Source organism: Eumetopias jubatus, unplaced genomic scaffold (assembly GCF_037043125.1).
Source record: "Eumetopias jubatus isolate StellerSeaLion01/CBP00866 unplaced genomic scaffold, mEumJub1_p1.0 scaffold_3, whole genome shotgun sequence".
Taxonomy (NCBI): domain Eukaryota; kingdom Metazoa; phylum Chordata; class Mammalia; order Carnivora; family Otariidae; genus Eumetopias; species Eumetopias jubatus.
The window spans coordinates 28654184-28916968 of NW_028274809.1; the positions used below are offsets into that span (position 1 = coordinate 28654184).

Below are 262785 nucleotides of genomic sequence, written 5' to 3' on the forward strand. Positions count from 1 at the left end.
ACTTCCCAGATCATATTTAGATAATAGAACTGATCCCACCTTATGACCCTCCCCCAAATCACCTAACACAAGACCGAATCCCATCTATACGAGCCCCTCCAAACCCCTTTTCACTGGGCTGCCCCGTGGTGTGCAGCCTCCCTTGTTGCAACAAGAACCAATAAACTCAACTTCGTTCAACAATAGGTGTGCCCCTGGTGGTCCTTGGCTGAAGGCTAAAAGGTAGCAGAATACGCCATCCCAAAATATGTCTCTTTGGCCCAACCATTCTTTTGAGCTGATCATGTTTAAGAAACAGCAGACACAGGAGAAGCTCTGAGAACAGAGTACAAGTGGCCTTTTCGTAAGGGACATTTACATTTACCCAAAAAATCTGATTTTTTTGGTGCCTTTATAAATGTCTCCCCGCACCAGGAAGAGAAAGAAGGATGACTCTAAATCACAAGAAGATCTTATCAACAGAGAAAGCAGCCACTTAAATCTATAAAACAAACCTTACCCTTGTTTACCATGCTTTTCCTGATAGCCTCCCAGAACTGGTCTCCCCACTGTACCCCAACATCTTTCTTTTGTTTTTAGCTAAAGAAGGTATTTAAGATGGTGGCTTGGGCTGCCTTGGGGAGTTACTTGGGAGTTTCCCTGGGAATCTCGCATGCAGACATGAGGTCTACATATTACTAAACTGGTTTTCCCTTCTTAATCTGTCTTTTATTATAGAGTGTTTCAACCAAGAATTCAGAAGGGTAGAAAGTTATTTTTCCTCCTCTAAACTTTTCGCAGTTCAGATGGGACCCGCTGGGACACACCACTTGCCCCAGAACCTGCAGATGGGATCCTGGAAATCTGACAGAGGCTGGTGAAGGATAAGAATTCTTACCAAAGTCAGCTCTCCCAGATTTCTGCCTATAGTGCTCAATCAAGAAAGGAAGGTAAAATTTCACTCTCACATTTCCTTTTCAAATTCAGATTAGCAGCAGAAAAACATTTGTAAGAATTAATTCTCTGATCATGACTCATGTGAATTTGGTTTTGGGGTAACCACTGGTTATTGATCCTTTGGCTATTGCTTTCCTATTTATTTCATTTTGTGTCCTGAGAACTTAGCTAACTTTTAGAAAGCCCCTAAGGATGGGGGCTGGTTGCCCTGGAAACCGACCTGAAATTAAAGTGTTGGAACTTTCAGCCCCCACCCCCACTTCCACGTCTGGGGAAAGGAGAGGGGCTGGAGATTGAGCTCAATCACCAATGGTCAATGATTTAACCAGCCATGACTGGGTAATGAAGCCTCCTTAAAAAGCCAACAGGATGGGGTCTGGAGAGCTCCCTCATTGGTGAACACAGGGGGTACTAGGAGAGTGGTGTGCCCAGAGAGAGTTTGGAAGCTCAGAGCCCTTTGCCCCTAGGCCTTGCCGTATGCACCTTGTCATCCGGGCTGTTCTGCCCAAGATTGTTCAGTGACAATAAATGATATATGTATGACTACAGACTCTCTAGAATGCTAAGACTGTCCAAGAAAATTTCAGAAACACTTAAAGGAATAGCCACTCCCTGAGAGAAATTAGTTTGATGACCGTGGTCTTGCTGCTAGCTGCTTTTAGTGAACGTCTTTTCTTTAAACCAATAAATAAAAAATTAAAACTAAAACAAGTGAACATATCATTTTACAAAACATGTGTCATCTAGTAAATAAACTGTTTTCCCAAGTTCTGTGACTCACTGTAGCAAATTAATCAAACCCAAGAAGGAGGTCATGGAAGCCTCCAGACTACAGCCAGTTGGTCAGAAGCCCAGGTGACAACTTGGGCTTTGACTGGTGTCTGAAGTGGGGTGGGGATGGGGGGTGGGGAGGAGGCAGGCTTGTAGGACCGAGCCCTTCACCTGTGGGATCTGATGCCACCTCCAGGTAGACAGTGTCAGAATTGAGTTACATTGCAGGACACCCAGCTGGTGCCGCAGAATAGCTTGATGTGTGGAAAAATACCGCCCACCTGGTGACCAGAATATAGAAATGTTCAAGGTAAACGATACCGTGTTCTTCCTTTACTTCGAAGCACCATAGTCCCATAGAAGGACCCAGGGCTTCTAGGAGAAGTGGTTAATCCTGGGGCAGAAGCAGAGAAAACACAAGAGGAGTCTGGAACTTCTAGTGGTACCAGAAAGTAGGAAAATGCTAAAAGAAAAAAGCGGGGAGCCAGGAAGGGAGAGACACAGGAGCCAACCTGATGGTGCTTCTAATGAGGAAAGCTGTAACAATGTAAACTGCTAGACCTCAGCTCGCCCTGGGCAGTGAGGAGTCCGTGTCACTGCAGCCCTGTAGGGAGCTTTTTAAAATGGTGACGGTGGAGCGGCACCCAGGTGGCTCAGTCAGTTAAGCCTCTGCCTTCGGCTCAGGTCAAGATCCCTCTGCGATCAGGAGCCCGCTTCTCCCTCCCTCCGTCCTTCCCACCGACCACCCCCCTAACTCTCCCTCCTCCTCCCCCCACACTCTCCCCTCCCCCGCTCATGTTCTCTCTCTCTCTCTCTCAAATAAATAAAATCTTTAAAAAAATAAAATGGTGGGGTGCCTGGGTGGCTCAGTCATTAAGCGTCTGCCTTCAGCTCAGGTCATGATCCCAGGGTCCTGGGATCGAGCCCCGCGTCGGGCTCCCTGCTCCGCGGGAAGCCTGCTTCTCCCTCTCCCACTCCCCCTGCTTGTGTTCCCTCTCTCGCTCTCTCGCTCTCTCTGTCAAATAAATAAATAAAATCTTTAAAAATAAATAAATAAAATTAAAAAATAAAATGGTGACATTGGGAAGGGGCCCCTTTCCTACCCACTTCCTCACTGGAGCAATTAATTTTAATGTTTCTATTAGCTCAGAAGCAAACCAACCAACAAAATTCCTCCTGAGGTATAATACACATTATTATCATTTTAGAAATAAAACCGATTGACGCTACTAAGATGCTTCTCCCCTGAGGTTTGCTTACACAGGAAAATACTGAAATTCTTGAAGCATCTGGAATATATGTGCGGATACGGGAGGCTGACTTGTTGGCACGGATAACCCACACATCGGTGAGCAAAGACAGCAGCCGTTGAAAGGACAGCCGCTCTGGAAGGCTGGCCAGACACTTTGATAATCTTTCTTTCTGCCATGCAGCCAATCATAATAATTGACAATTAGCGTGTTTCCAAGGCATGGTGCCAATCACTTCACGCCCATTTCAATCCTTTCAGAGCCACCCTTTGAGTTAGATACGAGTCCTATCTGCTGTACGGGGGACGCACGTTCAGAACGGTTAATGATTAATCTGGGGCTACAGAGCAGAGCCAGGACTGGAAGCCAGGTCTCCCTGATTCCAGAATCCTCACATTTCACCAGGAAGCTCTGCTGCCTCTGCGTGGAAGGAGACACAGGGGAAGTCTGGGGAAGGGGGCGGGGGACGCAGACGCATGTGCATACTATTTCCCAGCACATGCCATTTTTAGCAATAATTTACTCGAAGGTTGTAATCGCATCCAAAATAAGAAGGAAAGAGGCAGGGGGAGAGGCAGAGAAAGCACCGCCCCCCCAACCCTGACCCAGAAGCCTGGAAACAAAGAAGAGAAGGACCTTTGAAAAACTCAAAAGCAGGAGCTGTTTGAGGAGACTTCAGGCCTGTAACGCTCTGGGAACCAGACTGTATGTTGTAGCTTCTGTCGTTTTAAACAAGATCGTGAGCAAGACCATTAAAGAAGGTGTGCTGGTGGGGTCCCTGCTTCCAAGGGGCATTCTTGCAATACATGCGTAGGTAGGCCTACCCTTGCAGTAATGTGCCCCCCTCCCGGTCAACAATCCTGGTTCATCTGGGGAGGAAAGGGCTCGATAAACCAGCATTCATGTTTCTACTGCAGGACCCCATAAGGCATCGGCAGGGGTCTCCTCATAGAGACAAGTCGTACAAGATCAATGAGGAAAGAGAATGAAGGCAGGGCAAGTGCCACACTATCCCAGTAAGTCACTCTCAGTGAGAAAACAGTAAGGATGCGTTCCAGTGTTGCTGTCAGAGAACAGAGGAAATCTGTCTCTGTGCTCCCAGGAAGACAAGTGAGTGCTCCCAGGAAGACAAGGAATGGGAGTGCAGGATGCCCCCGTGATCGAGCATCTTGGTAGTGAGGAGAGAGCTGGGTCACTTGGCTCGGAGAAGAGGCTACTGAGTCTGTGAGGGAGGGTCCACAGACCCCTCCTATGATGCAGAGACTTATGGGTGTGGAGAGTCTCCTTGTGGAATTCTTTTAAGAAGAAATTTTGTCAGCCCAGGACTGAAAACCCATAGCATTATGATTATAATTTATTATCTTGAGTTAAAAATATGAACTTTTTTTTGGTTTCGGTTTTTATAGAGGGAGTGGGGATGGGCAGAGGGAAAGAAAGAGAAAAAACCTCAAGCAGGCTCCATGCCCAACACAGAGCCCGACTCCAGGCTCGATCTCACAACCCTGAAATCATGACCCTGAGATCACGACCTGAGCTGAAATCAAGAATTGGATGCTTAACCGATGAACCACCCAGGCGCCCCCCCCATTTTTTTTTTTTTTTTGGTTTTTATAGAAGAACAAATGTACCAAGATGGTTACTTGAAGGACCAGGAAGTCCACAATCTATCTTTAGAAGACAGAAAACCAAGGGACGAGCGACTGAGAAGACCCAGGGAAAGAGTGGACACAACTCTGGGAGGCATGCTGGGGGTTCCTGGCAGGAGTTACCTACCACAGGAGCAGAGATGTGCTCCCTACTCCAACGGGGAAATGACCAAGTTTGAGAGAAAGACAAACGCCAGCAAGTTCTGCATTCTCGTCAGTGTTCAAAAAGACCCAACCAGGCATTGTGGCAGAACAATCCTAGCAGTGCCTAATGGGGTGTCAATAACAAGAATAATAGGAGCCGTGAAGATGGGCCTCAACAGCTTGGCCAGGTGCCTAGAACCCACACCTACGAGGCTGCTGCTCAAGTCCAGGCTTCTGTCCCAGTAGGGAACTCAGGCAAGATGGTGAGGCCAGTCAAGCAGAATAGAATTCCCACCAGAGGGACAGGCAGGCTGGTGGGGAGAAGGAGCTTGGCGTCCAGGCAGCCATCTGGGATTTTGTTCACCTCTATCGCTTCTGAGAACACTGATTATAATATATGTTGGTTCCTAAGCCAACTCCCTCATTAGCCTCATGATTAGGTAATAGGAGCTAAATCCTGTTACCTTTAGGTAACAGGAACTGTTAGCAGCCGGGAGAACTTGAGCAGAGAGAGACAGAAGGGTCCCAGAAGGGCCAAACTCAACATTGGCTCAGACACAGGTGAAGACCCACAATGACAGGCACACATTCATTCAACTGATAGTTCAACACAGACTCAGTGAACACACTATTACACGCCCCAGAAACCAGTGCTGCTGAGCTAAGCCGAGAAATTTTGGAGATGGTCAGATAGGGGAGGGGCCTAACACAGACTGAGCCCTTGCTCTGTGCCCATCTCTCTATCAGCTTATGGAAATGCAAAGAGGACCAAGACAGAGGCTTTCCCTAAGGAGCTCGGAGTCTGGCAGGAGAGCCAGGCCCACAATTAACTCCCGATGAGGTAAAAGGCGGTTACCTGCGCAGAAGCTGAGGATGTGAAGGGCTGCAGAGGCAAGGAAGAAGAAAGACGTGAATTCTTCCTGGGTAAGTAAGGAGAATTCCAGAAAAGGATTTGTTGTCTCACAAAGAGATAACATTGGAGATGGCGTTTAAAGTCTGAGTAAGAATTTAACCGTGGAGAAAGAGCAGAAGGACCCTGATAGCACCAGAACATCGTGAGAAAGCTTGGAACACATCGAGGCATGAGGGGGCATGGTGCGTTAGGCGGACTGTGACCAACCCCGCGTGGTTGGAGGAAGAAGGTGGGTCACAGGTCAGGGGTGACAGGTCAGGGGTGACAAGTCAGAGAAGACCCTGGAGAGATGGGGTGGAGCAGGGTGTGAAGGACTTTCAGACAACAGGGGACCACGGAAGGCATTCGGCAGGCTTGGTGTAACTGGCCTGTTTCCTTAAAGACAAAGGACTGATAAACAGGAGAAGGGACGGAAGCAGGAAACCCGGGGAACCACAGAGCACGTGCAGAGAACTGGGCCAAGTACCGAGGACCTGCCCCAACAAAAAGGAACGGCCAGATGTATTTCGCCACCCATCCACGGAAAAGAGGCCCAACGTGGCCAGATGCCCCCACTTTTCATGACAATCTAGAACTGTACATTCTGATGTTGACTATCCACCCACCACTCTGGTTTTTAATATTGGCTTAAACTTTAATTTTTTTTAAGATTTTATTTATTTATGCGAGAAAGAGAGAGTGGGAGGGTGGAGGGAGGGAGAAGCAGACTCCCCACTGAGCAGGGAGCCCAACATGGGGCTTGACATGGGGCTCAATCCCAGAACCCTGAGATCATGACCTGAGCTGAAGGCAGATGCTTTCCCAACTGAGCCATCCAGGCGCCCCTTGGCTTAGACTTTTAAAAATCACCCTGTGGACAAGCAAAATTTCCTCAGTTACATTTCTGCACAATTAAGATCAAAGGAGAGATTGAAAATTAAGTCAATATAGTTTGATAATTAAGCCCTGGAGTCAGACTGACCTGGGTTTGAAAGCGGGTTTTCCCACCAACCAGGAGGCCAGGGGTAAGTTAGGTTAGCCTCTCTGAGCCTCAGCGTGCAAGATGGGTGGCCAGGTTATTGTAAAGGACAAATGAACATGCTAAGCATTTAGCACAGAATTTGGCATGCTCAATATATGTAAGCTTCTGTTGTTAAATCTATTGTATTATCAATCTTGTACATTTTATTATGCAGTCAATGCATTATTCTCCTTTTCTTGAGTTCTTTTAAGATTTAAAGCACAAGTAACTACTACAACATTAAAAAAAATTCTATTTCCCCAATTTTGATACCCACAGTAGTAAGAAAAGTAAGGAAAAACGTAACCGATATGATTTACCCTCCCTTTGGGGAAAAAAAAAAGAGGAAATATAGACCTAAAATTCATTGATTCTTTTTCTCAAAAATATGCAGTAATTACATTTTTAAATGAGCTTCATCTTTTCTCTCCCTTCCCTTAAAGTCGTGCACCTAAGTTTTAACTCAGCAAAAAAATGTCCAGCTTCCATTTTCAATAATAATGGAGTTTTGTAAACATTTTTAAGAACCTAACCTAAACTTAAAATTAACTTAACCTAAACTTAAAGTTAAAGGCAAAGTTGATTTCCTAAAGAAGCCTATATGAACAGCTATCTCACCTGCTAGAGATAAATGTTCAGTGTTTTACACTTAATCCTCAAAATATTTTTTTTAAGAAGGTTCCATGATGGATGTGGAGCCCAACATGGGGCCTGCTTCTCCCTCTCCCACTCGCCCTGCTTGTGCTCTCTCTCTCTCTGTCAAATAAATAAATAAAATCTTTTTTAAAAAAGGATTTTATTTATTCATTTGCGAGAGAGAAAAAGAGAGCACAGTTCAGGGGGGCAGAGGGAGAGGAAGAAGCAGACTCCTCACTAAGCAGGGAGCCTGGCGCAGGGCTCCATCTCACAACCCTGAGATCATGACCTGAGCCAAAACCAAGAGCTGGAGCCTTAACCAACTGCACCACCGAGATGCCCCAGTTGGTAGCTTGTTTTATGCCACAGCCTGTAGCAAATACCCCAGCTACTCAATGGGCAAGCTAGCTCCCAGCTCCATCATTAGGAGGAACACAGACGCTGAAGTCTATTCAAAATACCCTGATTTCTCAGGTCAACACCCTGTCAACTTCAACTTTATAAAGCAGAACATGATTCCCTTCTTCCTTGGAATTTAGAATTTTTTTTTCACATATTACTGGAAGAACTTAGGGTTAAGTAAGGGCTTCCTGTTGATGAAAGTGAGTGGACCCTGGAATGGAATTAATCTGTAAAGTTGTAAGATTGTTCTACCACAAACTGTCTAAAGACTAGGGTCAATGACCTTGCTGATCTCTTCAAGGCCAGTCTGGGAGTGATCTGCAAAATAATCCCATTCCTTTGAATGGCCAAGTCTTCCCACAACCATATGCCTAATATGGCCCTTTAATCTATTATCTCATTTTGAAAACCAGACTTGGAACTTCTGTAAAGTTCTAAAATCAAGGTTTTGTAAAGCTTCCACTTGTAACTAGCGGTGGGATTGTGTGACAAGAAGAGGTTTGATTTGGGATCACAAGTGCCCAATAAGCTTCTTGTTAGTTGCATGGTTTTATGTAACTCTCTGAGCCTCAGTTTCCTTTTCTGTCACAGACCAATACAAATTCCTGCCCTATCTGCTTCACCAGCTTTTTGCGAGGAGCAAATGCAATAACATTCAGGAAGCCAATATTCAACTGAACCTTGTTCTACTTTATCACAGGGGTAGACACATGTAATTATTCTATAATAAAACTGCGGCTCACAGAACCACTCAACTTCAAACACATTCCGAGACTCTCCCCCAAGTGAGCAGCTATTCATATTTGAGCATTTTAATAAATGTGGATAGAAGTTCATTTAAAGCTTAGCCTCCCTCCCTTTTAGGGAAACAATCATATTTTCTCCTTTAATAAAGAGAGTTATGAATTGCTTAGTGGATTTTCATTCCTTTCTTTGTAATTCGTCTATTTTTACCTTTAGATTATGGAAATGTTTCCTGAGATGATATTTTTTTAATCCGTGTGTTATTTCTGGCTGCCATTCTTTTTTTTCCATCTTGAGCTTTTAATTCTTTAATGGGTACATATCCCTCTTTGGTGTCCAGTAGATTCTCCACCATCTCCTCCTACCTCTTTCCTCGCTCCACAGACCATCAGTGTTGCATCCGCTCAAACCCCGTCAGCCCATCGCTCTGAGACATTCCACTGGAGCAGTGGTTTTCTATGCTGGCTGCACATGTGAATCACCTGGGGAGCTTTTCCAAAAATCCTGAAGCTTGGTTTCACCCCAAAGATGGGACTGAGTTCTGATGCAGGGCTGAGGCATCCCAATGTTTGCAAAGTCCCCCAGCCGATTCACGTGTGTAGGCAGGACTTTCAACCACAGGGATAATTTGCTTTCTGAACAAAGTGTCTATTTTTTTTAAGTTTATTTGTTTATTTATGTAATTTCTACAGCCAACATGGGGCTCGAACTCCCCAAGATCTAGAGTTGCATGCTGGGGGCGCCTGGGTAGCTCAGTCATTAAGTGTCTGCCTTCGGCTCAGGTCATGATCCCAGGGTCCTGGGATTGAGCCCCAAGTCTGGCTCCCTGCTCAGTGGGAAGCCTGCTTCTCCCTCTCCCACTCCCCCTGCTTGTGTTCCCTCTCTTGCTGTGTCTCTCTCTGTGTCAAAAAAATTAATAAAATCTCTAAAAAAAAAAAAAAGAGTTGTATGCTCTTCTGACTGAGCCAGCCAGGCGCCCCATGAACAAAGTGTTTAAATAGTTGCCAGCATTACACACAAGGCAAATAGTTTTCTTTGCTAATTCTATTTAGGTTCTTAATCTCAAGACATTATAAGATTTTATTTTATTTATTAGAGAGAGAGAGCGCACAAGCAGGGGGAGTGGCAGGCAGAGGGAGAAGCAGGCTCCCTGCTGAGCAAGGAGCCCGATGTGGGACTCGATCCCAGGACCCTGGGATCATGACCTGAGCCAAAAGTAGACACTTCACCGACTGAGCCACCCAAGCGTCCCAAGACATTATAGATGTCAATTCAAAAGTACTTCATAACCAGTTATGTAAGGTTGTGTGTTATCTCATGGGCTCTATGTCCACAGGGCTACTTGGTCTGTGAGGGAATGTCACATCCCTGCACAGGGGAAAGTTCTTTGTGCTGAAAGGGAAAGCCCTTGACATGCACTCGGATTTTTTGACCCCTCCACGCACAGCTCAAGATGCCTTGCAGAAGCCCCTGGCCAGGGCTGAAGAGCTGGTGTTCTTTTTGTAAAAGTAGGACAGAAATTAGGAAATACACCCAGACAAAGAGGAGGGCGGGCTCGTTGCGCTGAGTGTGTGACCACCGTGTGTACCGTTGACCCCGGCTAGTGTATCATGTGCCAAATCATCAGCATCAGGTAAAACCAGCCCCTACCGGCCCAGTCCTACTCAGGTTACCGTCTCCCACCCTCCTGCCTCATTTCCGCTCACACATCGCTTCCTGATGATCTTGAGTTCCCCTGGCTCCTGACCTCTGGTCTGCTTCCTATTTCCAACTGTACTGTGCACTCAGTCTGACTTCTTCAGTTTGGCCCATGGCAATCCTTCTTAGACACAACTGCGTACTCTACTGGAGGCCCAGATCCTTCCTGCCATGTTGGCTAGAAGACAGGGATTAGGAGAAAATGAAGGTAGAGAAGTGGGGGCCAGACCATGAAAAGCCTCAGACGCCATGCTAAGACCCCTGTTCTACAGACAAAAAGGCTCTGCTGTGCTAGGTTTATGCAGAGGAGTAATACTACCGTCTGTAATTCTTAGAACTCGAACTCGGCTTTGGAGACAGGTTGGTGAGAGGAAACACTGAAGGCCGGTGATGATTATAACACTTGGGGCGGGTTTTGCTGGGATACGAGCTAATCAATTGTAGTGGGAAGGTGGAGGGGGGGGCGTCAATCTGCCGCAGCTGACAGAGAACTTTCAGGAAGTATTTATGTAAATACTTGATCTGATCCGACTACTTATTACCCCATCAGTATTGTCCTTGTGTTCAACATCCTGGGCCTCACCTCTCCCCTTAAAAAAGACAGGGGTACCTACAGAATTACTCTATAATAAGAAAACTCACATTTGATTAGGGCTTCACAATTTACAAAGGACTTTCTCAAAGTCTCCCTCGATCCCTGTTCCAACCCTGTGGGATGGACATGAATATCCCCACTTGAACAGATGAGACTCAGAGTGCATGACTTGCCCAAAGCCCCAGAAATGGTAAACGGGCAAGTAAAAACTCAGTCCCAGTTCTTCAGACAATTTCAGTGCTGCCTTCACCTCAACACAACCACCTCCACAAGGAAAAGGAGGCTTGTCTATTTCCTTTCATACTGGGAATGCTGTAACACAGCAAAGTTCATTTTGCATTATTCTAGGTCATCTACTCTATTATAATTATTTTACTGTAAACATTAAGGCTTTGCCAAGGAGGATCACTGTTAACTTATTTTGCTTATCTTTACCGAAACCAAAAGGACGCCTGGGTGGCTCAGTGGGTTAAGCGTCTGCCTTCGGCTCAGGTCATGATCCCAGGGTCCCGGGATCGAGCCCCACATCCGGCTCCCTGCTCAGCCGGAAGCCTGCTTCTCCCTCTCCCTCTGCTGATCCCCCTGTTTGTGCTCTCTCTCTCTCTGACAAATAAATATATAAAATCTTAAAAAAAAACCAATACATTCAAAGTATATTTCCACGTCTGTACATTTCACCTTTGTTAAGGAAAAAAAATTGGATTGCAAAGGAATCTTGCCAGCTTCAGTTCCTTTGACAGGAAGTTTGGACCCCTCTTCACTTCTTTCCCCCATGCCCCAACACACTCAACTTCACACTCTTACCTCAAGCCCCACCCACCTTCAAACGGGCAGTGGGACACACAGGTGCGCGCGCACACGCACACACACACACACACACACACACACACACACACACAGCATGGAGGGCAACGGACAGGAACACTGTTAGGAAAAAGACAAAATTCAGGGGACCCGAGGATGGATGTGACATGAGGGGAGAATGCCAAGCATTTGGACAAAAACCGCCAAGCACGGTTTTGGAATAAAATGAACTGAGAGGAGGAGTCTTTACCTAAACAACCTAGAGCTCATCTTTACAGCTCATTTCTTTGGTTGTCCAAGTATATGGGAGCTTGTGCTCAGCTCAGGAGACACCGCTGCTTTATCGCCTAGGGTGAGTGGGTATTGGCAGATGAGGATATTGGAGAAAAACGGTTGTCAGGCGGCATTTAAATGTTATGCCTAATTCGTCCACTAGAGGGAGACCACAGACAGGCACTTGTGGCAATTCCCATAACAGCGGGAAGTTTCCATAGTTTTTGCTTAGCTTCATCTCTCCTTGAGTGTCAGAGGAGCACAAAATGCTCAACAGATACTAAAAACTCAAGTGAACATTTACACATTTACATATGTAAATGTTGTTGTAGAGCCTTGCCCGATAGTAGGGTATAAATTCCTACCAAATTCTCATGACCTTAGAAAGAAAAAAGATAAAATTGAAAAAGGAGTGATTTTTAAAAATCTTTTCTTGGCTTTTACGCATCCTGAAAGAGCCAGCCACAAATCACAGATGTGGTACTATTTCTAATTTATTAGTACCCCCCAATGCCCAAGTCCCTCTTATCTGCTGCACCCTTCACCCCTACAGAAAGCATTCCACGACGGATCTGCTACATGATATCATCTGTTTCTCACTGAGGCAACTAATGAGCAAATACAATTATATTATAGACAATATAATTGTCTACAGACAAATCAAAGGCAGAACAAACAATAATTTGCCACATCCTGTTAAATAATCTAGGATGAAGTCAGGATTAGACCAAGACATTTCCCGTGTATTACTCCAGAGAATAAGATTTCTTTAGCATCCATTAGAGCCAAGCATTCTAGGAAATTTTTAGAAATGAATGGAAAGCTCTCACGGTAACAGGTCAAAGCTTATATGGTCTAGCCATTGCCTACCTCCGGGACTCTCTCCTCTCCTCTCGTTCCTTCCTTCTTCACATCGTGCATTTTCCATCACCTAAGTTGGGTATGCTGTCCCCCTTGCTTGAAATGTTCGGCTTCCATCATCCAACAAGGGGTTTCTTATCATTCAAGTTCCAAATTAATTGTCACTTCCTAGGAAAAGACTTCCTAAAGCACCCAGTCCTATCTGCCCTTCCCAACAGAACCCTGCTCTCCAGCGGGACACTTTGCTGCCCCAGGACACCAGTCCACACTGCCCAGCCTCACTAGCAGCTGGACGTGGCCATGTTTCTGGCTAATGGGATGTAAGTGAAAATGTGGAGTGGGACTTCCTAGAAGCCTCCTTGAAGAGAAGCAGACAAGCCCTTCTTCCTATTTGCTGTTCTCCTACTATCTGGAATGCAGGTGTAATAACTGGAACTTCGGGAAGCATCTTGTATCCTGATATGCAGTGACAAGGGACAGATAGGAGCCAGAAAGACTAGTGGAACTGTGGAATGGGGGCAGAGCATACAACATCAGCCTCTAGGTATCTTTTATGCGGGAGATAGAAATGAACCATTTCTTTAAATCACTGCTACTCATAGCTTTCCTATTCCATGCCACCACACCTTAAGACTAACTAAATATACCACACCCATCTCTGGACACATCACCCTCTTTTCTTCATTCCCTGAAACAGCTCATTCGTTTGTGTTTCCATGAGAGCAGGGTCCAGGTCTCTCTGGCCCCCTGCAGTATCCCTAGCACCTACCACAGTACATTTCCAGGCAGGAATTCCCTCCCAGAGTTTCTCAAAAGTTGGTGTTGTTTTGAGTTCAGGGAAGAATCCACTGAGAACTCAGTTGAGGAAAGTATTATAATTCTTCCCACAAGAAAGAAAGTTAAGCAATCTTCATGGAGATGTTACTCATTTGAAGGAATCCACCAGCCTCTGTAATTAGCAATATATAGTGAAAAAAAAAAAATGGGGTGAGTTTTCAGCAGCGATGCTACTTCACTTTGCTGTAACCGAAGTGTCTTATTCAAACACCTGAAAGATGGAGCCTTGAGAACGGGGGGCAGAGCAGCGTACACACTGTAGATTCTGAAAATGAGAAAGCTGAAAGCAAGTAATTCAGATTCGGATGATGTAGCTGGTGCCAATCAGTATGAGCTGCAAGATGATGTCCTTCTGGCAATTTCTAGAAGAAAAGCAGTAAATCTTTTAAGAATTTTCTCCAGTGTGGGGCACCTGGGTGGCTCAGTCATTAAGCGTCTGCCTTCTGCTCAGGTCATGATCCCAAGCCCTGGGATGGAGCCCCTCATCGGACTCCCTGCTCCGCGGGGAAGCCTGCTTCTCCCTCTCCTTCTCCCTCTCCCTCTCCCTCTCCCTCTCCCTCACCCTCTCCCTCTCTCACTTCCCCTGCTCCTGTTCCCTCTCTCGCTGTCTCTCTCTCGGTGAAATAAATAAATAAAATCTTTAAAAAAAAAAAAAGAATTTTCTCCAGTGAGAAATTTTCTCTTTGCAACAAGAATAGGAAAAAAAAACAACAACAAAAAACTTACAGGTCATTTTGAACTGCAAAACACTCTGGAACACACTAAAAAAAAAAAAGATCGAAAGATTTTTAAAGACTCTAAACCTGATAAAAAATTATTTTCTTCCCGCTGAAACGAAGATACTTTTGGAAAGAGGAGTATTTTGAAATTGTGAGACATTGAAATTGCTTAAAACCAGTTTGATTAGCAGTTGAAGTGTGAAGAAACCACAATGCAAAATCTTCTAAGCAAAATCAGAATTCTGCTTTAAGCAGTATGCTTTTAAAAGAAATTAGAATCTAATTGCTTAATGAAGAATAAAGGTCTAATAAACATTTAAGTAATGTTAGTAGTTTATATGAGGTGGACAGCTTTTTTGCTTTGGCAAACAAGAATGAAGTAATTCAATTAGTAAAATCCTTAATGGAAAGACTTGTGAAGGAAAATGTGCTATATCAGAAGAAATGCAGAGAAGTGTTGTGGTCTATCCATTGTGGAGTCTGACACTGATCTAAAGTCAGAATTAGCAAAAATAATATGGACTTCAAGGGCAAGATTAAAATCAGAGAAGACAATATTTTAATCATTGGGAAAAAGGGAATGAATTTATAATAAGCAACAGGTACCTTAATGACCAACTTGAAGATGCTTCTGGACACACTCAACAATTCAACTCATGTCAACACACAATGAAAGATCTTTCTACATCTGGAATATTTGTCATAAAACAAAGGATCAAGACAATTAGGGCAATTTATGCTTTATAGGTCTTTAAATTTCATTTTAAGAATGATAACTTAAAATTTAATTGTATTTTTCAATTTTTAAAATGATTTGGGATTTGTTTTATGTTGATATTTCCTTTTAATATTTTCTTCTTTAAAAAAAGATTTTATTTATTTGAGAGAGAGAGTTTGCACAAGCGGGGGCAAGGGCAGGGGCAGAGGCAGAGGGAGAAGCAGACTCCCCACTGAGCAGGGAGCCCGATGCAGGACTCGATGCCAGGATCCTGGGATCGTGACCTGAGCTGAAGGCAGACGCGTAACTGACTGAGCCACCCAGCCGCCCCTCTTAGTATTTTCTATTATCAAAGGTCTATATCAGGTAGAGTTGGTTTTTACATGTCATTAAAATATATTATCTTGTACCAATATATATGTTCGTAATAATAATAAACTGTGCATTTGTTACCACCTTTTTCACAGAAAGTTTTTCACAGAAAGTTTTAGTATAACCCTATCATAGAAAAATGATTCACTGTTTATTATGGTCAGTCATTTAAAACATGTAAAGAAGATATTATAGAAAAATACAGAATGACTTAAGATTTTGAGAATTCCCAAGAATTCCTAGGGATTCCCATTTCTTATTCCAGAGTCCTGAAGATTGATATCTATCAGGAATTTACAAGCAGTGGTACAGCGCCTGGCACAGAGCAGACTCTGGGCTCTGTTTAGAATGAGCAGATGGTATTTTGTTTAATAGGCCAGCAGGAGATGTGAATATGCCCATTTCACACGTTAGAAATTCGGGGCCTCCTTTGAGGCCAATGTAGAGCAACACCCTTGAAATTCTCAAAAGCTCTATTGTTTACTGAGGCAGTCTATGCTGCACACCCTGAAGAATGGTGGAAGTACTGCAGGGGCTACCCTTACATGCTTGTGGCAAAGCTCCTCACAGCCACACTCTGGATTTGACCTTAGCCCGGAAGTCATTTCTCATTTGGGAATCTCTTCATGAGAGGGACTGGGCATGAGAAACAATTTTATGTTAGAACCCTGTAAATCCTGCTTTCTCTGTGTTTCCTTCCAGTTCTGTGAAACACTTGATCAGTTTCTTCATTAGATCATCACTCTGGTCTCGGATCTTATCATAGGCGACCAGGAAAAGCCGGATGGTGCTTGCTTCATTCCGCCAGCCCGCTTCATTCTGCCAGCCCGCTTCATTCTGCCAGCCCGCTCCCTGGCGGACCCCATGAGTTATTATGTAGCCATTGCAGGTGACAATGTTGCCACACTTTCTGCCACTATATAACTAACAAAGCTCTGTGTTCTCCAGCCTCCCGCAACATTCTCTTCACAGCTCTTCACCCACCCACCCCCAACCAGCAGTCCCCTCAGAGCCTTCTGTGCGTCTCCCTGCCACCCTGTCCCAAAGTCAATGTCATGGGGTCTAGGGATTCATTACAGCAGCACCCCACTTCTACATACCAAATTCTGTTCACATGACCTATTGATGTATAATAAACTTAGTGGCTTGAAACAAGAACTTATTATTATGATATTTGGATGGGACACAGCAAGGCTCAGCTCATTTCTGTTCCAGAATGCCTGAGGCCTCATCTGAAATGAGTTGAACACCTTGGGGGGCATGAGGGGTGGGGGTGCTGGGCATCTCACTCAATCTCTCCCTCTCTCTCCCTCCACGGGGTTTCTTTAGGCTGCCAGCTTAGGCTTCCTTATTTGATGGCAACCTCTGGACCATCAGACTTCCTACATGGCAACTCAGGACTCTAATCAACGTCCCAAGAGATGGGAATAGAAGGTGCCAGTCTCTTAAGACCAAGACTGGAACTGCACTTCCATACTGTTCTGTAGTCAAAGCAGACGGCCTGACCAAAATCTAGGAGAGGAGACATAGTCTCATTCTCAATGGGACTAGAGTCAAAAATCCCTGGTTACCTTCATCTGCCACACTTTTATTCCTAGGGCTATAATAACACCTATAGTAAAACTTCATGAGAACAGAAATTCAGGTATAACTCAACTCCTGTCCAGTTCTCATTCGTCAAGGGGAATGGACTCGCGTTCTTATCTTCTATAGAGAGCGGCCTTGTGACTATTTGAGACTCTAAGTTTCGCGTATGGTGCACATTGTGTTTGAAATGCTTGGTGTTCTGAATATTTCCCATTCATCTCTCCAGATGTCTTTACCTGTTTTCACCTGCTTTGTGTTCCAGGAGGCTTCTGGTGGAGTTCAGCCTCTAGGCGATACCAGCAGGTCGATGGGGGATGGGGGGGGATATGAATGAAGTCCTGGCGTTTACTCCTGCAGCTCCTCCCCGTTGAGCCATTGCATAGTGTCTCTGTGGCTCCCCAGGCAGGCTTCTCCTTTGGCAGACCTAGGGTAGTAATGGCATCCTGACTCTTGCTAGTTCCGGGGCACTCATCATTCTTTGTTGGTTTCCCTAAATCCTGACTCTATTAAACTCTGCTAAGTTATCCTATTTGGGTCTTCTGTTTCTTGATGGATACTGAGGCAGGTGGTTTCTTTCTTTCTCTTTCTTTCTTTCTTTCTTTCTTTCTTTCTTGCTTGCTTGCTTGCTTTCTTTCTTTCTTTCTTTTGCAAGTGATTTATTTCTTATTTAACCGTAAATTAAAATGCTGTTTTCTGCTTTTCTTACGAGAATCATCTATCAGTGTATTTTCTGCATTTTCCTAAGGGTTTTTGGTCCTTTGTCTCTCCATTTTAAAAAAAAAAAGGTTTTATTTATTTGTTTGACAAAGAGAGAAACAGTGAGAGAGGGAACACAAGCAGGGGGAGTGGGAGAGGGAGAAGCAGGCTTCCCGCGGAGCAGGGAGCCCGATGCAGGGCCCGATCCCCGAACCCTGGGATCATGACCTGAGCCAAAGGCAGACGCTTAACGACTCAGCCACCCAGGCGCCCCTTGTCTCTCCATTTTTAAGAGTTCTTTACATATTAAGGATATTAACCCTTTATCTGTGCTATATCTTACAAATGTTTTCTCCCAATTTATTGGTTGTCTTTTGACTTTGGTTATTCCGGGGTTTTTAGCCATGCCCAGAAAAAAGAACTCTTTCTACAAATTTGGTATGTAGTCAAATATATTTAAATACTTTCTTTCATTGCTTTTAGATTTTAAGGCTTTCCCCACACCAGGGTTAAAGAATTCACTCATGTTGTCTTCTAACACTTGTATGATTTAGTATTTTACATTCAGATCCCTGACCATTTTGAATTGATTCTTGACTGTGGTATTAGGCATGGGTTTGATTTTATCTTCTTCCAAATGTACCATTTGTCCCAGCACCATTTATTAAGAAGTCCCTCTTTTTCCCCAGTGGTTTGAGATGCCATTTCTTCATATATTAAATTCCTAGATGGATTTTGTTCTATTTCTGGGCTTTTTATTCTATTCCATTAGTCTGTTTAGTCATTGGCCAATACCACACTGTTTGAATTATAAAGGCTTTATAGTATGTTTTAATATCTTGTAGGCCTAATCTTTCTCTGAATTTTTAAATTATTTTCCTGACGATATTCTCATATTTTCCCCACATAAACTTTATCATCAACTCATCTGGCTCCATAAAAGAGCTCTTTTTATTGGGATTGTGATAAAGAATAAATTGACTTAGGAGGGGCGCCTGGGTGGCTCAGTTGCTTAAGCATTGGACTCTTGGTTTCAGCTCGGGTCATGATCTCAGGGTCCTGGGATCAAGCCCCGTGTTGGGCTCTGTGCTCAGCGTAAAGTCTGCTTCAGGATTCTCTCTCTCCCTCTGCCCCTCCCCCCTGCTCTCTCTCTCTCTTTCTCTCTCTAAAAATAAAAATAAATTTCAAAATCTATTAAAAAATTGACAGGAAAAATTGACATCTCTGTGATGTTGAGACTTAGGAAAAATTGACATCTCTGTGATGTTGGGTCATCCTACCCAAGAATAGAAGATGTTTTAATTATAAGGGCTTCATAGAATGTTTTAATATCTGGTAGGGCTAGTCCCCACTCACAAGTTTTCTTTTCCTGACTATTCCTGCTTGTTTATTTTTTCATGTAAGTTTTCATATCAGCTAATTTGGCCCCATAAAAACATGTATTGTTATTTTTTAATTTAATTTATTTTTGACAAAAAGAGCACAAGCAGGGGGAGTGGCAAAGGGAGCCCGATGCGGGGCTCGATCCCAGGACCCTGAGATCATGACCTGAGCCAAAGGCAGACACTTAACCGTCTGAGCCAACCAGGCGTCCCAATGTATAGCTATTTTTATTGGGATTGTGATCATTAATCAATTGAATTAAGGAGAACTGACATGTCTTCCAAGTCCAATCACTTCAAAATAGATATTTTTAGTTTGAATACACAGACACACACACACACACACACACACACACACACACACACACACACCAGATTCTAAAAATTCATGTCAATTTTTTGAAAGGACCAATTTCATTCAGTTCCACTAGTATTTACACATTACCTACTGTTTGCCGATTGCTGTCAGAAAATACAGGTAGATGAGCAAGCCAGGTCTCTGCCCTGAAGATAACTACCTGAAGGGGGCAATAAGCACTTACATAAATGACTACAATTTTTATAAATGACTACAGTGAGACTTACATAGCATTTAATGTTTACCGGTTGGGGTAGCATCTCTCTGAGCTACAGAAGTCTAGAGCCTAAATATCCATGTGAAGTGCTCACTTATGTCTCCAGTCATCCATGGTAGAAATGCAATTTGTTTGCTCTTGTGTATGCCACATGCTGATTTCTCCAGATACCCTGATCGCCTCCAGCATGGATCCACATCTACAAATGCTCTCCTCCAGAGAAGAAAGGATTAAGGTGAGACCATTCATTCACTCTACCATACTGATTGAGTGACGAACTGCTCTGGGAGCTGAGCTCATAGTGGATAACGAGAAAGACCACATCCCTCCTTGTGATGACTGCTTTCTAGAAGCAGAGACAGAAAACAGACACATTAAATTATGTAATATCATTTCAAATAATGATAGGAGCCAGAGGAAGAGTACAGCAAGTCAAGAAGAGAAAGAGGAAAATGCTATTTTAGATAGGACGGCGAGGGCAAGCCTTCTTGAGGAGAAAGTATTCGGGCAGACTCGTATGACGTGAATGGGTGAATCGTGTGAAGGTCCCTGGAGAAGAGATTTCTGTGCATGCAGGAGCATCTGCGGAGCTAGGGACAGCATGGAAGCCAGCAGAACCAGAAGGGAAAGCCAGGGAGAAGAATGGAAGGAAAGACTTGAGGTAGGCAGTGCCTAGATCAGGTAGGGACTCTGGGCAACAAGGCGTTTGGATTTTGTTCTGTGAGAAGGGATGCTTTTAGCAGAGGTCTGACCTGCATGGTCTGATCTATGTGTTCAATCCGGCTGCCATGGGGACAGTAGATCCCAGTGAGGGTCAGAAGTGGAGAACTGGTTAGGAGTCATTGGTGTTGTTCATGTGCAAGATGACAGGGGCTTGGGCCAATGAACAGCTGTGGAAAGGAAAAGAAGCACAGAAATGCAGGGATTTTTTAGAAGTTGAGCTAACAGGACTTGCTGACAGACTGAATTTGGGAGTAAGGGGAAGACAGGAGCCAAGGGTGTCTCTGTGGTTTTTAGCTTGAGCAACCGGGTAAATACCAGTGCCATATATTGAGAAGGGATGACTACTGAAGAAGGAGCCGATTTGGGGCAAAAAATCTGAAGGTGTATTTTGGATTATTTCAAGATACTTGGTTAATAATTATTTCAAGAATCTTGGTTACTTCCCATTAATTTTTATTTATTTTTTATTTTTTATTTTTTTTTTAGGAAGGATTTTTAATGACATGGGAAATGCTTATGACAAGTGAAAAGTGGAGGAGTATTCCATGTGACTTTTTCCTTCTTGATCCTCTGGAGCACTTTTCATGAGCACGTGTGTGGGTTTTACAATCAGTAAGGAGAGGTGTACAAACGCAGGGAGGGCGACTCACGAGGGCTGTGCCCTGCCAGCCGTCTTCGAGCCTGCTTCTTGCCGCCGCCGCAGCCTGACTGCCCGTTTACAACCTCCGTCACCCCCCTCTCTCCGGTGGCAGGGAAGTGCGCCCCGGGCAGATTCTCCAGGGCGAAGAACCGCAGCCCCTCAGCACCCTCCAGGGTCCTGGGATGGAGTCGCGCGCGGGCTCCGCTCCGGCCAGGGCCGCTCCGTCATGGCGGCGCCTCGGCTTCCGTCCCATTAATTTTTAATATCTCAGTGTAAGTTGTATGTTCCTTTCTCATTCTTCTTTAGTATCCAATTAGAGCTGTTCCCAGGAAGACAGTTAAGTCAGGTATAAAAGAAGTTATGGTAAATGAGCACTTGATCATTTCTCAAAGGCTCCAGCATGATCTTTGTATAAAAAGGAATTAATCAATGTTAGTGTTGGTAATGAAGGATGTTTGGGTCTAGTTGATTTCAGTTGTAATCAAGCAGGAAAAAAAATTAACAGAGGTTAAACTAAGTTGTTTGCCATGTTTTGCAGGGTCAGAAACAGAGATGCACTTACAGCTTGCCACTGGCTCTGTTCAGGCAGATGGTGCAAGATCAGAACGCACTGCTTACCTGGGAGGCAGATACCTTAACAGGTAATCAAGGCCCGATATAATCTCTGGATCGGAGTCGCTTAGTCATGGAACATTTTCTTAGCATTTGTCATACACAGGGCACTGTGCTGGGGACTGTCGCTGTCACATCCTGCACTGCTATTGTTCTTCTTGAACACCTCTTTGTTCTCAGAGGGTCTCCCATGACTTCCTAAAGGCAACTGATTGTCTGGGGTTTGTTCATAGAACCATGATGAGCCTTTAATACCAAACACATACCTTAATGAGATCATAAATGGGTTAAGGCCTGTGAAGTCTTGTGAGGTGTTCAGGTGAGAAGCTCTCTGTAGTACCCATTAATATTATCTTTACCTTAAAAATAGCTCTTAAGGGGAGCCTGGGTGGCTCAGTCGGTTAAGCCTCTGCCTTCGGCTCAGGTCATGATCCCAGGGTCCTGGGACCAAGCCCCGCATCGGGCTCCCTGCTCTGCGGGAAGCCTGCTTCTCCCTCTCCCTCTCCCACTCCCCCTGCTTGTGTTCCCTCTCTCGCTGTCTCTCTCTCTCTCTCTGTCAAATAAATAAATAAAAATCTTTAAAAAAAATAGCTCTTAAACAAAATAATAAGCAAAATCTGGATCCAAAAAAAAAAAAAAGCTGTGAAGGGGATATTCTCTATAAAGATCTTAGGTTCTCCAGTCCGTTCTCTCCTGGCTAAGAGAGAATCCCAGGTATTTTGTGAATGATGAGGCAATGCAGCCATCCCAGGCCCCAGCACTAAGTCTTAGCAGATAGAGCAGGGCAGAATATCTTCAGCTATTGTGAACCATTAATTGTTTTGCATTGTGTAGGAAAAGTACAGTGGGATTGGGCCAATTATGAATGATTTACATCTTAAGCATCAAATGCACAAATTTTCTTTCTAAAATTCAAAAGATTTTTTTTCTTAAAAGTAATATATTTTAACAGTAAATTTTAAATACAGAAAATTATTAAAAATAACTTTATAACCACTCCTCAGAAGTTACCACTGTTAATATTTTATTTATATAGCATATATATCCACATACACATATATATCTATAAATCCTCTTTTAGGAATATTGATTTCTATGAGTGTATGAAAAAAAGAGCATGATTGAAATCTGAAGGATCAACTCCTAACGGACTTCATTATAGGGAAAAGTTGCTTAGCACAGGCATAATAATAGTTATTTGCATTTTATAGCACATCTTCTGTGTATTTTCTCTTATTAATACTACTAATAGCTATTATTAATATCATTCAGAACAATGATACTATTAACAATTAATAATACTTGTTGTTATTAATTATTATTGTTGAAATATTGGTAACCGAGGAAAGAATAGTTTCTGGGAGACAAAAGTCCAGCCCCAAGTTATGGTTAGATACAAGACAATGAACCGTATTAAGCCTCAGTTTCCTCAAATGTTCAATAAAAATCCTGTCCTAGATGAAGTCTGAGGCTTCTTCCAGCTTTAAAATCCTGTCCAAGTCTTGTTATAGAATATGGGCACTTCTTGACATGCATTTCTTGAGATGCAAAATTTCACTTTCGAATATTTTTTGAATATTTTATCTAAAATACACCTGTTTTCAAGCAAAGAAAAAAATGGATCACATTTTGAAGAATATTCGAATGCTTTGAAGATGGGGCCTATTTACAAAGACCAATTTGTTTCCTTGCATCATTTTAGCATGCAACTCTACTCTAGTCCTGAAGCTTCCTAAGTATCTGAGGCTTCGGAGAGTGGGGGTGGAGGAAGCTTATTACCATGGAGATAGATGGGAGCAAATGGTCACATCATCAAAAGCAAACTAGAAATGTACAAAGCTTTTGTGATGCTGATCCTTTTTTTTTTTTTAAGTAAGAAGAAGAAGGAAAAAGGCACAAATAAAAGGACAGATCTCCCTCATTAAATCCAACACTAATTTAGTAATCAGTGAAATAAAGGTACCCTTGAAAGCCTGCTGCCAGAAAATACCGTACAACAAAGAAGCACAAAAGGTCGCGGGCTGCCAGGTGTAATTTCCAGGTACTCCAAGTGCATTTGGACTCTCCATTCTCTTAGCTTTGCTCTTCACGGTAGATTTGAACTCTCCATTTAGTCACCCCAGTGTGTTATCCAAATATTTAGGAGGGAAAAAATTGCAAGAAAATAACCCTTAATTTTTATGATTCTCCAAAGGAAACTGTTCAAAATTAAGAGGTCTGAGAAGCGAAAAATGAGAATTAATTTATTTTTCTGTTTATTACCTATCACTTTGGATAATCTGGAAATAATTTTGACAGTAGGGTAAGAGTCAAAGTTGGGATAAAAGTCAAAATCTACAGAAAGTAACTTAAATCAGAATACAGTCACCATCAATTAGATTCATGAGTGTGTGTATATACATAGCTTTTCTATTAACCCTATCCATTATTTCACATTACTCTGGCAGAAGCTGCCAAAAGCCTAAAGGCAGGAAAGATTTACACTCAGTTCTTCATAAATATTCAAAAGAAAGGAAATCATTTAAGAATAACTATATAAAACTTAATGAACTTAACCAAGATTCTGCCTTGAACTTTCAGTCTATAAATTAGAAATAGTAATTGCATGGGGTATTTTAGAGACTGGCGTGATGTTTTAAAAGTGTTTTGTGCTATTCAGAGAGAAAATGCAATTTGTTATATTTTAAGTGTGAATTATGAGGAAAAAAATGTCTCTTCTTCTTATCTTCCTCTTCTTCCTCTTCTTTTCCCACTTCAGATTTTCCTCTTTGCCTATAGCAGTAAGAGAGAAGACTCTCCACAATTATAAAAACGTTAATTTCCTTAATTGATCTATAAATTCAATGCAGAACCAAATAAAACAGCAAGGTGATTTTTTATAACTTGAGAAAATAGTACTAAAGTTCATTAGGAAATGAATATGGGTAATCAGGAAAATTCTGAAAAAAGAGTAATGGGAAAATAATTAGTACAACCATATCTTTTAACATTACAATAATCAACATATTTTATTCCAGAGAAGAAATATATAGCTAGATAGAATAGAATAGAATGATCAGAAATAAATTCAAATATGTATTGAACTTAATGTGTGAAAAAAGTAGATGGATCAAATTTATGGGAGGTGAGGGGGAGAGAAGATGTATTAGTTAATAAATAGTGGCAGGTAAACTGGCTAGGAATGAAAAAATAAAATAAAATGGTCTTTACCATACTCTTTTTATGCAAAAAAATTTTCAGGGGATTTAAAGATTTTCAACATAAAAAATAAAGTTATAATATTAGTAGCCAAAAACTTTGATGAATTTATTATTTGGTGGATAATCTTAGCATACAAAAACACTTTCTAAGACACGTAATCCTAAAGTTAAAGGAAGAGAAAAACAAATTTGAACACATACGAACTGGACAAAAAGATTGCAATACACTTGGCAAAGAAATTATCATTAATATACAACACATGATACAACTCAACAAGTCAAATCAAATCAGAAGAAAAATGGTCAAATATGTTAAGATCCTCATCTCTTTCACAATTAAATAATTACATACCAAGGGATGCCTGCGTGGCTCAGTCCGTTAAGCCAAGTCCTGCTTAACCTTCTGCTCAAGTCCTGATCCTGGGGCCCTGGGATCAAGTCCTGAGTCCCACATCGGGCTCCTTGCTCGGCGGGAAGCCTGCTTCTCCCTCTGCCTGCCTCTCCCCCTGCTTGTTCTTGTGCTCTCTCTCTCTCTCTGACAAATAAATAAATGAAATCTTTAAAAAATAGTAATTCTGTATCAAAACAATGAGTATATCCATACAACAAAATATTATTTAGCAATAAAAAGCAGCATTGTTTAGGGGCACCTGGATGGCTCAGTTGGTTAAGTGTCTGACTTCGGCTCGGGTCATGATCTCAGGGTCCTGGGATTGAGCCCCATGTGGGGCTCTGCGCTCAGTGGGGAATCTGCTTGTTCCTCTGCCCCCCCTCATGCTCTCTCTCTCTCTCTTTAAAAAAAGTAGCATTATTTATAATATCTAAAAAGTGTAAACAATCCAAATGCTCATCAACTGATGGATATATAAAACAAATGTGGTATATCCATACCATGGAATATTATTCACCTGTAAAGAGGAATGAAGTACTGATAAATGCTACAATGTGGATGAACCTTGAAAACACTATGTTACGTGGAAGAAGCCAGACACAAAAGAGCACATGTTGTATGATTCCAGTTACATGAAATCCCCAGAACAGACAAATATAGTGAGACTGAGAGTAGATTAGTAGTTGCCTAGGACTGGGGGATTGAGAACCAGGGGAAAATGAGCGTGACTGTTAATGGGTACAGAGCTTTGTTTTGTTGTTATTGTTGAGGTCATGACAATTGAGTGTGATGATGGTTGCACGATTCTGTGAATGCACTCAAACCACAGAATTGCGCACGTTAAATGGGTGAGTTGTCTGGTATGTGAATTACATCTCAATAAAACTGTGTTTTTTAAGTCTTATTTAAGAAAACAATGAGGTATATGAATTTGCTTATCAGATTACAAAGCTCAATAAACAATGGTGGAAGTGCAAATTGGCACACTGTTTTGGCAAATGACTTGGCAATACCTTTCAAAATTTAAATAAATTCAGCAATTCAAACTCAAAAAATTAATGATATGTGTATTTACAAAAACTTGGCAAGTTGCATAAGAAGAATATTGTGTGCAATAGGAAAATCTGAAACTCTGGAGGTTGCCATTTAAGGGAGTATTATATATCTTTTCAAAATATCATAGAGTTATATGGGCTGACATGAAAGATCTCCAAGAAAACAATAAAAATAATATTTACTGAGCACTTGCTACATGCCACTCTTTCAAGTGCTTTACATGCGATAACCCACCTAATCCTCTTTGCAACCCTATATTGTTTCTTATTATTACATCCATTTTATAAATGATGGCACTGAGAAACACAGGGAGGATTAAGTAACTTGCCTAAGATCCGGTAGCTACTAAGTGGTAGAAACCAAGTTTCTTGCATAAATTTAAAAAGTGAATATTGGGTACCTGGGTGGCTCAGTCAGTTAGTCTGCCTTCGGTTCAGGTCATGATTTCAGGATCCTGCGATCAAACCCCGCACTGGGCTCCCTGCTCCACGGGGAGTCTTCTCCCTCTGCCCTTCCCCCCGCTCATGCACGTGCTCTCTCGCTCTCTCTCTTTCAAACAAATAAAAATCTGAAAAAATAAAAAATAAAAAGTGGATATTTAGAGATTTCAGGGGCTCATCACAAAAAATAGCTATGTAAGATATTAATTAGCTTGACTTAGTAACCATTTCACTATGTATATGCATATCAGATCATTGTGTTGTACATCTTAAATATTTTTAAATTTTTTATTTAAAAATTTTTATTTAAAAAAATCACAGGAAAGGGTCAACATCAAATGTGTGATTGTGGTTGCCTATGAAGATGGAAAGAGGAGAATGGAATTAGGTTCAAGCTACAATATTTTCTTAATAAAATATCAAAAGCAAATATCACACAGTATTGACATTTGTTGATTCTGACAGTGGGCACAAATGTATTTGTCATATTAGTCCTTGTATTTTTCTATAAATTTGAAGGTTTTCACTTTTCTAACAAATAATCTTTCCACCACACTAACCTGCCTCCTGACTGGCTACTAGACAGCAAATGGACAAACACTCTTATGGAATAAGGTAGGGTTTTTGTGGGGGAGGGAAAGGGGTCAGTGTTTAGTTAGTTTGTATGCTTTATGGTCTACAATCTCCACTGCTGATTGAAAGCATTTGGCTGAAGCCGTGAGGGTACCTAAGACCTGACCCTTCTTTCTCATTCTAACTCACTGGTGTCTAGACTGCTCATGCCCAGGCTCTAGTCCAATCTAGTTTGAAACACTATTGATGGTGCCACAGCCATTCAACATGGGTTTCATCACATCACTTCCTTATACAAATGCCTTCAAACTTTCTTGAGGGAGGAAGACTTCATCATTAGCTTGGGTGTCAAGTCTTCCTCAGTCTCACCTAAATCTCTTTCCACAGTTACTGCCCACAAGGTTACCCTCCATACTTGCATTACTGTTTGATGTACACCATTTTTGCCTTATCCCTAGATCAGCCTGTCCCCCTTCCTTTCTGTCTTTCTCTATCACAGCCTTACTTCAAGATCCAACTACCCAACGTCTTCCCTAGAGCCTTCCATGACCACCCCAGCCTGGCTTCCTGATCAGGGTCATTCAAACTAGAGCAAAGCCCCACTTCCTTAAACTGTCCCCCAAATCACCTAACACAAGCTCAATGCCTGTAAGGAATCGGAAACTCTCTTCTTGAGATGCCCCCTGCTTCCCCCTGGTGTGTGGTCTCCTTCCCCATAATGAATAAAAAACCCAACTTTGTTAACTGCAGGAGTCTGCCTGGGTGATCAAGAGCACTAATGCATTAGATCAGGTGAAAGAAGAAAGTCACAAAAAAAAAAAATTTCCATTCAAATGAAGTTAATAAAAGTCATTACTAATTAAATTGTTTAGGGATGCATTACCACATAGGTGATAAAACTGTATAGAAATAAAAGTAAGAAACGGATTATCAGAAATGTTGGTATAGTGTTAGTTCTAAGGGGAAGGAAGGGATTGAATGGGTTGAAACATAATCAAGGAGTGAGCTCCAGGGAAGGATGTCACTTACGAGACGGCACAGGTAGAAGCTAGCAAAAGCCTGGAAATGGACGTGAGAGCTGTGTGTGTGATCTCTCCTCCATTTGTATCTGGGGAGAGGATTCAAGCATTATTCCACTTCACAGGGAGTGGATTCAAGAGCATGCTTGGTGATAAAGCTTCAGTTCGGACATAGCTTGCTTTATTCAAGGATGAGGAAGGAGAACAAAACACCGCAGCCTCACAAAAACTTGTGTGGAATACGAGAAAGAAAACAATTTTCAGAAGACTCCCAGGAAGAGCTTGTGCCAGGAATTGATCCCCTGTAGAATATAAAAGAAAACTTCAGGGAACTGATAGCCCTCATTGGCCCAAGACGGACATTTAACAAGGGAAGAGTATGTGTCATGAAAAGAAGAGAGTACAAGGAGAACACATTTGGATGAAATAAAAATGCAGCAAGATTTTTAAAAGAAGGATGATGTGATAAGGAAAGATGGAAAGGAAATTAAAACCGAATGCTGGAATTAAGGAAAAAAACATGGGAGGCATAGCAGAATGGATGCTGTAGCCACATAGAGGACAAGTTAAGTCGCTATCAAAGTACAAAGGGGAGGACAAAGAGATGACAGGTAACATGACAGAACAGAAAGATAGAGAGCAAAGAAGGGAGTCAACTGGTGTCCCTTAAGAAAAACCCACAGCAATGGGAAAGACACAGTCGCCAGAGATGGGCTACGAGAGTGATTCTCCCTGGAGGGTGGGGTTGGGGATGCAGCCCGCAGCCCTGATGGGCGCCGGTTGGGGATTGCCCTGGAAGGAATGCTGTGCCTTTAAATTGCCGTAATGAATGACTGCTGGTTGGGCTGTGTCGTGTCCTTCGGTTATTTCAGGGAAAAAAAAAATACACTGGAACCATTGTAAAATAGATCTGAGATAAAGAGAGTGAACTAATGTGCAAATGCAAATGTTTAACAAGATCGGGAGTGCTAAACCACATCCCACGTGAAATGGATCAAGAGAAACCCACATCTAGACACATTTGGACAAAACTTTTGAACCATAGGGTAAACGGGGGGCGGGGGTGGGGGGGAAATGCTACCGTATCCATTTTTTCCTTTTGTTTTTCCATTTTTCTCTTTAAAAATGAAAGTACCCAAAACAAACAAATTAAAAAAAATAGATTTGTCCCAAGCTTTTCTTTCTCTGCCACACAAAATTCCTAATGACAATGAGGCAATGCTTACAGGATGCTAAGGTGTGAGGTTGGAATCTAATCACGTTCAGGGAAAGATAATATGAAGACTTGAATTTGCAAGCATTCAGAGAGAATGCCACCTATGTGCCCTTTTCAAAAATTACTTCACATGGCCTCTAACAAACATATGAACTGGTAAGTCATGGAATGAAACCATCGGTGGTGAGTGCTAAAATCAATTAAAACTGAGCTAGTGGTAACCAGAGGAAGAGTGGATTATTCATTAACATCTCCATCCTCTATATGACAAAATTATTTTCTTTTTTTTCTTTAAGATTTTATTTATTTATTTATTTGAGAGAGAGAGAGAACACGAGCAGCGGGGCAGAGGGAGAGGGAGAAGCAGGGTCCCCACTGGACAGGGAGTCCAATGAGGGGCTCAATCCCAGGACCCTGGGATCATGACCTGAGCCAAAGACAGATACTTAATCGACTAAGCCACCCAGGCACCCCGGCAAAATTATTTTCAGTAATAATCATTAAATAAGACAATAATAATGGTCAGAGAACAAATGCAGGAAGTAAATATAGTTTATTGAATTTTATACGTATAATATATAAATAATGAAATTATTAGATTAATGATAAAGGGAAATATGGATTACCACTTTTTAATTACAGTGTTGTGGGATTTTTTTTGGCAAGGAAAAAAAACTCAAACTCTTGTACCTATGTATTCGTTGGTCACATAATGAATAATAACATTATTATAATTTAATGATAATTATAAAAGACAAATTGAAAACAAGAAGAAATTTCTATTTTAAAGATTTTTTAAACTGGGGCACCTGGGTGGCTCAGTCGGTTAAGCATCTGACTCTTGATCTCAGCTCAGGTCTTGATCTCAGGGTCTTCCCATGTTGGGTTCCAAGTGGGGCTCACTTAAAAAAATTTATAAAGATACTATTCAAATTCAGGAAGATACTTAATACATAAACTAAATTTTTTGCTTTCTAATAAAAAATATCCACTTTGCGGTTTGTACCGTATCACCGTTTTTATCTCGGGAATCTTTTAAATACCCCAAATCCAAGAACTCACAAGGGATTACAGAACTGAACTGAACTCATGTTCTGATTCCTTGTCTTTGCAATCACCATTGTTATTACTTATTTCAAATCTGCTGCTTAACCACAGGCATTTGTAGTACCACAAGGGTTGGAAACACCAACTGGACCCCTAACGTGACTGGAACAATCCTGAACCATTATAAAGTTACCTTTGAAATGAGCCTGTGTGTCCCCATGTGCTGTTGGAAGCTCAGTGTATGACTGGGAAGTCTTGCAATTAATGTCCATGTCTAGAACAACACTTACTGGGGCGCCTGCCTGGGTGGCTCAGGGGGTTAAACATCTGCCTTCGGCTCACGTCATGATCCCAGGGTGCTTGGCTCGAGTTCTGCATCGGGCTCCCTGCTCGGTGGGAAGCCTGCTTCTTCCTCTGCCCCTCCTCCACGGGTGCTCTCTCTCACGCTTTATTTTTTAAAAAAGGACATGATGTTTACTAAAAGATAAGTAATAATAAAACATGCAATGTTCAGGTTTTCCTGCAAATTATTTAACCTCAGCAATGGTTGAAGATTTGGGCCAAAGATTTTTCAATGAGAAATATTTAATTACTGACTTTGTTGACATTTGCTGGTACATGGCGTTAATAGAGGACAGACAACTTCACTTGGCTTCATTGTCGTTCCCATCACTCTGCCCTTGGTCTACCACTAGTTTGAATAATTCTGGTCAATCTGGCTGTGAAACCGAATGCCAGACCGTAGGTCTCTCTTTTTTCCAATTATCCTCCAAAGAGAGGACTGGGGTTTCATCACGTAGAATTATGCTCTCACTGCATGTGTCAGGAAGCGGATAGAAAGGTTTAAGCAAGCGAGGGAAATAGTTTTTCCGAGTAACAGCTCAGAGCTGATAGAGCAGCTGTATGTTGCTGTCAAGTGATGCACGCTCCCTCTGGTTTTTTGCACAAACATCCTTCCCTTTTGTCTTTTGCCCTTAAGCTCACAAAACAGGGCCGAACCTCAAGATCCTGTGCCCACCTGATATGCAAGATATAGCACAAAAAGCGAAGGCAGCATTCTCCCAAAACCAAATCTGTCCCTTCTTATGAAGAAAACATTAACTTTCCTAAAAGTCTCATCTACCAGATTTCTGTTTACATCTCCTTGGTTAGAACTTGTCATCTGGCCACTCGTAACTGCAAGAGAGAGTGGGAAATAAAGTCTTCTTCTTTTACCTGGGTGCATTGCCGTCCCGTGTAAAATTGGGGCTCTTTTGGGATGGGGGGAATGGATATTGTTTAGGTAAAGTGCTTGGAAATTAAAACTATTAAATTCCTCTGTTGCTGGAAAGGTACTGAAATAAAGTTGGGTGTACTTGAATTCCCCATAAGGAGAAACCTGTGGTCAACAATCGCTACAATTTTAATCATTTCAGTGTTATCACATGAAAAAGATCCATGCTGTGGTCCGAATATTTGGGTCTCGCCAATATTCATGTTGAAATCCTCACCCCCAAGATGATGATATCAGGAGGTGATTAGGAGATCCCAATCACCATTGGAGGGTGATTAGATCAGGAGGGTAGAGGCCTCATGAGGGAAGAGATTGGTGCCTTATCAAAGAGACCCCAAGGAAGGACCTTGCCCCTTCCACCATGTGAGGACACAGGGAGTAGGGTGTCTTCTATGAGGAAGCAGTTCTTAACCAGACACCAAATCTGCTGGTGCTATGATCTTGGACTTCCCAGCCTCCATAACAATGATAAATACATTTCTGTTGTTTATAAGCTACTCAGTCTGCAGTATTTTATTATATTAGCAGGAAGGATGATCCATTAAGAAAGATGCTTAACTCTGATGTCATAGAGACTAATTTTTCTGGGCCAAAATTATTTCTGTTTCTACTTTTTTTGTATTTTAGTATTTTTGTACTTGGTAGCTTAATATTTCTTCCATTACTTTCTTTCTTTTGTGTGTGTGACCAAGAAAGGATAAAATAGTGTATTATCATATTCAATCACCAAGAATAAATATCATAAGGTCTGGAGACTTAAAACCAGGAGCCGGCTACTACAAAGGCAAATAACAATGCTCTTTTTCTATCCACTCATCTTTCAAGTTCTTTTTTTTTTTTAAGATGTTTCTTTATTTATTTGACAGAGACAGAGAGAGAACACAAGCAGGGGGAGCAGCAAGGCAGAGGGAGAAGGAGAAGCAGGCTTCCCATCGAGTGGGGAGCCCGATGTGGGGCTCAATCCCAGGACTCTGGGATCGTGACCCAAGCTGAAGGCAGACACTTAACTGACTGAGCCACCCAGGCATCCCTCATCTTTCAAGTTCTTGAATTTGCCTCGAGTGAAGTACCCGTGGGCCACTAAGCAATACTAACCATTTACCATTCATGTACAAGTCATTGGGCCCATCCACAAAGCAACTCCCAGAAGGAAGAGAATGACCAAGCAATAGGCACTCTGTGCATCATGTTTTTAAAGCCCAGACTACCTAATAGTGAAACAGTTCTCTGCTCATCTAGTCTTGCTCCTTCTCTTTCCATATTAGGCCCATGTTTTGTCCTCAGTGAGGTCAAGAACATATCTTTTGGTGAAAATTTGCATGATCGGATATCTATTTTCTCAATGTCTCCCACCTCAGGAAATAGCCTGAAGGATGAACTCAGGATAAAGGATGGTAGACAAAAAGCGTCACTGGCCACAGCAATAATGACTGAATGAAGTTTCTGATCAGACAGCCTTTCAAACTTCTAGGGAGGGGACAGGCTGAGGCTGAAAGCCTCTACCACTGAGCTGAAGAAACTGCCACTTGACAGAGACAAATCTGTGGAGTTGAGAATGGTCTTTTTTCTTCTTTTTTAAAAAGATGTGTGGGATTGTTTTTTCTTTAAAGATTTTATTTATTTGAGAGAGAGAGAGAGAGAGCGCGTGCACGAGCAGGGGGGAGGGGCAGAGGGAGAGGGAGAAGCAGACTCCCTGCTGAGCAGGGAGCCTGATGCGGGACGTGATCCCAGGACCCTGGGATCATGACCTGAGCCGAAGGCAGACGCCCAACCAACTGAGCCACCCAGGCGCCCCCGTGCAACATGTTTTCTAAAACTCAGTTCCTTGCAAGGTATGGCCTTGCCTTCATATCATCCCAGACTTTCAGCTTCAGTCTCCCTCAGGCCATGTTTATTCTCCACTCCACACCTTTACTCCGGTTATTCCTTTTGCCTGGAATGCCCTACACTGAACCTTTCATTTTTCAAATCCTATCTACCTGACCTTCAGGGGTGGCCGAGATTAAACTCAAGGGTCTCCTTGAGACTCTTTGCCCGGTTCTCAATCCACTCAGACTCTTTCTTTCCTCAACTTTTATAATGCCTTTCAAAGTTTGGTGTGTGTAAGAATCGCCTGAAGGGATTGGTAATGCTCCTGTTACCCACCCCCAACCACCAACACCAGAGATTCTGATTCACTAGGTCCAAGGTCAGGCCCCAAAGTCTACAGTGCTCCTAACAATACTCCCAAGTGACGATGCTGTGGGCTGTGGATCACACTAGAGGCACTGGTCTAGAATGTAACAATCTAGACTCTGCATAGTCTGTTGCTTCATTTATTTCATAGATCACTTGTTTCTTCCACTAGATGGCCAGCAATTTGTGGGTAGGAACCTCGTTTTATAGTCTTCTCTATCTTGTGTATTTTGAGAGCCAAGAGATGTTCACAGGATACATGTGACCTGAGGCTCGGGAGTTTGCAGGCTTCTCTGTAACTTAGACAGTGGTAAAGATTATGTAAGAGTTTGCAGCTGTCTCTTCCATTAGTACCAGCTCCAGAAAACTTTCTGGCCCTGGTTCTGAACTTGAATGCATCACGAATCCGTGCGTGTGTCCATGTGATTTTATGTCAGTTAAGGGACAATATCCATACCTACCTCGGAAGACAATTCCTCGGTGGGGCCTCAGAGTCTCTGAAAACATGCTTTTATACCAAGTCTTTCTTTCTAGGGGCACCTGGCTGACTCAGTCCATAAAGCATGTGACTCTTGATCACAGGATCGTGAGTTCAAGCCCCACGTTGGGTGTGGAGCCTACTTAAAATAAAAAATTAAAAAACAATACTTTCTTTGTTTTTCTAGACTGTTCCCTATGTTAGTGGAATCCTGAGGCTGGCTGATGCAACTCAATTATAATAGAGCAGTCTGAATTTGGGTGACCATAACTAAGTGTGAAATGCAAGCACGTACAATTGACTTCTAGCTTTATTTTTTTAAGTAGTGATGGAATACATAAACTTGGTCAGCTTACTATATGAATGCCTGGCCTCATTCATGCAAGTCAGTGTGCACATATACTCAGCTGGCCCATAAAGGCCGACCTGATGGTCACCTCTCTAGAACAGCCCCAAGCAACAGAACACACACCCAATCTCTCCTGACACTTTGCACCTTGCTGACATCCACCCTTCTTACACAATCAAAAGAGAAACTCCCCAGTTTTCTTGGGAACCATCTACAACTGGAACCATCTCCCCAACTCCCCCAAGATACCGGTGTGCCTGGAGTGCTAAGAAACTCTAATGCTGGACTCTCCTCTTTGGCTGCACCCCCATTTTCTTTCCCACCAGGTCTTGAGAAGCTAGGCGACATCACTGAAGCCTGTGTGTGTTTATTTGTCCTTGTGAATCTGTGTTACTACATAAAGGTCCACCCATTCAGGGGCTAAGAATGTGCTTCTAGTTCTACCTGTAAAACTAGAAAAGTAGTCTTTAATTGCCTACGAAAGGAGACCTGGCCCTCTACACTGATGTGGGAAGATAGGGGAAAATATGGGATATAGGTAGTTTCCAAATATTGTAGTCATGGGAACATCTCAGGGAACAGACTTCGGTTGATAAATAGAAAACAGGCGTGGAGGAGTGGGGTACAGTATTTTGAGTCACTATCTACCATGACAAATATTTATTCTGCCCTCAGGTCACAGATATTATACTGGGCACTGAGGACATAATGATACCCCCAAAGAGATGCAGCTATTGCTTAGGGAGCTTATGATTGTTCTCATAACACAGTCTCACAAGAAGGTGATTATTATTAACATAAACCATTCAAAGAAATGTAAACACTTAAAGTAAGTCCTGTGAAGGAGGAATATATGGAAATATATATATCATGAAATAGAGTTGCCAACCTAGCAAGGGCAGTAAGGGAAGGCTTTCCTGAAGCTCTGAGTACTGAGTTGAGAGTTGAAGGATGAGTGGGAGCTACCAGAGCAAAGAGTGTTCAAGGCTGAAAGATGTGCAAAGGCCCTATGGCAGGAATGGCATGATATGTTCATTCATTGAAAAAAGCCCCAGTGGCTGGTACACACAGTTGGGAGGAGTGTGATGCAAGAGGTTGCAAGAAAGGAGGAAAGGGGCAGACATGTGTGGGCTCACAGACAACATTAAGCATTCCTATGGGTAACAGGGAAGCCACTGAAATGTTTAGTTAGATTTCTGTTTTGAGAGACTTACTCTGGTTATTGTAAGGAGAATGGGTTGAGAGGGCCAATGGTGCTGCTGGCAGACCAGCTAGGGGACCGTGGCAGTCATCTAGGGGAGAGAAGATGAAAGCTTGGTCTAGGATTAGGGTAGGGGAAATGAGAAGAGAACTGCTCAGGCCACTTGCCGGCTATATAATAATGCACGAGAATCCCCCCTGATGTGATGCCAACTTCCAGGAAAACTGAGTGTTGGAGGCCTTGTTTATAAAGCTGGCTGATCATAAGACAGCCATCCTAAGCTTGACATATAAGTGTGCAACTGACTCTGGCTTCAGATTTTTAAAGGAATAATGGGGCAGGCAGTTTTTCTGGAGAAGTAGATACTGGACTATGGAAAGCAGCAAGGTAAAGGAAAAATTGGTCTGGAGCGTCATTCTGCTTCATGACCACTGAGTGCTGCTCTTTCCAATGACAAGTTCCCCAAAAGCAAGGGAAGTGGGAGAAAACCACCTTGGAATAAAAGAGAGAAAAAGACAAAGATGTTTCCTAATTTTAGAAATCCGAGTCCTAAGCAGCAGGGTTCCAAACCAAGTTTTTGTGAAGGTCATTTTGCAGTATGGTAACTTCTGGCTTTCCTGTCAGCATCTCTAAGGACGGTCCCCAGTAATAAAAGGGCCAAGAAGGGACTTTTTTAGAACCATTAGCGTGCCCCCTCCCCCACAGTCCCATTAGTGGGCCTTATTAAACCAATTCAGACAAAGAGTAAAGATGCCCTAGTTAATGGAGAGTCTCCGATAATTACTTACTGCTCAGCCGCTTCTTTTAGGGTCTGAAAGGCCTTTAAATAATGTTTCTCTTGCTGTGTTCTCAGACAATGACCTAGTAGTCTGCTTTAAGCGGTGCCAATCCCATTAGCTGAAGAATAGCAAACTCTGTGTGTGTCTGTGTGCCAATGAATGTGTGTGTGTGTGTGTGTGTGTGTGTGTGTGTTGAGGAGCTCAGTTTATGGTAGGGGTCAATTTTAAATGTTGCTTCCTTCCTCTTTTCCTCCATTCCTTTGTAAACTCATCCCTCCCAGGAATAAAATGCACCACTGTGTCTATCAGATCCTCAACTAGGTGAAAATCTATTCCTAAAAATGGCAAGCAACCCTCAAATGCTTGCAGAAGATCCCTGTCACTCTTATTTACTAAGCATTTCTTGGTTGGGTGTGATCTTAAAATCATCCTTGCCTTTGAAGAACTTCAAGTCCCAAACCACAATAAAGCAAAGAAAATAAAGCTATCCCAATTCATGTCTACTGCTCAGAGTTGAAAAATGTGAAAAGTTTTATAAATGTGGAAGGAAAAGTGTAGGAGACAAAACCTAGAGGAGGAACGCTGAGATGCTTGGAATACTTTCCCCTGCGGCCCTCTCTCCTAATGCTGGCAGCTCTTTTTTTTCCTGGTGATTAGACTGCAGAATTATCTTTAAAGACAGGTTATATCCTGACAGAGAATGTGGAAAAAGGGCAACCTCACTTTTTTGGGGAAGGGTCACATTCTTCTATATGGAAATGAATACATTCAATCATGAGCAACTTTGTTATGAAAATGTGTAAAGCAACATTCAGAAACACTATAGTGAATTCAATCTGGCTGGAACCAGCTCTAGCCTACCTCTGTCTGGAAGACTTTTTCAGGGTTTCCAGAATGGTCTGATCTGACAGTTCTTGAACAAACGGAGTGTGAAAACAGGCCAGCGTAAGGAAGTGGGCCACCCACCCACCCACACACACACATAACACACACACACATCTGACAACTCCTGGAAAGAATGATCACACTGTGACCAACAGGATAAAAGAACCACTCTCTGGTTCTGGATTCTAGAAAGACACCATAGGCAAGGAAATATTCTACTTGGGAAAACCAGAGGATGTTCCATTCAGTTCTCACTTTTTTTTTTTTTTTACCTTTCATTTTGGTAACCGAACGGTTTATGTGTGGGGGCTCCTTCTGTATAATTTAAATTTCTGGCGTTATTTAGTTTCAAAAACATAAAGAACATCTGAGAGATGTTAGTTTCTTATACCTGCACCATTAACAACCTATCTGTTGGTTATCGACTTTCATTTGTAGGGGCACCTTCGGCTCAGGTCATGGGGAGCCCTGCTTTGGGCTCCCTGCTCAGCGGGGAGCCTGCTTCTCCCTCTGCCTGCAGCTCCCTCTGCTTGTGCGCGCGCGCGCGCGCTCTCTCTCTCTCTCTCTCTCTCCCTGTCAAATAAATAAGTAAAATCTTAAAAAAAAAAAGCCCAACTTTCATTTGTATAACAATTAGTTAAAATGTGTGAAATAAGAAATCACTCAGCAGGAAATAACAAGCTCAGTATTTGGGGCATTGGACTTTTGTATCAGCGATTCCCATTCTGCAGAAAAGGACTGAGTAGTGTGGAAGTTCGTTTGGGTGTGTTGGGGAAGGTGAATTTATTTTTTTACTTTTTAAAGATTTTATTTATTTATTTGAGAGAGAGTGTAAGAGAGAGAGAGTGCGCACAAGCAAGGGGGAGGGGCAGAGAAAGAGGGAGAAGCAGGCTCCCCACTGAGCCAGGAGCCTGATGTGGGCCTCAGTCCTAGGACCCTGGGATCATGACCTGAGCCGAAGGCAGACGCTTAACCAACTGAACCACCCGGCACCCAGGGGGAGGTGAATTTTTGATCACGTACAAAAGGCTTGGACCTTGCATTACATTTAAAAAAAGAACAAAACAAAAAAAATTTAAAATTAAAAAAAATAAAACAAAATAATAAAGCTTTCTTAAAAATCACTCTCCAAAACCAAATTAAATTCTGGAATCTCAATGATCTTGGACATTACAAATATAAATTGCTCATTAGATCTTACTATGCGCCATCACGGTGCTTAGTGCTATGAGGCATAATAAGTATAATATGTATAATCCATGATCTTAGACTTTGTGGCTAGGCTCATCATTCAGAGGTCCTGATTCCTAATCCAGTGCTTTTTCTAGTATAGCAAAGCCTCTCTTGCAACACAATTACCTTATCATAATCCAGCATGTACCAAAAACAGAATATTGCATTAAGAAAGTTGATCCCCAGTAGAACCACCCAGTGGAGGACTGCCCTTAGATGTGGGCAGTTGGGCTGATGTCCTAGGCTCTGGGCTTTAGGTCTTCCTCTGGCTGCATCTCTCCCTGGCCCCAGGGCTTTTACCCCAGGGCTTATCTTCCTGGGGGCTGCCCCACTTGCCAGTGTGTCCTCATAGGCCTGAGGAGTGGCTACGGCTAGGGAAGCAGTAGATGATAGGACAGTAGACATTAAGACGTGGTGGCAGAGGTGTCTTCATGCCTATGTGGGTCCTTGTAGAGCAAGACAGGGTCCGTGCTGGGGAGCGAAGGGCAACCATCTGTTTTGCTCTTGTCCCTAGAAATATCAGTTATGCTTGACCAGTTCCAGTGAACGAATGAATGAATACACATACACACACACACGTATATATTTTCATATACATATATAAATTCAAATTCAAATATATATGTGTATATATATACACACACACACACACACACAGTTCATAAGTTATGATGGTTCAACTTAGGATTTTTATATATACATTTTTATATACTTATATATATGTGTGTGTATATATATATATTGTGTGTGTATGTATATATATATATATATATATTACTCTGCAATATTGTATCTTCACATTTTGCTCCATACAACAACAACTCACTTATTGGGGGCCTAATATTGCCAAGCACTATTATAAACTCTTACTTGGGACTCACTTATTCCAAAAACACTATGAGGTAGATAACATTATTACTATCATCATCACCATCATCCCCATTTTACCCATGAGGAAACCGAGACACAGAGAAGTAAGGTAATTTGTGCAGGCCTGAGAGCTAGTAAGCACCAGGGCCAGGCTTCTAACCATAGGCAATGCAGTTTCTATTCAACTTCCCTTGCTTTTCTACCTCAGCTCTCTATCTCCTGCCAGGCAGGCTCAAGCCCTCGCTCTTTTGTAGAGGGCTGTCTGAGCATTTCCATTCTCCTCCCAATTTTCTGAACTTCTGGAGTTCCTTTGGCCTTCATCACTCTCCGGATACTTACTGTTGGGGACTGCCGGGAATCTCCCCACATGTTTATCTATTAGCTCTACCATCTAAAAGTGAAAGATGACTGGGCCCTTCCCTGAAAAGTGTTGAGTGGGCAGGTGTTTGGTTTCCCAGAATAAATATGGTCGACTCTGTGATGAGCTGCCGAATCCCCAACCGGAAAAGGATTGTGGCCCCAGCTTCTAGAAGGGAGTGATGCCAGCACATTGATTGCAGTGGTCAGCCCCTTCAGGGGCTATGTCAACGGCAGAGAGCAACCTTGCCTGAGGCCACGCTCCCTCCCAGAGTGGCCCACGTCCTTGGACTGAGGGATGTGGGAGTGTAAAGGCCTGGCTATCTTGGTCAGCAGTGTGCTGGAGCCAGCTTCCATGGATGGTGCATGTCATGAACTCCATGTTCAGTGACACGACATCCAGAGCTTAAAATTAGTCATGGTGTGGTATTTGCTGCATGGAGATTGGCAAACACAGACAGATCAGGGCTTTGGTTTTTCAGAGTCAGTTTGCCAGCACACCCCGGTTCTCGGCCCAACTCAAGACTCCTCGGAAGCTTCTGAAAGGCCCTTCTGTCTCAGAGGTCTTCGTGAGGGTGGCCGAGGCTGTCTTCCTGGGGGCTCACAGCTGTATCTCTCCCTCTGCCCAGTTCTGCTCCTAGCCCCTCACCCACCCTAGGCACATGTGTTGATCCCAAGGGCACTTTCTGCATGCCCAACTCTCAAAGTCTGCTTTCTGGGGAACTCAGCCTGCAATAACTCTTACTACTGTTAAAGTTTATCTGAGCTTTGCAGATTGCTTAGGCACTTTATCAGGAATGCTAGGTTTTCCCAGAAGGAAGTTGAGAATATATCATACAAAATGTTCTGTCCCACATCAAGATGGAGAAAATTTTTCTTATACAAGCTTTTAACCTTTTTTTGAGACATTTAAGGGTACTTTATTTATTCCAGTATACCTAAAATGCTGTCATTTCCATATGTAATTATTACACATTTTTTTACTGAGACATTTTACGTTCTTTTAAAAAAAAAAGATTTTATTTATTTATTTGACAGAGAGAGAGCACAAGCAGGGGGAGTGGCAGGCAGAGGGAGAAGCAGGCTCCCCGCTGAGCAAGGACCCTGATGCAGGGCTCCATCCCAGGACCCTGGGATCATGGCCTGAGAGGAAGGCAGACGCTTAACCGACTGAGGTGCCCCTGACATTTCATTCTTTTTACATATGAAGTTTTAGAAACCTAGTGTGCATTTTATACTGACAGTACATCTCAATTCTGACTGGTCGCCTTTCATTTGCTCAATAGATTCATGAAGCTGGTATGTGCAATATTATACAACTTAACTAGTAAGAGTGTCCACTGCTCGGGACTTCTGGGTGGCTCAGTCCGTTAAATGTCCAACTTTTGGTTTTGGCTTGGGTCATGATCTAAGGGTGGTGGGATTGAGCACTGAGTCAGGCTTTGTGCTCAGCGTGGGGTCTGGTTGAGATTATCTCTTTCACCCTCTCCTTCCCCCCTGCTCCTCCCCTGCTCCTGCACATGCACTTTCTCTCTCTCTCTCAAAATAAGTAAATAAAATCTTAAAAAAAGTGTCCGTTGCTCATACATACCACAATTTCTATATACATTTGATTGGTTTTTCCATCTTTATGAGGTATAATTAATATATAAAAACCTGAATATAATTAATGTATGCAAATCAGTGAGTTGGGACATATGCAATGAATATGCTTATTACTTGGATTGTGGTGATGGTAATATGAGTGTATATATTTGATTATCGATATATATTTAAGTTTAGGTTGTTCCCGATTTGAGACTATTATGAGAAATGGTGCTATCAACATTCATGTCTGTCTCTTGGTGCACATATGGAATAATTAGGTTTGTATATGTTCAAATTCAATAGATGCTGCCAAATATATTTCACTTTGTACTGTCAGTTCTTTATCTAATTTTATCAGGTCTGAGGGATTACTGGTGGTCTCTAAGCTGGAGTTCAATTTTTAATTCCCCAATGACAAATGATGTTGCTCAAGAGGTAAGCTCTTTTTGTTTTTTAAAGATTTATTTATTTATTGGAGAGAGAGAGAGTGTGAGCATGTGAATGGAGGGAGGGGGGAGGGAGAGAATCTTCAAGCAGACTCCCCACTGAGCATGGAACCTGTCGCAGGACTCGATCCCACCACCCATGAGATCATGACTTGAGCCAAAACCAAGAGTGACAGCCAGCCAGGCACCCAGAGATAAGCTCTTAATAGAGGCCCTGGCTAGTACTCACCATTATACAAGCCACCATGAACCCCCTACCTAGAGGACAATTAATTCCTGTTCATGTTTGCTGAATGACTAAAATGAACCACATTCAAATTGCCCGATTAAAATTTTTTGGTAAGATTCTATCACTTACTCTTGAGCTTTCTTGTTGAAAAAGGAATAGTATGTGGTGGTAGGGTGGGGAATTATTGAATATTTTGCTTTGTTGAAAACTTTTCACTTTTTTTCCCCATGTCTACCTGTTTGTAGAAGTGATAGTCAAAAGACTTAAAAACATGTATGGCCAGACCATCAACTAATCAGAAAATTCTGGCCCTAAAGCAAGAGCAGGGTCCTGTCAACACCCATCATCCCAGCAGAATAGGGTCAGGTATTAATTCTTTGGGTGTTAGATCTTAGAGTGGGTGGGGAAGGGGCTCCTCAGAAAGAGACTTGGGACACTTAGGAAGGTTAGCGACAGAAGCTAGTCACCAACCTGTATGGAACTGTTTCAATATTTGAACACTGGGTATGGCCTTGTGGATGTCTGCTAGCTGAATAGCAGGCTCATTTGTTCTTTGACCAAGTGACTCCGTTTATGACTTTAGTATTCTGTATCTCAAATGCTTTTAATTTATCTAAGGAGACAAATTATATTGCTCTCAATGAATATCCTAATCATCTTTACTTGGGCATTTTTTGGGAGATGGGAGTGATGTATACTTGGGCTTGCAAACTTTAAGCTATAAATAGCCCTCCAAATTTTCCGATTAAGTTTAAAACATCTTTTGATCAGACTGTTGTTTCATTTCTTGGAAGACAGCATTGCTTTACTGAATCCTGGCCCGACCATTACTGTAGAAAATTGAGGCTAAAAGGAAAAAAATTTAATGAAGAGATATAATAATCAAATCTCCTTCCATGTCGTTTGGTATTTCATTTTGTTTCAATGCACATTTATTGAGATCATTTACTCGATACAAAGGTAAGTGTTGTAGAACATGCAAATATGAATAAGACGAAGTCCCTGAACTTCAGAGCATGCAGAAGGAGGTATAATAGGGTAGCCTAAAGCAGGATAATGGGAAAAGAGGAGTATTCAGAAGTGGTAAAAATGTGTCTGGACTACAGAGTGGAGAGGAAAAGATTATGCAGGAGACAAGTCTGAAAAAGTGGAATGTTAGTCAAGATGCTTTCAGTAGCAAGTGACACAAACCAACTCAAACTATCTTGAGCAAACTATGATTTAACTGGTGGTATAACTGTGAGGTCTAAGAGATGTAAATAGATAGGTGACCCAACGGATTTGGGGTGGTAACGATGTGTCAATGTAAGTTCACTGATTGTAACAAATGTACCACCACGGTGCAGGATGTTAATAGTGGGGGAGGCTGTGCAGGGGGATATGGAAACTCTGTAATTCCCACTCAATTTCCCTGTGAATCGAAAACTGCTCTACAAATAAAGTCTATTAAAAAAAAGAAAGAAAGAAAAGATGGTGGGACTGCTGTTAGCTGACAACCATTTGAATGGAGACATGAACTTAAATATTTTACATTTAAAAGAGTAAAATGTTCCCTGCTGACCTAGTGGGGAGGCCTGAGAGCCTGCCCAGCTGAGATTGTTCTTAGCCATTGACTTTTCATCCCTTTTCTGGGATCACCCCCTTGGTTTGGTGATAAGGATGTGTATTAGTGATAGTGAATAAATTCAGACATTCTGCAAATGTGACTTTTTAAAGCATTTTATGTGCCAGACCCTGTGCTTAATGCGCAGCAGGGAAACAATGACAATGCACAGGCCCTTGTCAAACTTTACAGAATCATAGAGGTTTTCTCAAAGGGTAGTTTGCTGATCACCTATATTGGAAGCAATTTGAGGCACTTGTGCAAATCACAAAATTCAGGACCCTATTATAGGCCTTCAGAATAAAAATCTGTGGATATGTGACCCAGGAATTTGCATTTTTAATAAGTATCCAAGAGCCTTGACACTCAAAATATAGCATCACCTGGGAGATCATTAGAGGTGCAGGGACCCCCACCACAGATGTCCTCAATCAGAATCTGCATTTTAACAGGATCCTCATACATTAATGTTTGGGTTTGAGAAGCACTTTTCTAGAAGATTGTTACATGCTGAAGTTTAAAAATCACTGGTCTAGGAAGACTGAGTATACAGATGACTTTAACAATGTGATGAGTGCATTTATAAAGGAATGTGTGAGTTCCTCTGGATGTGCATAAAAGTAACAGGTTTCCCTGCCAGAAGTTTCCAGGACACGTGTGATAGCACCCCTTTTTAAAGAGCAAGGAGTTAGGCTAATGTGATGTGGCAGGGGTGAGAGGTCTCATCAGAGGAAACCACTGTACAGAAGTCCTGAGGCAAAAGAGAACACTGTTTAGGGATCAAGAAATGTACCTCAAATTGCAGTGTCTTGGTTTTGTTTTTGTTTTTAACTTACTTAAACTCTGGATATCAACAGAAGGAGATACTTTTTTTTTAAAATTCCATGGTTGGGGTGCTTGGATGGCTCAGTCGGTTGAGCAGCCGGCTCTTGACTTTGGCTCAGGTCATGATGTCAAGGTCCTGGGATCAGCTCCCCCCCTCCCAATAGGGCTCTGTGCTCAGCCGGGAGTCCGCCTGAGGATTCTCCTTCCCTCTGCCTCTCCCCCCACTTGCACTCACAAGGGCACGCTCTCTCTCTCAAACAAAATAAATAGGGCGCCTGGGTGGCTCAGTTGGTTAAGCGACTGCCTTCCGCTCAGGTCATGATCCTGGAGTCCGAGGATCGAGTCCCGCATGGGGCTCCCCCCCCCGCTGAGCGGGGGGGTCTGCTTCTCCCTCTGACCTTCTTCCCTCTCGTGCTCTCTATCTCTCATTCTCTCTCTCTCAAATAAATAAATAAAATCTTAAAAAAAACAACAAAATAAATAAATCTTAATACATTTTTTTTAATTTTTAAAGATTTTTATTTATTTATTTGAGAGAGAGAGAAGGAGCAGGAGCATGAGGAGCATGAGAGGGAGAAGCAGGCGCCCTACTGAGCAGGGATACCCAGGGGGTTGGGGGCTCTCTCCCAGGACCTGAGCTGAAGGCAGATGCTTAACTGACTCAGCCACCCAGGTGCCCCAAGAAAAATTCTATGGTTAAAGATTTTTCTCATTAATGTTTAAGGGAAAGGGGCGGGGATCAGATTTTCGATACCTTTCATGCTGCTTTCTCCAGCCTCCTTTGACAGATTTTGTTTGTTTTTGGCATCAATTTCTTCACTCATTCGTTCATTTGAACGGTGCTTTGCGCTCGGTGCGAGAAAAGAAATAGTTCTCGCCCTGAGGGAGTTTATAGGTGAGGCTAGGGTAGGGATGGAGAAGCCAATAAAATAAGGAAAATAAATGCGTAATTATAAATTGAGAAAATGGTTAGGAAGTGTGCATATATAAACACACACACACACACACACACACACACACACACACACACACACACACACACACACACACAACCACTTTCTGTTTTGCTGGGAATCCGAATGGGGGTTGAAGTCCTCACCTCAAAAATCAACCCCTTTTAACCTGCTGTCTACAACAGGGCAGGACAGCGAAAATGGATTTTCTCCGCAGCTCCAAACCTGAAATGAGAAGCAACCTCCAGGTTGTAATAGTCCTATTTTCAGAAAGAACTTATCTGAGTAATTTTCGGAGGGAGCTGCTAAAAATGGGTCCAATCCTGTATATGTTCCCAGTGAAATTTTCCAATTGCAAACATCCATTTGGGCGTCGGGAGGAGCAGGGAGGAGACTCTGCGGCACCCGCCATTGTTTCCAAAATGTGTGTGACAAAACCCTGTGCAGAAGGAAACAGAGATAAGGCCCGGCGGTGCTGTCAGGCCCTGCTCCGCGGCCGGGTCCTGGGGCAAAAAAAGACGAGTCTTGCGACCTGGAACCTTGTGTGTCGGGTCTCGCTTCCCGGGTGGCTGGGGGGAAGCATTTAAGAGCGGGACCGCGAGCCGCGCTTGTAAACAGACCGCCGGGCTGCGATGGTCGGCGGCCAGACGGGCTGTCACGGTGAGGCCGGCTTGCTGCGAAGCCGAGCCCCAGCCAGGAGTAGGCTGCAGGCCCCGCAGGTGAGGGGAGAGGCCCAGCCGGCGGCCAGGGGAGAATCCGCCTGCTTCTGTGCTGCCTGGCTGGCCAGTGGGGGAAGGGTGTGGGCATGACAACGTTGTAACATCCGAGGGTATCCCTGGGGTGGCGATGATTTTGCTGTTTCTTCCGTACTCTGGTTTTGATTTCGTGCTGGAGGCTGCACTACAGTGTCGTGGATAATGGGCGAGGGGAGATTACATGATACATTGTCTGCTGATTTTTAGACATCGGGTGTGTAAGTAGAAAGCAATTTGAAATAGCTGATCCCGTCCTGTGCGTTGTTTTTAGTCTCCCTGCTTCCTGGGTCCTAGAAACCAAATCTCAGCAGAGCCTATCACTCACCTCACGCCGGGGCTCCTCGAGCAACAGCGATTGTTCGCTCTGTGGACTCCGATCATTTTTAATGTGTAGTAAATGATACCGTGTGACTGATGACAAGCATGATTTGGTCTTCTGTGACAGGATTACTAAGCTGAAAAACCAGGATAAGGAAATTTCAGACCCACTCAATAAATGAAATGTCTACTGAGATATATAATTGAGGATAAACTGAGATTGGTCTAGATTTATAGCTTGCAAAACAGGGCAGATTTGAATTTAACAGGTTAAACTGAAACTGAGCTATGCTGTTGTAAACTCATTTGGAAGTTTTTTCCCTTCTTTTTTAATCCTTGGAAAAGAGAAACTTTTTTTTTCTTTAATATTTTAATTTCAGTAGTCACAGTGAATTGCAATGTGTATTCATTCATAAGGTTTTTATTATAAACTGCCTACATGTAAGCTTTAATTGTACGTATAATCAAATACAAGGCAGTTTTCATTTCATTAACTTTGAAAATGCCTTCACCAAAAATTGGGCTATATATAGACATGTCTCCATCACATAGTCTAACTTTTATTTTTATTTTTTTTAAAGATTTTATTTATTTGAGAGAGAGAGAATGATAGAGAGCACAGGAGGGAAGAGGGTCAGAGGGAGAAGCAGACTCCCTGCTGAGCAGGGAGCCCGATGTGGGACTCGATCCTGAGTCTCCAGGATCATAACCTGAGCGGAAGGCTGTCGCTTAACCAACTGAGCCACCCAGGCGCCCTAGTCTAACTTTTAGTTAGTAGAAGAGTATTAGATTAAATTGCACATAGAAAGTGTTTTGTGGGCGCCTGGGTGGCTCAGTCGGTTAAGTGTCTGCCTTTGGCTCAGGTCATGATCCCAGGGTCCTAGGATGGAGCCCCACATCCGTTCCTTGCTTAGCAGAGTCTGCTTCTACCTCTGCTGCTGCCCCTCCCCCTGCTTGTGCTCTCTCTCTCTCTCTCTCTCTCTCTCTCTCTCTCTCTGTGTCAAATAAATAAAATCTTTTAAAAAATTTGAAAAAAAGAGAAGCGTTTTGAAAGCAAGTACATCAAAGAGATAATATAATATGAGTTTGTCTTTAAAATGAATATTTGCACAGTGTAATGGTTCATAGCAAGAACTATAAAGCCAGGCTACCTGGATTCTAGTTCCTGTGTAGCTACTTCCTATTGTATAATGTTGGGAAGTTACCTGCTGTGTTTCTGAATTTATAGACCGAGCTTAATAATAGTACTGATCTCATAGGGTTGTTATGAGGATTAAATGAATTCGTATTTTTGAAGCATTAAGAACAGTACATGTAATAATTGCTGTATACATGTTTGTTAATAAATACATAAGGGGTACCTGGCTGGCTCGGAAGAGCATGTGACTCTTGATCTCCGGGTCATGAGTTCAAACCCCACGTTGAGTGTAGAGATTACTAAAAAATAAAATATTTCATTGATTTTTTTTCTAAAAATATGTATAATAAAAATAAACCAGTGTTGAAAGTAGAATGGTGGTTGCAGAAGCTGGGGGAGGGGCAAAATGGAGAGTTTTGTTAAATGAGTATAGTTTCAGTTTTGCAAGATGAAGAGTTCTATAGATTGGTTGCACAATGTGAATGTACTTATTACTGAACTGTACACTTGAAAATGACTAAGATGGCAAATTTTATAGGTATTTTCCCACGATTAAAATTTAAAAAAAAATATCAGGGTTGGCAAAGTTAGGTATTAAAAATTCTTTTTTTTAGGAGGGGGAGGGGCAGGGAGAGGGAGAGAATCTTTAAAAAAATTTTTCTTAAGATTTTATTTATTCATTTGACAGAGAGTGAGAACACACAAGCAGGGGGGAGGGGGATAGGGAGAGGAAGAAACAGACTCCGGACTGAACAGGGAGCCCGATGCAGAGCTTGATCCCAGAACCCCGGGATCACGATCTGAGCCAAAGGCAGATGCTTAACCAACTGAGCCACCCAGGCACCCAGAGAGGGAGAGAATCTTAAGCAGGCTCCATGCCCAGCACAATGCGGGGCTCAATCTCACAACCCTGAAATCATGACCTGAGCCAAAATCAAGGCTTAACCAACTGAGCCACGCAGACGCCCCTCAAAATTCTTATTAGCACACAGTAGCCCCATCCACAGTTGCCTTTGCTGTTGTGAAAATGCAGCTTCTTACAGTCATCAGTAAGGTTCATTTATTTGGTAAATTCATGCAATTGAGATTTAGCATAAAGAGCATGAACAAATGGTAAGAAACAACACCTATGACTCTATAGCAGGCAGAATTTTAAAAATGCCTCTCTACCAAGATTGCATGCCCTAATCCGTGCAACCTGTAAAGATGATGAATTACCACTCTTTTGACTATATTATGTTATAGGACACAGTTGAATTTAAAATGGGGAAAATATGTGAGTAGTACTAATCTAATCACAGGAGCCCATAAAAGTGGAGAGCTTTCTCTGGCTGGGGAAATCCAAACTATTTGAAGCTTGAGGAGGAACAACATACTGTTGCTATTTTGAAGGTGGAGGCAACACTTGAGAAGGAATGGAGGAGACTTGAAGAATGCAGGATGCCTAGAATTCTGGGGGTGGCCTAGCATGGAAACTGGAACCTCAGACTTGGGGGCACAACCTAAGAACTGAACTATGCCAACAACCTGAATGAGCTTAGAACTGGATTCTTCACCAGAGCCTTTAGAGAAGAGTCCAGCCTGGCCAACAACACCTTGATTTTGGCCTCTTGAGAGAGACCCTGAACAGGGAACCCTGTCAAGCTCACCCAGACTTCTGACCTTCAGAATTGTGAAATAAGAAATAGGCGTTGCTTTAAGCTACCGAGTTTGGGGAAATCTGTTATATAGCAATAGAAAACTAATACAGACTCCAACAGAGAAGTGGGCAAAGACAGGAACAGACTATCCATAGAAGAGAAAATTAAGTGACTAATAGACGTATGAAAATACGTTCTCTTTTCATTAGTCAAAGAAATGAGGATTGGAACAACAGCAGGGCCCCATTTTTCCAGCTCTTAAGTTAGATTGTTAACAAATTCAGTTCTTCACATTAGTTAGTGTGCAGTGGAGCAGATACTCTCAAATGCTGTGAGGGGTGAGCAAATGGTATAACCTTTCTGAAAAGCTCGTTGGCTGAATGTATGAACAGCCTCACTAATGCTCCTACCACTTGACCTAATACTCCTAGCAATCGATCCAAAGGAACTTAGAAATATTTTTACAGTTAATGTTCACAAATGCTTAGTGTAGCTTTGTTTTCTCATAGATAGATGGATTTTAGCTTTAGGCTCTAGACCCAGGTTAATTATACAAGTGGAAAACAAAGAACTGTGATGGATATGTAACCATTTGCAAAAAGAAGGACATCTGCATGTTCTGGCTAGGAGAACCAAGCTGGACCCAGGCTGGTAACATCTGTGTTACAAAACACCCAATGCTAATATTCATTGAATATTTATCAGATACTTGACATTCTCTATTCCAGTTTAATCATGTATGCAGCCTTTCCATAATACTTGAAGTCAAGCTATACATTTACATATTTAAGAAGTAGGTAGGTAGATGGGTACTACTTTAATTACTTGTTTCAGAAGACCTGATTTTAATAGGAACCTGGAAAAGATTAAATCATTTTGGCAGATTTTTTAGGATTCTCCATCTCTAGACAGTTTCCAGGAGCAGCAGAGCACTATTTCATTTTCCCCACTGGTTCCCTTTCCTATTTTCATTGTGCTCTGTTCTCACACACCTACAAGAAATGTCCAGAAACTGTCTATTGCTCCATTGGCACTAGCCAGATGGTGATTTTCTTCATGGGGAATGTTAATCCCTTAGAAGAAACCGTGTGGAAGGATGTCTAGCTAGGAATTGCTTTTTTCTTCATCCTTTTTCTTTTAAAGTGATTTTGTATTTGGTTCATAAGTAGCTGAACCGTAGCTTAGAGCTTCTAGTGCAAGCTAAAAATTCTGAGAACTGAGTACTGAGTGACACTATGATAAAAATGACCACCAGTAGTAAATTCCATGCATTGGGTATGCTCTCCTTCATGGGCTCCTATGGATATTACCAGACAGATAATAAAAAGCCCACATAATTTACCTTCATACTGACAATAAGGTAAAGACTGTGTTTAGTCTGTGGATGTAATTAGTCTTGATGGCAACGTGAGTTATGAGCAAAAACTAAAGTTAAAATATTGAGGCCATTGTATTGAGATGTCAGGCATGCTATTTTCATTAACATTTTGTTTCTTTTTCATACACATTAACTGTTAATTTGAGTTATGTGTTTCATATTGGATTCTTCGATTATATGCCATGTTTGTGAGTACGGTAGAGATTTGTTTGTCCACTTACCTTGATTAGTGTAACGAATTTTTTTTTAAAGATTTTATTTATTTATTTATTTGAGAGAGAGAGAGAGAGAGCACATGAGAGGGGGGAAGGTCAGAGGGACAAGCAGACTCTGCTGAGCAGGGAGCCTGACGCGGGACTCGATCCGATCATGACCTGAGCCGAAGGCAGTCGCCCAACCAACTGAACCACCCAGGCGCCCCTAGTGTAACCAATTTATAATTCAGTACAAACTAAAGCTGCCTGGTTCTGAGTTATCCAGTTTACTTGTGACCATTTGTCTAATGGGGAAATAATATCCACTAAATATCCACTTTACTTTGTGGCTTGTATATGTGATTGTAAATGTAGGTTTCAGTCACAGAACAGGGAACATGTTAGAAAACATCAGAAAGGTGACCAGCAGTTTTCATGCTCCAGGAAATTGACTAAATGATAGTTTCCCACGTGTTCTTGATCCATTTGAGTCAGCACTTTAGCTTTTCCAGAACAACTTCTCTTCTACCCTCAGGGATTCATTGATTCATTGACTGAACAAGTAAGAGTTGAGCACTTGTTTTTACCGTGACAGATAGCTCTTGTACTTGGAGCCAGGAGCACAACTTTGAATAAAACAGGTACAGTCTTTGCCTTCATGAAACTTATGGTTTAGTGGTGGAGACAGACAAGTAAACAGGCCAATTTACACAGCGTGAAAGGCATTATAAATTAAGATCAGAATGCAGTGGGAACACATAAGAGGGATGACTAAAACGGACGTGGGAGGTCAGGGAAGAAGTGACACTTCAGCAGAGACCCAAAGGCTGAATTAAAATTAGCCAAGTTGTGTCCCTGTGTGTTGTGGGGTAGAGGGTAAGAGGGAGATTCAAGAGATGAGCCCAGGAAAGTGAGTGGCAGTGAGCTCTTACAGGCAGTGTTAAGGAGTGTATGGTTTTTTCCAGAAGACACCAGGGTTTTAATTTCGGAAAGCCCACTTCCTTTGCAGTGTGGTGACTGGATTAGAGGAGGGCAAGACTGAAGGGAAGAAGACTGGGTGGTGGTGTCTGAACTAAGACAATAAAGAGAGGAATGGGTAGATGTGAAGGATGTGGTAGAGGTAGCATTAATATAACTTGCTCTTTGGAGTGATTGCGGGTGAAGGAGACAGAAGGGTCAAGGGTGCTGTTCACTTTCTGGGGCAGATGATGGTGTCCTTCACTGTATGGACAATACCAGGTTGAGGGGCAGGTTGAGGGTAAGATGAGGAGCTGGGTTTGTGCACATTTAGGAGTTAGGGGACATCCAAAAGGCAGTTGCATTTGTGGGTCTAGAGCTCAGGGGAGTAATCGGGTCCTCATCCACCACATGGACTGCCGCTGAAGCCACAGAAATGAAGATCACTCAGATAGAAGAGGAACTAATAGGAGGGTTATAGGGGAAATGGAGGAATACCTGTATTTATGATATGAGCATAAGAAGGGGAGCTCATGGTGGGGACTGAACTGAGCATCCTGAGATAAAGGAGAAACATCAGAAGAGGCTGCATCGGTGTGTTCGTGAGAGCAATGCAGAGTGGGTGTTCAATAGGTCAGATACTGCTGAGGGGTCAAGTCCGACGTGCAGTGAAAAATCTCCTGGGTTTAGCAACAAGGAAATTGTTGATGACCTTTGCCTCTGCAGTTTCAGCTGGGGCAGAACCAGATTGCCTCTGGGGGGCGGGGGGCGGGGGTGCGAATGAATGGGTGGGGAGAAGTAGAGTCAGAAAGCATAAAGAGCAAGTTTCTCCTAGAAACTTGGAATTAAAAGGTAGGAGGAGAAAATGTTTTAGCTGTAGGGGAACTTGGAGGGCAAGGGAGGGTTTTACTTACTTGGTTTTTCTTCTTTGAGGAGAGATAATCCTTTTGAATCATCATGCACTTGCATTATTGAATCTCCCCACCCCAAGACCACCAGAAAAGCAGAAAACACAGTAACTCTCACTGCCTTGAACAGTGCAGGCATTCCTTGAGTAGATTAAAACCTATCTCAGAGTTTCCTGAACCGATTGCTGTCACCCCTCTGTACCAGTTCGTTGGTTTATAATGAGAGGAGATCAAAGAGAATGCGGACCCTTTCCCTGGCACCACACAGCCCCTGTCTGCGTCCTGTATCCTGTGCTTTGGAGTTCACAAAGCACTGCATTATGTCATTTGACTTGCTCTCCAAGAAAACTTTTGAAGAGGGTTGGACAGGTATCCTTATTTGACCTGCATCAATGTAACTGGAATTCAGGTTCACATAGCTTGCCCAGAATCACACCTCTGGCCATTGTGCATGGAATGTTGAAACCGAGGTCTTCCAGTTCTAGGTCTTATGGTCCCAAAGTGATTGTCCTTCACTGAAATGTTAAATATGATGTCTATGGATTCCTGGTACCAGTGTGGTCATATCGTCTTTCAGTAGACTTAAGAAACAAGACTGAAGGTTGAGGGTCAACTTTGTTACTTTGATTGAGCCCCATGTACAATGATATTCTTACCCCTATTCCTCCCCCAAAAAAGTTCAGTTGGTTTTAGAAGGAGGCACTTTATTTCGGCATGCCTTAATAGTTAAAATATGTTAGAATTATCTATAGTCACATTTAATTTGAAAATATTTCTTTAATCCTTTTGACAGAAACACTTATTAGCAGTTTTTTTTTTAAGTAAACATTTTTTACAAGTGTTTCTATTTATTGGCTAAATGAAAAATGATGTCTGAGGGAAACATTAGTAAAAGGTTTGGGCAATTAGGACTATGTCAACATTTGCAAAAGCACTTATTTGGCCTAAATGAAGTCACAGTTATTATTCTCTTGCAGACATTCCAAGTAATGTGTTCAAGGTCACTAAGAGAATTGAGGTTAGCTGTTTAGTTAGAGAACAGCTTTTTACTCTGTTTGTTCAGGGACCTCTCATCCACCATTCCCTCAGAGAACTTACAATGACACAGAAGTATTACAGACATGATTTTTTGAATAAATTAAGTATAAACTGTTTCTCTGGGTGTAAAGATGATAATTAGCATTTAACTTTCTGAGTTGTGGGATTAACAAAGATTTAAAAATAAATAGTTTAAATAATTATTAATAATAAATAATTTAAAGTTGCTGATGTTTGACACTAAAATTCAAAGCACCATGTATGTAAAATTTTAGTTGTCTTATCTCAGGGTAATTAATTTGCTATTAAATGCCATACAGGGCTGTATGTGCATTTTAGAGTCTTACTTCCACTCACTGGCCATATTACTTTGGACACATAACTTGGTCTGTTTAAATCTGAGTTTCCTTTTCTGTAAAGTGATAATAATAGCAGCTCTCCGATAAGATTTAACAACATGATGCAGATAAAGGGCTTAAATAATGACTGCCCTTAGTAAGTACTCAAAAATATTAGCTATGACTTCTTAATCTTGGTCTTGGCTCAGGAATTATAAGAACTGTCTTTATTTTGTTTTTAAATATTTTATTAACTACATCATTCCATATTTAAATGTGTCCATCTACATTGAATAAGCCCTTTACGGGACATTTTTAATGAGTTTAGTAGTGGTAGTCTTGGATGATGAGCAGCTGTTTGAGTCCCAGTAATCATATGCCTATCATCTTAATGTCAAATCAAAAGAGCTGAAGAGTGGTGCCCGGGTGGCTCAGTCGGTAAAGCGTCTGCCTTTGGCTCAGGTCATAATCCCAGGCTCCTGGGATCGAGTCCCATGTCGAGCTACACACCCAGTGGGGAGTCTGCTTGTTCCGCTCCCTCTGCCCCCTCACCCCTCTTTGTTTTCTCTCTCTCAAATAAATAATCTTTTTTTTAAAAAGTTAAAGAAATATGCACCAATCAGAACTCCAGAATGTTTACATGCTGCTGCACTGTTTTCTAAAAATTCATTCTATACTCATGAATATAGTCCATAATAAAAGAAATTTAAATCCAGAAATGGAGATGAAAATATAGTTTCTATTGTTCTCCTCCTGCATATTTTGTAAACTTTTCCTTTGTTCTGTTTGATGGACAGATTTTTCTGACCTTCATGTTGTACATTGTAAAATAAAGACTCATCCTATTATTTTACCTTACCTTGTTGTTATCTTTGAAGGTCATAGCCTGTTTTGTCTGCCTCTGCCAGCCTTGCTTATTTCCTGACAGAATTGTAAGAGGCTGCTTGGTAGTCAAGGTTGTTGTCACAGATTAAGTAAAAAAGGGAGGGAGGGGTCATGGATGCAATTCATCACTACTGAGTATTGTGTGTCCTTTCAAATAAGGAGTCACCTTTTGCTTAGACCTTATCATGGGTCTGATACTCTCAGGATGCCATTAAACAAAGACCCAAGGCTCACTTTTTAAAAGATTCAGTTGTAGCAGAGAACGAAAAAAAAATCATTTAATCACTTCTAATGTACATTCACCCTACGTGCCCATGGGAACTGGTTTGTGAGTATGTGCTAACCCATAGGCTGATTGTTGTTTTGAAGGTTAAAGTTGTAAGTATTTTCCCTTCTGCTAATCAGCTACAGTGACCTAAGGAATTAAAGTCAACAGGAAATGAGGCATTTATTGATTTCCCATGACATCCCAGCCACGCAACAGAGGCCTTCTGTTGGCCAGTGATGTTTCTGTGGGTCAGAAAGACTTGGGCAACTTGTGAAGAGCTCTCTGCATTGGTGCCTTCCATTTGTGCCATTGTTAGTGTACTTGGAGCTTACCCTTTGGTGGAGCCTCTGAAGCTCTTACCAGAGGTTGACAGCTTCATGCCAGAAGCAGCATCATTTCTAGAGCAGGTATGATTGGTTTGGTTGGTTGTTTACTTTGTCTTTGGTTTCTTCCAACTGAAGTCATCTCTGTGTAGACTGTTAGGTCATTTAATTGTGTTTGGTCATTATGACTCTTTATTATCTCTTGATTATTAATGATTACTTATTTATGTTCCCATAACACCCTTTGGATACTTCTGTTAAGGCACTGTTTACACTTGGTTTTATGTTGTTCCCCCACCAGCTGTTACGTGCTTCTAGGGCAGCTCTGGTTTTGTGTCCCTAGCCTCTATTATAGTGTTTGGGTACTTGGTCCATCCTTGTAAAGGCTTGTTGAGTATAAATGGTTGTGTGGTTAGGAATCAGCTAGCTTCTAATAGGAATAGTAATTGCTTTAGATTTTACAAAGAGCTTTCACATACATTATCTGCATTTGTGCTTTACAATTCCCTAAGGTAGATGGGGGCAGGCATTGGCAGGATTTCCATTTTGCAGATAAGGAGGGCCCGAAGTCCTGAGTCAGCCTGACTTGCTTGTAGTCCTTCAGCTTAGAAGGCAGTGCTGGGACATTAACCCTTTCTGGTCTCAGAAATTTGTGTTCTCATTGCCACACCTCTGTCCCATTGAACAAACTCAAAACTGAGTGGCAAATTGTTGGATTCAGTCTACTCACAGTTTATGGTTCTAACATCAGGGCCTCTACGTGATTTAAGTTGATTTAAAAGGTAATTGAACTTGGTTGGCTCAGTGATTAGACAGGGATTCCAGGAACCTCTTTTTGTTCCCCACAGGGCCTTTGAATGACAAGAGATAAGTCATCTTGGTTTCTCTTTCATCATCTTTAAAGTAATCCTGCTACTTTTTCTTACCTCTCTCGGTTTACTACTAGTTTTTATCAAGAAGCTTATCAAGCACTTTATAAACCGTACTCTAAGCCATGCATATGAAAATGATTATTCTCAGTAGAGCCAAATGGTTATATGAATTGATGAAATCTTTAAAGCTACTTCCCTGGTTCTTTTTGGGTAGCTTGCATAGCGGGGTCTCAGTGAACCTCCCTGGTGGTTGTTACCTTCATTGTTGTGATCTGTCATGTATTCAGCTGATGCCAGCTGGCTCGGCCCAGGTGGCACCTGCATGGACTAGGAAGTTATTCCCTGTTGCAGTTGGAGGCTGACTGTAGCAAGATGTGATTTTTATGATGGAAGTTTTCACCTACTTCACCTCAGTCCTAGATAATTTGAGTGTGTATTTTTTGTGCCGTGGCAGTATCGTAGCCAATGAGGTTTATCTGAGGCACGATTATTGCTGTTTTTTAATCTCTATTCCTTGCTGTGGAGGTAAAGGGAAGTGGAAAACATTTGAGTCTGTATCTTTAGACACATAACTGAAATTTGTGTCTGTTTGGTTTCTAAAAGCGCGACATATTAGAACTCTGGTGGTTTTATGAAATGGGATTCCCCAATCAGGAGCCTTGGCTTTCCAATCCAGTGGTTGACATAGGGGCATAGTAACATTACTGCCTACAATGGCAAAGCGGTCTGAGATTTGAAGTGCCATGCTTACATTTAGGTTAGTTTCTGGGAAAACATCTTGGGGCATCAAATGTCTCAGTGATTTTTGCAAGTGGCAAACAATAAGCAAGCACAGAGATGTACTGAAAAATGCTTTAAATTGATTGCCTGGTGTATTTCAAAGGGAACATCTCTTTACTGGTATTAGAAAGAGCTTAAGCTCTAAGTCAGTGGAAAATGAGACCAGCCCAACTACTGATTTGCAGTGGTTCACAAAACAATTCCCTAGTGCTGCATACGTGCTTTTGCTTCTATAAAAGGTCTGAGTGAGGTCTTGGCTGCCTGACCCTTGCCATGTTATTTTTAAACCTGCTTTCTGTAGCATAGAAGCTTTCTCTACCAAGAAAAATCTTAAAAGCTCAAGTCAACATATGTTTTGTCAGATTTTACTTACATGAGCTTATAATGACTTCAAATGTACTTTTGCCAGAAAATCAGGGTGGTATTTATATTTACAGATGTCAGTGCTTTGAAAACTTACTCTTTATTCAGTTGTTCATTCAACAAATATTTACTGAGCAGCTATTGTGTACTAGCCATAGTTCTAGGCCCAGTGGGGGTTATAAAAATGAAATGGTTTAAAATCACCACTCTGAAGTTGCTATAAGTCCGGTAGGGTAGGTGTGTGACCTCAGGCAAATTATTTGTCTTTGAGCCTCCATTTTCTGTCTGTAAAATGGAGGTAATAATACTCACATTATACATCGTGAGGCTTAGAGATGTACCAAGCAGTGTAGCGGGCACAGTAGGGGCTTTTGATAAATTATTATTATTGTCATCATTTCAGAAAGAACAGGCAGCATGCAATGTATGTTGTGGGGACAGAGTACCAAAGACATCCTGTGGGAAATTTAAAGAAAAGAGCAGGCTGTTTTAGGATCAGGGATTACAGAAAGCTTGTGGAAGAAGTGGCATTGAATCTTGTAGAGTGGATAGAATTTCATAGGTAGAGCTGGGGAGAGGGTACCTCAGAGGTAACTGTGTTAAGTAAAGTTTTGGAGTTGGGAGAACAAAATTTGAGTGATGGCATTGCAGTTTGGAGGAAGAGTATATTACAGAAGAGAAGTGAGCAGTTGGGCAGGCAAGCTGGGCCGAGGCTGTGAGAGGTTTAGAGTGTCAGGTGAGCAAGTTGGCCTTGTTAACAGAAACTTCATTGAAGGATTTTATTTGCTACTGTTCCCCCAGTGCCTAGAACAGTGCCCAGCCCGTGGTGAGCCTTCAGCAAATATTTACTGAATGAATAACTGATTGTGATTTTAGACAAATTGAGCTTAATTTTGTCATGAGATAAGCCAGGTAGAAAAGTCTTAAGAATAGTTGGGAACCTAGGACCAGAGGTCAGGCCTGAGCTTGAGACCAACAGTGGACATTTGGAAGGCATGAACATAGAAGTAATTATTGACAAGCATGGATAAATGGACCTCAGGAGAATATGTAGCTGTAGTTAGAGAAGAGAGCTCAGGCAATGCCCACATTTGGTGAAGGGACCAGTAAGGAAAGAAGAAAGATGGAGACCCAGAATGAGGCAGTAGAAATGAGAGGAAAGGTCAGAGCATGTGATGTCTGTGAGGCCGCAGAGATGTTTGAGGAGGGGTTGGTTAATAGTGTCAAGGAGGGTCAGGACTTGGAAGAACATTAGTAGTTGTGTACTGAGGAAGTCTCTGCAGAGCTCTAGAAGGGAGGTTCAATCGAGTGGGGCCTTGTACCAGGTTGAGGGTGTAAGTGGGCACAGCACATTCTGGGACTTTGCTTGTTTTTTTTTTTCAAGGTTAGTGTTATTTGCTTTTTGAGCATATATGTAAACAGACAGTGTGCCCACATTATATATATATAATCTGATTCCAAGTCAATACTGGACAAAACACACCTAACTATTGATTTATTTTCTCTGAGTTATGATGAGATCATGACTGATTATTTTCTTTGCCATATCTGTCAGTATTTTCCAGAATTTCTATGAATATTTATTGCTCTTAGAACTGGGAAAACACTCTGCCACTTATTTTTTTTTTAAATGTTATTCTCCTGATGTGTTAACGTAGCAATAGATTGCTCATTTATTAAAACTTGTATAGAATGTAGCCTTCTAACGTTCCTCCTGGGCCTATGAAATGGGATTCCATCTGTGTTTGTCACCATCCTTTTCCTCCGAAAGACCCCTGAAGCCCTTATGAGGTCCACAGCGACACCATGTCCTTATCTGCTGTTCGGGGGTGGCCTGTGCTCCGTTCACATGCCTACGGTGTCGTTAGGTCAAAGCACCTGAAAAAATCATTATCTCTTGTAGCCTCATAGTCCAGAAAGGTATTTTCGTAGGGTCAGATCCTTCCATGGTGGATTCTTGACGTTATATAATTAGATATATAGATAATATAAATATAGAGATAATTAGATATGTATATAACATATATAAAATATATATTAGAAAATTTTCAGTCAGCTGCAGCCTTAACCAAAGTGAAGAACACATGAGAGCCACATATGCTGACCGTCCTGGTCATCCCTCTTCATTCTCATGTTTGAAAATGGACTGGCAGAAACGGTTCACCCTAGGTGTCTTTGGCCCTGCCCTTTTCTCTCTAGTCCAGCTGCTTCTAAGACTCCCTGGCCTCAGACACCCTCTCAGCACTCATTCAGTTCTGATTACAAGCCATTTAGTCAAGTGGGAGGAAGTCAGCACTTTTATCATCCAGCTTGGGAGAACATGGCACCTTTCTGTGGGTTGGGGCTGGTATTACTGCTCACAGCTGCTTCCGCCTCGGTGTGGGAGGACTGCCGTGTTCATCCTCTTAATTAGCCTGGCCTAATGAGCATGTAAACAGCGGATTGCCTTGTTAGAAAATAGCAATACACTGATTCTCCATCCTGTTACGTTTTGACACATGCAGGGGATTCTTTGGGTTGAGTTTTTATTACTGCACTGACAAATGGACCTCCGTTTGTCAGTCTGTTAAATAGGAGAAATAACCCTTTTTACAGAAAGGGTACTTTGTATAAAAATAAGATAAAATATCTATAGATCATTGAGTTTGGCTGAAAGTAGTGTATTATAAGTAGTTGGTTGCTGACTTTGCCTTTGTTGGGCTGACACATCATTGAAGGTATAGACTAGAAGCATGTGGTTGTTGAACGGGTGAAGTCCAGGGGAGTGCTCCATAATTACAGTTTACATTTTTTAAAGGCATGTTGGAACAGCTACCTAGTGAATGATCCACAGGCATAGCAATTTGATGTTAGCAACTTTATTGGATACAGGTAGCTGAGTAAAGCACCCAGAGGTTAAATGGTTTGCCAGAGGCCACCCAGCACGTGTGTGTGGTTGAGCCAGATTTAGAACACAGTTCTAATTAGCTCCTAATTTCCAGTTTTGTGCTGAGGCAAACCACAGTGCACCTACACACTCATTTTATTTAGTTCACTTTGTCAAAGGAACATAATCTACATATTTTGACCTGTCTGAATATGCTGTTGTTATTTCTAATTAATTAATTTCAAAACCAAATGAGGCAAGCTAGGAAGAGGTGTTTACTTATAGAGACTAAACTTGGCATTAGATCCTAGTATTGTAGTGAATTTGAGGCATATATATCCTAGGGAAAAGATGAAGTTCTAAAAAGAATGAGGTTGAAAAATGGAGCCCCAAAGGATGAAGACACAAAGATTACACAGGAGGTTAAGTAAGGCACCCTGCCTGGTGTCCAGTCACTTCGAGTGTGGAGTGGGATACATGAAATAGAGGCTGTTGATCATTTCAGTGCAGTGTGGCAAACCCAGGGCGCTGTGAGAGAGCCTGAGCAATTGGGAAGGGCTCCCCAACTTAGAGCAAAGCATGGAGGAGTAAAACGGCAAGGTGAATGTGGGTTAGAATCTACAAATTAGAGAGGTGGATAGGTCACGAAAGGCCATCAATGTCATGCAAAGGAATAACACTGCATTCATTCAACACCTGAATATTTAGTGCCCCCCCCTTTTTTAAGCATGTCAGACGCTGTTCTGTGCACTTAGGATACCTTAGTGAGCAAAGTGAGCATAAATTCCTGCCCTTGAGGAGCTTATATTTTATTAGATAGAAACACTAAACATTAAATAAGTAAGTAAATTAAGTGGTACTTTAGAAAATAGTAATTGCGTAAGGAGAAAGGGTCAAGCCAGGTGATCAAGGTTAACATAAACAGCGGTAAGTCATGTTGATAGGTACCTACCCTTGATATGATGTGATGAGAATGGCACTTCGCCTCTGTCGTTTTTTCCCCCCAAAACATATAGCTCTAGTCTAATCGTGAGAAAAACATCAAACAAATCCATCTATACAATAGATCTATAGAATCTATAGATCTATAGACAATCTATAAAATACCTGGCCTGTACTTCTCAAAATTGTCAAGGTCATCAAAAACAAGTAGTCTGAGAAACTCACAGAGGCCAAGAGGAGGTTAAGGAGATATGACAATTAAATGTCATGTGGTATCCTGGGTAGAATCCTGGGACAGAAAAAAGATATTAGACAAAATTGAGGAAAGCCCAATAACATATGAACTTTAGTTAATAATAATGTATTAATACTGGTTCATTAATTGTGACAAATGTGCTGTACAACTGTAAAGTGTCATACGGAGGAAACTGGTTGTGGGGTTTGTTGGGACTCACTGTACTATCATTGCAATAATTTTGTAAATATAAAACTTTTAAAATTCTAAGTTTGTTTTAAAAAAAAGAGTAAAAGGAATCAGATGTCCCGGGTGAAGATGTATGTTATAATTTTAAATAGGATGGTCAGGGTAGGCTTCCTTGAAAAGGTGACATGAACAATCACTTCAGGAGAGAGTTGGTCATGTTGATTCTGAGGGAATAGCCAATGCAAAGACCCTGAGGTGAGAACATGCCTACAAGTTTGCGAATCTGCAAGAGGCCAGTGTGGCCAGATGGGAGGGAGGGTTGGCAGTAGGGAGAGTATGAGCTCATGGGGGAGGGATGGTGGAGCAGACTGAGGTAAGGGCTTTTAGGCCACGGTTGGTCATGTATTGTGTGCCAGGAACCATGCCACGTGTTGTCTTACTTAATTCTCTCAACTGTCCTGAGAGAGAAGTATTATTAGTTTGCTGATTTTGCAAACGAGAAGCCTGAAATTAAAGAGGGAAGTGACTTGTTGAAGTCCCATTGCTGGTAATTGGTAGAGCTGCAGTCCTTCCTTGCTGGACTAGATCTCTAAGGAAACTACTGCGCGCAAGAAATCTGACTCTCTGCCTGTTGTTTTTGTTGTGGTAAAAGACACATACAAAATTTATCATCTTAGCCATTTTTATGTGTCAGTAGTGTTAAGTGTATTCACATTGCTGTGAAACAGATCTCCAGGGCTTTTTCATCTTGCAAATCTGAATATCTATACCCCTTAAACACCACCTCCTTCTTTGGCAGCCCCTGAGCCCCTGGTAAACCACCATTCTACTTTCCGTTTCTATGAGTTAGACTACATTTGATTCCTCATCTACATTGGTTTGTGTAGCAGTTGTATTTTTGTGACTGGTGTATTTTACTTGGCATGATGTCCTCACAGTTCATTCATGTTGTAGCAGACAGGATTTCCTTGCCTCTTTTTTTTTCAGTTTCGTTTTTTTTTAAAGATTTTATTTATTTGTCAGAGATAGAGAGAGAGCAAGCACAAGCAGGGGGAGCAGCAGAGGCAGAGGGAGAAGCAGACTCCCCATGTAGCAAGGAACCAGATGCAGGACTCGATCCCAGGGCTCTGGGATCATGACCTCAGCTGAAGGCAGATACTTAACCAACTGAGCCACCCAGGCATCCCATTTCCTTGCTTTTTTAAGGCTGAATTCTGTTCTGTTGTACAGATATATACCACGTTCTGTTTATCAGCCTATTTTGTCAGTAAAGTTTTACCAGACACAGACAAGCCCATTCATTTCCCTATTGTCTGTGGCTGCCTTCCGCACTTACAACAGTAGAGGTGAGTAGTAGCCAATGTAACTGTACGGCTCCTAAAGCCAAAGCTGCTTACTCCTTACAGAACATGCTTGCTGACTCGTGTTCTACTGGGGAGACTCTGAAGGGTTAAGAGAAGAGATGTGGAGGCTGCATTAGAGGGAGGAAGGGAAGAGGCAGGAAGACCTTTCTGGTTTTGTGGGAACAGGGACACAGGTGTGAAGTTGGGGCTTGCCCTCAAGAAGCTCATAGTCTAATTGGGGGGGAAAAGCCTGTTTACAAAGTTGACTTGTTCAGTGATGGGTTAGACATTCAGGGAAGGAAGAGACCTGAAAGGACTGAGTCCTCAGGAAAGACTTCATAGAGGGCTGGGATTTGGGATGGGATGGATCAGATTGATGCAGGGTACGGAAGAGTGCACCTCCTTCTCAGGAGGCCTTCTCAGCCACACCTTACACGTGAGGGTAAGACAGCGAAAGCAGTTAGATCTGTGCCTGGCATACGGTAAGATTTCCACTACCCTTGCAGTCATGTAAGTTCCACGAGAGCAGGACTTGTATCTGTTTTGGTCACTGTAGTAATACCTGTGCTTAGAATTCAGTAGCTGCTTCAGTAAATATTTATGGAATGAATAAATCACTGTAACTCTCAATAATGCTTTTTAGCTATTTCAGTTGTACTGTGGAAATACAGGCAAAGAGCTGGACCTCTCATACTGGTCTGTCAATTCATTTATTACACTAAAGAGTAATTTATTTATTTATATATTTATTAATTTTTTTTTTTTACTGTTAAAGCAGCGGCTAGTTTTACTGTTTATTGCTAGAGATGGTCATGTGGTAAGAGGTGGTAAGTCAGAGTTACTGGCAAGCAAGGGAAAAGAGGAGAAGAAAACAATGTTAGTAATCCTAAAGATAGCCACTCAAAAATAATTCAGTAACTTACTTAAAAAATATTTATTAAACTGCAGCTGTGTTCTGGAGGTCCAAGGGTGAGCAAAATAGACACAGTTGCTGCTTAAGAGGGGCTGACTGGCACTGAAACTGGTAATTAGGAATGTAAAGTGTGTAACTTACAGACGTGCAAGTACCATGGAAGCTTAAACAAGGACATTTAACCTAGTCTGGGACACCAGAGGGTGTTTCCCTGAGGAGGCGACGAGTCTTGATTATTGCTTGCTATGTGACAAAATACTCCCAAACTTAGTGTCTTAGAACAATTTATTGCCTCTCACTGTTCTGGGCTACCAGTTCATCTGGACAGTTCTCAGTTGGGATCTCCTATGAGTTGCGGTTAGATACTGAATGGGGCTGAAATCCTTTGCAAGCTTGCCTGGGCTGTCATCCAAGATGGCTTCTTCACACACGTGCCTGGTGCTTCCCTGTTGCAACGTGACCTCTCTTTCTGGCAGATAGGCTTACTTCCTAGATAACAGCTTAGAGCTCCAAGAGATAGGAAGAGGAAGCTGCCAGGCCAGGTAAGGGCTGTACCTCAGATGGGCACAGCATCATTTCTGCCACACTCTGTTGATCAAAACATCACAAGTCCTGCCCAGATTCAAGGGAGTGGAAAAATAAAGTCAGTTCTTGATGGAGGAGTAACAAGATCTCATTGCAGAAAAGCATGTGGGGTAGAATTTGTTATGGCCATCTTTAGAGAATACAAGTCTGTCACTTGATGTTGGGTTGAAGGATAATTTGGTCTTAGATAGGCAAAAGAGAGAGAGGGATGGTAACCCCTCCAGCAATGTGGACAGGACTGGAAGTCAAAAAGGTAAACCTCGGTGGGACTGAAAGACCGGAGCCACTGAGTGGAGGAAGAAGAGGAAGGTAGGAAAATGCTGGGTTACATAGAGAAGAGTAGAGGTTTTTAGGGTATGATTAGAAGGCTAAATGCATATTTCTATCAGAAAGGAAGAGGAATAGCTACGTAAGTTCCAAACAGAGGTAATGGAAAGCACTAAATAGTGAAAATCAAAATTCCTATAATGGGAAAGACAGGTTAGTCTAGAGAAGGACTTGGGATGGAGTGGGTATGGGTCAGGGAGATCTTGCCCCAAATAACATAGTTCATAGGAGACCACTGGGAGTTGAACCAGAACTGACTCTAGAGCTCAGACCCTTTCCACTATATTGTTCACCGCACTGCCTATGGAAAGTCATATAATAAATTTGAAAATTTCTTGCTAATCAAAAAGTAATTTACTCTTTCGAATTTGTTCCTAGCCATTCAGGTAAATACCTTCTAAATTTCTTAGGCTCAACTCAAAGGGCACCTTCTTTTGAAGACTTTCCTAATGCATACAAAAGTGTCCATGTGATCTCATAATCTCTTGGCCTCAGTGTCCCCTTCTGTGAAAGGTTGGGGTTGGAAGGATGACTTCAAAGTTCCCTTCCTTGTCTAACAGTCTATGGTTTTAGGATGTGTGAGGTAACAGTGTTCCACAAGCTAGCAGTGATGGCCATCAATGGTTATATGCTTCTCACCGGCCTATGAATACCTAAACAGAGAGCACAAAGAGTCTATTTCTAGACATTTTGATTTAAAATAAGAAAGAAAGAAAATCACTTTGAAGGTATTTACTCTCTCTTTCTAGTATGATTACAGACTGAATTTTAAGCACTGGGGAAAGGAATATGAGTAATAAAATCTTAGACGAATAACTAACTGCGCTGCACCTTGGTGCCTCGTCTATAAAATGGGAAACTTATGTTAAAAAAAGAAAATTTGAGTGAGTAAACTTGAAGATAAGTTTGGCTGTATTCAACAATTCATGAATCAGGTGACATCCCATCTAGTAAATAGAAAGCTCTACAAAATGGAAGTCTTTTATAGGCAGAAGGGGTAGAAGCAAGGTCACCTTCCTTTGGGGGGAGGGCGGGGATCTATCGGGCAGATTTCCTCAGTAGGGCTGATCAGATAGTTCCAGATTTACTGGTTAAACGTCACATTCCTGGGAAAGGCGGGAAGTACGGAGGCTGAGGTTAGGTATAAGTCTTGATTTGCTGATGTGGGGCTCCGCACAAGTGACTCCATTTTGTGCCCATTATTTCTTTTTTTAGCACTTACACTTTATTATGTTCATATGAAATTTTAGTAAAGAAAGAACTAAAAGTTTCACGATTTATTATGTATTTCTTTTTCATAACCTCTGGTGTAGAAGATGAAACTAAAATTCCCATGTTTCAAAATTACAGAAGTAGTGAAACCCTGTTGCACAATTCAAGAGGCTTAGGGCTTAACTGTAAACACAGGAAGAGAAACCCTGTTTGCAACTATTATAACTGATGTTTATCTCTGAAAGTCAATCAGTGCCTTACTGCATAAGGGCTAACATAATAAGTACCAAAATATAAAATGTAGACAAATTCAGTCATTATCACTTCACAAGAGGTTAACCACAGAGTTCCTGTGAACTGCAAACTTCTTGACACATTTTAAAATAAAGGGCTATAGTATGGTGATTAACATAACATAATAAAAAAATAATAATAAAATAAAGGGCTATATAGACTAGTTTAATTTACATATATTAAGCAATATGGATTGGTACTGTTGATTTAAATGTAATGGTTAATGACCTAAGTGCTAAAAATGATTTTAATGAACCATAAAATCATGCAGTTTTTAACAAAAAAAGCACATCTGTGAACCTTTTGCAGGAACATGCAGAGGTGTTGCTAATTGCCTAATTTTACCTACTTGTAAGTAGTTAAGGGCAAAAAGCCCTTGCATGGTTCTTTTGGTTTTTTGTTCATTTTTTGGGTACACATACAAAGGTGTATGTGACTGTTGAGCATATGAAATGTAATAGGGTGACTGAGAAACTTTATTTGATTGTTATTATAAATTGAAATTGAAATAGTCGTGTATGGCTGGTGTGTACCATATTGGACAGCATCACTGTCAAGTTCTGTGCTAATTAGACCTTGGAGATCTAGCCTTTCCCAGAGATAATGGATTAGTGCTCACAAAGGGTATTTTCTGCCCAGCCCTGAGGCTGGACCTGTACTCCTCGGCCAGTCCTCAAAACCTCTGGGAGTTTGGAGCCTGAAGCCTTTTTTTTTAAAGCTGAATGGAGGAATTCTGAAGTCCAGAGGCATTCATTAGGTATTACATAATCAAAGCCTGGGAAGCACAAACACAGTAATTTTGGGGTTTAATAAAAGGGCAGAGCCTCCCTGGGTCCTTCCCCCTTGTGCCTTTTAGCCTGACAAACCATCAGCGCTTTCAAAGTTTGTGAAAGGACTCATGTATTTGTGACTTTTAGACTGATTATGATGTAGGCCCAGACACAGAATTCTTAGTCTTTTTGCTTACTATTTTAGGTCAACATTTTACAGAGATTTGCCAGGATAGTCTTTTCACAACTGTTCTCAAAGGCTTTTCTGTATGAGTAAAAGCTGTTGACCTTAATTCCCCTTATCAAGGGTTCCACCCTGCTCTGTGTAGGTTCTAACACTAAAGCCGGTAGTGATGTGTACTCTTGACAATGGAACTTCTGTGTGTAGGTGTTGTCCACCTTGGGGCATGTCTACATAGAAGAGATGTAAAGATGGGGAAATTTTTGGGCAGATTCATGTACTATAGAATATAGTGAACCACGTGTCAATGTTGTGCTGTTTCTTTTCTTCCAGGAAATTAAGGATTGCATGGCATTGCTTTGGCAAGCACTTCCTGTTATCTTTACAGAGATCTCAATGAAGAATAATCTCAAAGGAGCATTTGACTTCCCACACCTCTGCTAATGGCCATTAGCTACTAGCAAATGCTCTTAATGACTGAAAATACATCAACTATCCTTGTGCTTGCCTGCTCTAGGCAGTCGAATGAAGGTTTCTTTCAGTTGTTTCCAGAACTTTATTGCTGAAGCGCACCTCTCTTTGTTGGGTGAATGAATGTTCATGAAGCCCTTTCCTGAACCAGCTGAGGAGCCTTAGGTCTCTTGGAGCCTGTGACATGGAAGCTTTGGAAGTGGATGATATCAGCCCAGCCTTGGAAGTTACTGAGGATTTCTTTAGTACTTTTGATACTAAGCTAGAAAAGGCTGTGCAGCAAGCTGAGGTTTATGGGATTCAGGAAGTCCCTGAATTGGTGGGGCATGAGGTCCTCACTAACATAACAGACAATGGTGCTATCAGAAATGTTGCCTCCCTGGGCAAGGGGGGCCTGATTTGGGACCACTGTAAGAGCAGGCTATTAGAAACCAAAGCTCAAAATGTCTTCCCTGCCAAAGAACAGTTTATGGTTCAGAAGGGGACAGCCCCAGATAATCTTTCCTGGATGGAACAAAAGGAAGCATCAACCTTTAATTTTTTCAACATCTGTCCACGTCGGAGGGATAGGCCTCGCTCCGTCAATGACTTATTGGATGAGACCTCTACTTTCAAGCCAGGGCATGCTCGGTCAAGGTCAGATATTACCCAGGTGGACTGGAGGCTAGTCCTCCAAACCATGCCTCTGCAGCAGCAACCGTGTCTTCGGGGCCCTCATTTCACCAGGCCAGCTTTTCTGTCGTCCTCACCAAATAAGGTCGAAGATGCTCAAGGGAATACTGGTATGTTTTCATGTCTGACTGCTATTGAACAGTCGTTGACTTTCCTTGGTCCGTCTTACATTTACCTCAGGGGAAGTGTACTCTCCAGTGTCCCTGTCCGGTTTTGCTTAAGCTCCGTCTTCCATTTGCTTTCACACTTTACCTGAAGCCTCAGCCTTGGTGTCTTCGTAAGAAGTGCTGAGTGAAAAGATGACTGTAGTTAATTCTCCCTTTCTAATCTTGTGTGTTAGAATCTGCATAGTCTCATAGTTTGTGTAGTATTTGCCTTTGTACAGAGTTTGATACTGCTTGTTCACATTAGTAGATGTTCATCTGATCACACACTGGGCATAGCCTTGTGCTAGGAAGTGTTTAAAGATGTGTAAAGACACCGTCCCTGGCTTAAAGAACTTCTCACTTAAGCCGAGGGGATCAGACACTAACAAACACTCAAGAAGGCACTAGAAGTGAGAGGAAGTAGAAGGCAACTGAAATATTTGTGAGGGGGCTTTTGTTTTACTTTATATTGTTGGGGTTTCTTTCAATGAGCAGGTGACAGTGACTGAGAGGACAGAGGAAGAAGACACTGTGCTGGGTTTGTTAGGAAGGGCTTATGAGAGTTCATGGAGTTTCAGCTGGACTGGGAAAGACACTCAGATGCAGAAAGGGGGTCGCAGTAGAGGACACCCGGTCAGGATTACAGCTGGAACCAAGGTGAGGAGATGAGAGGTGCAAGGGGGAGTAGAGGATCCCCTGGAGGCCAGTGGGAGGGAAAGGTGGGGGAGGTTGGTTCAGACCTCATGGTGTGGGGCCCTGAATTTTTCTCTTTTTCCTCATACTTCATGCACAGTACCTATGCACATGAATTCTGTGAGGTGTGACAAACCATGTCTTCATTTCCCACAGCATTTTCTTTTAGATATCTTAAACATTTAATAATATTACTATTATTAATTAAATTTGAAACTCATCGGGGCACCTGGGTGGCTCAGTCAGTTAAGCATCTGCCTTTGGCTCAGGTCATGATTTGGGGATCCTGGATCGAGCCCCGCATCGGGCTCCCTACTCAGCAGGGGGGTCTTCTTCTCCCTCTCCCCCTGTTCCTCCCCCCTACTCATGCTTACTCTCTCTCTCTCTCTCTCTCTCTCACTCTTTCAAATAAGTAAATAAAATCTTTAAAAAAAAAATAAATAAATTTGAAACTCATCAATGAGAATCAAAGTGACAGTGACACTTCCAATCACTCCTACTTTACTCTCGCATAGACTCTTTTATAAAAGAGCCTCACAGTAAGTATTAAATTGGCCTTCCTGAAGTGTGCTTTCTCATATTATGAACGGGTTTGTTAGTGGGAAGCGAACCATTCATTCCCTCTCTCACACTGATTTGTGATCAGCTGTTTACTGTCTTCTGGTCACTGAGAAAGGGACTGTTTATTACCCATTGTTTTATCCTCAGTACCTAACATGGTGCTCTGAACATAGTTTATGCTCAAAAAAATTGTTTAAAATGTGAAATGAATGCAATTCTGATAAGCTGATAAGTTAACAACAATAACTTCTTCAGCCAGTTTTCGTCTTTCTAGAAAAAAAAACCTCCAGCCTCTTTTCTGAGGGCCTCGCGCCATCATCTAGCATTTCATACCTTGCACATCCTCTCTGTGAAGCTCTTTAGCAGCAGTGAAAAATGATTTGCTTTTATCTCAAAGGCTGCCCTGCACTATCCTTGTGATAAGAGAAAATCAAACAGATATGGCTTATAAAGTGGCCCCTCGTGTTGGCAGCATGTTGCCCTGGCCTTGGAGGGGTATCCAGATACCTCTCAGACTCCCGGGTTGCCTAGGTACAGTTAGGATTCCCCTTTCTGGAAGAATCTGACTACTGCTTGGTGAGCACAAAGCCTTGTGCGATAATTAGGCTTTGCCCTTTAGTCTTTCTGAAGTTGGCAATCATTTGAAGTAATTTTGAAGTAATTTTGCATCACTCCTCAACTCTTCCCAGTTCCCTGATAGTGTTTCTTTAAAGAAGATGATTGCTTTGGATTTGAAGATAATTTCTTTCCTAGCTTCTTGCTCGGGTTGTATGAGAGCAGAGTACATCAAACAGACTGATAGCCTACTTGTCACTATCAGAGCCAACACCCAAGCACCCAGTGTGTTTGCCCTCGGGATGAGAGAGCCCAGGCAGGAAGAGGAGGGGAAATGGTGGCAGTAACAAATAGTGTGCACTGACTATTTTAAGTTCCTTATAAGTAGCGGCTTATTTAATTCATATAATACTCCTGTGATGTAGATATTTTTACCGACCCCATTTTGGGGATGGTGAAACCTGAGGCACAGAGAGCTTAAGTAATATGCTTAGAGTCCCATAGCTGGTACTAAGTGGATCCTTGACTTGAACTTGGGCAGTCTCTCTCCAGAGTCCACGCTCTTAACTGCTAAGCTGGAGCTGTACCCTTACCTTGGAAGCCAATAGTTCTCGGTCTCCAGAACCCTCTACTTTGAAAGCCTTATTAGTAATCAGGCCCTGTGGGTGTAGAGGGTGGGAAGTGGTGTGGAAGAGACAGACCTGGATGATGTTCATTGAACTAAAATTAATCCCTCAGGAGATCACCAAGCCTGGAAAAACTTAGACACACAAAGCAGCCTAGCTAAACAAGGATTGTTTTTTGCATTTAACATATTACTAAAATACATGGACAGTGCTGAGCTGGCCACAGTTCTTTAGGGGACCAGTGAGCCCACAAAAGGAGGACTGTAACCTTGCCCTTCATACTCTTGAATGCTGGCTGCACAGAAGAGCTTAAGTGAACTGACCCCATGAATTTGTTACTATGGAAAGAGGGCTTTGGGGTTTTGTTCCATCTTTTGGCTGCCTTTTTCAGTCTTACTTAGAAGCCTGTGAATGAATGTATTCTATAAGTTTTATTGCCTCAGGCAGAGATAGACCCAGGACAGGCTTCTTACAAGGGAATGTTGCCAGTGCTAGGTAGATGAAGGGTAGAGTCAATGGGTCCTACCAGGTTGATGGAGTGTGGCTTGAATCCAACCCAGTTAAGACTGTCTGCACTATCTGAGTGTGGGATAGTGATATTGAAAAGGTTAGGTCACAAATCACCGGGAAGCACTAGATCTAAGGCAAGACGGAAACAGAGACAGGTTTTTTTCTCCCCCAGCTTTGTTGAAGTATAATTGACAAAGTTGGAAGGCATTTAAGGTGTATGTTGTAATGATTTGATATACATGTACGTTGTGGAAGGATTCCCCCTATCTAGTTAGTTAGCACATCCATCACTTCACATCAGAGGCAGTTGTTTCTAAAAATTCTCAAAGACAGGTAGTGGAGACAAAGCTTCCTCATGGTCAGCTCTTTTCCTTCCTGCCATGCCCTGGGCAGCCTGTAGCAAGGTGTGACAGGGAGCTAGCCCTGGGGGAAGTTCATAAACTTAGCTCCTGCCAGAACGGATCATTGCTAGTCCTGGCACTAGTCTGAGTTCTGTACAGACATGCTCTTGACCAACCCTTTCCCCTTTATATCATTGTCATCGTGTTCTTGTTTAGTGAGTAATAATACAGCCATGGGCAGCAGGGAATTTCCCATGAGATCGGAAGACAGGGTCCTAACATCATAGAATTATAATCCAAATATAAATATGAGTTAAGGTAAGAACATAGAAAGTCATATGGACATGTGGACGCTAGGTATGTTATCAATATGAAAAATGGGTCACACACACACACATACTTACACCTATAAATGGATACATGTAGTAGAGGAAGGTGGGGGGGCGGTGTGGAAAGAACACTCAATTAGGACTCACGTGTGGGTTTGGAAAAATCACTCGTCTGTTGTTTTTGATTTAAAAACCTAGTGAAGCAGGTTAAATTATCTCTAAGATCCTCCCAAATCTAAAATTGTATCATTTTAGGATATATTTGAACTGACCCTGCTTCTTGGTTGTATGGGAGCTAATTAACTATAGTCCGATAAATCGGTAAATCGGTAATGGAAGGTCGTCATGGAAATATGGGTATGGTTGAAGTTATTTAACACAGAAGAATTTCTTTGTGCCTTGTAACTAACTCTACTTTTGGGTGAACTGCTGTGGTTGCAATTTTTAAAATCTTTTTTTTTAAAGAAATCCTTTGCATTAGCTGTGGAGCTCTGAAACTCAACGGACTGCCGAACCTGACTTCCTTTTCCCTCCCTGACTGTGTTCACATTTTCATGTGCTTGGCAAGGGCAGTGGTCAACTGGCTTTTGTTTCAGTTGGTTTCACTCTCTAGTGACCTGGTACCATTTCTATGCCTCTACTTGTTCTGAGTACTTTAGGAGAAGGTCTCAAGCAGAGATTTTCTTTAGAGCTAGAAAGACCATGGCAGTGTGGTTTTTTTATCTTGAGTTTTATGTTACTCTCTTTCCATTCCCTTTTTCCCCATCTTTCACTTAAAAAAAAAAAAAAAGCCAAATTTGGGACTTATACTAAAATGACTGCTTTTTCAATTATGATGTTTCTGAAAAGCCTTGGAGCCAGTAGAGGTGGGAATATTCCTGCAGGCTTAGAACAAGTGAGGTCACCAGGACGTGGTCTCTTGCTGAATTTATGATTCACCCTTCAGCAAGATTAGTCAGTACAAAGAAGTTGCTAAAATAGGTCACAGAAAGTTGATTTTATATGGTTGTATAGTTTCCACTGGTTACATTATTGAATGTTGGTCTGTGGCAGCTATTGGAAACCCAACACTCCTTATCGACAGCCGATATCCTGATTCTAACATTTCTATATGAGAACTCTGAAAATGAAGTTTCTGATGTTTTTTGTGATTGCTCTGTTAATATAGTTTATCTTTCTTGGCTAAGGAGAACTATAGTTACTATAGTATTTCACAAACCACTAGAGTTACCTTCTTAAAACAAAAATCTGTTCATACTATTCTGTTCTCAAAAACAAATCACGGTTCCCTATTCTTTACAAAATCAAATGTAAGTTTTATAAAGCATGCAGGAAACTTCCCAGACTTATCACTCGCACCTTCTATCACCCCACCTATGTGCCATTTTTGAATGTGCCATGTCCTTTCAAGTTCCTGAGCCTTTACTCATGCTTTCTCTTCTTCCAGAATACCTTCCCTGCCTTTTTCACTTTTCAGAATCCACCATTATCTTTCTTTTTTTTAATTATGAATTCTTGTTTTAATATTTTTTTCCTTTAAATTTTTTATTGTTATGTTAATCACCATACATTACATCATTAGTTTGTGATGTAATGTTCCATGATTCATTGTTTGTGCATAATACCCAGTGCTCCATGCAGAACATGCCCTCTTTAATACCCATCACCAGGCTAACCCATCCCCCCACCCCCCTCCCCTCTAGAACCCTCAGTTTGTTTTTCAGAGTCCATTGTCTCTCATGGTTTGTCTCTCCCTCCGATTTCCCCCCCTTCATTCTTCCCCTCCCGCCATCTTCTTTTTTTTTTCTTAACATATATTGCATATTTGTTTCAGAGGTACAGATCTGTGATTCAACAGTCTTGCACAATTCACAGCACTCACCATAGCACATACCCTCTCCAAGGTCTATCACCCAGCCACGCTATCCCTCCCACCCCACCCCCACTCCAGCAACCCTCAGTTTGTTTCCTGAGATTAAGAATTCCTCATATCAGTGAGGTCATATGATACATGTCTTTCTCTGATTGACTTATTTCACTCAGCATAACACCCTCCAGTTCCATCCACGTCGTTGCAAATGGCAAGATCTCATTCCTTTTGATGGCTGCATAATATTCCATTGTATATATATACCACATCTTCTTTATCCATTCATCTGTCGATGGACATCTTGGCTCTTTCCACAGTTTGGCTATTGTGGACATTGCTGCTATAAACATCGGGGTGCACATACCCCTTCGGATCCCTACATTTGTATCTTTGGGGTAAATACCCAGTAGTGTAATTGCTGGGTCGTATGGTAGCTCTATTTTCAACTTTTTGAGGAACCTCCATACTGTTTCCCAGAGTGGTTGCACCAGCTTGCATTCCCACCAACAGTGTAAGAAGGTTCCCCTTTCTCCACATCCTCACCAACATCTGTTGTTTCCTGACTTGTTAATTTTAGCCATTCTGGCTGGTGTGAGGTGGTATCTCATTGAGGTTTTGCCACCATTATCTTTGAAGGACCGATCCAAATGTTATGTCCTCCTTGAGACCTTTCTATATTTTTTCAATTAAAATTCTTTTTTTTTACTTCACTGTATGTTTTCACAGCATATTTAATTCTGTGAATTATAGGTAATTGCTTATATATCCATCTCCCACATTAGGTTGGAAGTTTTTTGATGCTATAAACCATATCATAGAAAACTTTGTATTGTACCAAGTATGATCTTACGTGAAGTGTCTGGTTGAATTTTATGTGTTGTTACTTGGAATATCAGGACAATACCATTTTGTTTTGTTTTGTTTTCCAAAACAGAAATGGCCTCTCTTTCCGTTTTCCTTCCCTATAACTTAAGTTGAATGAAGTTTGTTATTAATACTATCAGTAAGAGCTGTCATTCAATGAGAGTTAACTTTACATTCAGCCCTGTGCTAAGATGTGTCTATTATCTTATTTAATATTCGTAATAGTTTAGTATGATAGATGATATTGTTCTGACTTTACAAATGAGGGAACTGAGTCTTGGAGAAGTTGACCTAACCCAAGGCCATGCAGTAGGATGTGGTGGACGAGGATTCCAACCCAGGCCTGACCTTAGAGGCCACACGTAATCACTCAATAATGCTGTCTCTCAAGCCCAAGGAAGTTTAGGTCATTCCCTCCACCACAGATAAACACGGTATAATCTAGATTCCAGGTTTGGAGGTTAGAGTTCTCCTCTCAAATTGCACACTTTGTGGTATAATCTTGGCCAAGTCATTTTGCTTCCTGGGATCTCTTTCCAAATCTGTTAAATTAGTTACGAATATTTTCAGAAGCAGTTACCAGCATCCCCAACTACAAGTGGCATAAATAATAAGGCCATTTATCATCTTCTGTTTTCATCCGTCTCACAGATGGGTGTGGAGCACTTAGTGAATATCAAGCACTACATGCAGTAAACACTTCAGAAGTCCAGAAGTAGGTGGTCCCAGGCTCATCAAAGATCCAGGCACTTTCCATCTTTCTGCTCTGCTTCTCAGTATACTGGTCATGTCTCTTCTTTCCCTTCATTGGTACAAGATAGCTACAGCAGTCCCAAGAGTCATTTTCTTATATATCAGTAGCCAAATTCAGGAAGGAAAAGCAGAGCACTTCCTCTGGGTCTCTTTCCCAGTGGCCCCTAATAGCAGCCCCTCGGTAGCTAGAGTCACATGCTCATCCCTAAAGCAATGTCTGGCAAAGGAAAATAGCATTTCTGTGATTGGATTAAACAAATCTTGCTTCTTTCCATGGGGCAAGGGAGAGGACATCTCCTCTGAGCATCTGCCACCATACCTGAACAAGATTAGGGTTCTGTTGGTAAAGCCGTGGGAGGACTAGTTAATGAGGTAAGCAACTGACAAGTTCTACCTCAGATGGGGCTGGGCCAAAGAGATTTCTAGTCCCTTCTAACTCTTAAGTTTCTATGACTCCAGTACATTACCCAAAGATACTATACTGAAATGCCATTTACCTTAAAATCTGCTGGCCTAAGTATGGGAGATTCTTTTATACTTAATTCCTATAGATTAGGGAAACAGAGTGAAAAGCCTACCATGGCAACGAATGAGCATAGCTTGAAAGTTGGTTTGGAATTGTTTTCTGGGTCACAAAGTTCTTAAAGACTAGGGATTACCCTTATCACAGAAGGCAGAAAGCCTCTGCATTTAAGAAATTGGGTCTGTGATCTCCTAGTGGGGTTCACACTTAGAAGTGAAATTGACCAGGACCGTATGGACTAATGCTCTATCACTGTTGCCCATAGCAAAGAACTTAGATGGAAAAGATCCCAAAGTTGGTATGTCTGTCTAGCTAATATGTAGCCAGGTATGTTACAGGCCTATTTCTCCTAGAGCCTGCACAGATAGTATGTCTTTTCCCCTAGGTTTATTTTGAAGGGAGAGCAAATGGGATAGTCTCCTTTACCCATAAAGAAAGGTCTCCAAAGTAGCTCTCAGAAAAGACATTACTTGAGCCTACTTCATTTCTACCAGAACTAGTTTGTTAACAAGTATCTGGGAGCCACCGCTGAGTGTTGGCCTGTGGAGCATATTTCAGATGTTCAAGACACAGCCTGTCTTTGGTTCCTATAGCATTATTCTCTTCATATCCTTTGCTATGGACTTTTGTGGCAGTGTCATGATTAATGTGGATCCCGTTAATGTCACTTCTCTTGTGTGCCTCTAATGAGGAGAACAAAAACCTAAAATTATTTAAAACTTTTCCCCCTGGTTTCTGGCTTAAATACAGTTGAATACTATAACATGAAACAGACTTGAAAGACGGCGTTTTATGAACTAGGAATATAAAGAAGAGAGACATGATTGTAATCTAGAATGTTAGAGAGGTCTTCATTGAGGAGAGGGTGCTTCAGTGAGCTTAGAGGGTTGAGCACAAGACCAAGGTGGAGGTGAACACAGCATGTATGTGGGGTGCCTGGGAGGCTAAGCCGGACAGGGCTGCATTTTTGAGAGTTGTAGTCTGAGGTCATGGAGGACCTTCAAAGCCAAACAAATAGACTTAATGTGATATGTTTAGCAAAGAAGCACTTGAAAATTACTTGAAAGTCAAAAGGGTATTTTATAAAAAGTATGTAAGTCAACAGGGTTGCAGGGTAGTGGAGGTAGGTACCAGGGAACCACCTCTCCTGTAGCTTTTGTGTCTGTGTAAAGAGGTGTCAGTTACACTCACACTCTTGGCCTCTTTCCTTCCCTTTGCACTCTCCACCCCCAGGGAGGAGCAACTTAGGGCAAGTTTAGGAGAGGAACTGGATGTGTATAACTCAGCCTCTCTCACAGGAAGCACTAAATCTGGTCTGTTCCTCCATCCATCAGCCTTTCATGGGCAGTCTCCCAGGAGGGGAAGCCTGTGGTGATCAGTACTGCTTATGACTCCGAGGTAAGTATGTATAGTCCTAGGGTTAGTTAGGAGGACCTAACTAACCTAAGCTGCGGCCTCCAGCTGGCTGATGTTTTGATCTCCATGTGTCTGACAATGTCCGTCAATCTCAGTTGGTTTAAAACTTGGGTGAGTAAAGGGATGCTATTTATTGGTTCCCCTCAGTGCCCCCCCCCCCAGAATATAGGATGGATTAATAGATGGAAAGAATGGAAGGGATTGAAACCAATTAGAAGACTCTGCCAGTTATCATGCTGTGAAGTGATAAGATCTAAACTTAGGGTGACTGTGGCCAAAGAGAAAGTGGGACTTGTGAAAAGAAAAAGAAGGGCTCTAATTGGACCATAGATCTATTGACAGAATCTGTGTCTGATTCATTTGGTGTCCACAGATTCTAGCAGAGTCCTTTGTACATTCATTCAACAAATATTTATGGAGACAGCCACCGAGTATACAGGGGTGAGAGAGACATCCAGGTCCCTGCCCTCAAGAAGAAGGAGAGAGTTATTTGAAGGAAATAAAACAAGGTGTAAGATAGAGAGGGGGCTCTTGAAGGTGGTAAAGGATGGCCTCACTGAGGATGGCACCTTTGAGGGGAAAAACTAAGGGAGGCACGTAAGTCAGTGGGGCTGGGGAGAGAAGTTCCAAATGGAGGATATAGCAACCTCCGAGTTCCTGAGGCTAGAATGCACTCAACTTGCTCACAGAACATAAAAGAATGTGGCTGGAATGAGAGAAGGAATGTGAGATGAGGTCAGAGCAGTGGTCAGAAGCCAGACTGTGTGGAACAGGACATGGAGGCAATGTCAGAATTTGGCCTCTGAAGGAAGGAGACAGATTGAGCCAGACGAGAGGTAGGATCAAGTGAATCCTTTTTTAATAGACACAACAAACCTTAGGGTATTGGAAGACAGGAGGAAAAGAGATTAGTGGAAGGATAATACTAAGATGTTGCAGAGGAAGAGATTCTGAAGAAGTGGGAAGGAATTAGGCACAGAGCAGAGGTGGAAGGGCTAGCTTTAATAGGGAGGCAGGAAGATTCTTTTGAGACCAGATGACCAAAATAAGAAACATCTGTTGAATACTTATGATGTATCAGGCATGGTTCTAAGAGCTACTCATTTCTTTCTCACAAGAGTACAGTGGGGTAGGTGCTATTATTATAGCCCATCTTAGAGATGACAAAACTGAGACTCAGGTTAGGTAATTTGCCACGGTCACTCAGCCAGTAAGGGCAGAACTATGATTTCAGTTTAGGTTCATTGGCTCCAGCACCTATGGCCTTAACCACTGTGCTCTGGAGCACTTGTGCAGGACATTAGTTATGCAACATTGACAGGAAGCCAAGCATAGTATATGTGAAGGAGCTCCCTGCAGTGCACAAAATGAGACAGTGGAATTAGGTGTTTAGGAAGAGTAAAGGAAGTATGGAAAAACTGTTGTGGGGATTGTGTTTGGGATCCACTGAAATGAATAAAAGAATGAATTGTCAGGACTAAAGATATGATAGAAATTGAGCAACATGAGTCTCTGTTTGGTGCTATGGACTGAATATTTGTGTCACTCCCAAATTTCATAAGTTGAACTGTCTCCTAAATTGATGATATTAGGAGATGTGGCCTTTGGGAGGTGCGTGGGTCATGAGGGTGGAGCCCTCATGAATGGTATTAGTGCTCTTATTTACAAGAGACCCCAAAGAGCCCCTTATCCCCTTCCACCACAGAAGAAATGTAATATATCTGCCAAACTTTGAAAGGCAATCCTTTCAGGCTTGTCTTAGATGGTGTTACACTGAAGTGTATGGCTATTCTCCATTCATTCTCCACTTTGGCTTCCTTTCACATTTATTAATCTTGTAATAAGAATTTAAATGTGTGCTTTAAATTTGTCTAGATATCTTTGATTTGGAATACTGGCACCACATTGGGCTTTTGAGTTCTTTGAAAACATCAAAATGTTGCTCTGTCTTTCATTCTAACCATTGCGCAATCTGCGGAATCCTATTCTTGTGACTTCATTCATTGTGCTGACTCAGGCAGTCCAGATTTTCTTGGTAAACTAGGTTAACTAAATGTTTCTTTCATTTATTGTGATCTGGGATATGGTGGTTTTTAAAAAGATAAAATTGCATAAAGTAATAAAAATGAAAGTATGTAACCATTTAGTAATTATGTAATTACATAAGTAAATACAATATACCTCTAATTATTATTTATATAGCATATATATCATGTCTGAGGGCTTCATATCAAACAGTATATAGTCTGGACAGGAGGATTGTGGGTGCTGGGATATGGAGGCAGAAAGTTTTTGTTGTTGCCTTTTACATTTTTTTCTGATTTTTTGAATAATTTTATTATGTAATTTAATACATATGTGATAAATGTGAAATAGTGTCTGAAATCTGAGTCATCAGAGTAGTGTAGCCATAGAGCCTTGGGGGTTCAGAGGAGGACAGTTGTTTTCAACTAGAGGGGAGGAAGAAGGTCTTCAAGCATAGGTAAGATTTTGGGTTGCCTGGGTGGCTCAGTCGGTTAAGCGTCTGCCTTTGATTTAGGTCATGATCCCAGGGTCCTGGGATCGAGTCCCATGTGGGCTCCCTGCTGGGGGGGGAAGCCTGCTTCTCCCTCTGCCTGCCACTCCCTCTGCTTGTGTGCGTGCACTCTTGCTTGCTCGCTCACTCTCTGACAAATGAATAAATAAAATCTAAAAAAAAAAAAAAGGAGTAGGTAAGATTTTGTACTAGCCCTCGTGTTAGGAAAACACGCATAAGCAGAGGTGAAGGGAGATCTAGACAGGGAGGTCAGTGAGAGAACATGCATGAAGGTTGGGAGGGGTGAGTGGTAGAAACAGTATCGTCACCTGGCTGCCATATGGGGGAGTGGAGAAAAGTGCCTGCATTGTGTGAAAGGTCGCTGGGGAAAGTTATAATGGAGGGATCAGACTAACATCTTCTGAACCCCCTAATCAATCTTAATACCCCTAGAAGTGGAACAACCACCTGTGACGTATTCTTGCCAAAAAAAAAAAAAAATCTAAATGAACCTCAAGATCTAAATAGCAGTTGACAGAAAACATGGAAAACAGAGGAACATTTAAACAATACCACGAGGATACACTCGGACAAGTCCAGAATGTGAGAATGTCTACAGGACAAATGAACTCATTTCTTCAATAAATATGTGGCATGAAAAAAAAAGAGAACTGTTATAGATTTAAAGAGATTTAAATGATGTATCCACCAAATCAATGTGTGAACCTAAGCTGAACAAACCATCTGTATAAAGAAATTTTTTGAGACAATGTGGGAAAATCAGATACAGACTAGGTATTAGATGAGGATTATTCATGTTGTTGGGTGTGAAAATGGTTGTGTGTGTGTGTGTGTGTGTGTATGTGTATGTGTATTGAAGTTTTATCTGTCAGATTAGAGATCCCCTTGAAGTATTTACAGTAGAAATGATGAAGTGTTAACAATCTGCTTTCAAATATTGCAGCCAAAACAACTGACAAAAAGCCAGAGTCGGAGAGGGGCGGGAGATAGGGAACAAGAATAGCAGAAATTTGATTTTCAAAGCTGAGGGATAGGTCACTGCATGTTTATTTTCTCTTCTACATGCTTTGGAGTGTGTTTAAAATTTTCCATAATAAAATGTCTTAAGGAGTTTGAACTTTACTGGGTGGGAGGGGCGGTGCATGACCCAGGTAACAGTGTGGGAGATCGCCAGGAGGAAGGCGGGCTAGAGGTGGGAGCTCATTTAAAACCTGGATTAGGTCTTAAAGGTACAACTTTCCAGTTATAAAATAAAAAGCCATGGGGATGTAATGTACGGCACGGCAACTCTAGTTAATACTGTATCGCATATTTGAAAGTTGCTAAGAGAATATGTCTTAAAAGTTCTCATCACAAGAGAAAAATGTTCTGTAATTATGTATGGTGGCAGATGTTAACTAGACTTAACTGTGGTGATCGGTTCACAATATATGCAAATATCCAGATCATTACATCTGAATTGTACATCTGAAACTAATATAATGTTATATGTCAATTATGCCACAATTAAAAAAAAACACAAAACCTTGATTAGGGTGGTGGCCATGAGAAAGGAAACTTTTCCGAGAACAGGTAGAGGAAATAAGAGCAAAAGAGGAACTCTGGCACGTTGGTGGTACAGAAGTGAATCAGGCGGAGAAAATTCCCTTCTTCCTCTTCAGTAAATAGCAATCATTGTCCTTAAACCGCTGCACTGGTACTACAGGTTGAAGAGACGAGGAAGAAGGGGTCTTCGTACTAGCCAAAGTGGAAAGCAATGGGGAAATGAAGAATTCAGGGGTGGGTTTTTGGTTTTTTCCCCCCCTCTTTTTCACAAGGAATTACTTGTGGTTTCAGTATGAAATTTTTGGGTACAGTGATTGATTTTGATCATCCTTTCCTAATTTATTGAGGAAATGGTGATAATCCTTGTCAGTGCTGCCATCTGAATCATTTATGATATTAGTTAAAATAGATTTTATATTACTCATTTGTGAAATTGAACACTTTACAATAATGTGTGGGAGGTTAATTAAATGAGTTGAAATGATATGGTCTGGGGAAATAAGAGTTGAACTATAAGTTAATGAGAGCTTTGATTTAAATATATACCTTCTGATTTGTCTGTAGCATAAATATTAAAAATAAACTTCAGATAGAAACAGAAAGTAGCAGTTGTTTGAGACTAAAGAGAAATGGTCATCCTTTAGCCCTCTACAACTCAAAGACCATCAGTACTTCACACAGGAAATATTAGTAAGGTCTAATATAAACAGACCCTCCAGAGAGGAATACACATCCCAGAGGATAGCTTTCTAATCATGTTTGCTCTCTTCTTGATTGTTCTTTTTCAAGAAATTAACGCTACAAACTGCAGCCTATAAATATGGGCCATTTCCTATGATCAACACCAATCTCTTCTGTCTCAGTTTAATGTACCTATTTAGAGAGGGCTGAGCCAGGTGGGGGAAAAATCTGGAAACACAATGCATTCTCTACCCTTATTCTGCATCAAGAAGGTGAAGGGACTTTTGAGACACCCAGGCAGGACTTCTAACTCGGTCCACCCAAGCTGGCATCTACCACCCTAGCTTGGACAGTCAGAAAGAGGTGAGTTTTTAATCAGGTTTGCTGCTGGCTTGGGCCCAATTAAAGTAGAATTTCTAATTCGTGATTGCTATTGCAAAAAGCTCTCAGGGAGGAAAGAAAAGGAGAGAAAAATTCCAGGCTAAAAGCAAGAAAGGTAGTTTTTATTTTACTCAGGGATGCGTAGCTGAGCCATTGGGTCACAGGACAGATGGGGATGGAGGGACACATGGTTATGAGTCTTATTATGGAAAAGATTGAACTACCATCAGCGCTTGATGGAAATGAGAGGGGGAGAGGTAGCAGCAGCGTCTCTAACAGCACTACCTCCCTTATTGCATTATCAGAAAAGACAGATAACTGAGAATAGGCATCCATTATCTCTCTCTACAAAGGGATTAGTGTAGGTTGCAAGAAATTAATGGCTTTTGAGTTATCACAGAAATACTAATGAATGTCAGGACTGGAGATGTAAAGCAGGTAAAATTGGCTTTTCTCTGCCTCATTTCTCTCCTTTTCTCTTTTGGTTTGCTATTTTAAGATCTAGATCTGTGTTACCTTTTTTTTTTTTTCTTCAGCCAAGATCAGAAATCATACCCTTTGGGAGTGTGATTTGTTTTCTTTAGGGAATGACTCAATTAGTTTATGACTGTCTCCAATGTGTGTTAGCAAAGAAATAAAGAAACAGAATGAAATGAAAATTTCAGAAATGAAAATCTCTACCAGGGAGGGGTGCTGCCTCTTGCATGGATGTCATTTTCATGCCTGATAAAAGTATCAGGAAGTCTCCCAAATGATAGTGTCCTTCTATTAAAGTACTAAACTTGCATACATTGCAGCTAAGCATTGATTAAAGATGGCACAACCAGATAAACTTGTGAAACAGGGGAAGGGAAAGAAATAATACCTACTGTATGCTGGGCATTGTGCTGGGAGCTATAGTTCTCATTCAACAAGTACTTTTTAAGAGCCTACTGTGTACTAGGCATTTTTCTATGTGCTGTGATAATAAGGATGAAAAGACAGACCTCTTCTCTGTCCTCAGTAGAGCTTACAGTCCAATGGGGAGGACAGACTTCTTTAAAAACTTCAAAATTTATTTTATTTATTCAGATAAATTTACACGATTATAATACAGCCTTATAAGAACCCATCAGAGAGGAATACTAGAGATACCTGTTAATGACCCAGGGCTGTGTGTTTGCAGGTGAGGGATTGGGGGAGTCAGGAGAGACTCTATTCTTGGAAGAGAGTCTGGCTAAGTGAGGAAGGGTAAGTGTGTGGTAGCTGGGGGAAGCAGTGGGAAGGAACACTGTAAGCAGAAGGAACAGTGTGAGCGCATCCAGGCTCAGAGGTGAGAGAGAACTGCTCTCTAAGCAGAGACCTAAAACGAGCTCGTTGAGTCAAGCCTGGGGAAGTGGTTGTAAGACAGAAGGCTCATGAACTGGCCTTGAAGACTAATGGGTGTGTCTGAGAAACAGGAGTTTATCGGCAGCAAACTTCATGCTCTGTTCTGTCCTTTCCATTGACGCTTCTTGGCTTTCCTAACCCAAAGAAAGATGGGAGTATTGGCGAGGAGTTAGGTCATGTGACAGGAGGAATGTTCTCTCTCATGTATTTGGCACTCTGTAGAATGTTTCCTAGAAAACATGGAATCCTGGGGAGGTGCAGTTGTTTCACGGGCCCATGGGGGATAGTTCCAGTTATTCCAGTATTTCTGTTTTCCACACAGACCCCTGCATGTCACACTGACATTGCAAACCACCCCCCTCTGTACTTAATCTTACGCTCATAATTCCACCTTCGTGAAGTTTTTTAGACCTGAAATTTCCCCCCAATTACATCTTATCATTTGTACTATCTTGGAATTGTACTGCTTCTACTGTGTTTGCTTTGAACCAGAAAGATGTCATTCCCTGATCTCTTTAGTTTCTTGCAGCTGCCTTTTCATCTCATTGAGTCCATTCATATTCATAAATTAATGCACATTGCTTCTTCTGTTTTGTTTTTTTTTCTTTCTAGAACACAAGCAGGCATTCCCAAACCTTCTGAAGAAGGGGTACCTGGAGATTAGGAAGGACCATGACAGTTACTGGCAAAGCTGTTATGCAGAACTCTCCCCCTACAACTTCTACTTCTACAGCCTTGACAGCAGTGGCAATCAAGCCCTCTATGCCACCTACCAGCTTTCACACTTCCAGAGCATATCTGTTTTGGGCAACCTCGAGGCCAGGCTGGTGGATACCGTTCTGTATGACAACACTCAGCTGCAGTTAAAGGCAGAGTCACCATGGGAGGCTTTGGACTGGGGGCAGAAGCTTTGGGAAGTCGTGCACGCCACCGTGCCTGGTTATGTGGGGCGGCAAGATGAGCTGGCCAACTCACCAGGGCTTGGTCATCACGTTGACTGTACACAGAATCATTGTTTACAGAAGAAATCCAGTGAGCTGCTCGCACCATCCCCTGTCTTGGATAGTCCCAAACAATACCAAAACATCATCAAGTCAGGGACGCTGTACAGGCTCACCGTCCAGAACAACTGGAAGGCATTTACTTTTGTGCTTAGTAGGGCCTACCTTATGGCTTTCCAGCCTGGCAAGCTAGACGAGGATCCCCTGCTAAGCTACAATGTGGATGTGTGTCTGGCTGTCCAGGTGGACAACCTGGACGACTGTGACTCTTGCTTTCAAGTCATTTTCCCCCAAGATGTCCTCCGCCTCCGTGCTGAGACCCGGCAGAGGGCCGAGGAGTGGATGGAGGCTCTGAAAACAGCAGCCAATGTGGCGAGGAGTTCAGAGCAAAACCTGCAAGTCACCCTGAGGAGCAAACCCAAGGATCAGATGGGTAGGCACGAACTCAGGAAGAACAAACGTCAGTCTGTGACCACCAGCTTCCTCAGCATTCTCACAACTTTGTCTTTGGAGCGAGGACTCACTGCTCAGAGTTTCAAATGTGCAGGTATGAAGCAAATGTTTAGTCTAAAGCTTATTAAAGAACAGTCCTGAATCCCACTATTGGAATTCACTTTAAAAATCCCCTCAGTGGGCCAGTCACAGCTGCCTCTTGTTTAAAAAGCATCTCTCCTTCAAGGAGTTCGCTATATCAGAACATCTGTCTATCTTCATGCCATGCTGATGAAGTAAGTAGAAGCAGATAGGATAGACCCCACTGAATCAAAATGACTTAGCCAAAGCATAACGAGCCTAGAATTTAGGCTTCTTGTGTCTGCTCTGATTCCATTTCCTCTGTCTTCTTAAATAAAGGTCACTGGGAATGTGGATGTCACAAATTGTCTCAAAGGAGATATTCAGGCCCAAAGCTGACTGCTGACACTCCTTAGGGAAGAAGAATGTCCGTAGTCAGTAACTGTCATTGATCATAACCTTGTCAAATCCTGTTAAGGTGGAATCTAGAAAGTCAGCCTTGACGGAAAATCTGGAGGTGGCTAACAGCAGGGTAGATGATGATTGGGCAGATGACCTCTGAGTCACAGGGGAAGGATTACAGAATGGGCAGGGATAGAACTTTTTGGCAGCTGCTTTAGGTTCCATGTTGCAGGATATCTCCCTTTGCTGTCTAAATGTCCTCACTCAGTTTGGCCTGGTTGGAGAAGAGGTTGGGGATGGGTGGTCATAGGGAATCCAGGAGGCAGGAGAAATGAAATCTAAAACTCATTTGCTCTGCTCAGCTTTTACCTTCATGCTCTGGTTTGGAGTTCTAATAAATCACAGGTAGCTTTCTAATCTGGGGTGGGGAGAATTCAGTCCTAATTTGTGTAGTATGGTGGATTCCCAAGTAGAAATTTTTTATTTCATTTCAGTGCCCCTTCCATTGGGAAATACTACATTCAGTTGCTTTGTGCTACACATGGTTTACCAGGTCGCTTTTCATTTTCCTTCATTGCAGCATGGAGTACTGGTTTCCTACCCCAGGTAGGAATACTTCACCTCCTGTAGGGGGCAGAGTCTCAAAAGAAAAAGGCTAAAACTTGTTAAGCAAACCTCCGAATGTTTTTAAAATTACTTGGGAGGTTGTTCATTATATTAAAAATTATTATAGCAGATGGAACCTTAAAAATTGATCTCTCACAAACACAGTTAATCTAAACCAGCTGTTTATTCATTTAGTATTTGTGTCCCCTAACTTTTCATCCTTGTAAAAACATCCATTTGGTGAAAAAGCTAGTTGCATAGTATGTTTACCTTCTAAAACATCAAAATTCTCACTAACTTGTTTTTAGTTGAATTTGGCATTATCTGTTATTTTAAAGAGAAGCTCATTCAGAATATTTCATGGTTTTAGTGTCTTTAGAATGTAAGTTTTTACGTCCATGTAGTCCCTCCCCCTTTAAATATGTTTTTGAGGATTTATTTATTTATATATTTATTCTGTATTTTATGACAGAGCAGCTCTTTATTATGATGTCATTCAGTTGCTGTCTGGGCGATCTACAAATGTTGGCTTTTAAATCTACAAAATAGTGCAGTTGGCGTTCTTTCACTAAATTCTTTCTGTAGGTAAAGAATTTTCGATATCCTTTTTGGAAACTTGAAGAGCCCCTGCAGAGAAAATGGACCACAACCATCCCAAAATGCCTGAGGTTATGGTTTTGAAAATACATGCTTATATATAACTGTGTATTTCTTAACATGTGCTTGAACTTTTTATAGTTGTATTTGATGCTCTGTGGTTTGTTCCATGGCTTCCTTTCCAGCCCCAGGGCTGCCTCATGCTAGGAAGCCATAGCCACAGTGGTCATCTTGTTGTTCTGGAACGTACCTTGGTCATTTTTGCCTCCGGGGCCTTTGCACTTGCATTCCTTCTTCCTGAAAACATGCCTTTGGAAATGAAGTTCTTTCCTTCTTCAGCCTACCATTTATTGTGTGCTGAGTTTCTGCCTTGGTCATGTGCCAAAAACTCAGGTGCACCCAGAGAAGTCAGAGCTGCAAGAAAGCAGACATGGTCCCTGCCCTCATGGAACCTACAGTCTGCTCGGGGAGCCGGACATTAATCACATAATCATGTCATGAATGCCAGATGGCCACTGTGACAAAGCTAGGTGGTGGCAAGTAGAACTATATGAAATAGCAGCTCTTCAGTCATTTTTGACCGGCAAAAGGAGTTTGATAGGGTTGAACTGAACCTGTGACCCTGAAATCACAGAAGGTTCCTGAGCAGAGAGGAGCATATGATGCAAGTGGTATTTCTGAACAGTTAATTTGGTGCTGCTTTAGTACAGCTTTTCAGGAACACTTCTGTAGAAGAAAATGAGGTACGATTCTCTAGCGAAGTTACTGGTTGGGATTTAAAATTGGGTTTGGCATCTGTGGTATTAAAATATTAATACTAAAACAAATGATTATGCAGCTTATTAAAATATTTATGAAGTATGTACCTGTAAGTGGTTCTACACTAGGTTGCTCACAAAATGCTGTATAACTTAGATCATAAGGCAGCCGCCCTGTTTTCTTCAGGAATTAGACATGTGTACATACCTATTTCCCTTCAGTGGATACAGGGTTTTCTTGGCACGAGTACATACAACTATTTTTCCTGTAATTTCCCGGCAAGCAAGAAACCTTCCAATTGAGTACTATAATCAAAGGGCCCAGGGCCTTGTTTTGGGTGCCACAAGATCTGCAAAGCTCACCGTTCAAAGCGTTCCTTCTGTTCCTGCTTTGTAATCTGGGAGTAATGTCGGATGGCCACTGTGGGACAGTGTTCCTGATTCTGGACTGAAGTTGAATAATGTTAACAGAAGAGACAGCAAGAAAAATAGTGAGCTGAGGGGATCCCCTCTACTATTTTCACACTGTCAGTTTTATGGTTTTACTCCTTTGGCTGCTGTTTAACCTCTCGGGACTGCTGTTGGTAATTACATCTCTCTGGCATTAAGAGCTTTTGCTTTCCTTCCCTCCCCCCCCCCCCACCTCAGTCCTTGGGAGGAGTAAGCCCAAGGTGGGAGGGGGGGGGAGTTTCTCTGTGAATTCTTCAGCCATTTAGTGCAAATTCCTGTAATTACCGGCATTGTGTCCTCCCTGAATGGCACATAATACAGCAGAAGCCATTCCTAATTGAGACCTTACAGGAGGTACAAATCCTCTCTTTGTTCAGCCTGACAAATTAGTGCCAGAAAGTGGCAGGGTCCGAGTGGGAATCAAAGGCAAGAAACACAAAGATGGAACTTAAGGCTACAGTAATAACCCTCTCTTGTCCTGAAGGGAAAAAAGGAATGACCAAGGAAAAATGAAGTTTTTTTTTTTTTGTTATAAATTCCCTTGACATGACAGCACCTCAGGGCTGCTCTATTTATTTAGCAAAAGTGATTAAATAGTAATACAACAGGGCTGCCCATTGTTTCCCTGGGTGCCCCCACCTCACAGACCCCTGCTGTCTCGGCTAATTGATTGACAATGAACCTCTGATAAAGAAGTATGTTGTTAGGACCTGGGGGGGGCATTTTTTTCTTCTCTCTTTGTGTGTTTGAGAGTGTGTGTGTGCGTGTGTGCGCGCGCGCGTGATTTCATTTTTGTTTAAATTGCACTCTAGTTTTTCTTTGCCCCCACCCTTTCTCTCCCCTTCTCTCCCCTTCTCTCTCCTTCTCTCTCCTTCTCTCTCCTTCTCTCCCCTTGCCTTTTTCCCCCCAGAGCTTTTCGGTGGCTGCTCCCAGCTGATACAAACAGGTAGAGAGGAATTAGAATTGTAGTGCAGACTTTTGACAAGTTTATCTTGGGAGCAAACTTCCTCCTCTCCCTGCTCCATTTAAGACAGAACAGTGGTGGGGCGCCTGGGTTGCTCAGATGGTTAAGTGTCTGCCTTCGGCTCAGGTCATGATCCCAGTCCCAAGTCCTGGGACTGAGCCCCGCATCGGGCTCCCTGCTCAGTGGGGAGCCTGCTTCTCCCTCTCCTTCTACCGCTCCTCCTGCTTGTGCTCTCTTGCTCTGTCAAATAAATAAATAAAATCTTAAAAAAAAAAAAAAAAAAGAACGGTGTGAGAAGGGAGAAAAGGGAAAAGGCGCTGATTATTGGTACGTTAGGGTCACAAAAGTTTTTTGTTGTTAGTTTCTCATTTGTGAGGATGGATGTCTGAAACTAGTCTTTGAGCTAAGATATTTCTCATAAATTGCTTACTCAACGTTTAAAAAAAATCTGTGCTCTAATAACATTTACATGTTGGGGTGAGGGCGGTTGTGGAGTAAGAAATAACAATTTGAATGATTTCATCTCCCCTCTGTTCCTGAAAAGCCGGGATTGGTTATTCAGGGGGAGACTCTGGCTGCTGGTGGTGTAACTCAGTACCCCCAGCATGCTGAAAGTTGTGGGAAGATGACTAGCAGCAGATAATTAATAGCTGCTGGCTATATATGCTCAACTAGCTAAGCAGAAGCTAAATCCCTAATTTAACTCCGTTACAGCTGCGAAAACAAATCATTTCAAGCCCCTTGAAAGCAAAATATATTAAACAAACAGTATCGACCTTGTTAATACCGCATGGCATTTCACGTGATAAATGAGGGCGTCTTTCTGGCAAAGGCCTATTTTATGACATCGTTTAGACATAAAGGATACCTTTACCCTGGTAATACAAGCATCCCTGATAGAAAGTATGGAGTGGTTAATTATTCATTAAATAGTTGCCAGTCTGGAAGTAAGCAGTATTTCTGAGTTGGGCATAGTTACTTACTGGCCTCAAAGTAAATCATACAGAATAGCAATTCTGAAGAAAAAGAGAAATTGATTCATTTTCCCCTCCGGTCAAAGACGAACCATGAGAGACTGTGGACTCTGAGAAACAAACTGAGGGTTCTATAGGAGAGGGGGGTGGGGGGATGGGTTAGCCTGGTGATGGGTATTAAGGAGGGCATGTATTGAATGGAGCATTGGGTGTTATACACAAACAATGAATCATGGATCACTACATCAAAAACTAATGGTGTAATGTATGGTGATTAACATAACATAATCAAATAAAAAGAAAAAGAGAAATTGAATTTGGGAGCTGATTATGCATATGAGTGTAGGTAAAGAAAGATGTAGGTTTTTTAAGTGCCAAAAAGGCACTTTTTGTGTGTTGTATGTTATGCTCTTGGTTGCAGAGGGCGACTTCTAGCATAGCCAAAATCTGTTTTGATTCTCATGTGAAAAATTAGGGGATCCTCTAGTAGCCAAAGTACAATATCTGCTAAGGAAAATAGAGACAGAAATAAAAACAATTGACTTTCCTTGATATCTCCAATTTCTATCTTTAGAACTATTTTCAAATTTGTCTTCCACTTGCTAGGAATGATAGTAAGGTGAAGATTTATTTGAGTTAAGGAATAGGCAGATATCCAATTGGAGGAGAATAAGACAATAAAGAAAAACCTAGATATTCCCCTCAAAACATAGAAACAGCTTGGATAGAAGAGAATATTTTAGTTTGTTGTTGCCTTCTTTGTATTATCTGTCATTTTGTTTCTTAGTGTATTGGGTGGTTGTCTCCCAGAGGAGAAAAGGAGAAATCTCGTGTGTGTGTGTGTGTGTGTGTGTGTGTGTGTGTGTGTGTGTGTGTTCCCATCCTGACAGGCTAAGTTTTATTTCCCCAACCTTGAATATGACCATGGAAGGGTTGTTGATAGTAAAATCTTTAAGTGGAGTTTTGGTGGAGGGTTCGTTTCTACAAGCCTTTATTAAGCCCTTCGTGTGTGCTACACACGTGCCCTGCCAGGCACCTTGGGATATGCAATCAGGAGTAATATGCGGGCTGTGCTCTTCAAAGATTTATAGAATCCCCTTCAAGAGGATATGGGGATTTGAAGGGGATGAGCAGGAGAATGGGACTGGGAGGTAAGGGGCTAGGCTGTCGTGGCTACTGGCTTGGAGACCAGCACATCCCCTCTCTGCTTATGCTAGAGAATCCCTGTTGTAGAGAATTTGAAAGCTAAAGAGCTAAAGTAGTGTTTCTTCCCACTTCACCATTTCAAACTTCATCCTGAGATTTCCTATAGAATTAAACTTGGGGAAATCTCCTTGGCTTTTACTACCCATCTATCAAAGATAAAACTTGAATTTCTGTTGTGTCCTCATTGTGTAGTTGGTGCTATGAGAGATAAAAGAGAAGCATAGATATGGTCTGGACCCCCTGGACTTTATAGTCTGATTGAGGATGCACAAAGGAAAATGAGGGGTTACTAGACAGTTAGGTCAGGTCCACGCCATATGGCACTTAATGTTCAGAAAATTATCTGGGCTTTTTTTTTTTTTTTCCTCTTCTGGGGATGGCATCAATAGGTATTCAGAGTGGTCCAGAATTTGACGTATATAATACAGCCTCTAACACAATGAGGCTAGCCCAAACCCCTGGTAATAGAGTCATTTAGTTTTATACCACGAAGGTTGGGAAAGCACCAAATTCCGCATGTGGTGTGTGCCCAGGGTGACTTTGAGAAGTTTGTGCTGTACAGTTCTTACAAGGATTTCTAAAATGAAAAAAACACATCAGCAGGGCCTACAGTGGTTCCATGTGTGCTAAGTGTGTTCATGACAGGATCAAGCATGTTTTCCTTATTGTGGAGCAGAAAACTGTGAAGTTGTTGAAGGCACAAGGACAGAGTTAGAAAGCTGAATTTAGAAAGGAAGCTTTTTTGAGTAATAAAAAAATCAAAAGGCTTGTTCTGTTTAAAAGAAAATTAAAAGGAGAAAAGAAAAATATTTGGCAAAGTCCTGAAGACAGAATAGCATGGGTTTTCAGAGATTATAGTTCTGTCATTTTGTGAATGATTGACAGCTTTGTACAAGGATTGTTGACTAATGGATCCCTATCAGCCTAGAGGGTTGTTGGTAAAGGTACATGAGAATAATAAGAATGAGCATCATTTAGTAGTTAAGATCAAGGACTCTGGAATCAGACTGGGTTTCCAGATGGCCCCTCACCATGTGACCGTGCGTACTTACTTAACCTTTCTGCATCTACATTTTTTAACCTCTGATGTGAGAAAATAATCACATCCACCTCATAAGTTTGTAGTAAGAATAAAATGAAGTAAAAGGGCCTGGCACATAGTAAGTGCATATAAGGATTAGCTCCTTTGGGGCACCTGGGCGGCTCAGTTGGTTAAGCAACTTGCCTTCAGCTCAGGTCATGATCCAGGAGTCCCAGGATCGAGTCCTGCATTGGGCTCCCTGCTCAGTGGAGAGCCTGCTTCTCCCTCTGACCCTCCCCCCTCTTGTGCTCTCTCTCTTTCTCAGATAAATAAATAAAATCTTTTTAAAAAAGGATTAGCTCCTTTTATTATTTGTCTACATAGAACGATAATTACCTGGGTAAAGATAACATAGGCATCCTTAGTCAAATTTGCAACTCACACAAAACTAGGTTAGGCAACTAATATGTTAAATGACAGAATCCAGATTCTTAAACATAAGCTAGAGGAATGGACCAAACAAGATATGACTTTAGTAGGGATAAATAGATAGTCCCATGCTTATATTTGGAAAATTAACTGCAAAAATGGAAGGCACAGGATACTTGATCTAGTAGCTCAGGTGGGTGTACAAATGGAGCAGCCGGAAACCAGAATCTATGCTGCTGTGTTGACTTAAAAGCATTCATGAAACAAGTCCAGAAAGAAGAGATTATATCCTCATTGTGTTCTGCCCTGGCCAGATCACATCTGGCAATTTCATTTACAGCAGTTGCTCTTGAAGAACAAACAACTACATTTATTGACATGTGATAGGATAGTGAACCATGCCGTGCATGTGTCACCTAGAATAGGAAGGACACAAGTGTTGTCCCCGTATTTTTGAAGGCTGCCACTAAGAAGAGAAAATAGACTTCTCTGGGTAACTCCAACAGACCAAGGGAAGAGATATTTCCAGATTGGAATGGATGTCCTTTATTTAGGATTTGATGGCCATAGGTGAAAATCGGTAGAGTGTCCAGAGCCCTGGCCAATATCAAACTGGAAGAACTGGAATTGTGACCTCAAGGCAAGACACTTAACTTGTCTGAGCTACAGTTTTCTCATCTGCAGGATGAAGAGATTCATTAACTTGGCCCTTCTGCTTGTGGAAGCCCTACTATGTTCTAAGCACTATGCTTGATGCATAATGAACAGACTAATCCCATTATTTGCCCTCACAGAAATTGAAAATTGGAGGCCAGACAAATGAGTAATTATAGCACACAGTTGAACTCAAAGGTCTTTGAATTTCCTTCCAACACTTCCATCTGTCTGGGATATTTTAGAGGGAACGACCTTGCTCTATATGGTCCCTTTTATCTCTCATTCTGTGGTTCTTTGAATGTCTATAGAAGATTAGAGAAAATTAGATTAATGTGGTCCCTTCATTTAAACCTCATTTAATAAGCAATACCTTTTTCCTTTGAGGAAGATATTTTAAACCAGTGGAAATATCACTTGACGAAGAAGACAGGAGATGGGTATCTTTTTCCTGATTCTGATGTTTATCATTGGATAAATGTGCTTTTTACCCTTTTTTGTAGTCTAAATGTTTTGGTCTAGGAAATGATTTTAAATAAAAATAAATGTACATTAAGAATCTGAATACACACTGAAGTAGTAAAATGACTAAGGAAGAAGATTTGGGTTTTGAACTATTTCACATTCTAAAATTCAGAGAGATTTGATCACTTTATATAAGTAGGCTGTTTGATTTTATAGGTTATAAATTTGCTTTTTGATTTATTCCTGGTATCTCATCATAGAAGTCACATGTTGGTCTTTGATATGTTTCAGAAGAATAAAATCATTTTGAATTTCAGAAGATATGGATCTTTTGATAGACCTTCCTGAACTTCATAGGCCATAGCTGTGCTGTCTTTTTTTTTTAAAAAAACTGTTCATTTCTCCCAGTCTTTGTTGCTATACTTTGGTCTGGAAAGTTCTTGTCCCTTTTTGTAGCTTCCTTTATGGTTAACATTGTTCTCATCATGTGTTCATTTCCAGCTAAACTTCTAAAGTAAGTGATAATGTACTATTGGACTCTGCATTGAGTTAATAGTTTCTATTTACTGACCCTGCATTGGGACAGAAATTGGTCTAAGTATGGTTTTAGGATAGGCTGGGGATATCCTACCTAGGGGTAGGTCAATATTCTTAATTTCTAGCTGAGTTACTGGAAAAACTAAGCTTTTCTTGGACTCCTCTAAACATAAGAGCTACTTGAGAGGTTTTCTAAAATTCATTATACTGCCTAAAAGCAGAAACATACATAAGTGAAATGAGTAAATGCATCCCTAGATAAGGAAACTTAGTAATAGAGTAATACCAACTTATTTCTTGCCATATTATTTTCATCTAATCATTCATTCATTCAACAAACATGGGCCACATACAGTTCCAGAAATTGAGGTGTGGGGGTAAATGAAAAGTTAATTTTAGTGGTAGAAAATATGACTATATGCAGGTTTTGTTTTGTTTTTTAATTGAACTATAGTTGACATACAATGTTATCTTAGTTTCAGCTGTACAACATATTGCTTATGCAGGTTCTTATATCTTGAAATACATTAACCCAGAAAATGTTTTAATTAAATCACATTAATAAGAAACGAAGAGCATAAAACTCCTTTCCATGTTTCAGATGCAAAATGGAGCAGGCCTGCAAAGCAGTGAGCCTCGAGATCAGGGGTGACAGGCAGTGTTCTGGGTACAGTTTTGTATAATGCTTTGTTGAAGACTTTTGGTAGTGAAAAAGCCCCTTTATACTCTTAAAGGCTTCTTTACAAGCCTTCCTTGACTATCCTACCCCTACCTTAACTCTAATCCCCCAGGTAGGACTGAACATTCTTCCTGCATGACCCCACCCCCCTTCCAGTCTCCTGGAATCCTGTCATGGTCCTATGATGTGTGTCTGACTTTTTTGAAGGCAGGACCCCAGCACTTCTTAGAGTGATCAGAGCACCATTTTCATCAGAATCAGGAGAGTGGTGAGGGGAGAAAGGACACTTCCCTAGACCTGTTGAAGTCAGAATCTCTGGGATTGGGTCTGGAGATTTTAACAGGCTTTCCAGTTGATTTGCATGCATACAAAGTTTGAGAAACCACTGCCCTAACATATAGAATGTTCTTAGTGAATGAATCAAGCCAGACTTCAGTTTTTTCTAGGTTATGTAAGCACATTTCTTTTAACTGTTTCTTCTACATATGTCCAACATTTTAACCATTGAGGTATCAATCTGCTGATAATCTCTAGGTTTCCATGTCTTCCTTACATTCTGGAGACTACCATGGTGTTCTAAGAGGGTTCTACTTGGTGGTGAATATGAATGAAGAAAAATTAGTTCAAGTCTTTTACTCACATTCTGGCCTCCTTTTTAGTACATCCTAATGTTATGCCTAGTTTCTATTTTATACTTGATAAGCCTATTTAGTATTTGGATTTTGAGATAGCCTTTACCTCCCTCATTTCTTTGCTACCGGCAGAGTTGTCTTTCACCTAGACAACCACAGTGACCTCCCAACCAGTCTTCTTGCTTCCATTCTAACCTTTCCCAACCTCGTCTTGACCGTAGTGAATGTGATCTTATTAAAATGCAGATTGACCCTGGTAGACCTCTCTAAAGTCCTTCAGTGGCTTCACACATCTTTTGGCATGAAGACCAGGATCCCTAAAATGACCCCGCATGATTTGACTCCTGCCCACTGCCTCACCTTCAACTCTTTTTTTTTTTTTTAAGATTTTATTTATTTATTTGACAGAGAGAGACACAGCAAGAGAGGAAACACAAGCAGGGGGGAGTGGGAGAGGGAGAAGCAGGCTCCCTGTTCAGCCCAGGCTCCCCTCCGAGCAGGGAGCCCAATGCACGGCTCGATCCCAGGACCCTGAGATCATGACCTGAGCCGAAGGCAGACGCTTAACGACTGAGCCACACAGGTGCCCCCACCTTCAACTCTTCTTGTCGCTTCCTCCCACACACCAAGTGCCAGCCACGATGACTTCACTCTGTTCCTCAAACACACCATTTCCTTCCCCCTCAGAGCCTTCGCACGTGCAGTTGCCTCTCCCTGGTACGTTGCCACCATCTCCTCTACCCCCAACTCTTTCTTCAGGTCACTACTTCAACATCACTTTCTCAAGAACACCTTCTCCAACCAACCCCCCAGACTGACTTAGGACCCATTTAGTGCTCTCCTCTGTAATGCTGGTTTAGTAGCTCTTACTCTAGCACTTGCCATAATTGACATTATAGTATCATTTGGGTAATTGTTTATTTAATACCTGTCTCCTCCACTTGACTGCAAATGCTCTGTTGGCATGTGTTGTCTTGTTCATTGCTGTCTCCCTAGCTCTGCATCTGGTGCACGGTAGGTGTGCACTAAATAGTTCTAATCATCCTCTGTTTGAGACCTCCCTCCCCACTCCCACCATCTTTTCTAGAAATCCTAGGTTGGAGTCATCTGCAAATATAATTAACATGTTCTCTACTTAGTCATCTAGGTTGTTTAATAATATTAAGAAATGATGGACCCAAAACTTACCCTTTTGGAAAGCCAGTTATCATCTTGAAGGTTTCCAGGAACTTTAAAAAAATTTTTTGACTATGCAGAGTGCCTGGCTGGCTCAGTCAGAAGAACGTGTGACTGTTGATCTTGGGGTCATGAGTTCAAGCCCCACGTTGGGTGTAGAGATTACTTAAATAAATAAAACTTGAAAAAAAATTTTTTTAACTATGTAACCTTTTAGAGCCTTTATTATACTGATAAGAAGTATAAATATGCAACATTTCTAAACTTAGTTGAGCTTCTCTTTGCAGGACTAGGATTCCTCAAACACATGGCGCAAACCCCTACTCCAGGCACTGTACCATCAGAGTTTCCTCTCATGTGCACATATTGTTTCAACTCCAACTGGTGTACTGCAGTTCAGTTTCGGTGCTAACTACCCACAGCACAAACCCCATGAGTTAAAGGCTTGATCCCTCACAAGACTGCTCCAACTGCAGATGCCAGCCACAAGTTCAGGGCGTCCCCAGGCCACCCGCACTCTGGCTGACTAGCTATAAATTTGAGGGTTCCCACAACCCTCTCAGGTTAATAATTTGCTGGAACAACTCACTACTTCGGAAAGCACTATACTCATAATTACTGTTTTATTAGGAAAGATACAAATCAGGAACAGCCAAATGAAGAGACTCAGAAGGCAAGGTCTGGGAGGGTTCCAAATGCAGAGCTTCTGTGTTCTTTGCGTATGGAATCAGGTCATGTCACCCTCCCAGCACATCAGTGTATTCACCAACCAGGAAGTTCTACAGAGTTTGAGTGTCCAGGGTTTTTATTAGGGTTTCATTATATAGGCACGCTTGATTGAATTATTGACCTTGTGATTGAACTCAGTCTGCAGCCTCCATCCCCCTTCCTTTTATTTTAAGATTTTATTTTTTTTTTTGTCAGAGAGAGCACAAGCAGGGGAAGTGGCAGACAGAGGGAGAAGCAGACTCCCCGCTGAGCAAGGAGCCCAATGCAGGACTCGATCCCAGGACCCTGGGATCATGACCTGAGCCGAAGGCAGATGCTCAACTGACTGAGCCACCCAGGCATCCCTGCCCCCATTCCTTCCCCAGAGGTCAAGCTGGCTCAAAGTCTAAACCCTCTAATCAAGTGGTTGGTCCTTTCTAGTGACCACCCTCTATCCGAAGCTATTTGGTGGCCCACCATGAGTCACCTCATTAGCATAAAGTCAGTTGTGATCTAAGAGGCTCAAGAATAATAAAGACCCTTGTATCACTCAGGAAATTCCAAGAGTGTTAGAAACTCCCTGCCAGGAATGAGGGAGAAAGATGAGACAATTCTTTATTATACAACAGTACGAACAGCAAAAATAGGATCTGGATGAAAGGAGGAGAAGTGATATATGTGGCTGCCCCTCAGAGAAGGAGGAGGCCTTGGCCTGTTTACCTTGTTCTCTCATTTCCAGTCCGCTGCTTGTGGGTGCCTTCCAGCACTGATGCACTCACTCGGGAGGGGAGATTTCTAGTGATATCTTCCCGGGTCTTCCTGGGACCAAGCAGCTTCAGAAGCAGCGAGGAAACTGGCTGGCTCTGGTCTGTCCAGCCTGGCTAGAGCCCTCAGAGGGCTGCAGCTCAGGGTGGTGGGATGAGGGCACATCCAGTGACTTTGTGATCCCACTCTCTAACCCAGATATACTCTCAAATCCTGGCTTAAAATAGAGTGTTTCTTTTTAAATAGATGCTATAAAGGTGACCAGCAAAATTAATTTCATTTATTAGCTTTAGCTAATGTAGTGTGTGTTACATACCACTTTTGGAGGGAACTAGGATTCCAAAACCAAGACAGGTAGGCTTGTGTGAATTTCCAAAAGATTGAAAATCACATTCTTTTTTTCTTTCCCCCAGCTTTATTGAGATATAATTGACAAATAACATGTGTAAGTTTATGGCCTACATTGTGATGATTTGATATACATTTTAAAATGGTTGCCACAATTAAGGTTAGTAAAGATATCCATCACCTCACATAATTAAAATTTTTTGTTGTTGTGGGAACATTTAAGATTTACTCTCTTTTCAACTGTCAAGTATACAATACAGTATTTTTTTTTAAGATTTATTTACTTATTTATTTATCAGAGAGAGAGCACAAGCAGGAGGAACGGCAGGCAGAGGAAGAAGTAGGCTCCCCACCGTGCAAGGAGTCTGATGTGGGGCTCGATCCCAGGACCCTGGCCAGCGTCATGACCTGAGCCGAAGGCAGATGCTTAACTGACTGAGCCACCCAGGCGCCCCTGCAGTACAGTATTCTTAACTGTGGTCACCATGCTGTACATTAGATCCCCAGAACTTATTCATTTCCCCTCCCCCTGCTTTTTTGAGATAGAATTGGCATATTACGTGTAAATTTAAGTTGTACAACCTGGTAATTTGATATGCATATATATTGCAAAAAGTGATTACCACAATAAGGTTAGTTAACACATTCGTCACCTCACATAGTTACCTTTTGTGGGTGTGTGTGGTGAGACTTTTTAAGATCTACTCTCTTAGAAACTTTCAGGTATACAATAGAATATTGTTGAGTATAGTCACTGTGCTGAAAATCACATTCTGACAAGGTATGTATCAATATACCAAGGACTGTATCTTGCTAAGCATTTTTTCAGTGAGGTAAGTAAATTATGTGGGGCTGAATCAAAAGCCTTATTGAAAATCATTTCCCTGTCAAATCACCAAGCCTGTACCTCTGACACAAAGGATACACTTAGTTTGAATGTCTTGGTTTCTTTCTCCATCCTTATCAATAAAGATGTTCTTAACCCCCAGGCTTTTAGAGACCAGACAAAATAATAGATACCCATGATTTGGTGGCTGAGAAGCATCTAGACTCAGTGGGATAAGTAATACATTAGGAGCAGAAGAGCTTGGTCTTCTGTTTATAGCCCTGCCACTGATTTATTATACAGCCTCGGGCCAGCCTTTTTAGTCTTGCAGGTCAGCATCTTCGACAGTCTAACTTGAGGGAAGATTAAACTGCCTTGACTATGTGCAATTCAACTATTACAAAATATCACCTAAACCAAAAGTGCCAAATTTTAATTCAGTAATATTGTACATCACTGCATTTTTTTTTCCCCAGAAAACATGGGAGAGGTTCTTGGATGAGTGGAAGTCTTATTGTGGCCTAATATTGGATGGGAAAGCTTTAGGAAAAATGATGTTTCTCATCCATTGTTAAGATGAAGAATTTTAATTGAATGAAAGGTGCCCGGTGATGCAGAGGATTTCCTTGCAAGCCTCTGAGCCCAGCTTTCCTGTATGATCCCGTCACCCAGTGCCATGTGTTGCCTGATTGCTTTCCTTTCTCCTTCCCACTCCCATTGGTAGATGCTGTGTCTGAGCCATCATCCTGATAGGGGCTTTACAGGGTTAATGTATCCTACCTCTTCATTCTGCTGCCAGGGGTCAGGAAGATGGAGATCAAAATATAGCATGTATTGTGTATCAGTCACACTTATTATTATATAATGGACCCTTAAATTAGAGAGACTTATTCACATGGTCACAGCTGGAATCCCAAAGGCCATGTCTTCTTGAGACAGAAAATCTTCCTTTTTTTTTTTTTAAGATTTTATTTATTTATTTGACAGAGAGAGAGAGAGAGCAGGAACACAAGCAGGGGGAGTGGGAGAGGGAGAAGCAGACTCCCCGCTGAGCAGGAGAAGCGGGGCTCTATCCCAGGACCCTGGGACCATGACCCGAGCCGAAGGCAGACGCCCAATGACTGAGCCACCCAGGTGCCCCGAAAAACTGCTTCCTGAAGGCTGGGCTGAACATGCCAGGTTTCTTCTAAATTTTCCAGTCAGGTACCTCACGTCTCCATCTGTGAAGAGGCCAGATAAACAAAGGGGAGAGACGGTGGGAATACTACTCTAGGGAATTCCTTTCACATGGCAACTGGAGGACCAGGGAATAGGAGTTTCCTGCTTGCAGATGTCTTTTTGTGTCTTGCCTTCTAGCTCTAAATATCCTGATACAAGCAGCCTATCTTCAAATACTAAACATATAGTTAAAAGGTTAGTTTTGGAGGTAGTCACAAATCTGTGCTTTTAGAGAGACAGAAAAGCTTGGTAAGAAGACCAAAAAAGGCATAGGGAAAAGGGTCAAGGAAGAGTACACTGAGGCAGTCCCTGAATCTTCTAGAACATAAAGAATTTGGTTTGGGGTGAAAATGAAAAAATTCCAGCACGGGTTTAAGGGAAGCTGATGAAAGTGATCCTTTCACTTTGAGACTGTTCCTAGTACTACTTGGATCCACTCCCATGACTTTAATTTTATCAAATTGTTGTCATTACTAAAATAGCTCAGGTAGAAATTACTCTAAGAGATGCTGTCAGGGTTTTTTCGGAGGTTTTAGCAAAGAAGAGGAAAGGTTGTGTTGTAAAGATACTGTAAAGTTCAAAGGGATGAGACTCATGAAAAATATAAGGAAAGAGGAGCAGGCATTCAGAATGGGGAGTGACGTGAAAGAGAAGTCTGAGGGGCCCCTGGTGGGACAGTGTTTGTCACAGAAGCGACAGGGCTGGGTGAGGCTGATGTACACAGAGACTTCTGTAAACAAGCTGGAAGGAAACCTAGGTTCCAGAAAAAGACTAAATAAAGAAAGACAGCTTGCTTCTCAGGGAAACCATAAAGATAATCTGAACTTCTAAGCCAGCAAGAGGTTTTTGACCTTCCAAAGCCACCGAAATAAAGGTGGAACCACTGTGCAGTGAAGAAAACAAGGCCTACCCAACCATGTCTTCTCTTCCTCACTCAGGTTTTCCTCACTTCTTTATAAAGTGCTGTCTCACAAAAAGAGAGTTAGTGGTGGTTTAATATAATGTTAAATATCAGGGAGAATCACTGCAGAAAGAACATCATTGGGGTACACAGCAGACTCTGTGAGGAAAAAAAGGGTTCAGTACAGGGCTGGAGACTAGGGTAGGGGGCGTGAGGCAATTGCTTTGGGCATACAACTTAAAAGGATGCCCCCCCTAACCACTCAGTAATTGAGATAAATAATATTTTTAATGTAATATTATTTAAAAGCCAAAAAATCCATGATGAACAAAATATAAAATTTTAGAGATAGGATCAGTATGACTGAATTTTCCTTTTGTCTCAGGCTTCTCTCATATGGCGTGGCACTCATTCAGAGGAACATTCCAGTAAAACCGTTGATTTTTTTTTTTAAGATTTTGTTTATTTGCAAGAAAGAGCATGAGTGGGGTGGGGGGAGGGCAAAGGGAGAAGGAGAAGCAGACTCCCCGCTGAGCGAGGAGTCTGATGCGGGACTTTATCTCCAGACCCTGGGATCATGACCTGAGCCTAAGGCAGATGCTTAACCGACTGAGCCACCCAGGCGCCCAAGACCATTGATTTAATAAGACAGCTTCCTCCAATGCTTTCAGTGTGTAAGTTCCAAGCAGCCCAGCCCAGCATGTGCCTTGTTACAAGGATGGTGAGGCTGACCTGCCTTCCCTTTCTGGGGCTGCAGGGGTACAATATGGGGGATACTGCTACTCCCGTGCTTAAGAGGCAACTGGCAGCAGGAGGTAGACTGTGACAGAGGGACAATATTCCCACCGCCGGCCGCTTTCATGTTTAAAATAATCAGGTTAGCTCAGCCCTTTCCCTTTCTGCAGTTTTCCAAATAAGAGTTATTGGTCGCAAGTGTTTCACCAGAAGGATTACTTCATGAAGAAAAGAGCCGACGTTACTGGCCAGTAATCTAGGAGATGGTGGTACAGTGTGGATAAGACCTCTCTTCGATGGTGCCTCTCTAAACTAACATAGTGGCATGAATCATTTCTTTTAGCTAAGAAAGTAGAGCTGGCGGGAGGGCTTTCCTCCTTCCCATGATAGACCATGTATCTGTCACTTGCAGAGAAAAGTGATTAAGTAGCGTCCATACTCAGACCTCTTATTTTGCCCTCTTTGTGCTGTCACAGGGTTTCTCAACAGTGGCAAGCCTGACATTTGGGGCCAGATAATTCTTTGTTGTGGGGGCCGTCCTGTGCGGTGAGGGATGTTTAACAACATCCCTGGCCTCTATCCACTAGATGACAGTAGCTACCCCCCTCACCCTTTTATGACAACCAAAAATGTCTCCAGATATTGTAAATGCCCCCGTTTGGGACAGAACTCTCCCCTGGTTGAGAACCACTGTGCTGTCAAGAAATAAGGCCTACCCGCTATGTCATCTCTTCCTCACTTGGCTTCTACTCGCTACTTTATACACTTCTTTATAAAGAAATAAATGTCTTCTACGGAAATGCATATTGATTATTTCGTACCAGCTAATGGTTTATAATGAGACCTTAGCATCTTAATGGGTAGCTCTAGGTAAAAATGATAGGTTATAGAAAGAGAACCCTCAACCAGCCATTATTCAGTATCAAATACATCAGATGCTGTCAGTCACATAACAGAAAATCAAATTCAAATAGATTTGTACAGTAAAGGGGAATTAATCTCAGTCAACTGAGCTATAGGAATCAGAAGATCTGGTAGCTCAAAATTTTTGAACTCTTGTCTTTTGGTCTTAATGCCCCCAAACAAACAGCATTTTCTCCCTGAAACCACCTGCCCCTTCTGACTGATAGATTTCTCATACAACATCATGGGCATCTTTGACAATCCCAATTCTTTCCACGTTAATCAGTTACCAAAACGTTTGCAGTTCATCTCCATGGTATCCCTTTCTCTTTCCCCTTTCTGCTCCCAACCTCACTGCCTACTTAAGCCCAGACTGGTACAATAACTTATTGACTGGTCCCCTTCCATTTTTTGTTTTTGTTTTTGTTTTGCTTGTCAGTTAATCTTTCCAAAGCTCAGATTCCTGTTCTGCTTCAAACAACTCTAGCTCATCCTGTATCTTATTGGTTAGTAAGGATTCTTCCCACTGAGCATTCAGGATTCTTACGTTCTAGCTTCAGTTTATAGTTCCAAGTTCCTTTTTCCTAACACTCCTCTCATTACAGGGAGCCTCAGACATCTAGAATAGTCAACGTTTTCCAAACATGCCCCTATTTTTCTGAGCTGTTGTCTTCCAAAATCTCTTTTCTTTTTCAAGGCCCAGTTCAAATGACCTGTGCCTACACAGCCTTCCCCAGTCTCCACAATTAGAGTGATTGCTTCCTCCTTGGCTTATCTTTTACTGTCTTCTGCTTTCCACCTTCCAGATTTGTACTCTTGTACCCCTCACCCTTCATATTCAGGGTGATGCTAATGCTCTGAGGTCCCAGGCTAATTCAGTGACAAAGTAACTTATGCTCTTTGGTATAATTGATTTCTATTTTCCTGTGCTTATCGTATTGCCATACACAGAGAGACCATTTTTTAAATACTTTCCACAAGGAGATAGCTACGTGGAAATTCATATATAGATAGATAGATAGATAGATAGATAGATAATCTATATATATATATATATTAGTGTTTCTCATCAAGTGCCACATCAGCTACTTCTATTAAGCTCTGTCTTCTTTCTAACTGTACAACCATGGACAGAATTACTTTATCACCCTCTGCCTCAGTTTCTTCATCTGTAAAATGGGGATAATACCTACCTTATAGAATTGATGAGTATTAAATAAATGTGTGTGTATGTAAAGTACTTATAACCGTGCCAGGCATATAGTAAGCACTGTGTAAGTATTTGTTTATCCATTTACCTATCTATTTATTACTCCCATTTAAAATTGCATACTGTTTTCTTGAGAGTCTTTGGGTAAAGAGCAGACAGGCACAGAAGTTAATGAGAAAATTTAGTCATAGACTATTAAGAAGAAAACAAGTGTGAAAAAAATACCAAGTTTAGAGTGATTTAAATATACTAGATGGTGAAATAACATTTCATTGTTAACCTTCTCTGACCTTACATTACCATAATACTGGTACTGAAACACCTTACCATCAACATCTTCCAAACCATGTCTTTGGAAGTGAGAATCTGTGTCATGGATACTTTTAACTGAATGTAGCTATTTAGTAGACAGAAAAGCAGTCAGAATCTCTAGAACAGTGCACATATTTACTTACTTGCCTTGGCAAAAATCAAGATTTATTGCCTTTCAAGATAAATTTTGACTAAATATTGACTTTAGTCTCTCAATCATTGTTTACCTGAAAACCAATGAATCTTGACACCTCTCAACTTGAGTTGGAATCTACTTGGTAATATGATTTATAATCTTAATAACATTCTATGAAGATTAAACAAATATTATAGCATTTATCCAGCATAGACAGGCTTTATATTTTGTTTTGTTTTGTTTTTTCTGTAAAAACATTATTGTTTCTGTTTGGTCCACAGCTGGGGAGAGGGCTTCAGGGTGTTAAAAAAACTGCTTAGTGGCTGCAGGGAGGAGATGCCCTGACACCTGGGGGAATATAGAGGAACCCCTCAAAGTCCACTGGGCTCCAGAGGCTCCTAGTCCTGCTTGAGGGTGAGCCTTCACAGGAGATACTAGTCTAGCCCAGCCTGCGGAAGTTAGTCAGGTGGTCGCCATCTTCTTGATGAGTTTCACCTCCTCATCTAGGAAGTGGCTTTCCAGGAAGTCACAGAGATGGAGGTCTGTGTGGGCAGAACCTGGGGCATGCCAATCCTAAAGGGCCCGGTTCAGTTCTTCTTCAGGGCCATGGCAGCTTCCATGCATACAAGGCTTTCCCTCACCATCTTGGGAGGGCATTTGCATGTTCTGGAAGAGGATGCAGCCTCTGCCCTGGTTTTGCATCTTCAAGAGACACTGGGCACCCTCATGCTTCCCCTGGGTCACCTGGCAGAAGAGCTGGCCCATGCCTTCCAGAGCCACAGCGTTGCAGCAAAAAATAGAAGCCCAGAGAGAGGTAGGTGTAGAAAGCCTGCAGATGTTAGGTCATCCCAGCAGTTGACAGCAGCCTCCACTTTGGTGGAATAATTCTGTTGAATCTAGGAGCTCAAGGTTGGTGGGCAGTAAGGAGCTAACCACAAAAAACAGTGTTAGCTGGTCCCAGAGGCAGAGGATGGCCAAGAAAAGATGGTCTTAGAGGTTGCAACTGGGAAGGAGGTTGGGGGTTGGTTGGAGGTTGGAAGAGGGTCCCCAGGTCTGTTTCATGCAAACACTGTTGAAGCAAGAGACAGATGCATGGGATTGCCGGGTGCTATCTGTATTTTCAATCAGCAGTCAATGGTTATAGACTGTAAGCTAGGAAAGCGGAGTTCTGTATGACCTTTTTCCTGCTGATTCTTATAAAATAGCAAGTCATTGAAACCACCCTCCCCCATTTCTGTTTTCCTTCATTTTGGAAAATCTGGTCTGTAGAGCTTCGGATAAAAGTCCAGGCCTTTGGGCGCCTGGGTGGCTCAGTTGGTTAAGCCACTGCCTTCGGCTCAGGTCATGATCCTGGAGTCCCGGGATCGAGTCCCGCATCGGGCTCCCTGCTCAGCAGGGAGTCTGCTTCTCCCTCTGACCCTCTCCCCTCTCGTGTGCTCTCTCTCTCTCATTCTTTCTCTCAAATAAATAAATAAAATCTTTGAAAAAAAAAAAAAGTCCAGGCCTTTAAGCCCCACTTTACAAAGTGCTTAGCACAGGTCATTGTCCCACACCAGGGCACTGGACCGAAGGGGTGAGGGGGCAAGGGCCGTCCTTTTGCCCTTCCTATGGGCACGTCTCCCTCCACCGTGCCAGTTTTATTTTTCTCTTTTAACAGAGAAAATAAAAAGGTATCCTCTCACTCTTACCTCTGTTCGTCCCTTTTGTATAAAGACCCCTTCTCTTCTTTTTTTTATTTGCCTTTTTTTTTTCTTAGAGCATTTCTACCTTCCAAATACAAAATACCAAATTTACTTTACCAAATTAGGTCAAGGAGGTAGTGTGGCTGACCACACTTAGAAAGCATTGTGTGAGTTCTTTCCTCAGGGAGATTCACCTGGATCTAGCCACAGTCCACCTCACTTTTTTTTTATGCCCGTGAATTTTCCAGCTGCTGGTCAGGGGAAGGAGGGCCGATTTGGTAGCCATGAAGTAGTGAGAAGGTGATTGGCTTCTCCTCAAGATCTCGGCTTCAGTAACACCACATTGCAGCCAATTGAGCTAACTAGGTGCACTTGTAAGAAGAAAGATTGTGCCTTTGTGGAGAATTATGCCAAAATTTCTGCTTCAAGCCCTGGCAACAGATTCTTTTGGTCCTCTTTAGTGAAAGGCCATTTGGGAAATGGACTGTACATGCAGCAAATAGGATTTCAGTTAAATGGTAACATTTGTTTCCAAAAGAGTACCAGAGGGGAAGCTAAGCTCTTCAGAGCATGTGTTCATTAAAGATTTGAAGTGGGGTGGGAAGCAATAAAAAAAAAAAGGCCAGTGAGTTCTCTTGTGAGATAGTTTTTTGTTCCTATGAATTGAACACCCTCTGAAAAGTTTCAAAAAGAGACTGGGAAGAATGTATTTGCTTTGATCCAATATGTGGAGGGTTCCCTACTATAAATACCCCTTAATTTGGAAGCATTATTCAAAAGTCTGTTTGAAAGCACATAAAAATATAATATGTAAATAAGCTCTAATTAGTTATTTCAATTAATTATTTTTTGTCTCTGCTTTGCAGATCTGTTTTTCTCCCTATAATGTCTCTTGTCAGAGTCCAGCTTTGGCGCCCTTCAAAAAATGTGTTTTTCTAGTAGTTGTTAATAAGAAAACACATTTTTTGCCCTGTTGAAAACATCACAATGATAAAGTAAAATCCAGGTCATATATCTTTAGGGGAAATTGATTCAGACATTTTTAGTCTATAATTTGCTAGTATGATATTAAAGAAGGAAATCTTACAGTTAATTGAAAAATATGTGTTTCCTTCTTCAAGTAAATGGTAAGTGGTATTTTTTAGAAAATGAATCTGTATTAGGCCACTAGCCTCTGATCTTTTTTGACCATCCTTTGTTCTTTCAGTAACAAATACTACTTTGGATTTGGAGATTAAAAGTTTTAATTCTAAACCAAGTAAGATGCTTCTCAGTGGAGAGACTGAATGCTGTGGGAAAATATTGGTAAAATGAACTCAGGTTGTTTCTACGTAGCAGATTTGGAGAAATTGACTAAGAACCTGAAATGATGGTTTTGGAAGCCTAGAGAGTATACTATGTGACACATTACGAGCTTTTCATTTGAGGGTCTGCACACCCTCTGCACTTGAATAGAATTGGAATTTTAAAGCTTGGAGGGACCTTTGCAGCCACCTAGAAACCAGGGAGCCATTCTTAGCTTTTCCCCACCAAGGTCTCTGGTGGTAGTTGGCTGGTTGGGGGGAAATAGAGGTTCCTGGGCCCTAATCCAGATCTACAGACTCAAAGTCTTACGGGTGGGAGTTGGGGTGGGGACGGGGTCTGCATTTTTCACAAACATCTCAAAGATCAACAAACATGTCAAATTCTGACACTGACTGAATTTGGCAAACCGCTGATTTAGGCTGGCCCCTTTATTTGCAGTGAAGAAAGCAGGGCTAGAGAGTTTGATGAGTCAAGTTCACAGTCTGTCCTAGGCAAAAATGGGCTTTCTAATTCTGGACTTGTGCTTGTCCGTACACCATGTATCCCAAACAGTCCTAAGCACGCAGATAGGTTCAGACCTACTTCTGGGTCATTAGGGGTGATTTCAGCACGGAAAGTAGGAGAGCATAGTTCTAAATAAGGTATGAAGGTAAAGACACCCAGGAACTAGGGGTTTATGTGCTGTTGCTTCTGTCTAACCTAAAACCTGAGTGAGCCCTAGCCACTCTCTCTCAGCCCTTCTGTCTTTGATGAGCCTCGAGACTAGTGCGCAGTGGTGTGAATGCTTAGCTCATTTAGTTAGCTCATGTAGTTGAACCCCCAGCATGTTAGGCTTTGGACCTGTATTGATGTACACGTTTTTAGACCATGTACTTTCTTAAAATGCATATTTGTGTATTTTAATATTGCTTATGTACATTGCATCTAAAAAATTATAATAAAGTCATTAAAAAAAGTATAGACTGATAAACCCAGTAGTACCTACTAAAGCATATATAAATATCCAGCAAATGCTTATTAATGTTAGTTACATCTAAACTTCAAAAAACCAAAAAACTAAAGTGACCCAAATTTATTTTTGCTGTGTTCTGTGATGAGAGTTTAAACTATAGTGATGATCTGGAATTCCTGCAGGACCATGATCACTTTCTAAATCATTAGGAAAGATTGAGTTTCATTCATTGTCATTTCAGTGTTAAGTCAATTTGACCATCAGCGAATTTTTGGAAACAGCAATATACCAGTGTCTAGGATGTGTCAAGTTCCACTGAATTCTGCTCCACAGTCCATGTATGAACACATGAACGATGTATAATTCTTAGAATGGACAACATATTTTTCACAGGGTTGTTAACAAAAAAATGCTGTTTTAAGAGGCAGGTGACCAGGTTAGGGGGAATCAGTTCTAGAAGAGCTCTGAGAAATTAAAATCTCTTTAAATGCAGGTGTATGTGTGTCAGGTAATATTCAGTTTATCATCCTTTCTGCATAAGCAGTTACTGATGGTCTGCTGTATGTAAAGCTCTGTGTTAAGTACCGAGGATAAGAAACTGCTCTGAGGAGTTTATAGTGTGGTTCTTGCTGGACAAGCACATAAAAAGGCACAGTAGTTTCAGGAAGTATGTGCCAAATGCCAGATGAGCAATAGTGCGGTCCGTGAGTGCCGCAAAGAGCATTCCAGTGCCCAGAGCCCGGGCATTGCAATGGCACCTCCTCTCTGCAGCCGCAGCCACTTGTGTGTTCACTTCGTCTGTATCTGTCGCACACATCTCCTTGCTCAGCCCATCTGAAAAACAGGAGCTTGTTCTGATTTTGCTGCTACTCAGTAGTAAAGAAATAACCATTCTAGGAAGGAACGGTATGCAGCTTTTGAAGCATAATACTGATGCACGCACTCACTGTCTTTTAGTACCTCTTGTCTTTAAAGCAATAGGATCTAATTCTCTTCCTGGAGAATGCACTGTGAAACTGCTTGATTACCGATACCATTTTATTTGTGATGAAAACGAAAGTCCTTTGGGTTTTGTGATATTTTCATTCATGGAGTTCATGTGAATCAGTTTTTTCTTGGGTTAGCAGTTTGTTAAATAAACTGTTGGGAGCTCCTTTAATGGCAATGAGGTGCAACCCTGATGGTAGTGGTGATGAGGCTGATGATGATGGTGATGATTAATTCGTTTTATGCCCTTATCGTGAAATAGGCTTAATGTGAGATTTCTTTGACCAGTGCGGTTCTTGGTCCAGCCATGAATCCAGAAATGGATTTCTGAAATGAAAGCAGTAGATTAGAAATGCCAGGATAATGTTGCTGTTTGTATAATCATGATTACCTGTTCTGGGCTGCCAGGATTTTGTCCTTTGGGTTAAGATAGAATTTCTGTACTCACCAAGAGAAGGTAGTTCCTCCTACCTAAAGAAAAGGCATGGCTTCTTTGTGACAGGGCCGAGACTATTACCAGTTCCGCTGAGAGTCCCAAAACAGTGCTCACAGAATCATGGATTTCCTCGGACATGAAAAGGGCCTTAGCAGTGATTTGCAGGCAGCCACTGGTCTTGAGTAATGGGCAGGATTTGGCAACGTGGAGATCAGAGAAGAGGGTGTTGTGTACGGAGAAGCAATATACGCCAATGTGTGGAGGATGGAGTGAGCACACTATTTGGGGAATAGCGAGGAGAGTTCTCTGATTGCAATAAAGAGGTTATATTCCCATTGGAGAGTAGTAGGAGTAGGTAGTTGGAAAGGTGATATGGGGCCAATTGGGGGACAAATTTCTTTCATTGACTATGTAAGTACAGGAAGGCCACATATCAGTTTTTGGAATCTTTAAACTCAGACAAGCTTAGAACCAAATCCAAACTCCACCTCTTACTGGCTTGGTGACTTCAGACAAAATTCTTAACTTGGCTAAAACCATCTCACAGAGATGTTGTACTTGTTAAATAAGCTCCTTTATGAGAAGTCCCCAGCAAAATGTCTGGTGGTGGAAGTAAGGGTTTAATGAGGAAGAAGTGATGTGCCAGTAGTGGGGTTGTAGAGAGGCTGATCTCTGACAGCTGTATGCAGAAGACACAGAAGAGACCAGAAACGGAACCAGTCAGGTGCCGGCTATGGCAGCCCTGAGGAGGTGAGGGGTGGAGGCTCTCAGGCTAGGAAGAGAGGACCTATATACATGTATTCTCTGAAGGTTTTTTTTTTTTTCCTGTTGCGGACTTTTGTTTGAGGGTTGTGTAACCTTGTTCTGTGGTGTTAAAAGTACAACACTAATCATAGACTTGTCCTTTTGCCTTGGACAGGATGCCAGCGATCCATAGGCCTTTCCAGTGGGAAAGCCAAGGTGTGCAATTACAGTGGGTGGTATTACTGCAGCAGCTGCCATGTGGACGACAGTTTTCTCATCCCCGCACGCGTAGTCCACAACTGGGATACTTCAAAATACAAGGTAAGTACAGAATCTGAGTGTACTTCATAATAGCAATGTGGGTGTTCAGCTGTTGTGTGGATTAAGAAATAATGATATAAGAATTTGAAGCACACTTGACTAGGTAGTCTCATAAAAGCTACGAGATCTTATCTAATGCTTCTTAAATAGCTCCCACTTAAAGGCGTCTTAACTATGACTTTTTATTAATTTCCTCACTTAGATAATATAGCAGTTTTTACTTCTGGGCCTTGGTAATTAACTGTAGGTGCTAAAAAAGAATTCTGATAGAGAAAGAGGCCTCATTATTTTTTTATTAGATCTTATCTCCAAAATCACAATACTCTCAGAGGATAAAAATAGGAAAATAATGCATGCATGGGCATACTAGTGACTTTTGAAGGAGAGGCCTTATATAATCAAGATATTTCTTACCTTGAGTAGGAGTAGCACTCCTACTCATGTGAAGGTCAGTCTTCCAGCAGGTCCATCTCCCCTGGAACTAGAAGCTGGAGAGAAGCTATGAGGATTTCTGGGTGGGGGCCCACACCAAAGAACAGTGCACCGAGCCACCCTTAGACCTTCACCTGGACTGTTGTTTTTTTTTTGTAAAAAGGGAGGAAGTGAGAAGCACGCTTTGCAAAGTAACTGCTAACAGCCTAGCAGGGTATCCCAGAAGTACAAATAGCGGACTTGGTAGCTATAAAAATGCAAGTCAACAGAGGAGGAGAGGAAGTCTGGGGAGGGGGACACTCACCTTAAGAGGGTAGAGAGGAGAGGAGCAACCAGCAAAGGAGACCAAGGAGGAGTGCATAGTGAGGGAGAAGGACCCTACTGTGTCCAACAAGCCACACAAAGAATGTGTCTTCAGATCAGCTGTGACAGAGGCTGATACGTAGTTCGGATAAGATGAGCACTGAGAACTGACCATGAGATATAGGAATGCGGAGGTAATGAGTGACCTTAATGAGAGCAGTTTGAATTGAGCAGTGGGAGTGAAGGTCTGATTGGAGTGAGTTTGACATGGAACAGGAGAAAAATAAGAGACAAGAACAGACAACTCTTGAGAAGTTTTGCTATAAGGGGATGGAGAGAGATGGGGAGTAACTAGAGGGGAAGTAGGATCAAATTGGGTTTGATTTTTGTTTTTTTTCTTTTTTTAAAGATTTTATTTATTTATTTGAGAGAGAGAGAGAGAGAGAGCATGAGAGGGAAGAGGGTCAGAGGGAGAAGCAGACTCCCTGCCAAGCAGGGAGCCCGATGCGGGACTCGATCCCGGGACTCCAGGATCATGACCTGAGCCGAAGGCAGTCGCTTAACCAACTGAGCCACCCAGGCGCCCTGATTTTTGTTTTAATAGAAGAAATAACAGCATGTTTTCTATGCTAATGTGAACTACCTAGGAGAGAGAGAATTGCTAGAATCGTGGTTGAGTGAGAAAGAATTGTGTAGACAGTAGGAGGGTTGGCCTTCGCTTGGAGCAGGAAGTAAGAGAAAAGGCAGAGTCTGGATGTAGGTGCCAGTGGGTAGCTTAGGGAAGGCCCCTTCCATTTACATCAGTAGCTGTCATCATATTGATTTATTTCAGCACCTGTGAGTCTAAAGAGATTAAAGACCCAGCCCTGGTTACTCTGGGAAAAGCCTTTACCTTCTATTTCATAGAGTTTCAGGAGTGATTAGGCAATAATTCTGCCAACCCTTTTATAAACTTGTCTGCATCTACACCCGTCCTCCTTGTCCTCCTTCCAACCACAGAAGAAACATCACTCCTTTTATGGAAGGTTTATTCCTTCTGCCTCTGCTCATGATCTTAGCTCCTCCATCAGTTTTGCCAAATCTGATTGACCCTTGTCAGTTTCTTGTTCTACTGGACTTCTCTGGGATATAGTATTGGACCAGGAATTCTTCTGCCTTGACTTGGAGGACACACCCCTGGTTCTTCTCCTACTTCCAACTCTTTTTCCTCTGTCACCTTCTCTGATTCTTTATCCTCTGCCTACACCTTTAATGTTGCAGTTCCTTAGCTTCATTTTTTTATTTTCTGTTCCCGCTTTATACTCTATTGCATTCTCTCTTTCTCTTGCATAGTTTCGACTCCCTGATGATTTCCACCCTTATCTCCAGCTCCATTTTTGCTACCGCAAGGGAGATCTGTGGATTTAATTGCCAAATGACATCTTAGCTCTAGCTTTCAACCTAGTAGTCTTCAAGATATGTGGATTGTATTGCACTTGTTAGCGGCATTGTACCACAGTTCTGCCCATGCAGAAACAAGGCAGTAGAATTTGGCAAGTTGGGGAATCTAATCCACTGAAGTACTGTAGGCATAGGATTCTTTTATGTTCCTGTATTCTGCCAGAACTGAGAATTCTGGTACCTGACTGACTAGAAGCTTTTCTGATCCTTCTGCCAGAATGCTGTCATCTCTTCCTTGAATGAACCTTCCACGCAAAGTGCTTTGTCCCAACCACAGTCTGTATGACTGCTTTTATGTCTCCTTGCTAATAGATGTCTGAGACTTGCTGTCAATGTAACTGTATCACCTGGGAGCAAGGTGGGTGGGGAAGGGGCCCATAGCTGTCACCTGTAATATTTTTTTTTAAAGATTTTATTTATTTGACAGAGAGAGACAGAGCGAGAGAGGGAACACAAGCAGGGGGAGCGGGAGAGGGAGAAGCAGTCTTCCCATTGAGCAGGGAGCCTGATGTGGGGCTCAATCCCAGGACCCTGGGATCACGACCTGAGCCAAAGGCAGCCGCTTAACCCACTGAGCCACCCAGGTGCCCCTGTCACCTTTAATATTTGAAGTCTAAAACAAACATGAAAGTTGTGAGGGACCATTTGGTGGATACCCTCTCTGTATCCCTGGGCAGCTCCGTCTCCTGGTCAATCCAATAACCATCCACACCTTCACTGTCTTTAGGGTGCCTCATCCCCATCCTTCTCAGCATATGACCTTGCCTGCACTTCAAGGACAACATTGAAACTGCAAGATATGGATATGAATTCCTACAAATGTTTCTATATTTGTACCCGGCCTTACTGCTTCCCTTCCTATCATATCCTTTCTCTTGTTTAGAGATCATCCTTCCACATGTACTATAGATACTTTTCTCCATCTGGGCAACCGCTCTTCATTCTTCCAGAGCTGATAAAAGCATGTCCTCTTTGGCAACATATTTTCTGGTATTCCCCACCCTACCCTATTTGCTGCATTGCTGGCTCTCTCCCTTGTGCCACTACCATGCCGTGTGTGTGTGTGTGTGTGTATCTATAATTAGACTTACTTAGGGGGTTAGTTGCAGGACCTTGGAGTTAAACAGGCATTTGTCCAAGTCCTACCTCCACCTCTTATTTGGGGCTTAATTTGCTGGGGCAAATTACTTGAACTTTCCTGAGCCTCAGTTTCCAATTTATAAAATGAACTCAGGGCGCCTGAGTGGCTCAGTTGGTTAAGTGACTGCCTTCAGCTCAGGTCATGATCCTGGAGTCCCGGGATCGAGTCCCGCATCGGACTCCCTGCTCAGCGGGGAGTCTGCTTCTCCCTCGGACCCTCCCCCCTCTCATGCTCTCTCTCTATCTCATTCTCTCTCTCAAATAAATACATAAAATCTTAAAAAAAAAGAATAGCTAACATTTATTAAAAAAATAAATAAAATGAACTCAGACTGCCTGAGTGTAGGTCTTGTCTTGGTCATTTATTCGGTGTCTAACCTGGGCAAGTTATGTAGTCTCTCTGTGTTTGAGTGTCCTCATCTGTAAAATGAGGACGATAACACTTCACAGGCCCACTGCCAGTTACCTGAGTTCATGCATGTGAAATGTTTAGAATAGTGCCTAGGACATAGTGATGGTGCTCCTCTCTGTGAGCTCCCTGGGCACAGGGAACCTGTCTTGGCACAGTTTCTGGCACGTCGTAGGTAAGCAAGAATGTATACTGAATCAGTGAAGGAATGAGGTCTTATGGTCCCCTCCAACTCGATACCCCCAAATCGGCTTCATCACCCTCATCACATGTACCTCTGGAATGTTGGTGGCCCCACCAGTCCACGCTGCCAGTGTCAGGAGACAGCCTGGACTCTTCTCTCTGCCACCACCCCCCCCGGTCTAATCAGTGAGCAAAACTCAACCACTGGATTTGCATTCCGCTGCACCCACCATCCCACCTCACAGACCCAAACCTTGGGCATCACTCCAACGAGGGAGTTTGGTAGCCTCCTAACTGTGCTTCTTGCCTGGAAGTCTTGCCCCAGCAATGGTTCAGAAAACCCTAATCTCACCGTGGGTAAATTCTGTACCCTCTCTCAGTCTCAGTTTCTTCACCTTTAGAATGGAGGTGGTGATGATTGTAATGGGAACTGCTTCATAAGATTGCTTTTGACTTAAAAGAGTGATTCACAGAAAGCCCCGAGCACCATGACTGGCACACGGGTGCTAGGTTAATGCCAGCTTTTACTATGGTTGTGTAGAAGTTAAACACAAATCTCTTAACCTGACACCAAGACCTTTTGTGATCTCTAGTCCCTGCTCTTCTCTCCCCTTCATGCACTACCTCCCTGCCCCGATGAGCGTCCTCGGTAAGGTCACACTCCCTTCTGTTCCTCGGTCGTGCCATGCTGACCGGACGCCTCTCGTCTTCCTCTTGCCCTCATTTCAGCATGGCAAACCCTAACCGAGCCTGTCGTAAACCTCCCTTCCTCTCCCAGTTCTTTCCTTCCCCTCTCCCAGACGGAGTTATCATTCTCTCCTCTGCATCTTGTACTTGACACTCTGAATATAGGCTATAAATATATTTGCCATGTGTGTATTAGATAAAAGCATATTTAGAGTTGAGTTTGGTTTAGATTATTTATATTAATCTGCTTAGAGCAGGGCTTTGACAGCTAAGAGAGGTGTATAGAGAGCAAGTGAGGGAGGCAATCCCAGCCCCGCACTCACCCGGGCCTTAGGCTAGTGGCACCTGCCAACAGAATATGCACCACTCTGGGGAGTTAAAATAGAAGAGGTGGCGCTAAATGAGGAAAGTCTGAAAATCAGGCATGGCTTAAGAAGATGTGAATTGGTGGAGGAGATCCACATCTGTGTGCAGTGAGCCATTGAAACCATCAATTTAGCCATCAGTGACGCTTGCAGTCTTTTTCTCTAGAGCAGACATTTTGCCATGCTGGTCATTCAGATGACAAGGTTTTATGTTGAGAGGATAAGTAACTAATTAAAGGTGTTAGGTACCCTCGCTTCATCCACCTTGTACATGAGGAAAATCTCCTTTGTCGGACCTTCCCTCCCGGATTCTCAGTGGACCAGGGAAGATTTTAAAGCAAGAACAGAGCTGGTCGATTTTATCAGGATCATCTCTCTCTGGCATTAAGTAACTATATTCCATTTAGTCCAGGATCTGTCTGTCTTTGCTCAGACACCAGGATTTAACTTAATGTTTCTAATTGTGAGGATCAATTCAGACCTATCAGTTTCCAAGACCAGACATCATTCTGCTAGATCTGCCTCCTATCCTTAATAAGAAGTACGTGACTGGCTTGAATATCCATTTAAGAGAGTGAAAAAATGGTTTTGCAGAGCTGATTGAAATCTGTCATCTGAAGCGTTTCCTTGTCTACCCTCTGGAGTAATAATAATACTCCTAATTATTTTTAAAGCAGGATTTCATCTATTTTCCAGTATACATCCTGCAAATTGAATTGAGCTCCGGGATTACCCAGCAGCTAAACCTTATCCTCAAGTTCTGTAGCCATTTTCTAATGAAATTCTCTTTGAAGACCACCTTTCCCCTACTGTCCGCCCTCTGATTCACAAATATCAGGCATGACACAGAGGTGGTGAGGACCTCAAACTTGGCCTCAGCTCTTCCTAAATAGTTCCCTACTATTGTACTTTTAAAAAAATATTTTTGTGTCCTAGCCTGAATATTCACATTCCATTTAGCTCGGGGTTTTCCATGTTACATAAACTACTTACTATCTCTCCATCTTGAGAGGCATTCGGGGCAAGCCGTACTGTTCTCACAGAGCTGGAGAGTGGCTCACTGATGGGAAAAACCACTTGCTCAGCGTCATTCAGAGATTTTGCGAACAAATTGCAATTAACCTTAAGATCTCCTGATTCCTTCTCCATTGGCCCCCAGTGCCTATTTTAAGAGGACCAAGAAGTATTATGGTTGGGATTGATTTTAATAAGACTTTCACCATGATTTTTCACAATGAACACAGGCGAAAATACAGGGAAGAATACATTATACCAAAGCAATAAGTGGTTATTTTTACTGTAATAAGATTGTGATATATTTTTTTCCTTTCCTGATCTTTATTCTCCAGATTTTCAGTAATGTGAGTGTTACTTTTAGTATTTTTAAAATGATTAACTGTCACTTAGCTCCATATATTCTATTTCAGAAAATACATACTAGAAACTTGCCTTTTTTAATGCCTCAGAATTATGATTGTTCTGTCCTGTGATGACTTCAGGTTTAATGTGGTAGAGAAGGCTACTTTTCCATAAGGAAACTGCCTTGCACTGCTATATTTTTATTTCTTCTTCTTTCAAATATAATATACTTCCACAAATTTCAAGATTCAAAAAGTACAAAGGGCATATATACATAGATCATCTCCCTCCCACCTATCATGTTCTTCTTCCCACAGGCAACCAGTTACTCTTTTCTTGTGTATCTTTCCAGAGGTAGTTTATGTACACGTGCTTATTCACACAACAGTGGCAATAGATGATCTACATGCAGCTCTTGGAGAGCCCTCCCTTCCACTTAGGTCATATCCCGCATCTGGGGCTTGCCTGCTTTCTTTTTCTGTTTTCTTTTTTTGTCTAGCCACTCCATAGTCTGTCATGAATTATACACATTTTTATACACACATGACAATCTAACCAGTCCTTTCTTGGATGATTTCGTTTTTTCAGTCTTTTGGTATTACAGATACTGATTCGATGAATAACTTGATACATCATTTTGACTGTAAGTTCTTTCATTCACAGGTGAGACTGAGCACACCTTCCTAGATGTAGATTTGTACATTTTTTAGCTTGCCGCTTCCAGATTGTTCCAGATTGTCCTCAGTCGGACTTTGTGCTGCACTTTCACCTGTATCTCCTGGCAGCCACCTTTCTTCCTTAGTACCAAGATTTCCGCTGTCCTCAGCGGAATTGTTCCAGATTGTCCTCAGTCGGACTTTGTGCTGCACTTTCACCTGTATCTCCTGGCAGCCACCTTTCTTCCTTAGTACCAAGATTTCCGCTGTCACTTCCGGTGTGACTATGCTGCCTCGAGCTGTCCTTCCCCTTTCTACTTTCGTAACTCTCAAGATGTGGTGAACTTAGAAACAGCTAGCCGAGCTGTTAGGAGTGTGTGGTTCAGAGTCCCAGCCAGAGCATCGTAAAGCATTCATCCATTTCTTCAGCAAGTATCTGTTGAACACCCACCATGCTCACTGTTCTACGCAGTGGGGACAGTCTCTGCCTTGTGAATGCTCGTATTCCAATGGAGGGAGAAAGACTGTAAACCAGTAAACAAATAAGTAACTTCTAGATAAATGACGGGTTATTGGACTGTAATTTTTGTTTCATAGTTAAAATCAAATGGCCAGCATACTGCCAGATTACATCATCGGTTAGTCTCCCTTTGTAGCCCCTTGGCTTTGTATTTGGGAAAAGGGAAGGACAGAACCTGGACAGGGATCCCCTCCTTCGAGGAGTGATGAATAGATAGTTTATGGTAGAGTTATTAAAGAATAAAAAGAACTGTGAATATAAATAATGCTAAAAAGCACAGAACAGGGTATCCAGAGATCTGAACAGATAAGTCACTTGAGCTCTCTGGATTCAGTGTTTTTTCTTTCTTCTATTAAGTATATTAATTCAGCGTTTCTCAAAATATGTTCCATGGAGCATTAACAAGTTCTGTGCCTGTTAATAGGTGTTATACCAAATGAGGGTTCTATAGGAGGGTCTCAGCCAGGCCAGCTTTGTAATCGGAACAGGGCACCTCAAGAGAATGCAGCCCTGGGAGCTCACAGGATGGCAAGAGATTGGAAGGAGTTAGAGATAGAGGCCCCCTTCCTCCAGTTGGTAAGCAGGGCCCAGACTGAGTTTCATCCCCTACCGCCCCCTGTACAAGGCCAGCACAACACTAAATAACTGCCTTGTCTGCAGATAGGTTTGGGAAATTGCTGGGCTAAGCACGTGACGCAGACGCGCTGTCCGCAGGCTTTCATAGGCTAACATGCTACACTGAATGACTAAGAGAAGAATGTGGCATGTGGCATTTTTCTTGTTGGACCTCAGGGCACCATTTTTGTGGGACCGGTATTCCTTGGAACACCTGCTGAGAAAAATGGAACTAGATTATTTGTCCCAGTTGTTATTCTAAAATTATGTTCTCATCTGTTTTATTCTAATGTATTCTCCTCCCTTAACAAAAACTGAACTCCTCCCTACTCCCACCCCCACCACATCATCTCCAAACTGCTGTCTCTGGGTAAACATTCCCTCTGCTCCATTGTTTTCTTACCCGGGGCTATATTTGTGGGGGAGCATACCAGGACACCATTCCAGAACCTCTTTCTCAGAATTACATAAACCTGAACATCTGAGAATTCTGTTTTTAGGAGGTAGCAGTCACCAGCTTAACAAAAGGAGTATTATGTTTAAATCTATACCAATGATGGTTACTTCTCAAATAACAGGCTTATTTGTAAATACGTATGTTTATAGAGCAGATTTGGTCCTTATAATTTGTAGCTGATTATAACCCACTTGCTGTTTGCTCCAACTCCTGTGTGTGAGGTGTGGAGAAGCAGCTTTCAGCCTCAACTTCCTCCTCAGCTCTTGAATCACGCAGATTGCAGCGCTGTGTGAAGGGGGCACCAGTTCACAAACTGCAACAAAATCAAGTCACAGACTTGAGTTCTTATAGCTTAAATTAGTCTGGTTTTAAGCTTAAAAAACCATGGAAAGAAATTATATTAAACATTAAATATTATTTACTAAAATACCAAAGGTCAGTCGGTTTGGAAAATGAACTATTGACCCAATAAAAGTTGTTTCTAATGTGAATGGAGTGGGATCATGGAAAAGAATGCCAACCAAAGCCGTTTTTAGAAAATGTATTGGGCCCATCCATCTGCACCTATGAGCTGAGTTTTTACATACATCAGAAATAGCACTCAGGCTTTTCATCGTTTTCATAATTTGGCAAGAAATAGGACAGTAGCTCTTAGCTCTTAGGTGGAATATAATTGGTGTTCACATATAATTTATGTAGTATTTCTGTTAACAGGAGAGAAACTTTCTCACTTAAAAGAGTATCACTGGCTTCCTTCCCTAAGTAACTATATATTTAAAAAATTATCTTTTAAAAAAGCTTTCTAATTACAGTGAGTTTGGAAGTGGAATCCTTATACCAGTATGCAGGCTTATTTAGAACTTAGGAAATCAGTGGGGATCCAGCACTCTCTTTTTGCAAAAGTAGCATTTTATGCCAAATTCTTAGTTCTTTCAAAAATTCCCTTACTTAGTTATAAGTGGTGGATTCTCAAAAGTGAGCATGTGCTCAGCCGTGCTGCCAAAAACATGGCTCAGTGTTGCAGGGTTCGTTCACCTACTTGGGCAGCTGCAGTCACAGTACGCTCTGTATTCTTAACACTGGGTAATAACTTCGTGAAGCAGTGCCTTAGACATTATTGAAACTAGCTCTGTTTTTGTTTTTAGTAATTTCAGCTCATGAACACTGATGTCAGTAGCTGCTGTCCCATTTGTCTCACTGCTTTTACTGTCTCTGAAAAAGACTTTTTTTTGCCCCCCTTTTGGGCTTAAGTACCACCTGAAGAGAGAAGCCTTTTCAGGCCTGGGAGACTGGCCAGTGCCCTTTGTCCTGTTCACCTACTAAAAGGTAGTATTGTTAACCTAATTCAGCAGGGCCCTGACTCAGTATAAACACTGCTCAATAGAGCCAGAAAGACTAATTGAATTGTACAATACATCATTTTTCAGCAACAGTTTCAAGTGGACTGTACTTCATTTCCCAGAACACCATCCGTTTTTTCCCCCATTTAAGATATTTAAATATAGCAAATATTTAACCATGATAAATAAAATACTTGAACGCAATTCTGTCTTTCTCACCGAACCTCGAGCTACGGGAGGACGGGGCCTTGCCTACTTTCCTCCCCACTAACGCCTGCGGTGGCATCTGTATGGCACGTACCTGTGTCTCCATGCCTCGCAGTGAGGCGCTAGTTATCCTGGCCACCTGTTAGTTCCCATCTGCTTAAGTAGTGGAAGGTTTTGGCTAATTCCAGGTGCCTCTTTGTGAGCTGATTTGCAGAGACTGTAAGCTTCACCACCTATGTCACTGCAGGACCCCCAAAGGATCACACAACAGGTACCTCAAAAATTGCTAATGAGGAAAAAAAAAAATGAGACTTTTATTTAAAAAAAAAATCAATGCTTTTGTATCTCTCTATAACAAACTTTTATATGAGTTCTATTTTATATTAAATGACATAAATGTGTTTTAATCAGCATACAATAGCTGTACATTTAGTTATCACCTATTCATACTGCGGGGGTTTTCATGGTTGTGTCTAGTTGTGGTACTCTCCTCTGTCCCATCCTTGCTCACCAAGTGAATTTCTTTTTATCCTTCTAGACCTTAGGCAGTGTGGCCTGCTTTGCCAGGGGCTCCCTTCCCCCCAGGACAGTTGATTTCTCCTTCCTTTAAGCTCCCAGTGGACCTCATCTGTATTTCCTCTGTACTAGGGGACAGGCTACGTGCTACATGTAGTTTTTATCTTAAATATTTATCTCTGATACTAAATAGTGAGTCCCTTGAGGGTAAGGACTGTATCCTATTTATCTTCATTAATAAACTTCTAGGCTGGAATGTAAAGCATAGTGGATTTTCAATTTTCTTTTTAATAAGCAGAATTTTTTTAATGTTGAATTCTGTCATTACTCCCAGTACTAGAGTAGTTTTGGTGGAAACTTTTTAGAGAGGTTTTACCTTGCATAAATAGAAACTAAACCAAATCTACATATCATTAGCCAGTCCACATCTCAGTATCAGTGGATTGGTATGTAAAGATTCCCCCAAATTCCCCACTTGTTACACATTATTTAAGCTACTCCCTCTGTATCTCAGATGCATTGTTTGTACTCTAAGGACAATGACATATTAAAATCACCTTTTCATAGGCTTGATGTTTACTACCAGAAGTGGATATAGAATTGGATAGATAGATTAGGCAGTCAGCCCAAGCGCAAAGTTATTCTAAGAACACTCCTTTCTGCTCACTAAAGTGTGTTTTTTGAGCCTGTTTTCTATGGAAATTATCGTTTTAAGCTATCCTTTTATTCCTCTTGAATTTAGTAATATACTTGATTTACCTATTTTTTTAAATGGCTCCTTATAAAAGTAGTACAGAATATACATGTATGTAGTTTTTAAAAATGAAAAATTAGGACTCTTAACAGCAATGTTAAGTTTTGAAATGATTCTAAATTCACAGGAAGTTGCATAGATAAAGGGGTCCTGTGTACCTTTCACCCAGTTTCTCCCATTAGGTTACATCTTAGATCACTATGGTTCAATATCAAAAAAAAAACAAACAAAAAAAAAAACAAAAGAAAAAAAACCCAGAAGTGGACACGGGTATCCTGGGTCTGTATAGTGCTGTGTCATTTTATCACGTGTAGATTCGTATAATCAAGATTCAGAATTAATGAACTCCTTTCCATGCAAGATTACTTTTATAAGTTTCTGGAGGAGAGAAGGAAAAGCCAAAATTTATATTTAGTTAAATTATGGGCTATTTCTCTTGGCTTGTTCAGAAAATAATGTGACTTTGGGTGGGGGGATGGGTTAGCCCGGTGATGGGTATTAAAGAGGGCACGTTCTGCGTGGAGCACTGGGTGTTACACGCAAACAATGAATCATGGAACACTACATCCAAAACTAATGATGTAATGTATGGTGATTAACATAACATAATAAAATGTAGAAGTAAAAAAAAAAGAAAGAAAAGAATGTGACTTTGATATTTAAACTCTGGTTCCTACTTGGAGGAGGTGTGGCAAGCTGGATGATTTGACAGACTGACTGAGAAAGTTTATTTCGTAGGTATCTAAGCAGGCCAAAGAGTTTCTGGAGTACGTGTACGAAGAGCCCCTGATCGACATCCAGCAGGAGAACCCCATGCTGTACCGCCACGCCGAGCCCCTGGCCACCGTGGTGCGGCTGCGGCAGCGGCTGAAGTCTCTGCGAGCCTACCTGTTCAGCTGCCGGGCGGCTGTGGCCGAGGATCTGCGCCGCAGGTGGGTCACGGGGTCAGGCAGCTCCACTTGGTTTTCCTCTCCCGCCCGCCGGGGGAGGGTGGTCAGATGACCTCCCCGGCCTTCACGGTGTGCACCCTCTCGAGTTCTGTGGCTCTCCCTCTAGGCTCATCTTTGACTTTTTTCCTCCAAAGTCCTCTCTGGTTGAGCCCAGAAAAAATGAAGGTAATATCTCAGCACAACTGAAGGCTTTTCACCCGGGGAACTAGTTTCCCACAACAGTGAAGACTGCTCTTCCCCTTAGGTTAACTTGATAATCACGGGAGTGTCCTCACTGATCAGTTCTGGAGTGTTTTACACTTTTCCTAGTTCTCTTTGTAAAAGGAGCGTGTCTGAACTATTCCATAACTTAAAGACATTTTTCAATGGAAATAAGTAGGTGGTTGTTCAGATCTTACTTTCCATACAGAAACAGGCGTGGTAAGTGATGCAGGCCGTGGAGGCTGGATTAAGATACAAAGGCCCAGGATTCTGCCTTTTCATGTCCCCATCTATGCAGGCTGCTCTTCCATAGCTTAGTTATCCCAGAGTTCATAGAACACGCAAGTCCATACCAGGTTCAGATCCTCAAAATAAAACTGTGAAGTTAAAATGTGCCTGCTCTCATCAGATTCCTTCTTTTACAGTTAGATTTTATTGGCATTTCAAGTCTCACCCTTGGCATATATGAACTAGCTTACACTTGAGATAATTGTTGATGGTGTTCATAGGTCCCTAAAAATCCCTTTTAATGTCTTAATAGAAATGACCAAAAGCATACCTTAGTCATGGTTTCTGGAGGTGAGCCTACATGCAAAAGAACCTTTGGAAAATATTAAAGTGCTATAGTTTGTTATTTGAGATCCGGTTAGATCCAAAGAACCTGACATAACCCCAGGCATCTGAAGAAGACATTTTAAAAAGAATTAAATGTAGATAGTGAGGAATACATAATATCTAGACAAGCTCTCATAAAATAGTAATGAGAAGGCAGCTGCCATAAAGCAGAATACCTCTCAGTGGTAGTCATTCTATTACCTCGTTGTTTTTCAGAAAGCACTAGAAAATCGTCAGCATTTATTCTTATAAAGTCGAGGCAAATCTTAATCTTAACAGATCAGGGCTTTCCCTGAAAGACGATAGGATTATAGGTCTCTAATTTACCAACTAACCTAGATACAAGATTTTTAATGTTCAAAGTATGTTCTATTTACCTTTGGCTTTGCTCAGAGTTAGTTTTTCTTGTGCCTATACTTCTAGACAGTATTAAAATCTTTAAAAAAAAAAAAGTATCCGACATGATTCCCATGTGTAGATTTTATTTATTCATTTGAGAGAGAGAGAGTAAGCACGAGCCAGGTGGAGAGGCAGAGGGAGAGGGAGAAGCAGATTCCTCGCTGAGCGGGGAGCCTGATGCGGGGCTCGATCCCAGGACCCTGAGATCATGACCTGAGCCAAAGGCAGATGCTTAACTATCTGAGCCACCCAGGCGCGTGCCCCTAGATACCTTTCTGATACAGTGTTTTGCTTTGGATAAATATGCCACATCAGGGCATACATTTAGAAGGTAAATAGATCCTCTCTTCATTTGGATGACTAAGAATACCTATGCTGTTCTGGTGGTTTACCACCATGTCCTACACCTTATGGCCAGACCACCAGAAAAGGAATGGAAGTTCTCGAAAGAAGATACTCCTAGGACTAGGAAAATGAAGACAGCAGTCTGTTTTTCTTTCCTCACTTGTTCATGACCAAAACTTAGTAAGTTCTGAATGGAAGGAAGGAGGAAGGGATGGACAGTTGTCTGCTGGGGTGTCACTTGAGACCACTGAATAATGGCTAGTATCCCAATTATGAGGAAGGAGTCAATCTTCGGATTTTATTTCTTCCTTAGATGTCCTTTAGCACAGTGACTGACCCATCTGCAACCCTCAAAAGTAATTCTTGAATGAATGAATAGATGAACTAAAAAACAAATCAAAGCAGTCAAAAAAAATTTAGTTGGTTGTGTTTTGAGCATAAGTCTCAAATCTTTCTTTTCCTTTTCACTTTCAATGTACCACCCTGGCTTGGAGTCTCAGGACTATTGCAGTATCCTTCAGACCAGCCTCACATCAGTTTTTTCCCTCTCCCATTGAACCTTCATGTCAGGCAAATTACTAAGTATGGAATTCAAGATCTGTGCAAATCTAGTCCAGTATATTGGTCTACTGTCAAATATCTTGTACTTCAAACACGATTTAACTTCCTTTAATGCATTCTGTTGTGGGAATTAATTTTTTTTTTTTACAACTGAAGTGTGTACAACAGTGCTTATACATAGTTAGCACTCAATAAATACTATTAAATACTATTATTAATACTGCTTTACTATCCTAGAATGTTCTTATCTCTGGCTTTAAAAATCTTTGTTAGAAGCTTCCACCTAAAAGCCGCCCCTGATGCCCTGTCTACTGGAATCAGTCCCCTTTTCCTGTTCCTATGTCAGGAGAGGAGTGAGCCAGAGGAAGTGGATTGGAGAGCTCACCCTGGCCAAGGAGCCTGAGGATCTGGGGTATTTGATGCATACTTATTCATGCAGTTGTTGCATAAAAATGGGTGGGGCAGGAGGTTCCCTAAGACCAAAGAATGAGATTCCTACAGAACCCTAGAGGAGGCACATTGATTTAAAAAAAAAAAAAAAAAGTTAGTTTCTCTATATTCATATGCTGTTAAAATAACGTTTGGGCTTACCATGTCTTCCCACCTTGGCACAGAGGAAAGGATACCAGTACACAAGCAGTACTTACAGGGGGCTGGTCTTGAGTTATTTCAAATCTTTTTATTTTGAAATAGAGGACTATTTAGTGCAGTAGGTCTAAGATTTTCTGGGATGCCTATACTTCTTGCAGCTGGGCCATACTTAATATCATTTCTGCCTTCTTAAAGGGTGCACTACATAACCATAGGCACAAAGGGGAACCATTACCCACCGAAGACGCTAAAACTCCTGTCACCAGAGGCCGTCTCTTACCTTTTACCTTTATGAGGAGTCTGGCGTTTTAAAAAACAAAACGAGCCAACTGCACCCTTGATAAGAGAGACGATAAACTTGTCCAGAAGTCATGTTTAAGGTTCCCTTTGTTTTTGTTTCACTTGGGAACACAACATTTAAAGTGGAATTTAAACATAAGAAGAAGCTCCTAGATCCAACTAATCTCGTGTAACCTTGATAGAAATGAAGGAGGAGGAGTTGATGTGCAGCAGGGAACAAAAGAGAGCGGGAGAAGCCAGAGCTCATCTAGTTGTGAAAGGCATTTTCTCCTTGCCTGGTTTTCACCTCCGTATAGGAGTAGCCATTAATCTCCAGCAAGGAGGCCCAACGTGCTGAAGACCTGTCAGCACCATATAAACAGAATAAAGCAAACTGTTAATATTGCTGTCGTGAGAAAACTGAAAACAGACTGATTAATCGTATCGGTGCTCCCCCACCAGAGAGCTAACTTTGGTCGTCGCCTTATTAGGGAAGTCGCAGTTTGCTTTTAGGCCTGTCATTATGATGACCGCCCGCTCTTCATCCTCAGTATTCCTGTTCTTGTTATTAAATGAATGCCTTGTTCTTGAACCCATACTGCAAATCTTGACTGGCAGGGATGATCAGTTTAGAAAAAGTCAGTGTCTTCTGTGAAGTCTAAAATGTTTACAGTGCTGACAATCCACTGTTCCTGAGGACTCCCAGATGGTGACCCTGTTGGATTGGTTTAAAGCCCAGTTAACTTTTCATGAGAAGAGTTATTTACAGTGTCCACACATGAAGGTACATGAAGAACTCTCCAGAAAATCTTAGCACTGTGAGGACACAGCCACATCAGCAGCCTTAGGGAAGTCTTTGGGAGGGACACTGAGAAGAACTGGTAGGGGTCCCAGCACTGTATTTCCCACTGAACAATAGGAACGGTAGGGTGTGTGTGTAAATCCCGTCACCAACGGGCACCTCAGGGCCAAATTTGGCCCTCAGACATGTTTTGTTTGGCCTTTCAGGAATGGTCTGGCTTTTAAAGATTGTGAATTAGTTGCCAACATTTAAATAACCAGGAGTTTTCATGTATGCACAACGAAGCTCCCTGGTGTCGCTGAGGACATCAGAGGAGTCCCTCCCTCCCGGCTAGCAGCAGTCAGCATTAGATCCTGGATGCTTCACTTGGCATAGTCTCTCCTGCTCCTGTTCTCTCCAAACCCAGGGTCATTCAGTAGACACTACATTTCGGCCCTGTTTTCTTCTCCCCAGCCCATTTCATTTATTTATGGTGGTACCTGGGCCCATGTAAGATAATTATGGTTTTATCAGTTAAAAAGTGCTTTCCCATAAATATATTATTTGTTCCTTACAGGAAACAGAGGGTATTTAGAAAGAAGAGAAAGAGCTGTGACTCTGAGACGCTACGTGACTTGCCTGAGGTGACAAAGCTGGTTAGCAGCAGAGTCGTCCCCCCCCTCCCCCCCCCCCCCTCGCTCAGAACCAGATCACTGCAGCTCTCCCCAGAACATTTGCTCTTGGTGGTGGTGATGGCCAGAGGTCTCTAGACTCTTAAGAGGAACCACTTCTAATTCTCCTAAAGCCTTGATTGAGGTCATGTGGAAGAGGGGGAAAGCAGGCAGCAGGGAGGTGGCAGACAGTGATGTCCCATGAGGGGGAAGGTGGGGTTGCTGACACAGGCACTCCTGTGCTCACAGTTGCTCAGTCAGCCTAGGAGAGCAAGGCATGACAACTGGCTTAGCGTTAACGAGTACATTTTCTCTAGGTCCGCATTTACCAGACCTTCCCGTTTCACAGACCTGTAAATTTAAACAAGAATATGGATATATCTGGGGCGCCTGGGTGGCTCAGTCGGTGAAGCATCTACCTTCGGCTCAGGTCATGATCCCAGTGTCCTGGGATCAAGCCCCGCATCTGACTCCCTGCCCCTTGGGGAGTCTGCTTCTTCCTCTCCCTCTGCTACTCCCCCTGCTTCTGCTCTCTCACTCATGTTCTCTCTCAAATAAAATCTTAAAAAAAAAAAAAAAGGAGATGTCTATAGGGTTGTCATATATATGTATATTTTTTACCAAAACAAACATTACCGCCTATTTTTCACCGTTTCATAAAAGAACATAGTAAATTTAAAAAAAGGGCAAATGATCTCAAATCAAACAGCTTTTTAAAATCAAATAATTATATTCAGCATTAGTTCTCACTGAAATATCAGCTTTCCCAAATAGTGAGAAATTCCTATCATAAAGATTCTCATTTTTATTAATTTATCCAGGAAAAAAAAAATGAGTGTATGGATGTGTATCCTAAGACTGGCACTGCCAAATTTAGCAGTTTGCTCAGCTCTTGGACCAGCCCGTCAGTGTCATCTGATTTACCAAGATTCTCTTCCCACTCCTTCCTTTGTTAGCCCCGGGGAAAGCTGTCTTTCTAGAGAGTTGAGGGGAGGCTAAGTACAGAGGTTGTAATGTCCTTTGGCCATTCGCCAGCATCGTAAACTCCACATGCCCAAAGCGGAACTAGTCTTCCTGCGCCCACTGCTGTTGCGAACCGTGCCTACTGCAGACCTCGTCTAGCTGACCGGCCCCTGCACCTCCTGCCGCCCTGTTGTTCGCGCCGAACACCTCTCTCTCACGTCCACAGCCAGTGCCTTAGCAAATCCTGTGGTGGGTTCGCCTTCAGAATACATCCGCTCGTCACCACCTCCCCCGCTCGCTACCGCCCAGGTCCCAGCCACTGTCCTCTTTCCCCTGCCTTAGTGCAGTAACTGGTCTCCCCCGTCAGTCTGTTCTTAAACTACAGCTAGAGCTAAGTGTGGATTAGGTGACGTCAGCCGTCATCCGGACAAATGGCTTCACCTCTCCCTCCAGGTAAAAGCCAAGGCCATGCACGGTCTCCTCCCCGGGCACCTCTGCCCTCACCTCCCACTACCTGCCCCCTCATTCCTCTGTTCCGGTCTGTGAGCAGGGTCCTGTGTCATTTCTGTCCTTGTTTTTCCTCTCCCCAGACAACTGCACGGTTGCTTCCTTACCTCTTTGAGGTCTTCACACAACTGTCCCCTTAATGAAGTATCCTTGACGCTCGCTCCACCCCCAGACTTCCCGCCTTCTTTCGCGCTTATTGCCATATGACAAGGTATTTTGTCTGTCTCTGGCTCTTGGGCCATCATGCATGGATATGGAGGCTGTGCTTTGCTCCCTCTCTGCAGCCATATGCAGGGGCCCACTTTCCGCACCGGATCTAAGCTACGAAAGGTCATGGCTTTTTATCTGTTTTGTTCACTGCTACATCCCCAGGGCTTAGACCCGTACCTGACGGTATAGTGAGGGCTAATCAATATTTGCTGAACAAATTAACTAAATGAATAAAATAGTGTTCCCAAGATTCTACCCACTTAATTTGGTCAAACTTTTTTCTTATTACCAAAAAAATACTGGTCATTATAGAAAACGAAAATAAAGCCATCCTTTATCTTACCACTTTGGTACATGTCTTTTCAGACTTTTTCCTCCACAGACTATTTTTTCCCCATTAAAATGGTTTCATACTGTACATACTACTTATAACCCAATCATTGCACTTGGTATACTGTGAACATCTTTTTATGCCAGTAAATATTTGTCTTAAGCATGATTCACTAAATAAAAATGGTGCTTTGATGTGTGAGCATATGTACATAACATTGATCTTGAAAAAATAAGTGAGGATATTACTCAGTGTACCCAAAAGCATGCATGAACTGATAATAAACTGAGAGAGATCATTTCATAGCAACACATCCTCTTCCCCCCCTCCAAAATCGGACGTATTAGGTGTAGGGGTTATCTGTTACAAAGAGAAAAGATTGCATGCTGTTGGGAATTGAATACACTTAATTTAGGAGGCTGGCTTATTAAGACATATCTCTTAGGGCAGCCTAATTCTTAAAACACAATCTCTACAGACATGACTTGGCATGTCTCTGACCTGCATGGGAGGACTATCTTATAACCAAAATTTGAGATCTAATTGTACAATTATTAGCCTACAAAGACTAGTTAATGTTGAATTTTAGAAGAATAAGCATTAGCAGGACTCTAAGTGTATAGATAACTCTTGGGTTCAGTAAATGAATAGGACTCTGTAAGATTTAATCTTAGATTTTGTGGCTTTATTTTTCGAATTAGTGGATTAAAAAGTGTCATTAGCTGCAGTTGGGGCTTTAGTCTCAACAAATTTGGAATCTATCAGGACTTCAAAAACTACTAAAACACATGAAAGCGACTGTTCTCATTCTACTTTAAGAATTCCCTTTCCCTTGGATGACTTCTAGAACTTCTAAGGTCTTCAAGTCATCTAACCTCCTGATCTATAGCTCCTCCCCCTTCATTTTCTTCAGAGATCTTATTTAGCAAATCATATACCAATATCAACACTCTAAAAGGGAGTTACAGACTGTAAAAGACAATGTCATTCAAAACTAAACAGATTAATAATCTGTGAAAAGAATTCTGGCAAGTTATGTATTAATTTTATTATAATGTACATATAGCTTTTTATTTACTGAATTCCTTCAGAAAGTTAAAAAGTGATTTTTATCTTATTCTGAGGAAATGAAATATACAGAAATTATCTAAAATCATTTTCTAAGGGACAACAAAAAAGTGTTAGTTCTTGGAACTGTTAAAAAATACTCTAAGACTTTCAGCTAGGATCTATAACTGTGATACAGTCTATCACTCTTATAATCAGACCCCAGAATAATCACAACCAAAATTACTTCCCAAGTATTCCCTCTCCAGGCTTTAGATTGTTACTAAGAAACTTAAGCACAATTTTTGAATGAGCAGGTAAAAGAGGTCCTTATTTCCCATAACTATCTGCCAAGATATAATGTCTGATGCAATCTTGCTACTTTTTCAGCCAATGAGATTAGCAAAATGAGGTATCTAGAGAAATGATCGAAGCTTGTTTCTTCTACATGGGTTGCTATCGAAATATCTGCCTTTGATTTAAAATTGTTTTTCCATTAGCTGGGAGCATGGCTAGACATATGATTCCTGTCCACATTCAGCCTAATGTAGCGATTTCAGGAAGAGTTTGCAGCTCATATCAAGAACAGCAAATTGCATTTCCTTGGGGAATGCTTCTCGGTGCTTTGTACTGATTTCAGTGTGGGTGTTATTGCAAGCCTCTCAACTCAGCACAAATTACCCAACCCAAATCACATATTCTTGGAAAACCCAGTAATGCTACATGAGTAAATGGTTTTCTTTTTAAAATTATTCTTTATGCTCTTCTATCCCTGTTCTTCGTTTAGACAGTTCTGACTTGGAATCAAAATTGTTTTTGATTTGTTTTCCTTTGGTGGTATTTGTATGTGTGTGTGTGTAGATGGGTCTTTTCTTTAAAACTTCTTACATGTGCTAACATATTTCCATTATAAACTTTTTTTTCACATTTTAATCATTGGGTCTTTAAATGCCAGTTGTGCACCTCCAAGAACTGAGCTTCAGGGAAATGGTGATATTATTAAGTCTTACAAAATCCTGCCAGGTGTCTGCTTACTTCCGAGTCTCATCTATGACCTACTCCCTCTTCTCTCATGAGCATCAAACCTTGGTGGGGGCTGAATTGAAGTCCTCAGAAATTAGTTGAGTTAAATGAATCTTGATTTATTTGATTCAGTGTCCTAAGGACAAAATGGAATGAGGACCCCCTACCTTTCTTGCAAAGACCATTGCCTTTGATTTCTTAGGCAGTTATCTTTGCCTTTTTTAACCCCAAGTACCAACTGCATAATATTAAGGACTCTGAATCATATATGACCTTTTTCCTTTTTTAATTTTCCTTTTTTCTCACCTTTCTCATTCGAGCAATCTATAAATGAAGCCTAAGTTACCTTCTTGGTAAACTAGAAAACTTTGGCCTTAGAAATGATTATGCTACTTGATTTCCCTGATTCTTTAGCAGGTTTCTTCATTGTTCTTTGGTATCTGAGAATTTGATAGTGCTACCTGCCAGTAAGGTAATTTCCCTTAACACATTTGTCCTTTGGCTCTGATGTCAGGACTGACCAGATGAACTTGCATTGGCATGAGGAGGGCTGTTCTCAGGGTTGGCTTGCTGGAGAAATGCTGTCAGATCTGATGGTCTGTAGCCCTGCAGTGCAGTAAGGTCACTTAATCCCAGAAAACCCTAAGCACAGTAGCCTTGTCAGAAAGCAAAAAGCAGCACCCTCCTGTAGCAAAGATCCTGTTTACCAGAGGACTGCTAAATTAGATTACTTTCAGGTAATTTGTAGCTTTGGGTTCCTAATATGTTGACTTTTAGAGGGAACACTGGAAAAATTAGTAACTACCTTTTATATAACATTTTAGTAGAAACCTGAAGCAATTAAATTAAGAAAATACAGGAGATGTGTGTGTGCATATGTGTGCAAATATGTATATTTGAAAGAGCTTCCAGCTGGGTCCCCATCCCATTTTCTCTAGGCCATTCCAGGGCCAGGCTCTGTCAGTTATCCCTACTTTTCTATCTATAGTTTCTCATGTACTAGCACCTTCATTTTAGCATATAAATGTGCCCAAGCCTCTCCCAACTTTAAGAATCTTTTTGAAGCAGAAAACTTATTTGAAGAAGTAATAGCTGATAACCTCTCTAATCTGGGGAAAGAAACAGACATTCAGGTCTAGGAGGCACAGAGAGCCCCAAACAAAATGAACCTAAAAAGAGCCACACCAAGACATATAATAATTAAATTGTCAAAAATTAAAGAGAGAATCTTAAAAGCGGCAAGAGAAAAGCAACTAGTTACATATAAGGGAGTACCCATAAAATTATCAGAGGATTTTCCAGTAGGAACTTTGCAGGCCAGAGGGAGTGACATTATATATTCAGGCATATAGACTGAAAAGAAAAAGCCTACAACCAAGAATACTCTACCCACCAAGTTTATCATTCAGAATTGGAGGAGAGAGAAAAAGTTTTCCAACAAACAAAAGTTTAAGGAGTTTATCACCACTAAAACAGTCTTATAAGAAATGTTAAAGAGACTTCTTTAAGTGGAAAGGAAAAGGCCATAACTAGAAAAAAAATTATGAAGGAAAAGGATCTCACTAATAAAAGCAAATATATAGTAAAGGTAGTGGGTCGACCATTTATAAAGCTAGTATAAAGGGTAAAAAACAAAAGTGATAATATCAACTTATATACAATAATTAGTTAAGGGAGATGTCCGTCAACGGATGGATAAAGAAGATGTGTGTGTACACACACACACACACACACACACACACACACACAATGGAATATTATGCAGCCATAAAAAAAAGAAATCTTGCCATTTGCAATGATGTGGATGGAACTAGACGATATTATGCTAAGTGAAATAAGTCAATCAGAGAAAGACATGTATCATACGATCTCACTGATATGAGGAATTCTTAATCTCAGGAAACAAACTGAGGGTTGCTGGAGTGGTGGGAGGTGGGAGGGATGGGGTGGCTGGGTGATAGGCATTGGGGAGGGTATGTGCTATGGTGAGTGCTGTGAATTGTGTAAGACTGATGAATCACAGACCTGTACCTCTGAAACAAATACATTATATGTTAAAAACAAAAAAAAAGAAGAAGATAGCAGAAAGGGAAAAATGAAGGGGGGGAAATCGGAGGGGGAGACGAACCATGAGAGACTATGGACTCTGAGAAACAAACTGAGGGTTCTAGAGGGGAGGGTGTGGGGGATGGGTTAGCCTGGTGATGGGTATTAAAGAGGGCACATATTGAATGGAGCACTGGGTGTTATACGCAAACAATGAATCATGGAACACTACATCAAAAACTAATGATGTAATGTATGGTGATTAACATAACAATCAAAATTTAAAAAAATAAAAATAAAACATACCTGCAATAAAAAAAATAGACTGTCATATACATAGGGTGTTATATATGAAATTCATGGTAACTACAAACCAAAACCTTGTAATAGATACACAAAAAAACAAAGATAAAAGAATCCAAATATAACACTAAAGAAAATCATCAAATCATAAGGGGAGAAAGCAAGAGAAGAAAGAACAGAGAACAGCTACAAAACCAACCAGAAAACAGAACAAAATGGCAATAAGTACATGACTAGAGCACCTGGGTGGCACAATTGGTTGAGCATCTGACTCTTGGTTTTGGCTCAGGTCATGATCTCCAGTTTGTGGGATGGAGCCCCAGATCGGGCTCCATGCTCAGCAGGATATTGTTGAGACTGTCTCTCTTCCTTTGCCTTTGCCCCTCCTCCCAGCATGCACTCCTTCTCTAAAATAAATAGATAGATAGATAGATAGATAGATATAAATAAATAAATAAATGTAAATAGACTAAATGCTCCAATCAAAATACATAAGGTAATTGAATGGATAAGAAAACAAGACCCATCTGTATATTGCCTACAGGAGACTCACTTCTGACCTAAAAGCACATACCAACTGAAAGTGTGAAGGGATGGAAAAAGATATTCCATGCAAATGGAAACAAAAGGAAAGCTGAAGTGGCAAGTACTTATATCAGACAAAATAGTTTTTTTTTTTTTTTAGATTTTATTTATTCATTTGACAGAGAGAGACATAGCAAGAGAGGGAACACAAGCAGGGGGAGTGGCAGAAGGAGAAGCAGGCCTCCCGTGGAGCAGGGAGCCCGATGTGGGGCTCGATCCCAGGACCCCAGAATCTGCCCCGAGCTGAAGGCAGACACTTAACGACTGAGCCACCCAGGTGCCCCCAAAATAGATTTTTTAAATTTTTTTTTTTTTAGACAAAATAGACTTTTAAACAAAGAAGGGACCACACTGGTAAAGAGATCAATCCAACAAAATGATATAACACTTGTAAATATCTATGCACTCAACATAGGAGCACCTAAATATATAAAGCAAACATTAACAGACATAAAGGGAGAAATTGACAGTAATAACAGTGGTAGTAGGGGACTATAACATCCCACCTATATGAGTGGATACATCATCCAGACAGAAAATAAAGAAACAGTGGCCTTAAATGACACCTTAGACCAGATGGATTTAACAGATATATATATAGTAGAACATTCCATCCCAAAACAGTAGAATGCATATTTTTTTTTCAAGTGCACATGGAACATTCTCCAGGATAGATCACATGTTAGTCTACAAAATAAATCTCAATAAGTTTAAGAAGATTGAAATCCTATCAAGCATCTTTTCCAAGCACACTAGTATGAAACTAGAAATCAATTACAAGAAAAAAAAAAAACTCAAAAGAAACGAACACTTAAAGGCTAAACAACATGCTACTAAACAATCAATGGCTCAATAAAGAAATCAAAGAGGAAATTTAAAGAATACCTTGAGACAAATGAAAATGGAAACAACATTCCAAAATCTATGGGATGGTTGCCTGGGTGGCTCAGTTGGTTAAGCGACTGCCTTTGGCTCAGGTCATCATCCTGGAGTCCCGGGATCGAGTCCCACATTGGGCTCCCTGCTGAGCAGGGAGTCTGCTTCTCCCTCTGACTCTCTTCCCTCTCATTCTCTCTCTCATTCTCTCTCACTCAAATAAATAAATAAAATCTTAAAAAAAAAAAAATCTATGGGACCCAGCAAAAGCAGTTCTAAAAGGAAAGTCCATAGCAATACAGGCCTATCACAAGAAACAAAAATCTCAAATAGTCTAACCTTAGATCTAAAGGAACTAGAAAAAGAAGAACAAGCAAAACCCAATATTAATAGAAGGAAGACAATAATAAATATCATAGCAGAAATAAACGAAACAAAGACTAAGAAAACAATGGGAAAAAAATCAATGAAACTAAGAGCTGGCAAAATTGATAAACCTTTAGCCAGACTCATCAAGAATAAAAGAAAGAAGGCTCAAATAAGTAAAATCAGAAATGAGAGAAGTTATAATCAACACTTGAAGAAATTTTTTTGGAGGTTTCCTCAGGCAAGGACAACAAAAGCAAAAATAAACAGGATAATATCAAACAAAGCACTTTTGCACAACAAAGGAAACTATCAATAAAATGAAAAGGTAACCTACTGAATGGGAGAAGATACTTACAAATGATATAATCAATAAGGGATTAATATTCAAAATCTATAAAAAACTCAGTATTAAAAAAACCAACCTGATTAAAAAATGGACAAAGGACCTAAGAAACATTTCTTTCAAAAAAGATATACAGATAGCAGACACATGAAAAGATACTCAACATCACTAATCATCAGGGAAATGCAAACCAAAGCCATAGTAAGATGGCTCACCTTTCAGAATGGCTAGTATCAATACAAGAAATGAAGTGTTAGTGAAGATGTAGGAAAAAAGGGATCCCTTAGCACCTTTGGTGGGAACGTACTTGGTGCAACCACTATGGAAAACAGCGTAAAGGTTCCTCCAACAATTAAAAATAGAACAAAAACCATATGATCGAGCAATTCCACTTTGGGGATTTATTTGAAGAAAATGAAAATACTAACAGAAAAAGATATTATGTACCCCTATGTTCATTGCAGCATTATTTATAGTAGTCAAGGTATGGGAACAACCTATGTGTCTATCAGTGGATGAATGGATAAAGAAACTATGATATATATGGATATAGACAGTGGAATATTAGCCATAAGCTGATTTCAAAAATGAAATCTTGACATTTATGACTACATGGATGGATGCAGAGGGTGGTGTGCTAAGTGAAGTAAGTCAGAGAAAGAGAAGTACCATAGGATTTCACTTATATGTAGAATCTAAAAAACAAAACGTGAATAAACAAAAAATGAAAACAGACCCAAAGAATAAATTGGTGGTTGCTAGAGAGGAGTGGTAAAGATGGGTGAAATAGACGAAGGGGATTCAAAGGTACAGACTTACAGTTATAAAGAAGTTGAAGAGATGTGAAGTGCAGTATAGGGAACACAGTCAATATCGTATTACCTGTGTATGGTGACTAGACTTATGGTGTTTATTTTGTGATGTATGATGTAAGGTTGAATCGCTTTGTGGTACACCTAAAACTAATATGTTAACTACAATTAAAAAATTTATTTGAAATAATATATTTTCTTCTTCTTCTTTTTTTTTTTTAAAGGATCCCTTCTTAGTCCTACATCCTTTTTTTAGCCATAGTCCAATTTCTCTCCTTTCTTTAAGGGTAACTTCTTTAAGGAGTAATCCATGGTCCTCCACACTAGGGAAGGAAGTCTAGCTTCCCTCTTCCTCCCCTGAAATCATCCTGTCCAAGGTCACTAATGATTTTGTTTGCCAAATCCAGCACAAACTGTTCAGGCTTTGTGGTGGCCTTACTCATATTATTTGACCTCTCCACTGCCTTGGATGGCACGGACCCTCTTTTTCCTTCTTGAAATTCTCTCCTTCCTTGACTTCACTGATGCTGGCTCTCCTGCTTTTTTTTCCTCCTATCAGCTGCTCCTTCCCAGTCTTCCTGCATCTACTCCCTAAATAATACGGTTCTGCCAGGGTCCCGTCTTTTCTCTTTTTCTAATATGTGTTGTCCCAAGCTAGGTTCATTCTCATGGCTTCACCTAACACCTGTAGGCTAAGGGCACACAGAGCTCCTGCCTAGACTCACGGACAACTCCACCTGGACACTCTATAACAGCTGCAGTCCTCTGTCCCAACTGAACTCCCTGTTCCCAAAGACAATTCCTCTTCCTTACTCCCTATGCCAGTAAGTGGAACTGCCATTTTCCTACTGACCTAGCTGGAAACAATGATCCCAAGCTCCTTCTTGGCCTTCACTTCCTGTTAGTCATCATCACTGTGGATTCTGCTACAGAAATCTATCTCCTGGTAGGCCCACTCTCTACAACCCCAGGGTAACCATTTAAATTTTGTTCAGGCCCCCATCATTTTGCACCTAATTTACCAAAAAAGTGATCCATCCCTCTGTCTCTTCCCCCATCTCCTTCTGCTTTCATTGTTCAAGTCACAGATCTAACCATGTTATTCTCCCGCACTTCTGTGGCACCCCACCTCTTTTGAGGTAGATGCTTAGCAAGGTATTCAAGACCTGTCATGTCTGGCTACATGTTGCCTTCCTGAGCTCACACCCTGCAGTTTCCACCTCACCGTTTGTACATGTGCGCAGCTCCTTCATCTGCCCATACCGCTGGTCCCCTGAAAGCACAGTCCTCACACTGGCCCCTGTGCTCTCACGCATGCTGCTCCCTCTGCCTAGAATACCCCTCCTTCCACTTCTTCAGATTACCCCTGGGCAGTTCTTGGAGGCCTTCCCTGACCAGGTGCTCTGCAGGCTTCCCTCACCTCTACCTGTGTGTCTGAGGATCTCAGCACTCCGCACTGTGAACTGGAACTGTTTGCTTACTTGCCTGTTTACCCCACTTGTCTGCATATTCTTTGATGTTAAAGAACCACGTCTTCTCCAGAGCTCCAGGGCCTGGCACAATGCCTGTCCCATATTACGGACCCAACGTCTATTTATTGCAATGAAATATATGCAGGTTTTAGTTCTGATTTTAGGTTTTTACCACAGTGACAAGCCACAGAGGTTGGAAGGTTGGATTTCATTTGCATTAAATTCATTGGGAGATAATGATGATCACAAGTTGTGTTTTCTGACAAAATGCAAATAATCATTCTTTATCGAATACGTTAATGGTAAAATTAATGCTGACACGACTATCTTAAGGGGCACTAGGCTTTGCCTCCCGGACATGAATGGCTCCCCCAGCAGTTCCTGAAGTGGCTGTGAGTTCTTCTCTGCATCCTCTGCAGAGTCCTGTCCTGCCTCATCAGCTCTGCCTGAGGCACTTTAATGCTCCCTGAGCACACACTGGGTCTGCAGATTCTCCACAACCCCCTTTACTACTCATAGTGTAAGGGGAACTGCTCCTCGGAGTTCCTGCTCGTTCCCTCCATTCCCTAAAGAGCTTGGTTGGATGAGCCAACTTGTACATCTCAACCACAGCAGGGAAAAGCCCTTGGCGTCACCCAAATGAGAAGTTGCAGGTGCTTTCCTGGGCTTGGCTTTTGTGTTATTTACCCTGTGCTTCCCCTGTGGATGGTCTGCCTAAAGGAGATATTCAGAGAGTGTCTTGCAAACTCGGTCTGCCTTGAAGATGGCAGGCGGTGGGAAGTAAGCCTGGCCCTGCCTCCAAAACCCTTACCTCTTCTACGCAGAAGAGTGTGTCCCTACTTCTAAAGAGCTGCGAAGGATATTTTCTTTTTTTTATTTACATTAAAAAGCATCACTATAAGAAATACCTTTTAATACCTCTGTCTTCCCTCTCAGGAAATTTATTGTCATACTTGACTTCAATGCTTTTGTGCTACAGCTTCTGTCCTCGGGGAAAAGAAAAGCTGATTGGCATTATCCAGTCTTAAAAGCCTGTGTATTTTAATGGCCACCACCATATCTCCTGGACACATCTTCTCCAGACACACGAAACTCAGTTCCTTTATCTTTCCTACATATATTGCATTTTCTAGTTCTTTGTGTCTGTTACGACTGACGTCATGTAAATTATAGGGGTAGACACGGACAAGTGGTAGGAGACCAATAGATAAGGTGCTTCTCAGGGGAGAGGAAACAAACATGTGAAATACATTTATACACAGAAACATTAAATGAATACATAGATAACTTCAGCATGAATACATAGATAACTTCAGCAGACCGTGTTCAAAGCTGGTGAGTTATTGTGAGAAGAGGAGTTAATTAATGAACAGTGTTTGGAAGCAAGAAGGACCCAGCCTAGTATGGAAATTTTCTTTGTTACTCATCAACCATGTTCATTGACCCATTCATCTCCAGCACTTCGCACAACACCTGGCTTATTTTACGCACTCAGTAAATGTTAACTGGATAATTGACTAGCTGTAGTACTCTAGTAAGAGTAGACCAGTAGGATTTGGTTTGTAATTTTATAATTATTTTTTATATCCTGTGTACTCTGTGATAGAGGTTTTAGGATTTTTAGAGCAGAAAGAACTAAGTGGCAGAGCCCTGAGAGAACACTACCCTGTGTTTGTTCTTGCTACAGTCCATTTCAGTCGCTTTCCTTCTCCCAGCTCCAGCTGACCTCCGTTTGTACAAACCAACAGAAGAGGCAGAAGCTAATCTTGAAATGATTTTCCAGCCTACTTACTTGATTCACTCTGTCTCCATGTCTTAGCCCTTGTGCCACACTGCTCTTGTTGTACTTTATTTAAGGGATTTCGTTATTAAGCAATCATTGTTGGAAGATTATTCCTCCCACTGAACCATGTTCAAACATCCTGTGTCCCTGCATTAGATTATCGTACATCGCTACCCTAGGTGCCCCACTCTAAGACTCTCCTAGGTTTCCTATTCACATATGTTCTGCACAAACTCAATTTCTTGCGAATGCTTAAATTTTACATATATATATATAAAGCTATATATATTTTATAATATAGAAATCCAATCTGGAATACAACATTGCATTTATATATATTATAAAATATATATATATTTATATTTTTATATGTTTATAATTTATATATATAAATGCAATGTTATATTCCAGATTGGATCCTTGAATAGAAAAAAGAACATTAGTAAAACAATTGGTGAAATCTGAATAAAGTCTATAATTTACATAATGCTTCATTTCTGAGTTTTTGGTCAATGCGCTGTGGGTTGTGTAAGATGTTAACATTAGGGGTAACCAAGTGAAGGGTATGAGGGTACAAACATTTCACAAATAGAGGAAATGTTAGAAACCCAAGTACATGTGAACATCTTGGTTATTTTCAAAACAATTTTTCAAGCAGGAGAAAAATTGTAGAACACCGAAGTGTATACTTTAGAGAATTCCAAGCAGCACAAAGTAAACAAATAACGACAAAGAACCTCTGTCCCTGCTCAGCCCCCTTCCTGTTCCCTCCTAGGTCCATCCCATCCATTCCCACAGCTTTAACTGTCACCTCTGTGCCGATGTCAGTAGTGCCCCCTGAGTATCCCACATGTCTCCCATCCCACATTTCCAAGGGCCATACTTCCTGCCCCTCCCACAAGCACTTCATAGTCAGCACTATGAAACTCAATTTTTTATCCCCTTCCCTGACAGCCTGCCCTATGTAGGCCAGTGATATCACCATCCTGTCACCCAAGCTAGATACGTCAGTCACCTTTGATTCCTTTCTCCTCTTTCACCAACTTTTTTTTTAAGATTTTATTTATTTTTCAGAGAGAAAGAGAGAGCACAAGCAGGGGAGCAGCAAGGCAGAGGGAGAAGCACACTCCCCACTGAGCAGGGAACCCGATGTGGGACTCGATTCCAGAACCCTAGGATCATGACCTGAGCCGAAGGCAGACGCTTAACCGACTGGGCCACCCAGGCGCCCCCTCTTTCACTAATTCTAAACATTGTCAGTTCTTCTTCCAAAAGGTCTCTTGTATTATCTACGCCCCACCCACCTCCCCCCCCCCCCCCGGCGCACGATCCTCCTGTGGTTATCCTAGAATAGACTCTCAAATACCTGTCAGGACTGTCCACGCCTGCAGTCTGTCCACCTTCTCTACTGCCTTCAAAAAATAGCCATGACAAAATATATCAGTGTCACTTTCCTGCTTAAAAAAAGCACCAATGGCTCTATATTGCTACTGGTCTAAACAGTAATAAACATCTACCTGGAAGAGACATGCACTGTTATAGCTAAATTAGATGGCCAGCCTGCCTCCCTCCTTCCTCTACCCCCACCTTCAAGAAAGTGGAAGGAAAACAGGCCTTTGGAGTCAGGAAGTCCTGGCCTTAAATCCCAGCTTTGTGACTTTGGGCAAATTGGTCTCTGCCTCTGAGTATCAGTTTTTTCTTAGGCAAAATGGAAGTTGTACTTAACATGCAGGGCAGCTCTGAGAATTAAATGAAATGATGTATGTCAAGTGCCCAGCCCACTGTGGGCTCCTTTTACTGTTATTGGTGCTTAATACTAAAGGGTGCCATGAGGAATAGATCTCTCGATCATCTCTGTCTTATATGTGTGTTTTTGAAAATGGAAGTGGTCCACCTTCTACAACAGGGAGCCTCTCTGTGATAGGGAAGCTTATTCTCACTTGGAGGAGTAGGCACTTGCCCTATATCTTGCCCAGCTGGGCTTGGAATATGCACCCACTTCCTACCAAAGGTGCGGCCCTGAAGCATTAGAGTTGAAGGGAGCCCAGCCTCAGGTACTGTACTGTATTTCCCAGAATATAAGGGCCTTGCCACTAGGTCTATTCTCATTTCTGTGGATGAAACAGGGCTTTTCAGCAGAATTCTTCAGAGCCTGTCATACTTCCCAGGAGAACTCCAAACTAGCATATGCCTGCCCCAGGCCTCCATGAGGGAGGGACTTTCATAAGTTCAGTGTCCTTTCTTCAGTGGCTTAGTACAGGGACTGGCACATAGTGTACTTAATCAGTATTGGATGGATAGATGGATGAATGGAAGGATGAATGATTTAGCCTCTAGGATTTGTCCAATAATGCATACTTAATTGAAAGACTTTCCCAGTGAGCTAGATATTAGGCCAGTGGTTCTAAACCTTGGCTGCACTAATCACCAGGAGAGTTTTTGTTTTGTTTAACACTGATCTCTGGGTTCTACCCATGCTTATGCCCTATTATTTTCTAAAAGCTCCCCCAAGTGATTTTATTTTTTTCTTTTTTTAAAAGATTTTCTTTATTTGTTTGAGAGAGAGTGAGCAAGAGAGAGAGCACTAGCGGGAGCAGAGGGAGAGGTACAAGCAGACTCCCCTGGTCCCGATGTGGGGCTCGATCCCAGGACCCTGGGATCATGACCTGAGCTGAAGGCAGACACTTAACCAACTGAGCCACCCCAGGTGATTTTAATAGGCAGCCACGGTTGGGATCCAACATGCTAGACCATTCTAAAAGTATGTATCCTGTGCATAATTTATCATTCTCAGTTATCAGTTTATATATCTTTTCCTCAGTTGACTTAATGCTCCTTGAACTCAGTACTGGGACTATCTTATTCATAATTATCTACCTGATGCCTAGCACAGTGCTTGGTATATAGTGGACAATCATGAATGTTAATTGAATAAATTGGTTGTTTCTTCCCTTTAGGGTACAAAAAGATTGCATAGTGTCACATAAGACAGAGAAAAACTGCTAGCAAGCACCATGAGTTTTGTTTGGGTGATGTATGTGTGTTGGTAGGGGAGGGTTCTGACCATCAGTACTTTGGTACCTATGTGCTTGCCCATAATCCACTGTTGTTTCCTATTCACTGTCATTTATCCAGATGCTGTGAACTGACAGCAGTTAGATACTAGACTTTGTCAGAGACTACCAATGTGAAATATTTCATCCCATTATTCCCATCTGTACCTATGTCCTAAAATTCATCACTGTGTATATGAGGATAGTTCATTACTGTGATATTCAGCACAATTGTCCCCATTAATAAAAGCCATAGCAGCCTCTAGACAAAGACACACAGGTTGCCACACCAATCAGTTTTCTGAACTCCAAAATCTATTAATTGAGGTACAGAACTGGAAAGATATTTAAAGACTTTGTATTCATTCATCTTTATTAAACAGTGAAGAAGCTGAAGCTACATGGGTTTAAGACTTGCCTGAGATGACGCAGCTTGTGAGGAACACAGCTAATGCAAGAAACCTGGTGCCCTGGTCCTCAGGCCTGGGCCACGATATGGTACTCGTAGCACCTTGGATTACATTAGAATCAAAGGTCAAGGTAAACTCCTAGACACACCCCGTCCTCCAAGACTGAATCAAGAAGAAACACAAAATCTGAACAGACCAGTTACTAGTAATGAAATTGAATCACTAATGAAAAAACTCCCAAAAAATGAAAGTCCAGTACCAGATGGCTATATCAGTAAATTCTACCAAACATTAAAGAAGCGTTAACACCGATCCTTCTCAAACTAGTCCCAAAAAATTGCAGAGAAGGAACACTTCCAAGTGCACTCTATGAGGCCAGCATTACCCTAATACTGAAACCAAAGACATTCTAAAAAAAGAAAATTACAGGCCGATATTGCTGATGAACAGCCACACAAATATCCTCAACAAAATATTAGCAAACCAAATTCAATAATACATTGAAAGTATCATATGCAGTGATCAAGTGGGATTTATTCCAGAAACGCAAGGATGGTTCAATATCCACAAAATCAATCAACTTGATATACCACATTAACAGAAAGGGTAAAAATTATATCTCAATAGATGCAGAAAAAGCATGACAAAATTATTAAACATCTACTTATGATAAAAACACAGCAAAGTGGGTATAGAGGGAACATACCTCAACATCATAAAGGCCATATATGACAAACCGACAACTAACAATGGTGAAAAGCTAAAATCTTTTCCTCTAAGATCAGGCACAAGACAAAGATGCCCACTCTCACCACTTTTATTCAACATAGTATTGGAAGTCCTAGCTACAACAGTCATTTAAGAAAAAGAAATAGAAGGCATCCAAATTGGAGAAGAGTAAATAAAACTGTGACTATTTGCAAATAACATGACACTATATATGGAAACCCCTAAAGACTCCACTAAAAAACTATTTGAACTAATAAATGAATTCAGTACTGTTGCAGGATACAAAATTAATATACAGAAATCTCTTGGATTTTTATACACTAATAAAACTATCAGAAAGAAATGAGGAAAACAATTGCACTTACAACTGCATCAAGGAGAATAAAATATCTAGGAAGAAATTTAACTGAGGAAATGAAAGACCTATACACTGAAAACTGTAAAACACTGATAAAAGAAATTGAAGATGACACAAATAAATGGAAAGACATACCATGGACTGGAAGAATTAATATTGTTAAAATGTCCGTACTATCCAACTCTACTAGCTCTGATCCACAGATTCAGCAGAATCCCTATGAAAATACTAATGGTGTTTTTCACAACATTAGAACAAATAATCCTAAAATTTGTATGGAACTACGAAAGACCCTGAAGAGCCAAAGCAATCTAAACAAGGAAGAAAAAGCTGAAGGTATCACGCCCTGATATCCCACTATCCTACAGAGCTATTGTAATCAGAATACTATGGCAGTGGCACAAAAACAGACACATTAATTAATGGAACAGACTAGAAAAATCCAGAAATAAACCCATGCTTATATGTTCAATTAATGTTCAACAAAGGAGGCAAGAACATACAATGGTGTTGGGAATACTGGACAACTATAAATGGTGTTGGGAAAACTGGACAACTGGACAACTACATGCAAAAGAATGAAACTGGACCATTTTCTTTTATCAAATACAAAATAGATTCAAAATAGAGTAAAGACTTTTAAATTTAAGACCTGAAACCATGGGACTCCTAGAAGGAAACATAGGCAATAGGTTCTTAGACATTGGTCTTAGCAATATTTCTTTGGATCCGTCTCCTCAGGCAAGGGCAACAAAAGCAAAAAAAAAACAACAAAAAAAACCCCAAATGGGACTACATCAGACTAAAAAGCTTTTGCACAGTGAAGAAAACCATCAACAAAATGGAAAGGTAACCTACTGAATGAGAAAATATATTTGCAAATGACATAACTGATAAAGGGTTAATATCCAAAATATATAAAGAACTCACAATTCAGTATAAAAAATAAACCAGTTTTAAAAATAGGCAAAGGATCTGAAGACACTTCTCCAAAGAGGGTCAACAGACACATGAAAAGATGCTCAACATCACTAATCATCAGGGAAATGTAAATCAAAACCACAATGAGATATCACTCACACCTGTCAGAATGGTTAGTATCAAAAAGAAAAGTAAGAGGGGTGCCTAGGTGGCTCAGTTGTGGGTGGCTCAGTCGTTAAGCATCTGCCTTCAGCTCAGGTCATGATCCCAGGATTCTGGGATCGAGCCCCGCATCGGGCTCCCTCTTCCACGGGAAGCCTGCTTCATCCTCTCTCACTCCCCTGCTTGTGTTCCCTCTCTTGCTGTGTCTCTCTCTGTCAAATAAATAAATAAAATCTTAAAAAAAAAAAAAAAAGACAAGAAATGTTGGTGAGGATGTGGGGAAAAGGGAATGTAATTTGCTGTAGTCACCATGGAAAATAGTATGGGGTTCCTCAAAAAATTAAAAATAAAACTAAAAACATACAATCAAGCAACTCCACTTCTGGGTATTTATCCACAGAAAAAAACTAATTTGAGGGCGCCTGGGTGGCTCAGTTGGCTGGGCGACTGTCTTCGGCTCAGGTCATGATCCTGGAGTGCCAGGATCGAATCCCACATTGGGTTCCCTACTCGGCAGAGAGTCTGCTTCTCCCTCTGACCCTCCCCCCTCTCATGCTCTCTCTCTCTCTCTCTCAAATAAATAAATAAAATCTTAAAAAAAAACTAATTTGAAAAGAATATGCACCCTTATATTCATTGCAGCATTATTTACAATAGCCAAGATAGGAAAGCAACCTAAATGTCTATCGGTAGACGAATGGATAAAGAAGAGGTAGTATATACATATAATGGAGTATTACCCAGCCATAAAAAAGAATGAAACTTTGCCATTTGCAACAACATGGATGGACCTAGAGGGTATAATACTAAGTGAAATAAGACAGAGAAAGACAAATACCATATGATTTCACTTATATGTGGAATCTAAAAAAACAAAATAAAACAGAAACAGACTCGTAGATACAGAGAATAATAGGGTGCTTGACAGAGGGGAGTGGCATGGGGTGAGGGATAATAGAGGGGAAGGACATTAAAAGATACAAACTTATAAAATAAGCAGTGATACAGTGTACAGCATAGGGAATGTAGTTAATAATATGCAACAGCTTTGTATGATGATAGATGGTAGAGTTATCATGGTGATCACTTCATAATGTATATAGCTGCTCACTTTGTTGAATGCTTGAAACTAACAGAATATTGTATGTCAACTACACTTCAATTTAAAAAGAAAAAAAACAGAGCATCACTCCTTTTTGTCCTGAAGTAAACTCATTTAGGAATAAAAAAAAAAGGCAAAGATCAAACTTTTACTTCCATCTTAGTATCTGTGTTAAGAAAAGGGATGTTGTTAGATTTCTCAGAGAATGGGAGGGAGGAAGACTGGGAGGAAGACTATCAGTGGAAAGGGGTCTTGAAAGAGACAAAACTTGTTTTGTGGCAGTACCACAGTTCATTTGTGTTTCTGTCCTTGTTTTCAGAATTTTCCCCAGAGAATACCTCCTTCAACAGATCCACCTATATTCCCTCGCTGATCTGCAGCAGGTGAGCGCTCAGAAGGGCCATTTCATTTCTGCTTTCTCACTGGGAAAGTGTCTTAGTTGATTATGATCTAGCACTGAATTCTGCCATCATTGGGGTAATTTCTTCACGAGCCCTGATAATCAATTTCTACTCAGAATGGGGGGAAAACCTTACTATAAAAAGATGCTGCGGGACAATAAGAAATGTTGGCAAGGATATGTTGAGAAACTAGAGCTCTCATACCTTATTGGTGGGAATGTAAAGTGGTACAGCCACTTTGGAAAACAGTTTGGTGCTCCCTCTAAAAGCTAAACAGTTACCATATGAACCAGCAGTTAGATCCTCTCCTGGAATATACCCAAGAGAAGTGTAAACTTGTGTCCACATAAAACTTGTACACAAATGTGCAGAGCAGCATTACTCCTAATAGCCAAAGAGTAGAAGTAACCCACTGTTCATCAACTGATGAACAGATAAACAAAATTTTGTATAACAAGACAATGGAATATTTTTGGCCATAAAAAGGAGCAAAGTACTGATACAAGCTACAACATGAATGAATCTTGAAAACATCATGCCGAAAGAAGCCAGACAAAATATATATTTTATGATTCTGTTAAATGAAATGTCCAAAATAGGCAAACCCAGAGAGACAGAAAATAGATGAGCAGTTACCAGCACCTGGGGAGAGCAAGGGAATGAGGAGTGACTGCTAATGGCCCAGAGTTTCCTTTGGGGCTGATGAAAATGTTCTGGAATTATATGGTGGTGATGGTTGCACAACTCTGAATATACCAAACCCCACTGAATTGTATCTTTAGAAGAGTGCATTTTATGGTATGTGAATTATATCTCAATAAAAAAATTGTACAAGGAAAAAAGATTTAAAAGGCAATGACTCTAGGAAACTCTTTGACTTGTGCTTAAGTCAAACAGTTGGAGGACTTTAAAGTTTAATAAAACATAAGAGAACATACAAGAGTCAAATCATCTTTTAAAACTTCTATTAGTGCTTGTCCTTTTACTGACTGACCAGGTTAGCAACCAAGAAGAAAACCAACATCTTGTCTGTTCAACCCAAAGTTCTGAATATGTTAAGCTTTGGTTAATCAATTAAATCAACAACTCACTCCCTCAGAAGCTTTTAGACACTAAATGAAAGCAGTACTTTCCATATATCTATTCTTTCAAGAATCAAAAAAATGATTGTGACAACTTTCAGAGTATCTCATACTGCTCTGATTCTGTTCTTTTGTTTGTTGTTATTTTCCTCACGGGTCGTTTTGCCCAGGGAAATGAGGTCAGCTTAAAAATTGTTCAGATCCTTCAGTCATTTTGCAAGAATTTAAACTACTCTAAGTGTTGTTTTTTAACTTAAGACTTGCATTTTCTTTGTACACCCTGAGGGAGGAAAATTATTTTAAATGGTAGAAGTGGTTTTAGAACATTTAGTTGGAAACGTCTGAGGGAATGGTAGTGTTTTAATTTTCTCGTGTGCATCAAGTTTAATGTATTTCTCACATCAGCTCCTTCCACTTCTTCAGTCCTGCACACCCTTTACTACATAATCAAGCAGGAATGATCTGCTGGCTGGGGTAGGAAAAGGTATATTTTTAATTACTATTGCCTAGTGGCATGCAAGGAGAAGAATCGATTAAAATACCCATCACGCACTTACCTATTTTCTAGGACTCTACCTGAACATAGTATCTGAGAATCCGCTCGAGAAGTATGTTTAAAGGCATGGATGTAGTCTTGTAAGGGTGGTTTAAAATAGAATGGGTGGGGTCCAAAGTGAGTACTCTTTGAGGAAGCCTTTCAAAAATGAGTTTTGATACCAGATGAAGAGAAAGAATCAGAGAAATTCCATATGCATTTTAGGGTGTCAAAGTAGTGTATCCATTTGGCATGATAAATCCTCCTTTTTAAAGCTTTCCTATGCCTTGCGGGCTTTTATCCCCCCTTGTAATAACCAAACCACGTATGCCGCGCAGCTCACTTAAGTCAGTGACAGCAGTATCCCTGGTGGGCCAGACCATTAGCCTCTGGAGCCCCATAAGCAGCTTAATCAGTTTTCAGCCTCAGTAGTAAAGTGATAGAGGCAGTCAGCAGCTCATCAAACTCCCTGGTGGGGGTGGGGAGATCGGCTAGAGCTCTGTGCATCCAGTTAATACGCAACAGCTCACTCTAACCTGGTTCTTTGTGCCTGGTTTTAAGGTCCCCAAACTTATCATATTTAGAGGAAGTTTAATTCAATTACTTTTCCTGCCTGAGGTGGTTTAAATTGAATTTAGCTTTTGATCTGTCCGCATCTAGGCTATCAGTACTGAAGGGCCCCTCCACCCCATTTTCCCTTGGCTTCTGAGTAAATTTCAGGCATGTTTTCTGAACCTGAACTGTTCTTGTGAATACGTAAGAGAAGGGAACACAAGGGAAAAAACATATACTATTGCTCTGTGACAGAGTGTGTCCGTGACAGCAGGCAATCCAACCTAACTGATGGAGCCAGTGGCCAGCCCCATGTTGTCCTGTACCATTTTGGCCTATCTGGCTACTTGGTTGTCCGGTTTCATGTCAGCCTCAGTAGTTTTAGAGTAAGTTATTTCCCCCCATTTCATTACCCTTCACACTCCTAAAATAAAGGTCTCCATAAAAGCAGATTACATAAAATAACTATAGAAAAGTGAATTTCAGTTTATTAATTTTGCAGGGGAGTAGAAGATAAGCTAATGCAAGTAACCGAAGAGTTAGAGAGTTTGAATAATGATAATATAAATATCCTTTCTAATGACATTGATTGCTTTCTACAAATTCCGCTTAAGTGAATTTGATTTTTCCCATTAGCATGTGTTTAAAAAAAAATGGACATTTTCCTCTCCAAAAATCAAAAAAGGTGAGAATACACATTGGTAAAAGGGGACTTATAATTTAAGTATATATAATCTTAAAATAATGTAGTACACAAAACACTAATACCTAAGATAAAGATGTTAGAAGAAGTCTGATACCAAGAAAATTGCTCCCTTCTTCTATCTCTGTTTTCATTTTTATAAGTAACAATCCCAAAGTTTAGGAGATAGGCTCAATTCAACAATTTGGCCAAAGATTTCAAGCTACCTTAATGCTTCTGATGTAACGACCATTTTCTCCCCACTTCTCATTATTTGAATTTACTGGCCTCTTTGCAGGTGTTCTCCTTTGCTCCTGTACACTTGGATGTGAGGAAACAAATAGCAGGACGGACACTGCTTAGCAAAAGGAACTCCCTCCAGTTGTTCTGGGACCTGTAGTTGCCTGCCCACTAGCCAATGAGTGCCAGTTATTGACAAAATTTGTAGCTGATGCTGGTGCTGAGTCCCTAATTGTCTGTTTATTTCACCAGTCATTAAGTTGCTCACTGGGTTTTACTAGCACCTCATAAAGGTAGTAGTTGAACAACACAGTCATTACCTATTATCAGCTGGCAGCATTATAACATGTAACACTTAAGATAGAACCAAGTACTCCTCCTGCCTTGTAGCAGGTCCAAGGAAGGTAAAAGATGGGAGCAGAGACTCTCCAAATCCTAGGAGCTCCGAGGGGCACTGACTTGAGCCTGTCATTTCTTCAGTTTAGAATTTCAGGTGAATTTCTGGTCAGCATAGTAGAACTTACTATGCTGTTAGAAAAACTTACCCAATCCATGCTCTTTGAATGTGAATCTAACATAATATACAGCTGATTTTTTACAAAATAAAATCATATAAGCAGAAACTTTCTGGAGGTGTGAATGCAGTGTTTTGTTTTTTAACTGACAGAGCAGTTCTTTCTAAAGGATTTGGCAGACAAGGACTAAGCATCTGTGAATGAATGGACAGTACTGAGGCATGTTTGAATGGGGAAACGGAGGCACTGCTTTTTAAAACCTTTCTCCTCCTTTGATACTTCAAGAGGGGGAAGTAGAATAGAATTCGTGTCTTGTTATTTTCTGTCTATCCAGCATTGTCACAAATCCATGGGAAGGCTTTAAGATAGGAATACAATAAAAAGATAAGCCCCGACAGTAGGAACAATACCATAACTCTAAATGCATTAGCTTTCTGTATTAGCTCTCTTCTTTTCCTGCAAAGTATGTGACAAACCATCTCCTTATTTACATCGCTGATGAGAAAATTCCACACTGTACCAGTAGAATACCTTAGCATATGTAAGTTAATGTTCAAGAGATCATAGTTGCTCTTAAGGAGCAAATCGGAACCCTGGTTTAATAGCTCATTCCTCAGACTGTGTAAGTGATAGGAGAATTGTTCTCAAGTTCCTTCTACTTACTGAAAGGAAAGGCCAGATTTAAATTCTAAGTTTTGGCTACCTGTGCTTTTGTGACAAAACCTGAAATGTGTATTAATGACTAAATCTTCTGGTGTTACTCACCTTTGGGGCATATGTTAGCTAAGCACTGAAAGATTCCATTTGTACGTGATTCATGAGAAAGGATACTGGATGATCCCATGGGTGAGGCAGCTGCTTAGAGTAGCCCCTCCTAGCCACCCCCTCCACCGCCTACCACCTACCTCCCAACATACACACCCATCTTGTGGGACAATCACCTCCCCTGGGCCCTAAATTTCCAAACTAGACCCTACCTTCAGTTTAAGGCAATTTAGATTCCAGGGAATACAAAACATTACCTGAGAAGAATAAATTATTTTGGCACAAATTCTTTTGTCTTCTTAATAAGTTAAAAGCACAGGATGGTATTCAGGGGAGATGTATTTCAACAGACATGATGATGAAAGAAGATGGAACAGTCTGGAACTTGGAGTACTTACTAACGAGATGTGAAGTGGGAAGGATGCCAGTAGAGGAGGGCCCATAGCACTCAAAAGCCATGAAGAGAGAGAGGAGTAAATCAAATGCGTACTGCCTTTCTAGAGTTGCCTAGAATGGTCTGAACTGCTTTTGTTCTATGCTAAAGCAGTAAACATGCTAAGCAACTGGGCATGTAAATATTCGATGTATCGACGGATGGAAGGATGGATGAATACATACACTGTCCCAAACTTATTAACACTCTCTCTTCCCAAAGAAAAACAAACTAATTTAATGTTAGCCCCTAAACATTAGAAATGCTATTCTGTAAAACAACAATGCATAGAATTCTAAAACCAAATTAAAAATCTACACTTGTTATATATTGGGATAAGCGCAAGTTGTTCATTGTCGCAAACTTTCTGAACACTAAACATTCCTGAACAGCTAGCCAACTTTTCAGTTAACTTTTTCACTAGTCCCCCACACCCTTAGGACTTAGAATTGTCATCTCTGTGACCTAAACATTTATCAAAATGGGTGCCGGAAAAAACAACACAAATGGTGATCCTACCATGAAGATTATCTAGCTAGTTTTCTAGCTAGTGAATACAGTCACCAAAAGGCAATGTTTAAGACATTTAAGGCCACTTTTTAAAAACAGACTTTGCTGAATTCTTCTTTGAGGAAGTATGTGAGTAATTTTGCATGGCCCTGCCCCCGAAGCAAACAATCAGAGAAAGTTATTCTCTGTGGGTGCTATTCACAGAGTCAGCACACAAAGGCCGAGCCTAAGTGGGCACCCAGCACAGCTGCCCTTTCACCGAAGAAGCAACAGGTGATGACCTTTATTCACATGAGGCTGACATCTTTGAATCCACAGTCCACAAGAACACAGCGCCTCGGTGCCCACAACCAAGTCACCAGTCTCCAAGCCTCAGCAGCCTGAGGAACTTGTATTCATAGCCTCTCAGCACCCCTGATCCTGTGCCATTGTCCACCCAGGCATTAGCGGGCAGGGCAACTAATTAGGAGCATTCGGATTTAACAAGCAGAAAAACAAAGTGTGACAGCTTGCCTGTGTTGTTCCATGGCCAGGACCTGTGTCCGCCGCAGCCGTCACTGCCTTCAGAAACTTCTGAGGTAATCTGAGGCAAGATAGGAGTGAGGCCTCCATTAAAACATCCCTAAATCTCTGTTAGCTATTTTAGCCAGAGTTGTTCTAATCAATGAGTTAGACAAGAGGACCATAAATTACTGAGTGGGGGCACAAATCATGCCTTTTAAATAAGCAGATTTTTTTCAAAAGTGAGTGTGTTTCAAGGGTAAAGGGAAGGAATTGAAGGTTATTCTCTGAAGAATTGGCAGGCTAGCACCAGAGCAAATGGAAAGTCACGGTTTCTCAGGAGAGTTGTATCTTGAGTAGGTGCAGAATAGTTCAGGCCTCATGCTGTCTTCCAGGGGGCTTCAGATCCTGGGGGAAGGGAAGTGACTACTAGTGCGAAGTGCCTGGGCTGGAACCTGGGTCTTTGCTCTCCTCGGCAGGAGGCCTTCAGGCTTTGGAGTCTTGACTACTGGTATTTTGGTGTTTTGGTGAGGGGGCCAGTTAGCTGAGTGGGTGAAAGCAGGTGATTGACAAGGTGGTGGTACAGATTGTTCTATATGCAAGCTGGTTAGCCTTTCTTTGCTCAGAGAACACTTTGTCTGTCTGCAGACCCAGGCACCACACCCAGCTCCGTCCACACAGCTGATCCACAGACACAGTAAAGGATTGGGGAAGGTGGGCAGGGCGAGGACTGTGGCAGAAACTGTGGGTAGCTAAGGGCAATGTATTGCTCTTCTTGGGAATCCAGGCCGGAAAGAGGACCGTGTGTTGTAAGTGCTGGAAGGGGAGAGCCTAATCCTCCAGCTGAGAAAGAGCTTGGTTGAGATAAGGATTTCAGAAGTCATATGGGAGCCCCTCAAGCGTAAACACCATGATAATAGATGAGGTAGCAGCACGGAACTGGATGGTGCTCAGTCAGTGCTGAAATCACTTTCCTGGAATCCAGTTTCCTGGCCCTGCTTCTGCTTTGGCTTCCAACCATCTGGGTTTTTTGGTTGTTGTTCATTTGGAGTTTGTATTGTTGTTGTTTCCCATTTATAAAAACGCAGCTAGAATACTGACGAGGCGAGGGTCTACTTTCAAAGACATTTTACTTAAAGACATAGAGTAAGTTTAGTGTCGATCTTACTGTTGATGGAATTAGACTGTGCCTACCTAGCCCCTCAGCCTGCCACTTCACACACAAATGTTGTTAGTCACTAGGAACAGGCAAGAATGGATTGGCATCAAAACTAAGCTGTCACATGGTCAGAGAAATAACTGCCACAGTGGTGGTTGCTTAGTGGGGCATAGGTCTGTGCATTAGCTATCTATTGCTATATAACAAATTAGCCCAAAACTTAGTAACCCAAAACAAAAGTAAACCCTTTTCTCCCATGGTTTCTGTGGGTCAGGAATTTGGGAGCAGTTCAATTGGGCATTTCGGGCTCGGACTCTGTTAGGAGGTTGTAGTCCAGATGTTGTTTGGAACTCTAGTCATTGGAAGAAGCCCTAACTGGGGCTGGAGGATCTGCTTCCAAGGTGGGTTACTTCCACAGCGGCCAAAAGTTGGTGCTGGTCATTGGTGGGAGGCCTCTGCTCTTCCTCACCTGGGCCTTGCCACAGGCTGCCTCATGAGCTGTCTGAGCCAGTGAAAGCCAGGCAAAGTGATCCTTTGTAGGTCTTGGCCTCGCAGATCAGAGAGCCATCACTTCTGCCCCATTCTATACATTTTTTTGAAATAAGTTATAGTTTGCAAAGCAACAGCATCTCCCATCCCACATGCCCTCCTTGCATTATGACTATGACGTTCCTTCCATCGGGAGGTGGGGTCTGTGTTTCCTTTCCCTGAATTTGGCTGGGCTGGTAACCATGGAAGTGATGCTAGGATGCTAGGTGGCTTCTCCCAAGGCTAGTTCATAAAAGGTGATACAGCTTCAACCTGGCTGTTCACGCTTGGAAGTGGCCACCATGTTGTAAGGAAGCCCAAACCAGCCCATGCACAGAGACCACAAGGAGAGGCCACAGGTCGTCATTCTAGCTGACCACCATCATCAACCACTAGGCATGGAGTGAAGATACTTTCAAAGGATTTCCACCTTTAGTTGAAAGTCTCCTCCACAGAGGCAACAGATACGGAGCAGAGAAAAGCCATCTCCACTACATCTCGCCTGAATTTCTGACCCACAGAATCTAAGAATAAAATGGTGGTTTTACACCACTAGGTTTGGAGTATTTTGTTTTGCAGCAGTGGTCACTGGAACACCAGTAACTCAACTCTTAGAAGGCTTCCTAGAGGCTGTGATCTGACTTGAAATGTGAGGGCCTGTAGGCAGAAGCCAGATGCAAGGGAATGGGAAGAAAACTTTCAGGCCTTGGTAGTTTCAAACCCATCAATGACCCAATCTACAGTATTTCCGTCATGAAGGAAAGCAGGAAAGTCTTCATTACTGACTTTGACGTTTCTGAAGAACATTCTGTCTGCATGCTTCAGGGTTATTTTGATAAATTGTCTCAACAAACATTCATGGAATGAGTATGATGGAATCACTTTACTTTCCTCAGAAATGAATGTGATAAAAAATCTGTGAAAGAGTCTCCAGGCTAGAGCTCCACAGTGTGTGGAGTTTATAATTTTTCTCTCCCACCTGTGCTCCTGAAACATGAGCCAAATTCTCAGTCACCAAACCCTTGACTGGGTGCCTCCTCCCTATTCATTCATTCATTCATTCATTCATTCAGATGTTGATTAAGTACACACTATGTGCCCATAGCTGTGCTGGCCCTGAAGTTGAGGGAGCTCATTTTCTCAGAAAAGGACTAGTGATTCTTACTGGTTATAGTCAAACTCCTGTACTTTGTCTTGTGCCAAGAACTTCTGATAGAGGCTGTGCTCAACCTAATGAGCAGTATTTTACCCCTTGATGCCTCCCTCATGCCAGCCACTCTACCACATTTGTAGTTTGGTCCTCAAGGGACCAGAGGGATCACGAGAAGGCTGTCTAGCCAGGTGTCGAAGGCTAAGGAGGTTTCTAGCATTTTCACAAAGTTCACTCACCTGAGGTTGCTCCAGAGATGGAGCAGGATGGCAACTCACAAGACAGCTTTAGCACACCTGTCTTTGATGAAACTATTGACTGCATGTGATGGTGGCCTGCACTGTGATCCACGTTGGAAACTTGTTGCTTTTCAGTAATATTGCCCCCCATCTTTCTGAGAAAAAATTAGAAGGCTGACTGGCACAGCCTTTCTTATTGTTTGTTTTTAAATTTCTGGCTAAATCCTAGTGAACCATCAACACTTGTGCTCCTGGAATTTTAAACAAGATGAAATCATTTGTGACAGCAGGGAAGATCTTTACAGCCCAACAAATTAAGGAGAGGTATAGGGAGCATCATGAATCACTCAGAAAGCTGCTGAAGCATTAATAAGCCCAGACTTCTGTTAGCTATTGAGCAGGTTTCTTGTCACTCAGAAATTCACTTCTTTCCCGAGAGCCAGTCATTCATTCATCTATCTGTACGAGAAGCAAGTGGTAAATGGTGTATGATGTACCACGAACTTACTGTGCCAGGTCTGTGGACAGGATCGGAAAGGCACAGCACCTGCCCTCTAAGAACATTCTCTCCCAGTTCTGTACTGGTATGCCAAGCACATCGCAGGGGCAGCCTAACCATTTCATTCTGCATTTAAAGGAGACCGATATGGCTTTAGAACAAAGTTTCCGCAGGGGCCAGGCAAGTGGCATCCGTGCCCGAGGCAGGCCCAAGTGGAGCCTTCAGGTCATGATGAGAAACCAGAGAGCGTCCCCCTCTGAAGGGGACAGCTGTTTTTCAGTAGGGGAGTTGTCATCTCTTCCCATTTTCCAAGAGAAGCCGGAAATCCGTATTTTTATGTGAAATTTCTCAATATTTAAACACTCTGCAGGCCAAACAAAACATAGCCACTGGTTTTGACCTCTGCTTTATAATAGAGAATGCCTGCTTTTGTTCCGTCAAAACTAATGAATGCTCAATTACAAGAAGGAATTTGGAGGTTGGTGTTAGATTGTGCTCCTCAAAAGGCTCCGGACCCCATCCTAAACCCTTGAGATACTAATTGACAGACTTGCACAGGCTGACAGCTGGGCTCTGAAAGTAGACACACACAGAGAAATAGGCGAGCTATTCCAGGTCACTTTGCAAGGTCAGGGCAGCAATGCAAACATTAGGAAGGTCACGTGGCAGCAAGGAAGCCCTCCATTTCCTCGAGCTGTTGGTTAATAAATCATATTCAGAAGATATCACCAGATTCCCTGTCTCTGGCACTGCTTTGTGAGGTGGAAAATTAAATAGAAATCAAAATAAAGATGGCTGTCAGGAGCTTTTAGGAGACCAGCAGGCCAGTGTGAGGCCAACCTAGGATGAAGTTTCTGCCTGGAACAAAGGTCTCCAAAAGGGTGATGATACCTGATGCTGGGCATTGCAGAGGGACTAGATGGTACAGGGTGATTTACTTGGAGCCTGGCTGCCCACATTCAAATGCCAGCTCACTCCAGACTCCACTAGGTGACCTTGGTCAAGTCCCTTCTCTTCATAACTCACGAAACACTTAATCTCCGAAGTCGGGGATAATAATAGTACCTTCCTCAGAAGTTGCTGTGAGGCTTAGAGGAGTGAAGACGTGTAAGGCTGTTAGAACGCTGTTTGACACACGGAGCTTAGGAGCTACCAGCTTCACTAGTGGTACAACTACTGGCGTTAGCGTTGGCTAGGAGATGGGGACCTTTTGTAAATGGCTCCCTGTGGCTTTCTCGAGCAGCAGCAAGACACTGCATCTGTGGACACCAGACGGCAGCCTCCACACAGAAGTCACGTTTGCTCTACCTGTTTAGCCTCTCACCAGCACCTTGATAGGGAAAGCCGAGAAACCCTGGGTGGGCTTCCTCCTGCCTCCAGGGTGGTCCTAGACCAGACCTCCCCAGTGGCCCCACAGGGGAACTGCTCTTCCAGAGCCTCCCACCCTACCCTCTTCCTGGCAGTGAGACCTCCCTAGAGGGCTGGGCTAGATATTACAAGTCAGAATCACATGCTGGCCTCCTGGCCTCACCATCTTTCTTTGGTCTTGCTAAGAGGCCTTCAGCACATGAACCAACCAGAAGCTGAGTTTTGGCTTCCCCAAAAAAGGTAGGCACCTTCAGCACCTGTCTCTTGGAAGAATGCGTGCCCTTTTGGTGGGCTGTACACAGATCATCTTTTCAGTTTTAGCAAAAAGCATTCTTTAAGTTTTGTAGAATCATAGAGTGTACATTTTTTGAGCTTAAAAAAATGGAGTCCACACTGTTTCTGTAGCTATAGAAGGGTGGAGCTTACCAGACTGAGCTGTTGGCAGAAACAAAGAGAACCCATGTTTCCTTCCCACCTGCAATTATAGTTTTACTAGCTTGTAAAGCACACGTAGAATTTGCAGTACATTCTTCCTTTGCAGTCCGGGGAGAGGCCCTGCTGTGAGTGTAATTGGCTTTCTAGCTTCCTTTAACGTGCAGGTGGAAGGGAGCCGGACTGAAGGACCTTTACTCTTAGAATTAACTGATGCTGAATTGTGTTTAAATTCCACGCATCTCCCTGAATGCATGTGTTCCATTAAATCTTAGGAGGGGAAACACGGCTTACCTCTAAAAATATCCCCATCCCTGTCCCTTCTTACAGCTTTACAAAACCTGAGTTGTTTTTTTTAAAATGGATTTTTAACCCCTGAAGGGATTATTTTCAACCCTGTTAACCCGTGTGTTAAAGATATAGGGCATCTTCAAATGACAATTTCACACATTACATCCAACTTGGACCACTTTTTTACTCCAGCTTTGGCTTTGTACAAATCTGTTCCCAAGAGAATCTCAGACTCTTTACTACTTTATTTCTAGAGCCCTAGGTTTCCTTATTTGTGGAGTGAAAGGTTGAATTAAACAATTTTTACAGCCCCTCCCAGCTCTAGGACCCTGGTTCCATGATCCTTGAGGAGCAATTAAACTGTAGAAGCCACTCTACTTTTACCTATGTGCTTTCTGGGACTTCCTTGTCAGTTTTCATAACTGGGCTCTGGGCATAGCAAGAAACCTGGAATGAAAGCTAGACACCCACTCCTTCAGTTCCAAGGGACAAATGTCAAGATTTCCATTTGCCAAAGATCAACTGATGTTTTGACTTTTTGTCCTTAAATAGCAGTTTTAAGCATTTTCACAAATAGGATCTGAAGGACAGTGCACAAGTCAAATATACTACTTTTATATAGCCCTTAAAGACAGATTAATCTCATAATACCTTACAATCTCATGGCAGTTAGAATAGTGCTCAGCACACAAAAGTTGGCTAATAAAAATGTGCGGAAGGTGATATGACATTTAGTGAGTTTGCTCCTAAAATGGGCGGCATCAATCAGGTTATTTGGTGAACTAGGAGCTGGCGTTTGTCAGGGCTAAAAGCAGAGTCAGGTAAAGGACAATAAAAGAATGGGGCATCCTAAGGGAAGGCTTAGACCTGAAGAACAAGGGAATCTGGGCAAGGATGTTGTTGAATGTATTCTGGGCTGGAGCAGAGGTCAAGGGTGCGGAGAGAAAGTCTAGCAATCCCAGGTAGTAAAACTACTGATTGGAGTTTCATCTTTTTCTCCTTTCTCTGCCTGCTGCCAGCTGGGGGCAGGGACTGATCATCTGACAGACAGAAGGAACGAGAAAGGGCCAGCACTTTGAGTCCGCTTGCTTCATCCCAGAGTTGTTGAGGCACAGCCTCCCTGAGGGCAAGGGGCCTCTCATATTCACAGTACTTAGTCAAGGAGGGAGGAGAGAGGGATATTCAGGAAACCTATGACCCAGGGTGACCGTAGCTCATCCTTTACCAAGTCACATAATATCTCTGGTGCTTAAAGTCTTTATAAGATGAGAACAATGTACTGATTAATCATAGCTATTTTTTATTACATGTTCAAAAAATGTGACTTTTATTATAGAGTGCTTACTTTAGGTCAGACTGTGTTCTAAATCTACATGGATTATCTCATTTAATCCCAATAGCCCTCTGAGATAGGTTCTATTATTATGCACCTTTTACACAGGAGGGGAACTTGCCTAAAGTCATCTAGCTAAAGTGGAGGAGCTGAAATTCAAAAAACCAGCTGCCCTGTTCTAGCACATGTCCTCTTTTGTTTCAGTTCCGTATGAGAGTTTTCAGACTTATCAAAGAATAACACATATGACCAGCTGTTGATTACCCCCACAGTTGAAGGATTCCCTTCTCCAAATGGGCACACACTCTGAACCACTACATTGTACTGTTTCCCGCCAGCGCTAACATTATTTCAAGAGGCATCCTGGTACCAAACCCACCTGGCAGCAAGGCCAAGCCCTACCATTGCTGAAGCTCCACCAAGTCTTACCACTGGGTAGGAGAGAATAATAGAAGGCAAAGAGGGGAACAGAACTATGTAAATGCACCCATTACTAGCCTCAGAGTACCAGCACCACATATGTAAAAATTCCAGTGCCCACGTGTAGATGATACGATCATAGTGGTCAGGCCCAGCTTCCTGCCCAGATTCCCCCAAGTAGTCCACAGCCCCTAAAATTTCTACAGGTCAGTTTTGTTTTTTGTTTTTTAAGATTTTATTTATTTGACAGAGAGAGACAGCGAGAGAGGGAACACAAGCAGGGGGAGTGGGAGAGGGAGAAGCAGGCTTCCTGCTGAGCAGGGAACCTGATGCAGGGCTCCATCCCAGGACCCTGGGATCATGACCTGAGCCAAAGGCAGACCCCTAACAACTGAACCACCCAGGTGCCCCTACAGGTCGGTTTTAATAGCTGCCACGGTGGTCAAAATATTTTCATTTTTTCCAACCCAGTGACCAGTAGTCGTCAAAAACAGCAAAATTCTAGAACAAAGAACTGGATAACACACAGGATATATTAAAGTCCCATGCTAATTCCATATGGACTTATGATACTATGAATTTGCTTTTTGTTTTGTTTTGGTTTTTGTTTGGACTTAGTATATTCTGTATTCATAGCTATGGCTGACCTATGTCAGTGTGTTTATATATTTATAGCTAGTCTGCTTCCAAAAAGGACTTCTGTGGTAGAGCTGCTTTTTCTCTTTGTGTGTGTGCACGCGCGCATGCGTTCATAACTAGCTAATTTTAATTCCCATCCGTTGCCTTTGGCTTAAATCATTGGCATGTGCCCTTATCAAAGATGATTCTTTGCTGCTCAGGATCCTGTGTGCCTGGAGTTCTGCTAGCATCCCTCCCATAGAACGTGGTTAGAAAATCTAACTCTTCTAGAATTGCCTTCAGCCTAAAGGTTCCTTTCAGCTCCTGGAAGAATAGAGAACAAAAATCTGATGCAGCTGATGTTTTAGGTGTGTATATAATTTGCCAAATTGTTGACCACTCAGCTCTTAGTCAGTGGTCACAAAAGGAATTAGAAACCGTCCCCTGCTACCCCACAACCCAAAGAAGGAAGGGTGTTACTTGGCTTTGGCACAGAAGCCTGCTAGCACACACTGTCAGACAGCAACACGGTGGTGCATTTTGGCCACAAAAGGCTTTGGGGTGGCGGAAAGGGCCAAAATAGTTGTGGCATAAGTTGGCCAAGATATTAAGCAGACCTGAGTTTAATTTGACATAAAGATAACAACTCTTTTTGTGTTTTCCAACTGGCTGCTGCTTTCTCTGTCTCCGTGGGACTGAAGATTTCAGCCAGGAGCTAGTTCATAAGGGCATTCAAGTCCTTTCAAAGTGAGACATGTAATGGGCTTTACACAGGCTTTCACGTTGGGCTGGACAAGATGGAGTGAGGATAAAAAGGCACATGGGGATCTGGGAGAAGCTGAAAATGGATCTTGAGGCTTGAATTCCTTCTATGAGTTTGCTTAAACCACATTGCCTGAGCTTAGAATAGAGAGGCAGGCAGTCTGGCTCCTTGGGATAAGGAAAGATTTGGAACCCAGCTACTGTGAGGTCTTGGCCCCTACTGTGTATTCTGGCTTGTTTTGTTAGCACGAGCAAGTTATTCTCGTTTCTTGCCTCTGGGGTTTTCTTCAGCACATTTATAAGCTGTGAGTCTCCACCCCACTGATGGGGTGGGCAGAATGGGATAATGAAAGGGGTGGAGAGACAAGTTGCTTCAGCTGCTTAGGATGAGGAAGGCAAAGAAACTTAAGACCTTGGAGCTAGCTTCTGAATCCATCGAGGGCGGGGAGGGTGGGGGCACCACACGGACTGAAGTCATCTCTTCCGAAGGTACTAATGCGGCCCCGCTATGCTAGTTAGGAAAACCAACGAATTGTCTGAATTGCAATTTTATTACTGATGAAATGGTTAACAGTGGAGGAGAAGCTGCAGAATTCTGAAAATAATCAATGAAATGTAACCAATCAAAAGGGATTATGAGCTATACCTAAAGAGCTATACCTAAAAATGGTAAATGTTACATATATTTACCACAATAAAAAAGAATACCAGCATCTTAGCTGTACCCCTTACCTGCTGTGTGACCTTGAGCAAATAACTTAAACTTGGTATGCCTCAGTTTCCTTATTTGTCAAGTGGGGATTATTAAAGTATTTACCTCATAAGATTGTGAGGTTAAGGGAGTCACAAATACGTCAAGTACTGAGGAATGGCTGGCTGATAGTGAATACTCCGGGAGTGCTGTTGTTAAAAGTCCCTCACAGTCATTAACAAAGTTTGGGGGCGCCTGGGTGGCTCAGTTGTTAAGTGTCTGCCTTCAGCTCAGGTCATGATCCCAGGGTCCTGGGATCGAGCCCCACATCGGGCTCCCTGCTTCTCCCTCTCCCACTCCCCCTGCTTGTGTTCCCTCTCTCACTGTCTCTCTCTCTGTCAAATAAATAAATAAAATCTTAAAAAAAACAAAGTTCAGTTGATTTCCATACTGTAATGAGGCTTTATCATGCACCCTGTGACCAGGGGTGCTTTCTTTCTCTGTTTTATTCTGACAATTAAAGTTACCCATGAATAGCAAGAACACTGCAACAGACATTAGAAACTGAAATGATACAAGGAGGATTCCCTGCCTGGACAATTTGATGTATATTTCACATCCTCTTTCCACCACTACCACCAATCTTTTCTAGTTTAGATGGCCCCAATTTCTCCATCTCTGACATGGATAATAATTTACCTTCCATGGCCGATAAGGGAGCCAATAAAAAGTACATATATTGAACTTTTGTTGAAGTATGTGAGCAAATTAAGTGTAATAAAAAATGCCTTTTCAAATGGCCCAGCAGAAATCACTAATACTGGCACTTTAAAAAATACATTTAAAATAGTAGTTGAGGGCGCCTGGGTGGCTCAGTCGGTTAAGTGTCTGCCTTCGACTCAGGTCATGATCTCAGGGTCCTGGGATTGAGCCTCATATCAGGCTCCTTGCTCGCTTCTCCCTCTTCCTCTGCCCCTTCCCCCTGCTGCGCGTGCGCGTGTGCATGCACGCACACTCTCTCCACCCCCCTCAAATGGATGAATGAAATCTTTAAAAATAAAATAAAATAGTAGTTGGGGAGCACCTGAGTGGCGCAGTCAGTTAAGCGTCCAACTCTTGATTTCAGCCCAGGTTGTGATCCCAAGAGATTGAACCCTGCATTGGGTTCATGAGCTGGGCGTGGAACCTGCTTAAGAGTCTCTCTCTCCCTCTGCCTCTCTCCCTCTCTCTAAAAATAAAAAAATCAAATAGTTGATTTATTAGTAACCATAGCTTTATAATATTGTTTCTTTAAAAGTGTAAGTGATAATAGCCAACAGAAGCATCAAAAAAGACAACATGTAGCCATCATGATATAGAGATAAAACTAAAAATATCAGGGTTTGGTGGGGTGATACTGCCAGTATCCCATAGCACTTAAGAATGATAGCCTTTTCTACTATCAGGTCTTATAGCATATTCTTGGTAGTAAATTACTTTGTATGTAAGTATGTACAAATATATATATTATACATGGTCATGTGTTTAAGGAAATGGTCTCCTTTCCATAATTTGAAAATTCCTGGTAACTCCATTTCATTAACACACATTCTCATGTGGTGTTAACTACCTACTTCCTAAGATGCCCTATAATTTATTCTGCTGGCATTACCTTGTGACAGAATTATGATTACTACAGCTAGCTTGGAATTCTTAAAAAAATGAATGAAAAACACAGAAGAAAAATTAATAACCTGTGAATGGGGAAGGGCTGGGGTGGCAGGAGCAAAGGAGGAAGGCAGCTTGGCCCAGGAATGGCCCAGGAATGGCACTGGAAAGGGGGAGAAGAAAGGGAGCTGGCTGCTTCAAGACGTGTTATTTTTACTGCGGCTTCTTGCTCCTCTCCACCCCCACCTCTTCCAGTCTGAGCTTTGAATACGGTTGAATTTTCACCACAGAACTTGGCTAGGTCTCCTCAGGGACTTTCTCTTTCCCATCTTTCCATAAATTATAGGTTTGCACATGAGAACAGAACAGATGATTCCCATTATCTTTTGGGTTGGGTTAGGATTTTTTTTTTTTTTTAACCTGCCCACTCTTAAATGTGTATCCTAGTTCAGGGAGGTGGAGCTTTTGTTAACATAGTGGCATATCCACCAACGAATTGGTCTACTCCTCCTTAATAGTATGATTTTAACCTGGTTTCCTTGACCAGTACGATTGCAATCATTTTCCTTGGCCTTTAAATACTCACAGGAAGTCATTGCCCCAAAAGAGCCGGGCCTTGCCTGAGTTGTTCACCAGTATCCCCAGCACTTGAACCCCACCTGCCATACTGCAGACTCTGCATGAATGTCTGTGGAAATTTTGCTCCTTATTTTGGTAGTAAAGTGACATTTCTAGGACACTATTATACTTTCATAAATGACCCATTCAGATCATTGTAATCAAATAGATCCAAAAGTGTTAATTTACCCCAGAACATAGAGATCATCTATAGATAAGGTGTAGAACTCACTAAAAGCTATAGAGCCACTGCTAATGGTTAAGGTTTATTGAGCTCCAACCCTGGGCACTCTTTAAGACAGGGAGGGAGGGAGGGAGGAAGGAAGGGAGGGAGGAAGGAAGGAAAAAAAAGGAAAGATTTTATTTTTAAGTAATCTCCACACTCAGTGTGGGGCTTGAACCCACAACTCCAAGATCAAGAGTTGCATGCTCTACCAACTGAGCCAGCCAGGCACCCCTGGGCACTCTTTTCGATTAAATACCCGGACCAGATGCAAACTCAGTAAAGGAAGGTGAAAGGAATTTACTGTATTGCATCTGAGTTTATTCTGCTCTTCATGGTCTCCCCTGAAGTACTCAATCTAAGCTTTCTAAAAGGAGTAGGTCCTAGGGAAAAGGTGTAAAGGAAAATTAGAAGATGTGACTTCATTCCACTTCCAGCATCTGGAACATTCTATTGCTTACAGACATAATAAAAGTAGAGTGAAGGAATTTACAAAAACTGTCCTTGGCAGTGTGGGAAGAAGAGAAGGGGGAAAGGACAGATAACATTTTTAAGAAAGAATAGTTAGTGTTTGATGCAGAATTCAGTAGAAAAGCTGAGTGACCTTCCTGAAAAAGCAGAGCAAATGAGGATGAGGACTTGGCCTGATCAGAAGAAACTAGCAATCCAGAGGTCTGTAGAGAAAAGGGAGGCAACTTACAAATGGGAGAGGATGACAGCAAAAGGGAAAAGCTGAAGTGTTCAACTTGGGACACTGGAGGAAGAAAACAGCCAGAACTGAATGGAGAGGAGGAAGAGGCAGTAAAGGTGTTATCAAGAGGCAGGTTCTAGAGATGGAATAAACGGTCCCTCCCCGTGAAATGGACAGGGACTGAAAACAGGTATTTTTAAGATACAGATCCTTCTGAACGAGGCCACCATCAAGGTAGACCCAACAGAGGGTCTGGAGATTGCTATAAATTTCCAAATGGCCTTATCTTGGAGTCTACCAAACTCATCGTGTACTTGTCCACTATCTCTTGCCCTACCTAACCTTGACCATGACCTACTAAATTAATACCCTCTCTTTCTACTTGACTGCCCTGGCAGCGCTGTTGTTCCCTCTGTACTAAATATAGTTCCAGGGACAAAAGGGATGAAACACATGAAAGGCAACAGCTTAGGATATGTTAATATATGTCTTTCTTGTTCAGGACCAACTAATCCATCTCAGGAGCCCCCTAGAACGACTGGTTTTTGATGTTAGCTTATTTATTTGATGATTTAGTGATGAGTAAGTCCTCCCTCACTATATTTTGCAATACGAATTAAATCATAACGAGTAGCCACTCTGAGGGTTAAATCCTATGTTAATTCTACTGTTTACTCTAAATAGAGGGGACGTTGATTTCATAATTAAAAGCCTCATATATTTAGATGGCCTTGTTTACCTAAGTAGTGACTTACAGTTAAGATCCTGAAAGCCTTTCTGTATGGCGTGACCTTTCTGTGTCAAAGGCATTGTGTACTATGCCTTAAAGGCAAAAATATATCTCTCAGCAGTGCTCTTAGCCAAGAAAATGGGGCATGGAAGGAAACAAGCCAAATGAGCAATAAATTACCATAGATGCATGTGTATGGAGTTACTCTTTTAATTCAAATTACCAAAGAATGACCATTCTTTCCCTAGCTCTCTGTTCTCTCCAGAAATAGGTTACTATATTACTCTATGCCTCATACAGCTTCATATAGGCCTTCAGTATCCTAATTTGGCATTCTTCAAAGTGTGGGGTATGAAGAATAACGTTTTTAAGCTCTTAGTGTGCTATTTACAGTTCTGCGAGCCTTACGTGTATCTACTCATTTCACCCTCGCAACCAACCTGTGAAGTGGGTATTACTGTTGTGTCCATTTCTTAGATGAAAACCTCAGGCAGAGCAGGTTAATAACTTGCTCAAAGTCACCAGCTAGTATGTGGAAAAGTCTCAGAATCTGAACTCAGGAAAGCCAGTTTAACCAGTGCTTTTAATTACTGTGCAATGAGACCTCTGATTCCATGGAATTTCTACCAAAACGAAATTGGTTGGTACAAGAGATGCTCTAGACAGTACATGGACATGGCATTAAACGACATTTAATTGCATTATGAGAAAATTATTCCCTTCAATTCTCTTTCTGTCCTTGAGGTTAAATTAAACAAAGATTTATTCTGGTACTGCTGTGACTTGAACCCCTAACACCTGCTAATCCTTTTTTTTTTTCTTTTTTTAACAGAGTTGGCAGCAGGCTCAGGGTCTTCCAGCCAGTTGTGTTATCTTGATTTTATGGCACGGGATACTGATTTCCATTTATGGTATTCATATATGGCTTTCATTTTTAGACTTACTTGAGTCAACAAATGACTCCATCTAAATAAAGCATTAAGTAAATATCACAGGTGGAATGCAGCTGTGACAACGTTTGTGAAAGTGTTTTCACATGATTGAAGTTTGGGAAACACTGTCCTGATTCTTCTATTTTGAAGTTAACTTTAAAGCAATGATTTTGGCAAACATTGAGTGAGATTCCTCGTGCTCTTATCAAAAAGATCCCCATCTTCCCTTCATCGGTTGAGGGCTCATCTGGGATGGAGTTTTCAGTAGGTCATACAGAAGGGAGAAAAATAATATAATGTGGGGAATTTTTAATACCACCATATAGGCTGAAAAAAAATTTTTCTCTGAAATCCTACTATATCTACTTTTTTAGCTTTAAAATCCCATTACTTTCTTACAAAATGATAGTGATAGTCAATAGATTGTTTGGTCTTTAATATCCTTATTTGGCAGAAGTAAAGATTTAAAACTTTAAAAAAAATTGTGCTGATCCAGAAAACATGAAATTTGGGTACCATTGCTCAGTCACTGTTCATGGTAGGTTTTCTCTTCATTGCTTAGCATTCTTGAGTACTTCAGGAAGGGTGATATGGAATCATGCCAATCTCTTTCTAAAGTGCATTAAAGCATTTTCTTCAGGGAAATTATTAAAGAGATCCTGCTTATATGAAATTCTTTCATGTCTGTTCTCTAGATTTATAGTTTTCCTATCAAGACTACAGTGCTCATTATTAATAAAATAATTTTTAAAAGATGAGATATCTCTGAAATAGTTACTATGAGCAACCAATCCATTGGAATACTCCTATTCACTAAAATGTTTATTTCATTTTGCACTTCCAAAGTGGAAAGTTCAGAGCACAATTGAGAACTACTTAAACAGTCATTGGTTTTTTGTTTGTTTTTCTTTGACGTTGCTGCTGTTGTTTCTGGGACTTAGGAGAATAGAGAAGCTAAAAATCTTGGACATATTTAGGAAGAAAAGTCATTTTTCTGTTTTTTCATTTCATGCTTTGACTAACACATTTTTTTTACTCTGAGTTCAGAGTTGATCTAGAAGGAAGCCATTGGAGATGCAGAAAAAGTTTTAAAAGGGAGAGGAGGCCCCAAATGCCCAATGTCAAGGAGACTAGAGTTGGAGAGGTTAATTGTAAGGCTAAAGCACAGACAAGAAGCAAAGTTCAAAGACTCCAGCAAAACTTAAGATGATTTGTCAGGATAGGTCTGAGTTAGCCAGGGGAGATCTGGCAAGTTCAAGGCCAGCATTGGCCAGCAACCCCAAATCAACAGGATCACTGCTATAGTCAATGCTCTAAGGAAGAAAACAAACTAGTTAGAGAGCTCTCAGACCTGAGACATTCCCAGGCTCCTGGATCACTCCGTAGACTTGGTGGATATTACTGGCTTTTGTGTTTTTATTTCACTAACTCTAAGATGTCTGAGTAGCCCTGTCCCTTACATGACTTTCCTTGTACTTTAGAGGATCTTTATAGAGAGACAGGCAGATTCTCATATTCATGAGCCCAAAGACCTTGGTTTCAGCAGCAGATGGCAATGGCTTGTTCTGATCTGATGCTAAGCCCCATGTCCATATGGAGTCTTTCATGATCCAATACAAGTGGACCTGCAACAGGCCTATCAGACTAATGTCATCTTTTTTTCTCTTGGGAGTAGCCATGACCCAGAGTACCTGCAGAAAGCAGGTCCCGACTGAAATATGTGGATGCCTAAGCAGGCTAATAATTTGGCATCCTACTCATTGGTACTCTTTAAACGTACTTTGAATATGTACTCAAAGAGTATTTAATATACTTAGTAGATAGGGAAAGAGGGAGAGAAACTGATTATCAATAAAAATACATTATACTTCTCTCTGTTGAAAACGAGGAATTTATTACATGCTCTAACAGTAGCACTACCTTTTTAACTTATTTGGAATGGGATTCCTGATAAGTGTTTCCATAACTCTGAACTGGAGAGTGTTAGTCACAGCCTCTCCAAGAGTACAAGCAACATACATGGGTATAATTACAAAGTCTTGATCAAAATATACTTAAAAGGTTTTTTTTTCTGGCTTTCATGTCAGCAAAATGTGTCCAACTTTTTCATATACCAGATCTTGTCATCATCAGGAGTTTTTCTTTTTCTTGCCCAATTGTCCTAGCTAGAACCTCCAGTAAAATGTTGAGTAGATGTGTTGAGAACAGACATCCTTGTCTGGTTCCCGATCTTAAGTATAAAACATTTTTCATCATTTTTTTAAAAAGGTTTTGTGTATTTTTCAACAGAGAGAGAGACAGCGAGAGAGGGAACACAAGCAGGGGGAGTGAGAGAGGGAGAAGCACGGTTCCTGCGGAGCAGGGAGCCCGGTGTGGGACTCGATCCCTGGGATCATGATCTGAGCCGAAGACAGACGTTCAACAACTGAGCCACCCAGGCGCCCTGATCTTTCATCATTAAATATACTTTTAACTGAGTTTTTCATGGCCAGCCTATATCTGTTGAAGTTCCCTTCTTAGTTTGTCAAATGCTTTTACCACAGAGAAATATTAGATTTTGTCTAATGCTTTTTTTTTTGGCATCTATTGAGATGATCATGTGGTTTTTGTCCTTTATTCTATTAATATGGTCTATTACATTGTTTGATTTTTAGATGTTAAACCAACCTTGCATTCCTGGGATGAATCCCAATTAGTCATAGTGTTTAATTCTTTTTATATGTTGCTAGATTCAGTTGGCTAGTTTTTTGTTGTTGTTTGGGGTTTTGGGTTTGTTGTTGTTGTTTTTGAGAGAGAAAGAAAGCAAGCATGGGGGTGGGGGGCAGGGGGAAAGGGAGAGATCAAGAATCTTAAACAGGCTCCACGCCCAGCACAGAGCCTAACATAGGGCTTGATCTCACAAACCTCAGATCTGACCTGAGCGAAAATCAAGAGTCAGATGCTTAACTGACTAAGCCACTCAGGCGCCGCTGGCTAGTATTTTTTTGAGGATATTTGTATATTTTTCCAACTTTATAATTCTTCTTTTTCTTTGCAGTTTTTACAGAATCAGTTGACTGACTTTTATGCAATGAAACTAATCTCTTGCACCCATGTTAATTGACTGCTCAGATGATTGTCAGCTGCTTCATTCCAGGATGCTTTCCCTGGCTTACAGTTCCTCTGTACATGTGCTTACCACCAAAATGCTGAGTACTCAATATATAAAGAAGTTTCTTAAAATTTCCACTGCTATCTACTTATCCTCTAGAGGGACTAGTTCACATTTGCCAGTAATTTAAGGAGCAGCTATGGAAACATGAGCTCACTGGCACCTTATTTCCAATTTATTTGGTGATAATATGGTACAGTTTACCAGTTCATGTCCTGGGACTGGCTGGGCCACACCATAATCTAGCTCTGAGGGTAGGGGCTGAGAAGAAGAACTTCCTCATTAAACTCTGATGTTTGGGTTCATAGTCCCTGATAGGGAGCTCTCAGGATTCTTTCCATTTTATATTGTGCCAGCTATGGTTTGGAACAGCATAATCACAAAACAATATTCATATCTTCCCCTTTCATCACTTTCTTTGGGAGAACGGAGACAGAACACCTAGCCGAGCACATGGTACCAAAGCCTTGCCAACTGGTGAAGTCACATGTGTAGAGCCTCCCAAGCTTAGAGTGCAGGGTTCAATAAGGCAGCTTGTTGAGCAGGTATAACAGGTACCAAGACAGACTTGGATCTGCCTTTTAGTCTGAACTAACTACATCAGTGGAAAATGATTTTTGTTATTTGATGAGAGCTTTAGGCTTAGGCACCTCTCATTGTGATAACTCAGGCCTTTTATAACTGTTTTCAGAGGAAGAGAGACAAAGAAAACAAGGGAGAACAACTCTGACCATGGTCTAAAGCCAGGCTTCTGTCACTAAGCAATAAAGAAAAAAGCTCAAGTAGCCCTTGCATAAGTGGGAATTTGCGGTTTCTAAAGCTGCCCATTCCCCAAACGACTAAAATATGTTATTGGCATTTGGCACTGTTTCCTATGTTTTGCTCTCCTTAAATTTCTCTTTAAAAGGGTTTGAGTTTAAAGGCAGAACCACTGAAAAATGCAATTTAATCATAGAACTGTGAAAGGCCGATTTAACCCCAGGATGCCCTGTTTTGTTTTGTTAAACCAGAACTTTGAACCAGGCTTATTCCCAGGGGCTGCTAGGAAGTCTAAGGGTAGGAAAAGAGAGAGGCAGAGGAAAGAAAATGAGTAGGCCAGACCAGCCCTGAGATGGCACCACCATGCACCAAGGGCTTCCCACCGTCACCAAGTGAATCCAGGATGTACACTGGAAAGAGGAGAAAGGGATGGGAAATTGAAGAAAGAGAACCCACAGCCAAGGACAAGAGTGGAAGGACTCACTGGTGGCACAGTCTTCCATACCACAGGCTGTCACGGGACAGAACATGAGAATTTCAAGAGCTTCTTGGCCCCGATTCACTTTTTTAAAAGTTGTGTTTTCCCCCAGATTATTAAAGTATATTCATGTCACAGAATCTGGAAGAATAGTTACTAGGGAGAAAGTAACCACCTGGCAGCATGGTGGAGAGGTTCAGATCCCAGCCCTTGGTAGACCAGAGTTTGAATCCCAGGTCCACTGTTCAGCACCCCCACATAGAGTGGGGGGAATAAGATCTAACAATGATGTGAGGATTGAATGAGATCACCTACCTAGCCAAGATTAGCTGCTTCTGCTATTATTAATTACTATTAGCCCATCAGCACAGTTAATAATTAGATATACATCTGGCTAGTTCTTTTTTATGCCAAAACATGGCTCATTCTTTACAGTATATAAATTTTTATCTTGCTTTAACTTATTAAATAATCTTCAGAAGCACTAGCTCTTTTGTTTTCTTGTACAAGATTCTGTTGCTATAGTTTAATGCCTTTTCCTTTTTATTGGACATTTAGGGGTTGCCAATTCTGTATTATAAATAATACTAGGATATACATCCTTGTATAAAATCATTTAGCTTCTGGTTATTTAAGATAAATTCAGAAGAGGAATTATTATAGTCAGGGTTTGACTTTTTAAAAGCTCTGGATAGTTTACTAGCTTCATACCTGCCAACATGGCAAGTTCTCCCTTCAGCATTAGCCACTGTTATTTTTTTTAAGATTGATTGATTGATTGATTGATTTAATTTATTTATTTGAGGGGAGAGGGTAGGCAGAGGGAGAGGGAGAAGCAGGCTCCCCGCTGAGCAGGGAGCCCGATGCAGGGCTTGATCCCAGGACCCTGGGATCATGACCCGAACCAAAGGCAGACACTTAACTAGCTGAGCCACCCAGGAGCCCCAGCCATTGTTATTTTAAGCACACGCACGTGTACATGTGCACGTCTTTGATAATTTTAGAGGCAAAAAAAGATTCCTCGTTATTTGACTTTGCGTATCTATTTTTTTATTATTTGGGAAGCTAAACATTTTTTTGTATGTTTATTACTACAATTTAAAAAAATGATTACATATTTTGCCCATTTGAGACAGGCTATTTTTTCAGTTAGTTTGCATGAGTTCCTTATACATTAGGTGTCATGTTTTTCCTAGTTTTGTTGTTTGCCCTCGGATTTTATATATATGATGTTTTGATAAACAAAAGTTTTCAACTTTTATGAGTTCAGATCTGTCCACTTTTCCCTTTTGTGATTTTTTTTATGAGGCTTTAAATCCTACGAAGCCTTTCTCCATGTTTGAATCAGATGAATAAGAATTTGCATTTTCTTATCTTTTAAAATAGTTTATTTTATACATTTAATAATTTACTAAGTTTCTGGGATTTATTTTTCTTCATGGTATAAGTGAGGGTATAAGGGTTTTCCCCCAAAAAATGAGTAAGCAGTCATTTCAGCTCCTTTTTAAATTATCTGTCCTTTCCATGCTGACTTTTGATTCCAAATTCATCATAATCTAATTACATGTGTGTCCTGGGGTCTGTTTCTGAGCGATCACTTCTATTTCCTCAGCAGCAAGTCTAATCGCCAGTACCAATCATTTGAATTTCATGATATTTTCATATCTAGTAGCACAAATATATCCTCATATTCTTGTTTTATAAAATTGTCTTACCTACGCCTGCCCTTTTATCCTTCCAGACCGACTTTGGAATCAACTTGTCAACTCAATTTACTTTTTAAATGATTTTAATAATTGTACTGATTCCAAGTTGAATTTTTGTACTTTTTCTTAACAGTGAGAATTTTTAGCTCAGGACTTGAAAAGAAACACACATAGTTTACATTTATGTAGATTAATAAGCTAAAGAATTTATTTTAAGGGCACCTGGGTGGCACAGTCGGTTAAGTGTCCAACTCTTGGTTTTTGCTCAGGTTGTGAGATAGAGCCCTGCATCAGGCTCCGTGCTCAGCATGGAATCTGCTTGGGACTCCCTCTCTCCCTATCCCTCTGCCCATCCCTCCCTAAAATAAACAAGTCAATCTTTTCTTTAAAAAAAAAAAAAGAATTCACTTATTGTTTAATCTTAAATATAAGTATGATTGAATGATCACAGCCAAATGCTGCCAAAACTTGTCAGGAGACAGTTGCAGAGCCAGCCACTTCCTGTCAAGTTATAAGACTTTTACAGACTGTACATTAATATTCATTTTTGAGGTACAGAAGGAGCTGAACATGTACCAAATGTTCCAATGCTTCAGTATTTTTTATTTTACATAATCAACAAGAATGTTAGCTATTTCAATGATAAAATGCTTTGCAAGATCAGTTCAAAAAATTGCCCACTCTGGCCTTTCTGGCTGCCCACAGAATTCATCCTCCATTGTCCTTCTGTTTGGAGAGCTGACTAGCTCATCCCTCAGGAATTGTACATGTCCCAGGAGTTCATGAGTCACACATCCCCTGGAGGTTCTGCTAAAGTGCATGTGGTGTTTAACTGGCAGCAACTCTTCTGCCCTCTAGGTTCATGCCATTAAACCATAACCTCATCTGGTCCCAGACTTGCCATTTTGTTTGGACAAAGTTGCCGTTTAAATGTTTGGCTCTGGGGCCTGCAGTAGGAATATTCCAGAAATATTCCATTTCAGCTTTTTGAATGCAAAGGTTGAATGTACTTGGAAAGGCCTGGAATGGAAATGAAGCATTAACCTCCTTAACAAGTGATCTGTTTACGTCTGTGGAAGGCGGCAGAGCAAGATGGGGTCAAGTGGTAGCTAGAGTCAAAAATGCCTTAGGAACTAACTGACACTAGGCCACATATGAGAGCAGGCCAAGGCACTAAAATCAGACAGGCCTGAGTTCAAACTCCAGCTTTGGTGCATATTGGCTCTCTGACCATGAGACACACCCCTGAATCTTTCTGTCTCCGTTTACTTAACTGTAAAATGAGTAGGATACTACTTATTTTGGGCAGTTGCAGTAAGAATTGGAGGTAAGTACAGAAAGCATCCAGAACTCATACATGATGATAGCAATAAATAGTAGTTATCAAGATCAGAACTTTTTCAGGGAATGATGAAGTAGGTAGGCATTGTGAGAGTGGGAGATGGATGCACAGTAGATAAAAACTAGAAGCAAGTTTGGAAAGACAGGATGTACCTACCTAGCTTGTGGGAAGACCTTGTAGGGCATACTTAGGAGTTGAGACCTTATCTTGTAGGGGCTGAGGAAGCTTCGAGGGGTTTTCATTAAAGAAATACCAGTTGGGGGTGCCTGGGTGGCTCAGTTAAGTGTCCAACTCTTGGTTTTGGCTCAGGTCACGATCTCAGGGTCGTGAGATGCTCAGTGGGGAGTCTGCTTGAAGATTCTCTCCCTCTGCCCCTCTCTCCACTCGTGTGCATGCATGCGTGTGCATGCACTCTCAAACAAACAAATCTTAAGAGAAAAAGAAAGAAATACCAGTTCTAGGAACATACTGAAGTATAGTGGTTAGTGCTGGGCTCTGGGAGTCTAGCTCCCTACTCTAGACATCCAAGCTGAGTGACCTTGCACAAATGACTTAAGCCTTATAAACCTCAGTTTTATCACCTCCAAATTGGTAATTGGTAAAAACATTGACCTTTTAAGGCTCTTGTGCATAATAATAATATTTATTTAAGGCTCACTATGTGCCTGCAAATGTTCCAAGTGCTGGACTTGTGCTAGCTTAAGGAAAAAATGAATTAAAAAGCTTAGGGCAGTGACTGGCACAGATTAAACAGTCAGTCACTGCTGTGGGGGTGGTGCACCAGCTGGTGTCATTTTTATCACTTGTTCAAATCTGTGTTTTAATAAGATCATTCTGGTGATGGCATAGAGAATGGGTTGGTGTGGTTGGGGCTGGAGGCCAAGAGAGCGGATAGGACAATAGTAGTTTCACACACATGTTTAAAAATTCATTGAGTTGTACCTAAGATCTCTGCACTTTATCTTATATATGTGATACCTCAACTTAAATATATATATGAGAGATAGGCAGTGAAAGCTCTTCCCTCAGTTGACCTAAGCTACTCTACAATTGCCTGGAGTTCCAATTAGCTGAGTGCTCTTCACTAAAAAAAAAATAATAAAGTAAATTTAAAAAAATAAAGGAGAGACTGAGGAAATGAAGTAATATCCTTTTTCAATTACCCATGCTCCTGAAGAACAGAAAGCCCAAGGAAAACGAAAACCTCTACGACTCATACAAAACTCTGACCTGCTTGATAGTTTTCCCTCGGCTAGAGCCACCAGCCGTAGCAAATGACTGTAGGAGAGTCCTCGCTCTTCTGGCCTAGTGGCACAGAGATGCTGGAAAGGAGAAACGCAGACTACTGGTGTGGAGAGGCTCAGAGGCTGGACCAGATCACAGACGGTCTGCCCTCATCGCTCTGAAAAATTGGCTCTTTACGGGGCTTCCTTTCTTAGGACCCATTTCCATTTAGATTTTACCAAAACTCTGAACACATCACATGTGGGCCTGCTATTCAAAATGCTTTTGTCTTTGAACCTGATCTTATCTCTGAATGTCGTCCTGTTGTAAAATCACAGTTTCCATTTTTTTAAGGCCAAGTCTAAGGCAGGTTAGTCAAGTACATTGACTTTTCCTTGAAATGACGCCAAACTACATGGTAAAAATGTTCAAGTTTGGTAACAGACCTCTGCACAGTGCCCTGGGTGGTATGAAATTATTGTGACCTCTGAGTGTCTGGGGAATGGATAAAAAAAATATGATATCAATACTGTTTCTCCTTTTATTGACTACAAAAACACCCATTTAAAACTATAGGAATTTGGGGACCAGCCAGGTGATCAAAATCAAATAATGTGCCTCAGGGGAGGGAGCCGTGAGGTCATTTCTGAGAGGACAGAAAGGAAGAAACGTTAAGTGAGATTCTAGAAAATGCTATATGCATCCTGATTGCTTACTTACTAACTCCCAGTTAGGTATTTCAAGAGATAAGATTAAATGTCTAGAATTCAGTGATAATTATGTAAACAAAAACCTGACCTTAAATTGCCTGGTATTAGATAGGGCTATTGACACTCCATATATCTTATAAGTCATTCTAATTGAATGGGGCATTGTTACCTTCCAAAACCTAAAAACACCCGTAAGTCAGGGAACATTCTGATTAGACACATAGGTCTCCTTAGATACAAGCATCAAGTCTAATGCAATCATGACAGGTTCACTGATAGGCAGTTTTCAAGAACTTTTGTGAAAATGAACAGGTTATTGGAGACAAGTGAAAACATAGGCCAAACAAAACCAAAAAAGGAAGGTCTTCTCCATTTTTATAATGTTCACATATATGCATATGCAAATTTCATGTATATATTTCTAAAGCCATGCTCTGTAGAGCTGTCATTTTTTTTTTACCAACTTAAGCATTTACTATAAAAGTGTTAACTCACATTCATTATTTAAACGTCAAAAACAGAATTTATATATATATATTGAAAATACAAAAAGGCTACTTACAAATTGAGGCCTTGGGGACGAGCAGAGCCGTCTCAAACATGTCCAAAACGGCTGAAGAGTGAAAGCAGCCTGGCTTGAGGCTTTTATTGCGGTTAGGGGGTGGGCCTGGGTGAGGATTCCCATAGGAAGCAGGAAATTGGGTGTTTTGAATCTCTTGCAGGTGCTAAAGGGAGAACACTTGGGCTGCCCATCAGCTTGCCCAGGTGTGGGGCAAAAGAAGAGGCGGGCGTGAGGCTTAAAAGCTGTTTGCAAACATCAAAATAGAGTTTAACTCTGTATTACAAACATCATCCACACAGTCACCAATTTGTTCTTCCATTGTTACCACCCAAATTTCTCTTCCTCCTCCACTCTTACTACCCCTCTTTTGCCTCTAAGAAGTTATCACCTTTGAATGTCTGTGGTAGATTTCTTTCCTTTTTTATTGAGGTATAATTGATATATGACATTATGTTCATTTCAGGTATTCAACATGATTTGCTGTTGTTGTATATTGGGAAATGGTCACCACAGCATAAATCACCATACATAATTAACAAAATTGTTTTTCTCGTGATGAGAATTTTTAAGATCTACTCTCTTAGCAACTTTGAAATATGCAATACAGTGTTAATTATAGTCACCATGCTGTACATTACACTCCCGTAACTTATCTATTTTATAACTGGATGTGTGTACCTTTTGACTCTCTTTTCCCATTTCATTTACCACCACTCCCCCCACCACCACCCCCGGCAACCACCACCAGCCTGTTCTCTGTATCTGTGAGCTTGAGTTGGTTTGGGTTTTGTTTTTTTTTGTTTTTTTGTTGTTGTTGTATTGTTTTGGTTATTGTTGTTTTAGATTCCACATTTTTGTGAGATCATACAGTATTTGTCTTTCTGTCTGACATTTCACTTAGCATAATGCCCTCAGGGTTCATTCATGTTGTCACAAATGGCAAGATTTTGTTCTTTTTTTTATGGTTGAGTAATATTCCTGCGTGTGTTTGTTTGTGTGTGTGTGTGTGTGTGTGTGTGTGTGTGTGTCACAGTTTCTTTATCTATTCATCCATCAATGAACACTTAGATTGTTTCTATATCTTGGCCATTGTAAATAATGCTGCAGTAATCATGGGAGTGCAGGTATCTTTTCTCATTAGTATTTTCATTTTCTTCAAATAAATACCCAGAAATGGAATTGCTGGATCATATGGTGGTTCTATTTTTAATTTTTTGAGGAACCTCCATACCATATTTCCTAGTGTTAGCACCAAATTACATTCCCACCAACAGTGCACAAGCATTCCCCTTTCCACCAACACTTTTTATTTTTTGTCTTTTCAGTAATACCCATTCTAAAAAATGCAATGTGATAGCTCACTGTGGTTTTGATTTATATTTCCCTGGTGATTAGTGATGTTGAGCACCTTTCATGTACTTGTTGACCATCTATATGTCTTCTTCGGAAAAATGTCTATTTAGATCCTCTGCCCATTTTTCTTTTTTTAACAAGCTTTAATTCACTTTATTTTTCTTGTATAAAACTATGTGGTGGCAGGACACCTGGGTGGCTCAGTTGGTTGAGCTGACTGATTTCGGCTCAGGTCATGATCTCAGGGTCCTGGGATTGAGCCCCGCTTCGGGCTCCACTGAAAGTCTGCTTGAGACTCTTCCTCTGCCCTTCCCCCTGTGCGCATGCATGCTCCCTCTCAAATAAATAAGTAAATAAATAAATCTTTCAAAAAAAAATCAAACTATGTGGTGGCTACAATTGGAGCCTGGGTGCTCTGCACGGAGACTCTGCTGTGGGTCTTTACAAGATGGTCAGTGAATTCCTGATAGGGAGACTTGGTGAACACAGTCTCTTTCCAGAGGTCAGGGGTGAGAGAGCCGTAGGTCTCAGAAATGGCATCAAAATTGGCATTGGCCAAGTTACCCAGGGTGGCAGTGCAGCCCCTGGCCAAGCCCTCTGCCCATTTTTTAATCAGGTTCTTTTTTGCTGTTGAGTTGTAGGACTTCTTTATATATTTTGTATATTAACACCTTATCAAATATAAGATTTACAGGTATTTTCTCCCATTCACTAGTTTGCCCTTTTGTTGATGGTTTCCTTTTTTGTATAGAAGCTTTTTTTTTTTTTTTTTGGTATAGAAGCTTTTTAGTTTGATGTAGTCCCACTTGTTTATTTTTGCTTTTATGGCCATTGTTTTTCGTATCAAATCCAAAAAAAATCCTTGCAAGACTCATGTCAAGGAGTTTACCACCTGTCTTTTCTTCTAGGAATTTTATGGTTTCAGGTCTTACATTCAAATCTTTAATCCATTTTGAGTTAATTTTTTTGGTATGGTGTAAGATAGCAGTCCAGTTTGATTCTTTTCTCTGTCCTGTCTCGTTTTCCCAGCACTATGTATTGAAGAAACTGGCCTTTTCCCATTGTCTATTCTTGGCTCATTTGTCATAAATTAATAGACCATATACATGTGGGTTTATTTCCAGGCTGTCTGTTCTGTGCCATTGATCTATGTGTCTGTTTTCATGCCAATACCATATGGATTTGATTACTATAGCTTTGTAATATAGTTTGAAATCAGGGACCATGATACCTCCAGCTTTGTTCTTCTTTCTCAAGATTGCTATGGCTATTTGGGGTCTTTTGTGGTTCCATACAAATTTTAGGATTGTTTGTTCTATTTCTGTGAAAAATGCCATTGGGATTTTGGTAGGAATTCCACTGAATCTGCAGATTTCTTTGGGTAGTATGGACATTTTAACAATACTAATTCTTCCAGTCCGTGAGCACAGAATATCTCCATTTATTTGTGTCTTCAGTTTTTTTCATCAGTGTCTTACAGTTTTCAGTATGTAGGTCTTTCACCTCCTTGGTTAAATTTATTACTAGGTGTTTTATTCTTTTTAATGTAATTGTAAGTGGGATTGTTTTCTGAATTTCCCTTTCTGAGATTTCATTACAGATTTCTATTTTTAAAGTCCACCCTTCTTTCCCCCAACATACCACTCTGTAGAGGTAGCTTTCATTAACGATAGCTGCTCTGTCTTCTGGACATTTCTACACATTTACAAATGTTAATTTTTAATTTAATTTTTTATTTTTTTGCAAATAGGATCAAGCAATACTACCTTTTTGCATCTTGCCTTTTTCACTTAATAGTATACTGTGGACATCTGGGCATATGTTCACACTGAGTACACATAAAGGTTTACCTCATTCTTTTATCAGCTACATAGTATAGAGTTATCTTAATTTTTTTTTAAGATGTTATTTATTTATTTGACAGAGAGAGACACAGTGAGAAAGGGAACACAAGCAGGGAGCCTGAGACACCAGGCTCCATCCCAGCACCCTGGGATCGTGACCTGAGCCGAAGACAAAACGCTTAACGACTGAGCCACCCAGGCGCCCCAATCTTAATTTAAAAAAAAAAAAGATTTATTTTATTTATTTTAGAGAAAGAGAGAGAGCCCGAGCAGGGGGAGGGGCAGAGGGAGAGAAATCTCAAGCAGACTCCCCACTGAGCACAGAGCCAGCCACAGGGCTCCATCCCACAACCTCGAGATCAGGACCAGAGCCAAAATCAGGAGTCAGATGCTCAACTGACTGAGCCACCCAGGCGCCCAGAGTTATCTGAATTTTTGACCAGTGCATTCTTTGTCTACTAGAACCAGTACTGCAGTAAACCCCCTCATATAATTCCCTGAGAACTTGTGTGATTATGTCTGTAGTGTAAATTAGTTAATATGAGACTGCCAGGTCAAAGGGTAGATGTGCTTTGTAGTTTGAGAAGTATTGCCACTTGCCTTCTGAAAAGGTAAGTGTATTTTACTTCCATTCAGTATCTTTTTTTTTTTTTTAAGATTTTATTTATTTGACAGAGAGAGAGACAGAGAAAGAGGGAACACAAGCAGGGGGAGTTGGAGAGGGAGAAGCAGGCTTCCCGTTGAGCAGGGAGCCCGACACGGGACTCGATCCCAGGACATCATGACCTGAGCCGAAGGCAGACACTTAACCGACTGAGCCACCCAGGCGCTTGAGAATACCTATGTTCCTACACCCACTTAATTGTCTATATTAACAATATTTTTAATCCTAGCCAATCTGATAAATAAAAAATAACTTCACACTATTATTGTAATCTGTATGCTTTTCCACCGTAAGGTCGAGCATCTTTTTTTTTGTTACTCGCCATTTGTAGTTTTTGTAAGTTGCCTGTTTATTTCATTAACCTGTATTTAAATTATGTTATTGGTGTTTTTCTTATTATTTTGAAAGAGCTCTTTCTGTATTAAGGAAATTGGCACTTTTTTATAACAAATGGGAACTATCTTTCCCAGTTTGTTTTTGTCATGTCACTTTGTAAGTGGTATTTTGTATTTTACTAATTTTTTAATTTTACGTATTCACATTTATTACTCTTCTATGGCTTCTAAGATTATAAAATGGCTTCTAAGATTATAAAATATTTGCCCCACATAAATATTTTTCTAACATTTTTCTCTAATATTCTTTGTAGTTTTAAAATACTTTTATGGTTTTCTTTTTATATTTAAATCTCCAATGTATCTGCAATTATTTTTTTATGAAATGAGTTAGAGATTCAATTTTATTTTTTCCACAATGTCTAACCAGTCACCCCAGCATCATTTATTAAATAACGTATCTTTCCCCACTTTTATTGTATTGTAAGTTCCCATACATATTTGAACCCATATCCTGGGTATACAGATGTCCAGCATACGGACGCCAGATAATATTCTTGAATAACAGGATGTATGAAATCATAATCAGTACTGTGCAGTGAGTGGTGGTTTACTACTTGTTGACTCCTTGAGGCAAAGAAGAAAAATTACCAGCTGTCTTAAGACAATGGCATGCAAGCTAATAAAGAGCACCTATTTCAGTTTATATGCGGGGTTGTTTTTCCTCACGTCAGTAACCCAGCAGTTTATTAGATCACAACCTTCTAGCCAGAAACTCATTTTGGTTTCTCATTTAATCTTAAGCATTGCTGGTCTCATAAAAGCTGTTAAGTAATAGTAATGTTGAGCACTTATATTGTGCTTTTCGTCCCTAGGTGCTATCTAAACTTTAACCAATTAAATGCACTGATAAAAGGAAGGGATTTGCAGACGTCTTTAGGAAAACTGATATCTGGTTGCACACCTGTGAGGGGGATGATTCCTAAAAAGCACTAACTCCCTCTTTGAATGGCACTCAGCAAGCAGAGGAATAAAAAGCTGCTGACATTATTTCACTTCTTTTGAAAATTTCCTTGGGTATCTTCTAATTAGTCTGGTTAAACTCACCTTTTATCTATCTCCCCAGATATTCCCTTTCTACATTCCTGGGGGTATTCAACAAGTTTCTTTTGATGTTTTCCCTGTTGGTTAATCACAAAATCATAGAATCTTCAAACTGAGAGGGATCCTTATTGATCCTCCGGTTTTGAATGACTTAGTGCAATCTCTTTATTCTGTGGATGAGGAAGCCGAGGCACAGAGAAGTGAAGTGACTTACAAAACGGGTTGTACAGCTCCCCGGGGACATGGCTGGGATCGAAGCCTAGACGCCTCACTCCTCTCTTAGCCCTCAGTCAGCTCTGTCCTTTGTTTCTCTCTGTGAGCATTTCAATTTGCCTTTTACTATTTTTTACATTTTTTTTTCATTTCGGTTTCCATCCTTCCCCTACTTCTCCTCCCCTTCTTTACTTTCTGCCTCTTCTGTGTCTACTGTCCTTACATGATCAGGTAATGTTGCTTTTATTTCTCCTGATAATCTCTCTATCCCTTCAAATGTGGAGGCTCTTGTTGTTTTCTGTTGAGATGTTTTATTATTGGTCTCTACTCAAGCCCTCTCTGAAAAGCCATCCTTCTTTCATTCCTCCCACAGTACATGCATAGAGGGAGCTAAGTTTTGCTTTGCTTTGCTTTTTCCAGCTGTAGTTACTTCTCCTTTTACGAAGTTACTTTTCTAGTTTTAGTAAGTAGGCTAGGGTTTAAGTTGATGTTAAGTCAATTTTTGTCACAGAATTTGGTGGCTACTTTAACTGGTGAATTTCCCAGTAGTTTAAGAGTAATGTAATATTTAAAATCATATTCCATATTCAGAAAATAACACAAGATGTGACCATTTAAGAAAATTGTTATACAAGGTACAAATATGTTGGACAAAAAAATCTTTCTGGAAGCCAAAGGCAGATCCATTTCGGATCAAAATTGTGGGCAGAGGTAGATACAGATGTAAACAGTGCATCTTGCTTCCAGGCCAAGACTGAATCAGTTTAGAAATCCTCTGTTTCTACATTGTGGGTCAGTAGGCATCCAGAGATCTCAGAATTCCCAGGCTGAACCAAACCCAGAGGCTTCAGTCTGCCCTCGGATGCCCTTAGAAAGACCCCTTCCTAGAGTAGTGAAAGGTGCTTGGGGTGGGGGTGGGGGGGGTCTGTGTCTGTCACCAACCAGCTGGGTGATCTTGCACAACTCACATCACCACGGGGCCTCAGTTTTCTCAGATACTAAAGTAAGGAAGCTGAGTTTAAAAGACCATTTAGGGCCTTTCCTTATTTACTATTCAGTGAGTCAGTAATATCTTAACTAAAGCCGAAATGAACAATAGAGACCTAAATATAATTTATTTCAGACATACAACTAATTAACTCAATAGAGAAGCAAAATTCTGCTGACCGTACCATGAGAATTTTCTGGAACTATCTCAATTTAAAATATTTTAATCTGATAAAAAATTTAAAGAGAAAAAATATTTTAATCTGTTTTCCTCATAAATACATGTGTACCTCTCTCAGACCATGTGACCTGTTTGGGGGCTCACGACATGGGGACCACATAATTGTACTCACCCTTTGCAGATGCTGCCACTGAAGTTCCTCAAGGTTGTGGCCCTGGAGGCACTTCACTGGGTGCAGAAAAACTCTGCGAAGTGGGCCCCATTCCATATAGTTTTCTGAATAAGCAGTTTGTGTTCTTGGCTTCATCTTTGCCATTCACCCATTAAAGAAAATTGAAATTGAAATTGTTTTTCTTTTATTCCCTGAGACTGTTTCCAGCAGGAAGCAAAATGTGATTTGGTGGAAATGATGATGGCCACTCACAAATCTACCCAATTACATCAACCCAGATTAAATTATCACCTAGTTTACAAAGTCTAAGTAGAAATTGTCACCTTTGGGAGAGGCTCAGATAAGGGCTAATTGGTATCCTCATAATCCACCCACAGTGAAGTGCTTGATTAGCCAAAGTTTCCATCCTGTGAGAGGGGTGGGGAACAGCTGATCACAGAAGTTTTCTGTTTATGCACAAACCACCCAGTACTGAGCCATTATAAGGAGCTCAGGGGTACCTGGGTGGCTCAGTCAGTTGGGCGTCTGAGTCTTGGTTTCAGCTCAGGTCATGATCACAGTCGTGAGATCGAGCCCTGCATCGGGTTCTGCGCTCAGCAGAGTCGGCTTGAGATTCTCTTCCTCTGCCCCTCACCCCACTCTGCTGTCCCTCTCTTTAGAAAGAAAAAAAAAGGAGCTCAAAGGCTAGTTATGGGAAAATGGGGTTTTAACAAACTTTTTGAAATAGGAAAACATTGTAGTAGTTATTTCCTTTATTCCCCCTTTTTAAGTAAGTTCTACACCCAATGTGGGAGAACTTACAACCCCAAGATCCAGAGTCGCGTGCTCTGCTGACTGAGCCAGCCAGGTGCCCCTAGTTATTTTCTATTTTTAAGAAAAATAATATGGTGGTATGCTTTTTATTTTCTATTTTTAAGGACTTACAATTAAGAATGGTAAAATTTAATGAAGATTCAGAATATTCTCACTGAGTGTTAGGGTTTTCAAACCTGAGCAGAATCTACAGACTGTTTTTCCTAACTCTCCATGAACTCACCTGACCGGGATCACTAGACTTCATGGTATCCACGTGTTAATGCTGAAAAATGGCACTCAGAGAAAAAATAGTGAGCACAACCTATCGTGGTCCTCTGGCCAAGCAAATGCAAACTAAATTATATGTGAAATCATTTTACAGTGTGTGACAGTTTTGATTCTTTCATTTCATCAAGCTGGCTTGTTACTAGTGAGTGGCAGGTGGCTTTGTTTACTATGAATGGGGTCTTCTGGCTCAACTTTTGAGGAGGGGCCACAGTATTCCCAACAGTTGTCCAGAATCTAGATGTTACACAGTGCCTGAGGAGTGCTTGTATTGAAATGGAAGGCAACTTGACAAATCAGGGGAAAGCAATGAGCCGATACATAAAGAAATTCAATGAGAAAGAGTTTTTTTCTTTTTTTCTTGCCCAAGTTACTAGTGGTCTGTCCCTCTCCCCCTGTAGATTTTGAACGGTGTCGTGGTGCCAAGGGAGTGAAGGTAACGGACATAAAAGAATCATTTGTGCCGTTTTCCTGATCCCACAGATCTCTATTGGCCACAGACCTTGAACATGACACTGCAATTTCCTGGTGCCACACATGAGTAATAAGCAGCTGTTTCTGAAACTGTGGTTTGGAGAAGGCAGCACTAGGTTATTTTTTAACTTAATTGTAATTTTTGATTGGTCTGCAAGAAAGTAAATCAAATAAAGTCTGTTGTCTTAGTCTGCAAGAAAGCCATAGGCCTCAAATTTCAATGCTGACCATCTTGACCAGAATAGAAAGGGGGGAAAATGTGTGTATCCCTGAGCTGGAAGTTCAACCAGGCAGCTTTCGTGGGCTCTGCAGTCCCAGAAGGGTAAGCATAGTTGGTATATGGGTCAGCCAGCTGGAGGATGAAAAGTGACATTGGATGACTCCTTGAGTTTTAGAAGTACCTAAAATGATGAGTGCAAAAAATTCATGCAAAGATTGCAGAAATAAACAATAGAAAAATTGGGAAGAAGATACCAGCTGGATCCTTATCCTACCATGTGATGAGAGGACACATAATTTTAAATCACAAATGGAAGTGTGTATTCTTCGACTACCTGACCAGTAAAATACCTCTGAAATAATCACATATGCATACCCTCCGACTAAGTCAATCAGACTAGTACCTTCCTTAGTATAAGAAATTAAGTGTAATGGAAAACAGAAGCAAACTCGTTTTCCCTATTTTGGGCATCTGCCTTTTCTCAAGCAGATGGGGCAGCTTGGTATGGAGAAGGTGAAGGAGAAGTGCAGGGGGTTAGCAGATGGGGGAAGAGCTACAGATGTTTTCTGCTAATTACTTTGTCATGGTTTTGTTCACGTAGACTGGCCACTTGGGGAAGGTAAGTGGAGGGATAACTAAAGCTCATCTCAGAGGTCCAGTTCACCTTCGCTCCTGACACCCTGAAATGACCACCTGGTTAACTAAAACCACTAGCCTTGTTACGCTAAACATGGAATGACCTTGTGACTTCTGATGGATTATTATAAAGTTACATTAACCTGTGACTAATTACAAATCTCAAGTGCTTGAAAGAAGGAATGAATCTAAATCATATAAAGTTTCTGTTTAGATTAAGATAAATAGTAAGTTATTATTTATTAATCACATGCTCTAAGTTAGACATTATGTCCAGTGCTTTCATTATATTAAATCTGATCCATCCCTCAACGCTGCAAGGTAGATATTATCCCAATTTTTCAGTTGAGGAACTGAGCCTCGAAAAGGTTAAGTAACTTGCCAACGTCTCATGGCTGGAAAGTGGATGAACTAGAATTTGTACTCAGGTCAGCTTTGCCTTTTCCACTGTGCTTTGCTGCTTCCCAGTACCCAAAGACAACTAAGTTCTGAGGGAGTATGGAAAACTATGCAATGTCAGCCTCTCTGGGAGAGTCCCTGATGAATCAAACTACCACACACCAGAAAAATACAGCCAAGTTGTCAAGAAGCAAAAACTATGATAGTTAGGTTTTGTTTTGTTTTGTTTTTTTAAACAAGCTTTGGCCCATTTTATTAAGGAAGCACTTTTGTGGTTTACTTTGTCCTGATCAGTCCTGGCTTGCTCTCAGTGATATCAGAATCCCCTGGATCAACTCTAATCTAAATACACAACTTTTCCCCATGCTGGGCCCTGTTGAAGACTGTGGTTACTCTAGGCAGTAACACTGCCTAGGGAGGTGCTCCAATTTAGGGTTGACATAGAAGGGTTCTCATGTCTGACTTCTCTCAGGCTCTGCCCTTGTCCAGTTTGTTGGCTTTTTGGACGTTTGACTTTGTCCTACCCATAGTCGTTTTCCAGGTCCATTGGCATCCTGGCAGCTCTTTTGTACTTTGTTCTCAGTTGGAAGCTGAAGGTAGTGGCTCCTCGGGCTTTGGTCGTCTTTGAGGCCACCATCTTCATGATGTTTATGGAATATGTCCCTAACCTTAAGCCCCCACCAAGATGGCTAGGAACTGGGAGTGAAAGTTACAAGACTCTTGGAGGCAGGAAGAGGTGGTAGATGTAGAACACTTGATTTCTTTTTAAGCAATTATCCAAAGCAAAGATATACCTGACTTTTATTTTTTAAAGGATGTGGTAATTTTTTAAGATTTTATTTATTTGTGTGAGAGAAAGAGCATGCACCAGAGTGGGGTAAGGGGCAGAGGGAGAAGCAAACTCCCCGCTGAGCAGGGAGCCCGATGCGGGGCTCGGTCCCTGGACTCCAGGATCATGACCTGAGCCAAAGGCAGACGTTTAACCAGCTGTGCCACCCAGGCACCCCTCTATGTCTGATTTTTAAAAAGAACCCTAGGAGATTTCATACCTAGAACCTACTTCTTTGTAGTGATGAAACCTCTAGACCAGAAGTCAGAAGAGCTGGATTCTATTTCCAGTGCTGCTAGTAGTTGTATTCAAAGACAAGCTTTAAACCTCCTAAATATATCTGTAACTCTGGAACATTATAAGTCTGAAGTTTTCTTTTCTATAATATTAAAGAAATATATGTAAATTCAAAAATAAATGTATAGACTATTACCTCACTTTTCTGGAGGAAAAACTTTCAGCATCTTCAGCTCTTTGGACCATGGCCATGAACCTAAGCTAACAAATAGGAAGAACAATTAATTAAGTATAAAGAGCAAAAAAAAAGTTCCTGAACAGCTAAGCAGCCACCGGGCCCACGCACTCTTTATGCTTCTCCCTAAATCACACAGCAGAATGATTAAAAATGTTTGTGACACAGAGACAGCCCTAACACGCAGCTGTGCCCAGGAGAAAAACAGGAAGCCATCCCCAGTCAGTCAACAAGAACGTATGTCCCTGGCAGAGAAGGAATACTTAAAACAAGTGTGAGACCCCCATCTTTGCCTTCGAGCAATTTACATTCTTAGACTGCTCCATATAGAATCACCATTTTTATATGTTCAATCTAGTCGGATAAGCAAAACAATCACATGTTAAACAATAGTGAAGAGTACAAAACAGCGTCAAGTTCTGTATTAAATTATATGATATAAAAGTAAATTATATGAAGCACAAAAGATCTGTAACAGCTGAAGTAGCCAACGATAGCTTTCCAGATCAAGCTGACTAGATCTGAGCCATGAAGCCTAGGTGAAATTTAAATAAGTATTAAGAAGTGAAACCTAAGATAGAGGAAATGACATGGGGAAAGGCACAAGAGAAAAAGTAAGCATATTCTACACAGGGAAAAGTTTTCTCACAGTGGAAGATACATAGTAGGAAATGGAAAACGAGCTTGGATAAAATAGTATGGAATCAGCTTATGGAGACACTTGCACACCAAGCAAAAATGTAAGCTCCGGTCTTGGCCGGTTCACTCATATACGGAGTATCTAGGACACAGTCACTCAATAGAATTTTATGAAATGAATGAGTGAAGAGTTCTTATTAATAATAAGAATTCACCAAGATTTGAAAGAAGAGATGATACTTGATAAAAATGATGTCCAGAACTGGTTAGTATATATGCTGGATGGACCACCAAAGGGAAAAGACTGGCATCCGGAAATAAAACTAGAAGACGATCTCATTAATCTAGAGAGGAGTGATAATAGCTGGGGCAAGAGATATTCTGGCACCAGAGATATTTAAAACAGAATCACCGTGAACCTTGAAAACATTATGCTGAGTGAAAGAAGCCAGTATGAGTCTTTTTATATGAAATGTCCAGAAGAGGTAAATCTATAGAGACCAAAAAAAAAAAAAAAAAAAAAGATTATTGATTCCCTAGGGCTTGGGGGAGGGGGGACAGGTTACGGGGGAAAGGGGAGTAACTGCTAATAGGTACAGGATTTTTTGCAAGTGTTGGTGAAATGTTCTAAAATTGACTGTGATGATGGTACACAACTCTGTGAATATACTAAAAACCATTTAACATAGGTGAATTACATGGCATGTGAATTTTATGTCAAAGCTGTTATTAAAAAGGAGAAGGAATTGCTCTTCCTCGGCGCTGCCTGTGGAGGTGGCAGCCATCTATTACTGGGCATCATGGCTGCCCTCAGACCTCTGGTGAAGCCCAAGATCGTTAAAAAGAGGACCAAGAAGTTCATCCGGCACCAGTCAGACTGCTATGTCAAAATTAAGTGCAACTGGCGGAAATCCAGAGGCATTGACAGTAGGGTGCGCAGAAGATTAAAGGGCCAGATCTTGATGCCCAACATTGGTTACGGGAGCAACAAGAAAACAAAGCACATGAACAAGGAACTTGCTTCCGGAAGTTCCTAGTCCACAATGTTAAGGAGCTTGAAGTGCTGCTGATGTGCAACAAATCTTACTGTGCAGAGATTGCTCGCAATGTCTCCTCCAAGAACCTGCAAAGCTATTGTGGAAAGAGCAGCCCCGCTGGCAATCAGAGTCACCAATCCCAATGCCAGGCTGCGCAGCGAAGAAAATGAATAGACAGCTTGTTGTGCACGTCATATTTGTGTTAATAAAACCATAAAACCTAAAAAAAAAAGAAGGAATTAATAAATGTGGTGAATGACAATATATATGTGTTTGATGGAGAAAATGAACCACTCACTGTAGACTACATAATTTCCAGTTTGATTCTCATGGAAATAGCAAAAATATCTGCTAACACTATCATTATGTAAAATTATTTTAGGATCACTGGATGATGAAATAAGACATGAAACGTAAGTAAGATATAATATTAGAAAGGAAGGGACCAAGTTATTACTTTCAGAAAACCTTAAAGAATCACCTAAAAATGATTTGCATTCATGAAAACTCAGTAATATAGTTATATATAAGATATCCACAGATGTCAGTATATTCTAAATACCAACAATAACTAATAAGAAAAATATTATATAAATGTTTAACCTTGAAATAACCTAAATAATAGGGTGAGTGGCTTAGATAGGGAAAAAACCCAAAACTTTATTAAGCAATAACAAATGAAGATTTCATAAAACGGAGATATAGGTAAAGTTCTTTTTTTTTTAAAGATTTTATTTATTTATTCATGAGAGACAGAGAGAGAGAGAGAGAGAGGCAGAGGGAGAAGCAGGCTCCCAAGGAGCAGGGAGCCCGATGCGGGACTCCATCCCAAGACTCTGGGATCATGACCTGAGCCGAAGGCAGACGCTTAACCATCTGAGCCACCCAGGCGCCTGGTAAGGTTCTTAAATAGGGAGAATAAATAGTATAAAGATACCAGCCCCCAAATTAACTTTTTTTAAAGATTTTTTCTATTTATTTGAGAGAGTGAGTGAGAGAGAGCATGAGCGGAGTGGAGGGTCAGGGGGAGAGAGAGAAGCAGACTTCCCACTGAGCAGGGAGTCTGATGAGGGGCTCAATCCCAGGACCCTGGGGCAGACGCTTAACCGACTAAGCCACCCAGGTGCCCGCAAATTAATTTTGTAAAGCGCATTGAAGTCTCCAAGTAGGAATAAATTTACATTTCTGGCAATGTAAATTTGGTGAAGTATTTCAAAAGCCTTCAAATTGTTCTCGGCCTTTATCTCAAGGAAGTTTTCTAGTAGGAAAAAAAAACTTTATGGGGCACCTACGTGGCTCAGTTGGTTAGGCATCTGACTTTGGCGCGGGTCATGATCTCAAGGTCCTGGGATCGAGTCCCATATTGGGCTCCACACTCAGTGGGGAGTCTGCTTCTCCCTTTCCCTCTACCCTTTTCTCTCTCTGTCTCTCTCAAATAAATAAAATCTTTAAAAAGAAGAAAAAGAAAAAAACCATATGCATAAGATGCCCAGTCTTCTGCTTTAGATCCTAGATGATAAATTTCATGTCTTCCTCCACGTCCTCCCTTCTTACCCTCAGTTCCTCCAAACAACCTTTACTCACCTGGTTTCTGGACTATTCTAGATTCTGATGTTTTCCCCTAAATGGATCCTATTTTGTCAGTGCATCTCTGAATGTGTCGTTAACCTTGGTTGTTTAGGGAAGAGTAACATAAGTAAAACCAAACTCAGCTGAACTGTTGTTACCACAATTTAGAAATAACCCTATGACACATTGGAAAGTGTTTACCGGTGGTCGGTATAAGATTTGGTAGTGGTTATTTCTTAGAAAGTGTGTATCATGTGGTGGCATTAGGAGTACATGTTACTAGGGTTGATCGAAGTTAATGGTTCTTGAGAAAACATAAATAAGGCAGGTCAACCTATGGCTTCCTGAAGGAAGTGCAAAGGAGAGTAAGTGAAAGAATGGTGGAAAATGTACTTGCTTGACTCAAAAACCAGCCAGCATAATTTCTACCCCCTTTATTAAGAAAAAAAAAATCCACTCTTTTTTTTTTAAGATTTTATTTATTTATTTGACAGAGAGAGACACAGCGAGAGAGGGAACACAAGCAGGGGGAGTGTGTGAGGGAGAAGCAGGCCCCCCACGGAGCAGGGAGCCTGATGCGGGGCTCGATCCCAGGACCCCGGGATCATGACCTGAGCCGAAGGCAGACGCTTAACGACTGAGCCACCCAGGTGCCCAAAAACAATCCACTCTTATAAAGCAGTGAACCTTATTTTTCTGTTCACTTTCTGTATCTTAATACAAAAATAATATACATTGTTTTTTAAAAATGCAAAAAAACCCTATATATCTACAAAGTTAAAGACTTGCTTTTCCAACTTGTTCCCTTCCTTAGAGTTAACTACTGTTATATTCATTTTTAAAACATCATAAGATTATCCCATGATGTTTAAAAACAAAACTTGGAGTTTTTTTTTTTATCTCCAGTATTATGTATAGCTTCATTTTTTGCAAAATACATTATTACATTCCTTGTAGTCTTTCTATCCGCTACTGCTATTTATTCACCTTGACATCGTAATTTCTATTTAGGTCTGATTTACTACAGTTCCCTCAGATGTTATTTTTATGTAAAATTGTCATTTTAACTCAATTTAACTTTAACATGAGTAAAACTCATTTTACTTATTTATTTGAAAGTATCCAGCTATTACCAGTTATTTTCAGCTATTTCCAAATTAAATTTAATCTTCATTGTTTTATATCAGAATCAGCATGTATATGCAGATGCATGAATGAGAGAGAAGGCAGATTTTTTTTCCTATTAGTATTGAACTGCTGAAGTCTTTGAAGCCCATTCAGTATTAGCTAAGTGAGGTGGGATCTGACTAACCATTGGTTCCAAACTCATGGATGTTTGCAGGCCAACAGGTAAGGTAATGGTGGGAGGCAGGCAGATGCAAAATAGCAGGACCTAGAAGGGACAACTGTGGACTGCAGAGCGCCTCAGTAGGAGCAAGCAGCCCCTACTCACAGCCAGGATCCTCATCATGTTGGAATTCAGGGCTACTTTTGCTAAATCTGATGATTTTTCCAAAGAAGCCAAAATTGTGGATTTTTCTGTGAAATCTCCCAATTATCAAATTGGCTCATTTTCTAAAATACTGAAAGATTTAAAACAAACAAACAAACAAACAAAAAAGGGGCGTCTGGGTGGCTCAGTCGTTAAGCGTCTGCCTTCGGCTCAGGTCATGATCCCAGGGTCCTGGGATCGAGCCCCGCGTCGAGCTCCCTGCTTGGCGGGAAGCCTGCTTCTCCCTCTCCCACTCCCCCTGCTTGTGTTCCCTCTCTCACTTTGTCTCTCTCTGTCAAATAAATAAATAAAATCTTTAAAAAACAAACAAAAAAAAACCCTCAGGCTGAATGTGGCTCTCAGACTGTCAAATCACAACCTCTTTATGTTAACATACTTAGCAGCAGCAAAGGAAACCTCATTTTCCACGTTTGTTACATGTTTGGGGGGAGATGGCAAAAAAGCTATACCATTAACTCATCAGAGGATAAGTATTATTGAATTTACAACATAAAATTCTACATTAATATTTACCTTGTACATTTTCTATTTTGGGAAATCCACCACACCCCTCTTATACCACACCATAATGGTAAGTTGGTCTATAAAGTAGCATTCCCCATTTGTTGGCCCTCAATCCCCTATATCACACTACAGAGAAAGAAGAATACAAAAGAAGTTTCAACATCTTCATTTCCCAACCTCCAGTGGTTTAAACCAGAGAGTTCTTTTGGAGTGAAAATACTATGTCTTTTCTTCCTCAGAGTTGCTGAGAAATTATAATTAGAGGTTTTCCTGTTGTGTAAAGGAAAGGAATTCCAGTCCTCCTGTGTCTGCAAGACTTCTGTTCTTAACGGATCTGCTTCCCTGTCCCATTTCTCTTTCTGCAGGTGATAGAGGGGAAGCTGGCTCCATTCTTGGGCAAGGTCATTAAATTTGCCACCTCACACGTGTACAGCTGCAGTCTTTGTAGCCAGAAGGGGTTCATCTGTGAAATCTGTAACAATGGAGAGATCCTCTACCCTTTTGAGGATATTTCAACAAGCAGGTACAGAATCTCTTGTCTTACAAAAGTATACCTGAATATGTCACATGCAGTTTTATTTGGTCAGATCTGGCCAACTTTTAGTCATGTACTGTATCTCTGTCTCTATGTTTGTATCAGATTTCCCTTATTCTTGGAGAACATTTTTTACCCTTTGGTTTCCTGTATTTATTCCCAACTCACTTCACTATCTTTATCCAGAATGAGATAACAGAGTTGCAAAGAAACATCACCTATCTCTGCCTTCTTAGGTGACGAAGAGCGTTCAGATTCATTTTTAGAATGAAGATCAAGGAGGAAGAATCCTCACAATACTTCAGGGCTAAGTGATAGGCAATGGGAAATCTCAGTCTGAGAGCAAGGCTAAAACTGGACCGACCGCCAGGCATAAAACTACAAGACCCTGGGGAACAGCTGTCTGGCTCACCACATGCTTTTCTCCACAGATGCTCTGTAGTGTGGTGATGAAAGTTTTAGGATCCAAAGGAGAGAAAAGTGGGAGTTTGTGTGGGATTATTTTTCTAACCAAAGTAATATTTGGGCATCATCACATTCATTGATTGATGGATGATTTTCTTCCCCCACTAACTTGAGAGTGGGGTTTTTACTATTGCTTTTCTTGAATCACAAAATGATACATATCACTTTTCCTTTCATTCCAAAAGCATCATAGAAATGTATACTGTTTATGTGTCTGTGCACTGGCTTCTTTGGCCATGAAATCATGCCTCATTTCCCACCCAGCAGGGCTTACTTACTCTGTGGTTCAGAACAGAACGGGAGGCATATAGCCAGGGAGGTCTGAAGCATGTAGGGTGAAGCTACAATATTAAGAGTTGACTCAGCCCTTCTGGCCTCTTCTTAAACCCAAAGACTCTTTGTAAACATACAGGAACTTGGGTTGGCCCCACACACAGAAAGATACACACACACACACACACACACACACACACACACACACACACACTTCAGCCTCATTTCCTGGGTACAGGTACTTAACGCATAGCCTAGAGATTATAGACTTCTTAAGAACGTACACCACACAAAAACTTGTACACATATGTTCATAGCAGCATTCATTATAGCCAAAAAGTGGAAACAACATAAATGTCCATCAACTGATGAATGGATAAACAAGATGTGGTATATCCATGCAATGGAATATGATTCAGCCTGAAAAGGAATCTGACCGCCACACGCTGCCAGTGTGGGTGAACCTCAGAAACATTATGCCAAGTGAAAGAAGGCAGACACAGGCCACATATTTTATATTTTGTGTATATGAAATGTCCCAAATAGGCAAATCTATAGAGACCGAAAGTAGATTAGTAGTTGCCTGGGGCATCAGGGAAAGGAAAGTGAGTAACTCCTAATGGGTACAGATTTGTTTTAGGAGTGACAAAATGTTCTGGAGTTAGACTGCGGTGATGGTTACAAGGTCTTGTGAATACGTTAAAAATTAGGGAATTGTATACTTTAAAAGAATTTCATGGTATATATATTATATCACAATTGAAAGTATTTAATAAAAAAATAAAAATTAAATTTAAAAATGCTTCCAACAGTATAAACTATATGCTGGGTCACAAAACAAGTTTCGGATTTTTTTTTTAAAGATTTTATTTATTTATTTGAGAGTAAGAGAGCGAGCGAGCACAAGCAGGGGGGAGGGGTGGAGGGAGAGGGAGAAGCAGACTCCCCACTAAGCAAGGAACCCGATTCAGGGCTTGATCCCAGGACCCTGGGATCATGATCTGAGCCGAAGGCAGACACTTAACTGACTGAACCACCCAGGTGCCCCACAAGTTTCAACAAATTTTTAAAATTGAAACCACACCAAGTATATTCTCTGACACATTGAATTAAGATCCCCAATAGAAAAAAAATCTGAGAAACCCTCAAATATTTGTAAATTAAACAATACACACTAAAAACTTATGGGTCAAAGAAGAAATAAATTACAAGAAAAATTTAAAATATTTTTAAATGAATGAAAATGAAATATAAAATGTCAAAAGGTATGGAATGCAGCTAACATAGTACTTAGAGTGAAACCTATAGCTATAAACATACCATGAAAAACGTCAGAAAAAAAAAAGAAGGTCTGAAATCCATTACCAAAAAAATCCGCTTTAAGAAACTAGATAACATAGAGCAAACTAAGTCCAAAGCAAGCAGAGGAAAGGAAAGAGTAAAGACTAGAGCAGATATCATTGAAATGGAAGACAGAAAAAGAGTACATCAGTGAAACCACAAGTTGGTTCTTTGAAAGAATCAAAATTGACAACTCTTTGGCTAGACTGAACAAGAAATTAAGAGAAAAGACACAACTACTCAAAATCAGGAAGGAAAAAGCAATTAAAAGAATTATAAAGAGATACCATAAATGACTTTATTCTAACAAGCTAGACAACTTAGATGAAATGGGTACATTTCTAGAAAGACAAATTACCAAAACAGACTCAAGAAGAAATAGAAATATGAATAGCCCTATAACGAATAAAAAAACTGAATTAGTCATTTTTAAATCTTCCCATAAAGAAGCCAGATGGATTCACAGATGAATTTTGTTGAATATTTAAAGAAATAATACCAATCCCTCACACAGGGATAAAGAGGGGCATTACATAATGATAAAGGGGTCAGTTCTCCAAGAAGACACAACAATCCTTAACATGCACGAGCAGAGTCAAGATACTTGCGGCAAAAAATTAATAGAACTACGAGGAGAAACAAACCCACAACTATACATATATATCCACTATTAGAGAGACTTCAACACCCCTCTGTCAGTAACTGCCAGATCCAGCAGGCAGAAAATCAGTTTAAGCATATCGTTAAACTGAAAGGCACTATCAGTCAACTGGATCTAATTGACGTCTCTGCCAATTCATGTTGTTCATCCAGCAACAACAGAATATGCATTCTTCTCAAGCTCACATGGAACCTTTAACAAGAGAGACCATATTCTGGGCCATAAAATACATCTGAACAAATTTACAAGAATAGAAATCATGCAAAGTATGCTCCCAGACCATAATGAAATTAAACTAGAAATCAGTAACAGAACGATACCTGCAAGGGGCGCCTGGGTGGCTCAGTCGTTAAGTGTCTGCCTTCGGCTCAGGTCATGATTCCAGGGTCCTGGGATCGAGTCCCGCATTGGGCTCCCTCCTCCACAGTAAGCCTGCTTCTCCCTCTCCCACTCCCCCTGCTTGTGTTCTCTCTCTCGCTGTGTCTCTCTCTGTCAAATAAATTAAAAAAATCTTAAAAAAAAAAAGATACCTGCAAAATCCCAACACATTTGGGGATGAAACAATATATTTCTAAATAACACGTGAGTTGATAATTTATGTCCACACAAAACCCTGCACACAGATGTTTATAGTGGGTCTACTCATAATCGCCAAAACCTGGGAACAACCGAGATGTCCTTCAGGTGTGGATGGATAAATAAACTGTGGTATATCCATGCAATGGAATATTATCCAGCAATAAAAGAAATAAACTCTCAGGCCACAAAAGGACATGGAGGAACCTTAAATGCATATTACAGAGTGAAAGAAGCCAGTCTGAAAAGGCTACATACTGTACGAGTCCAACTATACAAGAGTCTGAAAGGGGCAAAACTGTAGAGAGAGTAAAAAATAAAATCAGTGATTACCAGGGGCTCAGGAGTACATAAGGAAAAATGGATAGGTAAAGCACAGGAGATTTTTTTGGGCAGTAAAATTATTCTGCCTATTATACATTGATCAAAACCCTTAGACCTGTACAACACAGAATGAACCTTAATTCAGACTGTGGACTTTAGTTGATAATAATGTATCAGTACTGATTCATTCATTATAACCAATTTACCACACTAATGCAACTTGTCGATAATAGAAAAAACTGGAGGTGAGGGTAGTAATATGGAAACTCTACTATCTGCTCAGTTTTCCTGTCAATCTAAAACTGTCCTAAAAAATAAAGTCTATTAAAAAAAAACCACAAGGCATCCAACTGAACAGTTGCCTCAAATACTAAAGCTGATCAATGTTAATAATCTTCATTAGAATAATTTTAGATTGACAGAAAAATCACAAAGATGGTACAGACAATTCCCATATACCCCGCACCCAGTTTCCCCTATTAACATCTTACATTAATATGGTATATTTGTTACAATTCATGAATCAATGTTGATACATTATTATTAGCTAAAGTCCATAGCTTTTTCAGATTTCCTTAGTTATTACCTAATTTCTCAGACTTTGTTTTTAGGACATTGACAGTTTTGAGGAGTACTAGTCAAGTATTTTGTAGAATCCCTCTGTGGGGATAGACTTGATGTTTTTCTTACGATTAGACTGGGTTTTACAGGTTTGGGGAGGAAGACCACAGACATAAAGTGCCATTCTCATCACATCAGACCACGGGTACATACTGTCAACATGACTTACCACTGCAGTGTTTGTGTCAGGTTTGTCCACGGAAGGAACTCTTCTTGCCCCACCTTTTCCATATTATCCTACACTTAAGGAGTGAAGATTATGCTCCACTTCCCTTGGGAGTGTAGTTTATACAAAATTATTTGGAATTCTGCCCTGAGTGACTTGTCTCTTCTTCCCATTTATTTTTTCAAAGTATTTATTTGTATTATCATGGGCATGTGCATATTTATTTTACATTTTGGGTTATAAGCCAAGATTATTTTGTTGCTCAAACTATTCCAGCTTGGGCCATCCAGCTCTTGCAGCTGGCTCCTGCATCACTTTGATATACTCATACCATTGTGGGGTTTTTGATTTTGATCATTTCCATACTTTCTTGTGCTACTAGATGTTCCAGCCTCATCATATACTTTTCTCACCCTAATCCTAGAAATAGCTGTTTCTCCAAGAAGCCCAGGTTCCTTTTAGTGAGAATATGAAACCAACATCAGGGCGCTAGGTTGCACACACATTTTTTAATTTTTTAAAAATTTTAAAAATTTTAAATTTTTTAAAGCCCTCAGTCCCAGCACTCATCCCATGACTAGGGAGAGATGCTGCCCTCTGACTACATATCAGAATCTCCTATGAGACTCGTTGGTTTTTGGTTTTTTGGTTTGTTTGTTTTTTTTAACTCTGAGTATCTATCTTCAAAGTCTCCCCATGTGATTCTGCATCATAGCCAAAAGAAAGAATCACTCCTCTAAGATAGCTGTGGCCATAGACAGAGGTGCCAGATTCTTATAATCAGAATGACCACATTAGCACATCTGTGAGTTCAGGGAGCCCTTTACCCAGCAAAAAGAAATACAAATCTTCTGTTTCTGTCTTGGTCAGATGCAACTCTCTAAGCTCGGACAAATGTCTTAAGAGCAAAGTAGTCCTCACCAGCCTCCCTGGAATTCCAGGTTTGATAATACTTTCCAGGAACCCATTGAGCTTTCTCTTGGTGTTCAGTTTCCAGTTAAACACTGGGAACAGTTCATGCAAGTCTATGGGAAAGGACAAAAACAAACACAAATAAAAGATTTATTAAAGGAAAACTTTAATCAGAAATTGAGTTTCAGGGGCACCTGGGTGGCTCAGTCAGTCAAGTGTCTGACTCTTGATTTCAGCTCAGGTCATGATCCCAGGGTTGTGAGATTGAGCCCCATGTTGGTCTCCGCACTGGGCGTGGAGCCTGCTTAAGATCCTCTCCCTCCCTCTCCCTCTGCCCTGCCCCCTCCCGTTAAAAAAAATAGAAAAGAAATCAAGTTGCAGATGAAAACATGTCCATAAAGATGTGCTGAATAAATAAATGTGCTAAATAAAAATAAATGTGAATAGTGGGGTAATTTTTAAAATTTACGTGTAACTGAAATCTTTATAGGTAAAGTAATGTGATATCTGGGATTTGCTTCAAAATAATCTGATGGTGGCAAAAAATAATAATCTGACGGTGGGGGAGAGGGAGTAGATATAAATGAAAGATAATTGTTGAAGCTAGGTGACAGGAGTTTATTATACTCTCTGTTTTTGAATATGTTTGAAATTTTCCATAATAAGACATGCTTTAAAAATCTGTAAGTAAAAATCTTAGATATGATGTATTTAGTGAGTTCATCACCACATTTCCTTGACCACGTTGCTAAAGTCAGCACCTCTGTGTCCTCAGAAATATACTTAATATCCCTTTAGATTCAAATATCATTTGAACAGCAAAATTACCACTCAGTAAAAAAACATTCCACAAGCATTGGAACGATCCATTCTTTGAATAAATGATCTATAGAGCATACTGTGTTTGTGCACTGGGCTGGGCCCTGGAGACGCACAGTGAACATAGCACGCTCCCCGCTCACAAGAAGTTGACAGTCTCTACTAAGAGACACTGAGTCATTAGGCAGTTGTGTTGAGGTGTTGGAGGATCCACGGTCTAGGGGGTGGACCTGGAGCTCCAAAAAGGGGCATCACCCATAGGAGTCATGGACATTGTAGGGGAAAAAGCAGTCGCACAATTTCCTGCAACTGTTAGAGAGCTCTATGTTGAACTCTAAAGTGCTGATTTACATACTTCAGTTTTAGAATATACTTGGTTTTAACATGCTTATTTGCCTGCAACCATGTGTCAAACACTGGTCAGCTCTTCAGACTTTCTTTTCCTTATTGAATTAATTGTTATGCAGGAGGAAGCTTCATGAATATGTCATTTAAAAATATAGCCCTAGTATTAATTTTTAGAGCACTGTCTCTGACCAACCGAGAGGAAGTGTTGGGGTTGTAGGGAAATGGCACTAACACTTATTAGTACTGGCGCCAGCAATTTACATATCTCGTCATTTCATTCTCAGGCCAGTTCTCTGAGGGAATACTGTCCCCTCCGTTTAACAATGGGGAAGCCTAGGTTCAGAGGAGGCAATGAACTTGACCCAAGAGATAAGACCAAAACTGGAACCCAAATTCATCTGACTCCAAAATCCACGCTTCCATCATCCATCACCTTTCTTCTGTACCTATAGTCTTCAAACCATTTTTGCAGTGTACCCCCTAAAGTACATGTGAAGAAATTATGTCCCAAGAAGGTTCCCCCCAAACTGTTATTTTGCATTCTCCCTATATGTGCCATCCTGAAAGTTCTTACACTTGGAGCAGTAGGCCACAGTTAGATTAGGGTGGGGGAAAGATAGGCCTTTCTTTGGTAAAATGGCTGAGGGGCTGTGGGAGGCGGTGTGGAGAGAGACCACAGTGGAGCTCCCTCCTCTGCACATTGCTAGGCCGGTCACGAGCCCCAGGGGTGCCTGTGGGAGCTGACAATGTGCCTTACTCAGGCTGAGTAGGCAGGCCCCCTTTTGCTGCTCCATCACCCCCACCTCCATTCAGACGATAATGCCCACAGTTTTACACTGAGGTAGTCTTTCTTCTCCAACACAAATTAATTACATACCTCTCTCTGATTTAAATAGAAAACACTAAAATCCAAATTACAAGATGTTAAATACAGTAGTAAGATCCAGAATCACAGAACTTAAGCCTAATCCAACATTTACACTCTTAGAAAAAGGAAAGCACAGCTTTCAGAGTGAGAAACATTCTGTTAAAACAGCAATAAAATTCCACATCCTAAAGAAAGAGAAATGACCAAACATACTGTCCTTGACTGAGAATAAGAAATAAAAGCTCTAACTTCTGAATTAGAAATCAGAAGAGTAGACTGATACCACTCTAAGACTTAAGGGAAAGCAGTGACTATAAAAGCAAAAAAAGAGTCACATATATCCACAAGGTGACCCAGGCCTTAGATTTTTTTTTTTTAAACCCTTAAATTGCCTCCTATCCAGCTTTCTTTCTGACATCTCTACATATCACTAATCTGCTCTTGCTGCTACAGAGACCATCCTCCTGCACACATTTGTGTGAAGATGTCATTCCTGAATCTTGAAGTGCTTCCAGATCACAAGTACATAAATATTTCATCTTAAAAACACTCAGCATGCATTTTAACATGGAACTTACAAAATATACCAACTATCAGGGCGCCTGGGTGGCTCAGTAGGTTAAGTGGCTGCCTTCGGCTCAGGTCATGATCCCAGGGTGCTGAGATCAAGTCCCGCATCAGGCTCCTTGCTCAGCAGGGAGTCTGCTTCTCCCCTGCCTGCCGTTCCCCCTGCTTGTGCTTGCTTTCTGGCTCTCTCTATGCCAAATAAATAAATATAATTTTTATATATATATACCAACTATCATAAATCAGTTCCATCCTTTCTGTCTGATCCATTTGGCTTTGTTTATTATTTCATGTGACATACAAATCATCCCCACAAGTTTTCCAATATGGAAAACATTGCACTTCAAGACTTCATGATCCCTATACCATTTTGGGCTGTATTTAGATGTGGGTATACTATAAGAAGATTATACTTAACACTGAATCTGGTGTGCTCCATATAGTAGGCATTCCATAAACATTGTTTGGTTCAGCTCTCCTAGCATATCATGTACATTCACTAGGAACACCGACAAAGTTTTTAAATAAACTGATTAGTTAAGAAAATTTAAAATACTTGCATCATCTGAAATAGAGAAAGATTCTTTATGACCTCACTTATATGTTAAATCTAAAAAAACCACACATGTAGATACAGAGATGTGGTTGCCAGAGGCAGGGGGTGAAGGTGGTCAAAAGGTAAAAACTTCCAGTTAGAAGATAAATAAGTTCTGGGGATGTAATGTACAGCATGGTGACTAGAGATAACAGTACTATATCATATATTGAAAAGTTGCTAAGAGAGTGGCAGATCCTAAAAGTTCTCATCACAAGAAAAAAAAATTTTAACCACACGAGATGATGGATGTTAACTAAACACTGTGGTCATCATTTCGCAATCTGTACGCCTACCAACTCATCATGTTGTACACCTGAAACTAATACAATATTCTATGTCAATTATATCTCAATAAAACTGGGGGGAAATACTTGAAAGAGAAGCAAAGTGTAAGTCTGAATTCACTACTTTATATGTAAGCTTTATCTGTAAAGTTGAAGCAACTGACCTCTGTTTAAAGTATTTCTGTGGCATGAGCATCGGCCTGCCCAGGTCCCCAACATTCACTTGGCCCTGGGAAGGCATCCAAGGGAGGTGTTCTTCCTGTTGAGGTGGGGAGGTCATTTGCAGCTCAGCGGTTACTCTTCTAAAAGGGTCCTGTGTTTTTTGAAGCACTAGGGTTTGGAGAAGCAGATTGAGCATAACTTGCCAGTTTTTCTTTAGGTACAGTACTTAATCACTCCCTCCCTTCCTCCAAGAAATAACGATTGCACTCAGGACCTTGAACTTATCAACACCAAAGTCGTACCAGTTGAGTTAACATACTCTGACACCATGTCCAATTTGCACCCATTTCAAGAACATTTCCTACATATGTCTATTGACAGTGAACACTGGCCCCATAGAAAAATCCATAACAAGTGAGTTTCATTTTAAAACCGATTTTGTTAGGTTAACTTCCAGAAAATGAAGGCCACCCAAGAACTCAGTCCAAGCCCCATTGCTTTCATCCATCTGGGCAAATTTCGGAAAGGCCCAGCTTGTGCTGAAGAACATAGAGGCTCCTCCCAGCACCCTTGTAAATTGGTCTGTGTCATTTTACATTTCATGGCAATCCACACAACCCTGTCCCTGAGGACCTCAGCTTGTTGGGGCTTGGACTTTGGTCTTTGCCTTGGCACTTTCTGCACTTCCTCGGTCTTCAGGTACACACAATTTCCAATAGCTAATAGTTGTCGAACCTTATAAAGGTTTATTTAAAGGAGAGAAAGCAACCGCTTTATTACAAAGTATAGAATTACTTCTTGCCCTAGAAGATGCTGAGATGCATGGTTTTTCTCAGCACAACTTGAGCAGTCCACTAAGGGCTGTGTGTTCTGTGCCCTCGTTCCCTTTGATTTGTCCCTGGAGGATAAAGGCAGAGATGGCTTTTCCCAAAGCTGTCGCGTAACTTAGGTGCCTAGAAAATCACCAAACCCCAGATTTTTCAGCAGCCTTAACAAAGGCTCTTCCCTTTTTCGAGGAGCCAGTTATAGTTGGTCATTTCTTGAAAGAGAGTTTCATGTTTAGGCAGGAATGTTTTGGCAGGGCTTGGGGAGTAGAACAAAACTCCAGAGGCGAACGAGAGAGGAGCACTGCCCAGAAGCTGGTCTTTCCTTGTGGCTTCCTATTTGCTCAGCCTTCGTTTTTGTCAGTCCTTGCACAAACAGACTGAATACCTGGATTATTCCCTCATCTGGACGCAAATACACATACATTACATACCCTTTTCTCACTAAGCAGCCTGACACATTCCTTTGTTGGTAAATGGTTCCAAAACAAACGGTGTCAACTCACCTCCTGAGCAGGGTTGTGGGCGGCGCTTGGCAGGCGGGCTACATCCTGTTCAACAATAGACACAGCAGCCTTGGCGAGGCCCAGGCCGGGCTCCACGGAGGGACACTTCCCTAATGATATTTCCTTTCTGTGGCTTTTCTTGGGAAGCAGCCACTCAGTGCGTATTGTGCTGAGGTGTGGGATTCCTGAACTGGCGAGAGAAAGTTCAGACGCCTCTTCCTCGGTACCTTTGCTGAGGAACCATTCGTTTCCATCCGCTTAGTGCTCGTTCTTCTCTCTGCTATTGAAGAGGGGCAGAGTGAGGAACTTCCTCCATGTCCCCTAACACTGATGAGAGAGGATGAGATCCCTGCCTGTGTTCTAGGGTCATAAATTAACAGCGATAGAAAGGCCTGTGAACATTCAGACGCAGGGTTGGGGTGGGAAGGTAGAAAAACTCAAGCCCGGCAAGCTCACAGGTTTTGTGAGTGCAGAAGCCCGAGTGGCGACTTACCAGGAGGCAATTCTACTCTAAGGCTGCATGACCGCCTGCTCTTAAATGTATTTATTGTGTCAGTGAAGGTTTTCCTTGATTTAAAAAAAAAAAAAAAAAAAAACAAACCTCAAACACAATGCTAGTTTTTTTGGCTTTTAAACTTTGGTCAAAGAGTAACTTAGTAAATAACATTTCACCTTGGCCTGGTGGCTCCTATATTCACATGTCAAAATGCTCCAGAAGGTCTGCTAACACAGACGAGACTTCTGTGAAACCCTCAGGGCTGACCTGACCCTTAATGCCATTAAGCCACTTTATAAATACAGTGCATTTATAAAGGCAGTCCTCGCCCGTGAGACTGCTGCCATTGTTTTTTGAAGCCACTTGGTCACTTGAATAGATGGCTAGCATCTCCACCTGGACGCATTTCTTACCAAGCCTCTTGTTAGGTGTCTGGTTAATACTGTGTAATCATCTTTTCGCTAAGCATTTCTGACAGCCTACTTTTTTGTTAATTAGAGGGGGTAATGCTCATCATTGTTTAACTCGTGTTGTAATTTTCTAACTATATAAAACAAAGAAGAAAATTCTCCATACATATGTATGCATGTTTACTTTTTAATAAAATTGACAATATATTGAATACATGGTTTTATATCCAGCTTTTTTATCACATCATATCAGAATAAGTTGATAGATAAGCTTTAATGGGCGGCTACTTTAACAGGAAAAAAATTTTATTGGTTCTAAAATCTTTAAAATCCATTTTAAAAATAGAGGCAGACTGGCCCACTGATTTGCTGTGTGACCTTTGACAAGCCACCCCTCACCTCTGGATTTGCCTACCTGATATATGACACTGTTTTAAGCTCTTACCGACAAAGAAGTTAGAACTTTACTTCATTCAGCTTCTTTGCTTAGCATTTTATATTAGTCTGTTTGCTAGTTTGTCATGATGTTTTCAGCGAGGTTGACTATTTTTGATACAGTTTACCTATAGAGATTAAGATATAAATGCAAATTGTGATTCAGTCTACCATTTTGAAATAATGTCAGCTCCATGAGGAAATGGACTTTTTTCTGTTCTGCTCACTGCTCAATTATCTGCATTTAGAGCAGCACATAGTAAATGCTCAATAAATAATTCACGAAGCGTTTGCTTTATTTTTAGTTTTTCAAATATGTGCTTTTCCACGTATTTTATTTTAAATAAATTTCAACTAATTTCAAGGAAACTGTCTACTTAAATGTAGACATTACCAAGAAACATGACTTTATTGAATGATAGCTAGCTTTCTATCATATATTAGGGATAGATTTGTTTTTCTGGCCCAGTGAAAACTTTCACGTCAAAAACTTGAGTCTTGCTAAGCCACTCAGATAATTTAATTTTCAAAACAACTTTTTGGTTACTTTGTAGTGTGTGTTTTTTCCTTCCCCATGCGACTGTAAATAAGTAACCTGAATACACAATAGGGAAGAGAGGAGTGTTTACCTTTCCGTACAAAAAACGTTGACTCTTCAGCCTGAGCAGTATGTTCTGAAATGAACTGTTTATGCTTTAGAATTACGAAAGGTACAATAGTAACTTAGTTTTGTCAGTGTATGTTTTTGATATTGTGAGACTTTTTTCACCTAACTAATTATGGGAGGACAGATAGCAAGATCTTGTTAAACTTGTCTTTTAAAAATCCTTTTTTTTGTTTGTTTGTTTTCATTTCGGCATCTAAAGTATATTATCATGTCTTTATTAAACTTCTTCAGTATTCTAAATATTAAACCACTCAATGGTGCATCAGGAAACATCGGCATATGCTATCCATAGCTATCATTAATAAATCACCTTCCAGTTCCTAATGCTTTCAAAGCACTTAAAATAGAGAAAAGGCAGTCTATAGATGTTCATTCTCTACCCAGTCGCTGCTTGAACTCAATCATGTCTGCATAGCGTAGAGCTTGGGTAGAGTCAGAGAGGAGCTTAGCAGTCATCAGCCCATCACTCCCACCCTCTAACATACCCCTTCCCCCCCCTCCCCAGAGAAGCAGGCATCCCCACTCAACACCACAGCTGTAGCTCCTGGAAGAGGCGGGCTGTTGAATTCCAGTACAGTCTGCTTTCTGCCTCTCCTTGTCCTCCCAGCACTAGGCTCACATTTGAGGGAATGCGCAAACTACCTTAGGAGGGCAAAAGACTATACCACGTACCCTTAACTGATCTCACTTCTGGTGATGGTTGGTGGTCGGATGGTGGGGAGAGGTTCTCAACAAAAATAATGGGACGAATTTTGTAAACTTTTGATGAGAAAACAGGAAAAGATAGCATTTAACAAGCAGTAATTCATGTGAAAAACAGAAATGTGGGAATCTCCTTTTATAAAACCAATAATAGACTGACTTGCAAGTCACGAGCCAATGACTGATTCAAAGACAACATTGGAAGCCACTAACTTGAGCTGACTTAAACTGAAAAATCTAGTTTGGCCTTGAGAGGTGGGAAGCTGAAGTATATTAAAGCCCTTCTTTAAGAGGAGTTAACACTTTTTTCTAGAAAGAATCCTTGATGGTGGAGAAAGGAAATTTAAATTAAAAGACATAGCTGAAAAGCAGCTTACATCAATGATTTGAAAGAAAATTTTCAGAATTGAGAATGAAAAGAGATAGGCAAATTTTCCTTGGCAGTGGGGAAGATGTGGGGGCAGGGTGGAAGGGTGAGGGGGATAGTGAAGCCTGAGGTAACCTCAGGGGGAACATGGTTTTCATACAACACTTGAAAGAGACACCAGCCAAGAGTCTTAGGGACAGAAATGCATGTCAAAGCAGCAAGCAAGAAAGATGACTTTTCCTTCCTTCAGTTTCACTGACAATGTAGTTAAGGTCTCCTGTTTTAAAAGAGAGAGACCTAATCAGGGGAACCTTAATATTTAGAAAGTACCTAAGAGCAGTACTTAACCCTTCTCCCCTCCTCACCTAACCCTACCCACAAGGTTCATACTTCAGTTTTTCTCCCTGAGGGGGAGAAGGGAGAACTGGAGAACTTACCCAGGCCACTGTTCAGAGAAATGAAGGAGAAAAGGCTTAGTTATTAGTTAGCGTAGCACTTTGCTAACCAGACCTAAGCTAAAGGCTCCTGTTGGCTTTCCCCAGTGAGCAACTACGTTACTGCCTTTGAGAATTTCCTTTACTGATAGACTAGCATCTAGCCTTCTCTACCCTGTTCCTGTCTTAGGAATATCCATGTTCAAGGACAGAACATTTTCAGTGACTGCGAGGTGTCTTACATGTCTCTTTATTGCTTGTGTACATAGATAGCATAACTAGTTTTCTTAGTATAATTATCAGTTCTATCCAATTTTTACTCATATGCAGAGTAAAAATGTTCTAAATAATGTTTGCACTGAATGAAAGGGACTGTTAAACATGCATTGTTTGTCACATCTTCCTTTGTTCAATGATAATGTATACCATACTTTAAGTATTGCAGTTATTTTCCCAAGATAATACATCTCGGTTCCTGCAAAGTAGAATAATTTTAATTACTAAGAGTGTATACATTATTAAATAATTTTATCATGTTTCCTAATTTTATAAACATGTGAACAGGCTATTAGTTTACCTTACCAAATTTATACAATACCTTTATCACTACATAAAGATGAAAAAAAATCAAAAAGTCAAATATCTAAAGCCAGGATTAGTCCTTGACCACTTGGGATGTTTACACAGGTGCTTTTCATTTTACATAAACCGTATAAATTATACTATAAATTTTTTAAATTAGTTGATTATATACATTTCAAAAAATTTTTTATTTAACATTCAGTTGGGTGGCAGTAAACTTTCCTCATTATTCAATGTAGAATTTGACCTCTCAAGTTGTTTACATGAAGGGAGACTGTTTTCATTAGATATAAAAATGTATTATATACTACGCAGTACAGTGCTGGCATGGGAACAGACAGATCAACAGAACATGATTTCAGAAATAACGCAAATAGACCCAAGTAATGTGGGAATGTAGTACATGATAAAGGTGCACAGCAAATTAGCAAAACAAAAGATGGAACATTCCTTAAAAGAAACTGGGAACTAGACAGCCATTTGGAGAAAGAAAAATAATGCCGGATTTTACCATACTCTTTATATCAGGATCAATTCCAGATGGATCAAGTATTTTGATATAAAAATAAAACCCATAAAGTGCTAGAAGAAAAGATGGGTGAATATTTTTATAATCTTAAGTGGGGAAGGTCTTTCTAAGCTTGACACAAACCCAGAAGCCGTGGAAGCAAAATGCTTTTAAATATATTTTTAAAAAGTTAAATGCTTAAAGTTCTGTAAAGACAAATGTAAACAGGAAACTTGGAGAGACATTTTTAACACATTTAACGAAGTATTAATTAATTTCCTGAATATAAAAAATCTTCAAAACTCAGTAAGTAAAAGTCATTAGACAATGGGCAAAGGACATGAACTGATTTACTGAAAAAATATGCAAATGGCCCATATCTGAATAGCTTAATATCATGTCTAATTGAAGAAAGTAAAATGAGGTTCGTAACCTATCAGCTATGAGGAAATATTAATGGATATGAAATGCAAAGCTCAATATTAAAGCATGAGTTAATACCACTTTTCATTTTCATTTTGCAAAGTCCATATTTTTGTTCTAAATATTTACAACAGTGCTGTCTAATATGTTAGCCCTGCTGTCTTTGGAGACAATTGTCCTAGAGTGGCAGTTTTCAAACTTCCATATTCATCAAAATTCTCTGGAGGGCTTGTTCAAACACAGGTTGCCAGATCCCACCCTAGAATTTATGATGCAGTAAGTCTGGAGTGGCACCCAATAATTTTCATTTCTAACAAATTCTCTGGTGATGCTGGTCTGGCTGGTCCAGGGACCACACTTTGAAAACCACTGGCCCAGAACACATTGAGTATTAGAAAATTATGTGATATCATCTTGTTAAGAGAATTGTATTGGTGGGAGGAGACAAATTAGGGGAGCAATCTAAAGTTATGACAAAACACTTTGGGTCTTTCATGTGAATGTCTTTCTCCTTCTAAATTTATATCACTAACTCATTCCTAAGCAATCAATCATGTTCATAAATTTAGGTATGGTTTACCTTCTAAATTTTCTGCATTGTACCCATCCCTGAAAATGTCTTTATCTCCTTTCACCAATACAGTTCTCTTAACGAGATGATGGAGTATTAATGAGAAGTTCTTGTCACCATCCACAAATTAGCAAGGAGCATTTATTAAGCATTTGCACGAAAGATAATGTGATTTACTGCTCCCAATAGGATAGCAAAATTAACAAATGAATTAATTAACCCTTGTTTACATTCTCTTTCAAAGCCAAGATTTTAAGTAAAGCTTTTGTCAAAGCTATTAACTGAGCTTGGTTTACAAACTAAAAGTGCAAGACTTGTGAAAGCCAAAGGCTTTGTGGTCCGGAATCAGGGAAAAACTCTTCTTTAATTAACTCTGGGGATGAAAAGGTAAATAAGAAGATCACTGCAGGGCATACCAATTGTTCTTCCCATGATTTGAGTCTTAGCAAGTATTTGAGAGTGTGCTGAATAACCGAAAGGACCATGGGGCTAGTAACAGGGGAAAGAGAGCCAGATTTCAAGTCCGAAGACTGGAATCAAGGCCAGAGTCGATCACACACTTACCAGTCTGGGGACCTGAGAAACCACCAGTTACTTTATTTTATTACCTTATTTCTTTTTATCCATTTACTGACTGACCGACTTATTAAAGATGGGAAAACAAATAGTACCTAGCAAAGAGAGGTATTGTAAGGATAATTTATATAAAAACAGGGGCAAAAGGCGTAGAGATGTTACCTAATTTAAATGTCCAGCATTGATCTGGGCTGTACTTGTATTTACGGTTCAGAACCAGTGGAATAGCTTTACACATTAGCACATACACACCCACATCTGCCAGACATTTGGCCAAAGGAGCTAGAGCTTTTCCAGTCTCGTACAATTCCAATCAAACTGTATGGATACCTTTTTGCCCCCACCTCCCTAACCCCACCCAAAAAAAGAAAACACACACACACACACACACACAATGAATAATCCCAAATGTAGTCCATTTCTCACTCTGCAAGGAGCCACAACAGTTCTGTAATCCAACATTTCCAGACCCTTTGCTCTGTCCCTCCCCATTCCACTTGCTTCCCCTCGGGCCAAAGAGAGGGGCATCTGGAGTGTGTGGATCCTAGTAAGCCTGGCTCAAGGCTTCACCGGCAGAGGCTGTGAAACTTGGACTATCCCCAGCCATCAGCACGTTACTGAAATTGTATGTAACCTTTCTTCATTTTAACCCTGTGCCCCCACAAAAGAAAGCATGTGTTCAACTGTATCATATTTAACTCATTTTCCCTTAGAATGTTTAGTGACATGTTCTGTGTATTCTTCTAAACAGCACACATACCTGTGTACCTACAGTAGGTACCTACGTAGCACAGATGTACATACGCATACACCTTATGAAGCAAACTAGAAGTTATTGGCTTATATTCACTCACTCACACAATAACAGGAGAAAACACCAACCCAAAACATTAAAATAACCAGGCCCCAATAACTACCTCCCTTAGCTAAGAGATTTCAATAATCATCTTGGTTTCTTGGAAAAACCAGTAATAGCTGGTGGCTCTGTGGGGCGCCTTACATAGTAGCCATCCGACCAAACTCACTCGCATGCCTGATCGCATGCCCTGATTTCTGCACCCCGCCCTAGTCGCTGTGGGTTCGGCAGAGTGGAAATCAGCCAGAGCTCTGCCCTGCTCTGCAGGCCTGTCCTTCCACTTGTCAGAGATCCAGCCAAACTCAAGGCTGACTTTCAATCTAATGAAATATCTGAGGTCATTGCCTGAGCCAAAAATAAAAATGCAGCAGGAGAAGAATCCAACATGAGCAGAGCAGAAGCATTTCAGTGACCTCAACTTGGGGCAGGGGCCTTTAGCAGCTTCCTGTGACCCGCCTGCGTGCAGCTAGACTCTGGAAGACACAGACAAAGCCATCGAGCCTGTCTCTAACTGGCCTCACATCATCAGCATTCCAGAACAGGAAACTGTCCACAGCCAGGAATTCTTGCCGCTTTGCCATATTTGAGAAGCAACCCTGTCCCCCTGCACATAGGTAGTTCTGTCCGTTTGCAGCAGGTTTGTTTCTTGGTTTTGAGGCTGGAAGAAGACCATTGTGTCTGTGGCTATTAGATTTCTAGGGTATGTACCTCTCTGTCACTTGCCATAGGTCAGTAAGCTAATGTTTATAGGTCAAAGACTGTTCATAAAATGTACAGAGTCTCATGTGATGGTGCCTTTTACTAAGAGATTGAGATCTGCGTTGCCCCCCCCCCACAGTGGTGGAGCTACACCCCCGCCCCCAGCTCTAGGAAGGGGACCGGTTTGCCAGGGCGCACGTGGACAGTCCATGGCACTGCCCCCTAGAGCTTCCAAAGAAACAGACCTAGAGTTCCTTCTTCCTCATCCCACGTCATATGGTGTACGCGGTGCTGATATGCATACAGGTCACTCCAGTGTATCTGTCCCGTGGTTAAAACACAATTTCTTCCACATAGGACGATCCATGACTGCCACCTCTAGCCAGCCCCCATACCACCCCCAAAATAAAAACCCCACAACACTGAACCATTCTGGGTTTTTTTCTTGGGGAGAGAGGGTGCTGATGAGGGTTGGGAACATCCTTAGAAAGGAATCCTTAATGTTTAATTGAGATGTTCTGAGAAAGAGGCAGAGTCAGCTCCTTTTGGCCAAATTCCTGATAACCAGAGCCGTATGTACTAGTCTGCAAGCTATTTCATGGTTTGATTAATCAGTGCAAATAAATAAAATTTAAAGTAGTGCTCTTCACTTTAAGGATCCTCCCATTCAGTCCCAGCTTGTCAGTTTGAGACTTTCCAAGGAGTGGCCAGCAAGGCTGTATTCCCACTCATCCATCCACAGACTTTGGGGCAAGAAAATGTGGAACGAGAAGGGTAAAACCCAGAGTAGTCTTCCCCTGCCGTCGCCCTCCCTCTTGCACAAAATCTGCAAGTTGGAAGAAACCTTGGATAATCCAACCTTCCCTTTTACTTCTGTGGAGAACAAGAGGTCCAGGGATGAAGTAACTTACCCAAGGGCCCAGGGACAATGGGGCCAACCTGGGCCAAGAACTCAGGGCTCCTCACTTCACTGGAGCCCTCCTCTCTGCAGTAAGTGGCCTTGTTAATATTTTTCGGTCTCCTTTTCATTGGAGATGTTGCTGAAACCTAACTGCTTCCCAGTTACATAAAAGCAATTTGCTTTGTGGGGCAAGTACAAGTTTTTGGTTTAGATTTTCTAGATGGCCTACATAGGACATGAAGAAGTAAAGAACACCACAGAGAAACAGCCCAGATGTTCTTGGCCAAAGAGCAAATCCATGCAACTGAGGGTCAACCACCAAGATGGCTTTTGAGGAAGACTAAAAAATCAGAGTGAGTTGATAGAAAGTTAAGGGTTACTAAGCAATGCACAGAATTGTGTCATGGATATTGACTTCTTATATGATGTTCTAAATTAATTTTCAAAACCACGGGATGGTTAATGCCTGTGAGTTTCAGCTATTTTAACTGAATGATGTATTAAAAATATATATATTTGTGAAAATGAAATGAATAAGTAACACTATGTTGGACCCTATTGGTTGGTAGAAGCCTGCAGTTGACGCTTGGAAATTCCACCCGGGGAGGGCACTGTTTAAAGTACCCCCTGGGTACTCCCTCTATGATGCCTTCTCCAGATAGATTAGGTCAGCGTTTCTCAACTGGGATGATCTCCCTGGCCCTCCCAAGGGACATTTGGACTTTTGGCAGTGGCTAGAGACATCGTTGATTGTCACAACTCGGGGGAAGGGATTGTGACCAGCATCCAGTGGGTAGAGCCGGGGATGCTGCTGAATATCTTGCAGTGCACAGGGCAGCCCCACACAACAGAGAACCATCTGGCCCCAAATGCCAGTAGTGCCGAGGTTGAGATCCCTGGACTCAGTGAAGCAATGGACATTTTCAGGACAAACCCATAGGATGGCTTTGGTCAATAGCAAATGTCTCCCTGTAGTTGCGTTCTCTGGGACACTGGAAAGGAGGACGTAGGTCTTTGTTCTCTGTGGCGTGCAGCAACAACCGGAAGGCAGCGAAACTGCTGATTGCTGGGAGCGGGGACCTCAGAAATGAAGATGAAACTGGCGAGCTTTCATTTGATTTATCGCTCGGGGACACCGAAGGGCATTTCTCTTTCAGTACCTGCTGCAATTTTCTACATGGATGATTGCATTGGTAGATTAACCTTATATATAAGATATGTTCCTGAAAAGTTGTGTGTAAAATCGTATTATAAATACAGTCAGAAAATTCAGTAAACACTAAGGGGCCAGTGAACTCTTTTAAAGTGAAAGGGCCTTTTAAATAATATTTTCAAAGAGGAGCATGCCTATATATTGCACTTTTTAATGCAAATACTTTATTTTTCCTGCACACTTTTCTTACAAAGCTCCATAACTTTTATGTAAGAAACAGTTTCTCTTCCTCCTTCCTTTTCCTGACCTTATTCTTTTCATTTAAAAAAAAAAAAATCAGGGAGAAAGTTAACAATAGACTGTCTGAATTTGGGAAGGTCATTGATCAGTCTGTCCATTATACAGTTCAAAAGATGACTGCTGGCTTACAAATGGTTAGAAAATAGGACTTGGTTACATTCTGAAATCATTAATTTTTTATCTCAGACTTTTTTTCAGTTACTGACCTTTGGCTAGAAAGAGCAGGTGTACTCAGCCCCTCCGTCACCCCAGGAGTGTTTGTTGCCCCGGAAATCCCCAGTAAGACTCAGCCTCTTCACTGAAGCAGGGTGCGGAGGTGCCGGGATCAGCAGAGATAAGGGAGTGGTACTGAAGGAACCCCACGGTTTTCCCCTTATCAATCACTGCCCTGGGGCAGCATCCCTAGGTGTATAAATCACTCACTCAGCAGGGCAAAGGGGGCAGGAAGGAGGAAATTTACTTGATAAGGCTACCATTAGTGTCACTTCAGTGACAGGAGGGTAGAGAGGTGTGACCCAGGGAGGACAGAGCCATTGCCACCGGGGAGGAGCCAGCCCAAACCAGAGGCAGGAGGAGACCTGGGTCTGACCTTCAGCCCCCTGGTGGGAGGGAGGCGCTGAGGGCAGGGAAATGCTAGAGAAGATTCTACCACTGTCGACTCTCCGGACCAGTGTGGCTCCAGCATCAAGAAGGCAGGTACTATAGAGTCATCATGAAAGGTGGTGTCACACCCACCTGCTCATTCCACATATGGTCACCCGTTTTTGTCCCACAGAACCCCAGTGAGTAGGAAGGAGGTCACTGCGAGCAACATTTTACAAATGAGGAGAGCAGACCACCAAGAAAGTCAGTGACTTGCCCAAGGTCACTCAAAGAAAGGGTTGTGATTGGAACAGGAGTCTTCTGACTGGAAGGCCTGCGTTTCCCTCCAGGATGGCGCATTCCCCTCACTCGGATAACCAGGCTTCGGTGGGAACCGTGGCTGGGCTGTCAGGAGTCCCGGGTTCTAGTCACAACCTGTCTAACTCACTGGGTCCTCATGAGACAATCACTAAGCCTTCTTAGAGTCTCAGGCTTCTTATCTATGCCAAGAGGGGGTTGATTAAGATGTCCTCAGGTCACGGTGGTGACATCGGTGCAGTCAGACTGCAGGAAGCATCGCTGGAAGACACCAGGAGGCGCTGCTCACCCTGGAAGGCGCAGACTTAGCTGCATTACTGTGCCAGGTGCTCCGCTACACGCTTTATTTGTGATTCCCTTTGAGCCTCACAAGACCTCTCTGAGGGGCATGTTAAGATAAGGTGATTGAAGCTCAGAGAGGTCAAGTGACTTGTGCCAGGTCACTGTCACAGACTGCTCAGGCTGTCCTGCAAAATACCACAGACCGGGGGGCTCCAACAACAGACACTCATTGTTCACAGTTCTGGAAGCTGGGAGTCCCAGATCAAGATCCAGCAGGGCATGGTTTCCGGTGAGAGCTTCCTTCATGGCTTGCAGACGGCCACCTTCTTGCTGTGCTACTCACATGGCCTTTCCGCTGGGTACACACACTGGGGGAGAAAGAGAGAAAGCTCTCTGATGTCTCTTCTTTTAAGGGCACCAATCCTATCAGATCAGGGCCCACCCTTATGACCTGATTTAACCTTAATTACTTCCTAAAACCCCTGTCTCCAAATGCAGTGTCACTGGGGGTTAGGGCTTCAACATCGGCATTTGGTGGCAGGGTGGGGAGGTGGCCACACAATTCAGTGCATAGCAGTCATGCAGCCAGAAAGTGATTTGAAGGTGGGATTTGAAGTCAGGCCATGTCACCCTATTCCTGCTTTCGTAACTACCACTATGATTTACTTGCCCAGAGAGCTGAGCTTGGGCAGAGACTGCCGGGAACAGTGAAGCTTCTGTCTTTTGGTCTCTCAGCTGATCAATACGCCCTTCCTCCCCTCCCTACCCCACCCCACTCCCCACGTCTCTTGCTCCCTGGGTACAAAGGTGGGTGGGAGGATCCTCCTTTCACCAAACTTTCTGAATCCTGAATGGTGCCAGGGCCAAGTCAGTGGCACGCTAGGGAACGGTGCCCTGAAGACCGTCCTATGTTGCAGGACTGAAACCCAAGATCCTAGAGGAAAACCAACAGAAGCCCAAGCTGAGCCCTGAGGACTGCTTCCTGCAGAGTCATCTTTGAACCCAGCCTAGTGCTGGACCCTCCAGGGACTGCTACCGGTTGAACTAATTCCCTGGGCTCCTGAGATGAGGGAGTAGTTGCTTGTCACTCCCGAATGGCAGGATGGGCATGGTAATCTGCACTGGCCAGCCACCTCCTGGGGCAGCCATAGTTGCGCTTGTCAGTTCCTCATTATTAAAGACTTTGCCGTAAAAACAAGCCATTTGGACTCCTGTACAGGCTTCCACCAAGCCAGACAATAAACTAGTCATCCACCTGGAATGCCTCCTCTCTATAAATTACAGTATCTGAGTGTTTTCTTTAGAAACTTTTCTTTTCCCCACTTTCTCATGCTTTACTCTTTCCACTTGTGTTACAAAGATGGGCTTACAGTGGTGGGGGTTTTCCCAATTTTTTAAAAAAACTCCGAAGGACAATAGACCTGAGGATAACATTCAGAAAATGAAAATGTGTCCTTTTATCTGTCCAAACTGTTAAATGAGGGCAAAGAGTAACGGGGACCCACTCAGTCCCTGTTTACAGAAGCGGGGAGCTACATTTTCACTGCGGTCACGCTGGGGTTGGTGTTCAGAGCACTTGCAGTTGGTGAAACACCTCACTCCCGTTCTCTCTCACTTCACCCCAGGGCCAATGGAGGGGAAACTTCCAGAGCTCTGGCCATTGTCACCGTGATCACACCATTGCTAGTTGACTGCTGACCCCTCTCCGCTGTAAGCCATAAGCCTCGCCGCAGCCAGTTCTAATCAGGAAAAAAAAAAAAAAAAATTCAACCGTGAGCATCTTGGAAAAGGGAAGAGCCCATTTCTGTGAGTCTCTCTCTTCCCGGTGGCAGGGCTCCCCGGAATAAACGTTGTCCTCTGAGCAGCACAGAGGCCACTGGGTTTCAGATGCTTGTGTCATGCTCCTTCCCACCTTGTTCATCATCTCCGTGGTTGGTTTTTGCAGATGTGAAAGCTGTGGAGCCGTTTTCCATTCTGAATGCAAAGAGAAGTCCGTCCCCTGCCCGAGGTGTGTCCGCAGGGAGCTGCAGAAGAAGCAGAAATCTTTCTGGCGGAGGCTGAACATGGACGAGAGCCTGGAGGAGGCTTGCAACATGTTCGAGCTGTCCTACCAGAACACCTGAGTCAGCAGGGGCCCGAGGCCAGGGATTGACCCCGGGCTGATGTAGCAGCCGGCAGCTTCCCAGCTAGCCCGTTCGATCCCTTTGGAAGAAGAGGATGTCTCATCTTCAGCTAGACAATAGATGTAGATTTACATACATATCCACACCTCCCAATATGTCCTGTATGTATGTTCTGTGTAAATCGCTGTCCAAAAGGTCCGGGAAGCCTCTGTGGCTCAAAAAACTACCAACAGAGGCTTCAAAAAAAAAAAAAAAACTACCAATAGCTGAATTACATTTAGCCATGAATTTCAGCAGCTCGCTCCCAAGCAAAACGTGGTTTACACACAATGCTTTATAGGTCAGACTTGTTTTTTCCTTTTTTTTTTTTTTGGTTCTCAGGGGCCATTTTATTACACAGGACAGGACACAGGAGGAAGCATTTCCTACAGAACCACAGAACTTCGGGTTATTTTTGTGTTATTTATTTTTAGCAGAGGACGAAATAGCTGAGGCAAGCACTCACCACCGTTTGTTTCAGAATACCGGGACGACGCCTGGGTCGTTGCAGGGCCGCGCATCCCTGACGCCGTCACCTCAGTCTCTGCCACACAGGTGGGGATCACCTAAGCCAAGCCAAACGGCTCAGACATGAGGCGTGCGCACTCCCTCTGACATAAAGCATGCACCCCCTAATTTATGAGGAGAGCTCCTTCTGGTTTTGAGGTTGATCTCCGTTTTTTTGCTGAGAAAAAAGACCTCCGAGACCAATGAGTGCATGTGTGGGTCTGTTTGCTGGTACGAATCCCAGAGCCCCCTAATGATGCAGTGCCCCACCATAGTTGGTTGAAAACCTAGCTTTCTGAAGAGCAGTTTTCCCGGGCTTCACGGGTAATATTTATGATGTTGTAATGGTGCCGGCCTGAGGACATTTCCTGCATTGTGGTTAAATGCGTCGGTGTGAAGACTGGTGGAGATAATGCGTACATGCTATGAGATGGTCCTCAGTTTCTTTTCACAGAATCTTGTGTAGGCATTTCCTACCTTAATTATTTTAAATGCTTTATTTCTCATTGTTTTTCATTGCACTTTCATTTGGACCTTTAATTTGTCAATTTAACCGCTTCCACTTTCACATTTTTAAAATTGTTCACAAAATCAAAGTAACATGGGACTTCAAAACACCCATGCTAGGCTATTAAGAAAATACCAAACTTACAAATATAATGAATTCAGTGTAATAATATTGTTTAATTAAATATATAGACACACATATAATTGCCACCTTAAAGTGAAACAGAACGTGCTAAAATCATATCATAGGAATAGGAACTATAACGAATTGCTTCGCCACTTGGCCGAGTAGGGGGCCCCCACAGCAGTGGCTGTGGCCAAAACGTCAGGTAGAACAGCGCTGGAGATCATGGCTCCGGTGCTCCCACCGGAACTCTTCCCAGAACAGAAAGATACACTGATATTGAAACAGTTTTCAGCAGACTGCCTGAGAAGACTGTGTATGTTTCCACTGAGCAGATGCCCCCATGCCTTCCTGGTTTGGTAGTTTCACTACTGTTAGGATCTAGAGCATCAGTGGCTCACAAAGTACAGGATACATTTAACCCCATTGCCACTTTCCCCCCGACACCTTGCTCCCTCCAGATCCTAACTCTTGATACCTCCATCCATTTAGAGGCGAGACATTTCAGACAGACTTGTGCAGACCGCCAGTTCCTTGGGCCCCGGACCCCACGCTTCATTTACTTTCCCGTTCTACAGCAGCTGTGACCAAGGGCATAAAAACTTGCTAAAAGGCCAAGGCCCCCTTCATGAGGAAACCTTATGGAGCTTTTTATTCTTGGAAAAACAGGTTGACTTTTCCCCCACCCCAGTTATAGTGTTGCACACAGAAGATAAAGGGTGGAAAATCTCAAACAAGCACTTGGCACACAGGCAAACAAGTCTGATCCTCTCCTCCTTTTTCCTCCCCTTCGTGAAACACAGTATTTATATTTTCCAGCCTCAGAGAAGATAGCAGAACATGATCTTTCACAAGAGAATTATAGACCTGCTTATTATAAAACAGATGTGCTCCGATGGCAAAGTGCCTTTTCCCTCCGCCCCCAGCTCCCTGTCACCGTAGCTCACTTCTGCCTTTGCCGTAATTACTGTACCCGTGATCCCGACTGTCCGCGAGGCCGTCCCCAGCACACTGCGCTCGGAGCCCTGAGGTGCAGCCCCCCTCCTCCCCGTCCAGCACGCTTGCTCTACCTACAGAACTACCTGCCCCACCTCACAGGCACCTAGCGTCTGGTCTGCCGAGGCCGTGAGATTCTGGATCCCTGTTCTAAAGGCCTTTGTCTTCACAGGTGCCCACATAGAGGGTCCTGCTAAATATGGGCCTCCCCTGGGAACTCCTAAGGAGAACCTTCTATCCACATCGCTTTCTGCGTATTTTCAATAGAGGGGAAAAATATATATATATATACACACATACATATATATAGGAGAGGTACTATCGCCATCAGCTACCCATAAGTAGGACTACATCCCAGCCACTTCTGTTTTCTCTCCTTTTTGTATGCCCCCAACAGCCCGGCCAGTGCCGCCTGCCAGCCTGCACAGCCACCACCACCCAAATCTGATAGGACAGCGTGGAGCCAGCTTCGGAATCGGGTCTGTCCTGAAAAATTCAAAATTGCTGTTTTCCAGCCCAGAACGCCTTAGAGCACATGAACGCCCTTACTGTTTTCCACCCAAACAAATGACTTGGTGCACTGTTAGGTAATTGTTCCACTGCTTAGAAACTGTCGAAACAAAAGCAAATCCGTGGATTACCACCTCCCTAAGACCAAGCTAATACCTGCTTTCCCTCACATTCCCTCTCTCATCCCATCTGAAATAGCTCACACATAAAACACACGAGAAAATAGCCAATTAATCTCCTAGAGCTGGCGGCTGACTCAGGGGAACCTCTTTTCACTTGAAAGGCCCATTCCCTGGTGGATCACTGGAGGAAATCCCTCCTAACGGTGCCAGAAACTCATGTGTGAGACCGTCCAACCCTGGTAAAATGTTGGCACCTAACCCTGCAGGAGAGAAGCCAGTTCCCAAAATAGACCTCACTTGTACCACTGAGGCCACAAAGTACTTTAAAAGCAGTCAACTGGAATCGCATCGTGTTCTTTCCAGGGCTGATTTTCCCCAAAGTTGAAAGCCTCTTTATGTGAAAACCACGTCAACGCCCATCATCCCCCTTTGCTTCCCTGCCTTTCAGGGGACCGTATTACCCTTCCTTTCCTATCCGTAGGACTAAAGAGTGATACTCTTCGGAGCTTGCACACTTGATTCGCTGAGGGGGTAATCGTTTTTGGATTCTACTAGACTAGGCCTCCACCAAAAAGGGAATCTCAGTGGTGTTGGGAATTTGTGGTTTCCAACTAACTCAGTGGGATCTCAGACTCCTGCAAAGGGACTGTGCCATGACTTCCTTCCGGGGCAGCGAGCACCCTGGCGTTGACCTCACTCCGGCAGCCAAAGGCAGCCTTTGCGAAGCTAGAGAGAGTCCACCTTGATGAGGTCTGGCCTCTGGTGTGGTCACTGCGGGTGTACACCCTGGACATTGACGCTGGACGGTTTCTCCCTGTGCCTCCCTGGAAAGGCTTGGCTTCCAACCCTGGGGGTTTGTTCTCTACCTATTGGCCCAAAGAGGCCATGTGGGAATTACAGAATCGGGGTATGACCGGACGCCACACTGAACACTTCCTGCAAAGAGAGGCATTATCGGAGGAAGCCAAGATACGGTTGCTCCTAATTTAGGGTGAAGCCAGTACTGCTGTTCCTGAGTTTGGGCAGAAGTGTTCATCCCCACCGCTCTGCCGCGCTCTACGGAAATAACTGCATTAGGAAGTCATTCTTCAACTCTTGACTCTAAGACTGCTGAGAGTCAATACAGAGGTTATTTTATTTTTTTACTTTTCCCAGTAAAGAGCGATGCATACAACTTCCCCCTTATTTCTTGAATTTTCTGTCTCCATACTTTCCTTACTCTACGATAATGTCAGAAAGTAGAGAATTTGGGGCGAAACACAAATGAACACTCTTTCCTAGGCATGAACTGAGTCAGTAGAGGTACCATTTTCCTTCCGTTGGTACTTGCTATCAGCTGGGCGTTAGCATGCTGTGTACCTCGGACCATTCTTCTAACCCCGCGTCTAGTAGAACTCACTCCTCGAGGTAGAGCCCGGTGATGGGTGAATAAGCCCCGCGCAGTTCATTTAAGCAGACGAGTGTTGGTTTCTGTCATGGGGCACAGTTAAGTCCTAGCACCCAGCAATTCCCAATGGTAGACAATTCTAATTTCATTGTATTCAGACCCTCTGACTTGAAGGGTTTTCTTTGGTGTGTCTTAGGGGGTGCACGCCAAGGTCAAATCTAAGTCACTGTTAAACTCTAGGTAAAAGAAGTGTGGAATGCCCTCCTCAGCACAACCATGGTTGTCAGGGGTTTTATTTAAAACGGGTTCCCGGTGATCGTGTTACAGGGCACTCTCATCAAGTGGCCTCCGAAGTGACAGAAGGCATTTTTCAACTCAAGGAAAGGGGACAACTGCTATTTCGCTTTGGCTCCTCCCTATGGAAAGAGAAGCCACCTTGTTAGAAAGGGGTGGAACGAAGCCACGGTCGTTGCCCAGGGTAGAAGATTCAAGCGCCTACAGCAATTCTAAGCGCGGTGAAGACTCCCTTCTCTTGGCCATAGCGCTGTAGACCAGCCTCTTCCCCCTCCCCTTGATCTCATCGCCCTCCTCCTGAGCCGGGGTCAGGCCTCCTGGCCAGAAAGCCGGCCACAGACCCGGCAGATGGTGGGAGCCTGCACTTCTCCTCCATGCTGGGCTTCCGCCCTGTCTTTCCCCGTAGGAGTGCCTTACAGTACTGCCTCGTGCTTCTAGTCTCCTCCGTGGACCCACTTGAAGCCTGCAGGGCCCTTTGCCTCAATACAGATCACTTTGCTTCTTCCCTGCTGGCCACTCTTCATACAGATGCGCTCGGAACCTGCACATTCCACAAGCATGGCAGACCTTTCACCTTTGTTTAACCTGGTGCCTTAACCTCACGAGGGAAGGATTTCTTTGGGGAACACACTGCTAAAGTAGAATGGTAGACACGTGGGCTTCTTAGCTCTGTGGACACTTATACCAGGAAATACAAAAGACACAACCACATAATGTTTTAACTTTGTTTTATGCTGTTTTGTTTTGTTTTTTTTTTTAATTACTCTTTTTATTTGCTTGCTTGCTTTCTTTAACCAAACTCAGGGGAATGTATGTCATGATGTCACCAAGGCCAATGAGTAGAGGAATTAAACCAGTTCTCCGTAAAGTCGGTGAACTTAGCCTTTCTTCGGGTCAAAAAATTACACAAACACAGAATTTTCTTTTCTTTTACTGTATAAAGTTTTTCTTTTTTACTTCGCCCCGTTTTCCAAGTAGGAGGTGGGAAGCCTCTGGGACACATTGTGATAAAAATGTTTCTGGGTGGCGTGGGCAGTCCACCAAGCTATTAAATTTGGCTTTTGCTGCTGGAGGCCTAGGTTCTGATTTCGGTCACCTACCACAATCTTATTTTGAATAGCCAGAAGCCTACCATACAAGATTGGGGGTGGGGGGTGGGGAACCTGTCTTCAAAGAATAGTAAAAGGAGGGAAAACGTTTAGTTTGCAAATGAAGAGCACTGAACCTGGTGCAGAAGAGTTCTGCTCCACTTGTTCCTCGGCTCCTGGGTCAGATCCGTGTCGTTTTCCCTTAGTTCTGCTCGTGCAGTACAGAATTAGCTACAATTCTAGGTTTGGGCTATTATATCACTCTGTGTTGAGCTATTTGAAATGTGCGAATATACACACACACACATATATATATGTTGTTTCTGTTTTCTGGAATGTATTGCCTTTTGTTTTGGCATAACTTATACATGTTTTTGTTTATATCATTTTTAAATATCAGTAACTGTAATAATATAAGATGAAGTTGTGTTGTTGACAAAAGCCCGAGTTTTTATGGTCATCTGTCATATAATTTAAGTGCACCAGTTCCTAATGTATAAAGTTATCTCTCTCTCAATAAACAATACAGAAAGTACTTTTTGTTCTCATAACAACTTCTTTAAAATACTGTTTTCACGGCCGTCGGGGGGCGGGGGCGGTGAAAGCCCAAGATGAGCTCTGGATGTTAATTCAAAGTCAAGATTTGAGCTTTATTGAAAGTGAGCTACGAGGACTTTAAAATCTCTCTTAATCTTGTAGATTTGGGTTTTTCTAAATTCATCAACTCATAATACCCTCATCAGCCCTTCCCATGCTTCTGAAGAATATAGTGTAATTTTTTAAAAATGCAAATGTAGTATTATGGGTCTTGTTTGCGAAATCAGCATGATTTCCTTCAGGTCTGAGACAAACCTGCCAAAGCTCATGCATGGAAGGTCTTCCTACCATACAAAGTTCCGCCCCAAGCCTCCTTGCCCTCGTTTCGTCTTGCCACCATGCTCTCCAAATTAGATGGACAAGTGGCAGGCAGTAAGCCACTAGGCAAAGATGCTGGTCTTCCTGAAGAGCATATTCAGGGGGCAAAAAGTGAAGAGTAGAGTAGGTGTTTATGTGAAAGATAGCAGTCCTCTGGTGTTGAGATGTGATCGGGAGTATCTGCGCTCCCTAGCCTGGGCTGGTCCTTGCTTTGCCACCACAAAGGCCATGGGGTGCAACACCTGTCCGCTAGGAAACTTTCAAAACACGCTTTAAACTCACTTTCTCAAAGACAGACATTGAAGACTAGTAAAGGTGCTTCTGGTTAAACATTTACCAAAGGTGAACCCTGAGCCTCACTCCCCAAGACATACCTGTGTTCATACCCAGCCTCTCTGCCTCCTCCCTCAGTAAACCAACTGGGGCTCACGCCCGTTCTGTCCAAGAAATAACTGGACTTCATCCTCACAAGACACCTGCTACAATCAGTGATAAAGAGAAACAAGTTAATGTTTCACAGAACCAAACCAGACACTCGATCTGGTCAGAGCCAGGATTCACTGGATTCACAGCGCTGGTTAGCTTTCCCCAAGCTGTAGTAAACTGGAGCGAATGGGTAACTCCAGCAAGCTTGGCATTATCAGAGAGAAGATATGCAAAGATGTTTTCAGAAGGATGGAAAGCGACACGATTTTGTTCCTGTCTCCCCACCCCCAGGAGATGATGACTTGAATCTCCCCTCATTGTTTCCCCTGTCCTGTCCTTTGATGATGGCTTTAATCAGCGGTTCCCACATCAGACACAGGAAAACAAAAGCAAAATGTTAGGACCCCATCACAGACAACTGAATCCGAATCTCTCTGGATGGGGCCTGAGTGTTTATTTCTTAAAAGCTCCCTGGGTGATTCTCATGTGTTCTGAAAGTTAAGAACCACTAGATGAAATGAAGCAAGTTGCCCTGAAATAAACATTTGCTTGGCATCCCGGTGGTCGGCAGTGGGAAGGGCAGCAAAGGGATGTGGACGGACTGCGTGGCCTTAGTTGCCCTCTAGCTAACAGCTGCTGCCACCCTTCTTCCCAGCAGACACAGAACAGTACTTCGGAACTTGCCGCGCAGAGGTTGCAATCGTTTCCATAAAACCTCACCTTTATACCCCCTTTATTTTCTTCCAGGGTGCGGTCAGCTTCTATTTCTCTAGTATATACTATCACCAGACAGACTGGTGAAAGGAAGTGGCCAGGTCATGGGCACAGGTGACTAAGCTGGCTACAAAGGGAGCCTTGTATTCTCCCTTCCACTTTTTCATTCCTCCTGGTTCTGCTGCACTTGTCCTCACACGCATGCGTGTGAGAGTCTGCTCCCAGTTCAGGCCTATCCCGTGACCTTGACCCTCATCACTCTCGAGAGTGGTGTTTAAAATGGAAAAGCACCAGTTGCTTCTTGCCCAGAAAGATCTGGGAAATTCATGAACTCTGGGGCTGCGTCCAGATTTGCCTTGGTTCAGTAGAAGAACTAGACTTAAAATGAACCAGAGTCCTTCCAAATGCAGGCACCTATTGAACTGCCGACTTTCAGCCTCAACTGCCAGTTACGGGTGAATAGAAGCAGCCAGTTCTTCCCTCTTCTCCCTTTCTGAAGTCAGTGACTTTGATGACAAGTATTCCTCATTCATGAGCTTTTCCAGAGGGTTCAGAGTCTTACAAACTATCATCTCCTCCATGCCCACAATGCTTATCACATGGAAAACACCCACAGTAGCGATGACTTAATTCGAAATCACTATAGGCAGCTAGTATGCTGTGGAGCAGGAATACAGCCGGAAATGAACTTGGGTCTACTGGGGCCTTACCTGGAGTTTGGTCTAAAGCAGCACCGTTAGGGCGCCTGGGTGGTTCAGTTGGTTAAGCGACTGCCTTCGGCTCAGGTCATGACCCTGGAGTCCCGGGATCCAGTCCCGCATCGGGCTCCCTGCTCGGCGGGGAGTCTGCTTCTCCCTCTGACCCTCCCCCCTCTCGTGCTCTCTCTCTCTCTCTCGTTCTCTCTCTCTCAAATAAACAAATAAAATCCTAAAAAATAAATAAATAAATAAATAAAGCAGCACCATTAGAAACTACATTCCTGATTGGGGCAAAAAATGTTTTTAAATTTATTTTTTATTATGGTTTTGGATTCTGATTGGGGTAGAGAATTATTCCTCCCCCAGGATAACAAAGGCCTCTGGTACATAGAACCAGGAAGCCCGAGACAAAACACACCCATCAGAAAGATAGAGTTCATGCTCTCCTGTTGGCATCTGTTTGTTCACAGCTTGGGCAGAAACATCCAGCAGGAAGAATAAAGTGTTCCCATAGCTGAACATACAGGAATTCTGATTTATGGGCAGTGACTTCCAGTTTACTTGGACAACAGGGAAACTCATTACTCCACCTTTATTTCCTATTCCTCCATTGAGGGCTCCTGGTTTTATGCAAATCAGCTAGAGTTCACAAGTTCCGGCCACAATTCCGATCCTGCTGTACAATCTCCAGACAGCTGCTGGTCTGGGGGAAATTCCAACAGCTTTTATGCTGATGCTCCCAGACAGACTGATAGGAGAATCACTTTCAGGGACCTCCATGTTCTCCCAGGATGGTCTGTCGTTCTGAGACTGAAGAGCTGCTATTAGCACAGTAATTTTTTCAAATGAACATTGAGCTAAATTATCTCAAATGTATGAAGGAACATCTCTCATTGTGTTATGGAAAATTGCCTCCCAAATTACAAGACTATACAAAGCATATATTAATTTGGGGCCCAAGGACATCCAAATTGCCTTAGCTTCTGTACCGTATCGTGATGACACGCTCTTAATAACGCCAGGTTCCGAGGATACCACGAGGTGCACGTTGTTAGGAAAATCAACCAGGCAGGAGCTTTCTCTGTGACGATCCCCGCATGCATACCCAAGCCCAGAGAGAGGCCCTTTGTGCTGAGATGCAAGCCTTTTGCAGAGGAAATAAATCCCAATTGCATAGGCAGGGAAGTGAATTTGAATTCTAAACTGGGTCAACTTCCCCAGATGGCTTTCTCACTGATGCCGTGGAGCAAGGCAACAGAGGAAGTAGCCATCGGCGGCCCCAGTGTCCAGAGGAGATGCCCGATGACAGGTGTCTCAGGAAGTACTCCTGCACGTGCGCCTTCAAGTCCATGCCAAGGTGAGAGGGGGAGAGCAGAGGCCAGGCACCGGCTCACAGCCTTCGCCAAGGGTCAGCGCTGTGATGACGTGTGTCAGTGTGTGGTCCCACAGACAGTGAGCCCTGGAAACCAGTCCTGACTGAATTCCCCGCACACCGGTCCCCCTGCACCCAAACGTGCAGCCCACCACAGGATGCTTCTAATGAGGATTTTTCGAAGATAAAAATAAACATTTTTTAAGATAAAAATTATTAGATTTTGCCTTGCTTATTCCACCTAGCCTTATTTTTCATTTTTCACTTTTTTGAGGAAGTATCGCAAAGCCAATCCGAGACATAATGACATTTTATCCCCCACATGCTTTAGTACACATCTAAAAAAGATGTGTATTTTGGGGGTGGGCACCTGGGTGGCTAGGTCTGTTGAGCATCCGACTCTTGGTTTTTGGCTCCAGTCAAGATCTCAGCCCCAGATCTCAGCCCCGCATGGAGTTGGGCTCTGTGCTCAGCAGGAGTCGGCTTCAGGTTCTCTCTCCCCCTGCCACTCCCCCACTCTCTCAAATAAATAAGAAGTGTATTTTTTTCTATGTAGTCACAATGCCATTACAAATCTAACAAAATTAACAATGTTTCCTTGCTATCTGATACTCCATTTCAAATCAAATTCATTTTATTATCTCAAAAACGTCTTTTGTTTTGTTTGTTCAAACAGTAAAGCTTTTACAAAATAAAAACAAGATCATGAGGTGCCCCCACCCCAAGGCTTGGTAAATTATAAAAAAAAACAAAACTGGTGCCTCCTCAGCTTCCCTTCCACCTTTTTTTTTTAAGATTTTATTTATTTATTTTTTTTAAGTAATCTCTACACCCAATGTGGGGCTTGAACTCACAACCCCGAAGATCAAAAGTCACACGCTCTATGGACTGAGCCAGCCGGGCGCTCCCCCTTCCACCTTCTTTAAAGTGTCCCACTCTTCCTTCAGAGGACAGTACTCTCCGTTCCAGGTCGTCCTGGTGGCCTGTCAGAGTCTGACTGTTGGGACCCACAGCCCCAGCTCGGGGTTTGACCTTGACCGGAGCTGGCGTGCACCGGGATGACAACCGCTAAAGGGGATTTCCGTTCACCCAACTCCCTTGAAACTGCCCTGAACTCTGCTCTTCCAAAGACCTGGGGGGTTTTATTCCTTAAATTCTATCAGCCGCGATGCAGCAATGGCTTCTTTCTTCAAGTCAGCCAGAGCTGGTTTCTCACACAACGCCTTTCCCACGCAATGTCTCATCACAATTTGTCCCCTTTCTCTGTGCATTTGCCATCCTGTCCCGACCAAGGCTCCCAGCAGATGCTGCAGCGTGAACACACAAGGGCAGACCTGCCAGGGGCCACCATCCCTGGCCTCTATTCAGAAGGCGGCATCCCCAGCACGACGTTAGTGGCTTACCAAGGGTCCCAGAGGAACAGACTAACTGAAATGATGTGCTCAAGGAAAAGGGTTGGTTCGGACAGAACTGAGTAGAGAGAGAACCCTTGGCTTGCAGGGGAGACAGAGGGTCCCATCTGTGGTTTCCCGGTGCCACGTTGAGACCCAAGGCATTGGCTCCTGAGCTAACCGGACACCCTGGTCCTCATGGGAAGGCACCTCAAACCTCACCTCACCCCTCAATGCCCTCACCAAAAAGACGAGAGCTCAAATCTCTGCATCCCGTTCTCCCTTGGATGAGCATCTCACCCGAAAGCATAAGATATTCATGAAATAAAATTAAAAGGCACAAAACACCTGTGGGAAAGAAGGGCTGTGTGAGGAGTCCCCCCAAATAAAAGACTCAGTCCAGATATTTTCTTGAAAATGCTGCTGTTTGCAGTGTGGTTAGTTGGGCACGTGGCTTTTTTATTTTTTCCATCAGATATAAATGGCTGCTGGATAAGATTGTTATTTAAAGCAGGCAGAAGGGGCGCCTGCGTGGCTCAGTCGTTGGGCGTCTGCCTTCGGCTCGGGTCATGGTCCCAGGGTCCTGGGACAGAGCCCCGCATCGGGCTCCCCGCTCCGCAGGAAGCCTGCTTCTCCCTCTCCCTCTGCCTCTGCTTGTGCTCCCTCTCTCGCTGTGTCCCTCTCTGTCAAATAAATAAAAATCTAAAAAAAGAAAAAGAAAAAAGCAGGCAGAAGCCTGAGATTATTATAATCAAAACTTCTGAACTTCAATTTCTCCTTAATAAAACTTCAGGGCTCAGGCCACAAAAAGACAGAGATAACAGAAGGTATGGGCTCCCCGCGGCAGAGTTCGCATCGTGCTGGAGCCGGGGCAGCCCTTGTCCAGCTGGGGTCGCGGGACCAGCAGTAGCGGCAGGAAAGCTCTTAGGAAGGCACGTTCTCGGTTCCACCAGGGCTGGGACTGGGGGGGCGGGGGGGTGAGCAACCTTCCACCCCAGGGGATTGTGATGCAGGCTGAAGTCTGAGACCAAAGGGATGTGGAGGAGGTCTGCCAATTATTCACCCCTCCCCGCCTCTCCCTTCAGGCAGCAAACCTTTCTGGAAGCCTCCTTTATGTCAGGTGCTGTGTTAGGTGCTGGGGATGTAAAGGCCGCAAAGAGCCTCTGCCCTCCAGAGACCAGTGACGGGGGGGGGGGGGGGGGGGGGAGGGGGGCGAGCATGGAAGCAAAGAGGGCCCGGGAGCTGACACCGTTGTTGCAACAGTTAGATTCCCGGCCTCTCTGCTTTGACGCTGGGTGACCTCGAGTGCGATACTGAACCTCTTAGGGAGGCTAAGAGGCCTCAGTTTCCCCATTGCCTTCTCTATGGAGCTAAAAATCATCCTCCAGTCCTGGGGCTGTTGTGAGATTTAGGTGAAATGCTGTGGATAAGGGCCCTTAGCCCTGCGCCTGGCTCCCACAGGAGAGAGGACTAGAGGTCAGGTCCTGTGGTTTTCAGGGTGCAGGGTGAGAACATGAAAGAGGGTGTGGGCCGGCCCCACCCGGCCAGGAGGGGCTTCCAGGAGAGGACACGTGTGACATCGGTCTGGGAAGGTGAGTCATTCTGTGCCAAGGAAGGGTGTCAGCCGGAGCCAGGTGGCTGGGAGGATCCCACAGCCTCTGGGGGACGTTCTGGGGCCTCTCGCACCTTCTCCAGCAGGCCCCAAGGGGCCCAGCAGCATCATGTGGCGACCATTATGTTCTGGTCCACAATCCTGCCCAACTCCGCTTCTGGACCGGTTTAAAGGTCAGAGTCGCCGCCGCCCAGAGCCTCTGGACTTCGTGAGAGTCTAATGCGCCACAAGGCGAACGGCTCAGCCTTCTCCCTTTCTGGCTTCCTCCCCTCGCTGAGAAATGTGGTGGAAACGGGGGCATCACCACACACCAGCCTCAACACCTGCCTTTTGACCATCCCGGAGAACACTTCCCCCAGAGCCTTTGCTCACCAGCCGCTCCAACTTTTCCATCCTTTAGCAGAAACACTGGAACCCTGGGCGGAGATGTGGAGGCCACTCAGGTCCCTTCCCACAGAGACGACCTGAGGGTGGTTCCCCTCCGCCCCCCCCCCACCAGTACCCTGGAGTTGTCTGAGGCAAAGTCTACTTTTTCCCCCAAACAATTCTTTTGTCCTTCATTTGTATTATTAATTTAGAAAGCCCAACACGAGCCCCAAGTACTGTGCCCCCTCTGCACATTGGTCCCCCTCTCACCAGGACCCCGGGCCTCCCATCCTCCCCCCCTTCTCCTTCCCTTTTATCCCGGTGGCCCGCTGATTGGAAAAGAGCGCCCCCCTTCCTCCCAGCCCCACAATTGTCACCACCAATTAGTGCATTGTTAGGACACACAATGGCGTTACTGTAGCCAGTGGAATGGGAGGCCTTTGTGCTTCTCCAGCCGGCCGTGGGGGCAGTCAAGTTTCATTTAGAGACTTAAAACACCACGCCAGAAGGAAAGTGCTATCAGAAAAGCAAAAAGAATAGAGGGAAGGTGGTGGGGAAGGGAAAAAAAGCACCAAAAAAAAAAGAGAGAGAGAGAGAGAGATTGAGAGAGAAAGAAAACAGGACAGAAGGAGGTGAAGTTGAAGATGGAGGCAGAAGGAAAAGAAGGGTGCGCAGCAAGCAAGTGTTGAGAAGGGGAAAAAATCTGCTATTCAGGAGTTAGCCCGAACTCATGAAAAGACCCAAGTGGTTGCTACACACTGAAGTCCGCCCCCCCCCCTCAGAACACAAAAAGGGGCTCGGGCTTAACAGTAATTAGTGGCCTGATTGTGCTTGGAACACTGTGTGTCTTCAGAGGATTTTTCCAGCTTTCCTATTTTTTTTTTCTGGTCCTCACAAATAAAGGGGGCGGGAGGAGAAAAGCAGGGGCTAGGGGAGGAAAGGGCCTGCAAGCCGGGTCCCCCCACCCGCAGCAGCCTGGGGTGGGGGCAGCTCAGCTTTTCTCCTTGACAGGTAAATTGGATTTTATTCTCTGAAGCTTGTAACTAATTACAGAGAGTATTTTTCTGTAAGAACGTGACATATGGGTATGTTTTAGAGTCACTGTTTTATTTGTTTCAAGTACCTTTCAAGCAGCCTAGCCCTTTTTGCAGCCGGGCAGATGCCCCAGAGGCCCAGCCCTTCCATCCATGGCCCACGGGCCGTGGACATTTCCTGTCAGCCGAACTTGTATGTCCAGAGCCTTTCCTGCTGGTCAAATTCATATCCCAGTTTAAACCCAGGAGCAACCTAGAAAAGCAGCCTTCACTCCTGAGCTGGCATCCACTCCGAGCATTGATTAGACTGCTCTGGGGCTGATCAAACAAGCTCCCCCTGTGTTTTTCCTCCCTCTCTTCCCCCTCACTGATCCCTAAAACCATTGGAAGTGCTCTGTGCTTGCAAAAGCTGAGGGACAAGGAAAGTTCTTTGAGACAGAGAAGCCCCAAAGTTCAGCTGGTCTCCCGGATGCCCAAGTGCATTCACGTTCATTTTCATATTCTCTCTCTTCCTCCCTCGCCCTCTCTCTCCCTCTCGTCTCCTACCTATCTATCCCACACCACATTTTCTAGAAAGTGCAAAGATTCACCAAGTTGGACTTGTCAGGGAACTAGGATATTCACGTGTTGCTCCTTTTTAAGTTTTTTGGAACAACGAAGCCAGATACAGTCAACTCATAACTCATACCTACTTCACTCTGCTACTCATGTTTTTTATTTCCCTTCAAAGGCATTAAATAGGCTTCCCCTTTCCCTCTCTTTGGATCAGACCAGACTCCTATTATTTTACAAATAAGCTAATTTTGACCATGCAAGATTTCAATAAAATCACCTCCCATCTTAGAAACGAAGCCCTCGGAATTTACCCAGGACTGTCTAACCATTATGCCTCCTCTTTTTGGCTTTTCTATGTTTGAAGTTGAAGCAAAAAAAAAAAAAAAAAAGGGAGGCTGTTCCCAGACATTTACTTGGGTTGGGAGGGAGAGTGGGGGGAATGTCCGGGAACGCAAAGACCAGAGTTCTAATCCACATCCCCGGAGAGTGGAGTGGCCAGGGGCAGGTGGCTGTAGACCTGGGCCAGCTCACTGTGCGTGTGTGTGGAGGGGTCACCAAGCTGACCCTCAGGCACTGCGACAAATGTGGTGAGGGCTAGAAGAGAGATCCTATCAAGAGGGAGGGGTGCTGGCACACGGCCTGCCCTGGCACTGGACACACGCTGGCTTCCTTCCCCGCCGTCTGCTAGTCAGGAGAGCTGCCCAAGGTGCGCTCGCGCGGGTTCTTCCTTCCTCCCTCCCTGCTGGGCCATGGGGTCTGTTCCGGGCTCTGGGTGGATGCCTTGGCTCCCCTCCCCCAACCAAAGGGCACATCCTGATTCAGTCAGGAAATGAAAAATGAAACTCTGGTGGTGGCCCGTGCCATGTCACAGACACCCAGGTCAGGAAATGCAAGTCCCAGGGAGGCTTGAACCGAGGAGGATGGAGCCTCCTAAGGGCCGTGCTTCTAGGGCAGAGAGGGGGGTTGGTTCAGGTCCTCCAGACCTGGGGGCGGGCAAGCAGGGTAAGGTGCGCCCTGAAAGGGTTCTGGGTGACAGGCTGGTGGCGCTTGCCCTCCACCCTCAGCCTTGTGCTCTGGGAGGGGTAACGGGAGCCCAAAGATGCCGGAACCTGCCAAGGAGGAGGCCCAAGAGAGGTCAGGGGAGGACAGCCAGTTGGACGTCGAGCCCGAAGACCATGAGTCCCAGAGTTCATGTCCACACCGCACACCCACACGCTGCCCAGTCAGGGTCCCATCAGCAAGTCGCCAAGCTCACCGCCTATGTAGCTCTCAGGTCCCGCCTCTTCCGCGTCCCTCTGTCACCTCCCCTGGCCTTAGCCCTTCTTCCCAGGCCATTTCAGTCAATGTAAATTATGAACTCCGAGGCAACAGAAACGTGTCAGAATTTCCCATGCTCGTTTGAGTGACCTTGAATGAAGTGCTGTATGTGAGAAATACATGTTGACTGAAAGTATCAAGTTTTCACCCCAGTGGGGTGCCTGGGTGGCTCAGTCATTAAGCATCTGCCTTCGGCTCAGGTCACGATCCCAGGGTCCTGGGATCGAGCCCCACATCGAGCCCCACATCGAGCCCCACATTGGGCTCCCTGCTCCACGGGGAGCCTGCTTCTCCCTCTCCCGCTCCCCCTGCTTGTGTTCCCTCTCTCGCTGTCTCTCTGTCAAATAAATAAATAAAATCTTTAAAAAAAGTTTTCACCCCAGTGACCACACCCATGCTGGGGACTCTCCTCACTCTAGCCTCACGTGGGCCCCTCAGGACCACAGTGCAGGTCACCCACTCTGGAACCAGTAAGGTGGCCTCTGGTAAGCAGCGTGCCTTAGAGTACCGCCATCCAATCAGACTTGCTGCGATGACAGGAGTGTCCCGTAGCCGCGCGGTCCAGTATGGACGCTACCGGCACTTGAAATGTCATAGTTCGTGCAACTAACAATAGGAATGGTGAATCTTATTTCATTTCAAATAGTATAAATTTCAATAGCCACTTGTGGCCAGAAGCTCCCACCTTGGACAACAGAGCCTTCCGTGACGTTACTGATCCTTGCCGTGGCCAAGGAGCAGTTCTGCTCAGGACATCTGGGCAAATGACAAGCCTTTGAGCACCTCCTAAGGAGGAAGATTTCCGATGAAAGGGGAAACAGTCTTTTCCGTCTCCCTCGACGGAAACCACCAACTTCTCTCTACACACATTCTGCTGACAACCACGATGTGGGGCTCCCCGGTGTAGCCACATGTGGTCTTACCTCAAAATGAGAAAAAGAAGCCTTCCACACCTCAGTGTGGTGGGGAGTATCTGGCGGAGTCAAGGGATTCTGTGATGGTTACCCAGGGCAAGAAGATGAGCCTACATCCCTTTCCTCCAAAGTTGTCAAAGGGTCCTTGTTAACAGTAGTTATGGCTCTCCCCAGAGCCTGCAAGGCCAAGGTCACAGTCTGGGTGTGAACGGGTTGCGGGGGGGCGGGGGGGGGGGCGGCGGTCCATCTTCGAGGAGCATTGTCTCTTTCAGGGAGGACTCTATAACTGATACAGGTAACAGTAGATCACCCGGGGACAATTTCAAAGATGAGAGCAGCTGGGTGAGTAGAAATCATAGCAGATCTAGGTGGCCGGGAATCAGGACGGCGCAGGCGAATCACAGACGAGTGAGCCCCGCAGCGTCTTGGTGTTTAAAATGATCCACACACTCGCGAGAAAAGACAAAACCCCTGTAGGATTTGAATGATAATTCCAAATGCTAAATTGTGATCCAAAGGATAGATTAATTTTTCATGCCTCCAAGGAAAATGGGGGTCCTATTCTCCCCTTCGCTGCCACCACCCCCACCAGGTTCCCTAGGGGCGCCTCCTATTTAATGGGCCCTGGAGAAGGCAATTCTAGAAAATGAGCTACACTTAAGACCAGAAGTTAGGATGAGCACGAGGGAAAGGAGAGCTGGAACTTTGGTGAGGGTGGGCTCCCCTTAAAGTTCAGCTGATTACATTTACTAACAGGTACATGGCATTCTTTCTGGAAATATAAAATTCAATTTGAGAGGTTCTTCCTCATCTTTCTTCTCCTCTCTGAGAACAGTTGTTCATACCACTTATTCTCAGCTGACACTAAGGTCTCAGAGACTCTGAAATGGTTGTCCACTAAAAATACCCTTTATCAATCAATACCTGGGTCCAATGCCATATTTGAAAAGAGCCTCTGGCCCTGGAGATGTCACTGTTTGTCTGGTGTGACAAGAAACAAAGTTCAGAGAGCAATACAAGAACAAATATATGCCTGTACTAATTTGGGAGTTGCAAATGCTCTGTGTGGTCAGGGTTCAAAAGGCGGAGACCTCCAAGGGCTACAGTTGGAAGGCAGTGTCATCCTGCAGATGAGCAGAGCCATTCCCCAGGGATGCCAAGTTGCAGCATTCGCACTGCACCCTGGAGGCCCCTCCAGCCCCAGGACCCGGCAGCTCCTCAGGGAAGCAGTCTCGGGAGGGGGAGGGACTTGGCCGGGAAGCTGTGGCCCTCTGAGGTTCAGGGATACAGTCACCCCAAGCTGCATCCCCCGGCCAGCCATGGGCCACAAGCAAACATTTCTGCTCCCTTTCCATGCACGTCCCCCCAGCCAGGTCACCCACTCTTGGCCATGGTTCCTGGCAGGAACCCTGGTCCAGTCTTGGGGTACCAGGGGCACAGATGAGAAAATGGGTAAGATCTCAGCGCCTGCCACCAAAGGGGCAGGGATGAATTCCCAGCTCTACTATTTACCACGAGCTGTGTGACCTCCAGCTGGCGACTTAGCCTTCCTGAGCCCCCCGATCTGTGTCAAATGTGCATGGTCATGGTTCCCCTGCAGGATTATGTTGAAGATTAACTACCAGATGTACAGTGGCTGACAAATTATTTGGTATGTATTAAGCCTATACTAGTCTTTCCTGGAGAAGAGGCAGGAGGACTAAGTGAAGAATTATGGTCCCTTTCCCGCATTTTTCTAGTCTGCAGGTTACTTGATCACTAACTCTCCTCATTTTAACAAAGCCCACTGCAGGACCGTTTCCCTGAAGTGCTTTTCAAATAACAGAAACTTGAATGATCTATGATTTTCATAGCAATTTGGATTATTTTTTTTTCCTTAGGCTGGTGGAACAGGTTAAACTTAAGGAGAGCTGTGCTAGGAGGTATCATGAAGGATTTAATTTAGCTTCTGGATTGGACGGATCACGGTGAATCCTTAAAAAGAAACTAATGAAACCACGTCCTGTCCAAAAGTAATTCAGTCATTCGGTAAACATTTACAGAGCACCTTCCATGAGGCAGGCCCGATGCTGCGTCCAGATGGCCGCCTGCGTGTTCTTATCTTTAGAATAATAAAAATTCTCATCAATAAATAGTTCTTAAATAATCAGAGATAAGGACAAGTGCTCGGATCTGGAATGATGTAGAAAGTTGTTTTTAGGGACGCCTGGGTGGCTCGTTCGGTAAGCATCTGCCTTTGGCTCAGGTCATGATCCCGGGGTCCTGGGATCGAGTCCCGCATCGGGCTCCCGGCTCCGCGGGGAGCCTGCTTCTCCCTCTGCCTCTGCCTCTCCCCCTGCTTGTGCTCTCTCTCTCTCTCTGACAAATAAATAAATAAAATCTTTAAAAAAAAGTTGTTTTTAAATGTGAATAATTTGCCAGGTGTATAACAGATAAAAGAATGAATATCTAAATTATATAAATTATATCTAAGATCCCATTAAAAAATCGTATCAGTGGGCGGTTCATAGAAAAGTGAATTTAAATTGCCAGTAAACACAGGAAAGATACAATGGAATAGAATTTGTACTTAGAAGGCGCGAGTGAGCATAGGATTGCATATGATCCAGCAGTTCCACATGTGGGTACCAGCCCCAAAGAAATGATAGCGAGGACTCCAACAGATCTTTGCACGCCCATGTTCACAGCAGCATCATTCACGATAGTCAAAAGGTGGGAACAATTGATAGAAGAGAGAAAAACAAAGTGTGGTATATACTATGAGGGACTGCAAGCCTTAAAAAGAAAGGAAATCCTGACACATGCTACCACAGGGATGGTCCTTGAAGACGTGATGCTAAGTGCAATAAACCGACCCAAGAAGATAAATACCACATGATCCCACTTATAGGAGGACCTGGAGCGGTCAAATTCAGTGAGACAAAGTAGAATAGCGGTTGCTGGGGCAGGGGCGTTGCAGGAGAGAAAAGGTGGCACCGCTGTTTTGTGAGTACAGAATCCAGGGAGGGGAAATGAAAGAGTTCTGGAGATGGAGGGGTGGTGATTGAACGTGAATGTGCTTGATGTCACTGAACTGGACACCCAAAAATGGTTACAATGGCCAATTTTATGTTATGGATATTTAACCACAATAAAAAAAAGTATTTCCAAACTTGGATTCAAAAATCACTATCATTCTAGGGGCACCTGGCTGGCTCAGTCAGTGGAGTGTGTGACTCTTGATCTCAGGGTTGTATGTTCGAGCTCCACGTTGGGTGCAGAGATTACTTAAAAAGAGAAAATCTTTAGGGGCACCTGGGTGGTTCAGTCGGTTAAGTGTCCAACTCCTAATTTCGGCTCAGGTCATAACCTCTGGGTGGTGAGATCGTGCCCTGAGTCGGGCTCCACACTCGGCCTGGAGCCTGCTTAAGATTCTCTCTCTGCCCCTCCTCACTTGCTCTCTCTCTCTCAAAACAAAACAAAACAAAACAAAAAAACCCGTCATCTTTTTAAAAAAATTATGCCTTAAAAACACCCTTCTTTCTCCTCCCATCATTGAATTTCTTCAGTGTGCCTTTACTATTAAAAATGCAGGGGGGCACCTGGTGGCTCAGTCAGTTAAGCGTCTGCCTTCGGCTCAGGGCATGATCCCAGGGTCCTGGGGTCGAGCCTGGCACCGGGCTCCCTGCTCAGTGGGGAGTCTGCTTCTCCCTCTGCTCATGCTCGGGCTCTCTTTCTTTCTCATTCACTCTCTCTCAAATAAATAAATAAAATCTTTAAAAAAAAATGCAGGGCACCTGGGTGGCTCAGTCGGTTAAACATCCAACTCTTGATTTCATTTTTTTAAAGATTTTATTTATTTATTTGAGAGAGAGAATGAGATAGAGAGCATAAGAGGGGAGAGGGTCAGAGGGAGAAGCAGACTGCCCGCTGAGCAGGGAGCCCGATGCGGGACTCGATCCTGGGACTCCAGGATCATGACCTGAGCCGAAGGCAGTCGCTTAACCAACTGAGCCACCCAGGTGCCCTTTTTTTTTTTTTTTTTAAGATTTTATTTAGTTATTTGAGAGAGAGAATGAGATGGAGAGAGAGCATGAGAGGGGAGAGGGTCAGAGGGAGAAGCAGACTCCCCGCTGAGCAGGGAGCCCGATGCGGGACTCGATCCCGGGACTCCAGGATCATCACCTGAGCCGAAGGCAGTCGCTTAACCAACTGAGCCACCCAGGCGCCCTGATTTCAGTTCAGATCATGATCTCACGGTTTGAGATCGAGCCCCCCATAGGGCTCCGTGTTGGTCCTGGAGCCTGCTTAAGATTCTCTCCCTCTCTCTCTCTCTCCTCTCCCCGCCACTCATGCTCTCCGTCTCTCTCTCTATATATATATAATAAATAAACATGTTTTAAAAAAATGCAAAAAATTTTTTAAAAAGAATGAGGTAGGCCAAGAAAGAAGTCTACAATAAATCATGACGTGAAAAACCTTGCAGTACACAATGCCTTTCCATTTATGTGAAGAAAAAGAAATACATTGTATGTGCACAAGCCAAGGAAAGGTCTCCAAGGAAATACCCTACACTGGTCACAGAACTTGTTTCTGAGGAGAACGGGGGTGGGGGGAGTAAATGGGAACTTGTGATTTACTTTTATCCTGGAATAATTTTAAAATAGGTCCATAACTCCCCAGTATCAGGGGAGGAAGCCTGGGGTTTCCGGCCCAATAGGTTCGGCCAAGTGGGCCCAGGACTGCCCCACATCTGACTGGAACGACATGCTACAAAGTGGAGAACAGGCTAACACACGCCCAGAAGAGGAGGAGACCTTTCAGATCGTGAATATTATGAACAGTTGTCTGTAAAAATAAAAACATACCTGTGAAGTCATGAGTTTCAGTTTCCAGTGTGGGAAATAGGGCCACTGCAGTTCGGCTTGGGAGGTAACAGCTCAGACTTGAGCCAGAAATACAGAGTCGAAAGACACCACAGGTAATTGGTGTGAGGTGGGCAAATGATTTTACCTCTTCCACATCTGTTTCCTCATCTGTAAAATGGGTACAACAAGAATACAGATGGGGGTGGTCGTGAGGATTATAAAGCATCTGGCATATCCAAACACCCAGTAAATACCGTGAATATAAAATAACAAAGTACTCATTTCTTTAAAAGGGTACCTGGAGTTTGGCTTTTCAAAAACCAAACCAAAGCTATTTCTCTCCCTTGTGCAGAGCCTGACATCCAGAAAGCATTCGGTAAAGAGGACCCCGGGCTTTCCCCTCTGGATCCGTGGTTCTCAAAGGTCAGTGAACGTCCACGTGGTCTGAGGAGCTTGTTAGAAATACAGATGCCCAAAGTCCATCCCCAGAAACTGTGATTCACTTGGCTTGGAGTGTGGCCCTGGAAACTGCATTTTACCTCCAGTAGAATAGAGTGCACTTAAGAAATCCTGTTTTAAGAGTAATAGTTGAAAAAGATGAGGCAAAGTTCAAATGTCCTCCCTGCCCCCAAAACGTTCTCTTCCCGGCTCCCCACCCCCCGGTCTGCTTCCGCTTCCCTGTCTGCAAGAAAATGGCCACTCCTCTCCTTCCTTCTCCAGAGTTTTGGGGAGTGCAGTTTCTAGAAAAAAATGTGCTTGCTATTTCTTGACAAAGGCTTAACACGACTGTTTTTTAAAAAAGAAGAGGGGGAGGGAAGGAAAGTAGGGAAGGAAGAAAAAAAAAAAAGGAAAGGACAGCTTCCTGGAGGTGGGGTGGGTGGGAGAGTACCCGGAAGCAGAGGATTTGGGAGGCATTTGGCATTTAAACCAAAAAGACTAAAAATCCTCAAATATCCCGTCTCATGGACAGACAGACCTTTTCCATCCTCTGGGACAAAATCCAAAGAGTTTTCCAGTTGGAGAAATAGCGGAAATGAGAGACAGAGAAAAAAAATGGGCTGGAGGAAAGGAGGGGTGGAGAGCAGGGCATGGGGGAGGGGGGCGGGGGGCAAACCGACCAGTGTGGACAGTAACTTGGATGTAAGTTCAGTTTTTCGGTACCTTTTACACAGAAAATAAATAAATAAAAATAAAAACTCACCTAATGGTTTTTTTTGGGGGGGGGTGGTGGTTTCCTGCTGCTCGGCAAACACCAATTAATGAATTCATCGGCCCAGGACAGCCCCTCCAGAGGGAGGTAAACAGTTACAGGCTCTTAGGCCCTATCTGCTAAGTAAACCGGAGCTACAATGGGCTAGAAGTTAGGCGGCTCGCTTGGTGAGAGGCTGCATATAGTTAATTAATTGCATCACGTCTGTAGCTGATAAAGCAGGTCTCGAGGGGGGCTATTTTCAAGTCACACAGCTTTAGGTGGAAGTTGAAAATTGAAATAGTTGTTCCTCTTGGGAGGGTTGAGATTTCAGGATCAAACCTTATTAACAGGAGGGCTTCAAACGAAGGGGCGAAGGGGCGGGGTTGGTGAGAGAAGCCCCGAGGAGCTGGGCTTGGTGGGAGGAGGACCAGCACGAGCAGCTGCCTCAGGTCAGGAGCCCACGCAGCCATTAACCTGGATGTTTAATTCAAAAGACACTAAAGACACGTGTGGCAATGCGACGCGGTGAAGACGCCCGAGAGAACCCATGACCCCTCCCGGTCAGACCTACACTCCCTGTGTCTAGTGTTGTCTATTAATTCTTTAAACTTTTTGGTTGGAGAAAATTTCACCCGGACATGCAACTCCCCACCCCATCCATGTGTCACCCAGCCTCAGGGATCATCAACTCAAGGTGAATCTTGTTCCATTTAAACCAGCCTTGGCCTCAGGGTCACCTTGGGGGTTTGTTAACACTGCATTCCCGAGTCATTAGGTCTGGAGTGGGACCTGAGAATTTGCATTTTCCCTGGTGCTGCTGGTGCTGCTGGTGCTGCTGGTCAGGGAACCACATTTTGAGAACCACTAGTTTATAAGTGCACTCACTTTTTTTTATTATTAAAACTAATCTCGCATAGCATGTCATTTCATCTGAAATATTCAGTGCTCTAAAAAATGATGCCATTATCACACCTAAAAAAATCAGGATAATTCATGGATATCATCAACTATGTAGTACTGACTCAAATGTCCAAATGCCTCATACATGTCATCATTTTTTTACAGTTTATTTTAATCAGAATCCAAATAAGGTATATATCGTGATTGTGGGAGATTATGTCTTTCAGTCTTTTCATCTTTAACCCTTAGTCCTCCTTCAGCTCTTTTATTTCCTTGCAATCAGCGTGTTGAAAACGTTTCTTATTTTTTAAGTGGTAGAGCAGCATAGTGGTGAGCTCCGCGGGGGCCAGATGCATGCTTGTGACCTTGCTGAGTTAGTCACCCTCTCTTAGCGCAGGGACGCTGGTGAATGTTTAACCACCAGCTCTCGAGGGAGGAGGGGCCGTGGGGGAAATACAAGCCCCGATTTGTACATTTGCCCATATCAGTGTCGTCAACACCCCCGCCGTGGTCGATTTCAAGTGACAAACATGCTGTCAGGAAACGGAGGGCCTGGACCCGTGGGGGGTAGCACCCTGCGCCACAGGATGTCCGCCAAACGGACACAACCGACGTGAATAACCCCAAAGCACAGACACCAATGAAACATAAGAAAATAATTAGCAAGTGATGACTCTCGAGTATTTATTACCTTTGTTTTAAATATAATTTATGTAATTATAGGTTTATTTCATTTTTAACGATGGCCATGTTTAACCACTCGCTTGCCAAATTCCTGGAGGTTTAACCAGCAGTGCGGGCTCCTGCACACAGCGGTCCCTCCGTCTCTCCGCCAGGAATAGGACGCATAAGGGCTCTAAGGCTCAGTGGCCAGGACGCGGGATGGCCACACGGAGGGCGCACAGCGAAGACTCAGGGCGCACGCGCGGTCTAGGGGCCGTCCGCTGGAGTTACTTGCTCCGGTGGCTGGGCCTGGAAAGCAAACCCCGTTGGGGGCATGTGTCACATCCAGGGTACGTTCAGATTTTTCAGAGTTCCAGGGGGAAGAAGCAGCCAGAAGGGTGTGAACTCCAAAGGTGGCCCTCGGGCCTGGCTTGATCACCACGCAAATTCCAAGGGCCCAGAAAAAATGCAGTTCAGGCAAACTGACTCAGGCCCTCCGTGCTCCACCCTTCCACTTCACGGGGCCACTTAATCTGTTTGCTAAAACCAAGACCCTTCTTTAGAGGTAGATCGGGTTACTGGCAAGGTGATTATTGTTTCTAATGGTCTGCAAACAGGTTCTCAACTGTTAACCCCTCCAGCCTCTGGGGACCGGGGACAAGCCTGACTGGGCAGAGGCAAACTCAGGCACAGGTTGCTCAGGAGGTTGAGGGATGCTGCAAGAACCAAGGCTGGAGTCAGGAAGGGTGCCATTCTGGCCAACGCGTTGGAGCTCAAGTCCAGGCTGAGCACAAGGCACCTGCCTTAGTTCCCGGCATGGCCTGTGACTCCCTCCGGACTCCCTCCGGTCCCCGGAGGCCCTGAGCATAACCCGGGGCTGGGGAATTCCTAGGGCACCGGCACTGTGCACAGAAGAAGTCGATAAAGAAGGCAAGATCAAGTGGCATGATGAGTTCTCGTTCTCGCCCCCCCCCCCCCCCCCCCCCCGCTTTCCAGCAGTGTGAGCTTGGGCAAGTTATTTAACTTCTCTGAGCCTCAGTTTCCTTATGTATTCCATGGGGTAACAATGATTTCCACCTGTGGGGTTGGGGGGCAAATTATAGATAATGTATGTAGGGCACTTAGCAAAATACCTGGCACCTAATAAGTACACAAGAAATACTAGCTGCTTATTATTATTATTATTATTATTTCAATGCATGTAGACGCTGTCATCATTAATAAAATGCAAATCTAATTAATAGCTTTTCCTTTCCATATGTTTTCTCATTCAATAAATATTAAAAGTGTCATAGGGAACGTCTTTGGGGTATTTAGACTTTGAGAAGGGGTCCTCACTCTTGGGAAAGCACGCATCTAGACTGTGGGAGAGCAGCACTTTCTCCACGCACCTCAGGGGGGGCTCAAGCCCAGGAAAGATGACAGTGTTGGGGCGCCTGGGTGGCACAGTCGGTGAAGCATCGGACTCTTGGTTTCAGTTCAGCTCATGACCTCGGGGTCGTGGGATCAGGCTCTGCGGTGGGCTCCACACTCAGTGCGGAAGTCTGCTAAAGTTTCTCTCTCCCTCTCCCTCTGCTTCTCCCCCCGCTGACTCTCTCTCTCTCTCTCAAATAAATAAATCTTAAAAAAGAGAAGAAGAAGAAGAAGTGGCAAAAAGGCAGCAGAGCTTGAAGAACATCACCTGAGATGTCAGGAAGAGAGTGAGGCAAGGGTGAGGCCGGAGGAGCCTGGGGCCAGCGGTGGGAGGATGAGGCTCCCAAGAGAAAAACCATTTTTTCAAGTTTATTTATTTATTTATTTATTTATTTATTTATTTATTTATTTATTCGAGAGAGAGCGTGGGAGCGAGCATGAGGAGGGGGAGGGGCAAACTCCCCGTTGAACAGGGAGCCCAACACGGGGCTCGATCCCAGGACCCTGGGATCGTGACCTGAGCCAAAGGCAGACGCCTAACCAACTGAGCCACCCAGGTGCCCACTTGCAGTTTTTTATTATTAGGAGTAAAGGTGCAGAAAAATTCATGTCCAAGCTTTTTTGAGGGCCCATGTGTTCTCTCCCATAGGCAAATATCTGGGAGCAGAGTTGCTGGATTATAGTTGACCCTGTTCCACGTTCTTACTCAGGACCTCATGATCAGGATGGACTGGAGGCAGAGAGGTGGTGCGGGGGTGGACTGGAAGGGGGAGGACGTGGCATTCTGGAGCAGAAGATGCTGTGAACTGTGATTTGGAAGCCTCAGCCTCAAACCAGCTCTCTGGTTTTGGGCAAATCACTCCTTCGGGGGCCCAGTTTCCTCCCTAGGAAAGAGCAGCAATCATGCTAAAGAATGGAAGGTGGGAACAGATGGTTTCAAGAATGCAAGTGGGTCACTCTCAGACCTCTTGCCCTGACTTTGAGGTGGGAAAGCTGGGCCAGCATCCCTTTCACCGAGCGTAAGTGATATGCTTGACTTCCTGGGTATAGCTGGGGAAGAATGAATGAGGGGCTAGCTTCAGAAAGTCAGTGCTGTATGGTCTCCAGCTCACGGCTTCCCATGGCCGACTTCCTGTCCTCCGCACCTCTTCTTCCTTCCTCCATAATCCAGCAGAGCGGGGGATCCAAGCCTGGATCCACATGCTGGAGGGAGAGGACTGTGCAACGGGAAGGATCAAGGAAGGTACCGGGATGCCCTGGAGAACCTGGTGACGGGAGTTCCACTGGTGCAGCTTCAGCGGTTGGCCTGGGGGAGGCAACCCAGCAGGCTGAGAGACGGTCCCCGGGGTTCGAGATCAGCACCCGCTCTGACCTTGTAGTTACCCAGGCAACACGCGTGCCTTCCCGCTGCTCACCTGAGGTCGCACGCAGGTCTGGGGAGCTGTGTTTTCACTTTGAATCTCTCCCAGTTCCCTGCAAACGGTAAGAGACCACTGACCATTGAACAAAGGCATGAAGCATCCTTCCTGTGGCTTCACGTTGGGAAGAGGCTGAGGCAACATTTTTAAGGCCGAGCAGGATGGCTACGTTACCCAAGTGACCTAATGCTGGGATCATTATTTCCAGAGCGTTACATTTTCCCGTTGCCGATTCCAAGTTAAGTCTCGAAATTCTCAGTCCCTTGCATGAAACTTTCCCCTTTGTTTATAGGCAGGAATATTCCTCCTCTGTGTTCCTGCCTCTGGCAAGATCTGAGACAGCTTCAGGCTGTTACAACCACTCAAATAGGACTTCGGGGAGGGGGGAGGGAAAGAGGATAATGTGAGCATTCTTTCACAGATTTTTTCCCCCTCCTAGCGCGTGCCATGCTGTGGCTCTGATTACAATAATTTTCCCTGGATCTACTAGGTCTTGTTTTATCAAAATGACTTACTCTTGTTTTTCTTTCCTTTGCTCTTGAAGGCACGGCCTTGGGAAGGAGACGTTTTGGCAGCCGTGAGAAGCTTTGGAGCAGAAGGCTTGTGGGGCCGCTGGGCCTGAGTGCCAGGCAAAGGCCTAGCAGCAGATCGGTTGCCTCTCCTTCCTGTATGCTGCAGACTGCCCTCTGATGCCAGCCCCCAGCGAGCCATATCACCACCGACTCTGACTTTGCTTTACAAAATAAAGACCGGCATCACCCGGAAAGTGAGCTGAGCCTCTTCAGATCCTTGCCCTGCCACCCACCAAGAGCCTTGAACGAGCCACTTCCCAGCTGGGCCCCTCAGGGAGCTTCCACTCAGAAACTTCGAGGAAAGGAGTAAAGAGCATAAAGACAAAGTGTGTCATTAGAAGTTACAGTGAGGAGCTCAGCCCCAAGGTTTAGGGATGAAAAGAAAAGTTAATTGAAGGAACCCTGCCATTCGCGACTTTCAGTGTCTTCCAGCGTGTCTCTCCCTGTCCTTCTGCCTGGTGTCCCAGCCAAAGAGAGGAGCCCCTCGGCCTCCCCGCCCCCCCCCAACACACAGTGATTTCCCTCTGGGCTCCGGGGGGGTCTTCCCTCGTCCCACCGCTTCCCAGCCAGGCTGGGGAGCTGCAGGATGAACGGGGTGTGGTGCCTGAGCACCGCTGGCTTGGCTTGGAATGCGGGCCCCGCTCACTCCTGGGCATGTGCGGATTTGAGTGAATCATTTCATCTCATCTTCTCTGCCTGTAAAATGGGGCCAGCGTTACCTTCCTTGGAGGATTCTTGTGAGGACGGAATGAGAGAGTATGTGTATGCAGCATAGTGCTAGAACAGAATCGGTGCTCAAAGGAATCTGTGAGTGAATGGCAGGACAGAACCATCCGTGGGTGTCGGGGGAGCTGTGAAGTGTCGGACACCATCAGAAAAGAATCCAAGATCATGAGCTCCGTGGGCTTGGAACCCCTGTGTTACTCACCTGTCACTGTGCCTGGAATATGATTGGCGCTTGATCGACGCTTGTCCATATTCCAGATGGAAGGCTATGGATGGCAAACTAAAAAGTCTAGTAATGATTACTTTGTCTTTTTATTCAACTAACATTTATTAAGTGCTGTGTGCCAGGCACTATGGCAGCCTCTGGGGAGACAAAGAAGCCGGGCTCTGCCTTCCAGATGGCTATGGAAGTCAGGTTTTAGGATGGGGTTGTGGATGGGGGTGGGGAGGAGGGTTGGATGAACTGGAGCGCAAGGGAGCCTGGGTGGGGGGAGGCCAGCCGGGAGACCCCAGCGTGGCCTGCCGGGCCAGGTAGAGCTGTGAGTGTGGCCAGAGGGCTGCTTTGGGAGACAGAGGAGAATTCTTAGCAGGAAGGGGAACTGGTAAGATCTCAAGAAAAATTCAGGTTTTCATAGTCAGATTTTCTATCCCTATACTTGGCCATCGGAGAGTAGAACCTCATTTTCCACTTGGTACCAGGTTACTCGGCCTCCTCTCATTCCAGAAAGGGAGTGGGTTTGGCATGAGAGCTTTCCACAGAGGGGACTCCACAATCTCGAGAATTCGTCGCATCCCTGAAGAGCAAGGGTTTTCCCAGTACTCCTGGGAGGAGGTAGCACCTTTAACCACCTCCCACCCTCGCCCCCTACCCTTAACTGGAAACTCTGTCCTGTTCACAGCAGGGGAAACTGGGGTTCACACTGGCCTCCAAATGCAGGGAATAATTTCCCAGTGAAAACCACAATCTCAGAGCCCAAGACCCAAGGCTTGGAGACTTTCTAAGACAGAAGGAATTGGGCTGAGATGGAGGAGCTTAACTGAACATTACACAAACACCTGTCCTTACACCAACTCAGCGTGTTTCTATTTGTCTCCTTAATGTGCAGTTAACTGTTCCCGCTTTATGCCATCTTATTTCTCTCCCTCTGCCCTCTTTCTCCCTCTCTCTCTCAGTGGTGTGAGATTTTAATTTATCCATTCATTTAACAATTATCCATTGAGTGCAACATGCCAGAGATCCAGAGAAAAACAGGATAGAACTCCAGCATTCCCCCTTGGCGACAGCTACTGAAATGTCATCAGAGCCTCTGATTCAGAAGTTCAACTCCCAAGAATTTATTCTAAAGATACACTCCCACAGGTGCCAACACTATTAGGTAAAAAGGACAATTCTTGGACTATTTTATTTTATTTTTTTTAAAGATTTTATTTATTTATTTCAGAGAGAGAGAGAATGAGAGATAGAAAGCACGAGAGGGAAGAGGGTCAGAGGGAGAAGCAGACTCCCTGCTGAGCAGGAAGCCCGATGTGGGACTCGATCCCGGGACTCCAGGATCATGACCTGAGCCGAAGGCAGTCGCTTAACCAACTGAGCCACCCAGGCGCCCCTCTTGGACTATTTTAAATACCAATTTAAATTGAGGGGGCGCTGGGTGGCTCAGTCGGTTAAGCGCCTGCCTTCGGCTCAGGTCATGATCCCAGGGTCCTGGGATCGAGCCCCGGGTCAGGCTCCCTGCTCCGCGGAGAGCCTGCTTCCCCCTCTGCCTCTGTCACCTGCCCCCTTGTTCCTGCTTGTGCTTCCTTTCTCCCGTTCTGCTCTCTCTCTCAAATAAGTAAGTAAAATCTTTTTTTTTTTTTTTTTAGATTTTATTTATTTATTTGACAGAGAGACACAGCGAGAGAGGGAACACAAGCAGGGGGAGTGGGAGAGGGAGAAGCATGCCTCCCGCGGAGCCAGGAGCCCGATGTGGGGCTCGATCCCAGGACCCTGGGACCAGGACCTGAGCTGAAGGCAGACACCTAACGACTGAGCCACCCAGGCGCCCCAGTAAGGAAAATTTTTTTTTTTTTTAAGAGATTCTTTTTTTTTTTTTTTTTTTAAAGATTTTCTTTATTTATTCATGAGAGAGAGAGGGAGAGAGAGAGAGAGAGAAGCAGGCTCCCAAGGAGCAGGAGGCCCGATGCGGGACTCGATCCCAGTAAGGAAAATTAAAAAAAAAAAAATTAGGAACAATACAAATGTCTACCACTAGGGAACTGAATAAATTGATTATGATAAATTTAAACAATAGGATTCTATGATGGTCAAAAAAGGGTTGATCTTTTGTGTGCATGTGTGCCTAATGCTGATTTCATTTGGTTTTTTTATTGAAGTGTACTTGATACAATATTATGTTAGTTTCAGGCTATAACATAGTGATTCAAAAGTTAAATACATTGTGAAGTGATCACCACTGATAAATCTTGCTACCATCTATCACCAAATAAAGTTGTTACATATTAACTATATTCCCTATGCTGCATTGTATCTCTGTGTCTTTTTGATTTTATAACTGGAAGTTTGTACCTTTTAAGCCCCTTCCTTTCTCTTGCCCATCACCCCACCCTCAGCCCCTCAGGCAACCACCAAATTGTTCTTTGTATCTGAGTCTGTTTGTTTTGGTTTTTAGAGTCCACATATAAGTAAAATCATACAGTATTTGTCTTTCTGTGTCTGAGTTATTTCACTTAGGGTCATACCCTCTAGGTCCATCCAAGTTGTCACAAATGGTGAGATTTCAGGGTGCCTGGGTGGCTCAGTCGGTTGGGCGTCTGGCTTCGGCTCAGGTCATGATCCCGGGGTCCTAGGATCGAGCCCCGTGTCAGGCTCCCTGCTCATGGGGAGCCTTCTTCTCCCTCTCCTCCCCACTCGTGCTCTCTCTCGTTCTCTCTCTCTCAAATAAATAAAATCTTTCAAAAAAATGGTGAGATTTCATTCTTTTTATGACTAATATTCCATTATGTATATACACAATTTCTTTATCTATTCATCCACTGATAGACCCTTAGTTTGCTTTCATAGTTTGGCTATTGTAAATAATGTTAGAATGAACATAGGGGTGCATATATCTTTTTAAATTAGTGTTTTTGTTTTCTTTTTATTATTTATTTTTAATGATTTTATTTATTTATTTTAAAGATTTTATTTATTTATTTGAGAGACAGAGAATGAGAGAGAGAGAGCACATGAGAGGGGGGAGGGTCAGAGGGCAAAGCAGACTCCCTGCTGAGCAGAGAGCCCGATGTGGGACTCAATCCGGGGACTCCAGGATCATGACCTGAGCCGAAGGCAGTCGCTTAACCAACTGAGCCACCCAGGCGCCCAGTGATTTTATTTATTTATTTGAGAGAGAGAGCACAAGCCGGGGAAGCAGGGGGAGCAGCAGGCAGAGGGAAAAGCAGGCTCCCCGCTGAGCAGGGAGCCTGATGTGGGACTCGATCCCAGGACCCTGGGATCATGACCTGCGCTGAAGGCAGACGCTTAACCAACCAAGCCACCCAGGCAACCCTTCATTTCCTTTTTAATCAATACCCAGAAGTGGAATTGCTGGATCATATGATAGTTCTATAAAAAAGGTTGATCTCTATGGAAGATAAGGAAAAATCACCAAGAAAGATTATTCAGTGAAAAATGCATATATATTATACTAATTTTATTTTCTTAAATTTATGTAATCATATACACACAAACTATCTAGATTCATGAGCTGTCCACATGGTAGCCACGAAACTTGGAATGTGACTAGTTGGAACTGAGATGTGCTATAAGTACAGAATCCACAGCAAATTTCAAAGACTTAGTACAAAAACAAGAATGTAAAATATTTCAATAGTTATTTACATATGTTTTTAAAGATTTTTATTTGAGAGAGAGACAGAGCGAGCATAAGCAGGAGGAGGAGAGGGAGAGGGACAAGCAGACTCTCTGAGCACAGACCTGGACACCACATGGGGCTCAATCCCACGACCCTGAGATCACGACCTGAGACGAAATCATGAGTTGGATGCTCAACTGACTGAGCCACCCAGCGTCGCAACAATTATTTATTTTGATCATGTGTTGAAATGATAACATTTTGGATATATTGGGTTAAATAAAACAGACTATTGAAATTGATTTTACTTTTTTAAAAATTGTTTTTAGTATATTTATGAGAAAATGTAAAATTATGTATGTGGTTCATATTACATTTCTATTAGACAGCAAGCACTATTCTAGATCAGGAGCCAGCAAATGATTGTCCCAGGGCCAAATCGGGCTGAAGCTTGCTTTTATAAATGAAGTGTTATTGGAATACAGCCACACCCATGAGTTTAGGTACTGTCTCTGGCTACTTCCCTGCTAAAAGGATAAAGATGAGTAGTTGTGACAGAGACCGTGTGGCCACAAAGCCAAAAGTATTTACCATATGGCCCTTTACAGAAATGGGGCCTCAGTGTTGTCCCAACCCTTTAGAATATCTAAAGGAGTCTATAATGATATCTTTAGGGTTGAGATGAAGGGAGATTTTTAGTTGTTGCCCCCCCCCCAACACCAGAGTAATATATTATTTTTGTCAGCAGGGAAGGAAAACAATTAAAATAACTTTTTAAAAAAGATTTTATTTATTTATTTGTCAGAGAGACAGAGCAGAGCAGGCAGAGGGAGAAGCAGGCTCCCTGCTGAGCAAGGAGCCCGATGCGGGACTCGATCCCAGGACCCTGGGATCGTGACCTGAGCTGAAGGCAGATGCGTAACCGACTGAGCCACCCAGGTATCCCTAAAATAACTTTTTTTTTTAAAGATTTTTTATTTATTTGACAGAGAGACACAGCGAGAGAGGGAACACAAGCAGGGGGGAGTGGGAGAGGGAGAAGCAGGCTTCCCACTGAGCAGGGAGCCCGATGCGGGGCTCGGGGGATCATGACCTGAGCCGAAGGCAGACGCTCAAGGGCTGAGCCACCCAGGCGCCCCCTAAAATAACTTTTAATTAAGAACCTGCCCTCAAAGAGTGCACATTCTAGTAGGCAGGTGGGTCAAGCAAGTAAATAACTAAAGGGTCGAGGAAAAGCACAAGATCATGGTTAGATATTTGGAATGCCAAGTGAAGAAGAACAATAGCTAGTCATTACTGAAAGCTTAGAGATGGCCACAGTGTGTGAAGTAATGCTATACATATCTTATTTTGTTTGATCACAACATCCTCATTTTAGATTTGAGGAAACTGAAGCCTGGAGATACATAGTTTGCTCAATGACACACCAGTCTCTACTGGGGAGTCACCGCGGGGAAGTGATCTGTCAGATCAAGGAAGACTTTCACTATCGCGCTCCCTGCCTCTGTTTCCCTAACTAGAAATTTTGTCTGTTTTCCTCTAATAGGTGTGAGCAGGGGGAAGCTGTGCTTCTCTGGGATGTACGAAATACCTGTAAGAGTCTTTTCATTATAAGCACTAACCTGCTTGTAAAATACTATAATACTCAGAAGCAGAAAAGCAACTCTGCCATTCCGCACCCTCCCCCGTCACATCCCCTCTGCCCCTGCTGGGGGGTGGCCTCTCAGGCTTCATCCTTAAAACAGATACAATGCTTTTAGCAGGAGCAATGTGTGATGCTACTGTCAGGAGACTTGCTTCTATCATCTAACAATGAAGCCTGGACTTCTTTACATGATGGCCTACGTGATCATAATCTACTTAATTTTTTAAGAGCTACATGTTATTTTAGCAACCCCCCTTTTAAATGAAAACATCAGGGATGCCTGGGTGGCTCAATCCGTTAAGCATCTGACTTCGGCTCAGGTCATGATCCCAGGGTCCTAGGATCGAGCCCTGTGTCGGGCTCCCAGTTCGGTGGGGAGTCTGCTTCTCCCTCTCCCTCTGCCCCTGCTCGTGCTCTCTCTAGCTCACTCTCTCTCAAATAAATAAATTAAATCTTAAAAAAAAAATGAGAACACCAGTTAAAGTTCTGATTGAATACTAGAAAAATACGTCTTAAGAATTACTTTTACCCTATAGTCTCTGCTTTCAGGAAGTGGATTTGTGTTTACGGTTTCTCTGAGCAGCAAGCTAGGTACAGCTCTGGCTGCACTGGAAAACATGTTCCACATTAGTTTTCAATCTGTAACAGTCTGCAGACAAAGAGCCAGCCATGCGTCTGAACGCCATGTCCGGAACCCTCGGGTCCTTACACAATCGCCTGTGTTATACACCTGTAAAACCCGAGATAATAACTGTCCCAGTAATTATGACTTGCCAGGGGAATGTCAGAATCAAGTCCAGGCAGGGTAGGTGGAGGAATAACACCTAAGTGTCTGCTTCTCTTTTTCCACTTTTCTGGCTCCCAACCTAGCTTGGGCCTCCTCACCCCGTCGCTGGACTCCTGCTGAGGTCTCCAGGAGTCTCCTAACCTCAGACATGCTCTGCTACAATCCATTTGGCATAAGGTGGCTGGACTACACTCCCCCAAACACTGTTTTGTGCACGCCGCCCCTGGCTCAAACACCGAAACAAAATTCCAGATCGTTATCTTGGCGTCCAACGTCCTTCTCAGTGTTGCCCCAACTCACCATTCTGGTCTTACCACCCAGTCACTCTCTAAGCTCATCTCCCCCCTCTCTACCAAAAAGGTCCTCTTTGCCACCAACCTGCCTTGCTCATTCCAGACTCAGCCTCTGTGAAGAGAGCCTCCTGCCCGGCTCCCACAATCCTCTTGTTCTATCTAAACCCTTCCCTAACTTAAATGAAATTCTCCTGAAGACTTCTGAGCCCCTCAAGCCCAAACTTCTTCCTCATCCTAACATAAAGTTGATTCCACAGTCTCTGATCATATGATGGTTTTGATGGTTAGCTATCTTTTATGTATAAAGATTATATACACTCCAGCTAGGCAGACTAGATGAGAAAGACCTTCTCAAAAAGCATTTTATATCTTCTATAAAATATATCTGAGCACCTTCCCTATAATACAAAGTCAATAAGTGTTGGTACAGATTGATTAAGAGGAATTAGGTTATTTCCAGTATCTTACTAGAAAAAAAATGCTGCTTGAATAATTTCAAAGATCTGTGACCTATATTTCTATAAAACAACTTCCTCAAGTGAGAATTGTTAGAGCAAAAAGCATGTTCATTTGTAGTTTTGATATATATTTTCACATTGCCTTGAGGAACAATAACAATTTAAACTCTCACCTATAAAGTTTGAGGCATAGCCATCATATTTAATGTTTTCAAAGTAACCCATTCAGTAGAACACACTTGATTAAACCATCCCTTACTATTTGTACATTTAAGCTTTGTCCCTATTCAATTCAGGAACCTACTTTCATAGTACTAGACACTAAGAGAACTTGAACAGAACAACAAAAATCTAAGTACCTAACTATTTCATATACAGAGATGTACTCCTAAAACAGTGTGTAAAAATAACATTTTTAAAAAGATTTTCATTTATTTATTTGACAGAGAGAGAGAGAGAGAAAGCACAAGCAGGGGGAGAGGCAGAGGCAGAGGGAGAAGCAGGCTCCCCCACTGAGCAGGGAGCCCAATGCAAGGCTTGATCCCAGGACCCTGGGATCATGACCTGAGTCGAAGGCAGGCGCTTAACTGACTGAGCCACCCAGGTGCCCCCCAGATAACATTTTTAAAATAAAATCAAACAACCAACTGGAAGAGTCAGCCTAGTTGAGTAGAAACGACAAAGATTTAAGGTCAAAGTGTAATTTTTCATCTTTTTCTTACAAGTTGTCTGACTGTGGACAAGCCACTTAAATCTCTCTGAGCTATATTTTTCCCCTCTGAAAAGGGATCTAGTATTATATGTTTTGATACGAATGACAATGTTTAAAACATTCATCCAGCCTGAGCTGGGAGCCAGCTCGGGAACCACGTCTTATTCCCTGTTTCATCCACAGAGCCCGGAGCAGTTCCTGGAATGTAGCTTGTTATCAATACGTAACAAATGAATGACCCATATTTCATCTTCTTGTCCACAGGAAACGTGACTTGTCAAAGGTCAGATAATAAACGACCAAGAAAAGTTAAAGGTGGCCAACGAAAGAGCTCACACAGGCACATTTAACTGCTAGTCTGGCCTATTACCTCTCCAACTGACCAAAGACTCCATAATTGTCCCCAACGTTGTTTCGTTCCAAGTGAAGAGCTGTCAGGAAGGCACCTTCTAGAATCCATTTTCAGGGATATTTATGTATCCCAGGCTCTTGGGACAGTGTCTTTGGTTCTCTGGGGAAATGAACTTTATACCTGGGCTCCAAATCTAGCTCCCAGCCTTAGACCAAACATATTCTCCAAAATCATCCAATACACATCTCAACGGATCTGTCCCTTTTATTTGGGCAGGAGACCTCTCTCCCACTGTCTCCACCCCTCTCTTAATTTCCTACCAATGAAGTTCTGGGCCCATATTACTTTTCCAACATCTTCTCAAGCGCTCATGCTTTTGCATCTGCAAGCCAGCTCTGTAAATGATGCTAAGACCCAGAAACGTGAAATGATCTGCCCAAGTTTACAGAGTGAACTGGGGAGGGGAGTGGATTTTAACACTAGTCTTCATGTTCGGGGTCCAGGGCTAGACCAACAGCCCCCCTCTTCCCTCTGCTCGCTTCCCAGGGCTTCACATTTGCAAAGAGCTTTTGTTTCTCATATAATCATCGTAATAGTCTCAGAGGCCATGGCCTCATCCCTATTGCTAGAGTACCAACCATCTCAAAATTCAGAGGCTTAAAATAACAATCACTTCCTACTCCAGGTCCTGCATCTGCAGTTCCTGGGAAGGTTGGGTAGGCAAAGCTGCTGATCTTGGCTGGGTTTCTTCAAGCACCCTGGGGGGAGGCAGCTGGACAGCTCTGTTCTGGGCGGGGCGGGGCCAGGCCGGTTGGCGGCAGCTTCCTTGGGGCAGCTCTGCCCCACACATCTCTCATCTCCCTCCTGGGACCAGTGGCTCCAGGCAGGCTCCTCTCATGGAAATAGCAGAGATGCGGGCCAGCAAGCCCAATCACACAAGCACGCTTTCAAGCCTCTACCTGTATCGCATCTGCGAGCATCCTATTGGCCAAAGCAGGTGTCATGGGCAGAATCAGTGGGTCCGAGAGCATCCTCGTCTCTTGCTGGGAAGAGCTGCATGGCAGAGGGTGGTGAGAGAGGAAGGGATAAAGACTGGAGGCTCTAATGCAGTCTACCACAGCCATCAAATATCAAGCCATCCTAGGGAAGCTACTGTTTCTTCTTGCCTCCAAGCGGAAGCCAGTTCCCTAAAGTGGCGGCCTCCCCTTTACACAGGTGCCCAGAGCATGGGGTATCGCAGGAACGGGCACTAAAGAGCTTCTTTCACTGGTGACTTCAGTGCGAGGCCACACTCTGGCCGCTGCGGCGGGTAATCAGAGAAGGAGGGCGACAAGCCGGCACTGGCTCGAAACTCCCAGCTCTGTCTCTGGCCGTCCCCACCCTAACAGCCTCTCAGAGTGTGATTCACTGCTTGAGGAAGAGAGAAGTAATTGAGGGTGTAATTTATATTGGAAAACTTGCTCTGAAAAAAAAAAAAGAGAGAGCAACGGAGTGAGCACTCGGGCTCCAAAGGAATTTCCTGCCCAAAGACCAGAGCAGCTGAAGGACGCAGACGCAGGGTCCGGGGACGTGGGGACCAGGGAGAGGAGACAGCATCTGGGGGTGTGGGCTGGGGGACAGATCTAAAAGAAACTCCAAAGCAATCTTAGAGGAGGGATATAGAAGGCAATAAGCCCCACGTTTTCTGAGATTTGTTTTGCTTTCTGGAAGTGCTTGAGGAGTAAGGCCTACACAGAACACCAAGTTTTCAATGAAAACTTCTCAACGGAGACGTGTCTCACGCCCTACCCCTTCCGTTGCCTGGATGAACACGCTAGGAGGGCCATCGCAGACGCTGCAAAATCCAAACCAACCGAACAAACTCAGCAAAACCGAGAGGATCCCGTTTCCAACTCCGATAGCTTTGTGATCATCCGATCTCTGTCTTGTTCAGGTTAGAACCTCGCTCCACAGAGACTGTTAAGAGTTGTGCAACTAACAGCACTCACCGGTGTTAACTAGTAACAGGGGCATCCCATCACTAGTCGCAGAGGGAACGAACACAGGTCGCACACCGTGCGTCCGTGGCTCGGAGGAGAAGTTGGTGCTCTACTGCCCATCCAGGGCCTTCCCGGCCTTGCCCCACAAGGGTTCCGGCTCTCTCGAATTCTCCCCCATTCAGCTGAAGGCACCCACTATCTCTCTTGGGCTCTTTCCTCATCTGAAAAAGAAGGAGGTGAAACCACATGCTCGTCAGTGTCCATCCCAGCACCCGGGGTAGTTGTGTGCATTTCCTCCCCTACCTCCCCAGCTCACTGCACCTTCAAGAGAGCTACTGGAGCACCATGACTCTCTGTCCAGGCCTTTCGTGGCAGAGGGCGGCTGGTACTGATACTTAAAATAAAAACCAGAGTGGCGAGGCGGCTGGAAGGAGCTCCGTGTGTGAAGCTCTGCCAGCTACAAGCTGTGTGCCCGCGGGCGACTTACTTCATCTCTTTGTGCCTTCGTTTGCCAATCTGTAAAGTGGGGGAGATCCAAGAAGGTGCGTGTTGAGCGTTCCCAGGACTGACTGGGGTGGTGCGTGAAGCAGTCAGGAAGGTGCTCGGGTCTGGTTTTTCATCATGACCTGTAAGTGTGACTTTGGCAACCCTCCGGACGGCAGGGATTCCTTCACTGAGAAGTGAATGCCCAGAACACGTTTCCAAATGAGGGGCTCTGTTTAAAAAACAACAACAGCAACAACACTTTTTTCATTCTCGTTGACTTGCTGATGGGAAATTGGACTTACACCCATCACCCAAGAGGCAAGAGCCTGGCCTGAGGCGGAAGTGTGGCCTGCCTTTCAAGTTTGCTTTCATTTTCTTTTACCTGTATCTGCGCGCCTGGTTTCGCACCTCCTGCTTCCCTACCACCCACCAGTAAGACAACAGCTCGCCGTCTTGGCTGCACAGGACACGCGCTTGAGGGAGCTTGAAGAATCTACCCAAGCCGTGCTGTTGGAAGTCAGGATAGCGGCCGGGGGCGGGGTGAGCTGGGGGGGCGAGAGCCTGCACGCTTAAAGGGGGACGGTGACGGTCTGATTCTTGAGCTGGGTGGTTACCCAAGTGCCTGCACTTGGTAAACATTCACTGTGCTGTAAACTTAGGGCAGTGCACGTTTCTACATGCATCGTAGACTTCAGTAAAACGTTACACCGGAACCTCCATGCTGAAGTTGCACTGAAGAGCAATTAAATCAAAATCTTTAGGAGCGGGACCCTGCAATTGATATTTTTGTAAAGCTTCCCAAGTGATTGCCATGTGCGGCCTTGGGTAAGAGCCACTGCAGCGGTCCTGGGGGCCACAGTGGGCCCGGGTCTCAGGATTGGCATTGCAGCCAATGTAGAAAGCCCCGTGGAACTGCCAGGAGTCGGTGGGATTGGCCTGGGATTTGTATAGGTGGGTCCCGAATCCAGAGGTCACCGAGCAAGCAGGGCAGTGGCGGTACTGGGTAGACACCTGGGTTCAATGTCCAGCTCCGTCACTCACTGATTGCGAAACTTTGGGCTAGTTATGTAGATAACCTCAGGGAATTGCTGCTTCCTCATCTGTGAACTGGCGCTCCCACTGGACTTCTTACCTCACATGGATGCACCCCCTCCCCCCATATACCAAGGGCTCCATAAATAAGCTATTATTACAAGATTTTGCAGATTTACAACCCCCCCCCAACACACACACACACAAAGCTTTCGTCTTTGCCTCTGATTTCCAGGAGAGCTCCTAGGCAGTACTTTTCCATTTCCACCACTATTGTTCCTACCACTCACCTTCTTGTACTGGACCAATAAGGAAGGACGAGGCGCTGATTTGAGTTTCTATTGCAACCGGTGATTTGCTTATTGCACATTAATTTGTAAGTGTGAAGACCAAGAGCACGTGGATGGGAAACTGGCCACCTGTGGCCACCCCTGCCTCCAGCATCTGGGTGGGGCGTGCCTAAGTGAACCCAGCTTTACATCCCTTCGGAGGACACTGTGATTTCTGTTTTCCTCGCTTTCTGCTCACCTCCATCAAGTTTCCAAGAATCTTCAAGTCAAAAAAATTGTTCCTTATGTGCTTCCTGAATCTCCATTTTATTTATTGCAATTGTACCTACCTCTCCTCTTCGTCTATGGGGAAATAAAGAGCGATCCTTCTCAAAATGACTCCTTCATATACTTGAACATCATTCATAGACTCTCTTTTTCTTTCCTCCTTTGTTCTATATTTTAATATTTCAGTACCTAAAAAAATTTTTTTATATATGTGGTTCTTCAAAACTATGATTTTCTTGAGTAAGTACAACTGCAAGTACAATTTAGTAAGTATTATTGGATAAAGATTTAACAAATTAATTCAACGAGCACTTATAGGGGCTTGCTACATAGAAGATTCGGGGCCGGGCTGTGAGCACCATTGATTCCAGCCTTAGAGGAGCCCACACTGAGGTAGATTAAGAAATAATAATATTGGCACAAGATGGGCTATCAGACAGTCTGCAATATAGTTTGCAAACAAGAAGACCACAGCAATGTGAGATCAAGAAGATAAATTCTATAAGTGACAATTGCCAAAGATGCTTTCTAGAAAAGAGCTGGGTCTACTGTTGAACAAGGATACTCGGAAAATTACTGATCATTTAACTGTCCACAAACTGTTACTACTATTTATTTTTGTATTATTCTCCTGCACGATGTCACTGCCAATTTGAAGTTTTGTGCTTATGTAGCTTTCAAAAACAAGTGAGAGTTGTTTGTGTCTACTTCTGTGTCAGAAAGATGAGATCAATTGAATAATTTTGTTAGAGAGATTTGAATACTTGGCTAGCCTCAGAAAAATCACTTATTTGTAAATCATCAAGGATGGGAGCAATAGTATGTCCAAAAACTCAGTCTAAATCTGTCCTCCTCATAAAATTCAAGCTGATGAAGCTGATGCTACAGAGAGATGTAAGCAATGGCACAGTCACTCTAGGAGCTGACAGAGAGGCAGGGAAGGTCTGAAGATAGTTGGTTCAGGCAGATGCTGAGCCAGCAGTTACCTTCAAATGCTAGAAGGCCAGCTCATGATGTCTCTCCCAAGATTTTTCAAGCTGCTTCCTGGAGTCCAGGGATCTCTTCAGGGCTTGTTTCCTAGCCATTAAAACACCTTTATAGAAACAAAACAAAACAAAACAAAACATGATTCATGAAAGGAAAATTCATGTTGGACTTCATTAAAATTAGGAACCTCTGCTTTGTGAAAGACACTGTTAAGACAAGCCACAGACTTGGAGAAAATATTTGCAAAACACATATCTGAGAGAGGATCTATATCCAAATATACAAAGGACTCTTTCTTATAACCCAGAAATAAAAAAACATATACACAACCCAGTTTTAAAAAATGGCCAAAGATCTGAACAGACACCTCACACCAAGAGGATACAGAGATGGTAAATAAACGTATGAGAAGATGCTCCATATCATATGTCATTAGGGCATTGCAAATTAAAACAATGAGTAACTACCTCATGCCTATTAGAATGACCCAAATCCAAAACCCTGACAACACGAAAGGATGGCTATGATGGAGATCAACAGGAACTCTCATTCATCGCTGATGGGAATGCGAAATGGTATAGACACGTTGGAAGACAGTCTAGAAGTTTCTTACAAAACTAAACATGCTCTTACATACATCCAGCAAGCTCATGCCTTGGTATTTACCCAAAGGAGTTGAAAACCTATGTCTACCCAAAAACTGAACACAGATGTCGGTAGCAGCTATATTCCTAATTACCCAAACTTGGAAGCAACCAAGATGTCCTTCAGTAGGTGAATGAATAAACTACGGTATGTATAGACGATGGGATATTATTCACCCCCAAAAAGAAAAAAGCTACCAAACAATGAGAAGACATGGAGAAGCCATAAAATATATACTACTAAGCGAAAGAAGCAATCTGAAAAGGGTACATACTGTACGATTCCAACCATGTGACATTCTGAAAAAAGGCAAAACAATGGATCAGTTGTCGCCAGGGTTTGGGGAGAAGGATAGATGAATGGGTGGAGCAGGGAGGATCTTTAGGGCAATGAAAATATTCCTTACTATACGATAATGGTGGATACATATTACTATACATTTGTCAAAATCCATAAAATGTACAATACCATCAGTGAACCCTAAGTAATTATGGTGTTTGGGTGATAATGATGTGACAATGGAAGTTCATTTATTGTAACAATGTACTACTCCAGTGTGGGATGTTGATAATGGGTACAGCTGTGCATCCGTGGGGGCAGGAGGTATATGGAAACTCTCTGTACTTTCTGCTCATTTTTGCTATAAACCTACAACTGTTCCAAAAAACACCCCAGGGGCACCTGGTTGGCTCAGTCAGGAGGCCACACAACCCTTAATCTCAGTTTTGTGAGTTCAAACTCCACATTGGGCATGGAGCCTACTTAAAAAAAAAAAGTCAAAAAATAAAATAAAAACATAAAAAAACCCAAAAGTATATATATAAAAAAAGAAAAGAAAAGAAATAAGCTATCAAGCCATATCAAGCCATGAAAAGACATGAACGAAAATTAAGTGTGTACTACTGAGGGAAAGAAGCCAGTCTGAAAAGGCTACAGACTGTATGATCAACTATATGACATTCTGGAGCAGGCAAAACTATAAAGAGTAAAAAGATTGGTGATTACCAGAGTTTGGGGGTGGGTGATGGGCAAGTGATGATTAGGTGAAATGCAAGAGATTTTTAGGGCAGGGAAGCTACTCTGTACGATATTGTAATGGTGGATACATGACAGTATTTGTCAAAACCCACAGAA

At 42.5% G+C, this 262785-nt stretch overlaps 1 protein-coding gene and 2 pseudogenes across 8 annotated transcripts; all 3 read left to right on the forward strand.

The window, feature by feature from the left end:
- Positions 1-46320: 46320 nt before the first annotated feature.
- PLEKHM3 (pleckstrin homology domain containing M3) lies at positions 46321-225354 on the forward strand. Of its 8 annotated transcripts, none has more exons than XR_003610656.2 (9): positions 46321-46438; positions 68065-68984; positions 85185-86120; positions 111980-112125; positions 124247-124440; positions 148626-148689; positions 195376-195533; positions 219068-219839; positions 221816-225354. XR_003610656.2 is itself a non-coding variant. In XM_028112119.2 (8 exons), the coding sequence occupies exons 2-8, from the start codon at positions 68387-68389 to the stop codon at positions 219243-219245; spliced, it is 2274 nt and encodes a 757-aa protein (XP_027967920.1). In that variant the 5' UTR covers positions 46321-46438; positions 68065-68386; the 3' UTR covers positions 219246-225354. The 8 variants fall into 8 exon arrangements, 6 of the variants coding, with proteins under 6 accessions (XP_027967920.1, XP_087877700.1, XP_027967925.1 ...); XR_015767849.1 differs by lacking the exon at positions 221816-225354 and adding an exon at positions 218748-218928 and having other exon boundaries at positions 219068-219155; XM_028112119.2 differs by having other exon boundaries at positions 219068-225354.
- LOC114216030 (U4 spliceosomal RNA) lies at positions 57168-57296 on the forward strand (annotated as a pseudogene).
- LOC148164676 (large ribosomal subunit protein eL32 pseudogene) lies at positions 190992-191674 on the forward strand (annotated as a pseudogene).
- Positions 225355-262785: the final 37431 nt, after the last annotated feature.

What these genes read in the sequence shown, in the direction of transcription:
- PLEKHM3 (XM_028112119.2), top strand. Translation starts at nt 68,387, where the DNA reads ATGGAAGCTTTGGAAGTGGATGATATCAGCCCAGCCTTGGAAGTTACT. An exon ending in TCAGAGTTTCAAATGTGCAG is followed by an intron (nt 86,121 to 111,979) that starts GTATGAAGCAAA and finishes TGCCTTGGACAG; the next exon opens with GATGCCAGCGATCCATAGGC. An exon ending in GCCGAGGATCTGCGCCGCAG is followed by an intron (nt 124,441 to 148,625) that starts GTGGGTCACGGG and finishes CCTTGTTTTCAG; the next exon opens with AATTTTCCCCAGAGAATACC.